Source organism: Asterias rubens, chromosome 8 (assembly GCF_902459465.1).
Source record: "Asterias rubens chromosome 8, eAstRub1.3, whole genome shotgun sequence".
Classification (NCBI taxonomy): Eukaryota; Metazoa; Echinodermata; class Asteroidea; order Forcipulatida; family Asteriidae; genus Asterias; species Asterias rubens.
Window position 1 is genome coordinate 885,092 of NC_047069.1, and position 288,358 is coordinate 1,173,449.

The following is a 288,358-nucleotide window of genomic DNA, read 5'->3' on the forward strand; positions in this document are numbered from 1 at the left end:
TTGGTCTTTGAAAAAAATAGGAATATTTTATCGAGTACAATGGCTGACCTACATTTTCACATGGTGTGGAATTTTTAGAACATTTCATTAATCATTAATAATTTTTTTCTGATATTTTCAAAGGGCGAAAGACGTCACCCCAGACAATAGAAAGGTAGGAAGAATGCATCATGCCTGGTAAAACGCAAAAGTTAAATTGACAGACGGTGCAGGCAAAAAAAGAAGTAATGTTCAGTAAAACAGGCATGTTTTGGGGGCATTTGAAAGGAAGTATTACTATTTTATCGAGTACATGGGCTGACAATTTTCCACATTTTTAAAAGGGCAAAAACACACGCAAGACTGCAACCAACCAAGAAATCTCTTATTTTGACAAAAATAACTCCTCACTACATTACAATTTTCCACAATGGTTTTTTAAGTTACGGACAAAGAATGTTCAGTAAAACAGGTTTGATATTATGTCTTTGATTTTTTTTTACATCGAGTACAAGGGCCGACATGTTTCTAAATAATTATGTTCACATGATGTAGGTTTTTTTCCTGACATTTTAGACTATTTAATCATTTTTTTTCTTCTTCTGATTTTGCAAAGGGGAAAACCCCCCAGACTAAAATAAAGAGATGCCTTGAATATTTAATCGACAATTATTTTTTTCTGATTTGTCACAGGACTAAAAACAAAACAGACTTGAACCACCCAAGAAATCTTTTATTTGAACAGAAATAAATAATTCTAACATTATATTTTCCACAAAGGTTTCTTAAATTACGAACTAATGTTTCAATAAAACATTCGGAGGCATGATACTTGGTATTTGAGAAAGAAAAAAAAAATAGGACAATTTTATTGAGTACAACTTCCAATACCATAACTAATACAAGGGCTAACCCACACCATGTCTACATGGTGTAGGCTTTTAAGTTTTAGTGGACATTTTAGTGGACATTAAGACTATTTATCCGACAATTTTAGTATTTGTTTTCACGACAGTAAAACGCAACGCATCATGCATGAGAAAAACCAACAACCTAAACATTGCGGCCACGGCAATAAGTATACGGTCAACTGAAATGCAACTTGTTTTCAAAAAGAACTAATTATTGCCAATAATAAACAACCGAAATAGCTCAGAAAAAAAAATTCTACTCACCCCAAAAGGTACTCATGGTTATAAAGGATACAAAGTTTCCAACCTGCCGTCAAAAATACTTGTATTTATCCAGGGTATCTTGGCTTTTAAAACAACAGCTTCCGAAAATTTGGCGAGGGTGTGTGCTTGATGCACACCGTAGTTTCCGCTAGTAATCCAAGTTTTCAGAGTCAAAATTTGTGTCATATTTCACCGGGAAATAGTCCACAAAAATGCCACAAATTGTGTCCACTTTATCCATATAGTATTCCTCAGGTATGGTCCGACAAGTCATGCCAACATGGGGCAAGCAAAAGTACTAAAAATTGTGTAATTTATGTCTCAAAAATCAACATGCTGTCCATCCACGGCCGCCATTGAAGAACAATTTGCGTGTGTGTGTGCCACACTATTACCGCATTACATTACATAACTTGTGCAGACTGACCGCATGGACAACAACTTAACAAGCATCACCTGACCATGTGCAAAACTTGGCGCGTGGCCAAGGAATTTTAAACAAAAGAAAGAATGTCAAAGTGCACGCGCTCTGCAAAAGTGGAACGTTTGAGGTTGTCTGCTAAAAAAAAAGCGCACAAAAAGACATTTTCCTCCTAAAATTGAATGTTACCTTTGATTTGGGGATGAGATATCAAAAAGCTTGAACAATATTTATAGCCACAAGTGTATAAATCTTTGCAGAGATTTATTTACCGGGTTTAATTTTGTTTAGAGGGTTTTATTTATTGGGGGGGGGGGGGGGGCAGCCACAGGCGTGGCACTGCATACAAAACGGATGGCAATTAATGCACTTTGACAAGCAGAATGTGTGTGTGCAGTTAAGGCCTAGTTAATTTCATAAGTCTGTATGAAAATAGAGAAACCGTTGACTAGTTTGAGAATTCATTCTAAAAATTTTCGGGTCATAATTAACTCCAGGTCTCGGTGGCGTGGGGCCTGACAAATTTCTGGGTCAGGAATGAATCAAACAGAGACAATTTGTTCTTCTATAACCAGGGGGCAATTTCACTGGACTGTTTAAGCATACAATATTGGTAAATAATTACTTGCTCAATAGCAGATTCAAGTTAACGACACACGTACAGTGACATAATAATGGTATATGTTTCTATGGGCTTTTCATGCTATTAAAAAACAATTTCGCTGACTTTTCCGAGGGCAAAAAAAATCGGAAACAAGATTAAAGTATATTCCACCGGAGCACTTTAAGCTGCGCAATTATCAAAGGTTGGTTTGTTTAATAAGTACTTTTGCGTCTGCAAGCACAAATCAAGAGCAAGACTTCTGAAAATTTGACAATAATTAGAGCTTTGCTCGGCTGGAAATCTCGTTTAAAACACAAGTTCGGACGCATGGGTCATTGAAGTCAACAATTGACGGGAATTGAATACAAACGTACAGAAAGTATCATGATTATGTCAAAGTCATTTGAAACGTATGATTAAAAGCAGTGTGTACCTTTGGTTTTTGGAACAGTTCGATTGTTTTAAAGGCAGTGGACACTATTGGTAATTACTCAAAATAATTATTAGCATAAAACCTTTCTTGGTGACGGGTAATGGGAAGATGTTGATGGTGTAAAACATTGTGAGAAACAGCTCCCTCTGAAGTGCCATAGTTTTCGAGTAAGAAGTAATTTTCCATAAACTTGATTTCGAGACCTCAGATTTAGAACTTGAGGTCTCGACATCAACCAACGAAACGCACACAACTTCGTGTGACAAGGGTGTTTTTTTCTTTCATCGTTATCTCGCAAGTTCGATGACCGATTGAGCTCAAATTTTCACAGGTTTGTTATTTTATGCATATGTTGAGATACAAAAACTGTGAAGGCTAGTCTTTGACAATTACCAATAGTGTCCACTGCCTTTAATCCTATATGAATGTAGTTGTACGCAATCAAATTAACCTAGGAAAAGTCATTTCAGGTGGTCGCGGTTTTTAGACATTGCCGAAATTCCGGAGCGGAAATGTCCACACAGGAAGAATACTCAATATGAGAAACGTTACCGCGGTAACGATTCCTGCATTCAAAACTTTGGGGTGGATAACAAGTTATCTTTTTACATGACCGTAGTTTAAAGTGAACTGTTTCTAACAATGCATTATGCAACACAAAGCTGTTGTACTTCTTTCCACGCATGTTTTTATCGCCACTAATTTTCAGAGTCATAACCAAACGTTTACAGACCCTGAAACAAAAATGCTGAACCATTTCACGGGAATCACCAAATTTTAACCAGATGGTTTTGGTTGACTAAAATATGGGGTAATCTTTTAGGCTGGTTTAGTAACAGCTGGTGTGGCATGCGATAATCCAAGGCATAACTGCAAGGCGCAATAGACAATCTGGCCCACAAGTTTTCCTTGATATTGTACGGTACTAAAAATACATTTTTAAAAGGCTACAGGTTGACTTATTTGCCAACAGTACACTCACTGTAGCGAGACAGCTGGTGTTGACGTAATAAATTTGCAATTGGCAATGTTTTGTAATATTAACAATTTGACAAAACCGGAATGTTAGAAACGTAAACCCCCACACATCTTCAGGCCTGCTACTTCAAGGAGGCAACGAAGGCGATTGCCTCCATGCCCCGGGTCATAAAATTTACAATTACCGAGCAGAAAATCCCTTGTTGCCCTTGCCGTTTCACAAACCAACGCATGCTGTTTAAAGTCTGTACAGGATATTGCAACCAAACACAGGCGACAGTCTAAAAAAGGTGTAAAATTACCAGATTGGTATAATTGTGTAATATTTTGGGGTAATTATAGCGTGATTTAACACTAATATAAACAATGTCTCTTATATTACTAACACACACACTCAAACCATCAAAGAACAATTCTTTACCATTCACACATCTCTCACATTCCCGTAGTCTTTGTTCAAGACAGTTCTTTCTTATAGACTGTATACTGTCTATAAGATAACCATGGTGTACTTAAGCCCATCAACTGAATTAAAACTCTTCAAGGCTTTGGACACTATTGGTAATTAATCAAAGTAATTGTTACCATAATAACTTACGTGGTAACAAGCAATGGAGAGCCGTTGATAGTATAAAACTCTGCAAGAAACGCTCCCTCTGAAATAACGTAGTTTTTAAGAAAGAGGTAATTTCTCATTCAAATAATAAAATACTTCAGCTGAAGCCTTTTGTTATGTATCTGAAAGCACACAAAGTAATGCAACAATGTTTTTTCTTCTTTCGTTAGTCTCTTGCAAATTTGAAGACCAATTGAGCAAAAATGTTCACTTTTTTTTTGGTTTAATGCATATGTTGGGATATGAGAATACTGGTCTTTGACAATTACCAAACGTGTCAAGTGCCTTCAAGCCCATCAACTGAATTAAATACAACTCTTTAGGATAATTAAACAGTTAACAATACTCGCTAAAACATTTGAACAGATATATCCATAGCAGCCTATGTCCGAGGAAATCTTATTCTTGGTAATGATTCAAAATGTATACAAATATTCTACATGGCTACACCATTCTCTAATGTCAGGCCAGGGATTGTACACAGGCCATAAGGCAAAACGTCATCCATTGCCCCTAGTCTTGGCCTTGGTGCCCTTCAGAAGTTCCCATTGACTTCAAGCTTTTCCAATGGAATTCCTTTTTACAAAATGGAAATGGCCTTGCTGTTTAAAGATGAAATTCTATGCCTGTAATGTTGCACAACCATTTCATAAATAAATCTCCACAGTTCCAGTTATTAGCTGGAAGCATTTGCAGACAGGTCGCAAAGCAACACGCCTATAAGAGAATGTAACATGAGTAAAACAAATAGAAACCTTGTGAATTCCGGGGCTTTTCCTGGCCGGCAAGATACTGCGCTAGTCTCATGATATGTTTTGCATTGTTAAGTCATTACAAGGACCCAATTTCATAGAACTGATGAAAGCAGAAAATGCTGCTAAAACATTGTCTGCTAAGCGAAAATAAGCAGGATACCAGTCACAGATTGTGCATGTGACATGGTATTTTGGCTGGTAGCCTTATTCTGGTAAGCATAATTTTATTTGCTTAGCTACTTTTTGTGCTAAAGCAGCTCTATTAAATTGGACCCAGATCAAAAATAAAGAATTGTTAAAAAAAATAACAACTGAACAAGTTACTGATATTTATGTACAATAAAAGTAAATACAACTTGTAAAAATGTATGCTTTCTTCTTGTGAGTTGTGAACAAAATGTGCCTGAAAGAAGTCAGTGTTCTGTGTCAATTGTGTCAATTTGCGTTGTCACATGCCACATGGTTAATTTGTAAGTGGTTAGTGCAGCCTCTGGCATATACATTTACACGTATCTCCACTGTCTAACGAATCTCAACATTAACCACAACAAGTGACCAGTTTAACAGAAATGCAATTAGCAGGTAAAACATATTGGCAAGCAAAATATCTGCTACACACAAAATTGCTTACCAATTTTTTTGTTGATAAGCTGTGTTTGGTAAGGAAGTCTCCAAAGCGCGAATTCTCTGTAAAAAAACAGTCCAACTATGCAGAAAGTATATTTAAAAAGTATTTTGCAGTAGAAGTTTCAAAACAATAATCTATACACAATGTAAACTACTGTTTTTCCCCAGAGATATATTCACCCAAAATCCTATCCATTTTAAACAAAGAATTCTTCAGCTTTACCTCACTGCTTCCTAGGGACACTAAATTTAGCCAGGTTCCTTATAATACATCCTGCGAATGCGATACAAATTTTGATTTCACAGACTTGTTTTTGCAGCGATTGTTCCATTGAGTTGAGCAAATTTAAACTGCTGCGAATTATTCGTTGCGAATTTGTGATGTCAAAATTTGTATCGCATTTGCATCCGCAGGAAGTATGAACTGGGCTTCACCTCTATGCACACATAGAAATCAAAGTTGTCAAAGACCCAATAGATGCAATTAGTTTCGAATGTGAATGCGATACGAATTTTGACATCACAACTTCGCAACGGATAACTCCCAACAGTTGAGTTGTGCTCAACTCCTGCGAAAACAGAGATGTGGCTTCGAAAGAAAGTATGAACCGGCATCTGAGTCTTGTCTTTAAACCCTACCCATGTGGAATGTTTTTTATCAACTTTGCAACTTCGCCATCACCTGGAACAATTTGCCTTGCCCAATATTGAGAAGTCCAAGACATTCCAGTCTTAACAAGGGGCTTTGAAGACAACCTTCTGTCCGTGAAAACTATAGCTCCAGATCAGAAGCCGATGGTCTGGTGCATTGAATAGTTGACTCTCTGTACTGGATGTAAATCACAACTCTGTAGCGCGGAACAACCAAGAAAGTTGAACAAAGTGACTGACCGAATCGCATAATAACAGAAAGAGCGATAACTGAAATTTGCATGCAAAACGTATTATTACAGACATACGATTGCTGTATCCGTAGTTTACATCCATCTCAATCAGATCAAAAGTCTCTGTTCTTCTCTGAAAATAAACGAGGTGTTTTACGTCTCTGTGTGAAAGATAAAAATGAATAATCGTCAGGCAAACTCAGTCATTCTCGTTCGCGTAGATGAAGCTTTCGACGATATCGTTGATGTGCGCGCTCTCTTATATTGTAAATCCCCAGAACACCGACAGAAGATGTAAGAGCAGAAGTACTCTCTGTAGGTTGAGCTGATGACGATGATCAGAATTGGGTTGGCGCTGGAGTTGACGTAGGTCAGGAAGTCCGAGAAGAGCTTCAGGTAGGTCAGGCCGACGGACTCGGCGAAGATCTGGTCGTTGATCTGGTACATCACCTCGATGACGGTGAACGGAAGCCAGCACACTGTGAAGAGGATCACGATGGCCAGGACCACATATGCTAAGCGCTTCCTGGCGCTTATCTGAGACCTCTTATCGTGGACTTCACCGGGGAGGGCCTTAGTGCTGATGATCAGCTTCCGCGACACCAGGCAGTAGTAGCCATTAATGACCAGTAAAGGAATGACGAAGAGGATCAAGCCTCTCAAGCATGCGTGGAGCCTCCCTGCCAAGGTCGTGTGGTGGATGTACAAGCAGAATGAGAACAAGTCAGAGCCTCTGATGTGGGACAGGACGATTGTCGGGCAGGCTAGGAGTATAGCCACAACCCAGATGACGGATATGACAGCGATGGTGTAGCCTGATCCACGATTGCGAGGGTAGTTCATGGGTGTGACAATCGCCCGGTACCTGTCATGGCTCAGCGCCACCATGGAGAAAATTGACACTGCCTGAGAGATGATGACGAAGCCATTGGAGAGTTTACAGACCAGGAGACCGAAGGGCCACTGTCCATAGGTCATATGGTAGACCTTGAGAGGTACGCAGATGATCAGGAGTAGCAGATCGCCGATGGCAAGGCTGGCGACGAGGGCGTTGGGCCGGTTGCGCATGGAAGGGTTCCACAGGACGATGAAGATGACGCAGCCATTGCCGAGAACCCCAACTGCGATCATGATCATCATAAAGACCCGCATGACGAAGAGAGGGCTCCCTCCGATGTCGTCTTCGACTTCGAAGAATGGGGCTGTGGTGCTGTTGACTAGACCAAGCATGGCAGCGGTGGTGTTTACTGTATAAGCATTGGCCATGTTGTGCAAATCGGAGTAATCACTCAGCTGGAGAAAAAAGAAAAGACAAGAAAAGTCAGTTAGCATACACTAATAAGCTAATAATAATAAGCTAGCATTTATATAGCGCCTTTTCCATAGGTCTCAAAGCGCTTGGATATGTCCAACACAGATCAAAAGTCAAAATCAAAGACAAAACAAGTGAGTCTTTAGCAATTTCTTGAATGAATCAACTGAGCTTGCTATTCTGCAGCTATCAGGAAGTGAGTTCCACAGAGCTGGGCCTGCTTTTGAGAAGGCTCGGTCTCCTGCACTAGTGCTTGTCCTATGCTCAGTGAGAAAGTTGCGTGAGGAAGAACGCAGCATGCGTGATGGTTGATGTTGCTGAAGCCTTTCACAGATGTTTACTGGGTATTTCAGAATGTGCCTTGAAGATATGTAGACAGATTTTGAAGAGGTAAAGTATGTAAAAGGTAGAGAGGGGTCGCTTCAAAAAGGCAAATAACAGCCGTTTCAGGGGGGCGTTCCACTCGCGCAAACGTTGCCAACAGTTGCGCACGTTCGCCAACAATTTCAAGTGGAACGAGTTGTTGGCTGCCACCGTTGGCAAATGTTGGCAACTTTAGGCGAACATACTTCGGAGGTGTTGGCGAGTGGTTTTTAAAATGGCGGACAAGCATACGGTATTATTTCTTTGTCACAAACCTAATTACATTGTATTTTCGGTGGATGATAATGCAGATTTGGAATAACAAAGTTAATTAGTTGATGTAATGATGTCAAAAAGAGGACTATTGCAGCAAAAACAAAGTAAAAAAAAAACTACGTATGGTGCGCGCCATCTTCATTTCAGGGCGCCGCCATGTTGACATCGCGTATACGCGCACCAATCGTTCGAAAGATAAAAAACGTTTGCGCGAACAGTTGCGAGTCCTTTGCGCGAGTGGAACGCACCCCTGGTACCCCAGAGTTGCGACCAAATTCTAAATTAAGTACAGACAGTACATGCAAAGTATGACGTCTAAAACAGTTAGGAGCGACTGGACGCGCTGAAAGTTGAAAGATTGACTGTTGCAGGTGTTTGGAAAGACTCTGGAGCGTCTTAGTTTCAGACGACGATCTTTTCATGAGTCAAGCCAATGTAAATGTTATGTTAAGTTCGCCTGTCTAGCACCAAAATTTATTTGAGTTGACCTAGAGTCGCTCCTATGGTTTCGACTTGACTTGACAAAAGATGACTTGTGACTTGACTTGAGAAAAAATTACTTGGTTTCAGTACTGTAAGATATACATGAAGTATTCAAAACTAAAAAGACACCAATGACTAGAGCTCGTTTGAGACAAGTGCCCCTTCCAGGGCCCGATGTCATTCAGCCTATAATGACATAATCATGCTAAGCACAAAAAAGTATTGCTTAGCAGAAACAGGTTACCAGCCAAAATTACATTAAGTTTTTATAGTTGCGACTGGTGCTCCACTCAGTTTATGTTTAGTAAAAAAAAAACATCATGCCGTATTTTTGGGCTATAGTGTGACAAAAGCCACGATCCCTAATCAGTCCACTACATGTACCAAAACAGTAAATACTGTTAAGACAGCCTAATGAAATAGGGCCCTGCAGCCGATTTCACAAAACTCTAGGATTACAAAAACTGTAATCCTAACTCGAGTTAGGACGAGTAATCCGTCCTAACTTAGGATGGGTTCAATGCTTCCTACGTATTTGGATGCGGGACTCAACTTGTCCTAAGTTCTAAGATTAATCCAAAGTTAGAAAGAGTTTGGTGAAATCGACGGCTGGTGACACTCTCCAAACATTAGCTTCGTTGAAGACCCACTCATATCAATACATAATTTGGTAAAAGAGTCAAAATTGTGCTATAATGGTATTAGGTCAGTTCAAAGAGAGCGGAAATGACACAACTTAGCATTTTCTAATCAGACACAATTTAACACGCTTTATATTAAGACACATTTAAGCACTCTCTATTGAGACAGAAGTACAGTTAACGCAGAAACCTAACAAAGAGACGCTGACAGCGAGCAATCTTACATACTCCCCTGTGTCTCTTTCTGATATTAAACATGGCTTTACACGCCCACTCCTCCTATATCCCCCTTCCAGGAATTAACAACACAGTAACCACCTCAGCAGCAGACGCTTAAAGGAACCGGACAACCCGTCGATTTCACAAAACTCTTCCTAACTTCAGACTAATCATAGGACTTAGGACAAGTCCCAACCCTGCACTGTAGCTGGCAGACCTTAGGATCAATCCTAAGTTAGGACGAGTTACTCGTCCTAACTCGAGATAAGACGAGTCCTAACTCATTGTGAAATCGACTCCAGTGTTCTCACTTGGTATACTCCATTACAAGCGTAAAATAACAAACCTGTGAAAATTTTGACCTAATTGGTCATCGAAATTGCTAGAGAATAATGATAGAAAAAACACCCCTGTTGCACAAATTTGTGTGCTTTCATCGGGTGGCTTATAAAAGGCATCAGGCCTAAAATCTTTTAACATTTGAGTAAGAAATTACCTCTTCCTCAAAAACTACGTTACTTCGATGGAACCGTTTCTCACAACTGTTTATACTATCAACACATTACCACGTAAGTTCTTATGCTATCAAATAATTTGAGTAACTACCAATAGTGTCTAGTGCCTTTAAACCGATGACATTTGCAGAGTTTGCCCAACACCATAGAGGATTCTAATACACGCCGGAAGAGGTCTTATGTTCTATTTTGTTAAGGGGATTCTTTAAAGAGTTAACAGGGCTGGAAGACCCAGGGTAAGTTGGCAAACTGGCTAATCGTTAGAACACGCCTCTAGCATTTTTGAGGGAATAAAAAGGTAATTATGGAAGACAATGTTTTCCAATCGATGGAGTAGTTTGTCCAAGTAGGAAATTGGTTTGTTGATACGACGGGCGTTTCATGTTTGGAAGTATAATGCTCATCTAACAGTCGTTTTGGGAAGCAATGAACGAGAGCAACTTTGGAATTGTGAGTTTTTCCTCGAAAAGAAAAAAAACCCAAACATATAAGTGACTACTTACAACGACTGAAAACAAGAACGATTTTGACTATGACCAAAACAACTTCTCTGGGTAAGGGTTTTGGTACTGTTTGTACAACATAAAACACAATGTCCACATATCTACATAAAACTTTCACAGTTTAAAGATAATGATGAAAGAAAGCTTCCCTTATAAAAATCATGCTGGGGTGCTGTAGTTTTTCGAGAAATGAGCAAAACAATGGCACAAACATAATTTTTGTCTAAGAAGACAAAAATTATTTTAGCAAGACCAACAGATTTACGCGACTCTCCTGAAAACATTGCTCTGTCATTTTTACTATTTGTCTACAAAAAAACTTGATGACTAATGTAGCTGAAACTTTATACAGGTAATTCATGTTACACACCTCTTCATTCACAGTAGTGAGTAGGGATTCATGTTATGGCAAAAGACTTCAAAAGATATACAAAAGGTATCAAAACACTTTTAAAAATAAAATTGACTACTTAAAACAACCCCCAATAAGAAGAACGATTTTGACAATGATCAAAACAAGTTTTCTGAGTAAACGTTGGTCTTTAAAATCTTGAACAACTAAAGCTTTACAGAAACAATCATTTACCGTCATGTATGTGACACAGATTTCCGCTCACACTAAACCTTTCCTATAATATGCAATCAGTCTCAAGAGGTACGTGTGAAGTATTCTCTCAAATAACAGAGATCGATGGGTATAGTGTCTGGGGAGATGCAGTTTCCTGGCACAAAAACCAGGATGAGATGTCTCAGGGTTATAGACTTGAATCAAGACCACAAACTGTGAAACGTGCCCCAGACAGCACTCATCAACAACGGGGATTATCTGAAGTGTTGCATTGGATAGACCTATTGCAATGATTGAAGCAAATATTACAGACTTGAGTTGAAGACAAAGTGGGAACCGGACATGTAAAATTGCTTACGTTGGACAGACCTATTTAGTCAATGCTTGTAGCACACAAGGCAGACTTGAGTTGAAGACTATGTGAGCAACTTGGGTACCAGACTTGTAAAACGGCTGTAGACGTAAATCAAGACATCAGACTGTGATACTTGCCCCAGACTGCATGCAATCATCAAAAACAAAGCTTAATAATTTGATAGACCATTTTAGCAAACATTTCAGACTTGAGTTAAAGACTATGAGGGCAACAGACTTGTAAAATGGCTGTAGACTTGAATCAAGACCACAGACTGTGATTCTTGCCCCAAAATGCAATCATCAAAAAAGAATCTTACATTTTATAGACCCTTTTAGCAAACATTTCAGAATTGACTTGAGGGCATCGTTGTAAAATGGCCGTAGACTTGAATGAAGACCACAAACTATTACCTCCCCCACACTGCCCTCATCAAAAACGAATTTGAGGATTATCTTAAGCGCTACCTGATGGCAATAGCTTACATTCGATAGAGCCTTTTAGAAAACATTGCAGACTTGCGTTGAAGACTACGAGGGCATCAGACTTGTGAAAGAGACTAAACGTCCCGTAGTTTAGCTTGAGGGAAGGGGAGTTTTATTTGGTGATTTGTCAAGGTGTCAATACGATGAGGTTAACAAGTTGCTTATAATCACATACGCCATGATGGGAAACACGAAGTCATTCCATTTGGTCCTGCTGAGGCTTTAGGCCTACAAAATGTCTACAACATTTCTTACTGACAATTTTTTTTTTTTGCAAGACACAAAACACATCGTCCATAGATTTACACTAAATTGACATGGTTAAAAAAACATATTTTTGTTCCTGAAAGTTTCTTCTCTTCAAGAAGAAGATAAAGAAAAAGGGGTAATAAAGAACAGGAAGATGCAGAAAAAGGAAGATGAAGACAAAGGAAGATGAAGACAAAGGAAGATGGAGACAAAGGAAGATGAAGACAAAGGAAGATGAAGACAAAGGAAGATGAAGACAAAGGAAGATGGAGACAAAGGAAGATGAAGACAAAGGAATATGACGATAAAGGAAGATGAAGAAAAAGGAAGATGAAGAAAAAGGAAGATGAAGAAAAGGAAGATAAAGACTAAGCAAGATGAAGACTAAGGAAGATGAAGACTAAGGAAGATGAAGACAAAGGAAGATGAAGACAAAGGAAGATGAAGACAAAGGAAGATGAAGAAAAGGATGATGAAGAAAAAGGAAGATGAAGACAAATGAAGATGAAGACAAAGAATGATGAAGACAAAGGAAGATGAAGACAAAGGAAGATGAAGACAAAGGAAGAAAAAGAAAAAGGAAGAAAAAGAAAAAGGAAGATGAATACAAAGGAAGATGCAGACAAAGGAAGATGCAGACAAAGGAAGATGCAGAAAAAGGAAGATGCAGACAAAGGAAGATGCAGACAAAGGAAGATGCAGACAAAGGAAGATGCAGACAAAGGAAGATGAAGAAAAAGGAAGATGGAGACAAAGGAAGATGAATACAAAGGAAGATGAAGAAAGAGTAAGATGAAGAAAAACGAAGACGAAGAAAAAGGAAGATGAAGAGGAGGAGGAGGGGGTAGTCAGTAAGAAACATGAACAAAATCATCCAAAGAAAGATCTACTCAAATAAAAACACAATGTCTACGTGCATTTTAACATGCATGAGATTATCTGAGGAAGCACTCACGGCTTTACCTGAAAATACAAACAAGGGCCGCCGACTGCTGGGGAAGAAAATGCCTGGAGTGGTTCGAACAACAGAGTAAAGGGCACTAAACCTCGGCATTCCTTCTAAAGGAACATTACAGAATTGGTTTTTGCTAACAAAACAGTTGCTGGCAGTGTAAGCCCTTAAAGTAATCCACCATGTACTACTGACAAACATGTAGAAGTTTGAGATCGATCAGCCATCTGGGTCACGAGAAAATAGTGAACAACCGATTACACATTTTGCATGACATCGATGAAAAAAATAAATAAAAATAAAACGCTCGCTGAGTGATAAACCCCAAACAGGAAATGAGTTTAATATTTTTGTATATTGAAAGATAACATGTTTTTAGCCGCGTTTGTTGCACCTCATGTTACCTTTCCGTTTTGAAATGCATTACTTTTCAAGTTGAAATATTTACTTTAGTTTGAAAGAATCTACAGTTAAGTGTAGATCGGTTACGATATACAGATAAGTGTAGATTCGTATTAATATAACGTACCTGCCCCACACACGTCGGCCTTAAACGGTCGTTAACAGTGAACACACATTCCCTGTTACGGAGCAGTGGTAAACGATAAGCGCGGTACTTTTGACGTCTTTTAAATAATATTTCGAATCTACCTCAATTTGTTTCCAGAGGTCAGTCTACTGACGCGTGTCACATCCAACGTGATTAAAAGCAAGCGTGTCACCCGAAGTCTGCTGCGATGGGCAGTTGTGAAAGTGTAGGGCACTAAAAACCTAGGGAAAATTTAAAGCCACTGGACACATTGGTAATTACTCAAAATAATTGTTAACATAAAAACGTACTTGGTAACGAGCAATGGAGAGCTGTTGACATATAAACAATTGTGAGAAACGGCTCCCTCTGAATTAACGTAGTTTTTGAGAAAGAGGTAATTTCTAACTCAAATATTGAAATACTTCAGGTCTGTTTTAGGCGCAACTGCAAGCGCACAAACTTGTGCAACAAGGGTGTTTTATATTTCACTATTCTCATGCAACTTCGATGACCAATTGAGTCCAAATTTTCAGAGATTTGTTATTTGTTTGCATATGTTGGGACACACCAAGTAAGAATACCGGTCTTTGAAAATTTAGCAAAAGTGTCCCACTGGGCCTTTAAGAGTCTTCTATGCAACATGCATGATATACTCCAATACTGAAGATAACGATTTACTGTTGCAAGACGATTTGACTATCCGACGATCTCATTACAGCCACAGTGACAGAAACATTACGGTCAATTAATATTCATTTACTGGTAAACTGAGGAAATAATTGGGCTAGGCTTTCGGAAATTACAAAGTAAGTAGATAATGATCTCATATTTATCGCCAACGGATGTCAGTGACACCATTAAATAGTGCATCTTTCTGGAAAGATCCATGCCAATTTCATATTATATCATATTTTGTGTTTTAACACCCCGGTTTTGCAGTGAATACGATCGACTAGTACGATATGAAAAGTAAGGCGTGGCGGTGACGTCAATGGTGACGATTTTTGTTTACAATAATTTAGTTAAATATTATAAGCGATGGAATATAATTAACTTTTGCAAACTGCTAACCAACCAAAAGGACCTATGGTATACAAGCAAAAAATGATTAATGACCTGACGTTTCGACCATAGCAGAGTCACATTTTTCGTGTCTATTTTATGAACAGTTTAAAAACAATACTCAATGCTATTTGTGTATCAATTAACAATCGATGTGTCAATGACGAATATCAAGTGTTGGGTTTGTCGAAAACGGGATATTCAAAGAATTGCTCTATTTTCCTCTGTTGTTCATTTGGTTATACAAAAAGTGTACCCATAAATATGGCAGTGCACATTATTAGCTATTGACGATAACGAAACCCCAACTAAGTGCACTTTTCCAAGCTCTAAGCTCCAGGCGAAACCATGATTTGTAACTTTGGGTAATTCTAGACGAAAAACATGTACGTGGAATCAACGAAGAGTACTGCGTTGGTGATTGGATGAGACAGACGTGACGTGAACACAAGTTGTTTACCTCATGTGTGTGCATGACGTCACCTCTATCATTGTGACTGTTTTTTTTTTTTATAGTCATCACACCTATGGGATTTCTTAACCTCTGATCTATCAATATTTTTCCAACCACAAATATTTTCTTTGAACCGTTTGACGATATAAACAACGAATAAGATATTCTGTTTCACAAGTATCCTTCAAATTCTTTACAAAAAACGAACCATCATGTAATGAGTCCAAAAATAACTCTGCCGTGAGTTCTATTATAGACACCTGCAGAAAAAAACCGCCAAATTTGACTTCAAACAATAAAAACGTGCACGCCTGTACGCGCAACGGCGTGCACAACTTTTGCTAATAGGTCCTCCTAAGATTCTATTAAAACCAGCAACTTTCAACTAGAATATTTATTATTTTTCCTTTATAGCACTATCTTACAAAAATTATGAATACGCAGTGAGGAAAAACAAAACATTCTTTACGTCATACAGAATATTTATGCATTTCTGTTTCATTCCATGTCAGAACAACTGCGTCAATAAAACAACAATGATAACAAACTAACAAATAATTCCATTGTTAAAAGAGATTTACGTGTTTTGTTCCAAGCAAATCAAATTAGTTTAGCTTGATTAAAGTATTGTATCTACCTATCAACTATTCAACTTATGTTGAATCGCTTTGATGACATTTTTGTGTGTGTATACATTTTGCCTATACCTTAGACGGCCCCTGCCAACAGAGAATTTGTGAATTATTATATTAAAAAAAAAACAAATCTTGAAACTAAGTCAACTGCACGGAAAATATAGGTCGTATGTATTCAAAGTGACATTATGTACACAATTTATGTATCTATGGAGACAGCGTGCTACTATGCATTGATATAATTTCCTGTCTGGCACAGTTTGAACGTCATTCACAAGGTATCATCGACCGTGCTCGGGGCGACATCCTACGCGGTCCGATGACTCTATATCACGGGGCAGATGTACCCGCGGCGCGCGCTGATTCAACGTGCCACGGTGAGCTGTCGGTAATTACCGCGTAAAGTTTCCCCGTCGGGGGTTCGGTGCAACTTTAAAGGAGGAAGAGCTTTGCTCGGCACAGCTGTGTAGTCAAGTGACCCTACGCCTTCATCATATAGCTGAGTGGAATTTGGCGCCTGCCATAAAGAAATACCCGTAGGGAGATAGTTTAAATAGATTTCCTAATATCAAAGTTGAGTAAATTCAGAGTGTTATTTATTGATTATGTTTAATGTTTTTAAGTTCCGGTCCGGTTGCAAGTTTCTTCCGACTTTATTTAGGTTGATTTTGATGAGCAATGAATGGAGACTTTTCAACGCTAGGTGGCAGCAGATTTACAAAATTTGCATTGTTTACGCCTTCATCAAACAACTGAGTGGAATTTGGTGCCTCACAAAGAAACACCCAATGTACTTTTAACTGAATATAGTTTATGATGACAACCAACTCTTATTGGACGATCTTATTCCCTAATTTATGCCCTTAAAATCCTTCTTTTTTTTTCTTTATCGAATCGACAAACCATTTTTATGGGTTCGTGGTTTGGGGATCGGTTGTATAAAAAATTGTGCAACAAAATGTTTTTGATTTAACGATCGCGATCGGTCGACGGGGCACATGGGAAAACAAATTGCGGCGAGTGCGATGTGTTTACGAGTACGAGGTTATAACTAAGCATAGGATATACCGTGAACGAGGTTGAGATTAAACCTACAGCGCGTCTTCCAACCCCGGATTTTGAATATATTTTGTGGTGAAAAAGACCGCGGATTCAGAGTAAGACCAACCGACTACATTACGACGAGATGTCAGACTGTTGGTGAGTCTAAAACAACTCTGCATCACTCTGTCCATTTATATATTAAATTGTCCCGACCCTTGAAGTGAACCTTCACACTTCCCCAAACAACAGTGGTGAACTCCGTTGTCAGACTGTTGGCGAGTCTATAACAACTTATGTATCACTATGTCAATTCATATACTAAATTTTCTTTTGAATCAGACCTTTCCACTGCCCCTTAAGTAATAGTGGCGGACTGATTCGTTGCCAGACTGTTGGCGAGTCTAACATAACTTCTGTATCACTCTGTCCATTTATATATTAAACTTTCCCTTGAATTAGACCTTTCCACTGCCCACAAATAATCGTGCTGGACTTATAACGAGATTGTCTTCCCAATTTGACCGCGCGTCAATGGGCATGACACAGAGTGCAAAAACCCTGCAGATATAACATCCGATGTGTCGAGAAAAATCCAACCCTGCCAGAAAAGATTTGTACACAGATTTAAAAATCGCTCCTTATTATATACAGATCGGAAATGGTGGTCTGCTGAAACCGTCTCTACTATTCTAGGGCCCTTTCGAATCCACGGCTTCAGGCTCCGTTCTCTCGTCTGAAGCCCTGTTCACATTCGCAAAGCACGCGCAATATTGTCAAAACAACCGCAGGGCCAAGCTAAGCCTGAGCTGAATCTAGAGCCGAAGCCGTGGTTTCGAAAAGGGCATTTAAAGGTGTGAGTTTCGTAACAGCACGTCCAGGTTAATTTATATCAGGAGGCACCCGGGTGACAAGCGCTTGAACACCGCCGGAGAAACTGTGCCGATTCCCCCCCCCCCCCCCCCCCCCCCAGGACTAAAACCACAGCGCGCTCAGAACATCTGCAAAGCGGCAACTTTGTAGATGCATTTATTCACACATTGCTAGAAAATATCATATTGGATGTAAAAGTACGAGAATGGTTTACGGCGCTCCCTTGCCGCGGGGAGTAATCTCCGCCGTGTTTATTTCAATTATGACCCGCGCAAGAAACAGTTGCTTTAGGCAAAGAGCACTCGATGTGGTCGTGTGTATACTTTAAGGGTGGGTCTAGATTCAAGGCGGTTTATTTTTCTTTCATTTCCTGTGAAAGCGTAACTTTAAAACGAATTTTTAAAAAGATTTCTCTGCCAAAGAATGTCCGTTTACATCAAAACCATGTTTAATTTCTTAACCCTTGAGAAAGACTCTGCGTTAGGGTTAAAACGTATTCAGGCCATAACTATTTTTTTAACAAATAAATAAATAGGTCCGTTTGGCTGATAAGCAGTTTCCAACAGCTCAGTTCTATTTTCTAAGTTATACATTCATCATACATACAAAAAGAACACCTCAGCTGTACAGCATCAGACCTAAAACATCATCTTTGAAAGGGCAAGGCCATTTTCATTTCGCAAAATGAAACTTCCATTGGACATTCTTATAGTCTAAAGGAACCTTTTGAAGGGGCACCAAGGCCAAGACCAGAGGCAACGGAAGCCACGGTATTCGGGGCATGCGTGGTGTATAATACCAGGCATGCAGCAGTTTTATGACCACCAGTAGTTTATCATCACTTAAAGGGCTACTTTGCCTATAGACATAATCAAAAGTTCAAACTTTACGAAATTGGCTCAATCTTTATCAAAAATGAAAACCCAACCTGCAATTCTTCTTTACCCGAAGTATACATTCTGACCATAGTATGTTCTTTGCTTTATGCTCTGATGCTCTGACAAAGAGCAACACACGGAACAACATGGTGAAACACGAGTCAACATGTACGACAACCCACTCTCCCCGGAAACAGAAAACCCCCAAATCACATCATGGCACACTTTGCGTCATCCAACTTAACCACTTGGGGTTTTCAAAATGACAAACAGACTCGTGAAAGGGTTTTTGATTGAAGCCATTCTTCCTACCTGCCTCTCCCACAGAACTGCCGGTTTCGGCGAGCGCCTTTATGTGTTAATTTATGATTTGAAGAGGCAGCAAGGGAGATCTGTTAACAATGACAGATCTTTCGTAAATCCAGCTACACATTCAATTACTGGACGTCCCATACCCACCTTACGTCGCCGATTACAAATTGGACGGTTGAAGGAAAAAGCACGAATTATGTCATTTTTTTTCAGATACCAAACACGAGTTATACATTGTTTACGGTTAATGCAATTAACACTGTTGGATTATGGCTTCCAGCACACTGTTAAGTGACCTTTCTACACGCACTTTATGGGTTTTAACTTGTAAAAGCCCGGTTCGTACTACCTGCGAATGCGAATGCGAATGCGAAGCGAGTTTTGACGTCACATTGCTGTTTTAAGGCCAGAGTGTTTTAATATTTGAATGAGAAATTACAACTTTCTCAAAATTTATACACTATTTCAGAGGGAGCTATTTCTCACAATATTGTATACCATCAACAGCTCTCCATTGCTTGTTACCAAATACCAAGTAAGTTTTTATGCTGACAATTATTTTTTAGTAATTACCAATACTGTAGTGTCCATCCAGTGCCTTAAAATGAAAACATCTCATTGGGGAAAAAAACCCTTGTTTTCCCATCAGTAAAAGCTACAGCACATCTGCAAACCATAGACTAGCCAGGTTGACTGATTGACCAAAATGATACCTCACCAAATCGAGGTTGTCAGATTCCCTTTCATGGGATCTTCATCCGAGCCATGACTGAAGACAAGAACTATAAGACAAGTTAAGTTCCGCTTCCCGTATGGTCAACGTCTCTTAGGGGGTGTCTTGAATCTTAATGGATGCTATAAGTCTCAAGGAAAACCACATTGAGTGGTGACTTGACCGTAAGGTTATAAATATAACGGGGAGGAGGGCAAGAAACACGGTCAAGCTTTTAATTTTTGAGTGAGAAATACCCTCTTTCTCAAAAACTCCAGAGCTAGAGGGAGCCGTTTCTCACAATGTTTTATACTAAAACAGCTCTCCATTGCTCGTTACCAAGTTTTTATGCTAACAATTATTTTGAGTAATTACGTGGGGCACCAGTTGCAACAATGTTAATTTCATGGAATATTTTAAATTAAAACTTGTAACCAGTTTCTGTTAAGCAAGATTTTTCTCTCTGCTGATTTTATGTAATTGGGCCATAGACGCCAGTCACAAACGGTACATATTTGACATGGCCTTTTGGGTGGTAACCCTTTTTCTGGTAGCATTTTGTTGTGCTTAACTGCTTTTTATTCTGAAGCAGATCTATACAGAAAAAGGTGTCTTTGAACAATGATAATTAAAACTGCTAAACACACACCAACAACTAGTCCATCTCACTGGGAAAAGCTACCAGCAGACTGGTACTTGGCTGAAATTTGCCTAGCAAAATTGTTATGTTAAGCAACAGTTTTAGATTAGAGAGGGCAATGCTCCCACTAAGAAAAGATATACATTACAGTCCCTACTGACGTAGATAACAAATTAAAAGGATGTTAAATCACCGAGGAGCCTTGTCATATTAACGATGAAGGATAATAATAAAAGCTTGCATTTCTCAAGCCTTTATTCCAAGCAACTTGACTGAAGCTAATCAGTTTCAATTGGCTAAGAAGAAGTCATTTCTGGTTACAAGTAATATAATCAAATCCTGTGTAGTTAGAGTACTTGATACATCAAGTACATCAAACAAAACGCACAACGAATCTATAAGTCTTAAAGCCATTGGACACTTTCTGAACAGAAACCAAAAATAAAAGTTCACAGATTTACAAATAACTTACAGGGTTTACAGAAGGTAATGGTGAAAGACTTCTCTTGTAATATTAATCCATGAAATGCTTTACTTTTTGAGAAAACATTAAAACAATTACCAATTCTCGATATCGAGAATTACGGATTTGTTTTTAAACACATGTCATGACACGGCGAAACGTGCGGAAACAAGGGTGGGTTTCACGTTATTTTCTCCTGACTCCGATGACCAATTGAGCTTCAATTTTCACTGGTTTGTTATTTTATATACAAGTTGTGATACATTAAGTATGGGCCTTGGATAATACTGTTTACCGAAAGTGTCCAATGGCTTTAAGGACCAAAGTGCCATGAAACCGGATGGAAATTGAAACCAGTTGGAAATTAAGAAGGTAGGAAACACATTACATGTACTAAGAACTAAATCCGCTTAGAAGTATTTTTTTGAGTATTGTAAATTATTTTCACCAGCGATATCCAGTGTAACTAGAGAACTTGATTTATAAATCAAAATAAAAAACACAACACAAAACCAGCAGAAAAATTACAGTCGTCAGAAACAAAATGGCAAAAAACGGATGGAAATTAAAAAGGGAACATTGATAACAAGAACGAAATCCGCTTAGAAGTGATTTTGTTGTTACATATAAATTACTTAGATATAATGTGTTATTGGAGCACTTGATGTATCGAGTAAAAAAAAACCTAAATAACAGCACTAGTTTCAGTCTTCAGGAACAAAGTGCCACCAAATCAAATGGAAATACCAAAAGGGAAAACACATTACTAGAAACAAAATCCGCTTAGAAGTAATTTTTGGTTAAACAAAATTGCTTGCAGCCAGCGATATTCCTTCCGTCCTGTGTAATTGAAGGATGATGGTACCAGGTAAAACGAAAACCTCACAAAAACCTAAGCAGTCTTCAGAAATGAAGTGCCGTCAAACCAAAAAGGAATTAAAAAAGGGAAAACACATTAATATTAATTAGAACAAGATACGACTAGAAGTAATTGTTGGTAAATATAAATGACTAACAGCCATGCGGTGATATCCATTAAATTCGCCTATCAAGTATTATTATATAAAAAAAAAAAAAAAAAAAAAAAAAAAAAAAACATTTGTTCCAGTGTCAAGAAACAAAGGGCCCAAAATCGGATGGAAATTTAAAGGGGAAAACACCCTCAATAAGAACCAGATCCGCTATTAAATAATGTCTTGTTTAAAAACTAGTAATACATTGAAGGGTGATGTATGTATCTAGTAAAACAAAAACCACACCGATACCTTTAGTTACAATCTTCATGGGGGGGAGAGGGGGGGGGGTGTCTTACAAAACTGAAGGAAATTACAAAGGGAATCACAATAATAAGACCAAAATCCGCTAAAAAGTAATTTGGGATTTTGACATCATGAATAACTTACAGCCACCACCGATTACCTTCCATCCCGTGTATCGTTGGAGGATTGTGTATGGCACATCAAGTAAAACAAAAACCACACAAAAACATTGTCTTCGGAAACAAAATGCCCCCCCCAAAAAAAAAAAAAAAAAAACACCAACAAAAAAACACCAACAAAAAAACCCGATGGAATTTAAAAAGGAAATACACATCGCCAAGAATCCGATCCGAATTGAAAAAGGAAAAACACATCAACAATCCTATCCTATAATATACTCGGCTAAGTGAATTCTATTTACAAACGCAATGCATCAAGTGGGTTTTCGCGTGCACGTAGCTTTCACGACAACATGCTTCTTGCCTTATCCAAAGTGTTTATACAAATCTTACGATTGTATCTTCTTCGTCCATGACTAAAACATCTTGTTGTTGAGGAAAGAAAGTCCATTTTAAGCCCGTCTTCGGTAAAACCTTTCCACTTTATCTCGATTTTGCGTGACTCGTTTGGCATCAGGGTTATCAAATCTTTATCGAGGGATAACCAATTTGGGAAAGAGAGAGGAGGGGAAGGGAAAAATCGAGCACTTCCTACGAGGAATCTCTCAACGGTTTCTTATTACTGTGAACGAAAATAGATATCTGCCTGTAGGTGTATAGGGCAAAACCACTGCGAAAGGTCAAGAATGATGCATGGGCCGCGAAAACGCTATAAGAATGATGTATCGCTAACCATAACTACGGTATTCTGTGTAATAAGCAAGTGAGACATACTTCAACTACAGCTATACGGTAATTAAAGCACGAAGAACGACCGGGAAGGATATGTAAGGTTTGCTTAAGGTGACGTGATCACACTAAAGTTGAGACGAGTTTGATAGTGAAAGAGAAACTGGGGATTGAAAAATTCAACCACTGTGTTTTGTATCACTTTAATTACTTTGTAGCACTTTCGAAAGCCCGGCTTCGGACACGGCGGCTCCGCCTCCGCCGTAGGCTCTTTCCGCTATCAATTTCAAAGCACGCACCAAAAGTGCACGTTTCGAAAGTGCTGATTTGGGTCATATGCATTGTGCTTAATATTTCTAAGTAAAAAGATATTTTGGAGTAACAATGTTTTGAAATTTGCAAAACTTATGTTTGTGAAAATTTAGACATAAAAAGCTCATAGAAACCCTCAGCAAAGCATGTACATAAATAAGTCACATAGAAAGTAAATGACAATTTCAACTTGAAAAAAGGAAAACTGTCTTCAATAAGCACTTGAAAAATTGCTGGCTAGCATACAAAGTGTACGGCAACCGAAGGCATTGTACGTCAGCATTAACGATTGATCATCCGCTATGAAACTTATAGGACGGAGAATTACGTCAAGACGATACCGAACATTGAAAACAATGATGTCCATATCTTAGGTATGTATTAATTCCCTAACAGTTTGACACTATTGGTAATTTACACTCAAAACTAGTTGTAAGCATACAACTTACTTGGTTACGAGTAATGGAGAGAGCTGTTGGTAGTATACAACATTGTGAGAAACAACTCCCTCTAAAGTAACATAGTTTTTGAGAAAAGGGTAATTTCTCACTCAAATATTAAAATACTTTATGCCGGAGGTCCTTTTTAGGCATCTGAAAGCACACGAATTTATACAACAAGGGTGTGTTTTTTTCACTCAATATTCTCTTGCAACTTCGATAACCAATCGAGCCCAAATTTTCACAGGTTTGTTATTTAATGCAGATGTTGGGATACACCAAGTGAGAATACTAGTCTTTGACAATTACAAAAGGTGTCCAGGGGTCGATTTCACAAAGAGTTAGGACTATAGTCCTAACTTAGGACTAGTCCTAACTTAGGACTAGTCCTATAGGAGATATACAAATTGCATGGATAGTCCTAAGTTAGGACGAGTAACTGGTACTAACTCGAGAGAAGACCTAACTCTTTGTGAAATCCACACCAGCAGCCGATTTCACTAAACGCTGTTTTATCCTATCTTGAGTTATGACGAGTAACTCATCCAACTATCGGTTCAATGCGTCCTACGTCTTCGGATACGGAACTTAACTCGTCCGAAGTCCTAAGGTCCTCAGATGTGCCTTTAAAATTGGGCTATTTTTTTCGTGTTGTATTTTGTAAGGTGCGGGTACTAATAGAATCAAACACGGCTCCTTGCTACTGCCAATTCAACCTACCGTGTGAAACCTAATAACATATGTGTGTTGTTGATAGGTGTTGCACCAAAGCGCTAACAATTGGACCATCGCAATCAGATGGTGAGAATTGGATAGCGTTTAATGCAATATATGATGGAATCTCCACCCGTTAAGTCCGCTTTAATTTTGACGAAATTCAATTTGCCCGGGCATTTCGTAACCAGAGCCGAGCGCAGCAGCCATTACAGCTAATCTTGATACCTCCAAAATCTGATCTACGGGAGTATCTTGTTAAAAATACATGACGGGTGAAGTTTTGTTTAAATCCATTTGTTGTTTTTCAACTGAGATTTTACTTGTCCAAACATTCCGGCATCTGACAACCCCCCCCCCCTCCTCAGACACAAAATACAGATGTTTTGTTGTATGAGGTTGGATCTTTTTACAAATTTCTTAGAAATACTGTAAATGGTAAATTTATCATCGGTGCTATTTCGTCAAAAGCCTTCTCTCTTAAAGGAACACGTTGCCTTGGATCGGTCGAGTTGGTCTATAAAAAGCGTTTGTGACCGTTTGTTATAAAATGCATATGGTTAGAAAGATGTTTTAAACGTAGAATACATTGATCCACACAAGTATCACTCAAAGTTGCACGGTTTTCCTTTTACGTCTTTACGTCACGAACTAACACGGTCTTCCATTTATGGGAGTCAAATTTTTGACTCCCATAAATGGCCGACCGTGTTAGTTAGCACAGTAAAAGGAAAACCACGCAATTTCGAGGCAAACTTGTGTGGATCATTGTATTCTACTTTTAAAACATCTTTCCAACCATATGCATTTTATAAAAAACGGTTCTCACAATGTTCTATACTACCAACAGCTCTCCACTGCTCGTTACCAAGTAAGTTTATGCTAATGTATTCTTTTCGTATTTACCAAACGTGTCCAGTGGATTAATACAGTTTATACGCGTATAAAGCACGAGAGGTGAATAAGAACAACCCATAAACATTTACAAAAACAGGAACATTAATAATAGGGCCAAATAGACAATAATAGATAATTGTTTCCCCGCATAAAAATATTACAAGCACATTTCTAGACAAATATCCGTCTAAAATTTAAATCAATTTGTTTACCATCAACTTCAGCTGAAATTCGGACTGAGCTGCTTTAACATAGGATGGTGCCTAGGGGTGAAACTAACGCGTTGAGATTGTTGTTTCAAATAACGGGCTTCATCACATTGATGTTGTGTTTGTTAATTGGTGCGAAACAAAACATAGTTCCGTCTAGCCAGGGAAACAACTAATCGCCTAGTCTTAATTTCATCCGCCTTCACAGTCTACTGCCCTCATTAAGTGACTCTCTACTTTGGTGTCAATAATTATTGTATCGTCTCCATGCGATCGGAAGAGGTTTTTTAAAACCATTACAGGCAGATTAAAGGCACGTTTGCTAATTAAAAGGAGTAAAATGACTGATATATCACTTGATTTGCCGTTATGTCAATTGAAACGCATAGTGCTTTTTACGAAGTAGCGAATCTGTTCACCTTTATTGAAGTTTAGTGTTTTCACCAAGAGACGTTTGCAATTGGTTTTACATAGCGCTCTCTGTTGTCTACAATTGTATAGGTTTAAAGACACTGGATACCTTAAGTAATATTGTCAAAGACCAGTCTTCTCAAAATAACAAACCTGTGAAAATTTGAATTTAATGTCGTCAAAGTTGCGAGAGAATAATGGAAAAACACCCTTGTCACAGTTGTTTCTAAAAAACTATACTTCAGATGGAGCCGTTTCTCACAATGTTTTATACTATCAACAGCTCTCCATACATTGCTTGTTACCAAGTAAGTTTTGCCAATTATAACGTTCAAGAAACATTTTAAAAAAACAGTGTAAAATATTCGTCAAAGCATGTTTTGCATAAATAAATAAATAAATATAAGACCTGTACAACGTCAATACGCAGTTAAAGGAACACGTTGCCTTAGATCGGTCGAGTTGGACTTTGAAAAGCGTTTGAAACCGTTTAGATATTTTAAAAGTAGAATATAATGATCCACACAAGTATCACTCGAAATTGTGTGGGTTTTTCTTTTACCTCGTCGACTAACACGGTCGGCCGTTTATGGGAGTCAAATTTTTGACTCCCATAAATGGCCGACGTGTTAATTCGCAAAACCACACATTTTCGAGGCAAATTTGTGTGGATCATTGTATTCTACTTTTAACACATCTTTCTAACCATATGCATTTTATAACAAACGGTTTGCAGAGGCTTTTTATAGACAAACTCGGCCGATCCAAGGCAACGTGTTCCTTTAACTTGATCCACACCAATGTGCCAATTCTCTCTTTGCACTTGTTATTGAACAATACGTACAATTATCAGACCACAGTGTTCTTCAAGAGAACATCAAACAATCTCCCTCAGTTGTCATCTTCAAAAACTTCACTTCAAACCTACCAAATTTTCGAGAGTTTGTCTTAAGAAACTTTTTCGTTTTCCGATCACGCTGAGAATCAAACAGTAGCTTCACGGTGTATATGAGCAAATACTTGAAGAAAAAAAACATATACGTGCAACTCCACAACGGGCACATGACGGGAGTGAAAATAAACGGCGCCTTGTAAACATCGAGCTGCTGTTTGTGTAATTTTGTTCACGGAACTGAGATGTGTTTTTTTACGGTACACGTTTTGTTTAAACGGATAGTAAATTTAACTTAAAGTCACAGATAGATGCGAGTTTCATATCCGTACATGGCGACAATGAACGAAAATTCTGACAAAAAGGTTGACAATTACTGGTTTGAACGAGTAACTAATTTCACATTGTGATGCCTTCATATTATTGTCCATTAACCAAAATATAGGCCTATATAATAAGGAAAGAGTATCAGCTTGTATAACAAGTTGAGTGGTTGTGATAAGCGTAACCATCATTTTAGTATAGACTGGGCCCAATTTCCTAGAGCTGCTTATGCACAAAATTGTGCTTAAGCAAAAAAATCATTGCTTCGTAAAATCAGATTACCGGCCAAGACTCCATTCAATTGTTATGCTAAGTAAACCACAGCTAAATACCAGTCATAAGCAATGTATATGGCATGACATTTTGGCCAGTAACATGTGTAAAATAAGCGAGCTATTTTCGTGCTTAAGCAAATTTGTTGCTTAAGCAGCTCTTCTATGAAATTGGCCCCTGAGGTTTACGAGTCGTCGTACGTAGAACATGACTGTATCCGATTTCAGTCATTTCCACCCATTTGTGGCACACATCCACCGGATAGATTTGCCCAATAATATAACCACTATCCAAAATACTATCATGTGAGTATAACCATCCACGAAAAAGAGGACAAGAAAACTAAGAAGGAAAATATAATAGTTCTATACTTTTGTACACGGAAAGTGAAGGAAAAAAAGAGGAAAATCAAAACCCTTAAAGAGTAAGTCAGCTGAAAAGAGGAAGTCTCACATGCCTGAAAATCACAACAAACATTTGAAGAACTCAGATTTGTTCTTCATCACATAAATGAATTAATTCAATAATGATGATCAGACCAGCACACTATTGACAATTTCTATACCTGTTGACGATGTGTATAGAATCACACCATTCAAAGTTCACTTCGAACTGCCCGATGTTAAAAACAAAGAGAGTATAAAATCTCACCATTTTGAAAATCCAGTGGTCACGACCAGTGAAAGTGATGGGGGCAAATGGACCACCAAAGCATCCAATACCGAATCCAGTCTTTAGTGCAATATCGTCTTACAGTATTCTTGTCGGAAACAAGCCAAGAGCTCTGTAAACGTTGACTTCTGATAGCAAACTAAACCCCTTCGAGTGTGTACGCCACTTTTTATACTGTGGACACGACGGCTAATTCATTCATATTTCAACGCCAACCCTACGGCGACACGATACGTAATGAGTGATTGGATTATACTCGAGAGACAAAACATGCAACAGTAATCGGGGAGAGAACTCCCTCAACGGTTGCACTGGACCAGGCTTCTTGGGGAGTAGATCATAGCTTAAAGGTAAAGTATCTACATCATTATAACTAATTGCAGACAAAAGGAATTATATTTTGCCCTTGGACAAAAAGTATAAACATTTTGTTGGTATATTACAAAGGCTGACCTACAATGTACACGCGTGGAGTAGGCTTTGATAGACTTTCCAGGCTCTTAACCATGATTTTGCTGATTTATCTGAGGGCTAAAACAGTAGGAAGAATATCATGCCCGAGACAATAGTCTTCAAGGCAGTGGACACTATTGGTAATTACTCAAAATAATGATTAGCATAAAATCTCACTGGGTAACGAATGATGGGGAGAGGTTGATAGTATAAAACATTCTGAGAAACGACTCCCTCTGAAGTGACTTAGTTTTCGAGAGAGAAGTAATTTTCCACGAATTTGATTTCGAGACCTCAGATTTAGAATTTGAGGTCTCGAAATCAAGCATCTTAAAGCACACAACTTCGTGTGACAAGGGTTTTTTTTCTTTCATAGTTATCTCGCAACTTCGACGACCAATCGAGCCCAATTTTTCACAGGTTTGTTATTTTGTGCACATGTTGAGATACACCAAGTGAGAAGACAGGTCTTTGACAATTACCAATAGTGTCCATCAGTGTCTTTAAGTAGGAATAATGTCATTCATGAGACAAACGTCTTAACGGTAAAATAAGTCATCAAGCTTTTAGAGTTAGGCCGATGTTCTATTGTATGTAAATAGTCTCTTTTCAGAAATGTACTACTCTTATAAACAACTCTTCTTTTCTATATTACAATATTTAAAACGCGCAAAAAGACAATAAAATAGAATAACGCGAGAATATATAAATTAAAAAAATATTCTAACAGTTCAAAGATGAAAAGAAAAATTGTGATGAAATCATCTTGCCTCTTGCAAAATTAAGGACTAACATTATTCAATAAAAAGAAATCGGCAAATTCAAAAATAAATTGACTTCAACTCCTAACCAGTTTTGACAACTTCATCAAACAAAATATACCGCCTCTTTTAAAGGGTTTGGGTATTTTCACTTATTTTCTCATAAACTTATTGTACATACATCTTCATTCACAGTGAGTGGGGATCAATATCATGACAAAATAATTTGATCTACAAAAGGTAAAACCCTTTAACCAGTTTTGACAACTTTATCCAACAAAATCTACTGCCACTTTAAGCTAACCTATACGATAATAGGTAATCATCAATCATCAACTCGACTGTCACTTCAATTGAGTGGGAAGCTTAGGGCCGGACCACCCCTTTAAGTTGTGGCTCACCACGTCACCTCGTCTGCCTCACACACCGTACCTTGGCAATCAATGCCGTAAATATTTCATAAGTAATTTCCCTTCGCGAAGCGTCAAACGCAACACTGGCTTCACAGAGGCGGTGCGTAAAGAATTCCTAATGACACCAATTTTATATAATGCCCAGGATTTAACCCATCCCTGTCATGAGTTGAGCCAACCTTCCACTCGGGCCTATAATCATGATCAAACGTTGAATGCAAGAGGTGCGAAATAAACCGTAATTAAATTTCCGTTTTCGAATTGATTTTCGGTATACTTCGCAGAATAAGTGTCGACGAACGGTGATAATATGGCTGGGGGAATTTATCATCTTCGCTCAGTGTCTTTTTTTTCACAAAAGCTTGAGATCCCCCCCCCTGAAATTTAAAGTCAGGCCCGATACTTCATGATGGGGGCGATTGCATCCTTGCCCCTGGTCATTCATTGCATTGGTGCCATTGAAATGCTCCAGTAGAAATTTACAATTTCCTCATAAACGGTGAGTTTACCAAGGGGAAAATGCCTTGGTGCCCGGCTTGCTCTTTATGTCTATTTTCAAAAAAGAGTTGAACTTTCCTGAAAGCTTATAAGTCAGACCTGATACTTCACGGGGGCAACGAAGGCGATTGCATCCATGCCCCCTGGTCATTGCCTTGGTGCCCTTGAATACCCCAGTAAACATTTACAATTTCCCAATAGAGTACATTTGCCTTGGTGCCCTTGCCCTTTCAAAATCAAACCATAAAGCAGCCGAAACGTTTAGGATTTATCCTATCTCGAGTTGGGACGAGTAACTCGTCCCAACTTAGAATGGGTTTGATACGTCCCACGTTTTTGGATACGGAACTGAACTCCTCCTAAGTCGTAAGACTAATCCTAAAGTTAGTTAGAGTTTGGTGAAATCGACGGCAGGCCTGTGAAAAGTGAAAAATCTAAAACTACATAAGATTGATGGCAGATAAAGAATATGATACCGGAAAGAGTACAAGGTTTCCTCCGTTGGTCTTGATTCAAGTCGCCCGTTGGGAATTTTGCATCACGTCAACAAACAATGTACCGCGCTTATGCATACGCAACTTGTAAAACGGCTGGATATGCGATATGCGTCCCTCACCAAGTTAATATTTATTTCCCCCGTTTTCAGCTGACTTACATTTCTTTCCTCGGAGGGCAACACTTAACAATGTTTGTTAATGGATCGGGTATATCGTTTTAAAACTTGTAAATGGGCCAAGTGGTGTCGTGCTTTTCATCATGGTTTGTTTCCTCCGAGTTGGCCATGAATCAAAGAGGACATTTCCACTTTGTTAATGCAATGACAAGTTTCTCTCCATTATTTAAAAACTTTTACGGATGGTACAAACTTCCAAAAGTGCTTTCAAAATTACTTTGTTAGCCGGCAGCCTGAAGTCTATTTTTAGGCACCTGACAGCACACAAATTTGTGTAACAAGGGTGATTTTCTGTCCTATTCTCTAGCTACTTCGATGACCAAAATTGAGTCAAATTTTTTACATTTTTAAAATTCTATTATGTTGTGATACACCAAGTGAGAATACTGGTCTTTGAAAATGACCAAAGATGTCCAAAGCCTCTAAGTTCTACAGGCTTCAACAGCAAATTCACTCAGTAAAATGGGTACAATTTGTGCTCTGCTGCAAATATCGTAGGCGTCATCAAGTATTACCTTTCAAGAAATCAATTAATTTCCTACAGAAAGTGTAGCATTAAAGGGTGTTGGTACCTTTTTGTTTGGCCATGACACCTGCATAAGTTTAAGCTTCATCGGTCGTTTAAAAAGTTTTTGATGGCAAAAAGTTAAAATCACAGAGCAATGTTTTCAGAAGAGTCGCGCCAATCCGTTGTACATGCTAAAATTATTTTCGTCTTTACTGAAAGACGATTTTTTTTCTTGAAATGGTTCTACTCATTTCTCAAAAACTATTTACTCATTTCTCAAAAACTACATCACCAAAACCAAAAGTATCTTAAGGGATGCTTTCTACCATAATTATATATTAAACGTGGAAAAGTTATTTTCGTGATTTCGTTTTCCCCATTTCGCAAAAACTACAGCACCTCAGCAAATGAAATTTCTTGGGAAGCTGTCTATAAACCATTATCTTCAAACTGTGTAAGTTTAATGTAAATCTGTTGTAGTTTGTGTAACGTACCCAAACCCTTTAAGACGGTGAAAAAAACTTGTCTTGAAATAAAATAAAAGTCATTTCAGATGACACCGTATTGTTAATGGAATTCGGTTCGCTCTTCTGTTGTTTACAAATGGGATTGGGCGTTAAACTCCAATTCGTTTTCATTTGCAGCCAATGCAACCTAAATTTGTGTGTGTACTGAAACAATATGAACTAGTCTAGAGTTATCAGTACTGTAAACACACTGATGGTGATGGAGTTGTCTTGAAGATCAACTAACATTTAATAGAATCTTGCCATGTTTGTATTACGTACGGGAATACATGTCTTCCAGATTTGGTTACTTGGAATATTTCCTTTGGTTACATTTTCACATTCCAATCGAATGAAACTGGGTCAAGTTACACAGGCTATATCAATATTCGTGTCTCTACAGTCAATACAAATGTTCAAAGTATATTTACGGTATCGGTATGCTAACCACAACCTCACACTGACAAAAGCCACATAAGAGTTAAGCTATTGTTTTAAAGGCACTGTGATGGATTTCACAAAGAGTTAGGACTAGTCTTATCTCTTCTTCTTCTTCCGTGAAAGTACAGTCCACCATCTGGTGTTTTGCGTACTGTGGTAGTTGTGTGCATGCGAGGGTGTATACATATACAGTGCAGGTGGGTGAACAGTGAACGTGCGGCTAAAAAAACAGCTAGCGGAGCTGGACTGACTGTAAACCCTGCTTAAAACTAGCAAGAGTTGTACAGTTGATCAGGTCTACCGGGAGATTGTTCAATAATCCTAATCTCGAGTTACTAGTCCTAACTTAGGACTAGCTGTACATTTTTGATATCTCTTAGGACTAGTCCTATGTTAGGACTAGTCCTAACTCTTTGTGAAATCGACCCCTGGACACATTTGGACATTCTCAAAGACAAGTGTTCTCACTTTGACAAAGATAGGCCTAAGCATAATGACATTATGCTTAGGCCTATCGTGAAAATTTGGACTCAATTGGTTATCGAAATTGCAAGAGAATAATGAAAGACAAAACACCATTGATTTTACAAATTTGTGTGCTCTCAGATGTCAAAAAAGGCATGCCAGAAGTCTTATAATATTTGAGTAACAATATACATGTTTTTGAGCCGTGTTAGGGAGCCGTTTCTCATAATATATATATTATTGTTTTATATTATCACCAGCTCTCCATTGCTTGTTATCAAGTACGTTTTTATGCAACCGATTATTTTGAGTAGTTACCAATAATGTGCATGCCTTTAAAGAACAAAGTACAGCCTAGATTAAAAATGCAAAGAATACTCTATGAAAGCTTCAGTCAGAGAGGAGTACGGTGGTATTAGGATAAATGTTTAACAAAAATATTATGCTCCAATAATTGTGATATTTCTGCTTGTGGGCAGCTATCTGGAAGTGTCAATCAGTTTCTTTGAGGCACCGTCGTTGTATACATAACGCAACCTACCAAGCAAAACTATCTTTCAATCGCAGGCGGGTATAAGTAAACCGGCAGCCGGATTTTAATTTAATAATAAATTCAATTTGCATCATAAGGTATAGAGTGTCCAAACTAAAAAAAAAAACTCATTCTGAAAAACTTAAGTTTAGCGGCTATACTTTGATATATTGTGGTACTGATTTGGGCCCACGCGTTAACACAGTACATCCCCGGGTATACCTCATTACTTTGTGAAAACCTAGAAAAAAAACATCACTTCTTAATGAAACGTTTTTTTTTAATATTGTCATTTTCGATTCTGTGGCTGGGACGGCCATGGGACTCACGGTTGTGTCAATAAATAACCAAGTCTTGAAATAAAAAATATCCAGAATCGAGGTTGGGCTTAGTCATCTGAAACGGTTCACCGAGTGAAAGTAATTTGATAACCAGTTTGTAATTTGACCATTCTTACCATATCAATCGACCGTATATCGAGTTTTTTTCCCCTACGTTTCATATCTAAATCACGGCAATTTTTGGTCTTCATTTTGCTCGCGGCTGAATATTTTAAAGTTTAAACCGTTATCGATTTGTTCAGAATTTTCCGTTCAAGTTGAAACAAGGCTACGGATTGTTACTATTCCTTCAGACGTTGAGCTTCACAAAAGCTCGAAATACTGTTTTAGAAAGTATCTGAAAAGTAATAAACCAAATATCAAATAAAAACTCAGCTGTCGATTTCACAAAACTCTTCCTAACTTAAGACCAATCTTAGGACTCAGGACGAGTCCCAACCCTGCACTGTAGCATGCAGACCTTAAGATTAATCCCAAGTTAGGACGAGTTACTCGTCCTAACTCGAGATAAGACGAGTCCTAACTCTATGTGCACAAAGTTGGATATTGCGAAGAAATCGTTTTGCAGACAGTGCGACGCTTCAATGTAATTGGCATATTGATCACGTGCTCAAAATAAATCAAAAGTGGGTGCTTCAAAAGTGGGTGCTTCAAAAGTTAGCTACAAGAAGGATGTATAAAAGACCACTGCCTGAATTGTCAATGGTCATGCCTAAGTGTGTGTTTGCAGTGCCCCAACAAAAGTATTCAGGCCTTAAGTATTATAATATTTGAGTAATAAATTACCTCTTCCCCCCAAAAAACTGGAACTTCAGACGAAGCCGTTTCTTACAATGTGTTATCAAAACAGCTCTCTGTAGTTTGTTACAGAGTTTTAATGCTTATAATATTTTGTGTAATTACCACATAGAGTTCAGTGCCTTTAAATTGAATACTACACGGCTTCATGCGATGATGTTTAATTAAGGGAATCAATGTGTGGTGAAGAGGTTTTCAACTAGTGGTTTAAACCCAACGAGGCCAGGGTGGATTTCACAAAGAGTTAGGACTGGTCTTATCTTGAGTTAGGACGAGTTACTAGTCCTAACTTAGGACTAGCTGTACGTTTTTGATATCTCTTGGGACTAGTCCTAAGTTAGGACTAGTCCTAACTTTTTGTGAAATCGACCCCTGGTTCTTGATAATTTTAACGAGACGTTTTTCTTTCATTATTATCTCGCAACTTCGACGACCAATTGAGCTGAAGTTTTCACAGGTTTGTTATCTTATGCATATGTTGAGATACACCAAGTGAGAAGACTGGTATTTGACAATTACCAATAGTGTCCATTGTCTTTTAAAAAGTGGGTACAACATTTGTTTTCGAATAATATATATATTATTGTTTTATATTATCAACAGCTCTCCATTGCTTGTTTCATGACATTAATTGTTTTACTCATTTTTCAAAAACTACAGCACCTCAGCACGTAATATTTTCAGGGAAGCTTTTTACTATCATTATCTTCAAACTGTGTAAGTTTAATTGTAAATCTGTGGACATTGTGTTTTTTGTCATACAAAAAGTACATACACCCTTTAAAGAACAAAGTACAGCCTAGATTAAAAATGCAAAGAATACTCCATGAAAGTTTCAGTCGGAGAGGAGTATACGGTGGTATTAGGATAAATGTTTAACAACAATATTATGCTCCAATAATTGTGATATTTCTGCTTGTGGGCAGCTGTCATGGAAGTGTCAATCAGTCTCTTTGAGTCACCGTCGCTGTATACATATAATTCTAAATTAGTTTGTGCTCTATGTTTTTGTGTCCGAGTACAATCGCTTTCAATTCTTTGTAATTTATATAAAAAGTCAAATGATATGCAGATACAGAGTACTGAATTGAATTTAGGTCGTGGCCTTGATGGGACCTATATTATCAGACCAGTGTTTATTACAACAAGAAAGTCAAAACCAGGCAGATATTCACAGATGGACAACTTCAAAATAAAGAGGACATACAAACCATGCCATCTGGTGCTTAGCATAACCACACAGATGCTGAAGGAGACAAATTCAGTCAGGCCGAGTTTGTATAAACAAGGGTTCAGTATTCTTCAAGTACAGATGGTGAGGATTTAGACTTCATTACGAAAGTTTTTAAAGGAAATTGACACAATATAATTGGTAATTGTCGAAGACCAGTATTCTCACTAGTATCCCAACATGTGCATAAAATAACAACTCTGTGAATATTTGGACTCATTTGGTCTTCGAAGTTGCAAGAGAATAATGACCGAAAACGCCCTTGTTCCATGTACAAACTTGTGTGTTTTCAGATGCCTATATAGTTAATAAAAAGCTTCATGCCTGAGGAATTACCTATTTCTAAACAAAAATATAAAAAAAATGGACAGACATATTTCTCTGGAGTACAGAGTGATATGAACTATAAACAGTTCGCTCTCAGGTTGAACCTAATCAACGGGTAATCAACGGGTGATTTACGGATTCCATCCTTTGTCTTCAAATTAAAGTTAAAGGCACTGGACACTTTTGGCAATTGTCAAAGACCAGTATTCTCACTCGGTGTATCCCAACACAAGCACAAAACAACAAACCTGTGAAAATATCTACTCACTTGGTCATCGAAGGTACCTGGGAATAATGACAAAAACACCCTTTTTTGCACACATTTGTGTGCTTTCAGATTCATTATAAAAGGCTTTAGGCCTGAAAGCCTTTATTACTTGAGTGAGAAATTACCTCTTTCTTAAAGAAAAAACTATGGCGTTACTTCATGAGGGAGTCGTTTCTCACAATATTTTATACTAACTATACCAACTGCTCCCCATTGCTCGTTACCAAGTAAGTTGTTTTGCTAACAATTAGTTTGAGTAATTAACAAAAGTGTTCAGGGGTAAAAAGTTGATTTCACAAAGAGTTAGAACTTGTTCTAACTTAGGACTTTTAGCTAGTTCTAAGCTCGAATTAAGTCTAGTCTTATTTTATTTGTTGGACGAATTGTTGTGCTTTCAAATAGGAATAAAAGACTACTGGCTACAAGTATTTTATTAAGCAAAATCTTTGCTTCATCAGAGGGAGCAGTTTCTCACAATGTTTTATACTATCAACCTCTCCCCATTACTCATTACCAAGTAAGGTTTTATTTTAATAATTATTTTGAGTAATAACCAATAGTGTCCACTGCCTTTAAGTTAAATACATCATTGGGGTGATATAGCGAATTCCGTGCATGGTTCAATCTTCAAGTTATACAAAGACATCCAGTGATCAATCTTCATTTTTAATTATAAGCCAACTATTCCATTATTTGTCCAAAAGGTATTAAACCAAGCAATCATGCATCTCATTTTTCTCAAAGTACAAGCAGGTGTACCTTTTTGCTTATTTATTGCATAGATGAGATAGTAAATTGTGTGTTAAAGGTTCAGGAATTATCCAGAAAACTGTCAATCAACGTCAGCTTTGCTAAACACGATTTAGAGCTTATTCTTATTTATGGTTCAGTGTGTGTTGAAAGTGTGGGGAAGTTGATAAATAATGACTGGTCATCCAAAACACAGCAGTGCGACTGGTGCACTTTGTTGTTTTAAGGGCAAGAAATGTGAAATTTAAACTTTCTACTCTAACAGAAAAGCAGACACTTGTTCCAAATTTAAAAAAACATCTCAAAACATATCTATTTCGGAAACAATAGCCTTCAAACTTTTGGTTGTCTTGTGTCATTGTGTATTGGCAGAGTTCTTGTTTTTAGCGCCAGGAGTGTCATCATTGACAGACACGGTGCACTAGAAATATTCAACATTATTAGTTAGTATTTTATCTATTTCAAAATGCAACTATATAGGCAATGGAAAGGGGGAAAGGGCATGACTCTTCGTTGTTTAAAGACAGTGGACACTATTGGTAATTGTCAAAGACAAGTCTTCTCAACATATGCATAAAATAACAAGCCTGTGAAAATTTGAGCTCATTTGGTCATCGAAGTTGTGAGATAATAATGAAAGAAAAAACACCCTTTTCACACGAAGTTATGTGCTTTCAGAAGTTATGTGCTTGATTTCGAGACCTGAAATTCTAAACTTGAGGTCTCGAAATCAAATTCGTGGAAAATTACGTCACTTCAGAGGGAGCCGTTTCTCACAATGTTATATACTATCAACCTCTCCCCATTACCCATTACCAAGTAAGGTTTTATGCTAATAATTATTTTGAGTAATTACCAATAGTGTCTACTGCCTTTAAAGGGCAAAGATGGTTCCCTGTATGGGGAAAACTTAAATTAACAAACAAACAAGGCCCTACAAAACTAAGAACAACAGAAACACAAAACAACAACAAAACAATAGCAACATCAGTAACAACAAAAACAAAAACCTATTTGCTTATTTAATGCTCAGATAGGATCCTATTTGAATAAGAGTAAATCGTGTTTAGGTTCGATAATTATACTGAAAACTGTCAACAGTGCTAACATCAACGTCAGCTTTGCCAAATGCGATTCGGAACTAATCCTTGGTTCGGGGTGAGGAAATAGGAGACTTTCCAACGCTAGGCGGCAGCAGACATACCGGGTAAATTTCCATTGTTTACGTAGTTCTGAACATGCGCATAATTCTGAGAACAATGGATTTACCCGGTAAGTCTGCTGCCCTCTATCGTCCCAGAAAGTCTCCCATTGTGGGGAAGTTAATGAAGAATGACTGGTCATCCAAAAACACAGTGTTGTTTTAAGGGCAAGTAGAGTTTCTCTAGGGAAATATTCTTTCTACTGTAATATTATTTCAAGAGGCACCATGCCAATGACAAGGGGCATAACTCTTCGTTGATTAAGGCAGTAGACACTATTGGTAATTACTCAAAATAATTATCATCATAAAACCTCACTTGGTAATGAGTAATGGAGATAGGGTTGATAGTATAAAACAATGTGAGAAACGGCTCCCTCTGAAGTGACGTAGTTTTCGAGAAAGAAGTAATTTTCGACGAATTTGATTTCGAGACCTCAAGTTTAGAGTTTGAGGTCTCGAAATCAAGCATCAGAAAGCACACAACTTCGTGTGACAAGGATATTTTTTCTTTCATTAATATCTCGCAACTTCGAGCTCAAATTTTCACAGGTTTGTTATTTGTTGCATATGTTGAGATACACCAACTGTGAAGACTAGACGTTGACATTTACCAATAGTGTCCACTGGCTTTAAGGGGGCACAAAATGGTTCCATGTACATGGGGGAAACTTAAATTTCTCTTGTAGCATTTTAAGAGGCACTATTGGGCAATGACAAGGGGCATGACACTTTGTTGTTTACAGGGCAAGACATTTTCCCTTGAATTTCTTGTAAGTGTGTCCTGCCTTTTTGCTACACCCTCGACCAAAAAAGTTCATCCTTACCACCCACATACTTCCCAACCTTACCGGTGCAGACCCTTCAAGGCGACACTGCTATGGACCATGTTTGAATGGACACTATCGACTGGCCATTCCTGTTTTATGGACCGGTCCAATATACAGTAAGCGCACTTATGCCTCGCCTTGCACTAACGCGCTCGGAGTGAATGTTGTATATTAACCATGGCGCAGTGCACACCCGCCATAGTGCAACATAAATGCATGATAAGGGTCCTACGTGTAGGCCAATGTGGTAGCCTTATATCACCCAAGGGCCTTCCAAGTGTGCTTAAAAGAAGATAGTATTACAACCCTCAGAGCTTTTACAGTAAGGGGGGCGACAATAGACACCATACCTTTCAAATATTCCATATTTCATATCACTGGTTCAGCCATGGAAAATCAATAACTTCAACCGAATAGTTGAGACTAAAACTTTACAGACAGTCGACACTATTGGTAATTGTCAAAGACCAGTCTTCTCATTTAGTGTATCTCAACATGTGCATAAAATAACAAACCTGTGAAAATTTGAGCTCAATTGGTTGTCGAAGTTGCGAGATAATAATACAAAAAAAAAACCACCCTTGTCACACGAAGATGTGTGCGTTTAGATGGTTGATTTCGAGACCTCAAATTCTAAATCTGAGGTCTCGAAATCAAACTCGTGGAAAATTACTTCTTCCTCGAAAACTCTGGCCTTTCAGAGGAAGTCGTTTCTCACAATGTTTTATACCATCAACCTCTCCCCATTACGTGTTACCAAGTAAGGTTTTATGCTGATAATTATTTTGAGTAATTACCAATAGTGTCCACTGCCATTAACTGATTTGAAAATGTGATACGGTTACTTTCCATAGCCGCTAAAGTAATATTTTGAACCCAAAATCGTCTGTGAATTCCTAACTTCTTATGTAATTTTAAACGAAAAATCGTCTGTGAAATTGTCACCACAGTGAATGAGACGGTTTTTCTCGCATACTGTAATTATTCTTCTAACGAGATAATTTTAGGGAACATATTGGGTTATCAAGTTTATAAAAGTAAGGTTTTGGACTAAAACTGTCACGTCTTTCAGGGTTTGTGGTCATCAGACCTCTCAAAGGAGATGGTTGTGGAAATAACATTATTTTCTAAAATATTGATTAATTGATAATAATACCCCAGTTCACCACGCTGCTACTCCAACCTCTAAATGGCGGGAAAGGTTTCGATTTATGAACACGAACTTTGTATTGATTGCAGTAAGGTAGAGTGCTGGTCAGGTATCTATACAAAAAACCCATGTCCAATGCTGGGGGAAAACATTGATTTTCGGGGTTTTTTTATACGAAGGATGAAAAACCCCGGCCTTAAAGGCACTGGACACGTTTCTTGGTGATTGTCAAAGACCAGTATTCTCACTTGGTGTATCTTAATGAATGCATAAAATGACACATACAACTTGGACTCAATTGGTAATCGAAGTTGCAAGAGAATAATGAAAGAGAAACAAACACACACACTTGTTGCACAAATTTGTGTGCTTTCAGATGCCTAAAAAAGACTTCAGGCCTGAAGTCTTTTAATATTTGAGTGAGAAATTACCCCTTTCTCAAAAACTATTTTACTTCAGAGGGAGTTGCTTCTCACAATATTGTATCACCATCAACAGCTCTCCATGCCATTGCTCGTTAATACCAATCAGGGTTTTATCTTAACAAATATTTTTTAGTAATTATAAATACAGTGTCCAGGCCGTCGATTTCACAAAGAGTTAGGACTCGTCTTATCTCGAGTTAGGACGAGTAACTCGTCCCAACTTAGGATTAATCTTAAGGTCTGCATGCTACAGTGCAGGGTTGGGACTCAGAAAACCAACACAAAAAACACAAGGACAACGCAGGCGGGCATGATATTTCGACATTGAGTGCTGGGCTGACAAAATAAAAAACAAAACAAAAAAACCCCCAGGTCTATATCGTATGGGGTTTTATAGACTTGCCAAACCAATTAATATCAGCTTTGCTGAATTGGTTTCCGAGTGCAAAAGGACAATTAGTACACAATTAGCACACACCGCGTGACAAGGGTGTTTTTTTTCTTCTTTCATAGTTCTCGTAACTTCGACGACCAATTGAGCTCAAATTTTCACAGGTTTGTTTTTTTAATGTATATGTTGAGATACACCAAGTGAGAAGACTGGTCTATGACAATTAACAATAGTGTCCACTGTCTTTAACCACACTTCAAAGTGAAATGTTTCTCAAAATGCTTTATAATCGAAAACTGCTGTAGGCTTGTAACCATAAGTTTCTATTGCCATAAAAGAGTGATAACCAAACGCACACATTCCCTTAAAGGCACTGGACATCTTTGGTAATTGTCAAAGACCAGTATCCCAACAGATGCAAAAATAACAAATCTTTACAAAATATTGGCTTAATTACAATGGTCGTCGAAGTTTCAAGAGAATTACACCCTTGCTTTCAGATGACTAAAGGAGGCTTTAGACCCGAAGTTTAATATTTGAGTAATCACCAACTGTCCAGTGCCTTTAAGGGTAACAGAGTAACACATAAAATTGTGCTGGTGGTGAAATCGAACACTATCCATTTGTCTTATTGCTCTATTTATGTTACAAATTTGAGCCGTTTGGGGCACGTTCATTCCACGCACGTCGCTTAAATTTCTAGATACAAGGCGATATGTCCAATCAAATAGAGCGCAAACCTACTGAGCTGTTGTTGAATGTCAGTAAGAACATGTCCTCTAGGCTGTTAATTTACGGTGAGAACTTTACTAAACACATTTACGAAGACATTTAAGTATACTAATAAAAACCACCATAGGCAGAATGTTTTTAGAGACCACATAAACGGTGGAATGTCTTGGACCCTTCTTCCATAAATGCCAACACTCAATCTGTCTGTATGACGCTACAACACAACTGTCTCTGAAGAATTGGTCCTTTCTTACGATTTAACATTACAGAAAATTCCCCAGGTTAAACGAATCGTGATTTTGTCACGTTATTTTCGTGGGGGCCGAAAAGTGTCAAAGCCATGCCTGTTTTTGGAAGTCAAGAATGCACGTTCATGCGGGGCACAGTAAATTATTTCTGATGGCGCCTGAATCAAAAATGCCCTAATGAAAAATGAAAACCAGCGAATCGTTGGGAGAGTAATAATCTATGGGAATGGTGTCCGATTTCGTCCAAGAATGTTGTGGGATTTACTATTAGAGGTTGATTTTGAGGTGGTATAGGTTGTCGAGGCCAAACGGCACGCGCGAAACAGGGAGGGTTTGGTGAACCCGCCAGGCTCGTGGCACGGCGTCCCAAGTGACTCGAACAACCCTCACTCACTCGGCTTCCGTGGACTTTTCGTCTTTTCCATGGGCCACTCGGGTAAAATATTCATCGTCGTCATTACAGAATAATACACAGCCAGAAGAAAAAACACTTTCAGCGAAGTACAGCCAACAATAAATTTGTATTGGAAGACCATACCATTATGCTTTTAGCAACACCCTCCCCCAAGAAACCCCGCCCAAGAATGTTTATGACTATTTAAAGGCAGTGGACACTATTGGTAATTACTCAAAATAATTACTAGCATAAAACCTTTCTTGATTACGAGTAATGGGGGAGAGGATGATGGTATAAAACATTGTGAGAAACAGCTCCCTCTGAAGTGCCATAGTTTTCGAGAACGAAGTAATTTTCCACGAATTTGATTTCGAGACCTCAGATTTAGAACTTGAGGTCTCGAAATCAACCATCTAAAGACACAAAACTTCGTGTGACAAGGGTGTTTTTTTTCTTTCATACTTATCTCGCAACTTCGACAACCAATTGAGCTCAAATTTTCAGAGGTTGGATATTTTATGCATATGTTGAGATACACCAAGTGAGAAGACTGGTTTTTGACAATCACCAATAGTGTCCAGAGTCTCTAAAATAATGTTTTTAGCAATTATTGTGTTTACTGTAATTTTCAACTTTTCTATAAAAAAAAATATATGTGTGTTTGTTATGATACCTGTTAGTGGCAGTTATCCGCTGTTGGTTATCAATACTAAATAAATAAGAAATAAAACCACCAACGAAAACCTCAAAAGTACAAGGGTAGCAGTTTGAATTTTGAAAACCTTACACACAAAATAAAGAGACAAATAACCTCAGAGTAAGAGCTGATAGAATTCTTCGTTCATTTGTCAATCGAACGGTTAGCATGTAAAATAAGGCTCCACTTTCTAATGGCATTTTAAGCGTCTAGATAAACGTATACTTCCAGACAGTTTGGAAACATTGCCACTATTAGCAAACTGCAAGCTATAGCGCTAGAATCAATAAAAGTTACACTAAATGGAAGCTTGTCTGCTGTAGAATGTTTAAAGGCACTGGACACTATTGGTAATTGTCAAAGACCAGTCTTCTCACTTGGTGTATCTAAACATAAGCATAAAATAACTAACATGTGAAAATTTTAGCTCAATCGGTCATCAAAGTTGCGAGATAATAATGAAAGAAGAAAACACCCTTGTCACACGAAGTTGTGTGCGTTTAGATGGTTGATATCGAGACCTCTAGTTCTAAATCTGAGGTCTCGAAATCAAATTCGTGGAAAATTACTTCTTTCTCGAAAACTAAGTCACTTCAGAGGGAGCCGTTTCTCACAATGTTTTACACTATCAACCTCTCCCCATTACTCGTTACCAAGTGAGGTTTTATGCTGATAATTATTTTGAGTAATTACCAATAGTGTCAACTGCCTTTAAAGGAACTGGACACCTTTGGTAATTGTCAAAGACCAGTATTCTCACTTGGTGTATCCCAACATGTGCATAGAATAACAACCTGTTAAGATTTGGGCTCAATTGGTCATCGAAGTTGAAAGAGAATAATGAAGTATAAAACACCCTTGTTGTACGGATATGTGCGCTTTTCGATGCCTTATAAAAGGCTTCAGGGCTTGAAGTCTCTCTCAGATTTGAATAATGTATGTGAGTGACAAATTACCTCAAATTACTTCTCACAAGTTGTATACTATCAACAGTCCTCCGTTGATCATTACCAGGTTTTGTACGTTGTTAATTACTTTGATTACAAGTAATTACCAAAAAGGTCTAGTGCCTCTAAATAGTGTGACCCTGAACATTCAATGGCCTTTCTGGCAGGCAAGACATGATCAGTCAAACGGTAATTGTTGTGTCAACATTTTTACATCCACGTATAAATTGAAGAACGTTAAAAAACAACAGCTGTACAAGTTTGAGATGTGCCTCATATGAAAAGATGATACAAAAACAGACAGTGCAATCCCCCATAAAATAAAACACCCTTCCATCCATTTTCAAGTGTGTACAAATTGCGCACGCAAGAGGTCTGGGGTGGATTTCACAAAGAGTTAGGACTAGTCTTATCTCGACAACTAACTCGTCCTAACTTAGGATTAATATTATGGTCTGCATGCTACAGTGCAGGGTTGGGAAGTCCTAAGATTAATCTTAAGTTTGAAAGAGTTTTGTGAAATAGACGGCAGGCCCTTCTGTAAACAAGTGACGTCACAGGTTACATGTTCTATATATAGATCGAGCGTTATAAGCAAATCATCGTAGTACAAGAACACCCGTCGTTATATCAGTACGCTTAATCGTAAGCGATATAGCATTCAAATAACAAATTACAATCGACCGAGTTGCACTAAGGCGCCCGTCTATGCGTATTTCATATGGATGATCTAAACATTACCATGCATTCTGTGCAACTACCAGCTCATCATAATCTCAATAGCATATTGTATATCATCTAATAATACTACATCATCTAATAATACTCAAGCATGATTGTGTTATGCATGATGGCATGCGAAAACATTCCCCTATAATGAGATTGTAAGTTGCACATACCTGTAGACTGCCAGGCTGGTGTTTTTGTGTTTTGTTTTGTTTTTACTCTCCGCGCAACATTTCAGGATGAGCAGTTATCAATGAGAGATCGGAAAACTGACAAGGCTGTCAGCTAAGTACAGAAACCAACTTAAAGTTCAAAAGTGTAATTAATCAATGTGACAGCACAACAGGCTTAGATGAGGTTTCTTTTTTTATAGGCCCCTTGGGGTTCTGTCTTAAGGGGTTTGGTTTCAAGAAACTGTGCACCAGGCTTGATACTTCACGGAGGCAACGAAGGCAATTGCATCGCCTTGGTGTCCTTGCATTGCTTTGGTAGACTTCGGTAGAAATTAATAAATTCCTAACAAGGTCCCCTTTGACCAAAGAGACAATGCCTTGGTCACGTTTGTGCCCTTGCCAGTACAAAAACGGCCACACAAACCTAACAACTTACCGAACAGACAAATAAAAGGGAACGGCGAAAGCTGCGTTTAATTAAGGCACTGGGGTCGATTTCACAAAGAGTTAGGACTAGTCCTAACTTAGGACTAGTCCTAAGAGATATCAAAAACATACAGCTAGTCCTAAGTTAGGACTAGTAACTCGTCCTAACTCAAGATAAGACTAGTCCTAACTCTTTGTGAAATCCACCCACCTTTGTATTTTGTCAAAGACCAGTATTCTCACTTGGTGTATCCAATCGTATGCATAAAATAACAAATCTTTGAAAATTGGGTTAAACTGTTCATCGAAGTTGCAAAAGAATAATGAAAGAAAAAACACCCTTGTTCCACATATTGTGTGCTTAAAGGGATTCAGGCTTAATCATTTGAGTGAGGAGTTACCTCTTTCTCAAAAACCAAGTTACTTCAGATTTGAAGCCTAACAGGGAATACACAATCTGAAAAGTGTTAATGGCAATTCCAAATTTGGGGGCATACAAATACTGGGGGGAAAGGGTGAAATGATTCTCAAAATGCTTTACTGATGGGGCTTCTTAGCCGTTTTATACTGATTTTTGGGGTTGAACAAAGAATTGACTAGAGTGGGATTCGAACCAACGACCTCCGGATGTTTTATACATCAACCTCTCCCCATTACTCGTTCCCAAGTAAGGTTTTATGCTATTTTTGGGGGGGAGTAAATACCAATATTGTCCACTGCCTTTAAAGGAGAACGTTGCTCTTTAAAGAATGAGGGTGACGATGGTGTTGGGTGGTGGTTGGGGGAGGGGGGGGGGGGGGGGTACTGTGTTGTTCAGGTCGCTCTGGTCGTGTTTAGCCTTTACTTCCCATGGTTTAAATATCATATGGTTATGTAATTTTCCCGGGTAAAATTTTTATTTTGTTCTCCAGAGTGAATTTCCAGACTTGACTATCTTCTTTTACACACGAATATCTCATTATTAAACATAGGGAATGGGTATACGAACGCGGTAGGCAGACAGAAATGAAGAGGCGTGTTTAGCTTCCCATGATATTCGACACTGATGGTTTTTCAATGCAGTCAGTGGTGGGTAGCCATCCCGTGGGTAGGGTGGAGGTTAATTACCATGTATATGTGGTAATCAAATTTGCTACCGTTATGGACTTTTAGCACGCAGTGGCCATTTTTACCAGGTTTATTCACTTCACTAAGACCTGCCGCTTTTCATGATTGTGGGACCAAAGGATGTGTGGCGACTCATGACATATGAATTAAATATTTGCATTTTGCAATTGGTCATGAAACAAAAGGTCTTTGTCAAATGGTTACTTTACATGCTACATACGACCGTAATGAATAGAAAACTCACCACACAACAGCATTACAAAAACAATGGCATATGAACTAAACATTTACATTGTCAGGGAATGAAATATACAATTTGCCTACTTCTTGACATTCAACATACGCCCGTGTAACGCATAAACCGCAGGCACCGCAACGCAGGCACAAATCAGCTTGCCCTTCAATTTAAACATTGGTTTCAATACATGTTGATCAAAGAAGAAAACAGTATGGCAGTATTCAAAGTCAAGAGATACAAAAACGACAGAATTGTGTATTTCCACTTCACTGTTTTTAAAGTACAGTAACCTCTTCATTGTTTGTTGTGTTGTCATTACCTTCGAGAAAGACTCTGCTAGGGTCTAAACACAGGCCGGATACGTCACGGAGGCAACAAAGGCGATTGTCTCCATGCCCCACCTTGTTGCCCTGTAAATGCTATAGTAGGGTGCCCTTTACCAATAGGAAAAACCTTGGTGTCCGTGCCCTTTCAAAAACAAACGAAGCCCAGGCCTGTTAAGTCAGACAATGAACTATTTTATGCGACACACAATTTAATAAACAAATGTGAAGGTGGGCAAAACCTTCAAGAGCGAAACCAATAAAAATCACAGATCAACAATCGCCCTCTACAATCTGTGCCCAGGAACAAAATACAAAAGTGACTGCAGAACACTGGAAACTTGATACTAAAGCAACGGAACAGCAGCTCTAGCCACACAAAACACCAGTTCGGTATTCGATTCTCGAGTCAACATCTCCTACGGGCAAAACATTTCTCCGTAACACGCCACCGGACTATCCACTGTTTTCCACCTCCTCCCATTTCTTTACAAACTTATTCCTGCCTCAAGCTCTATTTATAAGATCAAATCATTGAGGTTTGTCAATAACTTCTATTTACAGTTAATAAATTCTGGTGAGTGCATATTTTATCTTGGTGGAGAAAGTTGCTATTATGAAGTGTGTCGTGCGCTGTGGTTGAAGCTGAGCTCAAAGACACTGGACACCTTTGGTAATTGTCAGAGACCAGTCTTCTCACTTTGTGTATCCCAAAACATAAGCATAAAATAACAAACCTGTGAAAACTTGGGCTCAATTGGTCATCAAAGTTCCAAGAAAAAAAAAGGAAAAGAAAACCGTATTGGACGAATTTGTGTGCTTTAAGACAGGAATAAAAGACTTCAGGCTAGAAGTCTTTTAATATTTTAGTGAGAAATTACCTCTTTCTCAAAATCTACGCTACTTCAGAGGGAGCCGTTTCTCATAATGTTTTATACTATCAACAGCTCCCCAATGCTCGTTACCAAGTCAGTTTTTAAGTTAACATTTGTTTTGACGTGAACCTTCCCTTGTAGGACACCATTGGTAATTACCAAAGATAACTGTTAGCATAAAAACGTATTTGATAACGAGCAACGGGCAGCTGATGGCAGTAGAAAACTTAGTGAGAAATGGCTCCCTCTGAAGTAACTTAGTTTCTGAGAAGCTGTAATTTTTCACTCAAATATTTAAAATACTTCAGGCCTGAAGCATTTTGTTCGAAGGCACACAAAGTAATACAACAAGGGTGTCTTTTCTTTCATTATTCTCTTGCTACTTGACCAATCGATTAAAATTGTTCACAAGTTTGTTATTTTATGCATATGTTCGGATAAACCAAGTGAGAATTCTGGTCTTTGACAATTTACCAGTAGTGTCCAACAGCCGATTTCACGAAACGCTATGATTAATCCTATCTCGAGTTAGGACGAGAAGGATGGGCTCAAGCACCATAACGTCTATATATGGTTACTGAACTTAACTAAGTCCTAAGATTAATCCTAAATTAGGAAGAGTTTAGTGAAGTCATAGAGCAAGGACGAGACTCTATGGTGAAATCGACGACAGTGCCTTTAAGTTGCTATTACAAAGTGGGCACCCACGCTGCTGTTCAAGCTGAGCCGAGTTTGAATAAGACGAACCATTCCCTTCAAATTAAATAAAACCGATGTCATTTGCGTCAAATTAAATCGGATAATTTATTTAGCCTATTTCTTTCTTTAAGTTACGCCGACTTCACCCAGCAGGGGACAAAAATTATGTGAATGGCAGATGCCATATTTAAATATTACTTTCACGGTACAAAACAGAAAAGTACAATTAATTCAATTCCATTCCCTGCGTGTTGGGGCGCGAAAGTCATTTTGACAACTCCGAAGGTTTAGCACGGTCCAATAGCAGGGAACGATCTTGTCCAACAATTTTCTAACGCAACACATTTTAGCTGAACTTTTTTGTGTGTACTTTGAATGCCAATATTGACTAACAAATAGTGATTTTTGAGTACCAACTGATGATATATTTTGTGTAGCATTTTGCTCTACTATACAAGGGAGATTATTGTTCGCTGAATGGGCGACTGCAACCTTAGAGACAATGATTCTTAACAATCAGTTACTTTTTCAAAACTTGTGCAAAACACTGAACAGAACATCACGCCATGCTTTTGGGGGTCTGTCTGAATAAGTAACTGAAGTTTCACAGGTTGGTGTTATGGTGTATTTAATAACCAGATGATGTTAAAGGCAGTGGACACTATTGGTAATTACTCAAAATAATTATCAGCAAAAAAACCTCACTTGGTAATGAGTAATGGGGAGAGGTTGATGGTACAAAACATTGTGAGAAACGGCTCCCTCTGAAGTGACGTGGATTTCGAGAAAGAAGAAATGTTCCATGAATTTGATTTCGAGACCTCAAGTTTAGAATTTGAGATCTCGAAATCAAGCATCTGAAAGCACACAACTTGGTGTGACAAGGGTGTTTTTTTCTTTCATAGTTATCTCGCAACTCCGACGACCAATTGAGCTCAAATTTTCACAGGTTTGTTATTTTGTGCATATGCCTAGTTGAGATACACCAAGTGAAAAGACTGTTCTTGGACAATTACCAATAGTGTTCTTTAATGGCCAATAAAAACTGCTACAAGGCCAATGAAACTACAAGTTCAACCAACGTGTATTACAAGGACAAAGCTCCAACGCCTGTTATAGACATTTAAAAAAAAAACAAAAAAAAAAACCCAAAGTGGTAACAACCTCATTAAAACAAAGTACATCTTACCCTATTGCATGGGTGCGTACGTAATGAGCTGAATGTTGAATTAGTAATTGCGGCTATTGATATCACACACGCGACCGGCATTGTCCCTTGCGTGAAACCATGGCTGAACTTTACAATTAACCACCCTAATAAGTACTTTTCCTCACTTTACTTTACACTGAACACTAACGACCACCTCCGCAAACAATGCTCAGAACAAAAACTAGGTCATTGTAAGTGAACTCACTAATAATTGTTCCAACAGACCACACCGAAAGGTCTGTATAGCAAACCTTTCTACTAAATAAATAATTGATTGTCCATGTTTGAACTAGTCCCTACCTCATGTACGATACAATTGCTAAACGCAGTGGACACTCTTGGTAATTACTCAAAATAATTATTATCATAAAACCTTACTTGGTAATGAGTAATGGGGAGAGGTTGATAGCATAAAACATTGTGCGAAACAGCTCTCTCTGAAGTGACATAGTTTTCGAGAAAGAAGTAATTTTCCACAAATTTGATTTATAGAGACCTCAAGTTTAGAATTCTGAAAGCACACAACTTCGTGTGACCATGGTGTGACAAGGATGTTTTTTCTTTCATTAATACCTCGTCGCAACTTCGACGACCGATAGAGCTCAAATTTTCACATGTTTGTTATGTTATGCTTATGTTGAGATACACAAACTGTGAAGACTAGTTTTTGACAATTACCAATTGTGTTCAGTGTCTTTAAAGACATTTCTAAATCTGTTAAGATATAATACAGTAAAGTGTAGGTTCAGTGTCTTCAAAGACATTTTTTAATCTGAATATTCTGGAAATCATATTAAGTAGTCGGAGAATTGAAGAAGAAAAAACCCACCAAACTACATAGCTATATAATAAATAAATGAAAAAAATGAATACATAATTTATGCACAAAAAAGGTAAAGCTAAAACTGACTCGAGTTTGTTCGGATGTCTGGGCAAAATACTCAGCACTTTTGCTGCAATAACAGCTAAGCTTGAAATTAGAAGTTTCCTTTCTGGACCTAAAACCCATCGCAGTGGTACGGTTGGCTGTAAAGTGGGTGATAAAAACTGCCATCTACAACGGATATTAATGATGCATTTGAAAGGATCTGTTTTTGTTTAAACAAACTCTGTCGGCAAACGATAATTCAATAAAGTATTAAAAATATTAGCAGCATGCATTAGCTCAATAGGACAGCCATGGAAAATCTTCCACCATGGAAACAACAGGGAACAATCTTTGTGATGCAAGACGTGTACATTAAATCGGCCTTTCCCCAAACCATACAAAGGTTTTGCCCAAAGTGTGCAGACTGTTTTGTCATGCCAAGATCAGAAGTAACTTAGTTGTTTTACATTGATCAACTTTCAAATTGAACTACTACTTTGTAACTAATGTAAAGTTAAGTGTAGATTCATAACGAATCTACAGTTAAGTGTAGATTCATAACGAATATACTTAGATTCATAACGAATCTACAGTAAAGTGTAGATTCATAACGAACCTATGGTTAAGTGTAGATTCAAAACAAATGTACAGTAAAGTGTAGATTCATAACGAATCTACAGTAAAGTATAGATTCATAACGTGTCTACAGTTATGTGTAGATTCATAACAAGTCTACAGTTAAGTGTAGATTCATAACAAATCTAAAGTTATGCATAGATTTGTCGACTCATCTGTAGATTCGTAACAACTCCAAAGTTATGTATAGGTTCATAACGAATCTACAGTCGAAAAAAATAATAATATAAACTTTCATCAATGTAGAATGACGTCACAGAAATGTTTAAATAAAGAATAACGATCAAACACTTTTCCAGTCAGAGTCGTAAAGACAATGTAAAATTCAGCAGAGGACATATAACGGTATTTTGAGCCGTTTTAGATTTTTTTTTATAGTAGCGTCAACAGTCAACTCACTTTTAGAATTCCAGTCTCAATCATGACTATTTGCAATTTCTGTGTTCGATTCGTTCATGGATGGAACGCAACTGAAGGAGCTACGTGTTATTCTGGCATCTGCTTCATAAAACTGGCAGAGCATGAGGGAGACCACTTTGCGTAAATTACCAATAAAAGAGGTCACAAAGTGGATCCCTGTGGAACGCTAGAGCTGAGAGAGGACGAGCGATCAGAGTAGCATTTTTATTAAAGGCAAACATTAATAAACTTCTGTCTGTATGACTATCTTTACATTTACTCATCTAGATTCAAATCAAATTAAATGTCGAGGGGATGTATAAAGGTTATAAAGGTTTGTTTGGTGATTTCGATTTCTTGACCAAATCAAATCAAATCAAATCAAATCAAATCAGATCAGATCAGACCAGATCAAATCAAATCAAATCAAATCAAGCCATATCAAATCAAATCAAATCAAATCAAATCAAATCAAATCAAATCAAATCAAATCAAATCAAATGAAATGTTGATGTAATTTGTATACAAAGTAACTGTAAACAAAGTTTGAATGCCTATTTGATGATTCAGATTTTTGGACCAAATTAATATCAATCTTGGACTAAAGGCGCTATTTCATCAAGATCATAGAGCATCTTGAAAGTGCACTTAACATGGAAAAAGGTGAGTCTTTAGAACTTTACGAAACGAAGATATAGTAACAACATTAATGGCAGTAGGAAGATTGTTCCAAATCAATGGCCCAGCAACACTGAAAACTTTTCGGGGAACATTCAAGCGAGTGATGTCAAAGTATGGACGGAAGAAATCGTGGAGAAGAAAATCATAAGACATTTCTGCTGTGTGAGACATTTGCAGATTTCCAACGAAAGTTTAACAACATATACCACCAACCCAATCAGACAACCATAACAAACAAATCAGAGAAACTTAAAATGCGAGTATATTTTTAGTATGTATTTCCTTAAATTCTTATTTTCAAAAAACAGGACCATTATGTAAAGCAGCCGTTGTTCTGATATTTATATCTTGTATAAATATCTTGACATGAGTAACAACTGCTGATTTGCTGCGACGCTCGCGACGTTTTGCATTAAGTAACATACAGAGAAAACCACAAGACATTACTGATTTATATTTGCATTTGACTTTCAACTGAAAGTTCAACAACATACCACCAATCCAATCAGTCAACCATAACAAACGAATCAGAGAATCTTAGAATAAAAGTACGTTCCTAAGTAAACTGCGCCAATAAAGTATCTAAACACTTACAAATGGTCAGATATATCGGAACCTGAAACAGTATGCCAAAAAAATAATTATTCATTTCGAGTCACCGTTAATTTCTGCACATTTTGACACATCTTGTGTTGCGCTACGATGTTGTTTGGTGGATTTACGGGCACTTGAGTGGCTTAAGGTCGAATTTCAAAAGTTGCAAAAGCCCCTATTCAAGCTAAATCGTTGTATTGTGACGAGTAAGATCGGCGTTTCTTTTGCTCGCCTTTTATAATGATGTTTTTTTGGTCGCGTTTTGGAAAAATCGGTTGCGATGAACATACTCACCAATAATTGTCAGTAACCAAGCAAAGGGGTCAAAGATGGGAGGCATACAACAATGGTAAGACAGGGAAAGGTGTTTCAAGATAACAGGAAAGATGGCTCAAACGACCAAACAGGAAAGTGGACGGATCGTTGGTTTGATAGAAGCCGGTACGTCGATGCGAGGTAAAAACGTCACCAGCGACGGTCAGTAAATGGTGGAATCGCTACCAAGCTCAGGGAAATGTGGACGACCTGCCAAGGAGTGGCCGTCCGAGGGTGACTTCTGCAGCAGAAGAAAGTGAACAAGTCCATAAAGCCTGACACCACTCTCGAGGGGTTTGCGACCCATCCTGATCAGGAAATGGCAGGGGATTGACCAGGGACAGATCAGAGGTCTCATTGAGAGTATGAGAAGACGACTCCTTGCCGTTCAGGACAATGATGGAGGACACACCAAGAATGGAGGACAGGATAACAGCAGTTTTAGAGTTAAAGATACGGCAATTAATTTCATGGTCATGTAAACGAAACGAGTTTGAGTCTTTTGTCTTGATTTTGTCTGAGTGTGATGCTTATGTGAGTTCCCTTTTGGAATTGGGGTGAATAGGGGGGCTTTTGCAACTTTTGAAATTCGACCTTAAGCCACTCAAGTGTCCATAAATCCACCAAACAACATCGTAGCGCAACACAAGATGTGTCAAAACGTGCAGAAATTAACGGTGAATAGAAACGAACAATTAAATTTTTGTATACTTTTTCAGGTTCCGATAAATCTGACCATTTGTAAGTGTTTAGATACTTTATTGGCGCAGTTTATGTTTTCCTAACATTCTAATTTTTAAGACACATAACCACCATAATTTAAAACAGCCGTTGTGCTGATATTTGTATCCTATACGAATAAAAGATCTTGAAATAAACAAAGCTCACTCAATTGGAACTCACTACATGCTTCTGCCGTCGTAGCCCAATCAGTCCAGTCTTTTAAAATCCAGAGTTCACAAAATTCTGACGAACATGCTCCCTGCTCAGAATTTATGAACTCTACCTGTAGTTTACTACCACAAGCTTTTAGTTCACTTGCGTAAGATCAATAAAAATATATTAAAGGCAGTGGACACTACCGGTAATTACTCAAAATAGTTATTAGCATAAAACCTTACTTGGTAACAAGTATATGGGTAGAGGTTGGTTGCAAAAAACATTGTGAGAAACGGCTCCCTCTGAAGTGGAGTAGTTTTCGAGAAAGAAGTAATTTTCCACGAATTTGATTTTGAGATCTCAGATTTAAAATTTTGAGATCTCAAAATCAAGTATCAGAAAGCACACAACTTCGTGTGACAAGGGTGTTTTTTCTTGCATCATTATCTCGCAACTTCGACGACAGATTGAGCTCATACACCAAGTGAGAAGACTGGTCTTTGACAGTTACCAATAGTGTCCAGTGTCTTTAGAAATAGAAAGAAAATTCGAATGGAACTCACCGATTATAGAGTAAGGGAGTTTTCAAGTATCTGTTTTAACCTCGTATCCACGTTCCTCAGTAAATGTCAGAAAAGCATCCATCCATCCATAGAGAAACCTCCTTTGAGCTGTATTTACTTTCTCGAATCCAGTGGTAGGAACTTTCTGTGGTTTGTGGTTTACACAGTGACAGAGCAGTGGGGAATAGACCTCATACTGCGTAGACTGATGAAGTTGAACTGACCAGGGTTGCACAGTTGGCTTCTGGTGAATATCTACAGATTGAAATAGTATGGTGAATGGATTAATCTAACACGACAGGTTTAATTCCCAGAGCTTGGCTCGGCCCCGTCACGGCTCTTTACATTATACTATTATATTATACACGGTGAGTTTGATACTTGATGACGACATGCCATCATACTGGGGCCAGGCCATATACTGGGGTGGTATAGCCAATTAATAGCGACACTAATCTGAATGAATCCAACAAAATGAAATTTAAAAAATCAATTTTAATTTTACCAAATGGCCTCTTAAAGGCACTGCACATTAATGGTTACAACTCAAAATAATGGCTAGCATAAAAACATCATGCCTTAGGAACTAGGAAGTGTGCTGACTGTTCTCCGAGTCAGAACAATGCATTGTAATCAGTGAGTATTGTAAAATTGTTTAAAGGCACTGGCCACTATTGGTAATTACTCAAACTAATTGTTAGCATACAACCTTATAACTTGTATTGGTAATGGGCAAAAGCGAGCTGTTAGTAGTATAAACATTGTGAGAAACGGCTCCCTCTGAAGTAACATAGTTTTTACAGAAATAGGTAATTTCGCACTGAAATAATAAACAACTTCAGGCCTGAAGCCTTTTATTATGCATCTGAAAGCACACCAAATTTTCACAGAAATTAAGTTACTCTCTAAGACCCATCAAGTAAAACACCTTTAAGTGAACCAGCAACAGGTCTGTATAGAAGTCTCGATTTTAAAATACAAAAATGTTCAACCTAAAGTTGGTTCCCTATTTCAAATTCAATACCTTCAGTTCCAAGATAATGCGCATGACAGGAAGGCACGCCCGTGTTTGGTGCCAGTTACTTGTTCGCGAGTAAACGTACAGCAATCCTGAACTTTGAATTTGAAGGTTTTTATGTGATTACAGGTCCTCTTAAACTGAAAATTAGTTCCCTATTCCAAATTCAATACCTTCCCTTTCCAGTTCATGGAGACATGCCTGTGTACTGGGAATGGAAGGCATAAAGTGAACTGTGGGTGCTGGTTACTTGTTCGTGCATAAAGATACAGCAACATTGAACTTCGAATTGAGTATAGGTGGTTACGCATTTAACTATAAATACCTATAACTGGAAGTTAGTTCCCTATTCAAAACTCAAACTATACCTCCCCATTCCAGTTCATGGAGGCAATTGCCCGTGGACTTGGAATGGACGGCATATGGGTGCCAGTTACTTGTTCGCCCACTTAAAGGTACAACAACATTGAACTTTCAAATGAATTGGGTAAAGGTGTTTATGCGTTTAGCTACGGATACCTTTAACTGGCCGTTAGTTCCCTATTCAAAACTCAATATATACCTCCCCATTCCAGTTCATGTAGGCATGCCCGTGGACTTGGAATGGAAGTTACTTGTTCGCCCACGCAAAGGTAAAACCACATTGAACTGTCAAATGAATTGGGTATAGGTGTTTATGCGTTTAGCTTAAAAAACCTTGAACTGGCAGCTTGTTACATTTTCAAAAGTTACGATAATTTTTTTTTCAAGGAAGCACACAGAGGAAATTCTCCTGATGTTCACTTTCCTTTCGAGTTTGAGAATCACACCTGGTAAATTCATACATCATATTAACTTAGCTAAACTGATATGAAAGTTTCACTTTACTCAATTATAGACCATCCAATATTGGTGCGGTTATCATTTATCATTTAAAGATGCTATGTCAGATTTTTTGCCCCAAACATTAAAAAATAGATTTGTTTGAGTGAATGGTATTTCAAAGAGTATCACCGGCTCTAACGAAAAAATGTTTAACTTTTACTTTAAATGGTCAGGAACCATGACAACAAATTAAAACGTTTCTTTTAAAACACATAAGAATTGGTCACGTGATATATTGTCGGGATCCCGACAAAAACTAATTTTGAGCACTCTATTTCACTGCTACTAACAATTGGCGGACTCTTTCGAGCAATGGCTCAAATGAAAGCTTGTAACTTTCTCGACCCCATCAAAATACCTATTGAATTTTAAATTAAAATTTTGGGGTAAAATTTGCCAAAAATCTGACATAGCATCTTAAAGTCAATCTGAGCTTACTGACGATCTAAAACTGTCTGAATCTATATTTAGGAATAAACGGTTGTGGAAAGATTACTGATGGAAAATCAGTGTTAGTTGATGTCAGCCGGCTCGCACTGCAGATTGTTAAACATATAGAAACTTCAAAGTGAGGAGTTGTTTTAAGTTTGAATAAAAAGTTTCCTCGTGGAAAAAAAATATATATAAAATTAGAAACCCTTTGGTAATAGTTTTGCTAATGTTGTCATATTTCTATTCTCATGTTAAGAATCAATCCTCTTCAAAGGTTACAACAAAGAGAAAATTGACTAAAACTTAAAAATCAGAAAACATTTTTGTGTAATTTAGAATTTTACAAAAAATGAGTGATCATTTTAGTTTGTGAGGCTCAGCCTCATTCAAGGCCTGTTATTGACGTGTGCACACAACTCAATTATTTCAGTTATAATCTTGAAGACCATAACTGTGATTTGTTTTCTGTACTTCCTTGTGATCGTTGTGATTTGTTTTCATTTTTTCTTATCTAAGTATTACAATGATTTAATGTACGTTAATGTGAAGTGTCAACAATAAATGTTTACCCTCCAAGATAAAAATAAATAAATAAATAAATAAATAAATCAATAAATCAATACATCAATCAATAAACAAATCAATAAATAATCTTGAAGACTAGACAGTCGTAATGATTTCACTTCTGTCACTCCTTTAAAACATCTTCACTAATATCTCAACTTGACGGGGGAATGTCTGACACACTAGCGGGCATTCCAGTCACCTCCCAAGGGGGAATCCAGAGTGGTCGACCCTCCCCCAAGATCTGGCCCCAACTCCACTCTACTGTCGCGACAGTAGAGTACATGTCGCCACTCCGGCCAGTCCTTAATCGGCCCAGTGGTGCGCACTAATGGAACACCGAGAACTCTCGTATGATAACCACACACAAAACCAATTTGCTTTTAAAGGCAGTGGACACTAATGGTAATTACTGAAATAATTTATAGTTTAAAAACTTACTTTGTAACGAACACTGCAGAGCTGTTGATAGTATAAAACGTTGTGAGAAACAGCTCCCTCAAAAAAAAAGGGGTAATCTCAGTCACTCAAATATTAATAGGCTTCAGCTACACCTTTTTGAGGCATCTGCAAGCACACAAAGTAAGGCAACAAGGGTGTTTTTTTCTTTCATTATTCTCTCGAGACTTTGATAAACAATCGAGTCAAAATCTTAACAATTTGTTATTTTATGCATACTTGGGATAGACCAAGTGAGAATACTTATACAATTACCAAAGGTTTTTTTTGAACAATTACCAAAGGTGTCCAGTGCCTTTAACACAGCAGAGTGAAGATAATAGGAATATTATTGATTTGGTCAGTTTTTAACATTGTTTAAATATTTTAGGTCCAGTGCGAAAAGAAAAGTCCATACATCTGGAAACCCATCTGGCAATAAAAATGGTGCCCTTCTGTCTATAGTGTATCGGTCCAGAAACAATGACCCTTTGGCAAATTTTCCGGACATAGTTCCATGAAATCAGATTCTGAATTGCTATAATAACTGAATGAACTGGTAAAGCTTGTTATTGTCAACAACTATTTGATGTCAGCTATAAACAGATGCAAGAGTTATACAAGCATCATAATGACGTCACAACCATCTCCACCAGCCATTTGCAGGGTAGCACCACCGAACAGTATTCCTGCAGACTTAAGTAATTTGAGCTTCATAGTAGCCCCTTTTTTAATCATGTCATAAAAACTCTAGTTTTCTATTTAAAGGCAGTGGACACTATTGGTAGTTACTCAAAATAATAGTTGACATAAAACCTTTCTTGCTGACGAGTAATGGGGAGAGGTTGATGGTATAAAACATTGTGAGAAATGGCTCCCTCTGAAGTACCATAGTTTTCGAGAAAGAAGTAATTTTCCACGAATTTGATTTCGAGACCTAAGATTTAGAACTTGAGGTCTCGAAATCAACCATCTAAACGCACACAACTTCGTGTGACAAGGGTTTTTTCTTCTTTCATTATTATCTCGCAACTTCGATGACCGATTGAGCTCAAATATTCACAGGTTTGTTATTTTATGCAGAGATACACCAAGTGAGAAGACTGGTCTTTGACAATTACCAATAGTGTCCAGTGTCTTTAAGTAATTTGAGCTTCATAGTAACCCTGTTTTAATCATGTCATAAATACTCTAGTTTTCTATTTAAAGATATAATAATACAACTAACTGGTAAAATCTCAGCAACGTGGGGGTCATGCTTTAGTGAAAACAATATTTGTTTCTTCTCACGACCAACTAATTTTGATCGCAGCCCCCAATGTTTTAGTTGTTGTTGTTTGTTTGTTTGTTTGTTTGTTTGTTTGTTTGTTTGTTTGTTTGTTTTGTTTAATATTTGGATGTTGGTGTGTTCGAATGTTGAATTGTTTTTGGGGAGGTGAATGCACTTTGCTTGTTTTTGTCAGCGTTTCAGACAACACTATTTGTTACGTGATTCCTTTTTAATGTTGGATCGGTTCATAATTGTTTTTCTTCTTCTGCTAAACATGTCACTGTCTATAAAAAGGAATGGGTACGCTTGTGCAATCACATTATCAACAACATTTAAAGTAAACTCCACAATATCACTATCAAACACAAACAATACAGTTCAAGAACCATCTGTAATGTTTTGTATTGACCCATTTCACCTGACGTCATCAGCAGAAAAATCATGAATGCGCCATACTGGTGGGCAATTTCACTGTGCGTTTGTATATTAACTCTATGCTGTGCGTTATGCAGTGAAAGTGTGCATTTTAGGCGACGCGGCGTTAATGCACGTAAACCTAACTGCCCACCAACATGGTGAGCGTGGCATTGGTCGCCGCGTGTGATACGCGTGCAAGGGGTCAATACCTTAACTTTGAGTTTATATGGTATTAAAGTTAGTTACTCAATTAACCGAACTGTCGATGTCTTCATTTAACCATGATGATTTAACTAAAAGCAAACTGTCAATCTGTGATCTAAAATTTGTGGACGTACATACACAAACCATGCACAAACCATCCTTCTACAACTACCACCTGAAAATATGCATTTTTCGCTAATTCCCATTCAACTAAAAACAAATTGTCGATATCCAATCTAAAGTGTATGGATGCATACACAAATCACCCTTCGACAATAACCAACTGAAAACAGAAATTCCCGCCGATTCAACTTAAAATTTCATTTTGAAACTGTCACTGAACATGTCCGTTTCTCGAATCACATACGTCACAGGGCGTAGGGAGCATTCAAATATCCCCAGGCTTTTATTTGCATGTGTTGTGTTTGTCTTGTACTTTTATTCGTTTCTTAAGGAAAAAATGAATAGAAATTTGCAGGCCTGAAATTACATCCTAAAGGAATATTACAGAATTGTTGTTTTGCTATAACAAAACAGTTGTTGGCTGTGTAAGAACTTTACAACGTTACGTAATCCACCAGACACATAAACTGACAAACCTTTAGAAGTTTGAAATCTGTTGGCCATCTGGGTCACGAGAAATTATATAAAAAACGAGTACACATTTTGCATGACAACGTTTTGCAACCAAAATTAAATTAAACGTTCACTGAGCGATAAACTCCAAACGGGAAATTAGTTTTATTTATTTATTGTCAAGTATGACATGTGAGACAGAAATCCTTCAAGGGATGTTTTCTACTCTCCTCATCATTAGACCGTGTAAGTTTTATGTATACATGTATATCTGTGATCTTAGACAAGTTTTGTTCTTACCAATTGAGAGCTGGGCCATTTATATTTTGCAAAAGGGCACTTTCATTGCAAAATCTTAAAACCTGGGGAAAAGTAATGAAGGGGCGCCAAAGCCGTGTAGCAGCAGAGGTTGTGGCCTCCGTGGCATGCGTGTAATTCCAGTCCATTAAATTAAATCAGAATAGCGAACAATGAAGGATTTATCTTTCAAGAACTAACAAACAAATGTATAGAATGTATGGTAAACTACTAGTCATCTATTTTCGTAAGATGATGACCCTTATGTAAAGTTCAAACGGACGGTGTGGAAGCGTAACTATTTATGAGCATAACTTGCAAAGTGTACAGTGGAGGGCAGTAAGGCAATTTGATTTGACAGGGTAAACAATACAGTAAATCAGATCCAAATGAGGGATTCCACACACATGGAAATTCACATATAATAGTTAAAGATGCTTTGTCAGATTTTTGGCCCCAACATTAAAAAATAGACTTTTTTGAGTGAATGGTATTTCACCACCTCTAACGAAAAAAAGTTTAACTTTTACTTTTAATGGTCAGGAACCATGACAAAAAATTAAAACATTTCTAATAAACACATTTTAAGAATTGGTCACGTGATATATTGTCGGAATCTCGACAAAAACTAATTCTGAGCACTTTATTTCACTGCTACTAATGATTGGCGGACTTTTTCGAGCAATGGCTCAAATGAAAGCTTGTAACTTTCTCGACCCCCATCAAAATACCTATTGAATTTTAAATCAAAATTTTGGGGTCAAATCGGCCAAAAATCTGACATAGCATCTTTAATATCTCAGGCCAAACATAACAAGGAAGAAACGGACAAGCCTCGAAACAAACCCATGGCACCCACAGCAATTGTCGTTGAAGACAAAGAATACCACTATAAACTAAGGAGAATCAACAAATTAGGTCTGAGTTGAATAATATATATAAACCAGCACCAACCATCTGGCACAAGGCCATCCAAATTGACATCTGTGTACATTTCCATAAAAGTAAAGAATTATGATTACTTCTGCATGGATTGCATTGTTTCTTGTTTAATTGCTGTATCTAATTTGTTTTAAAAGCGGGCATGATTTTCAGGAATCGTGTCTGCTGTTGCCTCATAATAAATTGCGGCAAACGAAATGTTACAAAACTCTTTAAAAACTACAGACGAACGAGTACACGAGCACACAATCCCCTCAAAAACTTCAACAGTTTAAAATCGTGTCTGCTGTTGCCTCATAATAAATTGCGGCATACGAAATGTTACAAAACTTTTTAAAAACTACAGACGAACGAGTACACGAGCACACAATCCCCTCAAAAACTTCAACAGTTTAAAATATGTGTAAAAAGAGAATGTGATCAAATTAGGTGCACGAAAGGCAGTGGACACTTTTGGTAATTAGTAAAAATATTTATTAGCATAAAATCTTACTTGGTAACGACTAATGGTAATGGGGAGAGGTTGATGGTATAAAACATTGTGAGAAACGGCTCCCTCTGAAGTGCCATAGTTTTCGTGAAAGAAACATGTAAAAATTGGAGATCAATTGGTCCTTGAAGTTGCGAGAAAATAATGAAAGAAAAAACACCTTGTGTGCTTTCAGATGCTTGATTTCAAGACCTCAAATTCTTAATCTGAGGCCTCGACATCAAATTCGCGGACAGTTATTTCATTCTCGAAAACAACGTCTCTTCAGAGGGAGCCGTTTCTCACAATGTCTTATACTATCAACCTCTCCCCATTACTCGTTACCAAGTAAGATTTTATGCTTATTATTATTTTGAGTAATTACCAATAGTGTACACTGTCTTTAACTTGTGTAGTAATTACCAGAGGTAAAAATCTCTTTTAGTGAAAAAGTGGTCCAGACTCTTAAATAATAATAATAATAATGCAGCATATCTTGATGGTGCCATTCTAAGTTTCACGAAAATATTTGGGTTGCAGTGTGTTTGTTTAACGGCCTGGGATTAAACAGTAGGGTGCAACTCTGGGTGTTACCCAGCACATGTAATTTCAATCCTATTTTAGGCGCGAAGATTCTGGTCCAGCAGTGAAAATAATGTTGCGTGTAGTGCGTAAACACTGACAGTATCCGCATCATTTTTAACATTTACTCGCTGAAGCATTTGTTATTTTTTAATATCACTGTTTATTTTAAGATAAAATTGGTATGAAAATAGGTCGTAGGCCCAATAATGTAATATTTATTCGGGCAAAGATATCACAACTACATGTATCAGCATTAAAAAATAAAAGTAAAAACTTTTTTTTTCGGGGGGGGGGGGGTTTGAACATCAAATCAAAAATGTTTTTAGGCCAACTGAGTTTTATCTTTTAATATTTTATGGCGTTGCATAAATTTTAAAGTTTGTTTACCAGTGTATAATTTTTGATAACATAAAATGAGCTTGAAACAACTCCAACCAAAATGACCTACACGAAGGTATAAATGCAAATATTTGTTAATAAATGGCCTGACGTTTCTTTCTCCAAGGCTAAATGTTTCTGCAAAATGCAAAACAACAATGACTGAATTCCCTTCGAAATTAACTCATACATGGAAATATTTGACAAATTTTACTGCTGGAAAATGCATTTTCTTTGTCCGAAGAACAGATGGTATTTTGCGATTTGATTATTATTAATATTAATCAGTTCTGAGAGAGTGCAGTAAACAAAATGACAGTAGGCACACGAGATTAAAATTTGAAGAGACACCGATTTGTAGAGCGATGGTGATTTAGATAGACAAAGATTGGACGAGATGACAATTTGAACTCATCAAACAGTTAACGGCAGTGGACACTAATGGTAATAGTCAAAGACTAGTCTTCACAGTTGGTGTATCTCAACATATGCATAAAATAACAAACCTGTGAAAATTTGAGCTCAATTGGTCATCGAAGTTGTGAGATATATGATAGAAGAAAACACCCTTGTCACACGAAGTTGTGTGCGTATAGACGGTTGATTTCGAGACCTCAAATTCTAAACCTGAGGTCTCGAAATCAAACTCGTAGAAAATGACTTCTTTCTCGAAAACTATGGCACTTCAGAGGGAGCCGTTTCTCAGAATCTTTTATGCCATCAACCTCTCCCCATTACTCGTCACCAAGATAGGTTTTATGCTAATAATTATTTTGAGTAATTACCAATAGTGTCCACTGCCTTTAAAGGCACAGGCTATTACCAGAAATAATTGTAAGCATACAAACTTACTTGGTTACAAGCATTGAGAGCCATGATAGTATGAAACATTGTGAGAAACGGCTCCCTTTAAAGTACTGTATAGTTTTTGAGAAAGGGTAATTTCTCACTCAGTTGTATGAAGACTTATATGGCATCTGAAATCACACAAATTTGTGCAACAAGAGTGTTTTTTCTTCATTATTCTCATGCAACTTCGATGACCAATTGAGGTCAAATTTTCACAGATTTAATCTTGTATTCGTATATTGGGATACACCAAGTAAGAATATAAAACTGGTCTATTTGACAAATACGAAAGGTGTCAATGCCTTATAAAAGGCCGATATTTAAGTGTGGACTATCACAAGTGAACTATTTTGACCAACTTGTGTGGCACAATGATTTTGTTAAAATTATCAGAAGCGTTCTGCGAATTTGGAAAGAATTCCAACTGAATGCTGAGGGTGTTAATGATTGATGTTTAGTTCATGAATATCTCATAAAACGACCTTGAGTGATTTAACTACCCCCAGAGACGTTAATGAACCAAGTTATTTCATGAAAATCGTTAAAGGCATGCAAAGTACATGTACTACCCGTATATTTTTTTTACCGTTTTATTTTTAATTAATCATAAATGTTCGATAACAATTAACTAACACGAGGAATTTTAATTTCATTTCAGGTGGTTGCACTTTCAAGGTATCGCTGAGAATCCTTTCTGAATATATGTCCTCACAGAAAGAATAATCCCTAAAGGCGGGTTTTTTAGCCGGTCGCGCGATGGTCACGCGATGGAAATGTTGACGTGCGACACAGTTTATAGTCATCGCTGAGGCCTAAAAACTGTGTATCTTTTTTTATCGCGCGTCAAGATTTCCATCGCCCGACCATCGCGCGACCGACTATAAACCGGCCGTAATAGGAACACACAACCTAAGAAGCATTACTGACAGTAATGTTTCTTCAAATATTTAAGCATAAAAACTTATGTTTTGACATAACCACATTACTTCAAATTAAATGGTTCTTAAAGGCAGTGGACACTATTGGTATGACTAGCCTTCACAGTTGGTGTATCTCAACATATGCATTAAATAACCTGTGAAAATTTGCGCTCAATCGGTCATCGAAGTTGCGAGATAACCCTTGTCACACGAAGTTGTGTGCGTTTTGATGGCTGATTTCGAGGTCTCGAAAACTATGGCACTTCAGAGGGAGCCGTTTCTCACAATGTTTTATACCATCAACCTCTCCCCATTACTCGTCACCAAGAAAGGTTTTATGCCAATAATTATTTTGAGTAATTACCAATAGTGTCCACTTCTGTGTGTTCTAGGCGATCCTGTGTGCAACGCCTTTTACTCACCATAATCAGATTTGATGTTTGTTATATGGAATGGCTACTATTTAAAGCACTGTAATATGTATACCGGCAAACCATAATCGTGTAATATTATATTTGATTTAAAATATGATTTCAGCAATTATGTCCGCCCCCGTGTCTGAACGAATCCAGGCGTGCGTTCGTCTTGACACGTCTGTCCCCTACATTAATACAAGCCCCACCCCCAGGGCGTCCGCCTACTCCAAAGTGTATATCTTTTTATTTTTTCTAAACTGCTATCTTGTATCTGATCTGATACGAGAAATAACATTCATAATTGAGGTCTCGGGGCTATTTCCTTCACCGCACGCGTGCGAGGCTCCAACGATAAAAAACGGTTATCACGATCTCATGGTTGTGTTTATACTGTACACTTACCTTGTGCAGAAAGCGACAGAGGCTGGGTGAGATTTCCCTGGTGTTAACGATTCAGTGTAGTGTGACACCAACCCTGTAGCTTGCCTCTTTTTTTAATCATGCTTTGCAACTATATACTCGTACAAATCATCTGTTTGTGGAGTGAGTCAACACTGAGCATACCCTGAAAGACCAGCCTGCAGACAAAAAGGAAAATACTGATAGTTAGATTTATTTTATAGTTAGTAACGAAGCGTCTTGAGCAAAGTCTAGGCCCAATGATATTAATGTCTGCCCTTTTGGCTGTTTAAAGACACTGGACACCCTTTTTTTACTTTGTGTATCTCGACATACATGTACGCATCATATACCAAACCAGTAGAAATTGGGACTTAATAAGGTCACCGCAGATGCATGAGCAGTTTGTGTGCTTTCAGATGCCTAACAAAAGTTTTCATGCCTGAAATCTTCAAACACTTCAGTGAGAAATTACCTCTTTCTCAAAAACAATTTACTTCAGAGGGAGTGTTTCTCACAATGTTTTATAACAGCTCTCTATTGCTCATTAACAAGCAAGTTTTAAGGCTAACAATTATTTTTAGTAAATACCAATAGTTGGCTTAACTTATAGCTTATTTTTTGGAACAATCTAGAACTAAGTTACTTTGCTAAGTGCATAGACCAACGAGTCGTTAGCATTTATGAATAACAGATGAATTTTTTTTCTTCTTCTAACTGTTAAAGCGTGAAGATTTGCCGGCAACAACACACTCAGCAAAGGAACCATTTTTGATATCTACCTCTTCAATGACGCCCGTCTTGCATATGGCACTGTGTTGGGTCTTTGCACTTTAAGATCAGGTCAGCTCAGTAATTAAGTGCTAATTACACCTTAACTGTGCCTTTGTATCTGTTTAAAGGCACTGGACACTATTGGTAATAACTCAAAATAGTAGCTTGGTAATGAACTATGGGAAGCTGTTGAATGATAGTAAAAATTGTATACGCTTTGTGATGTCTGTGACATGGAAGGCGTTTCTATAAATAATAAATATTCAATATAAAATATTATCTTTAGAACATTGTGAGAATTGGCTCCCTCTGAAGTAACATAGTTTTTAAGAAAGGGGTAATTTTTCACTCAAATAATAAAAGACTTCAGCTACAGTGTATGTATCTGAATGCACACAAAGTAATGCAACAAAGGTGTTTTTTCTTTCATTATTCTCTAGCAAAGTCGATGATCAATTGAGTCAAAATTCAACAGGATTGTTATTGAATGCGTATGTTGGGATACACCAAGTGAGAATACTGGTCTTTGACAATTATTATTATTATTACTGGTTTATTGTAAAAACATCTGCTTGTCGCAGTCCAGAGACTGAATTAAAATACAGATTTACATTTGTATGTAAAAAATTTTAAAAGCAGAGGAGAAAATTTATACACAAGAAAAATTGAAAAAGTTACAAAATGTGTTCAGTGCCTTAAATCAGCCCAGTCGTGCACACCATTGGGCCGAACCAATTTGTTTTTAACGCAGCAAGATGAAGCTAATAGGAATATTAAGTGAGAATACGTGACATGCTCGGGTGCGTTTTGCTGTGCTTCATTAACCTTTGACGTAGCAACTGCTTCGCAAAAACTGACAACGAAGAAATGGTAGAACCAGCAGACTGAAGCTCATTAATGTGAAGTGTCAGTAAGAGCTTAGATTGATTATAAAGGATTTGGGTACTTTTTGTATGTCCACAGATTTACATTAAACTTACACGGTTTGAAAATAATTAAAGTAGAAAGCTTCCCTTCAAATATTACTTGAGGTGCTGTAGTTTTTGACAAATGAGTAAAACAAGTTACAAACAAATGTTTTGTCTCAGTGAGACGAAAGTTATCAAAGCCATATATATATCGATACTGGTAATACCTTTTTACATGTTAAAACTGATTGTTTTACTCATTTCTCAAAAACTACAGCACCTCAGGGTCATTCCGTGTCAAATCACCCAATGGGTTAAACCCTACCCTCTTCAAATTTGCTCATATTTGGTTTAAGGGGTAATCCTGGCTCAACAAGCTCAAATTTTAAATTTCAGCTCCATCCGATAAACGGTTTTCGCGCTACGGCATGCTCTTTCTTGTTGATTACGGTCAAAATGCGCCTGACCTCTGACATTCAAACGACCATAAATCGGTAACCTTTGGGTCAAATTGGTTGAAATTGGTGTCTTTGGAAAGGAAATTGTGTAAGCTTTCCAAATATTTCTTCTTCTTTTTTGTAGGAACACGTTTAGGTATGATAACCTTTTGACCTCTACTTTGACATTGAATTTGACCTTGTGGATCACGTGACCCGGCGACGAACTTCGGTGAAAGTTTACCCTTATACATTTTCTCCACAATATAGAAAAATTAGAAATACAATAGTTTTTACTTGCGTTCAAGCTCCACTCAAAGTTGCCCTACTTGCCTATTCCTATGCAAAGTACATGTACATGTACATACATACCTGTTCATACGCATGTTTATCAAGCAAGGCTATGGCCGTTTCCGAAACGGCGACCTCGGCTACAGCTACGGCTAGATCGCGCGCGTCTGCTTTACTTCAACACTGGTAGACGCGCTGATCTAGACATAGCTGTAGCCGAAGTTGTCGTTTCTGACACGGCCTATGGTCCCCACGCAAAATCATGACATACATACGTATGGACATGTATCAAATGTACATGTACTTTGCACAGGAAAAGTGAAGTAGGACAACTTTGAGTGGAGCTTTAAAGCAAGCCAGAAATATTGTATCTCTAAATTTTTGATATTGTGGAGAAAACATATAAGGGTAAATTTCCACCAAAGTTCGTTGCCGGGTCACATGATCCACAAGGTCAAATTCAATGTCAAAGTAGAGGTCAAAAGGTTATCATACCTAAACATGTTCCAACAAAAGAAATAAATACATATTTGGAAAGCTTATACAATTTCCTTTCCAAAGACACCAATTTCAACCAATTTGACCCAAAAAGTACCGATTTATGGTCAGTTGAATGTCAGAGGTCAGGCGCATTTTGACCGAAATCAACAAGAAAGAGCATGCCGTAGCGCAAAAACCGTTTATCGGATGGAGCTGAAATTTAAAATTTGAGCTTGTTGAGCCACGATTACCCCTTAAACCAAATATGAGCAAATTTGAAGTGGGTAGGGTTTAAAATTGCCTTTTTTTTGGGGTGATTTGACACGGAATGACCCCTCAGTAAGTAATTTGTTTAAGTACGCTTTCCACTATCATTACATTCAAACTGTGTAAGTTTAATGTGATACCCACACCCTTTAACCACAAGCCACCCTTATTTGCTAAAATGAAGTCACAGTACAAATCATTATGGCATTACTGACAACTCATCTTAAATGATGAATCTTAGTGCTTTGTGAAATCGGCCACTGGCAGGGATGTACTAAAAAAACCTGATTAATTTTGAGTAAATGTACATTTATAGTGGATGTTAGCTCCCCTTGGTACTGTATGTAGGCACACTATATTTCCCAGGCGTTGCCAGGGGAACTAGTTTGTCCCCTCTCAATGCCCCGTGGAGCTCATATCGACTTTCCACCCTCAATCAATGTATAAAGTACACAAAACTACATTAATATCAGAGGGAGCTGTTCTCACAATTATTAGTGTTATACTATCAACAGATTGCTCGTTACTAAGTCAGTTTTTATGTTAACAATTGTTTTTTTGTAACTATACAAAAAGTAATAGTAATTGGGGGGGCTAATCATCCTTATTTGCAGCTATGAGCCGAATTGCGAAAGGACGCGGCTACAACGTGTTCGAGTAGCAGGCATGCAAGGGCGCCTTTGGCAGCCAGCCACTTCAACCCATTATGACCATGGAGCACAGCCAATATCAAGATCAAAAAGTATTTGATTGTTCCCAAGGGAGGAAAACCGGATGGTCTGGAAAACCCTTGTGGCACAGCAGAGAACCGACGCACAACTCAACTCACATGTATGGCCCTGGCCGGGAACAGCACCGGGGTCACCTGAGTGAGAGGCGAGCGCTTTTTGCACAAGCCTACCATGCCACCTATAAAAGTGTCCAGAGCCTTTAAAGGGTTCTTTTCAAAGCACCATTCATTTCCTGGCGAGCACCGATTTTGTTTTTCTAGAGCTCATTGCATGATATTGTTCAAGACGTTTCTCAATCATGTTCTTCCTCCATGAATGAACTAACTTGACATTAATATTTTTGCAACAAGTTTTCACTAAAAAAGTCTTTAGTCTGTAATAAATTGAGCTAATCTGGATCCTTGAAAAAAAAAGAGAAAGAGAAACAAATTCATGGTTGACTGATGCTAGATTAAAGGAACACGTTGCCCTGGATCGGACAAGTTGGTCTATAAAAAGCGTTCAAAGATTGTTTAAAGATGTTTTAAAAGTAGAATATAATGATCCACACAAATGACATGGTCGGCCATTTAAATTTGACTACCATAAATGGCCAACCGTGTTTTTTTTTTGTTAGTTGACGAGATAAAAAGCAAACCACGCAAAGCGATTTTATAACGGTTACAGACTGCTTTTCAAAGACCAACTTGACCGATCCAAGGCAAGGTGTTCCTTTAAGACTGTATCAACACCGTACCCCAAGATGCTAATCTGGACAGGGGCTTAACGTGGCTAAAGAGCCTCGGGGTCGACTCATATCGGGTATGCGGTTGTAATTGACCATTAGACCAAGCTTTAAATTGTAATTCAATCCGTCATGGACCAACAATCAAAACAACCCAACGACTGTTTTGTAAGATTAAATCGTAAATGAAATTAAAACGAAGATCATGATGAGGCGTTAGCGTCGCTGGATCTCAAGGCCTCAAATTACTTCATCTTATTCATAATTAATATCTACAATACATTCCATGAATACCAAATAGAAGACAGCCGCATGTGCACATTAAACATTTAGACAAAATCATTCCACGTCAACATAGACGTGAACCTCAAGTTGGAATGTAAAGTGAGCAACTTCTGATACAATGTGATAAATCAAAACATCATATTTGTGAATATTTAATTTCGCCACTGATTTGGGTCTGATGATATACCTTATTGACAATTCAAAATGGATTTAAACTTAAAATAGAAACAATATTGATACAGCTAAATATAACAAGTTGTATAATGCGCAGGGGTATAAAATACCACTCCCAACACTGACGTCACGCAAATCTAGTTGAGAATGATGACCTCACAGTGCTTTTCGCAAAACTCAACTGAAAGCAACATTGATTTGTGATCAAAATGTTTTGAAAAAATATGTATGCAAAACATTTTCTTTTGGATGCTAACTGTAAAACTGTAGTAATTACTTTGTGAATCAAGATAAGGTACATCATTGGTGATCTCAGCCAAGTGGTGCATTGGTATGTACTCAACTGTGAATCAAGATAAGGTATGTCTTTGGTGATCTCGGCCAAATGGTGCATTGGTGAATCAAGATAAGGTACATCATTGGTGATCTCAGCCAAGCGGTGCATTGGTTTTTACTCAACTGTGAATCAAGATAAGGTATGTTATTGGTGATCTCGGGCAAATGGTACCATCGGTGAATCAAGACAAGATACATCATTGGTGATCTCGGCCAAATGATACCATTGGTGAATCAAGATAAGGTACATCATTGGTGATCTCAGCCAAATGCTACCATTGGTGAATCAAGATAAGGTACATCATTGGTGATCTCAGCCAAATGCTACCATTGGTGAATCAAGATAAGGTACATCATTGGTGATCTCAGCCAAATGGTGCATTGGTATTTACTCAACTGTGAATCAAGATAAGGTACGTCATTGGTGATCTCAGCCAAATGATACCATTGGTGAATCAAGACAAGATACATCATTGGTGATCTCAGCCAAATGCTACCATTGGTGAATCAAGATAAGGTACATCATTGTTGATCTCAGCCAAATGGTGCATTGGTATTTACTCAACTGTGAATCAAGACAAGATACATCATTGGTGATCTCAGCCAAATGATACCATTGGTGAATCAAGACAAGATACATCATTGGTGATCTCAGCCAAATGCTACCATTGGTGAATCAAGCCAAATGGTGCATTGGTATGTACTCAACTGTGAATCAAGATAAGGTACGTCATTGGTAGTCCTTTCCAATTAACTGTTGGTGTTAACTCTCTTTGGTCATATATTAAGTTGAAGGACCGTTAGTATGGGACAGTGACTGTTGACGGCTGTTTTATCAATCTGTTTATCTAACCAATACAATCCCTAGTCCTTTCTCTATGATCTAATCATAGCTCTACGATGTGTCATCTTTTTCCTAGAAAAGCATCAGTATTGCTTCAGCGATATTCCTACAAAACCACCTGAGCAAGTCTAATTTAATTTAAACGTTGAATGGGAATGTTCCCGCGATGTGATATTTGGCGGCTTTTGAAACTCCTCCTCCAGATGTTTTAAGGTGCTAGGCCTACAATCTTAAAGGAACTCTATATCTTGATTTTATACAAAATTACATTGAAAATTGAGAGTAAAGCTCATAAGCGAAGTTGCTTCATTCGTAACAAGATCAGGTTTTGTGTGCTCGGCAGATAAGTCCTTGAAATGTAAACTGTCCTGCACAAAGCCCCCAATATCTAGCATGTGAACATTTGACACCTTCGTCTGTATCACTCCAAACACACGGGCCACACAGGTGGATATGGGAACAACAACACGCAGGGTTAGGTACGGCTGGCTCTTTGTTTGCCGGGTGCCAAAGAGTTGGCTTCCCCCGTCCCCTCCAGCCTTTAATAACAGCCGTGAAAAGGGAAATGGAGCGGCCAGTTTGCAAGGGGGAGCGACCGGGGAGGTGAAGGCAAGCGGCTTAGGCTGTGGACAGCTGTGGACAGCTGAACAAGTCAAGTGAGAAGAGGAGATTGTGTCATTTTTGTGCACTACTGATTTCCCTGGTCGCCTCCGCGGTCCGCGATGATGGTTTAAGGTGGCACGGCGAGAAGTCACATAATGCCTTTGGCGATTTGATGCGTTCAGGTCGCCCTCACCTCGGGGGGAAAGATGCAGTGTCAGTACGCGGAAACTGTAAGGGTTGGTGTGATTGGTCGATCCCGTTCTCACGCATGCTAATGGCTCACTCCCATCAGCTCACATCTCTGATTTGATTGTGTTACACAAGAATTTCTACTGCTAGATCCAACGTAATCAAATTACCGGTATTTGATCGGATGTCATGAAGGCACAAATTTCAGTTTCTTAGGAGAGATTTTTGATAAACTGGAAACACTAAACCTGTTTCTGTTGTAGTGAAAACAAATTCCATATCACAAAAGGGGATCGGATACAAACAGTTGATCATTGAAGATGATTATTAGCTAAGGGTTTTTCCATTTTCCATCCCCCTAGGCTAACTTTGGAAAATAAGACAATGTCCAATCCCCAAATGAGTAAACCCTGCCGTCCAAAAATGAAATCTAAGAAGGAATCTCATCAGGCGAGCTTTCAAATTTCCCGGAGACAAAAGGAACTGGGAATTGAAACTGTAACGGAAGACCAGGACAAACACACAATTATGGTTGTGGTGATTTTTATATAGACATACGTATATTTTTGGGGAAGTGGCGTCTCCAAGGGCCAGACAATTTGCTCCCATTTTGAGATTGTTTTGGGTAACCACCGGGATGAGATTACTCTGGAAAAAATCTTTTTGATATCATGCTGTGGACGAGTAATGTTAAAACACAGAGCGTTTTAGAACAATTGGATTAAAACGACCCCGCTATTCTAAAACTATATTGCATTTTTTTGACTAGCGATTTATTATTACGAAGCGTATTGCCACAACATGAATAAAATTATCTCTTATAGTGATAAATAAAAACTTATCATGTACTGTATGTACACGACAAGTCCAAAACTTTACCTGATAAGTTTGAACTTATTGTGTATGTACACAATAAGTTTGCATTTATCGTGTGAGTACACAATAAGTAATTATGTACGTACATGATAAGCGTGGATTTATCATGTACGTATATAATAACTTATGTACACCATGTTCATACATAACAACTTATAGTGTACATAATAACTTTTAATGTACATTTATAAGTACTCTAAACTTATCATTGTACACACAAAAGTACTTGATAAATCAAAACTTATCATTATCCTACATGTACATGGTACGATAATAATAATAATAATAATAATAATAATAATAATAATAATAATAATAATAATAATAATAATAATAATAATAATAATAATAAACAGTTCTTATATAGCGCATAATACAAAATAAAGTCTCTAAGCGCTTCTGTGATTGAAGAGATGGGTTTTAAGTCGTGATTTAAATTGTTCTAGTGTGGCACAGTCTTTGAGATTGTTGGGAAGAGAGTTCCATAGTCTAGGTGAAGCATATTGGAAGGAACGTTGACCGTAGAACTTCGTGTGAACTGGAGCTGCTATGAGAAGACCTTTTGAACTGGAACGAAGTGTTCGCGGAGGGTGGTAGTGTTGAATTAAATCCTGGAGATAGTCTGGTGCTGATCCGTTTTTGCATTTGTAGGTGAGTGTTAGGGGGCTATCAATGTATCAAGATGCTTTTGTGCATTTGTTTTGATCTTATGGGGGAGGGATGACAGACGGGCAAGGGTTTTGAGAGGGGTGGGAGCTACCCCACGCAACCGTAATCAAATTTAACGAACAGTTTTATCCAAGGATTAAACAGTTCTTTGGACCCCTGTCCTGTGTTACTGTCACTCGTCACACATAGAGACAATTAAATTAATTAATTTGTATAATACAATAACTTGTTTTAAACATAAAGATATGTGGTCAGGGAGAAAAATTACGACCACATTCTTCATACTCTATTTATAAAAATAGCAAACGGCTACCGCGAGTGGATTTCTACAAATGTAACTTGATTATATGCAATGAATGTGTGAATTTAATGAACGGCTTACACTTTGTTACTCCCACATCAAAGTGCAATGCATTTAACACTTGGTTCCTTGTTCCAACACAGCTGCAATTAAGGCATATATACTTCTGATAGTGTGTTTCTCAAATTTCATGGATAGAATTGGGTCAGGAGCATGGGCCTGAACTTTCCAAATACTCAACGAAAAAAGAGCAAGCAAAAGATACATATAAGGCACGTACAACTCACTTTGCATATTGACCCTTTCATTTTAGTAAAGCTTTTCAATTAGCAGCATTTTACCAACAGGTAATGGACCCTTCCCATGAAATATGCTAATTACATTCACGCATACGTACAGACCCTGTTGGTTGGCAAACGCCATAGAGTTGTGCACTAAGCAGACGCGCAATCGCGTCTGCGTGACGCACCCATTACCTGTGTACAAAACAGCGCGATGTTCCTTTATACATTTATATATTGACACAGAGTGATACCAATACCGGTAGTAGTATTTGGCATAACAGCCCAACGATATCATGTAATAACTTGATAATAAGACATCAAGGATACCATAGCAAAACAAAATCATACATGAACTTCAAGTATCTGTATATTATCTTGATTCACAGAGAGTAGATAGCATACAATGGAAGTATCCAAACCAGTGTTGTAGCCCCATGGGCGGTGCCGGGCGGTCCTGCCCAGAACTACCCCAGAAAATTCCCCTAGAGCTCTGACCCAAATAAACTGTGCTGCCCCAAATTGCACTTGAAATGACATCCCCATATCTGAATAAGAATATTTCTTACAAACTCTACCTGGCAAGTAGATGAACACAAATGACGTTACCGCAAACCAAATGAAAATTGATATCTCACTACACAATGCCTCCAATCGTGAGTATTTTTGGACCTTGGTGAACTAAATTGGATTTAGAGCCCACCACTAAAATTGGTCTAACCCTGATCTTCATCAATTGATCTTTATCAACATTACCAACTGCAGAGTCTTCATACGAAATCAAAGACGCTGTTGGGTGGGACTGTTAGGCTCTCCTACCCATCAATGAGTGAAAAACACCAGGTTTAAAGTTACAAGATGAAAGAAAAACCAAGTGTAGTAATAACAATAGTTCAGTATTTTCCTAAATGGTGGGACTACGATTGAATTACGAGACCTACTCCTTTGTCAAAGACCAGTCTTCTCACTTGGTGTATCCCAACATAAGCATAAAATAACAAGCCTGTGAAAATTTTAGCTCAATTGGTCATCGGAGTTGCGATAAAATGATGACAGAAAAAACACCCTTGTCGGACAAGTTTGTGTGCTTTCAGATATGAATAAAAGACTTCAGGCTAGTAGAAGTCTTTTATTATTTTAGTGAGAAATTATCTCTTTCTCAAAATCTATGCTACTTCAGAGGGAGCCGTTTCTCACAATGTTTTATACTATCAACAGCGCTCAAATGCTTGTTACCAAGTCAGTTTTTAAGTTAATATTTGTTTTGAGTATTTAACAAACATGTACTCTCCCTTTAATATTCATGTAGCACCATGTAATGGTTTACAAGGTGCTGTGGTCGCAATATGTACATGTGTACTGCCAATCAAACCAGGAGCACCAGGGTGAATCCCTTCTCTTTTTGATGAGTGCACCTTTTACATAGCACCATGTAATGGTTTACAAGGTGCTGTGTCGTAATATGCAGCCAATCAAACCAGGAACACCAGGGCGAGCCCCTTCTCGTTCTGATAAGTGCACCTTTTACATAGCACCATGTAATGGTTTACAAGGTGCTGTTTCGTAATATGCAGCCAATCAAACCAGGAACACCGGGGCGAGCCCCTTCTCGTTCTGATAAGTGCACCTTTTACATAGCACCATGTAATGGTTTACAAGGTGCTGTGTCGTAATATGCTGCCAATCAAACCAGGAACACCGGGGCGAGCCCCTTCTCGTTCTGATAAGTGCACCTTTTACATAGCACCATGTAATGTTTTACAAGGTGCTGTGTCGTAATATGCTGCCAATCAAACCAGGAACACCGGGGCGAGCCCCTTCTCGTTCTGATAAGTGCACCTTTTACATAGCACCATGTAATGGTTTACAAGGTGCTGTAAACAATATGCAGCAAAATCAAACCAGAAACACAGAGGCAAACCCTGTCACTTTTTGATATACATGTAGAGTGCACTGGGTTCTTTTACCTGTGTTACACAACACACATGACCAACAGCTTTACGTCCCATCCGAAGGACGAAGCATCATGGTGTGACATTTTAACGGACATGCATCTGAACTGACACACTTTTCGTCCTTGGGTGGAACATGAGGGTCACTGCCACCCTACAGTTCGCCATGGAATTACTCCCCGGCGCTCAACCTGACAACCTAATCACCCTCGCCGGCGAGACCGAATTGCTTTTTCTGATGGCACAATTCTGAACATGCAGAGCAAATACGTTAAATGGAAGTCACTCCACCTGAGTCAACGTCGAGGGTCGAGATATTTGTGTAGGTGCACGGTATCTGACTTGTTGATTTGCCCAGGATTCGGTTAAATCAAACAGACTGGGACGTCATTACCAATTGCGGCTCGGGATTTGTGTTTCCTTTAAGGAGCCATTCATCCATATCACCCATCTTTAACCCAAACCAAAAGATGCTCCATTCTGTGACCAGCCTATGTACATCTACCATCTACACACTTCGTCCAGTTATCCTAATTTGGGCAAATCCATGGTCAGTCGCATTACACTTTTCTGTGTAATTTCTTGATCTTGGTGCTAGTACATGTAGTTCTATGTGAGATATTCTTTCCACTAAGTTTATAGACTGATTTGTACTTGACACCCAAGGCTTTGAATGGATTATTGGAAATGTTGTGGGCTTTGTGCTCTGGATGTTATTAAGATGTAAAAAGCGGTCAGTCGCATTACACAAAAAGGACATGGAAAAAATTCACGTGTCACAAATAAAAAAATTCCTCAAACTATAATAATTAGGAAACTTTTACTTTATGCAACAGACAAACTCTTATGAGTATCCAACAGGATACTTATAATAATGGTCAGCAACCTGAACTTTTAGGTATACTGGCAAAAACATGGTCAGTCGCATTACAGTTTTCCAGTCAATTAAGCCACGTCTACATGGAGCCCAAGCTGAGTTCTTATTTGGCAAAATTGGGTTCATTCCTTGTCAACAACTAAAAATAAATTAGTTTCATATGTCAGCTATACCTTCTAAGTGGAAAGAAAGATTTGATTTTTGATGTCATGTCCATGTTTGCTTGGAATTGCCCATTTAATAGTCTCAGTCTTTTTACTTCTTTATCAATCTTAAAATAAATTCCTTAAAGGCAACATACACCTTTCTCACACTACTCTTTATGACCAGCCTCTTTTAATGGCCGACCCCCAGTCTGCCCTCGGCAAGTTGGCATATCCACCCCTGCTCTGGAGTAGGGGTAGTAAGCAGTAATACCCTGCGGTATTCTTAAAACGTGCAACTGGAACCTTTTTTAGAGTGCACAGTGTTGTAACAAAATCATTCTTCTTAAAAACATGGTGGGGTTCAGAAAAAACACCCACACACAATGAAGGTCTAACAGTCCCACCTTATCTCCTAAAAATAGCATTAATTTGGTTTGCGTAGCACCATGTGTGTATCTACTTGCCAGGTAGAGTTTGTTCTTTGAGAACTGTCTTTCTTTATTCTACTGCCACGGAGTAGATTGTTTTGGTTGGACGACTAGAGCAAGCTAGTCGAAACATTGAGACCAATTTAAGAACTGACTCCGCAGTAGTACAGTTAATTACATTCCTACAAGCTAAAGCAGTTGTCCCAGCCTATTTTCTATAGCATCCGCCCCGGTAATAGTTACAAAGCAGGACAGTTCTTTTCAGAACTGAGAAGTCTCTCGAACACCCGAACAGTCTACTCTGCTGTAGTAGAATAAAGAAAGACAGTTCTCTATTAAGAACAAACTGTACCTGGCAAGTAGATACACACATGGTGTTTCCGCAAACCAAATATTATACACATAATGAATGTTTATGAGTGCAATGGTGCGAGTATGTTCACGAGTTGAAAGATGGAATGTTCTATTCAATGAGGCGGAGCCGAGTTGAATGGAACATTCCAGCTTACCGCAAACCAAATATTTATTTGTGTGTACCTCACCATGCAATGCCTCAAATTCTATAAAAATATTTTACTTTACGCCAGTTTGAAAGTTTTTCCAGTTATGTGCCTCCTCACCAATCCCAGACAATCGCACAAAACCTAAAGGCGTTGAGATGCTGTGAATTACACTGTGAGATGCTTTCACACAGAACGTGTACCCATGCGACATGTCCTGCACCCTATCAATGCCAATTTTAATGTAATAAGCAAACGTGTAGTTCATTACACTATTAAAGACTTACCCCACGGGGCTTTTCTTCATGGGGAACAAGTCTAGCTTATAGGTTTTACTACTGAATATTATTACATATTCTAATAATTGCACAGATGAGCTGTGTGTCTAAATTAAATCAGACTCGGTATGCAAAGCCACGTTAAATCATAAACTGCGCCAATAAAGTATCTAAACACTTACAAATGGTCAGATATATCGAAACCTGAAACAGTATGCCAAAAAAATAATTATTCATTTCGAGTCACCGTTAATTTCTGCAAATTTTGACACATCTTGTGTTGCGCTACGATGTTGTTTGGTGGATTTACGGGCACTTGAGTGGCTTAAGGTCGAATTTCAAAAGTTGCAAAAGCCCCTATTCAAGCTAACTCGTTGTATTGTGACGAGTAAGATCTGCGTTTCTTTTGCTCGCCTTTTATAAATGATGTTTTTTTGGTCGCGTTTTTGATAAATCGGTTGCGATGAACATACTCACCAATAATTGTCAGTAACCAAGCAAAGGGGTCAAAGATGGGAGGCATACAACAATGGTAAGACAGGGAAAGGTGTTTCAAGATAACAGGAAAGGTGGCTCAAAGATCGTTGGTTTGATAGAAGCCGGTACGTCGATGCGAGCTGCAGCTCATCAGGTAAAAACGTCACCAGCGACGGTCAGTAAATGGTGGAATCGCTACCAAGCTCAGGGAAATGTGGACGACCTGACAAGGAGTGGCCGTCCGAGGGTGACTTCTGCAGCAGAAGAAGAAAGTGAACAAGTCCATAAAGCCTGACACCATTCTCGAGGGGTTTGCGACGCATCCTAATCAGGAAATGGCAGGGGATTGACCAGGGACAGATCAGAGGTCTCATTGAGAGTATGAGAAGACGACTCCTTGCCGTTCAGGACAATGATTGAGGACACACCAAGAATGGAGGACAGGATATCAGCAGTTTTAGAGTTAAAGATACGGCAATTAATTTCATGGTCAAGTAAACAAAACGAGTTTGTGTCTTTTGTCTTGATTTTGTCTGAGTGTGATGCTTATGTGAGTTCCCTTTTGGAATTGGGGTGAATAGGGGCTTTTGCAACTTTTGAAATTCGACCTTAAGCCACTCAAGTGTCCATCAATCCACCAAACAACATCGTAGCGCAACACAAGATGTGTCAAAACGTGCAGAAATTAACGGTTAATAGAAACGAACAATTGAATTTTTGTATACTATTTCAGGTTCCGATAAATCTGACCCTTTGTAAGTGTTTAGATACTTTATTGGCGCAGTTTATAAATATTATCAGAGCTCAATGGAATTGCTTCCCTTTACAAGTACTATTTTGGGAAGAGCATATACTATCCACTAAGAAAAAAACCATTCAATACATGTTAAGACAAAATGCTTTTGGGATGAACTTTCACTGAAAGTACAGGCTTAGTGTTGATTCATTTAGCAAAGTTTGAGAAAGCTGGCCCATACAGAACTCTGCGACAGGATTAAAACAGCACAGCCGGACATCGCAACTGTTCGTAGAAATGTTCCACTACTTGAATTGCTTGCTCGATTGCAAACCAGACCGTTGTGGTACAATTGCATACCATTCGGACAGCCTCCATTATGAACATTCCATCCCAGATATGTCAACTACATGATTTGCATTCAAGTAAATTATTTCAAGCCCATTTGGGAGGATGGGGAGGGGGTTAGAGAACAGTGGTTGTGCTGGGTTACATTGGGCATGCTTGGTTATTTTTTTCAATCACTACCGAAACTATGTACTTCTTCAAGTTATCAAAGGATTATTCTTAAAGGGGCATTACAGGCTTGGTTTTTGCTAACCAAACAATTGCTGGTAGTGTAAAGCACTTTACATACAATAATCCACCATTGTACATAACCTGACAAACCTTGGTGATGTTTGAGATTGATCGGCCATCTGGGTCACGAGAGAATAGTGAAAAAAACGATTTCAAATTTTGCACTGCAGCAAAGCTAAAACAAAAATGAATAAAACGCTCATTGAGCGATAAACTCCAAACGCGAAATTAGATTATTTATTTCTCATTATATATGACATTTCAGACAGAAATATTTCAAGGGACAGTTTCCACTATCATCCTCATTAGACCGTGTAAGTTTTATGTAAATCTGTGATCTTCACAGTTTTCGTTTCTTACCAATTCTGTAACGTTCCTCTAAAGGAACACGTTGCCTTGGATCGGTCGAGTTGGTCTTTGAAAAGCGTCTGTAACCGTGTGTTACGGGGGTTACAGGTTGTATATCGATTGAAGGAGTTTAGTTTTAACTGACCTTGAATTCGTTCCAGTTATCCATGCCCGTTAAAACACTATGGAGGGCTTTTCACCTTCTCATTACAGGGGGAAGTCTATCACAATGGTTACTGAATATCCCAAGGCAAAAGGCTATCTTTGTATCCATTGAAAGTATTTCACAAGACAGCAATGAGGGCAGCAATTATTCCTAAGACTTGAGGGCAGCAATAATTCCTAAGACTTGAGGGCAGCAATATTTCCTAAGACTTGAGGGCAGCAATAACTCCTGAGACTTGAGGGCAGCAATAATTCTTAAGACTTGAGGGCAGCAATAATTCTTAAGACTTGAGGGCAGCAATAATTCCTAAGACTTGAGGGCAGTAATATTTCCTATGACTTGAGGGCAGCAATAATTCCTAAGACTTGAGGGCAGCAATTATTCCTAAGACTTGAGGGCAGCAATAACTTCTAAGACTTGAGGGCAGTAATATTTCCTATGACTTGAGGGCATCAATAATTCCTAAGACTTGAGGGCAGAAATAACTTCTAAGACTTGAGGGCAGCAATAATTCCTAAGACTTGAGGGCAGCAATTATTCCTAATATTTTTAGGGCAGCAATAGTTCCTTCATTGCCTAAGTTGAAACAAGAAACATGATGTCAGTTAACACAATCTCAATTGTTTGCTCACTGAAATACAATCCCAAAGGTTTCCAGCAACTGTGAACACAACAATTCAATTTATTTTTGTCCTTGGACAAAAGTAGGACAATTTAATTGAGTGCAAGGGCGTACCGATGTACAGTGTGTAGACTTTGTTTTTGAAAGGGCAAGGGCACCAAGGCATAACATTTTCTCCCTGGTAAAGGGCACCCTATGAGGAAATTGTAAATTTCTACTCGAGCATTTCAAGGGCACCAAGGCATTGACCAGGGGGCATGGGGGCATGGAGGCAATCGCCTTTGTTGCCTCCGTGAAGTATCGGGCTTTGGCTTAGACTCTTCATACTATTTAATCATAGTCTTTTTTCCAAGGTTTTTTTTCATTGGCAAAAAAACAAAACAAACCCCATAACAATCAGAATCAGACTTAAAACCATGCTTGAAATTAACAAAGTTTCCTTCTCTGTTTTATCCAAATACAAGGCTCTTGGGTGAAAATGGTTCAGTTTATATTGAGGGTAAAACATAAACACTGCCCCACACCCCTCCCCCGTCCTTGATATTATCATACATAATGAACGTAATAGAATGCACCAGAGATATAACACCTGACAGAAGTGGAGTTGCTAATAGTGCTACATATCAGAAAGACCTTGACTTTGTCACACGAAAACGCAAAAAGGAAATGTTGTTTTGCAAACAGAACATCAAGGTATATCTATAGTGGTGACAAAAACAGTGCAGAGTACAACTTGTTAAAGAGCCTGGACACTATTGGTAATTGACAAATATCAAACCTGTGTAAATTTGAGCTCAATTGGTCGTCGAAGTTGCAAGATAATAATGAAAGAAAAAACACCCTTATCACACGAAGTTGTGTGCTTTCTGATGCTTGATTTTGAGACCTCAAATTAAAAATCTGAGGTCTCAAAATCAAATTTGTGGAAAATTACTTCTTTCTCAAAAACTACATCACTTCAGAGGGAGCCGTTTCTCACAATGTTTTATACTATCAACCTCTCCCCATTACTCGTCACCAAGTAAGGTTTTATGCTACTAATTATTTTGAGTAAATGTCCAGGCAGTGGACACTATTGGTAGTTACACAAGTTAGTTTTCGAGAAAGAAGTAATTTTCCACGAATTTGATTTTGAGACCTCAGATTTTCACAGTTTTTTTATTTAATGCATATGTTGAGATACACCAACTCTGAAGACTAGTCTTTGACAATTAACAATCTAGTGTCCACTGTCTTTAAACGTTCCTAATGCTAACAGCTATTACCAAATTTTACAAACCTACAAATACTTTCTTGAGATTATCACCCAATCCGTCTTTAGCCAAAGCAGAATAACACTCAGTGTATGGAGTGTAATGCAACCCATACAAGAGCTTCAGTAAACATACCTTCATTCAACGATCCCTGACTAGAGAAAGTAGACCCACACCGGCTCAAGTGTTGGGACAACAGACCTACTACTAGATTTATAATGGCTTGCCGTGACTGAGAACCAACTAGATCGCTTATACCCCAGATGAGGAAGGGCAATAATAGACCTATAGTGCCATGACCTTACTCTATAAATACAAAAATTAGAGGAAGGAAGAGAATGGGAAATTACAGAAGGTTGATCGGGAGGAAATACACCAAGCTCCCTTGGAAATGGTTTTCTGTATCACATCATAATCAGGAGTTCAGCATTCTGCCTTAAAGGCACTAGACACCTTTGGTAATTGTCAAAGACTAGTATTCCCAACTTGGTACATCCCAACAACAAAATAACAAACCTGTACAAATTTGGCCTCAATTATTCATCAAAGTTGCATGTGAATAACGAAAGAAAAAATACCCTTGTTGCACAACTTTGTTTTAATACTGCTACTATGAAAGAAGTTCATCAGGCTGGTAAAAGTTCTGACCTCGGGGAGGACACAATCAGCCAAACCACCATCCAGTGGCTGTAGAAGGAAACAGCGCCACCAACCGACTGGTGGTGTCTCGTTCAGAGGATGACTAGTGATACTAGTGGAAACTTAAACGCAAATTACATGTATTGGTTGTGTTTTGTAGAAAATCATTTGATAAATATAATTACTATTTGAGCGAGAAATTACCCTCTTTCTCAAAAACTACGTTGATTCTAGGGAGCTGATTCTCACAGTGTCTCAGGCCTGTTCACAGAGGCGAAGACAAAGGCAATTACCACCATGTCCCCTGGTCATTGCCTTGGTGTTTTTCAAATGCTACAGTAGAAGTTTACATTTTCCTTTACCAAGGAGGAAATGCCTTGGTGCCCTTTCCCTTTTAAAGGGCAGTGGACACTATTGGCAATTACTCAAAATTTTTATTGTCCTGTCTTGAGTTTACTGACTCCACACTAAAATCACTGGCCTTGGGCATGGGCCAGTGGTCCAGTGTACAAATTTGAGCTCTGTAAACTGTCTAAGGCCAATCAAAAATCTCTCCAAATGGTTTGACAGGCTAGTTTAGTGTTCAAAAGTGACAGGCTAGTTCATTCAGTGTTCAAAAGCTTCTCAATTTAATATGAAAGTGAAATATGTGTTATTATGAAAAAAAGCTACCAGACTAAAAACAAAACGAGCTAATTACATGCAAAGGTGGCAAGTCATCAAAAAAGATAGGGGTAAACCCTGATAATTTTTAGGGCGTCATGGCTGAGTAGTAAGAGCATCAAATTCAAATTCTGGTGGTTAAGTCAGCGGAGTGTGGGTTCGAATCCCAGTCATTGCATTTGTGTCCCTGAACAAGATGCTTTAAACTATAATAGACCGATCCATTAAGCTCCGCCCCATTGCGTATTGACCAATCACAGCGCAACGAAGGTCCGACCAATATATTTGTATCTTGGCGCGCGCGGCAGAGTTGTGCAGAAAGGCATTGGAGAGCCCCACGTGTTCTTCCTCACACGTGCATTGCGGGCGGAGCCTACTGAATTGGTTTATTGCTTCTCTTTTCAAGGGCTATAAAATAGTAGGACCATACAGCAGCTCAAGGCTGTATACTCCCCAGAGAGCTGAGAAAGATTAAAAAGGAATGTTATTGGCCCAATCACTAATGTTAAGCGCATTGAGACAGTATAATGAAATGCGCTATTTATGAATATGTCGTTACTATTATTATTATTATTATTATTATTATTATTATTATTATTATTATTATTATTATTATTATTATTATTATTAAGCCTACATAAGCCCCATGTGCAATCATGAAGCAATAATGAATAGTGATTCTCATTACACCATCTGTTAAACCTTAACTTTTCTGCTTCTTTAAGTGCAGATCCATGAACTTGGGCCAAATACTTGACCTTGATTCAAATAGAAAAAGCATCTGACGTGTCTGAGAAGCATCAATTTGGACAACATTTGTAAGGTTCTTACAAGTAGGTATTGGAGGCCGTTGCCTTTGTTGACCCTGGTCTGACCTTAGTGCCCCTTCAAAATTTCCTCCTTGATTCAAAGATTCTCTAATGGAGGTGCCCTTTGCAAAATGAAAATGCCCTTGCCCTTGCAAAGATGAAATACCAGGCCTGCTATACAAAAGGAAATGCATCGCACTGTACACCTATACTGAAAATGTCTTTCAGGTTTTACACTGTGTACATGGGGGTGTTTGTGTGAATTCTGAAGGCTTTTGTGACTACCTGATTGTATAGATGACACATATCACAACACTCCGACCAAGCTTGTATTATATCCAAGTCCGTAAACCCGTATCCACAGTTATTGAAAAGTGATATGATGCGTTAGACCAGTCAGAAGGAGGAGGAGTGTGGTCGTTTCATATGACTGGATAAACTTCCGATCTCACCCGCTGGAGGTGACAGAATCGTGCATGGGACAAAGAGTAAGGGGGTTGAGGTTTCTAGAACATGCTTTCATCGACTTGTTGACTATGGGGATATCGGAGCTGCCAAATGTGACGTGAGCAATTCTCCTCATGGAATGCGAGAATAGTCTATTTTCACCCTGTAAATAATAACATTGCAAGGGAATAGAATGACTTCGGTTTGGCCGAATATGCTACACAAAAGAACTCAACACGAGACCATTGCACTGGAGGACTTCCCTAAAAAATACATGACAATAAAGATTTTATTTGAGGTAAAAATAGTTTAATATTGGAAATTCACATACATTTGTGTAGTGAATGTCAGCTTTTTATCCTGAAAAAAACTGCATTGGCCCATCCTGGATCTGGCTGGACATGCTTGACAACAAGAATTTCCTCATCCAGGGGTCAAAATTGCCACTAGCCCGCTAGCCCGGAACTACCAGATTTACAGCCGGGCTTCTCATTTATCCAGTTTGATAGCCCCATGGGCTAGTGGAAAAATAATGCAAAAATCAACATTACAAACAGCAATGAACTGTGCTAATGGTGTATGTAAACTTTGTGCCGTGACCCAAGACATAATGTGTTTTTCATGCTACCAAACTCTCAACAGGGCTACTAAAAAGTTTGGGTTACTAGCCCTGCTGACTATCATGAAAATACACTTAATTTTGACCCCTGTCATCTCAACCACTCAATTCTACTATGGTGTATGCTGTATTCCCTCCACAAGAGCTACTCAAGACAAAAACATTACATATCTGGTTCAACAAGAATTCTCCTCAAACATACCCAGAAAGATAAACAAGAATTTCATATTTGATCACTATGGACATCTTAGTGAGTATGTATGTATGTCAAAGTATTCGCTGATAAAGCAATACAAATCGCCTGCAACGAGTTGTCTACAAAGGCTTTACTTCAGACTGGCTACCGGTCGGTTCAGGAGTGCCACAGGGCTCTGTACTTGGCCCCCTGCTCTTTGTTTTGTACGCGAACGATCTTCAACTTCAACTTTCTTCAAACCTTGTACAGTACGCAGATGACACATTTTTGTTCAAAAATGTTACAACTGACGTGCCGGACTCTCTACTTCAGAAGGACCTAAACACTATAGTTAACTGGGCTAAATTGAACTGTTTGCGCTTAAATGCTGACAAGTGCAAATCTATACGGTTGACATGGCGACGTATGAGCAAACCAGAATACAATCTTGGAAACTCCCCCCTGGAATGTGTGGACTCCATCAAGCTTCTAGGCTGTATATTCCAGAGTAACTTATCCTGGGATCTACAAGTGCAGGCTGTTACTTCAAAATGTAATAGACTGATTGGTTTGATTCGCCTCATCTCTGGCAAGTGTCCTTTGTGCGTATCGCTCCATTTGTTCAAGACTCTTGTCCAGCCAATCTTGGACTACTGCTCACCCGTCTGGTGGATTCACCGTAAAAAACACATCAATTCAATCGAATCGGTACAGCGCAGAGCCAGCAGGATGATACTTCGGCAAAAATATATGGAACAGCCTTATCAAGAAAGACTGAAGACTCTGGGTCTTATGTTGCTGTCTGACAGAAGAACTTTTTTAAACATTTGCTTTATTGTAAAACTGTTGATGTCCACTCGGTATAGTTTTATGAATGACTTAACTAATCTGTCTAAAGTTAACTCCCGTCACACAGAATTGCTCACTTTTCAACACCTAAAACCTAGGACGGATGCTTATAAATTTTCTACCATTGTTCGCTTTCCTAAAATGTTCTCAGAGCTCACATTGGATACCAGGAATGTTTTGATTTTTGGAGGGGTACAAGTCATTTCGTATGAAGCTGAGGGGGGAATTTTTAGTATGTTAATAGTGCTAGTGGTTTTAATTGTTTTTTTCTTTAATATTTGTCTAAGGGGTCTTTGTGCTTTTTTGGGTGGTGTTTGGGGAGTCTTTCTGCTATCATAGTCCTCGGGCCCAGTGGGTTGGCATGATTCTGTGAGGGTGCACTCTGTGCCAATTTTATTTTATTTTATTTTTTTCTGAGTGTTTTTAGTCCATTCTACGTTTTTTTATTTTCAATTGTTGTCCTTTCCTCTTATCGCTGCGGTATTTTGTTGTGGGTGTAGTTTTTTGTTTTCAATAGTCTGGTTTTGCTTGTGTTTTAATGATTTCTATTGTGTGATTCTAAAATGTTTCAGTGTAATCTCCTTTTTATATGGTATAATTATATTTTTATCGTTGGCAGGGGTCTGGTTTTACACATCTTTTGATGACAGTTTTATACTTTTGGTTTAACCTTGACAGCCCCTGTACAACTTGTAACTATTGTGTATGTCTAAAGATTTAAAATTAAAAAAAATATTAAATTTAAATTAAATTAAATTAAATTAAAGCCATAAACGACCGAGGCTGGTTCAATTAAAGTACAGTTGAGTTGAAATGGGAACTGCTGTACGAAGTTGTTGACATAGAGCTTTGATTGCGACTATATTCAAAATATCATCACAGTCTCCTGACGATGACTAGAGCAAGCTAGTCGAAACATTGAGACTAATTCAAGAACTGACTCCGCGATAGTACAGTTAATCACGATCCTAAGCTAAAGTAGTAGTCCCAGCCCTTTTTTCTATACCATCCACCCGGGTAATAGTTTAAAAGCAGGACAGCTCTTTTCAGAACTGAGAAGTCTCCTGAACCCTTGAACATCTGCTCCGCGGTAGTAGAATAAAGCAAGACAGTTCTCTAAGAACAAAATCTACCTGGCAAGTAGATACACGTACACACATGGTGTTACCGCAAACCAAATATACAATGTACATTGATACCTCACCATGCAATGCCTCAAATCCTATATAATCATCAAAACTGCCTCTAGCTAACAGGCAATCTCTTAAAATTAGTTGTGACCAGTGTCAAAGTCAAGACAATTTGAGGCTCGACTAGTCGAGTAGTAAATTTAACTAGTCGCCGAGGCTTAGTCACAAGGGTCGAGGTGTCATAACCGGGAGTCGAACCCTAACCTCTCAACTAAATTACCTGAACTGAGTCAAGACTATTTGAGGCTCAACTAGTCGAGTAGTAAAGGCTTAGTCACAAAGGTAGAAGTGTCATGACCGGGATTCGAACCCTAACCTCGCAACTAAACTACCAGAACTTGATTAGATGCTCTAATCTATTCGGCCATGACACCCAACATTTCACCCAATGCTCATGTTTTACACGTAAACTTCCACCAATAATGATGAATCAACACCCGGTTCAGAGAGGCGCACTAGAGTCCCACCGAACCAAATAGATTAGAAGCGACTGTAGATCGACCCAAATAAATTTTGTTTTCAGGCAGGCGAACTTAACATAACATGTACATTTACATTGGCTGGGCTCATGACAAGTTCGACGTCTAAAACCAAGGCGCTCCAGAGTCATTCCGAAGCGCATAAAGTCGCCGACCTTATCAAGCATAAGCATTAATGCATACCAGTAATTCCAGAAAACAATTATGCAAGTCATAAAAATGCAAATTACCCACCACAATGTCCTAATTTATAGTCATAAAGTGTTTTCATTGCCTAAATGAGTTTGAGTTGGTACTAATATTATAATTCTAAGGACTTTTAATCATACCAGACAAATAGTGACAACTATATTTAATTATATCCAAACATGGAGATAATAACGAAAAATAAACTTGGCGTATTAACTCGTCAAATTCTATGAATTCTGTCAACTTTAAAGAGCCATGGATGTTGACACTCTCTGCCTGAATTCAAAATAAAGTTCACTTGATGCAAATCTCTATCAACACAAATTGCATATAACATATGTAAACTTCAATGAGTAAAAACATGGCATTAAAGATGCTGTCAGATTTTTGGCCCCAAACATTAAAAAATTGATTTTTTTGAGTGAATGGTATTTCAAAGAGTATCACCCACTCCAACGAAAAAAAGTTTAACTTTTACTTTTAATGGTCAGGAACCATGACAAAAATTTTAAACGTTTCTTATAAAACACACAAGAATTGGTCACGTGATATAATTTTGGGCACTTTATTTCACTGCTACTAATAATTGGCGGACTTTTTCGAGCAATGGCTTAAATGAAAGCTTGTAACTTTCTCGACCCCCATCAAAATACCTATTGAATTTTAAATCAAAATTTTGGGGTAAAAATCGGCCAAAAATCTGACATAGCATCTTTAAATTGGCAACCAAAATCACTGTATATACACAGTCTCAGGAGTTGTTAAGAATTTGAACTAAATCTCAAAGTAAAAAGTTCCTGGGGTGCTATAATTTGTCCAGCGTTAGACAACAATTTAGCTCACCAAGTTTAAAGGGAAGGTTTACGTTTGGTAATCACTCTTGAAATGGATGGCAGTACAAACTTTTGATTAGAATCCTACAGCGGCTTTTGGTAGTATACTGCATTTTAAAGGCAGTGGACACTATCGGTAAATACTCAAAATAATTATTAGCATAAAACCTTACTTGATTACGAGTAATGGGGAGAGGTTAGTGGTATAAAACATTGTGAAAAACAGCTCCCTCTGAAGTGAAGTAGTTTTCGAGAAAGAAGTAATTTCCACGAATTTTAGAATTTGAGGTCTCGAAATCACCCTGAAAGGGTGTTTTTTCTTTCAATATTACCTCACAACTCTGACGACCAATCAAGCTCAAATTCTCACAGGTTGGTTATTTCATGCATATGTTGAGATACACCAAGTGAGAAGACTGGTCTTTGACAGTTTACCAATAGTGTACACTGTCTTTAAGGGAACATTTCAGCTCAAAGTAATGTGATGATGTAAACGATATCAGTTTGTATGCCCCAAAATTTGAATCTGAGAATTGTTACTGGCAACCAATTACAGATTATTCCTCCTGCCTGGACATAATCCAGGTGATATCTCAAAAACACGACCACCTTTTGAAAAGAGAAATTTTCACAAATGTTAGATTTATACATCTACAAGGATTAAATCAATCAAATGGTTTCTGGCTGTCCAAAAACCATCTACAAACTTCAATCAATGGTAACTCCACTCAATGCACTCAAACAAAAATTTGTATGCATGGCCTCATGCTGAGAGTACATATGGATTCCTTTGGGGATCTAAAGCCACTGGACAGTTTTCACGTGACATCTCTATGAGAACGTGTCTAAAAACCTTGAAAAAACGGTCCTTTTTCGCATCTATCGCCACCACAACATTATTTAACAAAGTATACCTTAGTTCTTGCAACATTATGACCCTAACATTGCATTCTTTTAGAAAATGCAAAAAAAAACTGGGAAAAAAATTGTTTTTCACTCGCGTAAATCATGCTAAAACTTGCCTTTTTTTTCAAAAAAGCGACCTGTTTCCTGTGTAAAAACCGTGTGTAGCCAAAAACTGCTGTACTAATATAATCATAACATTAAATAGCGCCCTCTGTGAGCTTAGATCTCTCGAGTCATTTCTCTCTGGCTTGTCAGCTTTCTAACAATGTAAACCTTGTTGTGATTGGTTGAGGTTTAGGCTCGCGTGTATTCACTTAAAAAGAAATTGTGTGTCTGAAAGCCAATGAAATTGATCGTAATGCATGGCTCGGCGAGCTGCACACAATACACACGCATCCTGTTTGTGTATCCTTTATGCAGCGTGGGTTTCGTCTCTTATCTTTTTAATCAAAGGTCACTGGACTGTGCGTCTTTGGCTAGTTTAAGTTTGCTTGGAGGTCCTTTTGACTAGAAAGGATTTGATATGGGCGATTTGAGAGTACAACACCAAATCCAGTATGTACAAGCACAGAACAACCAAAACAATGAGATGTACTGCGTGCGATCGACAGCTTTTAGATACAGTGTAGTTAGGTTTTTAGTTACGTTTCAGGAGGATTTACGGAATCTCTACTTTCAACAAATCCTAGTAATCTATGTCTGGGAAGTGGGGGCTGGGGTGTCACGTTTTATCTGGAGCACCAAGCCCTCTGAACCTTCTAAGTGTTATATTTCAGACGATTCACACACTTTCTAAGACTGTTAAACTACACATCTAGAGCTGAAGGTACCTTTATGGAGCTAAAGATCAGGCATTAAGGTTACTTTTATTACCAGGATCAGACCTCTGGATATCTTTTGTATTAATGTTTCACGGATAGTTTACATACATTGTGTACAGACTCTTAATAGCCATTGGACACTTTCGGTAAACAGTATTGTCCAAGGCCCACACTTCGTGTATCACAACTTATATATAAAATAACAAACCTGTGAAAATTAAGGCTCAATTGGTCATCGGAGTTGGGAGAAAATAACGGGAACACCCACCCTTGTTTCCGCACGTTTCGCCGTGTCATGACACGTGTTTAAAATAAATCCGTAATTCTCGATATCGATATCGAGAATTGATATTGTTTAAATGTTTTCTCAAAAAGTAAAGCATTTCATGGAATAATATTTCAAGAGAAGTCTTTCACCATTACCTTCTGTAAACCCTGTAAATTATTTGTATATCTGTGAACTTTTACTCTTTTTTTCTGTTTCGAAAGTGTCCAATGGCTTTAAATCACAAATTAGGTTGAGAATTACATGTACGTAGACTGGAAGTTTCTCCTTAGGTTTTAAAGATGAAAGCCCCCCACCCCGTTCTTGAAACCTTACACTTAAAGGCAGTGGACACTATTGGTAATGACTCAAAATAATTATTGGCATAAAACCTTTCTTGGTGACAAGTAATGGGGAGAGGTTGATGGTATAAAACATTGTGAGAAACGGCTCCCTCTGAAGTGCCATAGTTTTCAAGAAAGAAGTAATTTTCCACCAATTTGATTTCGAGACCTCAGATTTAGAATTTGAGGTCTTGAAATCAAGCATCTGAGAGCACACTACTTCGTGTGACCATGGTGCGACAAGGGTGTTTTTCCCTTTTATTAATATCTCGCAACTTCGACGACCGATTGAGCTCAAATTTTCACAGGTTTGTTAATTTATTCATATGTTGAGATACAGCAACTGTGAAGGCTAGTCTTTGACAATGACCAATAGTGTCCACTGCCTTTAAGAGGATTCCTACATGTATACACAGACCCTCTACATTAAACCATGAAGCCATTGAGCAGTGCCTTTATCTTTCCGGTCTACATCGGGGCCCAGTTTCATGGATCTGGAAATTCTGTACTCACATGTAGGCCTACATTTATGTCAAGCGGATTTCTTGGGGTAGCAGGGATTTTTTGCTTGTACTCCACGCCTCAAGGCATTCTACGCTCAATGCTCTACATAAATTTGGCGCCTGCACATAAGCGGAGCAGGGCTGTATGCTTCGTTTTTGAAAGGGCAAGGGCACTAATGCGTTTTCTTCTTGGTAAAGGGCTCCCTATGATGAAATTGCAAATTTGTACTGGAGCATTTCAAGGGCACCAAGGCAAAGACCAGGGGACACCGAGGCAATCGCCTTCGTTGCCTCCGTGAAGTATCAGGCCTGGCGGAGAATGGTGATCTCTGTCGTGCAAAATTCGGTGGTAAGCAGAGCCATGAAATTGGGCCCTGAATGATGTAGCCCCCCCAAGCCCCCTCCTTGGTTCTACATTTCAAAAGATTTATTGATGCTCAATATATCATCAGAAATCAAAGTATCCTAGGGTGGCAGCCCCAATGTCTGACTCTATTCTTCATCTACATAGCCATGTAGAAACATCTTCATGTTACATTTCAGAGGATTTACGAACTACTTACTTGTACACCATCACAAACAACTACCCATTTAGATATCATATGAGGCTTTCCTTTTAGCACAATCTTCTCTCATTTCAAGAATCTGCACCCCCTCAGAATCACCAGAAGCACAATGCCTAGAGTTGATATATATATAGAGTTGATAAATTGTCAGTGTCGTGGCCGAGCGGTTAAGAGCACCACAAACTAATCAGCAGAGTGTGGGTTTGAATCCCCAGCCGTGACACTTCTGAGTACAACGTCTGACATTACACATGGTGTAGGCTTAAACAAACTCATTTCCCCACATAACAATTTGCTCATTCTTCTGGGGACAAAACAAATTTTGAAAACAGACTGTGACGTGCAAGCATTGCATTTAACAGGCCTAATAACTTCACAGAGGCAGTGAAGGCAGTGAAATCTCCAATCCAGTCGTAACTTAATAATCCAAGCCACTTACTGAAGGGCAGGGGACTGCTCCTTTGAAGTTGCTGGTCCTCGAGGCTGGAAATATTCCTACCCACTCACATTCACAATATCAACCAGACTTTCAAGACTAACTCAAAAACACATAAGGGCCCAGTTTCATGGCTCTGCTTACCGCCGAATTCTGCGCTTACGATCACGATTCCGCACTTACTTGCAAGCGCTAGCCTTGTAAGCGTAGAATGCCTAGTAACGTGGAGTACGCACGCGCAGACGCCAAAATTCGCTGCTAACCCGTGAAATAGGCTTGCCGTAAGCACAGAATTCCCTGCTTCCGTAAGCGCCTTACTGTAAGCAGAGCCATGAACTTTGGCCCTGTTCTATTCTCACCTACATTACAAATACTTTCTGTCTTTCATGTAGCAATGTTCAGTAGTGCAGTGTACCTTTAAAAAAGTAAGTCTTATTTATGCTTACTACATGTATTTGAGGTTGTTCAGACACAGTACTAAAGTTGGTTTTAAGCAGTTTTAATTCATTTGGTAGCCAGCCTTGCTACCATGGGCAGCGCGTCGTATCACCCGCTAGCTCTGCGAACATCTCTAACCCCTGGGAGGGCAACACTAAAAATCAATGCTTATTGACTAACCACAAGTGACTGCTTTGCGTGCACGCTTGTAAAAAACTTTCCATCGCTTGTAATATAAGACGCTTAGTACAAACATGTAAAAATGCACGTATTTTGACGCAGTACGTTTCAAGAATGAATCATGTTTATGTGGTCACCCTAAACTGCAAACAGATAGATGTATCGATGCGTCTTTTGACAGCACGTTTTGCATACATGTACATGTACATGTAGTCTCTAATACAGAATGGATCACTAACAGAACTAAGTTTAATATCCAAATTTGGATACTTTAAAGTCACACATCTAGGGGGTTATGATTGAGCAGGGCAACTGGCAAGATGGACACCGCTGGGAGTGGCATGTAGCGCTTATCACACTAGTTGTTCAGTTTCCAGGTCCTGCATTACACCAAGTGGTATCCTTTCTTATGGCACATTATAAACAATTACACCATTGTCCCCGACACCCATTACAGTTTTGAAGTTCACAATTCAAATATACAGTTTTGTCCATTCAGAACAATAAGTTTCCTACAGTGGCACATTATGTTAACTGTTAACTGTTTGTTGCACTAAGAAAATCTCTCACTCATGTTGTATTACAGGTATGGTTTTAAACAGCTACCTGAGCGGAATGTTTTCAACAGAAATGGTATTTTTACTTGTTTATAATGCACTTGTTCACCATTTTAATGTAATTTTGATATGTGTACACTTCTGAACTTTTCGTAATTATCGATTAAAAAATCAGGCCCCTACCTAAAGGTTTTTTGAAAAACTAAAAACACTTCTGCCGTTGAGAGCGGGCGTCAAAGGACAATGCCGCTGACGTCATTTGTGGGAGTTTGCTTTGTTATACATCCACGCTGCCACAAAGCGGCTTTATCTACTTATGACGTTTTGAGAGTGATTACGTAACGGGGCTTTTCGCAAATCTCGCAGAAAAGCTCTGGACAAGGGCATACAAAATGATTGTTTTTTTACACAATTGAAACTTATTTATAATCATATGACTCGATTTCCTTATTCATCGAAAACATTTTAAGTGGAATTCAGCAAAGTTCACGACTTGACATTTTCGTTCAAGCAGGTCTTTAAGTATGCTTCAATTCTCGATACAATTGAAAGATGATTTTTAGGGGTTGAACAAAGAATTGACTAGAGTGGGATTTGAACCAACGACCTCCGGATTAATGTGCAGGCGTCCTACCAACTGAGCTATCTAGCCCTATGTTGGCGATGTTTTCTAGCTTGTCAATATCTTTGAAAAATGGAAAGATGTGTGATTTACACAGTGAAGTGTTACCATCAACTGAAAAACATAATACCACCGGACTTATCCAATCCTAAGTTTACTAGACCGAGGCTTAAATCACTGGCCTACGGCCAGTATTAATTTCAAGCCCTGTAATGCCCTTTGGATCATATTACAAATGTGATAGTACAAATAAGCTTCAAAATCTGCAAAAATAATACTGCATGAAAACGCCTTGGAAGGCTTTTTAAACACACAGTTTGTCCTGCATGCTACCTTAGCCTAGATTTTGAAATGGGCTTTTCGTGTTAGATTTCCGAGGTTTACGGCGTCAAGTCTGGTTTTGAAGTATTTTAAATTCGTTGTCTCTTTCCCTTGTGATTTATATGCTACTAGAGCTTCTTCCATTTTTTATGGCCACAGATCTTTTTCTTACGCCGCACCGTTTCTTTGAAATAGTCTTCCTGTGCATATTCGCCAAGCTAATACTTTACAATGTTTTAAGTCCTTGTTGAAAACTCATTTGTTTAAAGCTTCTTTTTTTGTAATTTGCCTATTTGTTTCTTGTATCCTTCTCTAATTGTTTATTTTATTGTTTCTTTAATGCGCTTAGAGGCTTTTGCATTAGGCGCTTTACAAATGTCTTATTATTATTATTATTATTATTATTATTATTATATTGATATCTTTCATATTTAGTTGGTATCAGGTTCCATTCTGGGATTGTGTATGATATAGTGAAAACTTGTAGCAGTCTTTGTTAACTGTGACTCTTTCTAAGATAGTTCTCAGCAGATGGACGATTGATAGTTTCAAGGATTGAAATACAAATAAATGCCAGATAATAATCTGTTACTGCATACTCACATAGTTTGATGAGAAGTCTTAAGGGTCGCTTGTCGGTCAACCTTTAATCACGTTCCGACCAACCATTCCTAAAAAAAAAAAAATTGAATTTAAAGTTTATTTTCAATTGACTATACACCCTGCCATTTGTGTTTAAAATCACCCTAATTTCAATCATGAACTGCCTGTGTGTGTTTATTTTCTGTCGTCTAATGTTTAAGATTGGGGTTCCAGAGCTTTAATGTAATGTTAAAGGCAGTGGACACTATTGGTAATTACTCAAAACAATTATTAACATAAAACCTTTCTTGGTGACGAGTAATGGGGAGAGGTTGGTACAGATAAAACATTGTGAGAAACGGCTCCCTCTGAAGTGACATAGTTTTTGAAAAAGAAGTAAATTTCCACGAATTTGATTACGAGACCTCAGATTTAGAACTTGAGGTCTCGAAATCTACCATCTAAACGCACCCAACTTCATGTGACAAGGGTGTTTTTATCTTTCATTGTTATCTCGCAAGTTCGATGACCGATTGGGCTCAAATTTTCACCAGTTTGTTATTTTATGCATATGTTGAGATACACCAACTGTGAAAGCTAGCCTTTGACAATTATCCAGTGTCCACTGCCTTTAATTACGATGATGAGGCCAAGTGAAAAAGAAATCTTGTTTAGCATTTGGGTTCCTGAAAAAAATCTTTTTAAAATTTTGAGCGACAGTTAAAATAATGAATAATAATGAAGAACTATTTTAGGCCAGACATTGAACATGTTCAGATTAGTTTCATTTGGACACTATTGGTAATTACTCAATATAATTATTTGCATAAAACCTTACATGTACTTGGTGACATAGTTTTCAAGAAGGAAGTAATTTTCCACGAATTTGATTTCGAGACCTCAGATTTAGAATTTGAGGTCTCGAAATCAAGCATCTGAAAGCACACAACTTCGTGTGACAAGGGTGTTTTTTTCTTGCATTATTATCTCGCAACTTCAACGACCAATTGAGCTGAAATTTTCACAGGTTTGTTATTTTATGCATATGTTGAGATACACCAACTGTGAAGGCTATTCTTTGACAATTACCGATAGTGTCCACTGTCTTTAATACAGGTCTGATACTTCACAGAGGCAACAAAGGCAATTGCCTCCATGCCCCCTGGTCATTGCCTTGGTGCCCTTGAATTGCTCAAGTGGAAGTTTACAATTTCTTCATAAGGTGCCCTTTACCAAGGAGAAAATGCCTTGGTGCCTTGCCCTTTCACAAACAAAACATACAGGCCTGTAATAGTCTGTTCAGTATTTTTTTTTAAGCGCTGCAGCTGAAAAATCAGTACATCCCAAAACTTATTGACCTCGGAGTCCCTCATTAGGTATAATTATTTTTTTCATTACGCTGAAATGAAACTATTTGAATCAAATCATCTTGTGCTTGCAAAATAATGAAAATAGGGAATACATTGGTCACTGCTTATTAATTGCATTATTTATTGACGCCAAATCCATACATATCCAATTATCCAAAAATATTTCATTTAAATTAATGTTGAGTTGGGGGTTGAACAAAGAACAATAGACTGGAGCGAGATTGGAGCCAATGACCTCTCAATTAATTTTGTTCTAAGTTAACTCTGTGTTTTTTAACATTGCTAGAGATAACAATTCCGAAAGTTCTCAACAAAAACACCAGGCAAATGTGAGTAATTAGCAACCAATCTTTGCACTGTTGGGCATATGGCCATTTTTTAAAGTTTTGAGCAGTGTGCCATTAAAGGCAACGTGTTCCTTTAAAAGCGCAAGGGTTGGAATTGGCACGAAAATAATGCAAAAATCACCACACAATAATGATGTGTGCTGATGGTATTGTAAAATGAAATGGTGACCATTGTAAGACCATTTTGTGCAGTGACTCAAGACGTAATGGTTTGATTGCTGACTACCATGAAAATACACCTACTTTCGACCCCTGAAAGCGGCAGGCAGTAAACAAAGTTTCACAAACATGTTTCCACAAAAGCAAAAATTTTAAGAACATATAGGCCTAGCAAGACAAGTTCTCAAAAGAACAGAATCTACAAAGCAATGGTGTTACCGCAAACCAAATATACACATTGATACCTTACCATGCAATACCTCAAATACCTCAAAAAGCAAAGTCAATCTTAAAGCGAACATGGAATGGATTTGACACCACCACTTATAGTCATAACAAACAGTCAGTCTCCTGACCATGACTAGAGCAAACTAGTCAAACCATTGAAACAAATTAAGAACTAACTCTGTGGTAGTGAAGCTACATAATAACGAGAAGTCCCCTCGATCCACTAAAGCAAAAATAGTAGTCCAAGCCGATTTTCTACATTCCTACCAAGTAGTAGTTTAAAAGCAGGACAGTTCTTTTTAGAACTGAGAACTGAGAAGTCTCCTGACTTCCGAAAATTTAATCTGCCTGCGGTATCATGTTGTATAATATAAAGCATGACAAGTTCTTAAAAGAACTGTAATCTACCTGGCAAGTACATTGTATGTAGATACACACATTGTGTTACCTCAACCAAATATCATAACAAACCTGTTATGTTATCATGTCATTGCGTCTGTTTTGGTAACATTTCACTTGTTATCTCAACAAGTCTGTAAATTATACTCAAAACCTGATTGGAATCAGGGCTCGAACTTAACACTGTACCTCAGACCCTAGGCCAGTAGTTTTAGCGTCGCACCAGTAAACTCAGGACAAGTGCAGCAGACTTATGTTTTTCAATTACTAAAACTACATTGTACCTCACCTTGTAGCCCTATATAGGACTCTTCCTCTGTACACAGATACAGAGTCCTAACTATTAAGGCCAGTTTCTGGGGCGGAAAATTTTCAAAGCTTCATAACTCAAATCTGACCTGCCACTAATTTCAACAGATTCACATTCTTTGGCGGCATACATTTTTCTGCGGTGGATTTTGGTTGTCATATACTCTTCACAAATCCGTCATTTTTATGAGATAATGCAGCTTCCAACGTTAAAAAATTCCCGTTTTGATCGTTTTCTCACAGTGTTGTCTGCTGCTGTGCGTACGGGTGTACATTCGTGTGCAAGACGCAAGATGCAAGACGCATGAATTATTGGTCACCGTGTCTTGCCTGCACAGCGTTAACACGCAAACGCAACGCAAGATTTGCGCGTCTTGCGTCTTGCGCACACACGGCAGACTGTGAGAGTACTAACAAAAATGGGAATTCCTTAACGTTGGGAGCTGCATTATTTCATGAAAATGACGGATTTGTGAAGAATATATGACGTTCAAAACCCACCGCAGAAAAATATATGGTGCCATGATGGACTGTGAATCTGTTGAAATTAGTGGTTTCTTGCAGGTAAGATTTGAGTTATGAAGCTTTGAAAATTGTCTGCCCCAGAAATGTACCCTGATGTCCAGGACGTCACTGTAGTACAATACGAAAGTGTAAGACTGCAATGAAAATGTAAATATCTTTCCAACTATGTTGGGCGATTGCCAGGTCATTTTGTGGAATTGGGCGGGCATCGAGTTACTTTTAACTCGGACTTAAAACCTGGTGCAGCGCTTCACATCGCAAACCAATCGCCAATAAGTCAGTCGATGCCTGGCCAATCGCCGGCAGGGCATCGCTTACATCAGGCAGATACCGGGCCAACAGAAAATTACAAGTTTACACACAGTTTTATCACACACATGGGCTGGACACTGGATGAATGCCCCCTGGACACCGACCAAGAATTTGATCCCAACATTGCAGTGTGTGTGACACTTTGAATTGTGACTGCGCGATGGCACTATCACATTTTCATTCAATGACCTCTACACGCCGGTCGATTTCTACATTAGAAATCACACACAGCTGGGCCTCTGCTTTAATTGCGACTAAGGTATAAACTTGTTTATATCTTAATTTATCATTTGGTTGTAATTTTGATAATTTGACAAGCCTCAAAACAAAAATTGGGCCCAAACCACAATGTTTTGAATAAAGCTAACCACACTTCTGCCATTGTCGGCGTGCATCACAATGACGATACTTTGACATGATGTGTGGGATGTTGCTTTGTTACCTCCATCTTTCAACAAAGTGGCCACACAAAACGGAGCTCCCAAAAAAGTAAAATGAGTACTGTAACTAACAGCGCTTTTCACAAATCTTTCTGAAAAGCACATGAGAAGGGTGTTTAAAACGATAGTTTTTCTGACAGTAAGAATGTTGAATTCAATGTGAACTTGATTTCCTTGAAAACATTGATTGAAAACGTCTTAAATTAATTTCATGAATTTAGACTGTGCACCCCCGACCTGATGATGACGAAAGATCACCTGCTAGCATTTTTGTTCAAGCTGGTCTTGAAACACTCAAAGGTTCTTAGAAATGTGTTCACTTGCTCTTGTCTTCCCCGGCAGAGGACATCTGACTGAATGATCTCCAAGTAACCTTAAAGGAACACGTTGCCTTGGATCGGACGCGTTGGTCTATAAAAAGCGTTTGTAACCGTTTGTTCTAAAATGCATGGTTAGAAAGATGTTTTAAAAGTAGAATACAACATTGATCAACACAAGTTTGCCTGGAAATTGCGTGGTTTTCCTTTTACTTTGCGAACTAACACGCTCGGCCATTTATGGATGGCCGATCGTGTTATTTGACAAGGTAAAAGGAAAACCGTGCAATTTCGAGGCATGTTTGTGTGGACCATTGTATTCTACTTTTACAGCACCGGAAAAACGGATGTCATAACTGCACGTACTCATTATGTGCAGTCCATATAGTTTTGGTTTGTTTTGACATGTCTAGTTCCTAGTTTCGAAAAGTAAGCAAATGTGTTTCATCATGTTATCAACTAAAGGAAGTAAATGATTCACCTAATCTTGATCAGTTTAAATTGATTTTCCATGATTTACTTAACAAGAGCAAAGTGTCTTGTGACTCGCACTCAGACTCGACCAAAGTGACTCAAGACCGAGTTGGATTTTACCACAGTGAAACATATCTAGTCTCTAAATAGAACTCAAATCAAGTGACGCAAGACTCTGACTTGAACTTGACCACAGTCACAGTGACTCAAGACTCAGATTCAAACTTTGACTCAACCCAAGTGTCAGAACAATCCTACGTGCTCCACAATCCACTGAACGAAACTCGGAGAGAATTTCTCAAGTTACACTATTAATTAATTAGCCCTTAGCCGTTGGACACTTTCTGAACAGAACAAAAATTAAAAGTTCACAGATTTACAAATAACTTACAGGGTTTACAGAAGGTAATGGTGAAAGACTTCTCTTGGAATATTATTTCATGAAATGCTTTACTTTTCGAGAAAACATGTAAACATTTATCAATTCTCGATATCGAGAATAACAGATTTATTTTAATCACATGTCATGACACGGCAAAACGTGCGGAAACAAGGGTGGGTTTTCCCGTTATTTTCTCCCGACTCCGATGACCCATTGAGCCTAAATTTTCACAGGTTTTTTAATTTAGATATAAGCTGCGATACACGAAGTGTAGGCCTTTGGACAATACTGTTTACCGATTATGTTTTTACCGATTGCTTTAAATCACTTCGTAACTTACATCAATAGCTCCCACATTTATTTCGGTCTCAAGCTTGAGGTGAGTATGACTACATGTAGTACTAATTCCAAGTCAAATTAATACTTTCGACTGGTTGGAAAAAAATGAGATTATCTTTCGTAGAATTAGAAAATCTCTTTTCTATACGATCACCAGGACTTGAACTCGACCAAGTGATTCATGGATCAAACTCAAACTCTGACTCAACCAAAGTGACTCAGGACTCGGCCTTAAACTAAACTGAAACATATCAAGACTCTCACTAAGACTCGATCTATTAAGTGACAAGACCAAGACTCCGGTTAAGACCTAGAAGTGACTCAAGTCTCACACTCAAACTCTGACTCAAACTAAGTAACTTAGGATGCTTGAACTCAACCAAAGCAAATCAAGACTCCCAAAACTAGGTCTCAACCCAAGATCAAAGATCGACCTAAGATCAAAACTTAGATATTGACCTACATGTAAGTGACTCAAGACTCAAACACCAACTCTAAACTCAATCCAAGTGATTTGGGACTCTGACTTGAACTCAACTGAATGAAGTGTGTAAAGACTCTGACTTTAACTTGACCAAAGTGACTCAAGACTCAGACTCGGTTTCAACCCATGGGACATAAGACTTCAAAACTAAGACTCAGACATTGACCCAACCTAAGTGACTCAAGACTCACACTCGTCTTGAGTGACTCAACAACAACAACAACACCTAAACAGTTTTGTGAAAACTGGACGCCTGAATTAAGGCTCTGTTCTATCCCAAGACTAACCTTGTGCCATCTCTTTAAATAAGCTGTAGAGAAACCAAGCGATACATCAACCATGACAACACAATTTGCAATGGGTTAGAGTAACTGTATAAACTCACTTGATTTATTTGCATGCTGTCAGAGGGGATGTGCAAACTTAGAAACATGACAGCTTCAACTTCAATCCCCATTCCAATCAAACACAAGACATGAATGGCAACCAGATTTAACTGCCTAGGCTTGCCTAATAATTAAAACATGTGAACAACTTTGTCAAGCTCTTGAAGTAGGTGTAAGAAGGAAATTGAAATGTTGGATCCACAGAAAATGTGGTTTGGGAAGGGATTTGAGTTGAGGCAGGAATTGGGTTTGATGTTGAGCAACGTACTTAGGTACTGAGCAATGGAGAGCGGTTGATAGTATAAAACATCGTGACAAACGGCTCCCTCTGGCTTTTGAGAAAAAAAGAAATTTCTCGCTCAAATATTAAATGACTTTATCGTCGCCTGAAGCCTTTTGTTATGGATCTGAAAGCACACAAATTTGTGCAAAAAGGGTGTTTCTTTTTTTTACATTTTGCTCTTGCAACCAACTGAGTACAAGTTTTCACAGATTTGTTTAATTTTATGCACTCTATCAACACAAATGCACTGATAGCACTATGTCCCCCCACCAAACAAAACTCAATTTTGACAATTACCAACTGACCAAAGGTGCCCAGAGCCTTTTAGAGCATGGCCCACTGACAGATTTTAAGCATGTTTCTGTGCACTGATACTAGGCAGTGGGATTGTTCCTACACGTTTACATCCAAGATTCAAGAAAACATCTGACAGGTGTGTAATGACTTGATGTATCAAGTGCTAATGCATTTCATGGAAGGGGGGAAAACGTGGGAGTGTTCCCCAAATCGCTCCCGTGAGTATGGGGGCGGGGTTGAAGGAACATTAAAGGCAGTGGACACTATTGGTAATTACTCAAAATTACGAGAAATGGGGAGAGGTTGATAGTAAAAAACATTGTGAGAAACGGCTCCCTCTGAAGTATCGTAGTTTTGGAGAAAGAAGTAATTTTCCTCAAATTTGATTTCAAGACCTCAGATTTAGAATTTGAGGTCTCGAAATCACCCACCGATTGAAATTGTTTTCTTGAAGGAGTTGTTGTTCATCTTTTGAAGAGAACGTTAAAGGGTTTTGATAATTTCTGTAGATAAAGTTTTCGGGCATGACATGAATCCCTAATCACTGTGAATGACAGTATGTAATATAATTAACCTGAAGAAGTTTCAACCTTATCAGTCGTCAAGTGCTTGAGAACAAAAAAGAAATAATTTCACAGAGCAATGTTTTCAGAAAAGTCACGTAAACATGTAGTACATGCTTAATCAATTTTCATCTCCTGACACACACCTGAAACGAATATGATTTTTGTGACATTGTTTTACTAATTTCTCAAAATTTTCGGAACCTCAGCAAGAAATATTTCAAGGGAAGCATTTTACCATCATTATCTTTATACCGTGTAAAGCCCGGTTCATACTTCCTGCGAATGCGACGCGAATGTTGGTGTCACAAATTCGCGACGAATAACTCGCAGCAGTACAACTCTACTCAACTCACTTGCGAATATCGCTGCGAAAGGAGGGTTGTGACGTCAAATGCACGAAAAATTTGCTTTGCATTCGCAGGAAGTATTAACCGAGCTTACAATAAGTTTACTGTAACTCTGTGGACATTTGTGTTGTACAAAAAGTGCCCAAACCCTTTAAATCCCATCCTCTGTTTAACAGTAAACATACACCCAAATCTACAAACCTAATCAAGTTACGGGGGGACACATTTACATGAAAACAACAAAATGATTAATGTTTTGTTATCAATACTGAACAAGGAGTGATTGGTGATGGACCATTTATCTTGAACTTTAAGTCGGTCAGTCTTAACCATTTCACTTTACTACAACATGTCCATGTACATGTAAGTTAACAGGGAGGCGTTGTTAAAGGCACTGAAGTCTTTTAAAATTTGAGTAAGAAATTACCTCTTTCTCAAAGACTACACATTACTTTAGAGGGAGCCGTTTCTCACAATATAAGTTATCACACAAGCGCGGGAGGAATTCGGAAAAGTATAGTGCTTCTGCGTCCACTATCCAGCGAGGCCTAAGGCCGAGTTGGATATAGGACGCAGACAGGCTTTATTTTCCATATTTCCACAAGTGCAAGTGTTATAATGTATTTATCTTGAAGCAAACTTGGCGCGTGACATAGAACACACAAGACACAGGTAGTGATATTAGCTGTGCAATATAGGTTTATATCACCACTCCATTCTGCAAAACTGATTGGAGGATAAACGCATACTTGAAGATAATGTTTATACTATCAACAGCTCTCCATTGCTCGTTACCAAGTAAGTTTGAAAGCTAATAATTATTTTGAGTAATTACCAATAGAGTTAGTGCTTTTGAGTCCCATCCTCTGGTTAACAGTAAACATTCATACATGCACCCAATCCAAAGAAATTTAATCAAATTACAAGGACACGTTAACATGAAAACAACAAAACTGATTAATGTTTGGTCACGGATACTGGCCGAGTTCATTATGTACTTAACAATGATTGATGGCCCATTTTTCTCGCACATTAAGTCAGATTTATAACTCAGTCTTAACCAATTTAATTTACTACTCATGTCCATGTAGTACTATACCTTTTAACAAGAGTTAACAGGGAGGTGTTTTTAAACAGACTACCGCATGTTCATGTCACAGGATTAAAGCAATAATATTAAAAAACATCAATCTTGACACGTGGATCTGCACTATACACATTAACGGGGTGGTAATCAAGAAACGTATACTAAAAAGTCCAACAAGTGACACTTAGAGGAAGAGCTTGACAGAAACTTGCGTCACTTGTTTAAATTCCAGACAAGACAAAAAGACTGCACTGCACGACACATTTATCTCAGCCCATGCAAAAGCTAGAGTAGCGTGCCGATATCACAAATTAACGAGAAAGACTCTGCTAGGGTCGAAACGTCAGCCTGTTTAGCCTTCAAGAAAGACTCTGCTAGGGTCGAAACGTCAGCTTGTTTAGCCTTCAAGAAAGACTCTGCTAGGGTCGAAACGTCAGCCTGTTTAGCCTTCAAGAAAGACTCTGCTAGGGTCGAACCGTCAGCCTCTTTAGCCTTCAAGAAAGACTCTGCTAGGGTCAAAACGTCAGCCTGTTTAGCCTTCAAGAAAGACTCTGCTAGGGTCAAAACGTCAGCCTGTTTAGCCTTCAAGAAAGACTCTGCTAGGGTCGAAACGTCAGCCTGTTTAGCCTTCAAGAAAGACTCTGCTAGGGTCGAAACGTCAGCCTGTTTAGCCTTCAAGAAAGACTCTGCTAGGGTCGAACCGTCAGCCTCTTTAGCCTTCAAGAAAGACTCTGCTAGGGTCAAAACGTCAGCCTGTTTAGCCTTCAAGAAAGACTCTGCTAGGGTCGAACCGTCAGCCTCTTTAGCCTTCAAGAAAGACTCTGCTAGGGTCAAAACGTCAGCCTGTTTAGCCTTCAAGAAAGACTCTGCTAGGGTCAAAACGTCAGGCCATTAAGACTTTGAGAAAGACTCTGCAGACTCTCCATCGTTTCAACCCAAGTAGAGTCTTTCTCAAAGAATAAAGGGCCAGACGTTTGCACCCTAACATGGTTTAAATACCACACAAAGGACAATCCACGCATACCAAGAGAAAACCACAAAATGGAAGTTCCTGACAATTTGACTAATAAAGTTAAGCCAAATCACCGGAACGTGTGTTCCCTAAACTATGTCGAGTTAAGCAGATCACCCACTGCTTTATACAGTGAGTGGCTCACACATGAGCACAACATCAAGTGTTTTAAGTACACCCAAAGGCCCCTACTCAGCTGAAATGTAGATGGGAGCAAATGTGACAACGTCAATTACATGTATATTTAGTTTTATAGTTGGCGTATATCATGTATAAGGGCTCAGTGTCAAAAAGAAATCTAGAAATAGCTATACATACATACTATACATATATAAGGGCTCAGTGTCAAAAAGAAATCTAGAAATAGCTATACATACATGTATAAGTACTATAAGTATTAAGTATAAGTATTATCATTATTATTATTATATGGGCTCAGTGTCAAAAAGAAAAAGACGTCAGGAAATACTATGCTCAAGGGAGCATCTAGAAAGACACACTAGGCCATCCTCTTGAGAATCCCAGAGACTACGGCGAGAAAATGAGGGCTGGGAAAACATCCACCAAGAAGCATCTGAAAGCACACAACTTCGTGTGAAAAGGGTGTTATTCTTTCCTTACTATCTTGCATTTTCGACGACCAATTGAGCTCAAATTTTCACAGGTTTGTTATTTTATTCATATGTTGAGATACACCAAGTGAGAAGACTGGTCTTTGACAATTACCAATAGTGTCCAACAGTTTGTCTTTAAAGAGAAGGTACATGTATACGTTTAGAAATCACTCCCAAAGTTAATGGCGATAAAAACTTACTTTGTTTAAAGTACAGAGACTTTCGATACTAAGCATTTTCAGAATCAATTTACTTTGAAATAATGTGGTTATGGAAAAAAAATATATCAGTTTTTATCCCCCAAAGTTTGAATCTATGAAATATTACTGTCAGTAACGTTTCCCAGATGAAATGCAAAAGTCATGGGTTCGAATCCCACCCAAGTGCTTTGCCCATGGAATTTTGTTCACAGGACTCAGGAAAGTTCTGAGTTTACACTGCTTTTGTACATCGGTGAAAGGGTAAAAACAAAATATAACCTGAACTTGTCCCTTTTCTTTATTCTATTTGGTGACATTTTGGAAGGGTGATTGGAACTTACTGAAAGTATTTGATTGTGAATAGAATGGAGGAATTCATACACCAGGCATGATGTCATTGTCTGGTCCTTCGGAAAAAAGTAGGAATATTTTGTCAAGCACAGGGCTGACCTACATGTAGTACACATGGTGTAGGTTTCAAAGGCAGTGGACACTATTGGTAATTACTCAAAATATTTATTAGCATAAAACCTTACTTGGTAACGAGTAATGGGGAGAGGTTGGTAGTATAAAACATTGTGAGCAACAGCGCCCTCTGAAGTGGAGTAATTTTCAAAAAAGAAGTAATTGTCCACGAATTTGATTTCAAGACCTCAGATTTAAAATTTGAGGTCTCGAAATCAAGCATCTGAACGCACACAACTTCGTATGACAAGGGTGTTTTTTCTTTCATTGTTATCTCGCAACAGGTTTGTTATTTTATGCATATATGTTGAGATACACCAAGTGAGAAGACTGGTCTTTGACAATTACCAATAGTGTTCAGTGTCTTTAACAGACTTTTCAGGCTAGTTATATAATCATAATTTTGTACAGATTTCCTAAAAAATTGGAAATCCGGCTCAAGTAGGAGGAATACCATGCCTGACATACACTTAATATCAAGGGTGGCCTATTCAACCAAGGGTTGTTTTTAAAAGAGTCATGTTGCATAAAAAATAATCGTTTTTAGGTTCTTGGCCGAGCCCTAAAATTACTGTCCGCCAGTCCAGTGGGTATTTCAAGGCCTGCGGTCCGATAAAAAAAAACTAATATGAAGTGTCTATTGCCTCTATTAAGCTCAACCTTAATTTAGCCCAAGATTAATCCTCGCTGTGTTTTATCTCTTCAGAAATGTCTTGAGTATAATGAGGCAAGGAGAGCAGGGCATCTTGAGCTGAAGGTGAACAACCTTAAACAGATAATGTTGCTGATGAAGACGAGGATAGAAGTATCAACGAAGCGCAGAGGCACGTACCTCCCCCTTCATTACGCTCGCACTCAAGTAAGCATCTAGATTCAAGAAAAGACACACTAGGCCATCCTCTTGAGAATCCCGGAGACTACGGCGAGACAATGAGGGTTGGGAAAACATCCACCAAGAAAGGTAGAGAGGGAAAAAAAATGAAACCCTTAAAGACTTTTTATTTGCAATCATGGGACTTCGCCAAGAAAATGAGTTTGGAAAACATACAAAAATAAATTGAAAAAACCAAAAACAAAAACCATGAAACTCTTGTGGATGTTATCATCAGTCACAGGACTACGCCGAGAAAATGAGGGCTAGGAAAACATCCACCAAGAAAAGATGAGAAAAAAAAAGAAAAAAAAATGAAAACCTGAGAAAATGAGTTTGGAAAACTTCTCAAAGAATAGATATGGACAAAAAAAGAGTTACCTTATGGACTTTATTAGCAATTGCGGGATAACGCAGAGAAAATGAGGTTGGAAAACATCCACCAAGAAATGATGACAAGAGAAGAAAAAGAAGACAGAAAAAGAAAAGAAAAAAAGATCCCCCTGTGGATTTTATCAGCAATCACAGGACTACGCTGAGAAAATGAGGAAGGAAACATCCACCAAGAAAGGAAGGAAGGATCAACATAAACCCAAGTGTATTTTATCTGCAATCACAATGAAGGAATGTTGATAAAAAAACGCTGGATGTTGAACAAGCAACCTTGCAATCTTCCTTCCTCCCTTGTGAGTACATTCTTCACAGGTCGACAAGACAAGAATGACCTTAATTATCAGACAGCCCTTTACAGAGCCTCAAGAAGATGAAAATTGAGGTCAAGCGTTTCATGGAATAATATTTCAAGAGAATTCGTTCACCATTACCTTCTGTAAACCCTGTAAGTAATTTGTAAATCTGTGAACTTTTTTTTTTTTTTTTTTTTTTCTGTTCCGAAAGTGTATAATTGCTTTAAAACAAATGAGAACCAGTCAGAATTCAGTCCAAGTGGTCCGGCTGCCGCTGGCTAGTTCGGTGTTGAAAAGCACTGAGTTTATTTGAAATAAGGACTTGTGTACAAGCTGATGGACCAGTGAAACGACAAATTAACAGGTCCTATTGGCCAATCATTTAAACAGTTTAGGGCAACCATTGTAGTAAGTACATGACATTTATGTATGTACATCCACATAAATGTTCACATTGATCAAAAAGGCGACGAGGATCAACATACTAGGGCTGAAACAGGGTTGCCTCTTTTACAGTCCATACGGATATAGGCTTGGGTATCATCAGTCCGAAGCCTGTCTGGTAGAGCAGAAAGCACTACCTCCCCAATTTTACGAATTTTAACCATGACCGGGATTCGAACCGACACTCTGCTGATCAAACACCAGAGCTTGAATCCGGTGCTCTTAACCACCCGGCAAGTATTCAAACAAGGAGGAAATCAAACACGAGAGAATCAAATACCACCTAGAGCAAATATATTGACAAAATAAGGAGACCGACAACATACGTAGGGCTAGATAGCTTAGTTGGTAGAGCGCCAGCACGTTAATTCGGAGGTCATTTGTTCAAATCCCACTCTAGTAAATTGTTCTTTGTTCAACCTCACATCAAAAATAGTAAACACAACAAGCAAGTCATGGGGCAAGACTGACAACAAATACAGATCTTTAAGCCAAGTTGAATCCTCAATTCTGATTTGTCGATCAACAGTACCAAGAGGTGTCACAGTCTCCTAACGATGACTGGAGCAAACTAGTTGAAACGTTGAGACCAGTTTAAGAACTGACTCCGCGGTAGTACAGTCAATCACGATCCTATAAGTTAAAGTAGTAGTCCCAGTCTATTTTCTATACCATCCGCCCGGGAAATAGTTCTTAAAAAGCAAGACAGTTCTTTTCAGAACTGAGAAGTCTCCCCCGAACATCTACTCTGCGGTAGTAGAAAAAAGCAAGACAGTTCTCTAAGAACAAACTCTACCTGGCAAGTAGAAACACACATGGTGTTACCGCAAACCAAATACATATCAGTGTGATATTATTAGTCATCACACAAGCATGAGACGAATACGCACTTAGAAGGCGTCTTACAGTATATCCAACAAGACCAAAGACAGAACAGCAACATGAAACCATCTGGCAAGGTCAAACAAATCAACTAATGCCAATGATTACAGCAGTATGCACAACAGCAGTAAACAGGCCTGTGATTGGACCCTCACAAAAAGAGCTGAAACACTACATGATGTAAGAATGATTGTGTAAAGGCAAGTGAGCACGCGTCACGCATTTTCACTGGTCGAATTGGGGCACCCCATTAATCCAGTAACTAGGCTTATCTCACATTATTGAATGTACATTGCTGTTGCCAAGCTTATATAAGGCATACAAAGCTTACATTGTATATAAGGAAAGAGAACAAAATCTTTCCAACTAAACAAAAAATTGGCCTGATCAATAAAAAAGTGGATAGCCGCTTTAAAGCCAAGATTTCACAGGCCTGAGTGAAGGCTTGGACACATTTTTGAGTTGTCATCACAATTTGTTATAAACTGTAGGATGAATTTTACAAGAAGAGAAAAATGGTTGCCAAACTCAAAAAATTGTTAGATTATAACGACGCTTCACTTTGAAGTAAAGCCAATGGTAAAGGTTAACTTTTTCTATTAAAAACCCCCAGCAAAAGTTGTTTTTTAAAACGTGTTTGACTGTGACGCTGTCAACGAAAGTGTTAAATATATATAGAGAACTTGTTTATTAGTGCATATTTGTTGCAAAGGCTGTCTAGGTGGTTTAAAGGCAGTGGACACTATTGGTAATTACTAAAAATATATTTTATTAGCACAAAACCTCACTTGGTAACGAGTAATGGGGAGAGGTTGGTAGTATAAAACATTGTGAGAAACGGCTCCCTCTGAAGTGACGTAGTTTTCGAAAAAGAAGTAATTTTCCACGAATTTGATTTCGAGACCTCAGATTTAGAACTTGAGGTCTCGAAATCAAGCATCTGATAGCAGACAACTTTGTGTGACAAGGGTGTTTTTCTTTCATAGTTATCTCGCAACTCTGACAACCAATCAAGCTCAAATTTTCACAGGTTTGTTATTTTATGCATATGTTAAGATACACCAAGTGAGAAGACTGGTCTTTGACAATTACCAATAGTGGTCAGTGTCTTTAATGAATGAATTATAATGGCCAAGTGACCAGGGGTAATAATGTTGGAACGTTTGGAGATGCCCTTCGGGTTCGAAAGTGCTGTATAAAAACTGGTTATTATTATTATTGTTAGGCAGTTTTTAATGGGTGGGCTCAATGAATTGGCCTAATGTAACCGAGCAAATTTAAATAGTTTTGTAAGACTCACTTTGAGTGATTTCCTGAGCTTGTCCGCAAATCCCTTCATCATGTATCTTGTTGGCGTCAATCAAACATGGCCGGAAGACTGTCGCTGAGAAGTCCAGGTTCCAATAGCGCCAAAAGTCTGGTATCTTGACTTCTTTGCTTCAGAATAGCATGTTTGGGGTGACTTCTTCACCGTAGTAATTGATGATGTTCAAACCAGGCTTTGTCTTCACCAGATCAATCAGGATCGTGTCGTTTATCTGTGATGAAACAAATAACAACAAGAGAGCTGTTGAGAGTATAAAACATTATGAGAAACTTCCTTCCTTGTAAAGTTACATAGTTTTTGAGAAAGAGGTAATTATTAAAAGACTTCATGACTGAAATTTGTCCAACAAGAGTGTTTTTTCTTTCATTACTCTCTTGGAACTTTGATGATTTTTTAACAGATTTGGTATTTGATACACCAAGTGAGAGCACCGGTCCTTGACAATTACCAGCGCCTTTAATTAACAACATAATTCAGATTGTAATGTTTTGTAAATGTATTAACAAAACAGGTCTCAATTGTCCTGGTCTTGGCCTTGATGCTCCTGGAACATTTTCCCAAAGGTTTTCCAATGGAAGTGCCTTTTGCAGAACCGAAATGGCCTTGCACTCTCAAAGATGGAACTCGAGCCTGTAATTTGTCAGTGTGTTTTTTCTTCAGATTTCAGAATTTGTTTAGTTATACACTGTATTTTGCCTTTCAGCTTTTTTAATCCAAGCACAAAAAGGATTAAATACGTGTAATAAGGGTTAAAAAAAACTATATTATCCTCAATGCAAAAATAACATCTACATACATATGTGTGTAATATTTTCAAAGGAAACGATTTCTCAAGAAGCTCCGTAAAGTTCTGAAATACCGCTAATGGCCTCGGAAATTTGTTCAAAATACCAATGTGAAGTGGGTAAGAGATTACATTTTAGCACTCACAATCCATTAGTTTGACATTGAATGATCAGTCAAGACATCATGAATATCAGATGCATTGACCTCATGACCTCATTGCAGACTGGTGTGGCCGTGGAGCTATAAAAAGGAGCTCCTTGGTATGACCATGTGTAGAAAACAGTCTGAATGATTGAGCATTCAATGCATTCACCACATGGTATCATAGTGCAGCATTTAGGTCACAACTATTTGAGGCTCGACAAGTGGAGTAGTCAGTTTTACTAGTCGCCCAGGCTTAGTGACCATGTGTAGAAAACAGTCTGAATGATTGAGCATTCAATGCATTCACCACATGGTATCATAGTGCAGACTGGCACACTGCCATTTAGGCCTGGGCGACAAGTGGTGCCACTAATGTCGTAATTCAAATCAATTCAAATCAGTTCAAAAATGTCTATCAAAACATGTACTGAATTGAATTGAATGATGACATGGTCACATTAAACTATTTGAGAAATTAGACTTAGCTGTCGCAAAGCGCTAAGCAACCAAAAAGACTTTGTAATAAACCACATTTTTTATAATTCTTTATAAAGAGAATTTACGTCCAGAGGTTTAAAAAAGATAAGTTTGAAGTAGCGTTCTGCTTGATCTTAACTTCTGTCTGAAATGATACTTCTGTTCAAATCATGCAAGGAAACAAGTTTACAATGTAAAACAAAAGACCATCAAAATATATGTTTCCATACTCCATTAACCCTAACCAATAACTCTCTATAGATCAGGATGCCTTTGTGGAAGCACAATTCTTAAATCATACAACTTGTTTTTATTACATTATTGTATCCACTAAGCAAAGCCACTTGTTATTCAACAGTATTTTAAAGGGCTTTACATATTTAATGATGTTCATAAAAGTATATTCACCTACACACCTGTACATGTTTGTAAGAACCCAAGAATAAATTTAGGGAAAAATTTCATTTCAAAGAAAATAAACCATAAGGGAAACTGACGGGGTAAGTTTTAAAATAATTTTGGGTTGAACAATGCAAAAATTACTAGAGCAGGATTTGAACCAACGACCTCCCAATTAACATGCGAGTGCTCTACCAACTGAGTCATCTACAATGTAGCCCTATATGTTGGCAGTTTCCCTATTTTGTCAATATCTTTGTTCAGGTGCCAGTTCAAAGCCATACAACCTGTAATTACCATTTGCCAGTGATCACACCCAAGTTTACGATACAACCTAAGAAGCGGCAGCCACGAGGGATCACCTTATAGGGAATGCAACTTTCTATTTCTGATATCATACAATAAACCACATGGGAAACTGACTGGATAAATGTGCTGAGTTGATACACACATGTATTAAAATACATGTAAGTTGTACAGTTTCCAGCAAATATGATATAAAAAATTGTTTTACAGAGAAATAGCACATTGAATGTCAAAGACTCGTGAGTGCTATATGCTTCTAGAGTATGCAGGCATTGGAAATCTATTCCGTGGAAGTAGAATATAAAGCAAGACAAGTTCTCAAAAGAACACCTAGCAAGTAGATGCACACATGGTGTTACCGCAAACCAAATACATATATTGATACCTCACCTCACCGTGCAATGCCTCAAATCCCTTTGATTTTTCATTTTGTTATGAATAAAAAATTTTTCTAGCTACCGTGCAACCTCGGTAGTCTAGTTGGTAAGACACTACTCTAGAATTGCAAGGGTCATGGGTTCGAATCCCTACCTAGTAATATGCCTATTGATTTTGTTCACAGAGCTCGGGAAAGTACTGGGTCTACAGTGCTACATTTGTAACACACATCAGTGAATGGGTAAACCAAAATTAATATTCTTTATCCCAGATGCAAGTTTTCATATATTAGATTCATCATCTTGTTATGAATAAATAAATTGTCCTTACCAAGTTGCATTGTCGCAGATCCAGAAAGGTGAGCCTGGGAAGAGCATCAGGAATCCTTGTAAAGCATTGACCCTTGACCTTGTCTAAACCAACAATGTCCAAATACTTGAGCTCGCTGGAAAATAAGAATGAACAAACCACAATGAGTAATATTAGGAGGCGACGACTTCAAAAACATTTTTTTTTCTTAAACTACAATGTTCTAACTGTTGTTTAAATTGATTTTTTTGTGAAAGTTTCTGGCCCAGTTTAATGGCTCTGCTTATTACCGTAAGCAAACAATCAGCGCTTGGGGTAGCAGGGACACCTTTAATAATAATATAATAATATCAAATTTTATAGGTCACGTACTCAAGGCGCTGAGTATATACAAACTTACAGAAAGTTATTTGCAGCTTTCTCCAGAAGCAAGAGAGCATACTGATCGAACCGTCAAGTTGAAACCAACGGTTCTTTTCAGAACCACCCCATCTCAGTTAGAGGTAGTCATTACATGATGTTAGCGCAGACCTTTCCATCTGTTAAAGCCTAGTGGAAGTGTCGTGGCTGAGCGGTTAAGAGCACCGAATTCAAACTCTGGTGTTTCTGATCAGCAGAGTGTGGGTTCGAATCCCCAGCCATGACACTTGTGTCCTTAAGCAAGACACTTAACCATTGCTTCGTCCTTCGGATGGGACGTAAAGCCGTTGGTCCCATGTGTTGTGTAAACGCATGTAAAAGAACCCAGTGCACTTATCGTAAAGAGAAGGGGTTCGCCCCGGTGCTCCTGGCCGGATTGGAAGCATATTGCGCCACAGCACCTTGTAAACCATTACATGGTGCTTAAGGATTAGGTCTTATAATCTCAAACTTCGTACCACTCCTTGCAGTAATAATACCTGGCGCTTTGTATCCTTTGGCAAAAGGCGCGTTATAAATACGGTTATTATTATTATTATTATTATTTTAGGGGTTAGCAGGGAATTTTGGCTTGTACACTTGCCAACTCCAAGTTACTAGGCATTCTTCACTTACAATGCTAGGGCAGAAACTCAGCATTTGCACAGTAAGAAGAGAATGGTTAGGAGTCCAGGGCTTGCTCTTAACTTTTGTGACTCTAGTAGTGCCATACCACTTATCCAGATACATGTGTAGCAAGATCATTATTCCACCAAGATGCAGCAATATTTACTAAGACTTGAGGGCAGCAATATTTCCTAAGGCTTGAGGGCAGCAATATTTCCTAAGACTTGAAAGCAGCAATAATTCCTGAGACTTGAAAGCAGCAATAATTCCTGAGACTTGAAAGCAGCAATATTTACTAAGACTTGAGGGCAGCAATATTTCCTAAGGCTTGAGGGCAGCAATATTTCCTAAGACTTGAAAGCAGCAATAATTCCTGAGACTTGAGGGCAGCAATAATTCCTTAGACTACACGGCAGCAATATTTCCTAAGACTTGATGGCAGCAATAATTCCTAAGACTTGAGGGCAGCAATGACTTCCTGAGACTTGAGGGCAGCAATAATTCCTAAGACTTGAAAGCAGCAATAATTCCTAAGACTTGAGGGCAGCAATGACTTCCTGAGACTTGAGGGCAGCAATAATTCCTAAGACTTGAGGGCAGCAATGACTTCCTGAGACTTGAGGGCAGCAATAATTCCTAAGACTCAGTGCAGCAATAATGTCCTTAGGGTGCACCCCACTAGATATACTCCCATAGCATACTGTGCAAAATGCTTAATATTCAAAAATACACTAAAAACTCTAAGAAGTCTCACAGCTTTTCACAGCAAATGGAAAGTTATGAATTGACTCTTGAACCTAAATTCTTGGCTCAATTTAATACGGGGAGTCCCTTGGCCCGTCGAGTCATCCCAAGCCAAAACATGCCTACCATGCCTACACCAGTGATTCTTTCTAATTAGAAAATTTAACTAACTAGTTCACACTATAGACATTTTTCCGGCCAAAGCTATATGTCCAGCCAGACAAAACCCACTTCAATTTCTTTTAGGACGACTTGGACATTTTGAGAACTAGTTTGGTATGACCCAGCCTTTACACAGCTAGCGCAGACATTTGGCGCTTGCCCTGTTTTCGACAAAGAAGTAGTTTTCCACATTTTTCTTTTTGATACCTCAGAAGTAGATTCTGAGGTCTCGAAATCAAGCATCTGAAAGCTAACAACTTCATATGACAAGGGTGTTTTTTCTTTCATTAGTATCTCGCAACTTCGATGGTTTGTTATCTTATGCATTATATGTTGAGATACACCAAGTGAGAAGACTGGTCTTTGACAATTACCAATAGTGTCCAGTGTCTTTAAACCATCTCAGCTCCCTGGTGGAGTATACAACCTGTGCTGACAAGTATGTAGCGCACTAAGCTAAATCAATCACAAGAAAATTTCCCCCAAAAAGGGGAAGGTTTGTGTCCTTACCTACAGTGCTGTACTATCTCATCAATTCCAGCATCAGAAACATTCCAGCACCAGCAAAGGGCAAGATTACTCAGTTGTGAACACCTGAGAGCAATAAATAATTTTGACATCTTGTTACATGCACACCAAGTAGAATAAGCCTGTGACAAGTAACCGGGTATCCAGGTACCCGAAAAACAGACGTTCCGTTCCCGTTCTTGAGGTGAATGAGATCAACATTTTTGCAATTCTCCAACTTCCGTGTCGATAAACAAAAAATCAAATGATTTAATACAACTTGCAGTTGTTCTCAACATAAGTACACAACTGTTTGTTCTTACTTTGCGAGTAAAAAAACCCATCAGTTTAGTTATAAAGTCACAAGTCACCGCCGCTCAGAGTAAACAAATCAAGTGTTACTTGACTGCTGACGTGTGTCAAGACCACAGAAATAAAACCCAGAGAACACTGAGCTCGTCCGCCCACTGTGTCGTCTGTGGACGCGGCAGATCGATACCAGGCAAAATGAACATCGCGTGACGCGCTTGTATTGCAAAATGAGCATCACATGACACGCGTGTATGGCAAAATGGCAAGATGGCATCGCACATAAACCATTACTAGTGTTTTCATTGGTCAATGTGACGTCTACTGCATGGCAAAATATTTTGCCATACACGCATAAAAAAGGCGAACGCCCGCCCATAAGAATGGTCTCACAACGAAACCCCATGCACAATAACACACTCAGCGTTCTCTGGGTTCTATTTTTATGGTCAAAACAAGCATATAGTCTGGTTGCAAACCAGTTGATTGCACGGTTCAGAAGTGCTATGGAGAGGAAAGAACAAGATCATGCAGATGTACAATGTGTATTGTGAATGGTTCTTTGTTCCTGTGTGGTTGCGGATGTGGTTAATGGTTGGTACGCCACACGCTTCGGGATCGGATAGAAGAAAATTTATGTTATATCGTAGCTGTTAAAACAGAAAACCATACACAGTTAAGAAGGGCACGACCGGCGGCCAATGGAAGAAAAAGCCACAGCAGTGTGCGTAAGGAGGTGATGTTTTCCAGGTGTACAGTGGCGAGTAAGAGGGGCATCGATGGCCAAGGTCACCATGCATGGCCGCCGTGAATTTTGAGGCCTTGGTGTAACGGGTACCCGAAACCCGAATCAAAATGAATATCAGGTACCAGAAAGAAAACTACCCGAAAACGCACAGCCCTTAAGTAGTATGCTTGAGCTGTTGTCTCCTTCATTTTCCCCAACACAATTGAAGAATAGTGATGGTAAGCAGTTAGTTTGGGCGGTATCACAATTTAATTGTCTAGTATTGTCAAGTGAGCATGCACACAAGCAAAGATCCCTAGCTACCCTGTGTTACGTAAGTGCGGATTTCCCTCCTCCCATAAGTCTTGGTTCCTTCCTTACAGTAAGCATGCAACTCTTCAGCCGGAAAAAAACCCTGGGAAAATGACAACAAGCTTATATTTTTGTATTGATCACGGGGTTCACTTTTGGTTCCCGCTGCTTCCCTATATAGACCAATCCGATGCGCACCGGGCGCACAAGTGTTGAGGATTGCGCGCCATTTACTGCGGTGTCTTCAATGCCTAGATTGTGCACAAAAAGACACCGCAGTTGGTAATTTTCAATAGAGAGGCTACCAATTTTGTTTCGTCGGATTTGTCTTTACAACAAGCAATAAGAACACTATGGTGACAGACTGTGCAAAAAATAGTGTAGAAGGTATGCTGTTTGAGGAGAGTTTGTGTCTGGACTGTGAATGGCCTTTGTACGTATTTGTAAACGTCCGCGGAGCCAGACTTTAAGAATCCTGAACCTTTATAATCAACCTCGTTCCCAGGGGTGATGGATCTCGCCGCGCCAATAGTTTCCCAGCATGCCTTGCTCGATCATAACCCCTGGAAGTGTGACCTTAAAATATCCATATATATTGGATATACTTAGTCCTGTGGTTGATATGTTCTGTGTTGGGCGTTAGTTGTGCACAGGCTGGATGCGCTGTTGCAGAATACATACATGTAATAGGTCATACCCTTGGCAATCAGTATTGCGTGACAAAAAAGTGAATATGTACATCTTTATACGCACGCGTATCGACTTAAAGAGCTTTTTGAAGACGCACGGCTTTTCATGTTTTGCGTGTATATGATAGCCAAACAAAGACACGGATTGGAGTTTCCCTCTCAGGGGTTAGAGACGTACACAGAGCTAGCGGGTGATAGGGCGCGCTGCCCATGGTAGCGAGGTTGCTTTATAATGTACTCTCTGCCTGCAGAAAATAGAAAACACTTCCCCCTCCGACTTGCCAAAACAATACATACAATTGTACAATACATACCGATGAGCGATGTTAGCAACACCTTTGTCTGTCAGTTCTGAGCATTCCGAGAGATCTAAAAAGCTAAGAGATTGCACGTTGCCTCTTGAGAAGAAACTGCACAGGGCGTCTTCAGTGAATTCTACTCCACGCCTCAATCGTAGATGTCTCAGTGAGTTCACCTTCTGATGGGAGAACAAGTAAGAAGATAAGAAACTATTCTTATTGCAAACTTATACGTCTTAAATACTTATCTTAAATACTTATCCCTAAATGCAAAGTATACGTTATGCAGACAATCCTGTTGGTAAGTATGGCCTAAAGGATGTGTGTGCAATCAATATGAGGGTGTATGGCGTATTTATTTTCGAATATAGACATTTCCATTGCTGATAAACAAACCGCGCACTAAATGGCATGGACGGCTGAACGATAGCCGAACTTTCAGTTGTGCTAACAGGGCCCAATTTCATGGCGCTGCTTACCGTAAGCACAGAATCGGCGCTTAGGAAGCAGCAAATTCTGTGCTTACAGCAAGCGTACATGTAGTTCACGGGTTTTTGCTTCTGCGCGTGCGTACTCCACTTAACTAGGCATTTTACGCTTACAAGTCTAGCGCAGAAGTTCGGCGCTTGCACATAAGCGGGGAATCGTGATCGAAAGCACAGAATTCGGCGGTAAGCAGAGCCATGAAATTGGGCCCAGATGATGTGAAACTGTCTGCAAAACTTTCTGGTTATTTTAGCTTTTAAAACTAATCGGTCATAGTTTATATAAAGACAAAAGTAAAACTCTGGGACAAGGATGTTTATTTTATATTAAATTCTTTGAAACCCCTTTTTGTAAATCTACGCCCAAATGTGAAACTACTAAAAGCTGTTTTATACGCGGACGCACGATAGTCGCGAGGGCATTAGATTAACGCATGGCGCAATCAAAAGGATTAACAGGCGTATGCGCAAGTTTTGTGATCGGAGATGGGCACAAATTCTTAATTTTTATCAAGTAACTTGAATGGTCCTGGAAGTTCAAATCCGGGCGAGACTGCACAGTCTAGTGGGAAACTTTAGACTTTCTGCCAATCACCAAGAGAGTGTGCTCTTCACCAGGTAATGTTAACAATTTAAGATTAGGAGAAGCTTGGGAGTGACTGTCACAGACAGCACTTGTCAACAAATACCTTGTGTTTTGTGTGTTTTTGTTTTTGTATTTAGATTCAGCCAAATTTATTTTTCATAATTTCTGTTAAAGCCATTATACACCTTGGTACAGAAAAATAAAAAAAAAAGTTCACAGATTTACAAATAATTTACAGGGTTTACAGAAGGTAAAGGTGAAAGACTTCTCTTGAAATATTGTTCCATGAAATGCTTTACTTTTTGAGAAAACATTAAAACAGTATAAATTCTCGTTAGCGAGAATTACGGATTTATTTTAAACACATGTCATGACACGGCGAAACGCGCGGAAACAAGAATGGGTTTTCCCGTTATTTTCTCCCGACTCCGATGACTGATTGAACCTAAATTTTCACAGGTTTGTTATTTTATATATAAGTTGTGATACACGAAGTGTGGGACTTGGACAATACTGTTTACCGAAAGTGTATAATGGCTTTAAGCAATAATGAACAGGATACCAATTATTGATGTACATTGTAGATGGAACATATTTAATGGTATTTTAGCTGGTAACCTTATTCTGGGTGAGCACAATATTGTTGTGCTCATAGTTAACTAATTTACTGATTGAATTTTGCATTTCCATGTTTAGTCATAAGAGAAAAACAACATTAACAGGAAATTTTATAATTTAATTTAAAGCAATCGCACAACATTGGTAAACAGTATTAAATAACAAACCTGTGAAAATTTAGGCTCAATCGGTCATCAGAGTCGGGAGAAAATAACGGGAAAACCCACTCTTGTTTCAGCACGTTTCGCCGTGTCATGACATGTGTTTAAAATAAATCCGTTATTCTCGATATCGAGAATTGATCATTGTTTTAATGTTTTCTCAAAAAGTAAAGCATTTCATGGAATAATATTTCAAGGGAAGTCTTTCACCATTACCTTTTGTAAACCCTGTAAGTTATTTGTAAATCTGCGAACTTTTAATTTTTGTTCTGTTCAGAAAGTGTCCAATAGCTTTAAAGAAATTTGGTCGAAGATGAAATTTCATTCTAGAAATACAAACCTGTAACATACTCAATGCCGTGTCTGTAAGCTGTTCACAGAATGACAAACTGAGTGTGTGCAGTGACGGGCATCCAATCAGATACTTGATTGACAGGTCAGTGAGCTCCGCCCCATCAAGGTATACTGCCCTCAATGTTCCAGATCTGTCAGCTGCTAGCAACTCGATAGCTCTGAAAAAATAAGCAGAAAACACTATTCATTTGACTGAGCAGTCTAGAGCATGAGGTAACAATTGTCTGCTAAGCAGAATTGAGCAGGATACCAGTCATGCGTCATGGTAGTTTAGCTGATAATCTTATTCTGGTAAGCATAATTCTGTTAAGCTTTTAAAGGGAGGGTACACTATTGGTAATTGTCAAAGACCAGTCTTCTCACTTTGTGTATCCCATCATAACCATAAAATAACAAGCCTTTGAAAATTTGGGCTCAATTGGTCATCGAAGTTGCGAGAAAATGATGAAAGAAAAAACACGAAATTTGGACGAATTTGGGTGCTTTCAGATAAGAATAAAAGCCTTCGAGCTAGAAGTCTTTTATTATTTTAGTGAGAAATTCACTCTTTCTCAACGAAATAAACCCCAATTTCATGCACGTAAGGCACAACAGCAGATTTCAGGCCCGTTAGTCGTTGTTCTTTGCGTGCGACAAAAAAAATACTCAAAACATCGAACGCTAGAGGGCGTTTCGGAACAGAGCGATAGCGTGAGATTAAACGCCCTCTAGTGGTAAAATCACGCGAACCAACGCTAAACGCCTTGAGAAAAAGACTTGACGTGTCTTTGCATGCTGGGATAGTGGTTTTCCCCATGCTTGGTACATGTGATGTACCATCATGTACAGCATAGGCGTCGCGCACCGCATGCATTTATTCTGTCAACATCGTGTCAAAATGGAGCAGTTACGTGGGAATTTTAGCGTCTCTACGAAAAACTACACAACGTGCATGACCAATAGTAGGATTGTGTATGAACAAAAATTATTTATTGTGTATTGTAAGTAGTTGTTCTTTATTTTGTTGAATTAGATGAATGCTTTCTTTTTTCATTGGGTAACAGTTAGATTAGAAAATGGAAAAATTGGAAGAACTATTTTTTACAGGCAACTCGGAGGTTTTTTTTCAAACTGCCGTCGTGCCCTTCGCAACTTTTTATGATTGCCGTGATGCCCTTCCAAATTTTTGAAAATTGCCTTGGTGCCCTAAATTTTTACAAAAAGTCAAGGCAAAACTGCCGTGCCCCTTAAAAGCCGAAGTATCAGGGCTGATGCTGTCATACAAAACAATAATACAGTATATTATTATGTAAAAAAAAAAAGGCAATATAGTATGAGGTATGATATATAATATATATTAGGTACACAATACTTCAATAATAAGCAGCAAAATGTAGCTAAGCTGGTAGGTTCAGTGTGTTGTGTAATGTAGGAAAGAGGTTCACCATGGCATGGTTCTGGCAATAGGTGGCAGCAGATACATGTAGTGGTGCTTCACCTTGTAAACACTTTAAGAGGTTAAACCTGGCATGGTTCTGGCAATAGGTGGCAGCAGATACATGTAGTGGTGCTTCACCTTGTAAACACTTTAAGAGGTTAAACCTGGCATGGTTCTGGCAATAGGTGGCAGCAGATACATGTAGTGGTGCTTCACCTTGTAAACACTTTAAGAGGTTAAACCTGGCATGGTTCTGGCAATAGGTGGCAGCAGATACATGTAGTGGTGCATCACCTTGGAAACACTTTAAGAGGTTCACCCTGGCATGGTTCTGGCAATAGGTGCTTTACAAGATGCTAACATATTTGTACATGTCAACAAATAATTAGCACTTTGACCTTTTGTGCCAAAGCAGCGCTATGAAATAGGAGACTTTCTTGGACGATAGGTGGCATCAGACACACCGGGTAAATCCATTGTTCTCAGAATTATGCGCATGTCCAGAACCACTTAAACAATGAAAATTTACGCGGTAAAGCCCGGTTCATACTTCCTTTGAATGCTAAGCGAAGTTGACGTGACATTCGCAAGTGAGTCGAGCAGAGCTGAACTGCTGCGGATATTCGTTGCAAATTTTGTGTCGTCAACATTCGCTTCACATTCGCATTTGCAGGAAGTATGAATCGGGCTTTAGTCTACTGCCACCTAGCGTTGGAAAGTCTCCCATTGGGCCCTGGTCATGACATTTGTGTCCTTAAATGCAATGCATAATGTAGCAGAAAGTTCACCCTGGCATGTTTCTGGCAATAGATGGCAGCAGATACATGTAGTGCTGCATCACCTTGTAAACACTTTACAATATGCTCACATACATTGTTTTGCATGCATGCCAACAAACAATTAGCACTCTGAGACATCCATCAGGTGTGACATAGTGTCATGTAAGATTTGCACATGCATTTTTATTTTGTAATAGCATTTTGTAATAGCATGTAACATATGCTGTACAAACTTGAAGCCAGTAAAGTGACAACCAAAAAGACCAACTGTCTTAACTTAATTTCATATTTATATGTGAGCTGTTTTATAAAGTCACTGAACACTTTTGGTAATTGTCAAAGACCAGTATTCTCACTTGATGTATCCCAACATATACGTATACAAAAAGAAAAATAGGTGACAATTTGGGCTCAAATGGCGATCGAAGTTGCCAGAGAGTAATAATAGAAAAAAATACTCTTGTGGCACAAAATTGTGTGTCAATGCCTACATGTGTAAATATGGCTTCAGGCCTGAAGTCTTTTAATATTTGTGTAAGAAATTATTTTAGTGAGAAATAACCTCATTTCTAAAATAAAAAAACCTATTTACAATGTGTTTTAGAGGGAGCCGTTTCTCACAATGTAAATACTATCAACAGCTCTCCATTGCTCGTTACCAAGTAAGTTTTTATGCTAACAATTATTTTCAGTAATTACCAATAGTGTCCAGTGCCTTTAAGGTTAACAATTGCTCTCACCTGTCAGTGATCCATGGTATCCCATCTACATTTAACTCTTCCAGGACCAGACATCCCTGAGCAATAAGCAGCACAGCCTCGTCAGTCATCTTAGTACAGTGAGATAAGTTGAGTTTCTTCAGGAGAGGGAGCTGTGGGAACTGGGCGGCTACTTGGTCATCGATACGATCGCACCCTTCCATATTCACAACCTGCTGGGTGCAATGTACAACCATTGGTGAGTAGAAAAGTTTAATTTAAAATCATTATTAAGTTGGTACATGAACTCAAAAGACCTATCAATTAAGCTCTGCCCCATTGCGTATTGACCAATCACAACGCAACGAAGGCCCGACAAATAAGGTCCGACATGCGTGCACCGTATCTTGGCATGTGCGGCAGAGTTGTGCAGAAAGGCATTGGTGAACCCCACATGTTTTTGCTCAAACGTGCGTCGTGGGCAGAGCCTACTGGATCGGTCTATTGGTCATCAAGGTTGCACACAAAAAATAATGAAAGAAAAAACACCCTTGTTGCACTAGTTTGTTTGCTTTCAGATGCCTTTATCCTGCACAATAATCAATTATTCCTGCACCATCGGCTATTGCACAAACCATTCCGGCACCATCAGCGACCACACAAACCATTCCTGCAGTCACGATGGACAATACGCAATACTATTGATGCAAAAGATTTTGTGGCAACCATCTTTGCGCGAGCACCGCTAATCTCAAACTAGAATCCCACTTTGTGCACGATCGCCCGATAGCCTCTACTTGAAATGAAGGTTTCAGATTTGCGTCCGGGTATTTTTCTTATCCTGCTCTCCGATCGGCGATCTTGCCTTTTACCGTGGGCGCCTTTCGTTTCAACATCCATAGAATTGTCAACCTTGGGCCCCTGATGGACAATGTACAAAAAATAGTATTGTATCTCTCATGATAGGGCGGGGTCGACTCAATGATTGAGTCTTGGACACAAGGTTTCGTTTATTGGTTGATAAATACCCTGACTTCTCGGTACTAGCTGCTGTACACTACATGTATTCATACCAAAGATAAATCTACAATTAATACTAGTGTCTGATTTAAAGGCTTGTTGTGGTTCATGTTCGTCATAAATATTTTCCAGAATTTTTGTCCGAGCGCTTGGTGATTTCATCTGGACGCTACATTTTTAAACTCATTTTTAATGTGTCTTGGTGTCGTGCTACATACATACTTATGGAATTATAATTCTTCTACGTAAATTTCTTTTGAATAAAACAATAACATACCTGGAGACTTGGACAGCATCTCACGATCTCCACAAGAATTCTCCGGTTGACAATATCACAGAAACCCAGATCCAGTCGAGTGAGTAGCGGACATTTCACCAGCATCTCAATCTCATAGACACTCAACTGTTGTCGACCTCTTAGCCTCAGTGTCTTCAGGAGGGTTGCTCTCTCTAGCAACATGTCCAGCTGCTTAGAGCTGATGTCCGGATTCGCTGATAGATCCAGATCCTGCCACAGTACTGGGCTATAGGAATATTCACACCAAGCTCGGCAGACAGGAGCTAGGGTCACACACAGTTCACGGAGGGAGAAGTAACTCAGTACTTTATAGAAAATTTCTCTTGGAAGTTCATCGAAAAGACTGAAAGATGCTTCTTGTCCTGCATTTAGTTGGGAAGGTTCTGATTTCTGGTCAAGTTGCGGATCGGCGTCCGAGTCCAGGCAAGGTGGGAAGGACGGAGAAGGTAAGTGAAGATTGTGCTGGTGTGTTTCATCATTTTTTGCTAATTCTGAACGCAAAGTCCGGTGGGTTGAAGACTCGACGCATCCTACAACATGGAGCTGTACATCTTCACAGGCTTCTATGTCAAAATCGGACGGAACTTCCCATGCTTTTTTTAAACGCAGCGGATCTGGACATTTTAAATTTGGATAAGATGTTTTTTGACAAGAACGGACAATCCTTTCTTCTTCTGAGAAACTTTCACTGTCCCTAATATCAGGACACCGGTCCCTGATTTGCAAATCTTCATCAAGACATCCGTCACAGTGAATCATTTCCTCAAAAGTATCCTCAAAAGTATCGTTGGCGTCGTGGAAAGTTTCAAAGTTTTCATCTTTCTGTTGAATGACGCCAATACTTTTTGCTCTATGGTCGAAACCTGCAAATTTTGTTTCAGAGTACTTATTGCATAGTTTGGAAGTATTAGTCCTCGCTAATGTGTTCCATTGATCATTTTGTGGCCTTGTTTCTCCTGTGGAAACTGTGCTTTCTTCATCACCCTTTTTCTCTGCAGTTGTAGAGGATGGCTGCGATAACTCCAGATCATGAGTTTGACTTGCATAAGGTAAGGCTGCTGACAAATCCAAACCCTGTTGAAATGAAACGTTACTGTGTGCATCTAGTGCAATATTGGTCTCTGAATTTACAAGAGTGCTGTAAGGACAGTTTTCCTGATGAGCTGAGGTTGTGGCCTCACTAGACCCATCTTCGATACCAACCAGGCTTAATTGAGCAAAGCATGGTAGAACAACATGGCTTGACAACACCCCCACCGATGCTACAGTGGAGTCTGTGTCAAGATATTTCATGTCATCAAGGATGGAGTTTGGTTCCTTTGAGCTGTTGTGACTTCTTGTTTCCTCCATGGCCGTGTCTAGCTTCTACGTTGTATATCGCTCGTGTTGCATGCTCTCTACTTTGGTTTTGTTCTACCACATGTTGGTGTGCCTTGGGTCATTGCTGTGCTGGTGGGGAAAAAAAAATTAAACAATGTAGAAGTTGGTTACTTAACCCAATAAAATGGCCAACTAAAAAGTAAGCGTTTATAGAAAATGTAAATCCAGACCATTCAACCCCTTCAACCCCATGGTCTGTACATGCAGAAGAAAAGGATTAACAAATTAATATTGTCGTTATCTGCTCCTTTTTCAATCATGTCCACCCTTTTTAAAGGTACGATTCATTCACTAATTAGTTAAGTTTTCTCCCTCTTCCCACATTAGATTTTGTCTTTAATGTTTCCCTCCTCTTGTGGTTAAAGGATTTGGGTACTTTTTCAAAATGTCCATAGATTTACATTAAACTCACAGGGTTTAAAGATAATGATAGTGGAAAGCTTCCCTTCAAATATTACTTACTGAGGTGCTGTAGTTTTTGAGAAATTAGTAAAAACAATGTCATGAAAATCGTTTGTAAATGATTAAAATAATTTTCATGACATTGTTTTACTCATTTCACAAAAACTACAGCACCTCAGCACGTAATATTTTCAGGGAAGCTTTCTACTATCATTATCTTCAAACTGTGTAAGTTTAGTGTAAATCTGTGGAAATTGTGTTTTTTGTCCTACAAAAGTTATATAGACCCTTTAAACTAGCCCCTGATAGGCGGACTACTGGACATTTCAGCACCTCACAAACTCGGCACCCATAAACTTGACGCCCTCCAAACTTGCACCTTGCAACCTCGGCATCCACTCGGCACCAGATATATCGGCACAAGCCTATTTTTGACTAACAGACTCGGCACAAAGTTAGTTTTAGCAGCAAAATTGTAAAACTAAAGCAACATTAAATCCATTAGGGCCTACCTAATCGCTGGATCGAAGGGTCAAGTGTGGTTTAAGAAAGTAAAGCATGTATTTACACAATAATTAATGTTTTGGTAGCTAGTAAGTTGTAACCGCTTTCTAACTTTGTTTCCAAAAAACTTGCCGTTCGCACAGTCAGTTTTTAAAATGTTGTTTACATTCATAAGTTTGCGCCAATATCAGTGAAAAGTGGTGCAATTTTTTTATATGACTGTATTTGGCTTTGAATATCCAGACAAGTGTTTGGTTGAGCATTGACGGCTTGCGGATTTTTGCTAAAGGCATTTAACCAAGGAGAAAACAGAGCATGATTTGCTGAATTGGGGCCATGGAGACTTCTTGCCCGACAGGCCCAGTCAACAGTTCTGTCTTTATGCTGGTTGACTGCAAGCATGTGTCTATTTAATGTCACTTTAAATTGACAATTTTGCTGCTAAAATTAAACCATAAATCATTTTGTATGGACATGGTATTTTTTCATCATAGTTTCGTAACAAACCACCTTGGCCCAAAGCGTGATAAATTACGTCTTTCACAAGACATGAGGCCTACTGATTCTTTTAGAATCACCCAATGCAACTGATGATTGCCAAGAAGGCATGAAAACATGCTACAATTACACAGAGAGGATCTGAAAAAAGATCCAAGTTGCGGTTTTTTAACACATTTGTCAACAAGCTCTTCTGGTCCTCTTTATGTTAGTCAACTAGCCCTGTCGACCTGACAAAACTACGAACACAATACCCAGACATAGACCCTACCCATAAAACTTGTAAACATTTATTTCAACTTTAACTTTAATTTTGTGTAAATGTCAAGTCAACAGTGTTGGAGCGTCACTGAATGGCACAGTGCCATCATTTATTTATCACAATCTTTTACCATTATTAATAACTTGTGTTAAATGTAGACATCTTTTTCTTTTTACTCCAAGTTTTTGCTTTCGGCCGTTTTTAGACAGGTGCCGAACTTGTATTTGTGCATGTGCCAAGTTTGTGGGTGCGAGTTTGCAAGGTGCCAAGTTTGCAAGGTTTTCATTTTAAAGATGCTATGTCAGATTTTTGGCCCTAAACATAAAAAAATAGATTTTTTTGAGTGCATGGTATTTCAAAGAGTATCACCCGCTCTAACGAAAAAAGTTTAACTTTTACTTTTAATGCTCAGGAACCATGACAACAATTTGAAACGTTTCTTATATTGGTCACGTGATATATTGTTGGTATCCCGAAAAACTAATTTTGAGCTCTTTATTTCACTGCAACTAATAATTGGCGGACTTCTTCGAGCAATGGCTCAAATGAAAGCTTGTAACTTTCTCGACCCCCATCAAAATACGAATTTTAAATCAAAATTTTGGGGTCAATTCGGCCAAAAATCTGACATAGCATATTTAAATGGATAATGAATTGTATTTCCCTTGACAGAAAAATTGCTGTTCAAAAAAAAATTGTAAAAATTTGTGAAACTGAAAAAGTGGTGGCAGGATATAACTTCTGTATCCAATCCTGCCACCACTTTTTTCAGTTTCACAAATTTTTTTTTTTTAGTAAATTAAAATTAGATGCTAGGCTTATTTTACTTTACGGAAATCCTACTTTACAACGAATGAAACATTGGTAGCTAAAAACTTTCCATTTTTAGCCGTCAGAACCTCAACTTGCTCACTCACATTCACAATCATGTCTCAAGAAATATTGCCTGCGCAGACGACAGGCCGGTGGGTGTGTGGGCCCAGGCACATGTCACGAGCTCAGCGAAGGAGCTGCACGGACCGTCAAAACTTCTCACCTACGAAACTGACTTAAATTTATCAAACACGGAGCAACTTTTGGTCCCCAAATGTGCTTGAATATGCAAAGATACATAGGACGTTAACAAATTGTGAAATTAGTGCTGAAATTTGTGTAAAATTAGATAAAAACATACCTGACACGACGACGCGATGTTACGGATGTGCACTGAAAAGCCCGCCCTCTCGGATATGAAAGAAAATGGTTTCGCTGGTACCCGCTTTGCAGATTAATGCAGATTCAATGGACGGGTTACCAGCGATGTATGGTTTATATACTAACGTGTACCAAAGTTACTTATGGCAGCAGAGTGGCGCAGTGGAAGCGTGCTGGGCCCATAACCCAGAGGTCCGAGGATCGAAACCTCGCTCTGCTAATTGTTTTCTTTTTCTTTACAAAATTAATATGCTATATTTTGTTTACTTGTACAAGTTCCATCAATATTTGAATATTTATTATTCTGCAACTTAACTTCTTTTTAAATCTTATTTAATTTTACTTCTTGCCCCATATATCACCAAATTCGGTAATGGGTACACAGCTAGATATCTATTCAATTTTAGAGGGGGAATATGTTTAAGGCTGCGTAATTTTGTTTGATCATTCATATTTCGAAGTAGAAGGTGATAAAATGGAACCTAAATTCTATTCCCCCCACAAACAAATGCTGCCTCTTATGGTATTAATTATTTCCTTAGTGTTTGTTTTAAACACAAGAAGGCTGTTTAGCAGAAAATACTGCTTAACAAATGTATTTGCTTGCTACGCAAAACAGTGATGGCACCAGTCACAACAAGGTAAACTTAATTGAACGTTGGCTGATAACCTGTTCTTGCTAAGCAGTATTTTCCTGTGCTTAGCAAGTTCTTGTGTTTACAGGCTTTATGGAATTTTGAGCTACTTACAAAAAGTATCTAAGCACTACAAAATTACTACCATGTCAAATATGACTGGTATCCTGCTCGTTTCTGCTTAGCAGACAATTGTAAGCTGGTATCCTGCTCGTTTCTGCTGAGCAGACAATTGTAAGCAACATTTTCTGCTTAAGCAGATTTGGCCTCCTGCATGTAGGGGCCAATTCCATAAAGCTGTTAAAAATATTGCTTGACAAATTTCTTCGCCAAGCAAAAATTGAGTGGGGCACCAGTCAAAACAATATAAATGTAATGTAATCTTTGTTGGTAACCGGTTTCTGTCAAGCAATACTTTTCTGTGCTAAGCAAGTTTTGTGCTTACCGGCCTTATGAAATTGAGCTACTTGATGCAGAATTTGCATGCACCCAATTTCATTGCTGCTTAAGCATACAATTAGCCAAGCACAACTAAACTATGCTTATCAGAATAAGGTTACCAGCCAAAATACCAATCCACATTTCATGGCGGGTATTCTGCTCATTTCTGCTTAGCAGAAAATTGTTTATAACTAATTCATAAAGCTGTTCAGCAGAAAATACTGCTTGAAAAATGTTCTTGCTAAGCAAAATGTTATTGGGCCCGGGGCACCAGTCACAAAAATTTCAATGAAATGTAATTTTGGATCACAGGCTTTACGAAATTGGGCACAGTTTCATGAGCTGCTTAAGCAGGAAATATTGCTAAGCACAAACGGACAGGATACCTGTCACAAATTGCACATGTGACATGCTAGTTTGGCCGGTAACCTTATTCCAATGAGCACTATTTGGTTGTGCTAAGCTAGTTTTTGTGCTTAAGCAGCTTTATGAAATTGGGCCCCTGCCTTTATAAGACACTCTAAGCCGATATTCATACAGCAGAAGATGATGATTTTTGTCTTCTTGGAAACTGGGCAAAGTGGAATCCCTCAAAAGCAAAATGTTGTGCTTCCCCCTCCAAGTGAAATTCAGAACAGAAAATTAAGGATCACCTTGTTCAATAAAAAAATAAATCCTTTCTCCGGTGCATGCATTATTAACAAACTTTTTATTAGCTATTTGTATAAAGTTTAAATCCCACAAGATCCACATTCAAATTTTTCTTTTATTTATATACATGGGTAATGTTTTGCCAGCCGAAAGTTTCACATAATGCTGAATAAATAATAACTTCTCTCGAGAAAACTCATAATTTCAAAATTTCATAACAATTTCTGAAACCAGTATTGTTGATCCACTTCATCATCATTCAAAACTCAAAATAGGCCCTATTGAATTGGCGATTTATGAACGCTAGGTGGCAGCAGACTTACCTGGGCCCAATTTTATAAAGCCTGTAAGCATTAAAACTTGCTAAGCACAGAAAAATCTTGCTTAACAGAAACTAGTTTCCAGCCAAAATTCCATAAAGATGACATTCTTGCAACTGTGCCCCACTCATTTTTCTGCTTACATTAGCAAAGAAATTTGCTAAGCAGTATGTTTCTGCTTAACAGCTTTATGAAATTGGACCTAGAAACTAAGTAAACAATGCTCAGAACTAAGTAAACAATGGAAATTTATCTGGTTATTCTGCTGACACCTTGCGTTCCAAAGTCTCCAATTGAAATGACAAGCAAAAACAAAGCAAACAAACACCACAAAATTCAAATAAAAACTCAGTTATTTCTTTTAGTGAAAAATACATCATTTATAGGCAACAGTTTAAGCCATTACATTTTTCAACATTTTCTTAAAATTATGAAATGAAAGAGAGTGCATATGGGGATGAAAATAACATAAAAATAGTGAAACGTACCATCAGCATAATGTTTTAACTAAAATACAATCTCACTTATCTCAAAATTATTTAAATTCATTGGCTATAAAAGTTGGTAAAGAAAAACATTTAAATCGATTTAATAAACAACTTTGAATAATCGTTAAATGAAACCAAATAATAATGTTGTCTGAACTATCCTCTCATAAAGTTATTATTACAAAGTATACTGGGGGTTAATTACTGGTATAGTTTAGTAGTAAAATCAACGATGATCGTTATGATGAGACGGGAATGTAGAAACACATGAAAAAGATGAAGTTAACTAAAATTATTTAGGTATCAAAGTCAAAGTTTGGTACAACGTGCAAGGGCCTGGGGTCGATTTCACAAAGAGTAAAGACTAGTCCTAAGTTAGGACTAGTCCTAGGAGATATACAAATTGCATGGATAGTCCTAAGTTAGGACGAGTAACTGGTCCTAACTCGAGATAAGACTAGTCCTAACTCTTTGTGAAATCCACCCCGGGTCACACAAGGCAATTTTTGCAGGCAACTTGGGAGGCAACCAACTGCAGTGTATGCTACATGACCACTTTGATATCAAGTGAGTCATTTTTCAAACAATGTCTTAGGATTCCCAAGAAAATAACGAGGATAGTCAAATGTGAATGGATTCTCTTCTTGGAGGTTGCCTGGAACTTGTTGCCTGTAAAGTTGCCGCCAGCGATATGCCCTAATAAACAACTCATGATAAATGTTAAAGGCATTGGACATGTTTGATAATTGTCAAAGACCGTTATTCTCACTTGGTGTATCCCAACCCAACATATGCATATACTAACAAACCTGTGAAAGTTTGGATTCAATTGGTCATCAAATTTGCAAGAGAACAATGAAAGAAAAAAACACCCTTGTTGCATTACTTTGTGATGCATAATAAAAGGCTTAAGCTGAAGTCTTTTATTAGTTGAATGAAAAATTACCTTTACCAACAACTATGTTACTTAAGAGGGAGCCATTTCTCACAATGTTTTATACTATCAACAGCTCTCCATTGGTCGTTACCAAGAAGGTTTTTTGCTAACAATTAATTTGAGAAATTACAAATAGTGTCCAGTGCCTTTAAATATGGCGGATTGTGTTCAATAACTCAGCAATCACACAAACAAACTTGTTATGAACTAGTGCACCCATCGAAAACCCACCTCTGAAATCACTTCTCAGCATGTTTTTTCCAGATGACAAAATCGTTTATCAAGCATGTTTGGTTTACTTTTTGCATTACCAAACCAATCCAAACCATGAACAATCGGGAGAATCTGACACTGTAAAAGAAGTGCATCAAATTTAAAAATCTCCAAACCAAATTAAGCACATATTTTGTAATGCAACAAATCTAACTAACAAAACTTATCCTGTAAAATTAAGTGTCGCTGCTGTTGTTTTTTCTAAACCTTTACAAGAAATAGTTACCTTTGACATTGGTGGCAGCAGACATAACGGGCAGTTTTCCCATAAACCTTATTGCAAATCGTTGGTGCGTGCTAGGCGTGGAATAAGGTGCATGCTGGTCTAGCTAGTGATCAAGTGATCGCTAGCTAGACCAATAATGCACCTCATTCCGAGCCAAATACATGCATACAAAGTATTTGCGATAAGGTCTATATGTAGCAGACCCACCAGTCCTTTATAGAAAACCAACCAAGTTTATATCATGGTTAAATTATTCTTAAAATTAGATTTGGTAGTGAAACTACAACAATATTTAAAACATAAAAAATAATGCTAAGCAAGCCACAATATTGTAAGAGAAATAAAGTTAAAGCGTTTCTTCTGAATTAAAAAAAGTGGTAGTTCTTAGAACAATATTATTACAGGATTTTCACAAAGGGTTCTTTTTCACGTACCATAACTTTTCCAGATGCGCTGCTTTTGACATTGTAACTCTACATACACTATGGTTATTATCCAGTAATAATTTCTAACTTACAGAATGCCACTGGAAAGAATAATGCTTTTTGTTTGAAAATGAAAAAGAGAGAGAGAAAAAGGTGCTGAGTAGAAGATAAAATGAAACTCTAAACAGCTGCAATAAATTCAATCCATCAAACAACACTATAGCAATTACTGTTCAGTCCTGCTGAACTTAACTTATATGGCAAATAAACTTGCACAAAGATTCATCAAGGCCAATTGCTATTACAAAACACTCTCTACAGTAAACAAGGCTTTTATTTCTTGATGCCATTTCCCCCAAAAGTTGCAAAAAAACAACTGAACACTCAACTTATCTGCAAAAAACCAGTGGTGAGCAAAAAACTAATGATAAGACCACCACCGTTAATTGGGCTTTAGAGCTACAGCCTATTCTTTTACCATATTCCAAGTATGGAATCCATCAAGCCCAGGCAAAACCAGAGGATGGATTTTGGGTGACATAAATGTAGGATACAAAACATTGCATACTATTAAATTCAGTGAGGTCAATCCAGGCTATAGTCTCAACTTAAAATTTCCGTTTGGACAAAAAAAACCAGAGAAGATATATCACGACTACAATATTACTCCTGCGCTCATTTCTCAATAATTTAACATTCATTGTTCCAATCCTGGAATTACCTTTTTAATATTCCAATAATTATGAACAACTTTTAGATACATCAACAATGTTATTGAAAGTTATATCCGATGTTTGTATAATGGTTGAATTCATTTCACTTTTGTGATTTAAAAAAATTCCTGCAAATGCAAACGGCAAACATTAGGCTGACAAGAGAGATAGCAACATATATTGTATCTGTATATGACACAAAATTAGTGTATACGAGGCTAGGCCACTGTGGATGTTCCTACACAAAGTCACACCTTAAACCCTAGACTTGATTCAAGTCTTAGATCGCCGTTATTCTTCGCATCTCAGCCACGAAAAACGCCCCCACATTATTAGCTATCACGCGCCCTCACTCGCAATCGTAGGCTAAATGACGAAGGTTAATCACAAGAGGGTGCTGATTGTACCGGCTATCAGGACGACTTTAAAGCCACGATCAAAGACTTGGAACCAAGTCTACCTAAACCCTAGTCTTGGTGCAAGACGTTGTTGTTCATTATCACTCAACTATCGCGATTCCCCGCTCCACGGCGTGCACATTACTATAGCATGCAGGAGCTGTTGGAACAACTTCCAAGCCCAATTTCATAGAGCTGTTTGGGCCCTGTTTTTCAGTGTTCAGTAAGTAACAATGTTCAATCTAGGCATACTGAGGGCAGTTGGTTTCAGAATTGAACCAGCAACCTTGTGATTGCAAGCCGTCTAGTCAAACCACTTGAGCATGGTACCTCATCAGCCCAATTTCAGAGAGCTGCTTAAAGGCACTGGACACTATTGGTAATTACTCAAAATAATTATTAGCATAAAACCTTACTTGGTAGCGAGCAATGGGGAGAGGTTGGTAGTATAAAACATTGTGAGAAACGGCTCCCTCTGAAGTGGAGTAGTTTTCGAGAAAGAAGTAATTTTCCACAAATTTGATTTCGAGACCTCAAGTTAAGAATTTGAGGTCCCGAAATCAAGCATCTGAAAGCACACAACTTCAGGTGACAAGGGTGTTTTTTTCTTTCATAGTTATCTTGCAACTTCGACGACCGATTGAGCTCAAATTTTCACAGGTTTGTTATTTTATGCATATGTACAGAGATACAGCAAGTGAGAAGACTGGTCTTTGACATTTACCAATAATGTCCAATGTCTTTAAACAATAAAAGTAGCCAAGTACAACAAAATGATGGTCAAAAGAATAAGGTTACCAGCCAAACTGCACTGTACCACATCACAAGTATAATTTGTGATTGCTCATTTCTGCTTCGCCAAAAATTGTTGGGCAATACTTTGTGCTTAAGCAGCTCTATGAAAATAGTTGTTGAGGGCCTATGGTTTTACCAACTCAACGAGAATGTATTGCACTAAGACTACCTTAACCATAAACCAAATGCCCTTTTCGAAACCAGGGCTTCGGCTTTGTCTTTGTCTTGGGGCGCCGTTCTCTCGTCTGAAGCCCTGAGCGCGTAATTGTCAAAACAACCAGCGGGGCAAGGCTAGCCTGAGCCAAAGCCGAAGCCGTCGTTTTAAAAAGGGCCATATAGTCACCCAATCACTAACTAATCTGAGGAATTTAAAATCAAGCATTCACTGAAACACAAATAAGAAAATCCCTTTTCAATAAATTACCAAAACGGAATGCCTAATTTCACATGAAATAAATGTTGAATGATGCATTACAAAGATTTCATTCATTTTCTTCTTCAAAATGAGAACAAAATATACATCATGTATTTTGCAGAGGCACTATTATTCACTTTAAGTGGAACAGTGCATAGACTCGTTTTAACCGATTAATTACTTTAATTATGTACAATTCTATACATATTTTATTGTGCCTCCCTTCTCTTATTTCTTATCTAGTTAATTTTTCTGGCGGAATGCGCAGCAACATTGCGTAGAAAGGGCTGCGGCAATACAACAGCCAATCTTTATCCTTTGTCTCTACATTCTCAGGCATGTCAGGCACCCCTCAAAATAGCAACAAACAACATCAACCAAAAATAAGTATGAAAACAAAAACCAAAATCATCTAAAATACCACCGCGTAATCTCAACCCCAAAACAAGTTTCTATCATGAACTGTCCTATTAAGCTATTTAAATAACACCAAAAATTAAAACAGCAAATCGGCACACCACAAAAGTTATTTGGTTTTGTCAACAAAAGTAGACAGCAATATGTGAAAACTGGATCGAGAACAGGATCTAATATATAAAGTAGAGAGTTGGTAATAAGGTTTAAAGTAGAAAGTTGTATATACCGATGTACTTACCAAATAAACACAAGCCAGCATAACAAGCAGTGAATTCCAAACTAAACACCATGTAAATGCACTCAAATTACCTCCATGTACACAATACATTTAAAATTTACCCTCACACCAATGTGTAAGGCTGCTCACCACAACACTGACACACTCCAACGCACACACATCCAGCCAGCGACCAACTCACACGCTTCACCGGACAAGAACAGCTTTGATCCTTCCCGCCCAAAAGTGCACCCCTCAAACCATACATAAGCTCCTGAATACAAGCAGAGTATACTGTTCGAATTGTCCAGACCAAACCGGCTCTTTTCAGAGCCACCACTCCTTCAAAAGAGATTTTACTCATGGTTGTACCCGCAAGTCTACTCTTAATCTGTATTGGGCTCTCTTTACAGGCAAATCACTAGGGTGAGATGTGAACCCATGACCTCTGCATTGCTAGAGTAGGGCCCAACTTTAATAAGCTGTTAAGCAGAAAATACTTCTCAGCCAAAAATGAGTTAATGCAACTGAGTGGGGCACTTAATGCAACTTTGGCTGGTAACCTATTTCAGTTAAGCAACACCTTTTTGGTGCTTAGCAAGTTTTTTGTGCTTGCAGGCTTTTACAAAATTGGGACCAGATGTCTGCTTTTAGACCAACGAGCTAGACCACTGGTGGCTAGTGGCAGTTCGAATAACAGGGTAAAAGCAAATTACATGCATATTCTTCCCCCAAAGCACAACAATAAATTAACATCTATTTGAGCATACATATTACTCAAGCACACGGCTTGTAAAAGAAAATACACCTAACAAGTAATAAAACAAAAGTTTAAAGATAAACTAAGTTATGCATAGGTTATTACTTTGCTAGATCTGCATTGTTGGCAGTTCAGTTTTGCAATATACTACAACTTAAGCCATCATACAAAATTCTGCATGGAGCGACTATACACATGTAATAGTTCAAGAGAATTCATCCTTTTTTTGCCCCCCCCCCCCCCATTCAAAGTTCCAATGCTAGTTCTTACAAAAACCAGGACACCCCCGAACAAAGATATTGACAAAATAGGGACACCGCCAATATAGGGCTAGATAGCTCAGTTGGTAGAGCGCCGGCACATTATCCGGACGTCGTTGGTTCGAATCCCGCTCTAGTCAATTCTTTGTTCAACCCCAAAAATCATAACCCAGGAAACATAAACATTATGTTACTGTGCTTGGATTTACAGAAAAGTTGAACATTACAATGTATGTTGTGGTATTAATCTTGTAAAAAAAAACATGAAAAATCACTTCTAAAAGAGTACATTTCGCTACATTCCTTGGATTTATATGTAGTTTATTGCTTCTGATGTTTGTATGTTGATTTGTTTGTTATTGTTTGTTACAGTAGTAGAAACACGTCTTTTATCATAATGAGAATTAATTCAACAAATTGAACTGCTCCGATAAAAAACAATCTATTCATAAGCCATGAAAGCAGAGTAAAGGCCGAGTCAGACTGCACCAATGACGAAAACGATAACGATCACGGTGCAAAGATAAAGCATTCTATTGGTTGAATGCACGTGTGCATATTCTGCGTGGAGCAATTCAACCAATAGAATGCGTTGTCTTTGCTTCATGATCATTATCGTTATCACAGCAGTGTGACTCGGCCTTAACAGGCCAATACGCGCACATTTCAGCAGATTCAGAAAAGAAAAAAAAACCATATTCTTGTCTATTTTTTCCCACAAAAACAATCGAGAGAAAACCATATAGAATGTTCCAGATTGCAGAACTTTTAAAACCAAGATAACCATCAAGTAGAAAACATTCCGAAAAATGGGTCCAGAAGCCCCCACAGTTTTGAAAAAACCCGCGGAAACCCTGGAAAGTATTGAGGCTGTAAATGAAAAAAAGGAAAAGATCTTTTTGGTAATTCACACTCTCCCAACATCACTTGGCAAACTATGGGCAACAAATTAACGAGTCTTAAAATGCTATTTATAATGCCAACTAACCACAACGGAATCTTTAAAATGGTTTTTAGTCTTTATTTCATTTTTATCTTATTATAATTAGAGATTAACGACGCTGTACCTAAAAGACTGTCTAAGGAATCTACATCTAAACCAAACAGGGGAAAATAAAAATCAAATGAAATACCGGTACAGACAAATGTTTGTACTGTACCAACTGCTGCTGAAACTAGTAGACCATTGGTTGACTGCTGTGGTCGACCATTTGGAACCAGCCTTGAGCCCAAGGTTTCTTTAACCAAAGGTTGACTATTTAGACTCGCACCCAGGCTAGTAGACCATTGGTCGACTACTGTGGTCGACAATTTGGAACCAGCCTCGAGCCCAAGGTTTCTTTAACCAAAGGTAGACTATTTAGACTCGAACCCAGGCTAGTAGACCATTGGTTGACTACTATGGTCGACCAGTTTGAACTAGCCTCGAGCCCAAGGTTTCTTTAACCAAAGGGTGACTATTAGACTCGAACCCAGGCTAGTAGACCATTGGTTGACTACTGTGGTCGACCAGTTTGAACCAGCCTCGAGCCCAAGGTTTCTTTAACCAAAGGTAGACTATTTAGACTCAAACCCAGGCTAGTAGACCATTGGTCGACTACTGTGGTCGACAATTTGGAACCAGCCTCATGACCATGGTTTCTTCACTGGTCCTGATAGCCTGTTCTACGCTAACATGTGTAAAGCGCAGAGGGGAACCAGTGACCTGTAGCAAAAATGCGGATGGCAATGGAGCGTTGAATATCATGGTACCGATGGTTAGACTTGGCTTCTAAACAAGTCGTTTTAGTGAGTGCGTCAATGCGCATATGTTGCTGGTCAGTAGTCGACATAATGTGCGCACTCCAACTTGCTCTTGTTTGAAACCACTGTTTGATTCCAGCATCTCGTTTCCATGGCGATCTCTCTGCCCTATGTATTTCTATGACACACTACAGCCCCATTTCATGGCGCTGCTTTCAACGTTGTACGTGTATATAAAAAACTGGCAGTGCAGTCAAGTTGAATGTTCAGCATGTGACAGTTCTGCATTGTTAATAACCAACCAGCAATATGCTGCGGTTTAGCAGGGTTCTACGTGTCAGGGTTTTTGTGTAACTTTACACAACACCATCAAACAAACCGAAGGCGAAAAGAATGCACACTTCCTCTGAACCGATCACTCAAGATTGCCTTGTAAACATGGTAAATGGCAATAAGCCAAAATCGTTACCCCTTCACAACACAAACTCTTGTCGGGTTGTTTACATTCAAAGAAAACAGCACAAGTCCTGCAGATCTCAGCTTGCCGAAGCAGTTCACGCGCACAATTCCAACGAATGAAACAGCAGACAGGATGCACACTTTTCTCTGTGAACCAACCACTCACGGTTGCCTCTTAAACATGGTAAACGGCAATTAGCAAAAGATGTATGCCCCTTCAGAACACTATCCTTGTCGGGTCTATAACATAATCCAAAGATAATAGCACAAATCCTGCAGAACTCAGCTCGCCTAACAACAAGCAGTACACAGGTCTAATACTTCATGGAGGAAACAAAGGCAACTGTCTCAATGCCCCATGGTCATTGCCTTGGTGCTCTTGAAATGCTCTGGACAGTAGAAATTTACAATTTCCTTGGTGCCCTTGCAAAAAGGAGCATACGGGCCTGAGTTCACACGCACATTTACAACAAATGCTTCCAGGTAGTTCCAATGAAGACCCATCATCAATTACTGAGGCAAAAGTTTTTACTTGTGACCAACTGTTTTGCTCTCACGCAAATATGTGTAGCAGGATGCATTTTCCCCTACAAAGTGTCGTCACATGAAGGCATCTTTTAAAGCTTATTATCGTTCTTCCTTTCTTTTGTACATAGTTAAGGTGCTGGCAATTTAACAGGTTTTAATCTTCTCTACTTTACTACTGGACAGACCTGGAATTCTTAATCGCTTCTTCTTCTTTTTCTCCTCCTCCTGTTCCAGGCTATCCGTGTCGCCGTCTTGATGACCCAAACTCAACTTCTTGGATTCTGAAAAATATAAACACCCTTCGGTCAATGCTGGTTTAACCTTAAAGGCACTGGACACTATTGGTAATTACTCAAAGTAATTGCTCGCATAAAACATTACTTGGTAACGAGTAATGGAGAGATGTTGGCAGTATAAAACATTGTGAGAAACGAATCCCTCTGAGGTAACGTGGTTTTTGAGAGGTCATTTCTCACATAAATATTTGAAATAAGCATACAAACTTGTGCAACAAGGGTGTTTCTTTCTTTCATTATTCTCTTGCAACTTCTCAGATTCAAATGTTGGGGCGTAAAACTTAGCTTTAAACAAAACCACATTACTTTCCCCTTTATACTTTTGTAAGCTGCTGTAGGTTTCTAACCACTTTGAAAATAAGCGAATTCGAACATTGGAGACAAAGTGTAATGTCATAGAGCTGCTCAGCAAATAAAGTAGCAAGCACACAACAATACACTAATCCATTAGGCTCCACCCACGGCGCACGTGTGAGCAAAAACACGTGAGCCTCTCCAATGTCTTTCTGCACAACTCTGCCAAGCATACGCGCACGCATAACGGACCTTAATTTGTCAGACTTTTGGTTCCGTAATGGGTTGTGATTGGTCAATACATAATGGGGCGTGGCTTACTGGACAGTCTATTGTGCTTACCATAAAAAAATAACTAAAAATACCATGTCACATGTACAATTTGTGACTGGTATCCTGCTTGTTTTTGCTTAGCAGAATAGTTTTAAGCAAAAGTTCTCTGCCAAAGCAGCTCTATGAATTTGGGCCCTGTTATGATTTCGCTACACAACAATACAATGTAGATGAGACACCAAAGTTACAGGGTATGATTACTAGGTAAATTTATCAGGCCTGGAATGTCTTCTTGGAAAGGGCAGGGCCATTTTCACTTTGCAAAGGGCATTAGGAAATCTTAAAACCAATGGGAAACTTTTGAAGGGGCACCAAGGCCAAGACCAGGGGCGACCAGGGGCAACGAAGGCCTCCATGGCCTGCATGTAATTCCAGGCCTGATTTATTTGTTGAGGGCAGTTGACAAATGTCTACACTTGCCTTTTTTTGACTTGCGTGCATCGTTCCCCTTTGGAGATTCGAAGATCTTTTTACTGTTTTCCGTCATGCTAGCTAGGGCGGCCTCTGACCGTGAGATGTGCAGTGTCTGGGGTCTGGGAGAGTTATTGTTACTCTGGCTGTTGTTTACAGGACGCTCTGTGGTGCCACTCAGTGATGACAAATTACTGACTCTAAAGAATAGAAGGGGAAAATACATGAAACCATACACTATTATTAATGAACTGAAATAAATGTATGAAAATTTCATCAAATAACAACGAGGGAAATTTCAGATAAGTTAGATTGTTTAAAGGATTCGGATACTTTTTCAAAATGTCCACAGATTAACATTAAACTTACAGGGTTTGAAGATAATGATAGTGGAAAGCTTCCCTTCAAATATTATTAACTGAGGTTCTGTAGTTTTTGAGAAATGAGTAAAACAAGTCACAAAATAATTTTCATTTCAGGAAGACAGAAATTATTTTAGCATGTAAAATCCCATTAACCTGTTATGATATTATACCACAATCATAGCGTAACTGGTTAATACGTTTTTACATGCTAAAACTGAGACAAAAATAATTTGTTTTATTCATTTCTCAAAAACTACAGCACCTCAGTAAGTAAAATTTCAAGGGAAGCTTTCTACTATCAGGATCACTCTACATGCATTGTTTTTACATTCTGTTTTTTACTCTTATACCGTTGGGAATAAAGCACTGTATACTCAGTACTTTCCCGAGCTCTGTGAACAAAAATCACAGGCTCATGACATTTAGAAATTGTCCAGGGGTGTTATATTAAAGGAACACGCTGCCTTGGATTGAAACAAGGTGATCTTTGAAAAGCGTTTGTAACCGTTTGTTATAAAATGCATGGTTGGAAAGATGTTTTAAAGTAGAATACAATGATCCACACAAATTTGCCTTGAAATTGCGTGGTTTTCCTTTTACTTTGCGAACTAACACGGTAGGCCATTTATGGGAGTAAAACATTTGACTTCAATAAATGGCCGACTGTGTTAGTCGACGAGGTACAAGGAAAACCACGCAATTTCACGGCATACTTGTGTGGATCATTGTATTCTACTTTTAAAACATCTTTCCAACCATATGCATTTTATAACAAACGGTTACAAACGATTTTCAAAGACCAACTCGTCCGATCCAAGGCAACGTGTTCCTTTAAGACACTTACTGGTCGTTGAGATGAACGCTATTCCTTGGTGAGGGATTCCTGCCTTTAGCCGATGTGCCAGAGGAGCTAAGACTCTGTGAGGAGCCGTAGCTTGTGATGTTGTTGGTACTCCTTGATTTCTTCATACTCTCGATGGAAAGCGACATAGTGCTAGAGGAGTGCTGGGACTGGTTCGTCAGGGGGTTACCTGTAATGGAAAGTGGTCGTGGGTAGGAGGAAAACAATTATTTCCCATGTGAGGTACAGAGAGGTAAGTGATGAATAATAAAGACAAGCAAAAAAAAACAAATAAGAACAGCCTTTAAAGACACTGGACAATATTGGTAATTGTCAAAGATCAGTCTTCTCACTTGCTGTATCACAACATATGCATAAAATAACAAACCTGTGAAAGTTTGAGCTCGATCGGTCATCGAAGTTGCGAGATAATAATGAAAGAAAAAACACACCAAAGTTGTGTGCTTTCAGATGCTTGATTTCGAGACCTCAAATTCTAAATCTGAGGTCTCAAAATCAAATTCGTGGAAAATTACTTCTTTCTCGAAACTACTCCACTTCAGAGGGAGCCGTTTCTCACAATGTTTTATACTATCAACAGCTCCCCATTACTCGTTACCAATTAAGGTTTTATGCTGATAATTATTTTGAGTAATTACCAATAGTGTCCACTGCCTTTAAAGGATTTGGGTACTTTTTCAAAATTTACACAGATTTACATTAAACTTACACGTGTAACGTGTCTGCAAGGGGTCAACCGACCCTTCCTGTGAAACATGCTTATTACATTCATGCATGCATACAGATCCTATGGTTGGCAAACCCCATAGAGATGTGCACTCAGCAGACGCACAATCGCGTCCGAGACACGCAGCCATTCGCTGCATATGAAACAGCGCTATGTTCCCTCATTTCGCCAACCAAAATGTTGGTGCGCACAAGCTACGCGTTTGTGCAATTTACATATTGAATGGGAAGGGTCTTATCACTTTAATCAATTACCTCTTTCTCAAAATCTATGTTACTTCAGGGGAGAGCCGTTTCATGCACATGTTGGAATTGTATAGCAAGTGAGAATACTGGTCTTTAAAAATGAGCAAACGTGTCCAGGGCCTTTTAATAGTGAGAGTGTCACAGTTTGTGCGTGTGACGTGTCTGCAAGGGGTCATTTCACTTAGTACTCACTTGTGACTGTTGCATTGTATGTAGGTGGAGGTGGCATATCCTCATCACATTCATCCAGACCCATAGATGCATTGGCTTCTACATGGGCAATGCTACCCACCACCATAGCTGTGCCGATAGAACCTGTATGGGTACAACACATCGAGAAACGTTAAGCAATAATACGACTTAGTATGCATAGTCTAGAATACCCAAGCCTACATCCGTATGGACTGTAAAAGGGTAACCCTGTTTCAGCCCTAGGAGTAGGTGGCAATGGCCTCTGAAAAAAAAAAATTGCAGCCCACACCTTGAAGTGGCCTTCAGGCCTTGTGTGTCTGGCGACTTTCATACAAAAAATAAAATAAAAAAATGGGCCAAGATCCATAGAGCTGCTTAAGCAGAGAATTATGCTTAGCACCTTTCTGCTTAGCAAAAAAAAAGAAGCAAGATACCAGTCACAGATTGTACATGTGGCATGGTACTTTGGCTGCTATACTTCTGGTAATCATAATTTGGTTGTGCTTAGCAACTATTTGTGCTTCAGAAACTCTATGAAATTGGGCCCTGCTTGTACTAAATTAGCATTAACCCTAAATGAATTAATGCTAAATACGTTACCCCCATAATGCAGTCACCTACTAACTGCAACAAGATTACACAAATTTAAAAAGATAAAGTAGAGTCTGAAATATTTAATTTCGAAAGCAATCCACTGATTGCAAATAATGTATGCCGCATAGTGTGGTCTTCTGGGCTCAACTTCTGCCAAGCTGTTAAGCAGAAAATACTGCCAGCAGAAACAGCTTACGGACCAAAATTCCGTCGTTTTGAATGATACCACGCTCGTGTTTTGCTTAGCAAAGAAAATTGCTAAGCAGTATTTTCCTGCTTAACAGCTTTGTGAAATTGGGCCACTTTACGACAGCCCAGGGGTCGATTCCACAAAGCAATAAAATCCATCGTTTTTAATGTTACCACGCTTGTGTTTTACTTAGCAAAGACACTTGCTTAGCAGTATTTTCCTGCTTAACAGCTTTGAGAAATTGGGCCACATTATGAAAGCCCAGGGGTCGATTTCACAAAGCAATAAAATCCATCGCAAGACAAATTGTCAGTATTGCTGTACCATAGTGATTTGTATTGTGACATCACACTTCACGTAGCAACTACGATTGATTTGCAGTTACGATCAATCTTAGATCTTTGTGAAATCCGCCCCTGGTAACCCGGTGTATATAATGAGGTGTCAAATGTACTTTGCATGACAACAGTTATCTTGAGTTGAAGGACAAACGTCAAATGAATATTTGCTAAGATACTGTAAAGTTGCATGGTAAACATTTGGGTCCTAATGGTGCACACATTGACGAGTGTATAAACTTTATATTGGAACTTAATACTTATGCACGACGTCATAATTCTGACCCAAAATGAGGCTATGGGCGCACGTTCCCCATCACTTGAAGTGGCTGCAAGGCGCAGCCACTTCCGCCCATTGCCTCGTTTTGAGTTAGCATTGTGATGTACATCATGCATAAATATTAAGAGAGGCGTATAGTATGCCTGTTGACTGGTTTTGTCTTAACTTTAAAAAGTTGGATTCTTCAAAATTAGTATTTCAACAATACAAAAAAGACACAAATGAAAATTGTAAATGGCTACATGTGTAATTATGCTGTGGAACCCTGTGATCAGGTGATACATGTTCATGGATGTCTGGGCCCAATTTCATAGCGCTGCTTAGCGGCCGATTTTGTGCTTACTGTGCAACTTTTATTTCATAGCGCTGCTAACCGTAAGCACTTGAAAAAGCATGCTAACCTTCCGGTGCTTACTGCACGAAAATAAATGACGTCACAATGCAAATCCACAGTAAACACGCAATATGGCCGCCAAATTTGTCTGCTAACCTGTGGAATACGCCAAGGCCTAAGCAAATTTTTCTGCTACAGTAAGCACGCAAATTTGCTTACCATTAAGCAGCGCTATGAAATTGGGCCCTGATGGTGTGTTTGACCATGTTGACCTTCCATGGAATAGCACTCCTCACTTCCAATTTCAAGGATCTGCTTACCGATAGCAAATCACCAGCACTTGCGGAAGCAGGGAATTCTATGCCTTTGCCTGGCGTATTTCACAAGATAGCAGGGAATTTTGGCTCGTGCGCATTATGTACATGTTTTACATTACTATACGCATAGTGAGCGGAGAATAGTGATGGCAAGTGCAGAATTCAGCAAAAAGCAAGGCCATGACATCCGGCAAAGACTTCATTTGTGTCAAATTTCACGTACGCGCGTGTACATGTACATGTCCAAGCTCTAGTCAATGTATATCATGTTTGTTAGCGTTAACTTGTACTACTGCGGTTTCGCCTGTTAGTGCATAAATGATCCCGTGAGTGATGGAAAGTCTGTCTGACATCTTGGTAGTTTGAGCAAAAGTGACATCATTAGTGTAGAGTGTTATTGATGGGACACATGGGAGAGGAAAAAGTGACAATTGTCACAGCTTGACATACAAATTATTATTCATCCCCAATGCAAACAAACAAAATTAAACCGATGCAGTACCCGTTGCTAAGAAATCAAACTGCCTCTAGCCATTATAGAAAAGCTCAGTGGTATAGTAGTGATAAGACATCTGCTGAAGCAATCCCACACGAGAGATTTACTCCCATAAATGGCCGACCATGTTAGTCGACGAGGTAAAAGGAAAACCACGCAATTTCAAGGCATATTTGTGTGGATCATTGTATTCTACTTTTAAAACCTCTTTCTAACCATATGCATTTGATAACAAACGGTGACAGACGCTTTGTATAGACCAACTCGTCCGATCCAAGGCAAAGTGTCCCTTTGAATGTGGGTTGTGGGTTCAAATCCCGGTCATGACAATTGAACCCTTGAGCAAGAAAAAGTTGTGATGGTACTGCTTTCTACTCTACTAGCCAGGCTCCTGGTGGAAGATGCACAGGCTTACTACAGACTGTGAAGGAAGTAACACTATTTCAGCCCCAGGAGTAGGTGGCAACATCGTCCCGATGACAGTTGATTTTGGTCAACAACCCAAATCAGTTACGAGCAGCCCTCGTCTCCTGCCTTTGTGATGATAGGCGAGATCTCATAGGAAAAAACCCAACCCCAAAACGTTTACGTGCAAAGTATTTGAAAAGACCATGTCACCAAATACACGTTCATCGTGTACACCAGGTTTTTGTGTGCAAATTATACACCACAGAAGTATGAGAAAAAAATGTGATATACAGGTTAATGTACCAATGACTACTTGGACCAGTAATGTCCGATGTTGATAAGCCAGTAGTGTGTATCTAGAGAGGGTGTTTGAAGAAAACTGACAACAGAGAGCAGGCTTAAAGGAACACGTTGCCGTGGATCGGACGAGTTGGTCTATAAAAAGTGTTTGTAACCGTTTGTTATCAAATGCATATATGGTTGGAAAGATGTTTTAAAAGTAGAATACAATGATCCACACAAGGTTGCCTTGAAATTGCGTGGTTTTCCTTTTACTTTGAGAACAAACCTGGTCAGCCATTTATGGAAGTCAAAAATTTGACTCCCATAAATGGCAGACCGTGTTAGTCGACGAAGTAAAAGGAAAACCGTGCAGTTTCGAGGCATGTTAGTGTGGATCATTGTATGCAACTTTTACAACATCTTTCTACTCATATGCATTTTGTAACAAACAGTTAAAAACGCTTTTCAAAGACCAACTCGACCGATCCAAGGCAACATGTTCCTTTAAGATCTGGAACATGTAGCTGTGCTTGCGTGCCCCTCAAAAGCTTGCAATATTATTAACCTGTTTAGGGGTCGATTTCACAAAGATAGTCCTAAACTATGACTAGTCCTAGGACTCTTTAGGAGTTATTTTCAAAATGTCTATAGATTTACATTAAACTTACAGGGTTTGAAGATATGATAGTTGAAAGCTTCCCTTCAAATATTACTTACTGAGGTGCTGTAGTTTTTGAGAAATGAGTAAAACAATGTCATGAAAATACGTTTGTAAATGCTTAAAATAATTTTTGCTCATGAGGCGAAAATTATTTTCATGACATTGTTTTTCTCATTTCCCAAAAGCTACAGCTCGTAATATTTTAAGAGAAGCTTTCTACTATCATTGTCTTCGAACTGTTTATTGTAAATCTGTGGACATTGTGTTTTTTGTCCTACAAAAGTTACATACACCCTTTAAGGCTAGTCCTAAGTTAGGACGAGCTACTCGTCCTAACTCGAAATCGCCCCAATGCAAGCGTTGTTGCCTCGAGGCGCCAATTTGACTGGGGGAAAAATTACTTGTGACTTGACTTTACGAAACATGACTTGAGACATGATTTGACTTGCACATAAGCGACTTGAGAGATGAAATTTGACTTGAATAAATTTGATTTAAGACAATGCAATTATTGTTTAAAATAAATGTGTCCAAATCGAGACCAAAAAGTTTTTTTATCCATTCAGTATTTTACTGAGCATCTTAGTAACTTTATATCCACCCCTTTCAATATAGATTTATATAACAATATGCTTTGGAATTCTTCTTCGTTCATTTCATGCATTTCATTTTCAAGCATGCTTCTGGTTAGCCGAGGAACAAAAATACAGACTGGTAGCCTTTAAATAAGGCTTGTGTTAATAAAGCCAAGGTCCATTCGCATTCATTGTCACTACACACTAGATCCAGGTCATTTATTATCATAGCAAACAATTCATTTGGGCCAAGATGCATGTAAATCAGTATGAAGGTCAGACAAACCTAGTTGTTGGGAAAATTTAGAACAGGAATGCATTGTTTACGCTCAACTAAAGGGATGAGTACGTTACGGTAATTCCAATCATCCACAGTAGCAATCCATGGTTACTCTTTCCATGGTTAGTCTTTTGTCAAGGCTTTCGTGGCTTGGACAGCTTAATAAAACCGCTATAATCTTATAAACAACTGGAAGGGGAGACCACACACCGTGTGGCGCAGCACGTGGCCTATGACAACTCATTTGTGTTTTGTTTTGTTTTCATGTTTATAAATCTCGACTTTTGCTACCAAGTCAATAGCAAAAGTCCACACAATCAGAAGCGATGGGGGTCAGCGTGTCATCATACAATAATTTATCCACCTTCTTCGGATTAATTTACAAAACGTTTTTGGGAAAGTCTGCATTTTGATTAGTTTATCATTCAACACTTTGCGTACAACTTATGAATAATACTTGTTTCATTCTCTATGAACAACTCGTTAAACAAAAATATGCAAACAGGTTGTAAAATCAATATAGTCATTCGAGGAGTTGAAATTAGCACAAATTAACCCACTACCAATAGACTTGTGGATTTCTTGTGTTTTAATTTCAACCCCTGCATTCAATGCAATAAATAAACACCCTGGCATCCTCTTCCTCCAAACTGAAATGGAAATGGTCTGGGCCCAATTTCTTAGCGCTGCTTAGCGGCCGATTTTGTGATTACTGTGCGAATTCCATTTAATACAATTAGCGCTGCTAACCGTAAGCACACAAAAGGGCTTACTTCATCAAAAAAGATGACGTCACAATACAAATCCATGGTAAACGCGCAACATGGCCGCCCAAGTCTTTGCTAACCTGTGAAATACGCTTGCACCTTAGCAAATTTTTCTAATACAGTAAGCACAAAAATGTGCTTACTGTTAAGCAGCACTATGAAATTGGGCCCTATCATGACTCAATATGATAAACATGACCACAGACAAGAGTTATAAAAACCAAATCTAAAAAATAACATATAAAAAGAAGACGGGGGGGGGGGGGGGGGGGGGAAGGGGAGGAAATGACCAAAAAGGGTGAGAAGATGTTAGAACGTAATGCCAGCAATGGGTGGTAGCAGGAGATGGTGCAAAACAAACAAATGAAATGCCATACCTCCTAACGCCAGGGCACTCCTCACTGATTCTGTGGCGGTCAATAAGTGTACAATGTACATAAGAAGCAGGTTGTGATGACAGTATTAGGCCGTGTCCAAAACGGCGACTTCGGCAACGGCTACAGCTAGATTGCACACGTCTGCCTATCTTCAACACTGGTAGATGTACTGATCTAGCTGTAGCCGTAGCTGTAGCCGAAGTAGCCAGTTCGGACACAGCTTAACACTACATGGGCTTGTGATGGATCTGCATGGACACTATAAGGGTATTCAGCCCAACGAAGGCGATCGCCTCAATGCCCACTGGTCACTGCCTTGGCATGGTTCTACGGAAGTGTCGTGGCTGAGCGGTTAAGAGCACCGAATTCAAACTCTGGTGTTTTTGATCAGCAGAGTGTGGGTTCGAATCCCCAGCCGTGACACGTGTGTCCTTAAGCAAGACACTTAACCATTGCTTCGTCCTTCAGATGGGACAGCCGTTGGTCCCATGTGTTGGAACCCAGTGCACTTATCGAAAAGAGAAGGGGTTTGCCCCGGTGTTCAAGGCTGTGGCTGCTGTATGCGCCGTAGCACCTTGTAAACCCAAAGCAGGAGCTAAATAATTGGGTCTCAGAATTCATCACTGCAATAACCTATCTTTCTGAAAGTTTGTATATACTCAGCGCCTTGAGTACCTTGTTTGGTAGATACATGCGCTATATAAGACCTCGATATATTATTATATTATATATTATTACTTGAAATGCTATTATATTATATATTATTACTATTCCCTTATATACAGGAGGTGCCCTTTACCAAGGAGAAAATGCCTTGGTGCCCTTGCCCTCTCAAAAACGAATCATACACGACTGACTGCATGATTATTCCTGCAGAGTGCCTTGGTGGGCAGGGGGGAGGGGGGCTCAAATCGGATTGCAGGCCTGATGCCAGTAATTTTAGTGTCGGGCCAATTTGACAAGTTCGGTGGTCTTGGTTTTTTTTGTTTTTTGAATAAAAAAGATAAACAGTAGCCCGAGTGTTGGGCTATACGATCCCAGGCTTGGTTTTCCCAAAGTAGTGAAAGGTCTAACATGTACTTTTTTCTAATAGAAAATACTATGTCCACAGATTTACATTAAACTTACACAGTTTGAAGATAATGATAATAGAAAGCTTCCCAGCAAATATTACTTACTGAGGTGCTGTAATTTTTGAGAAATGAGTAAAACAATGTCATGAAAATAATTTTTGTCTCAGTTTTAGCATGTAAAAACATATTAACCAGTTATGGTATAATAGATGAAACATAGAATTCGAACTGCCTCTAGCTACCGGGCAACCTCAGTAGTCTAGTTGGTAAGACACTGCTCTAGAATTGCAAGGGCCGAGTAACATGCCTGTGATATTTTTTCACAGGACTCGGGAAGTACTGAGTATACAGTGCTAACACACATCGGTGTATATGGGTAAAAAACCAAAATTAATATTCAGGTATGGTTTGTTATAAAATAATATCATAACTGGTTAATACGTTTTTACATGCTAAAATAGTTTTCGTCTCACTGAGACGAAAATTATTTTGTGACTTGTTTTACTCATTTCTCAAAAACTACAGCACCTCAGTAAGTAATATTTAAAGGGAAGCTTTATACTATCATTATCATCAAACCTTGTAAGTTTAATGTAAAATCTGTGGACATGTTGAAAAAGCACCCGAATATGTTTAAGCATGGTGGATCTGGGTGGATGGACGTTGGTCATGGTGCAGTGTTTAGTGTAAACAAGGTCCCACAATAAGGCCAAGTATAAAAAAAACCATGTTTCGCGTTCCCGCCCGCTTCCTTTTTACAGGCCGCCTCCTTTTTTATTTTATTTTTGTATGCACATTTTTTATTTTTTTCTAAATAGGGTTATTTTAAATGATCTCAGCAAAAACAATCTGAATGTCTTGTCTGAATGCCTCGACTAAATTGTTTCATTTATGTTTTGTGTATTTCAGCAGTAGAAAAAACAATGGATATTTGAAATTTTAACAAAGAATGGCGGCCATCTTGAAATAAAAAATAAAAAATAAAAAGCCCCTCTTCCTCCTTTTTTTGAAAAACCCGGACGTGAAACATGTTTTTTCTTTTACTTGGCCTAACATATGAAGTGTGGGGGAGTGCTCAGGGTCATTTGCGTGATGTGCCGGAAAACACTCATGTGCAAAAACATCTGGAGGCCAAAAAATGTGCCACCTTCAAGGCTCTGACCCAGAGTCCCAGACCAATCTCCACAAGGAGCATTAAATTGTGCTGCTCCAAGTGGAATGAAGTCTAGTCACAAGACCTTGAGTATCAACATGAACAAATAGTGTCTGATGTTCAATCAATAACCAATTCCGTTCTGTTGTTTTTATCGTCGGGGGGGAAACATTAAGATCACATTGGAGAATTCTTTAGGCAGTAGTTGATTATTAAAGGAACACGTTGCCTTGGATCGGACGAGTTAGTCTATAAAAAGCATTTGAAACAAACCGTTTGTTATGAAATGCATATGGTTAGAAAGATGTTTTAAAAGTAGAATATTTTGACTCCCATAAATGGCCGACCGTGTTAGTCGACGAGGTAAAAAAGAAAACCAACCAATTTTGAGGCATATTTGTGTAGATCATTGTATTCTACTTTTACAACATCTTTCTACCCATGTGCATTTTATAACGAACGGTTACAGAACGCTTTTCAAAGACCAACTTGACCGATCCAAGGCAACGTTCCTTTAAAAAGAGGAAACTAATGGTGAATAGTATTTAAAGTACTTCATTATGTAGATGTGTGGTTTAGCCTTCTTAATATTAGAAAGAAAATTTGAGAAATTTTTACAGAAAACATGACTTTGCATTATTGCCGATTGATACCTACAGACAAGCAATGACTAAAACTAATAAGCAAAAACAAACAAACAAACAAACTAACACACAGCAGACTGACAAAGACACGTCAAAAACAAAACCAAGACGGAAGATAACAATTCAAGTTGTACTTGCATAGATGATAACCATATGATGCTACATAAATCATACAGCCTAAAAAACTCCACCTAAAGTCACCAACATTCTTGCAATGTCATCATTTTTGTGATCACCTTAATATTAGCTACGCACCAGTGTTTGTGCAGCAACTCAAAAGAACACTAATCCAACATAACCCTTTATCTTTTTCCAAATAGACCAGTCCATTAAAGACACTGGACACTATTGGTAATTGTCAAAGACCAGTCTTCTCACTTGGTGTATCTCAACATATGCATAAAATAACAAACCTGTGAAAATTTGAGCTCGATTGGTCATCTGAGTTGCGAGATAACTATGAAAGAAAAAAAACACCCTTATCACACGAAGTTGGGTGCTTTCAGATGCTTGATTTTGAGACCTCAAATTCTAAACTTGAGGTCTCAAAATCAAATTCATGGAAAATTACTTCTTTCTCGAAAACTACATCATTTCAGAGGGAGCCGTTACTCACAATGTTTTATACTATCAACCTCTCCCCATTACTCGTTACCAAGTAAGTTTTTATGCTAATAATTGTTTTGAGTAATTACCAATAGTGTCCACTGCCTTTAAGCTCCGCCCCATTGACCAATCACAACCCATTGCACAACCAATAGTCAGACACTATAAGGTCCGACATGCGTGCGCGTATGCTTGGCGTGCACGGCAGGAATGTGCAGAATGGCATTGGAGAGGCTCACGTGTGCTTGCTCACACGTGCACCGTGGGCGGAGTCTAATGAATCGGTGTATTAGCAGTACATGACCGTGTATTTGTGTGTACTTTCAGACAAATTTGTACTTTTAAAATGCAACAGGCCTGGAATTTTATCTTTGAGAGGGCGAGGCCATTTTCATATTGCTGACGGCAGTAGACGTATGGTCCTTTTTTGCGGCTCTGATCATGCAGGTACATGCTCTATATATTGGTCTAAGCACGCGCACTACCGGCGAGAACCTTGAAGGACCGTCCACAAGTCTCCTGTTAGATGATCACCAAAATGATGGCAAGCAGTCGATGTCGAACGATTTGGGATTTTTTTTTTTTTTTTTTTAACATAACAAATTTCATCAACAACGATGACATTAATTGACAGAGAAACTCACTTGTGGATGAAGCGTCCGATATTGTGACGCCTAACGTTGACACTAAATAATGGATGCCAGGGTTATTGACAATCTGACAATCACATAGCGTTTCTACCATCGCCCAGCGATGTAGTCGCTCCTTGAGCTCCGTTGTGACTTCCGATAAGGCAGATCTGCAAGGGCAAAAGTAGAAATCAAGTTATAGTAAAAATAAATTGATTTGATTTGATTGATTTGTCATGACAAATAGTGAGCGCTTTGAAACATGAAAAAGCAATATTACAATATTATAATACTAATATTGAGTTTTGGTGTTAAAAAAAACAACATGAGAAAACAGCATAAGCTGATTGCAACCTGCTTACCAGCCAAAAGGACCTGTGGCATAAATGCAACAAAAAGTTAATAGCCTGAAGTTTCGAACCTAGCAGAGTCTTTCTCAATGGCTCTGCTAGTGCTAGGGTCGAAATGTCAGGCCATTAAATGGTGGTCGATATTATTACTGGAACCCATGCAATCAACCTCTAGTCGACAAATACATAGACCGATACGTTAGACTCCGCCAACAACGCGTGTGTGAGCAAGAACACGTGAACCTCTCTAATGCCATTCTGCAGAACTCTGCCGCGCGCGCCAAGCATACGTGCGCCAAGCATACGCGCACGCATGTCAGACTTTTTTTTTGTCGGACTGTCCGTGGCCCAATGGGTTGTAATTGGTCAATACGCAATGGGGCGGAGCTTAATAGATCGGTCCAGAACAGCGGATAAGAACAACGGACTCAAGTTCTGGTGTTTCTGATCAGCAGAGTGTGGGTTCGAGTCCAGGTCATGTCAATTGGGTCATGACAAATTTACATGTACATGTACCTTGCATTGATTATTCTTGTATCGACATCATCCAGTACATTGCCATGAGCAAGCCGAAAAGATCCCATAAATGTACCTCTCCTTTTTCTTATCTTTTCCACCTACACAGCAATAAGACGCACAAAGAAAGAGAGCGTGAAAACACAAAGATTAGACCAATTTATGAAGCAAAATATTAATCACTTTCTTTACAAATGGAGGCAAGTATTCAAAAAGTGGGAGATTTAACTAATACCTTGGCGGGAGGTAAGAAATCGGCCGGGATTATTACCTTCGCTTTAGTGGATCGAGGGGACTTCTCTTTATAAACTTTACTACCGCGGAGGTCTAAATTAGTCTCAACGTTTGATTAGCTTGCTCTAGTCTTTGCAATTTAGTGGATGTTACCAGGGGTAATAATTGATTTGGGACACCCTTCGGGAGTGAAAAAGCACTATATAGAAAATTATTATTGTTACTATTATTAATTTTTGTATTCAAATTGCACTCACCACATCTTTGGCTTCTCGGAGCTGTTTATCAGCAGCAGACCTCTTGAAGGCGTAGTATTTCTTTTCTATTTCATATGTGAGCTGTAACCATTGCTGTAAGACGACTGGTGGGCGCCAGATACTTCCTGAGTCTAACTGCCTCTCTGCTTCTTGTAGGGCATTTCGTAACTAAGTGAGAAAAGGTCAAGATGTTTGCAGTTTACATATTCAAATAGGATTGTATAGGAACAGACTGATGTCATAAGAGATGTTAAATTTGCATCAGGGATAAAGAATATTAATTTTGTTTTTTACCCATACACCGATGTGTGTTAGCACTGTATACTCGGTACTTTCCCGAGTCCTGTGAAAAAATATCACAGGCATGTTACTCAGGTGGGATTCGAACCCACGACCCTAGCGATTCTAGAGCAGTGGGTTACCAACTAGACTACCGGGGTTGCCCGGTAGCTAGAGGCAGTTCGAACCCTATGTTTTGGCAGCGGGTACCGCAACGATATAAGAGAAGTCAAGAAAAGGTCAAGATGTTTGCAGTTTACATATTCAAATAGGATTGTACAGGCCCGTATGCTTTGTTTTTGAAAGGGCAAAGGCACCAAGGCATTTTCTCCTTGTTAAAGGGCACCCACTGAGGAAATTTGAAGCATTTCAAGGGCACCAATGCAATGATCAGGGGGCATAGAGGCAATCGCCTCTGTTGCCTCCGTGAAGCATCAGGCCTGGGAACAGAAGTCAGAACAAATCAACCAGAGTCTTTCATTAAGGAGAGGTTTCTCCCAATGCACAATCTAGCATATTTTTCACCCACCACAGAAGTGTGGGACGAGTCTATGAATGATAACTACCCTAATAGCCACTACTTTTGCATATTTCATAGCCGGCAGGCTAATTCACTAGACAAGAGGGCGCCATGTCGCCAGGCCCTTCTTTGTACATGGTACACGTGAGGTTTTTTTTTCACGCTCTTGCTTAGCGACTGTGAAGACTTTTTTTTATAGTCCCCACTATAGCATCTACTGCTAAAGACAAGCTCTCACAGCAATGGTGGTAAAACCTCGACTAAGGCGATCTTCAATCTTCGCTGACAAGGACAAAGTCTGACTGGAAGAACAGATGAAGAAAATTGATGAGGCGGCTCGCATCTTCTGATGCTGTCAGAGTATATTGTCTGCGCCTGTGAAGAGGGTGCATCCACCCCAGCGGACATGCTGGCTATAGCCTTTCGCTGCCTAAAAGAGGGCTTCAGGATGTACCTGGAACAGTTAACTCGGATCTCGCTCAAGACTACCGGATCCCAAAGGACAAACATCCTCGAGACGTTGTACATCCCCTACGACGGAGCAAAGAAGAAATTGGAAAACATTTCTCTCTAGGGGATTGACCTCTTTGGGGGACAATTTCAAGAGATCCTTAAGTTCTTGGAAGAGTTTGAGACAAATTTGGATCCTGCATGAATGGATCCCGCAAGGGTGAAGATCAAAACAAATATTTTCAGTCCCCACAAAAGGACTGTGAAGACTTTTTTACAGTCCCCACTATACCATCTACTGCTAAAGAAAAGCTCTCCAACGATGGTGGTAACGCCTCAACTAAGGTGATCTTCGCTGACAAGGGCAAAGCCCGACTGGAAGAACAGATGAAGAAGATTGATGAGGCGGCTCATTTTGGCGCCAAAGCCAAAGCCGTCGAGAGTATGCCGTCACTGCTGTCAGAGCCGGTGAAAAGGGTGCATCCATCCCAGCGCACATGTTGGCTATAGCCTTTCGCTGCTTAGATGAGGGCCTCAGGATGTCCCTGGAACAATTCACTCGGATGTCGCTCCAGACTACATGATCACGAAGGACAAATGTCCTCGAGACGCTGTATATCCCCTACGACGAAGCTAAGAAGAAATTGGAGGATATTTCTCTCCTTGGAAAAGACCAAGAGATCCTAAAGGCAGAGACCAAACGCCTGAAGACCGCAAACAAAATAAACCTGAGGAAACCACCCACTCCGAAGGCTAAGTTTCGAGGGAAAAAGACCAACAAGGTCGGCTTTCCCGAATAAACAAACGTCCACGAAACATTGTATATCCCCTACAAGACGGGGCTAAGAAGAAATTGGAAGACATTTGCTCTCCTGGGGAATAACCAAGGGATCCTTGAGGAAGTGGCCAAACGTCTGAGGCCAAAGACAAACTGAACCTGTGGAAACCAACGACCAACAAGGTTGACTTTCCCGAAGGACAAACCTGCTTGAGACGTTGTACATCCCCTACGACACAGGGGAAAGAAGAAATTGGAAGACATTTTCTCTCCTGGGGAACAACCCAGAGATCCTTGAGGAAGAAGCCAAACGTCTGAAGACCGAAGACAAACTGAACCTGTGAAGACCAAAGGCGCCAAAGGCGCCAAAGGCTAAGTTTGGGGGGAAGAAGGCCAACCAGGTTGACTTTACGCCACGTCCAGTGTATCGTAAGGCCCTCAAGTCCTCCCTACTAGGACATCTCCTGGCACTGCTCCAGCGGCACCACGCTACTCCAGCCTGCCCATCAGAACTTCCAGATGGGCCCGGCTACTCGGGGGCACATAAGGGGGGGGGGGTTGAGGCGGTGACGCCCTGCTCCCAACTTTGGCCCCGACCTGGGACCCGACCTGGGACCCGTCGGGGGACGGCCTCAGAGATTTCACAGGGTCTTGGAGCGACATCAGGTCCGACACATGGGCGCTTGCAACAGTCGATTATGGTTACCATTTAGAGTTCACAAGCACTCCTCTGTCGGACACCTTAGTTTGCAAAACATTAGTTACAGCGAACAGGGAGAAATGCCTGGCTCTCATTACGGAAAGGGTTCTCCCTTAGCTTGTTACTCACTTGCGTTAGTTCCTCCTCAGCCAGCCTGAGTTTCTCCTCCAGCTCAGTGACGCTATGACTACCCCCTCCATCAGAATGCCTTGCTTCTTGTAGTCTCTCAGCTTCTTGTATAGCTCTGGATATCTCATCGGTTAGCTTGGCTTCTATCGACTGCTTCTCCTGGACTGCTGTCTTGTGCTCTTCTTGGGCTCTCTCTAATCTGTTCAAAAGTAAAATATCCAATATGATCATCATAAATCAAAATTATCGGTTTCAATCTGAAACTTTACTAATTATGGGTGCGTTCGATTAGCTTCCCTGGGCCACCCCGCGGTGTTTACTCAGGTGAGCCCCTGCCAAGAGCTAATCAAACGATCACACTCTCCCTCTCGTGTTGACGTCAGGCACCTCGGGGTCACCTCCAAGTGACCCACTCCACAAGCAGGGCACTGGGGCTGACCTGGGTGAGCCCCTGGAATGACGTCAAATCTATTCAAACGTATCGGGGGCAGACCCGGTCGACCCAGGGAAGCTAAACGAACGCACCCAATAAGGGGACTACAAGAGTGGTAACGAGGTTTAAATTGCCATTGAAAACCAGCAGGATCGGGTCTCGCAATAAAGGCATCGAGCAATGGAGAGCTGTTGATTGTATAAAACATTAAGAGAATCAGCTCCCTCTGAAGTAAACATAGTTTTTTGAGAAAGAGGTATCTTCTAACTCAGTTTTTTAAAATCATCTGAAAGCACAAACGCTTATGCAAAAATTGTATTTTTCTTTCATTGTTCTCTTGCAACTCACTTTGATGAGTTCAAATTTTAACAGATTTGTTATAGTATGCATATTGGGACACACCAAGTGAGACTACTAGTCTTTGATTACCAAATGTGTCCAGTGCCTTTAAGAGACCAAGGGAATTGCTTATAATCCTCTAATTAGCTGCTTAAGAATCTATATAATGAACTGTATACCCAAAGGGAATGCATACTCATGTACATGTAGTACCAGATTGTCTATTCCGTCAATCAGTGGAGTGAATTGACGACGTAACGTGCAATTGTTACTTCTAAATTAAAGGTATTATACAGAACTGGCTGTCAAGCAAGTTGCAGGCACTGTGAATGTTTTGTTTGAGAACAAATTACTCCTGACTCACACAACGGATTAGGCCCCAAGCCTAAATTTTCACAGTTTTGCTATTTCAACAAAACTGTGAAAATTGTGAGTCAGGAGTAATTTGTGAAAACCATTGCACACTTTTAAATTTTGTAAAGACAATGTTGCCCAGGTGATTTTTTTTTTAGGCTTTCAAACACAGTTTTCTTGAAAGTGATTTTATTTCAGAGGGAAATATTTCACAGGAAAAATAGCTCTAGCATGAACTTCATAAGCACTTAAATTTCAGACTAATGTTAAACAATATTTTGTTGTCCATACCAATCGTGTATAAAACCCTTAATTCACTGAAACTGAGATTTGAAAACAGGAAAATTTATACATTTAATGCATCTTACACTGTACTATTCAGAAAAACAGATGCTACACATACACAGCCGATGCAAATGAAACATGTTGAATGCGTTTTTTCTTTTTTCTATTTCAACAAGATGTTGACTTATAAATCCATCAAATATTTGATGTTCTAAAAGCTACTGATCCAATACTGACACAAAGTGAATAATTGACTTTCAAGTACGTGTACCTTACAAACCACTGGATAGAACTATACGAGTACTACCGCTTACTGTGTTGCTTGCAGAGCCAATGTCATGAAGCTGTTAACAGGTTTTAGCAGGAAAAAATGGAAAGTGAAAAAAAGATTGGGGCACCAGTTGCAACAATGTAGACTTGATGGAGTTTTGGCTGGTAATCCGTTTGTTATTGTTAAGCAACATTTGTTTTTGCTTTGCAATTTTGTATAAAGTACATATGTACATGTACAGTAGGGCCTGGTACGTATGGTATTTAAGTGTCACATGATGACATACAGTATCACAAGAAGTGGCAGCCATGAAGTGTCACAAGTGTCCTATAGTTTTCACTATAGGACACTGTCCTACATTATATAATCATCACTATTGACCCCTTGCATGCACGTCACATGCGGCGACTGTACCATGCTCACCATTTTTGGTGGTCAATAGGTTTACTTGTAAACGCTGCGTCGCCTAAAATGTGCACTTCACGGTATATTGCACGTTAACATGGACCACCAAAATGGCGCATCCAAAACTATTCTGATGATGACCTCAGGTGAATAGGGTCAACAGGACACCATCCTATAATTATCACTATAGGACACCTATAAACATTTTTTGGCGCGCCACCCAGTGGCAATAAACACATGGCAATATAGAGTATAATACACAACCCGTGTTTCACCAATCCTGCACCAATCAAATGACGAAAAACTATGTGAGCAAACAGACTCAGGAGATAATTTTGTGCATCTTCAAAGATCAACCGCGAAAATCAAATATAAACTCCTGAAAACCCCACAGTAAATTATCCCACCAGACGAGCCTAAGGCTTATGTAAACCAAATGCTAATATTACTGGCACTGGCAGTGTATGGTAACATAGACATCCCCCACCGCAAACTGACACAACTAATTCAGACGCAATCGATACAGGATTTGGTGAATAGAAGTTTCTATATCCTCTCGCGCTTTCGTTTCAAGCTTTCCATAACGGCCTAATTAGTTTAGGGTCAGGTGTAGTATTACTGATCTGGTTTCGGCCTCCTGCTAGCTTGACAATGCACTGTTGAAAGGAGCCCATTGACTGGATCAAACTTGATATCGTAATAATGGTTTGTAGATTGTAAACTTACACTGTGCCTCTATTACAGGCAGGGCAACCCATTCCAGGATCAAGTTTCAATCAGACATTTTCATTTAATAGGTGGAAATGAACACTGTCATTTTGTTTCCAATGCTCAGAATGAGTGCATGATTGAGTAGCCATTGTTTGTTGACAAATGTAAAAGGGGAAAAATCTCTTTGAAATAAGTCGTTTTTGAAAAAGACATAATTTCTCACTCAAATTTTAAAAAGACTTTAAGCCTGAAGTCTTTTTAGGCATCTGAAAGCACACAAATTTATACAACAACAGTGTTTTTGCAACTTCAATGACCATTTAAGTCAAACATTTTCACAGGTTTGTTAATTTATGCATATGTTGGGACACACCAGGTGAGAATAGTGGTCTTTGGCAAAAACCAAAGGTGTCCAGTGCCTTTAAGATTTTCAAATTTGTTCATAAGAGCATGGAAAGATGGATTAGTTCGCAGGGAAATCTTAGCAGAATCCGTGAAAGTTGCCAGCTCTGCAAGGTAATACCAATTTTTATTTTTAAAGCAGATCTTTGTTATACAATTGGTGTAATTTTATATTTTATTTCTAACAAAATTAATAAATTATGAAGTCAACGTCCACAAAGTGACCCTTAACAGAAAGCCATAAAGCTGATACATCCTATATTTGAAAGCGGAAGGACTGCAACATATGGAGACTTGCATTGTCAACAAATATTTTTGTTTCAATATAAAACTAAACAACGCATCACAATGCTCTGAATGGGAAATCAATAAATATATACAGATGTGATTACAAACTCCCTGTGTCAAGTTCGCAATAAAATGTGCCAATGTGTCCACTACTAGCAATATAGTTTCAATATGGATACTAAATGTACATGTACATGTAGTGTCACAGCCAAGTGAATAAGAGCACTCAGGACTCAAGCTCTTGTATTTCTGATCATCAGCGTGCGGTTTCGAGTCATGGTCGTGACACTTGTGTCCATAAGCAAGACACTTGACCATTATTGTCTTGACTTCGGATGGAACGTAAAGTCATAGGTCCCGCGTGTTGTAAATGTACGAAACAGAACCCAGTGCACTTTTTGCAAAGAGAAGGGGTTGGCCCGGGTGTTCCTGGTTTGGTTTGCAGCATATTGCACCACAGCACCTTGTAAACCATTACATGGTGCTATGTAAAATGAGTACATGTGTAGGTCTCACAATTCAAACGCAGGTCCCACATACATTGTACCTTGCAGGAAAATACTAAATGTCTCCTTAGAAACAACTCTATTAAGCACCTAATTATTATTATTATTGTTAAAATCACTGGATACAGGCCTGTGGTCCAGTGTTAATTTCAAGTCTTGGTCACTTTAGTGTGTAGCACAAGTACACATGTTACCTGTAAGAGCACAGCTGCAACATCAATTGTCTACTCATGTGATTTTATGTTTACTTTTAAAGGCAGTGGACACTATTGGTAATTACTCAAAATAATTATTGCCATAAAACCTTTCTTGGTGACGAGTAATGGGGAGAGGTTGATGGTAAAAAACATTGTGAGAAACGGCTCCCTCTGAAGTGCCACAGTTTTCGAGAAAGAAGTAATTTTCCACGAATTTGATTTCGAGACCTCAGATTAAGAACTTGAGGTCTCGAAATCAACCATCTAAACGCACGCAACTTCGAGTGACAAGGGTTATTTTTCTTTCCTTTTTATATCGCAACTTCGATGACCGATTGAGCTCAAATTTTCACAGGTTTGTTATTTTATGCATATGTTGAGATACATCGCTTGTGAAGGCTAGTCTTTGACAATTACCAATAGTGTCCACTGCCTATAACATATTAGTTTATTCACAGGGCCCAAATGGAAACCAGTTTTTTTTTTACTGATTTGGCTCACCCTTGGTAAATAAAGGAAATAAATAAATAAATAATTATATGATTGGAGGCATTGCATGGTGCGGTACATGTATCAATATATATTTGATTTGCGGTAACACCATTTGTGTATCTACTTGCCAGGTAGAGTTTGTTCTCAGAGAACTGTCTCCTGACGATGACTAGAGCAAGCTAGTCGGAACGTTGAGACCAATTGAAGAACTGACTCCGCGGTAGTGTAGTTAATTACAATCCTATAAGCTAAAGTAGTAGTCCCAGCCAATTTTCTATACCTTTCGGCCGGGTAGTAGTTAAAAAGCAGGACAGTTCTTTTAAGAACTGAGAAGTCTCCCGAACAACCGATAAATCTACTTTGTGGTAGTAGAAGAAAGAAAGACAGTTCTCTAAAGAACAAACTCTACCTGGCAAGTAGATACACACATGGTGGTACCGCATACATGTAACTGTCTACTTGTGATCAATATTTGTACTCATGCCACTATTGAGAGATACGTAATCTTAAAGGCGGTGGACACTATTGGTAATTGTCAAAGACTAGCCTTCGCAGTTGGTGTATCTCAACATAAGCATAAGATAACAAACCTGTGAAAATTTGAGCTCAATCGGTCATCGAACTTGCGAGATAATAACGAAAGAAAAAAAACACCATTGTCACACGAAGTTGTGTGCTTTCAGATGGTTGATTTTGAGACCTCAAGTTCTAAATCTGAGGTCGCGAAATCAAATTCGTTGAAAATTATGTCCTTCTCTAAAACTATGGCACTTCAGAGGGAGCCGTTTCTCACAATGTTTTATACTATCAACCTCTCCCCATTACTTGTCACCAAGTAAGGTTTTATGCCAATAACTATTTTGAGTAATTACCAATAGTGTCCACTGCCTTTAAGTGACACTGACAAATCTTGTAAGTGTATGTCAACACCACATAAGTAATGTAGACCAACCAGACTTAAAAGAGTTTAAAGGCACTTGACTGGACACGGTAATTGTCAAATACAAGTATTCTCACTTGGTGTATCCCAATGCATAAAATAACACATCTAGAAAAATTTGGACTCAGTTGGTCATCGAGGTTGCAAGAGAATAATAAATAAAAAAAACACCCTTGTTGCACAAATTTGTGTGCTTTCATGTGCCTAATATAAAAGGCCTGAAGCCTTTATTATTTGAGTGAGAAGTACCCTCTTTCTCAAAAACTACCCCATACTTCAGAGGGAGCCATTTCTCACAATTTTGTGTACTATCAACAGCTCTCCATTGCTTGTTACAAAGTAAGTTTTTATGCTAACAATTATTTTGAGTAATTACCAACAGTGTGTAGACCCTTTAAGTAAATTGCCGGACATCTCTAGGGTGGATATGGCATCAGAAGTCTAACTGAAGTGGTAAATCATATTATACAATGTCCCATTGTCAATAATAACTGAGACTTGGGCAAGCTGTATAGCTCAAGGGTGAATCAAATGTTGGATACGCTCATCAAAAACAACCTGCGACAAATCTAATTATTTTTCTTGTCAGTCACAAACAAAACATAAGACAACTGTGATAGGTATCAGCTTTCTTGTTTGTTACATCAAAATGTAAGTGAAGATACAATGTAGATACAATTGTGTGCGAAGACATTAACAAATAGTTTAGGAAAGGGATCAGGTTTTTTTTTTTCTTTTCTCTTTGACATTTGAGTTGGATTTCGTTTATTTCAAGGGAAGATTGCACGTCATTTGCTTTGTTTTGAAATAGGAGACAGATATTAAATATTGCATATTACATGTACCATGGCTTTTAAGACATTTATGAATTTGTATATTGAGGGCAGCAATAATTCCTAAAACATGAGGGCAGCAATATTTCCATAGGCCAATTATTAGTGGCAGTGAAATAAAGTGCTCAAAATTAGTTTTTGTCGGGATCCCGACAATATATCACATGACCAATTCTTATGTGTTTTATAAGAAACGTTTTAAATTTTTGTCATGGTTCCTGGCCATTAAAGGTAAAAGTTATTTATTTTTTTTCGTTAGAGCGAGTGATACTCTTTGAAATAAGATTCACTAAAAAAAAATCTATTTTTTGATGTTTGGGGCAAAAAATCTGACATAGCATCTTTAATTTTAAGAGTGATTACTAAAAGTATACCTGCCTTTTAACATGATAGATTGTAGGTCAGGATGCTCTTATTGCTTGCAAAGCAATAACCATAAAACTGCTATCACAATTTATCTCAATTTGCAACCTGATTAGAAAATGTGCGGGGATTGATAAGCTTGCTAGAGTAGTATGTACATGGGGAGGTTGTCATGCGTTACAGTCATATTCAGTGCAGTTTTATTTTAATATTGTATGATGGTCAACTTGCTAGAGTTTTATCAATATCAATATCAATACATTGTAATATTTTAAAGTATGATGGTAAACTTGCTAGAGTTTGATTGACAAAACTTGCTAGAGTTTTATCAATATCACGCACCCCCGTATGTACATGGGGAGGTTGTCATGCGTTACATTCAATTCAGTGCAGTTTTATTCAAATATTGTAAGATGGTCAACTTGCTAGAGTTTTATCAATCTCATTACATGGGGAGGTTGTCATGCGTTACAATCAATTCAGTGCAGTTTTATTGTAATATTGTAAGATTTCAGAACTGACTCCGCGGCAGTACAGTTAATTACGATCCTATAAGCTAAAGTAGTAGTCCACAGTCTAATTTCTATACCATCCGCCCTGGTAATAGTTAAAAAGCAGGACAGTTCTTTTCAGACCTGAGAAGTCTCCCGAACCTCCGATTATCTACTCCACGGCAGTAGAATAAAGCAAGACAGTTCCCTAAGAACAACTCTACCTGGCAAGTAGATACACACATGGTGTTACCGCAAACCAAATATACATTGATACCTCACCATGCAATGCCTCAAATCCTATATTTAGATTCCTGTTTAACAAATTCTCTGGTCCAGTAAAAGTTTTGAGCTATGAGCCCTCCGAGTCTTGTGAATTGTCCCCTAAATTTGAGCCCTGTGTTGGTTTTTGTTGATAAAAACAAAAGTTCTAACTGTCAGCAGCAACCTTAAAGGTAATGACACAATGCGTAATATAATATTAATATTTATAATTTTGAGACCTCACTGTCTTGTCACAGACATTTCTAACAGAATGGGAAAAATGACAAATGTTATGTGCATTGTTTGCATCAGCGACCAACGGAAGTGCCATGTTAGTTGATAACCATAATTAATTTACACACACAAATTCCATTGGAGCTTTAAGATGGCTTATTCATGAACAGTGTACTTGTCATAAATGTCTAGCAGTGCAATTGCCATGGTGGAAAGATTGATTGTTATTGTGATTACAAGATTACGCACTGGTTCAAAGTTCACTAGATACAAAGTATGTCGCAGTCACAAATGCTTGCAGTTTGTGCAGATGCCACTTTATAAATTGTTTCCTGAAGTAAGGTAGCGCTGATAATTGATCGACACATGTACTTGAGAGTGCTTTTGTGAAACAAATCATGACGTCAATATGAAGATTTGCTTTGAAGCAGTGCACTAGACGGTGCAAGTCTTCTGTGCATTATGGGACCTGGGGCTGATTTCACAAAGAGTTAAGATTGATCTTAACTGTATATCAATGTATCATCAATCTAAATTGCCAAGCAAAGTGTGGTTTCAATATACAAATCAAGATGGCAATTCATCTTCAGATGACTCTAGTGCTTTCTAAAATTGAGCAGTGTTTGGTCCCAGCTGACACTGCTTTAACTTGTGAAGAAAACAAAATCATTAACTTTTAAGAAGTCCAAAAGGTCTTGAAAACCCAAAATTTGTTTCAATTTTTACTTTGTGTTGGTTATGAACAGTGTTGTAAAATGTAGCTAAAATGTTGTTAGTGGTGGGTTCTACGTGTATATCCCAGTTAGTCAATAAAGGAATTACAACAACCCTGCCATTTGATTGGTTTAGAGCATGTCACATGATTTGTCTTACATTAATTAAAAAGCCATGTGGGCGCGATGCATTTTACATGCAGTGACCAATGCACTATAGACCGTATTGAATATGACGCCACCGTTCAAATATCTGCCCTACAACATGGCGTCTGTGCGCGTGGGTGTGTGCGCGCATGTGCCATAGAAATCGAACAAGGAATGCTGTTTGCTGTGTGCTTCATTGACGTACACCTTTAGACGGCCATACGGTTTGCCCTACAAGATGGCGACTTTTATAGCAAAAACGGGTTATTCAATACAGTTTATAACACCCCTTACCAATATTCTGCCTTTTCATTGTTGTTTTTTTAGAGCGCGTCACATGATATGTCTTAGTTTTACTAGACGACGGCCCTATGATAGTGCATCGGTTTGCCGTGCGCTAGTCCGAAGACTATCACATGGCGTGCAGTACCCAGACGTCCGTTGCGTGTACAAGGATGATAAATTAATAGTCTGTAACCATTTCAGATTACATGACACTACATGCAGCACAGTAAAAGTTTTGCAAACTGTATTCGCGTCGTCCGTGGATTGTAGCATTCAGGTCTGTAACTTAATAGTACAGTATTTAGAAATGTTTGGGGCGTTATCAAACAAATATTGACTGCTTTTACTCGTGCAATGGTTAGAACTATGACTCCCTCGGTGATCCCCGTAGCATTCTATTTTCTCTCGGCTTCGCCTTGGGAAAATAGAACGCTCCGGGGATCACCTCGGGAGTCATAGTTTTAACCATAGCACTCGAAGCAGTCAATATTTGTATACTATACCCGTAACATCCAATGTACATGTACTATCCCATTGCAACCAATGTACTATACTCATAGCAACAGCAGCTTCTTGAAAGTTCAAAGTTGATTGCTTTTACTCATGCTAAGGTTAAAACTACGCATCCCTCGGTTAATCCCCGGTGCTGGTTTATTCGCCTCAGGAAAATAGATTGCGCTGAGGATAACTTTGAGTCGGAATGTAGTTTCAACCACAGAGCAGTCAATATTTGTACAGTATCTACGGCTCTTTTGTAAAGCTGTTAGGCCCCAATGCATGCAGAACTTGCAGTGAACATATCTGCACAGACTACATCTGTGTAAACATCATCTTGTCAATAAAGACATTGATCATGGAACAGACATCTTGTTTTGATCCCACTAAAGACAGCCTCGCCACCATGAGAGGGAAACACTAAAAACCAATGCTGATTCGCTGACCAAAAGTAACTTGTAAGGTGCTTGCCGGGCGCTTAGTACGCACGTGTAAAAATGCGTGAATTTGCACAGTACATTTCAAACTAATTATGTTTTATGTGGTCACCCTAAACTGCATAGACAGATTGATCCATCTTTTGATAGCGCGTTCTGCGTAGTCTCATATTACAGAAAAGATATCCATAGGACTTGAACTTAAATATCCAATAAATTTGGATATTTTGAAGTCACACTTTCAAGGTGGTTACGAACGAGCAAAAGAACAAAAATTGGCGCGACGAGATTGTACAATACTGGGAATATTGTTGACATTGTTGAAGCAACCAAACCGAGGCTGGAAGGGGCAAGTCTGGTGTATTTTGTGCTATTTAACAATTTGGGTTCAGCATAGCTTTTGTAGACAGGGATCATGACCAAGTTAGTGGAAGTATGATAAAGGCATAGAGTTATATATAAGAACTAGAGGGCGCACTGGTGATGCTTCTTGCACAAATGCGACGGGACAGCAAGGAGACACGCGCACCATTCTGTACGCGCGTTGAATATGAAGTACACGTTGGAGTGTGTGTTTATTGAATGCTATACGCGATGCTGTTGTGTCAACTTACAAAATGGCTGCACAAACACACGCTGTGCGATGCCTCTATTGTCAACTTAGAAAATGGCCGCCTGCGCGCATGTCGGGTCGCGTATATAGGCCAGTGCGCTCTATAGTTCTTACATATAACTCTATGGATCAAGGTAACCTAAAAATATATTAATGCATATTTTGAATAGAAAAAGTCATGGTGAACAAAACATGTACAAGTAGCACGCTTCTCAAATGTATGATACACACATTTATGTACACTTGACACCAACTACATTGTGTATGCATGACAACTTAATTAAGGAAATTCTCTGAGATGTACACTATGCAGATGTATATAGTACATGTTAGTGTACATCATAGGGAAATCAATGGGAGGGGAGGATTATTTTCTAAGGAGAGGCAGAGAAGACACAACAACTTAACAAATCAATAATTCCAAGAACATAGTTGAAACGTTTCTGGATGCCTACATGTATGTTCAGGTACAGGTATGTACATTGTATGTTCAGGTACAGGTATGTACATTGTATGTTCAGGTACAGGTATGTACATTGTATGTTCAGGTACAGGTATGTACATGAGTACTAAGATGTACACACAAACATGGAGAGGATTCTTTTTTAAGACACCAGAGCAAATTATGCTTCACGCTTACCCTTACAGAGTAGTTACATGTAGAATGAGTTTAAGAGACGGTCATACAAAATGATCAGGGACTGGTCTTATCTCGAGTTAGGAAGAGTAACTTGTCCTAACTACTCGTCTTAAAGGGAGTGCAAGTTTGGTAATTGTCAAAGACCAGTCTTCTCACTTGGTGTATCCCATCATAACCATAAAGTAACACGCCTGTACAAATTTGGGCTCAATTGGTCATCAAAGTTGCGAGAAAATGATGAAAGAAAAAGCACCCTTGTTGGACGAATTTGTAGGCTTTCAGATAAAAATAAAAGATTTCTAGCTAGAAGTCTTTTTGGTATTTTAGTGAGAAATTACCTCTTTTTCAAAAACTAAATTATTTCAGAGGGAGTCGTTTCTCACAATGTTTTATACTATCAACAACTCTCCAATGCTCGTTACCAAGTCACTTTTTAATGTTAATAATTCTTTTGAGTAACTACCAAACGTGTACCTTCCCTTTAATTTAGGAATAGCCTTATGTTTTTAAGCAATTTTTTTTCTCTGTCATGTCTGTGCTAAGCAAGTTTATGTGCTTTTATGTTTTATGAAATTGGTGGATAAATAATGTAAGCCATCTGACTACCAGCAAAAATATTAAAGGAAATCCGAAGTTGTTCCAAGCAATAAAAAACATCTGCCATAAAAAGTCTGTCCAAAATAAAATTCTGGATGAACATGTCATCCAACGCGAAGTAGTTTACAGCAGGGTTAAAATGGGGAATGAAATGGCCCAATTTCATAAAGCTGTTAAGCAGGAAATACTGCTTGACAAATTTCTTTGCTAAGCAAAAATTGAGGGGGGCACCAGTCAAAACAATGTAGACTTATTGTAACTTTGGCTGGTAAACTGTTCCTATTAAGCAATACTTATCTGTGCTTAGCAAGTTTTTGTGCTTACAGGCTTCATGAAATTGGGCCTTGGTGAACACAACACGTAACTGAAAGCCACCATTTACAGAAAATCTTACTTTTCTTGGACTTCGCTGAGAGCATCTTCAGCTTTCTGGAGTCCTTCCATGTCTTGTAGCATCTGTTTGATATGTTGCTTTGAGTAGCGGTGCTGGACGTAAGCAAACCAACATCCACCGATGGCTACCACTAGTGAGACTAATAGTGTGGTGTCTTTCAGGTAGCTATGGGTAGCTGCAATGAATTCACACAAGAAAAAAACATTTCAAATATAAGCTTAAAGGCAGTGGACACTATTGGTAATTACTCAAAATAATTATTAGCATAAAAACTTTGATGATTACGAGTAATGGGGAGAGGTTGATAGTATAAAACATTGTGAGAAACAGCTCCATCTGAAGTGACAAAGTTTTCAAGAAAGAAGTAATTTTCCACAAATTTGATTTCAAGACCTCAGATTTAGAATTTGAGGTCTCAAAATCAAGCATCTGAAAGCACACAACCTCGTGTGGCCATGGTGCGACAAGGGTGTTTTTTCTTTCATTAGTATCTCGCAACTTCGAGGACTGATTGAGCTCAAATTTACACAGGTTTGTTCTTTTATGCATATGTTGAGATACACCAACTGTGAAGACTAGTCTTTGACAATTACCAATAGTGTCCAGTGTCTTTAAAACAGATAGTATGTATCGTTGGTTTAGAACTGAACGATTTTTCGAACAGTTTCACACAGTGGTATAAATGAGAACCTGTAGCTGTTTACCTGTTTAAAAAAACTTTTGGAGTGTCACGAAAGCCTGGGGGTTTATACTCCCTAGGGAGCTAAGAAGGACTACAGATATTTTATTTGGCCCATAGACCTGGGCACGAATTTAAAGCGCATTGATGTCGTTATAAACTGCACTTTGTTTTTGTCATTTCTGAATGGGATTCAGAAAGCACATAAGGATTATTTCAGAGTTGATCCAATAATGCGAAACTGCACAATATAGTAAATAAATATCATAAGATAAATAACTGTCATAAATAAATATCATAAGAAAGCTAGCTGTGTAGGACAATAGGCAAGCAAGGGCTCATACCGATCAAATTTACAACCTTTTCAGAAATATTTCACATAAATTGTGCGATCTTGCATTCGTCGACAGATAAATTAACAGGCTAGCTAAAGGTTAGGTACAAAAGCACAATAACTTACGTTTTGGCGGGCCGAATAGAACAACATCCATTGCTTTAAGGGAGATCTTCTGTCTGTGTATGGGGTCTATGATTCCTAGAATGGAGGTCAGGAACTGGGCACTGTTGATAGCCAGCCTGGATGGATTAAATAAAAAGAGTACATTATTAGGCAAACACCGGCTTGTTAACAAAGATATGGTATTGGATGTATGTGCTCATTTTCAGAATCAAACTTTCAAGTTAATGCAATTTCTTTATAATTCTAAGTTATTCTCTTTTTATTGCTATAATCCCTGAACTAAAGTTTTATCAAATAACAAAAATGGTATAAAAAATTCCTGCCCTGCACAAATACATGTATATATAGATTTTTAAATATTAAATGGCTTTATAATATAATCTTATACACAGACAAATAAAGATGCCTCAAATGCACCAGACATTTTAGATCAAAGGCCTCCAACAACAACAGTAGTTTTTTATGGCTTTTCCCTGGCTTTGTAGTTTAATCAGGAATGAAATTTACGATATTGGGCCAGGGCCAAATTAAAGGAACGTTACAGAATTGGTAAGAAACAAAAAACGTGAAGATCACAGATTTACATAAAACTTACACGGTCAAATGAGGATGATAGTAGAAAACATCCCTTGAAATATTTCTGTCTGAAATGTCATAGTTGAAGAGAAATAAATAATCTAATTTCGCATTTGGAGTTTATCGCTCAGTGAGCGTTTTATTCATTTGTTTTTTGCATCGATGCAATGCAAAATTTGTAATCTGTTTTTCACTATTCTCTCGTGACCCAGATGGCTTGTCTATCTCAAACTTCTACAGGTTTGTTAGTTTATGTACATGGTGGATTACATAAAGTGCTTACACTGCTAGCAACTGTTTTGTTAGTAAAAACCAATTCTGTAATGTTCCTTTAACACCGGACTGCAGGCCCGAGGCCAGTGATTTTAGCGTTGGGCCAGTAAATTTATGACTGGACAAGCCCAGTGTTCTTGTGTTTTTCAATTGAACAATAATAGGCTACCTCATTCCGAGCCATTAGGAGCACCGAATTCAAACTCTGGTTTTTATCAATATTATTAATTTTTATGTAAGTAATGATGGATTATTTCATGAGAATAACAGACTATCAACACACTTTGTTACATCCCAACCACCAGTGCTAATAAAGATGCAAGGTTGCTAATCAAATATTCATGAGATGAAATTAGCAGCTTCTTGGTAACTCGAAAGGTGAGATTTGTCTTACAAAGCTAACACATATGCCACCTTGCACCATACCCCTAGATACACTTTTGGTACAGGAAAAAAAAAAGTTCACAGATTTACAAATAATTTACAGGGTTTACAGAAGGTAATGGTGAAAAACTTCTCTTGAAATATTGTTCCATGAAATGCTTTACTTTTTGAGAAAACATTAAAACAATATCAATTCTCGATAGCAAGAATTACAATTTTTTTTAAACACATGTCATGACAAGGCGAAACGCGCGGAAACAAGAGTGTGTTTCCCCGTTATTTTCTCCCGACTCCGATGACCGATTGAGCCTAAATTTTCACAGGTTTGTTATTTTATATATAAGTTGTGATACACAAGTGTGGGGTTTGAACAATACTGTTTACCGAAAGTGTATAATGGCTTTAAGAGCATGCAGCATCACCTGCCAACCCCTCTTATTTTGAATACATTAGGCCTCGTTCCTCCACAGCAACGGAGCTACCAGCTCAAATTTGTGTGAGTGTGGCAGCCTCCAAACATTACCGACATCATTCATGACCCACATCATTCAGACCACCATAAAGGCAATCAAAGACTCAGAGACCTCGATGACGTGGACATGTGTTCATTAAGTGGCTTTCAATCGAAAGAAGATAAAGGGTATCTAAACTAGATGTCAATTGAAAAACAAGAGGCTTGGACGATATCGATTTATTTTATTCACGATATATCGCCGATAATATATCACGATATTCGATATAATCGCGATTAATTTAATTTCACATCAGTCTTCAAACTCCCAGTGAAAGTTGTAGAAGACACAGTCATAGCATTAGAGAGTTCTAATGACCTATACTTCTGGTTTTACCCCAAACCTATGGGGTGCAAGATTTCTCAGCTAGGAAATACATCACGATATTATGATACTTAATTGATATCATATTGCGATATATCGATTAAAACCAAACCGATCCGATATCAAAATCGTTTCCAAATTAGTATTGCAATATTCGATAATATCGTGATATCGCCCAAGAGCTCCTCATTGATATTAACTGATCAGAGAGAAACAAGGTATGGTTGCCAATGGCAGTCCTGTTCATATAAACAAATAAAAAATAAACCTTCAAAAGACACCCTGCAACTCTTTTGCTCAAATCGTAGCGTATTGTGTCAAGTGTAAGATTCAATATCCGGACTGTTTAAGTACTGATGGGTTGATTTGTCAAGTCATCAAGCACAACGTTTATCACTCAACAAACAGGTGTTCAGCCTTTCATTTACAATCATAAGTACTTCTGGTACTTCCCATCAAACAATGTGGTTGCTTTTATCAAATGCAATCACAATCTTCTGATTGATTAGGGAAAGTCAAGTGCTTTAGCACCTGGATATATTCCATTTGTACTCGTGCTCACTGAAATTCTAACTTCCCTCTCCCCCACCCCCTCCCTCCCAATTAAGATTTCAGCCGCTAGACCCCCCCCCCCCCCAAAAAAAAACAAAAAACCCCAAAAAAAAACGCCTCTACACTTTATTTCATGGCTCTGTTAACCGCCAAATTCTGCGCTTTCGATCACAATTATGCACTTTCTGCGCTAGCCTTGTAAGCGCAGAATGCCTAGTAACATGAAATACGCACGCGCACAAGCCAAAATTTCCCACTAACCCATGAAGTCTACTGGGTGAAACCCTTAGCGAATCAAACCATTTAGGATCAATGCATTAGTAGTGGCTTTCTATAGTAAGTAAGACTGCCAAATTGATTCATCATGCACATAAATGTATGTCAGGAAATGTTTGCACTTCGCTTGGTTGTATGCGTTGCAGAAACCCTGTCAGAAACCCTGTCAAAAAGCCAATGTACATGTAGAGGGCTGACATTTCCAACGGTGCCGCCCAATTTTGTTTACATTTAAACTGTTAGATCAATGCTTTTAAGAGTTAATTGAAGCACAGAATATGGTAGTGCCATATCATACACTTGTAGGCTTGTCATCGTTCTAAGAGATTCATCAGTCAATGCTGTTGATAAGGGGTTTGATGGACGACAGCAAGACTTGGTAATCAAAAATGGTAATAACGATTTGTACCCAGGCCTCGAAATAACCCACAGCACCCACAGCAGTTGCCGTGATGCCCAGTGCTTTTGCTGTGGTGCCCTGTGCAAGTTTCGAGTACAAATGTACATTTTCCTCATTCAAGGTGCCCCTTACCACAGAGGGAAATTACTGTGCTCCTTCAAGAGGTGAAGTTTAAGGCATGATAAACTGTACTATATATAAATGCTAGCTTATTAGCTTATTATTATTACTGGTAAATGTGCATGCACATAACATGATGTTGCGCAAGTGGACTTACGAAGTTGCGTAAAGTTTTGTGAAATTGGCTGCTGGCCTTTTAAATAACCCATGGCACCCACAGTAAATGCCATAGTGCCCAGTGCTTCTGCTGCGGTGCCCTTTGCAAAGTTCCACTACAAATTGACATTTTTCTCAAAGAGGCGCCCCTTACCAGAAGGAAAATACTGTGCCCCTTCCAGAGTGAAGTTCAAGGCATGATGTACTGTACCGATAAATGTGCATGCACATAACATGACGGATGTCAGTGAATATTTGCACAGGCCTGGCTGTATATATGCGCATAATGCATTTTAGACACCCTGTCAAAAAGCAAATGCGGACCTGACATTTCCAATGGTGCCCCCCACATTTGTAACAATAAAAACCTTCAGATCGATGCTTTTAAGAGCTAATGGAGGTACAGTATAGGATAGAGGCTTGTCGTACTCTAAAGAGATTCATTAGTCAATGATGTTGTGAAGGGGTTTGATGGATGAGAAGAAGCGATGGAAGCTGAGGCGTATTAGGCACTCTATTAGGCCTAACCTTCATATCAAGTATATTGAACATCAATCTGCCTCAGCTGCTGCAAAGACTATAATGTACAGGGTTTTCCTCATGTATCGACTAATGCACAGGATGCGATTTCCACCCACCATGCCTCACTTCTCAGTACTGAGTATACAGTGCTAACACACATCGGTGTATGGGTAACAACCAAAAATAATTTCGTTACACCGATGCAAATTTAACATAAATCGTTGCTGCTAAAACATAGGATTTGAACTGCCTCTAGCTACCGGGCAATCTCGGTAGTCTAGTTGGTAAGACACGGCTCTAGAATTGCAAGGGTCGTGGGTTTGAATCCCACCCGTGTAATATGCCTGTGATATTTTTTCACAGGACTCGGGGGGGGGGGGGGGGGGGGGAGTACTGAGTATACAGTGCTAACACACGTCGGTGTATGGGTAACAACCAAAATTAATATTCTCTATTCCCGACGCAAACTTAAATGCCTACCTTCATTTCACAAGGTGAAAGAATTCGTCACTGTTTACTTTAAAGGGCAAATTTAGCCATTGCAGCCAAACTTTCATGTTTGGAGAATACTGTTCATGAGGTTATACTATTTATTAAATCTGTTTTGGAAACTGTTTGCCAATAAAACGTTGATATTTTTCCAAATATGTTGTTATTTTAATCAGAGTATGTTTAATTATGAGTAGTAAAAGTTGTGTTTATCTTCGTGACAACATCTGTGACAGGAATCCTACTTATTTATGCTAAGCACAAATTAAAAAGCAATATTTTTTGCTTAAAGAAAGACCAAGGTATCCTGCAAAAGTGACAAGAATCCTACTTATTTATGCTAAGCACAAATTAAAAAGCAATATTTTTTGCTTAAAGCAAGACCAAGGTATCCTGCAAAAGTGACAGGTATCCTACTTGTACTTATGCTTAGCAAAAATTATGATGTAATAATTTCTGCTGGAAGACACTGGACACTATTGGTAATTGTCGAAGACCAGTCTTCTCGCTTGGTGTATCTCAACATATGCGTAAAATAACAAAACCTGTGAAAATTCGAGCTCAATCGGTCGTCGAAATTGCGAAATAATAATGAAAGAAAAAACACCCTTGCCACATGAAGTTGTGTGCTTTCAGATGCTTGATTTCAAGACCTCAAAATTCTAAATCTGAGGTCTTGAAATCAAATTCGTGGAAAGTTGCTTCTTTCTCGAAACTACAATACTTCAGAGGGAGCCGTTTCTCACAATGTTTTATACCACCAACCTCTCCCCCATTACTTGTTACCTAGAAAGGTTTTATGCTAATAACTATTTTGAGTAACTGCCAATAGTGTCCACTGCCTTTAAAGCAAGACCAAGGTATCCTGCAAAAGTGACATGTATCCTACTTATGCTTAGCAGAAAATATAAAGCAATATTTTCTGCTTAAAGCAAGACCAAGGTATCCTGCTACAGTGATCAGGGGTCGATTTCACAAAGAGTTAGGCTAGTCCTAGGAGATATACAAATTGCATGGATAGTCCTAAGTTAGGACGAGTAACTGGTCCTAACTCGAGATAAGACTATTCCTAACTCTTTGTGAAATCCACCCGAGAAGACATAAGACATAAGAAAACTGTAATGATCTCCAAAAAGTTCTAAAAATCACCACAAACATCACACAACAGGCAGAGACAAAAATAGCACAATAAACAAAGCACAACGATTAAAGAACAAAAACAAGTAGGGTACAATATTTTATGCTTAGCAGAAATTATGAAGCAATATTTTCTGCTTAAAGACCAAGGATTTGCTGATCAATCCCAGCTGATATCCAGCTCTCACCTTGGGATTGCTGAGCCCTCGATGGCATTCTTCTTGAAGGTGTCCGCATACTGAGGTAGATCCACAAAGTCTGTCAGCCAGGCCACTGTCTGCTCCACAGTCCAGTTGTAAACTGTCAATACAAAAAGAAGACATCACTAATATTAAGTCTAGACTCTTAAAGGCACTGGACACTATTGGTAATTACTCAAAGAAATCGTTAGCATTAAACAACTTACTTGGTAACAAGCAATAGAAAGCTGTTAATAGTATAAAACATTGTGAGAAACGGCTCCCTCTGAAGTAACAGAGTTTTTCGAGAAAGAGGTAATTTCTCACTCAAATATTAAAAGACTTCAGGCATGAAGCCTTTTACTATGCATCTGAAAGCACACACAGTTGTGCAACAAAAGTGTTTTTCTTTCATTATTCTCTTGAAACTTTGATAACCAATTGAGTCTACATTTTCACAGGTTTGTTATTTAATGCATAACGTTGAGATACACCAAGTGAGAATTCTGGTCTTTGACAATTACCAAACATGTCAGGCAGCCGATTTCACGAAACGCTAGGATTAATCCTATCTCGATTTAGGACGGGTAACTAGTCCAAACTTAGGATTAATCTTAAGGTTTGCATGTTCTAGTGCAAGGCTGGGACTTGTCCTAAGTCCAAAGATTATTTCAAAGTTAGAGTTTGTTGAAATCGACGGCAGTGCCTTTAACATGGTAACCCACTACACAACCATTTCAACACAACCACTCTAATTTTTAAAGCAAGCATCAGAAAAACAACCTCATTGTATATTTCGTGGTTGAAGTCACGGCACACATCCTCACTAAATTGCGCTGTTGCCATGAAAACAATACTGACGTTTCAATCAGTAAAAAGAGCATTCATGCATAGTATTGGATTGATATTCAAAGAACTCATTGATGCAGCGGGAAGTTCATACATGTACTGCCTTCGGGGCCTCTCTCTCTTTTATCAAGGAAATGTTTTGATTAACGTCATGTGTGTCTACCCTTGTCCACTTTTGTTTTTATCAATGATCAGGGCTTTTTCATTTCATTTCAAAAACATTTATTTCCACATGGATAAGCACTTGAGAAAACAAATTAATATTTACAAGACTACTAAGTGTTGCATTACACAAGAAGCCGTAGCTTATAAACGGAATGCCTTAAACACAACAAAAAATATATTTAAATTATAAACAATACTGAAAAAGGAAGACAAAATACTAAAGACAAAACACAACAAAACAAAACAATGAAATAAAAAAACAGACAAACAAAAGGAGTGGACATAAACTTATTAGACATCAGACGGACATACAAAACATTTACTACGAAATAGTTAATAAAAATGGTAATGCAAGTAAAATAAAGCACAATTAAAACTGCAGTAATGAATTCTAAGACCCAATTATTTAGCACCTTATAAAGGGTTTACAAGGTGCTACGGCGCATACAGCAGCCACGGCCAGGAACACTGGGGCGAACCCCTTCTCTTTTTGATAAAAGTGCACTGGATTCTTTTACACGCGTTACACAACAAATGGGGCCAACGGCCGAAGGACGAAGCAATGGTTAAGTGTCTTGCTTAAAGACACAAGTGTCACGGCTGGCGATTCAAACCCACACTCTGATGATCAGAAACACCAGAGTTTGAATTCGGTGATCTTAACCGCTCGGCCACGACACTTCCAAATAATATGTTTCATTGGCATGATCCGGGACTTACAAAGTCTCCCAAAAACGACTGCACAGTGTCGATTTACAGACGTCATCAGAACACTTTGTCACTGTCTAGCAGGCCTGTATGTATTGTTTTTGAAAGGACAAGGGCACCAAGGCATTTTTTATTTGGCAAAGGGCACCCTATGAGGAAATAGTAAATTTCTACTGGAGCATTTCAAGGGCACCAAGGCAATGGCATGGGGCAACAGAGGCAATCGCCTCCGTTGCCTCCATTAAGTACCAGGCCTGGTCTGGCAAAGGTGCTTCCCTGGATGTTATGGCACTCTGTAAGAACGTTAACAGGATGCAGTGCAGTGGTTACATTCCTTCAGACAGGCCTACTGTGTAATACGCCTCTCGTTAGGCCTTTTTCAAAACCAGGCTCCGTCCTCTCGTCTGAAACCCCGGGCCCGTATACGCAAAGCACCTTGTAAAGAAACAATGCTCGTGCAAAATTTAGAATGTAATGTTTGCACTTGAAAGAATGCAGAGCGTGACGCGTTGTGATCACAATACGCAGAGTGCAATAAATAACTGGAAGTACATATAGGGTATGGCTTACTATCACACTCGGGTTCAAGCATCTGATTGGAGGATTAGCGCCTACTGGAAGATGATGTATGATGTATTGCATACAATGAATACATCTGGTACATGTCGTCGTATACCATGTATATACACATTGTATAATATGTACAATGTACAGTGTACATCATACTTAATGATTCGTACAGGATGTTAGCAATTTATACACATGATCACTACAATTACTTTTTATACCTCGGTAACAGATTGCAAATTATTATTGTATTGGTCGAGAACCAATCACGTGATACAATACAAAGACGCATTACATGGGTCGAGGCAGGGTAATATGAAAAGTGATGTATACCGGGATATGTCAGGTTGATCATTCCCACCGTTGGTCGTTTCCAACAGCCTGTGCGATGTTATAAAAAGGCCCGGGTATGAGCAGAGCAAGGGTATGAGGTTGTAATTGTGCTGGCACTTAGTACCATGGTACTGTATAACAAAACGTTATTGCACAACAATTGTATTAAATGTTCAAGTGTTAACGAGTCCAAGTTCAAAAGCATGGTTTTTGTTTTGCATAGAGACATCAATACACACAAACAGCACCAACATCCTTATTGTCTGGCACTAATTAACTGCTAGCAATGCAGTACCATCATGACCAAGGACAGAGGAAATCTATTTCATGTGAATAGAGACAGCGTTCATGATTGTGTACCCCAGTAGACGTCATGTACACTACTCACTGTACAGCACATTAGGCGAAATTAAATAAATACAAATGTTGCTCATCCCACCCGCTCTGATTTAGAAAACAGCAAACAAAATTTTTTTTATTTTAAGTTCAGAAAATCATCTCCACATAAAATGTATATAAAAAGTCCATGCTGTTTATTGCATTTATGGCTCTCCATAGTTTTTCAAACTTGGTTGGCAAAAGCCCGGGCTGTGAAAAAAGTAACAAATTGGAACATAAAAAATATCAAGAATCTCCCTCACCAATTATTGTTAAAAGTCCAGACGAGCAACATGTTATTTATTTTACTTGGCCTTAATTGTATATCACAGCTATGTAGCCATGACAGCATCTTGTTCCTCATATTTCTGTGTGCCATTCAGATACCAGTGAGTTGAGTGCACTTCAAGCTTCAATGGACACTTGCCTTTGAGTTGGCCGCCTTGGGCAACAAAAAGTATTTTAAATGAATTTAATGGTTGATATAGGGTTAACAATATGTCTGAAAATTGTGTGGTTTTCCTTTGGCAGGGTTTTTGCTTGTGTTCTTGTGACTGTGCTGTGATCATGAGCGGGTTCAGAGCTGGATCAATCACTGGTGTAAACGAAGCACAGGATCTTGATCTGTGGTCAGGATAAAAATGATGGATCTCAATCCAACTTTCTTAAGCTGTGTTCCCATTTGACTTTTTTTTTCCGCTGCAACGTGGAAAGCTACCGTGTCTGGCTTTAGTGTAATTCTACCGAGCGTTGCCACGTTGACTTTATTCCAGGATGCTTGCAAAGTTTTAATGCGTGGTCGCAATAGCTTTACAGCACAGAGCTGTTCCCATTGAACTTTCTATTGCTCCTGATTAGTTACAATGTACCATGGCGGCACTGTAGTCTTCCACGACCTCCTTCAACCTGTTATTTTTTTACATCAGTTTGCGGTAAGTTGACAGGGATGTCAGTCTACCATGTATCCCCATTAGATTGAATTTTGTCTTTCTACAGAAAAGTTGCAGTACACCGACTGTTACATAGACAGTCAAATGGGAACACCGCTAGAGTAAATGCAGTGTCATTTATCAATCCAACAGTACACCATACCCAAATCATAACAAACAAAACACTCACAGTATCCAGGGGGGAGGGGAGGGGGGGTTCTACAAACCTTCAGAGTATTTCCATGACATCCACAGGTCATCAACGCTGATGAATTTATCTTCACCATGGAGAGTGTGCTGGCGCTCAAAGTCCGTTTTGTACTGGAGCTCGTCTCGCAGGAACTACAGAAAAATAGAGTTGAAGAAAATGTAAAAATAGTAACAAAAATAAACCGCGGTGGCAGGATATGGAAACTGTTCCCATAATTCCAGGAGGTGAATAGATTTGATACAAAACAACATACATACATGTCGCAGTAAAAATATAAAATGAGGCTGATCACTGTTACTCTCCAATGGGAGACTTTTGAACAGTCCTTTTTCACAGTTCTCGCCAGTAGTGCACTTGCTCAGACCTACGCGTACAACACTGTGCGCAACACTCAGAACAGCAATAAAAGAACCATTACATGTATTTCTGCTGCCACCAGCTTCTCAAAAGTCTCACATTGCACACAATTTTCATTCACACTAAAAACAGGTAAATAGTCTACAAGACTGAAATCAAACAACAACAAATGCCCTGGTCTTAGCTTCGATCCACCGAACTTGTTGCCCTTAACCCTTCTGATTCTCATGAAAGTGTAACCTCGGCTCCGTACAAAAACATTTTAGGCAGGAAGACAGGTACATACAATACATGACAGTATGTAAAACAATCAAGGAAGGGCTCCCTCCATGGTAAATCTATCAGCAAAAACAGATTTTAAACTGATTTTGTGGGGACACACTTTCACATTATGAATGTGTATAGGTCCATACCCTGAAAATTTCATGCAGGCTTTATGCCTGATGGTCTCAGCATTGGTGTTCCTACACCATGTATTGCAAATGCTCTTTAACATTGTTGACTTTGGAAAAGTGGCCTTGCCATTTCAGTGAATGAAATATGCAGAACTGACAACTGGTGTTTAATTCACCCCACTTGCCCTTTGCCATCATGAGGGCTTACAAGTACTCGAGTTTACCTATGCAAGTTAGAGAATTCAGAGGCGGAAACTGACAATGTACAAGTGAGTTTGTACATTGTACTTTGCACCAAGTGCCGAATGAGCCTAATTTCTTGAAGCGCTGTTAAGAACAAGTACTGTACATTGTAAGCACCATTGATGTGTGTGAAAATTCATGAGAAATAAAATGTTTTGAAACAGCAGTATTGTCCTATGAAATTGAAATTGAAATGAAGTTGAAATTGCTTCAATTGTTTGGCAATTTCGATCCAAGTGGAGAACTTGATGAATAAAATCTCTGCGTCATAATGCATCCTTACTCATAATTTTTATGTTTGACCTTTATTAATTTTATGAAATATTTCCATAAATTCTGAATTGGTTTTGTCCCTTCGGCTGCTGTAATTTAAATATTGTTTCCTTCTTTCAAGTGTTTAAATCGTTTGAAGGCAGATACTTTATTTTATCTCCAAACTTGACTACTACTGAAATGCCACGATCTCTGCAACTACCATTACAAAACGGACACAATTTGTCTTAACTCTTCTTTTTTTTTTCATTTTCAAAAGATTTGCCTTGGGAAAACAGTTGGAAACAGAGCCTGGTAAATTTTCTGGTCTTTGCCAAAATACATGCTAGATACTATTGTTATAATTGGCGGCATATTACGCCACAGCACATAGTAAACCATTACATGGTGCTAAAAAGAGAAGATCTCATAATTCAAAAACCTAGTCCCACATATCTTGCAGGAAAATAATGTTCGTTTCTGCGCTTTGAGACGCCATTCGGGTGTATAAAGTGCTATATAAATATGGACTATTATTATGATAGAATTCTACAATTTCCTCAGACAGTCAGATATCAAGAAGTTCCCTTTTCCCAGAACAGTCGACACACCTTTCCTTTAAAGATCTGTTTTAGTTTCCTTCCTCCATACATTACAGCCTTATAACAGTCACAACACAGTCACAGGTTCCCAATATGCTTAGGAATTCAGGGACTACAAAATCAGGCATGATTGGCCTTCATCCAACATGTTCCATCAGGAACTGTTGCCAAGGATTGACAGAACCAATCTGGTGACTTTCATTTTGTCTTAAAGACAGTGGACACTATTGGTTGTTGTCAAAGACTCGTCACAGTTGGTGTATCTCAACATATGCATAAAATAACAAAGCTGTGAAAATTTGAGCTCAATCGGTCGTCAAAGTTGCGAGATAATAATGAAAGAAAAAACACCCTTGTCATGCAAAGTTGTGTGCTTTCAGATGCTCGATTTCGAGACCCCAAATTCTAAATCTGAGGTCTCGAAATCAACCTTGGGGGAAATTTCATTCAGAGGGAGCCCTTTCTCACATTGTTTTATACTATCAACCTCTCCCCATTAGTCGTTACCAAGTGAGGTTTTATGCTATAATTATTTTGAGGAATTACCAATTGTGTCTACTGCCTTTAACCAAGAGGTTCAAACCTGCACTGTGGGTGTGCACAAAAAATTATCAGTATTCACAGACTATGCAGTAGACATCCTGTGAAAATAAATACTGCAGTGTACAGTTTTGGCAATAATATGCAATGACTGATTGATAAAACCAAGGCCAAGCATCCAACTGGCAAAGATTTTCAGCGAAAATGTACACTTCGGGTATTACCCTAAGATTGAATTTGAAGACTACTCTGCTAGTTTGATCATGGTTTGATGTCAGGATGTAGACAATCATCCTGATTTACATGGACATGTTCCAAACTTCAACCGAATGAGACCAATACAAAGGTCTAGACCAATAACAAGGCAACAAAGACCATTGCCTCCACGTCCTCTAGGCATCAGCAGAGGCCTAATAATTCCCCCCAATCATCTGCCTCCCTGATGCTGGTCATTATTTCATCTGCAATTTCCTCCCTTCCTTCCATAACTTCCAACATACTCAACTAAATGCATTATCATCTAGAAAGAATCAACCTTGATTACATTGATGCATGTGTCACATGTTTCCCTGAACTTCAGCGCTACTGCATAGTTTCCATGGCAACCCTCCAGGTCTATCCCCCACATATTTATTGGTGTCCATCAAAGCAGTGTAGAGCATGTTCTTAAGTGCTTGACATTTTTTTAATCGTGGCTGTCATCGGCAACAATGGGAGATATCAAAACCTAGCACTTGGTGATCATTATCGAGCCCTCATAATTCTTCTTGAAAGTTTTCGTTGGCAAATGTGTTTCCATGGATACCAGAGAGGTACACAGTCAGACAGGCAATTAAGTGAACAAAACAACTCATCATTTTCCTCGAAAAAGGTCTCACAAGTGTCATTTTAAATCTATGGAGATAATGTCTGCAAGACAAAGGTTTGACTTTTACACTGAACAATTATTTTCCCCATAATAATTAAAAATAATAATAATAACGAAGCCTTACAGCGCAAGTTTCTATTAACAAGGTACTCAAGACACTATGAGTACTCATTCAGCAGCCACACTGGGGCGAACCCTTTCTTTTTTCAATAAGTGCACTATGCTCTTTTACGTGTTACACAACACATGGGACCAATGCCTTTACATGTATCCCATCCGAAAGACGAAGCAATTGTTTCAAGTGTCTTGCTTAAGGACACAAGTGTCACGCCTGGGGATTCGAAGTTCACGACAATACATTTCATCCTGATTTTCACAATTGCTATAACAATCAAACATAGCTGCAATTATTGCTTGCGCGAATATCTTCCGCGACCTCTTTCGGCCTGTTGGTGTTAATTTTACATCACGGATGCAGTTAAGTTGACAGGAGGGTCAGTTTACCCTGCGTCCCCATTGGATTTAAAGTTGTTATTCTACAGAAAAGTTGCAGCACTTACAATAATTATATAGGTATTTATAAAGCGCCTTTAACAAAGATTAAAGCGATTCACAATAACAAGAACACTACGAAGAAACAAGAAAAACAAAACAAAAAAAGGATTAAAGGCGAGGCTGGCTGAAAAAGTAGGGTTTCAGGTTTTTCTTGAAGATGGCAAAAAAGTCCAATCTGAACACGGCTGTAGACAAGTGCTTAGTGTGTAATGTACGAACATCCTTATTGGAACATCTACAGACTCGATAGTCTTTATAGACAGCTGCAAACAACCAATTAGGATCTTATCATAGGATACCTAATAGTACATTTAGAAGGCATACAAAGTGAACTGAGCACACACTTGCCAAGCTCTATCAACATTAATCTAACTATCATCTGTCAGGCCTAATGGTCAATTGTTTAATTTAATGGGCACAATCAGGACAGTAACCATGGTTACTGCATGTACATAATGCTGGAGTCTGTTCAATAGTGTCTACAGGTATCTATGAAAACTGCTAGCCTCAAAATTAGTTTTTTGTTTTCATTGCTCAGTTTAAGCATTGTATCCACTTGGCCATTTTCAAACTTTAATGTGAACTGAATTGGTCTAACCCCTACACCATCCTGGACACCTGTGGATTTTGCAGAAAATGACACCCAGTCAGTCACAAGACATAAAATCTAATTCTATAATGTTATAGTGTTGCACAGATACCAAACAAATACTGGAATAATTGCTTGTTAATAGGGCCATAGTGTGAATTTCATGTACACGAAAGACGCTTACTTTGCAGTGAGGGCACCATCTAAGAAGCAACCCAACTCATTTTGAAAACACTACAAGTAGGCCCTAAATATTAAATTTAAAAAAAATCACAATTTAACAGTGTACATGTTGTTCCATATTTTTATAGGAAAATGTAAACAACTGGTGCATTATGGGCGACTGTTACTGTTTTTGACCAATTTCTATTTCTACATTATTGATGGTGGCCTGTTTATTTTTGAAGCTCATAGTCTGGCAGTCTGGTTCTTGATGCATTTAAGTAGTTGTGTAAGAGATTACGTTCAATGCAAAAAGAAAGCTAAAGAATTGCCCTTGAACAATATTTGCCAAAAAATAATGGCAAAAGAAAAATCTTTACTGATTTTTATTTTGTCAGAAAGTATGGCAGTGTAAGTTTAGGAAGGTCTCCATTGTATGGTATTGTCCTTCACTGTATGGTATTGAACTTGGTTGGTTTGTACAATGGACCTGGCCTTCAGCTCGGTCCATTTAGGCAACCAGCCACCAACATGGTCATTACCACGCAGTAAAGACTGGCTCCCACACTTTTATTGCCTAATTTAGATTCTTCCCAGAAAAAAAAAGATATTTTTTATACTGTCCATAAAATTGTTGGGTCTAAACATATTTTAGTCAAGAGCGCTTATAAATCTTTAAATACAGTCATGATGATTTTTTCTAACCAAATCTCTTTAAATTATTTTTGAATCTCAAAGAGCACATTAGTCAGTTAGTCTGTAACAGCAAAACACTATACCAGCATGAACAATAATCTAAATGTACAATGTACACACGTGTACATCATAATACAAAACCTTGTACACAATTATGTGCAAAGTAGACTACACAATAGAACTCTCCATATCTAATTAACACTTCAAAAGGTGTCAACAGATGACAATGTTTTTGTATTGTCATGAAAAGTTGTGTTGAACCCTATTCAGAAATTGTACAACAACTGATGATAACATTAGACTGAATGGAAGTAAAATCATAATGGCAGTACAGTTGAACAACACAGTTGTACACAGTAGTGTACAAAGTGCATGGATGGATATCGCACATTCGCTAAGTCCATCATGAACTTTGGAGTTAAGAAAATTTAGTAAATAAATATCACTAGCACGCACTGGCAGTAAAGTGTAAAAAATTATATAGAAAGCATGTTAACTGTGTCCTAATGTTGAAGACAACACAGTGTACATATTGTAGTATTTGATTTGACCGTTTCTCCTTCAGTGCAAATTCTAAATCATTCTATTCTAATCTATTGATTTCTATTGATTACAGACTGCCAATGGGCCTTGACCGTAGTGAGCTGCAGTTACACGTCATCATTGAGGGCTTTCTCAGGTATCAATACACATTATAACACAAAAAAAAAAAAAAAAATCAAAGCAGAAAAGGATGCTACTACCTGACTTGGATAATTTATCATTTAAAAATAACAACAAAGGTTGTTTTTGTGGCATTTAACAGAGATTTTCCTTGACCTACATTGGATGTGCAGCCTAACAGCTCTCTATTTTTGAATGTGCTTTTGTATCAAGAATTCAGAGTTTTGATGTGTACGTGCAGATAGAATCATCACACATATTGTGTGAGAGCAGCATTCTTCTCAATTGCCGTCGGTGCCCTGTGCCATTGCCGTGATGCCCTCGAAAATAACCACAATTCAGGGCAATTATTGTGGTGCCCCTTAGAACACGAAGTTAGAGGCCTGTTGAAGACTACATAAACTACTGGAATTACACAAAGGATAGCCTCCCTTGCCCTGATCTTGAACATGGTGTCTGTTTAAAATTCTTTCAGTAGACTAACTTTGACCTTGGATTCGAACTGCCTCTAGCTACCGGTAGTCTAGTTGGTAAGACACTGCTCTAGAATTGCAGGGGTCGTGGGTTCAAACCCCACCCGGGTAATATGCCTACATGATATTTTTTCACAGGACTTGGGGAAGTACTGAGTATGCAGTGCTAACGCACATCGGTGTATGAATTTCTTTATTTCTATGAATTTATAACTTTGACCTAAGTGCCCGTTTAAAAATGGAGATGGCCATGCTCTCTAAAGGATGAAATTCTAGATTTGAGCACCTCGGTCTGTTCTAGGGCAATTAATGCGACTAGTGTCAAAGTCGCGACATTGCTTATAGTCGAGTCAGGACTACCGTTTTTCAACTACTCGGTTCATCATGCCGCCACGACTACTTCAAAGAAGTCACGAATACTACAAAAATAGTCTCAACTACTACACAATCAGTTGTGACTACCGGGGCCCAATTTCATGGCTCTGCTTACCGTAAGCACAGAATCAGCGCTTACGGAAGCATGGAATTCTGTGCTTACAGCAAGCGTATTTCACGGGTTAGCGGCGAATTTGGGCTTCTGCGCGTGCGTACTTCACGCTAGTATAGGCATTCTACGCTTACAAGGCTAGCGCAGAAATTCGGCGCTTGCACGTAAGCGGGGAATCGTGATCGTAAGCGCAGAATTCGCCGGTAAGCAGAGCCATGAAATTGGGCCCATGACTACTTGACTACTTGTCGTGACTACTTGGTGAACTCGTTTTGTCGCTCACAGGGTCAATATAACTTACTTACGAAACACAATCAGACATCAGTGTCACAATCCTTCAATCCTTTCAGCGTGAATTTTACTACTTGCGCCTTGGGAATCTTGGGAATTAAAACTTAGTCTTGACTAGTGTCAAAGTCGGGACTCTTTGAGGCGTGACTACGGGAAGTGTAAATTTCACTAGTCGCCCAGGACTAGTCAGTTCATTATCAAACACTTAGGCATCAAACATAACACTGAGTATTGATCCAATAGTTACCTCATCGCTTTCCGAGAGATCCACATTGCCGTTGTGGTCGTCATCAATCTGTCTGTGAATGGACTTGATGGCCTCTATGCCTTGCATATCTTTCTCAGTGTCTCGTTGACAAACTGTGTCACCTGGGGAACATTCTGTGTAAAAGGAAAGCAATTCAGAAGTGAAGGATATTTTAGCTTCAATGAGGGCAATTCACAGTACATCAACCACTTCAGCTTACCCGATAAGGTTTTTCCCCCAAAGCAGTTTACTAAAAACAGGCACATCGCAACTCAGTATGTACAGCTGCTCCCCCTTACCTTCCTGAGCTTACATGTATCACTCCTTACCAACCTAATCGCACACTCGGTTCCATATACCTCTATCAGTACCCGATGAAGCCAGTTTCCCCAAAAGCTGAACTTACTCAAATCATACATGCGCAGTTCTGCATTGTAGGCAGTTTGGGACCCTATTAAAGGCACTGTGTCGCTTCGGTGTTCCTGGTCTAATCACAGCATATAATTTGAGGGGCGAATCATCCTAACTCACAGCTAAGAGCTGAATTGCGAAGGATGCGGCTACAACGTATTCGAGAAGAAGGCATGCAAGGGCGCCTTTGGCTGCCCACCACATCGACCCACTATGACCACGGAGCACAGCCAAGATCGAAAGTGTTTGATTTTTTCCCGAGGGAGGAAAACCGGATGTTCTGGAAAACCCTTATGGCACAGCAAAGAACCAACGCACAACTCAACTCACATATGGCCCCGGCGGGAATCACCTTGGTGAGAGGCGAGCGCTTTTTGCACACGCCAACCATGCCACCCAAGGCCTGTTGTAAACCATTTACCAGGTGCTAAGAAATATAATAGATTATACTTCAAAATAATCTCCATAAAATACCTTGCAGGAAAAAATACTGTGTACATGGAGAGTGCACGTTCACATGTAGTGACCAGGAAGCTGGGTTAGAGTTCAAAATTCTGTGTTCAGCCAAAGGCCTGCTTTGAGTATGGGGACATAGGACCTCCAACTAGTCTGGCCAATTCCAATACGAATATCTCAGGATTCTAATCAAGTAGCCATCTATGTCTTAGGACAAAATTTTAATACATCAGGCCTTCATTTTAATAAATCCGAGGAGAGCTGTAAATTGCTCTCCTTAATTCAAGAAAATGAATTAAGGAGAGCGTTTTGCTCTCGCTAACAAAACCCAAGTTTAATGAACACGTACTCAAGAAAATGAACACAAAGTTCACCAGTTGTTTAACTTTTTCTTACTCAATTTAATGAGTTTACTTTAATCATGAAACAACTTTTTTGCAATCAAAATGAATGTTTCGATAAATTAAATAGACCCCACAATTATGTATATCCCCAGGCACCCCCCCCCCTAAAAATAAAAAGTTTGGTTATCCGCTGTGAATGTTGCCACCCTTTGAGAAAAAAAAAAATAGGCCTAAGTACAAAATATGGCAGAGAATGAAATTGTCTTAACTTTATAGTAATTATCTTTTGTGAATTTGCCTAAAGATAACAGAAAAACTGTCAAAAAAAAAATTGTGTCCGCTATTTTTCAATTATTTTGTTATTTCTTGGGGCTTGTTTAATACTGTAGTTGTCTGTAGCTCTCTCCAGAGCAAAGAAACATTCTTGTCTGTGGCTGTGCACATCGGCACCGTAGTGTGTACATGTACGTCAGCGTAATCCGTATTGGTATTATGAAGCAGTGTGGGGAACCACCGACTGCTGCCGATCGTCGATCGCGCCACAAAACGACCGCGACTGATTAGCCTGCCTTGGTACGGCCAGCTTCACATACTGCACACAGGGCCGACCACGGGCCATACTTTTGTACACTTGTACTGGACATGCAGTACATAATTATTATACACAGTGCAAACTTATCCATATGCATGAGCTACAACACCATGTGTGCTTGTGATTGGTCTGGAATAATATCTGCATACAATGGGTAGTACGTGGGATCTTCCATATGCATCAGTACGCGATTATGTGACTTGTGATTGGACCGGCGTTGCAAGCGCCAAGAATGAAGGACGCGCGCTGGCAGTAGTTGTTGCAATGTCGCTATTTAAAATGTACGAGGGGTTTGAGGGCTGGGCTCGAGAGCTGGGCGGGCGGGACTTGAATTGGAGCCAAAAATATCCTTTGGGTTGGGGGGGGGGGGGGCATACAATTACTTGCGGGTGCGTTCGATTAGATTTCCCGGGTCGACCCAGATCTGACCATCCCCAGTGCGTATGATTAGCTTTGACGTCAAAGCTGTGTGGGCCCGAGTGAGACCCAAGTTCATGACGTAACGGCGAAAACTTTCTCAATGGCCACCATTTTGTGTGTAATTCAGCGGGACATTTTTTATGAAGTTTGACACACATTTTCGCCATTAAAACAGCGTTTTTGTGAGCAACAAGTATTTATTATTTGAATCAGTGTACCTTTTTATCACTGTGGGGTTGTAAAAGTGTTTAAAGTTGCAGGTATATCTTGAGAATAATTATTTGACGATGTTTTCATGAATCCACGAAAAGTATCGGACGAAATGCACAAAATGGGAGTAGTTCCGGTCGGCTGTCCCTTGGCGTTCTATCTAGCTCATGTCTTGGGCTTGTCCACGAATTCTTTTATCCTGCTTGATTTTGTCGATATATGTCCGACAAACCTTACACCAAATTTTGGTTACCATGACCCTGTCATTTATTGGTGCCGTCTCGTAACCATAACTTTCCAAATTCCACCTCAAGAATGTTGATAATTGAACACTTGACATCTTGATGTCATAATCCAGCATAAGCAAACAAAATTTTCACGTCGAGCAGCATGGGGCTCTTACTGTAGTTTACTGTGCATGATCCCAGTTCCTTTCAATTGTTTTTACTCCAAAATGCGTTTGTCCAGCCAGGTGGCCGGAGATCCCCCCCCCCCCCCCTTTACGGCATACTTTTATCATGACAAAATACTTAACCAATCATGAGCGTGTATTTGCGGTACCACTCTTTAGTGTAAGAGCCCGCCCACCAGTGTGGAATTCTATAGGCCCCACACAGATACGTCTGTGTGACCGGCTGCGGTAAACATCAAGCACGTGCGCGCAAAAACACAACCAGTGTGGAATCGCTCACATTCGTCTGTGTGACCGGCTGCGGTAATCATCAAGCACGCGCGCACGCAAACACAGTCAGAGCAGACTATAATAGGACTCGTTTGCCACTGCCAACTCGCAACATTCAAGTGGCAGCAGGCTTATAAACTCCGAGATTCAAGCGGCTTATTTTAATCAACAATTAGGGTATTGAAAAAACATGCTCTTGTTAAATTTGTAAGGAGCGCTTTTTTTTGCTCTCCTTGGAAAACATTAAGGAGCGCGGAGGAGCGCGAGCGCGATCGCGCTCCTTTAAAATTATGGTCTGATACATGTTTTATAATATTTAAAATTGAATGAGATTTTTTTTAATTTTGCACGCTAGCTTCTGAATACTAAATAAAATACCAACCACTGAAAGTGTTGGAAACATGACGTCGCTCCAATGTCGTGCATGCATTACCACTGTAAATTGCGGTGAGTACAATTTCATGCCTGGTAATGCATCTTAAACATAAGGAGAGGGTAGGCAGTTTTGAAGGTAATTCGTTGGGTATTTCCGTCATTTTTGGGCATTTTTTGTGTGACAGCCAAATGTTGCTTCACCTCAGACTCATTTCAAAATTCGCTGGGGCGCTAGTACGATCGAGAATGTCAGAATTTCGAAAAAGGAGTACAGCGCCCTAGTTACTGGGTCTAGTTCGATAGACAGACGACTCTTTTTTTTATTATCATAAAGTTGATGATTGTGTGACAATTTTTCTGTTATCCTACCACTGGAAACCCACGACACCAGCATATCAACGTTTATTCTTTGAGACTTTGTTCACCAACCCACGACCTCCTACCGACAAAACGGCACGGGAGGTTGGTTACGTTATCGCAACTTACTTCGGAGCTGCCATGGCTGCTGCTTTTTTATTTCTATTATTATATTATTATTATTATTACTATGGAAAAGTTTCCGTATGGCGCCACCATTTTTTCATTCGATATGAAATAATATATAGTATCTAATTTACCTCAATGAGATATCCCTTTTTGTAAAAATGAGTGAAAAAGTGGTGGTGCCATACGGAAAGTTATCCATTATTATTATTATTATTTATTCAGCCATTTCAACAATACATGACAATACAAAAAATACTTCCAGATGGGCACAACGTAAGCTCCAGTAGCTAAGAACATGATTAACTATGCTCATCAGAGTAACTGAAGGTTACCAGCCAAAGTACCATGCCACATGTAATATTGTGTACATTTGTGACTGGTGTTTGGTTGTAGCATGGAGGTAGAATTAGCCTCCATGGTTTTAGCATGCAGCTCAACTTTGCTATTATTAGTTAGCAAAGAATTAGGAAAATCATGTTTTTGCAATATTCTGCAAAAAAACTTAAAAAGCAGATTTTGAACAGAGCTAAAGCGCAGAAATAAACCAAGTAAACCACTTTACCGAGACATGTAATCCCATTGTGTCACAGGCTTTTAAACTATGCATAACACAACACTCAACAAGGTTACACTAGTAATTGCAACAGGGAAATGTCGGGAAAATACCGCGTAGGCGCCTACCTGTTAATTTCACACGGGAGCGTATTCCTTGATTTTGTTCCGAAGAAGTTGACGTTTGTTGGCCGTTCGATATCACACACAACAGCAGGCACAACCATACGCCAAGGGGCGCTGGATTCGCAAACAAAGTTAATGTCATCATTACGGCTGTTTATCGTTGCACAAAATGTACCATAAATGTTGCCAACATTTCCTCAAATTCATGTGAAATTTTAGGAATATCGACGTGGTCAAATTTAAGCGATAACACTTTGAGACGACACCAACAAAATGACAAACCTTTTCTATATTTAGAAGGCACACGTTGAACGCGCCCTCACCCGGTTGTGCGCGGCCAATTTTTTGTAGAGCCCAAAGTTTATAACGATATCATTACAAAGCTAGGCGCAAAATAGCGCAAAGACGGGCGCAATGTAAATGCTGTTCATTTAACCGCCATGACACCCGCACAAAATAACCATAAAAACATCAATTTATACCAGCAATGCAATTTTGTTAAACTTTAAGTTACAGCAAAGGTCTAAGTATTATCTAAATAATATTTTTGGTATTAAAAACTAACAATTATTATCGTTTTCGTTTTAATTATATCATTTTAGTAACTGTTAATAAAGGAGTAACAATAATCTATTAAACCCATGTCCACATCGCACTGTCTGGAAATTCGGCAAAACTTGATTGGCCACATGTTGTGAAGTAATTATTATTCCATCCAGTAGTGGACAAATCCACAAAATAAGTTTTCTTTTGTAATACTAATAGCAGGAAGCGTTTCATCATGCTTGTTGAAGTAAGATAATGGTACGTTTCACTAAATTTATTAAAATCATGGAGGAAACTAAAATAAACAGAGTTTTATTTTTTATTTGTGTGTGGTGAAAGAGGATAGAACAAATTCAAGATGGCGGAGACTAGACCGGGTGAGTAGACTAATGTGACAGCTGACACTGACACGTTGACGTAGACAGTGACACAGTGATACACGGATACACTGACGCTGACACTGATGACCCCGACATGATTGTTTTAAGTCGTTCCGCAAAGATCATTTCTTTCCACCCTCTCAAATAAAAATCCTAAAGTTTTGCAATCGAACCGAACTCAAAAAATAAAAATATACTATACTAGCGGGTGGCCACGTTGACATTTTATTTACTGAACTGAAAACAACAAACAAATGTTGTGAAACTGTTTATGTAAATATGTCCACTGGGCCCTGCCCGGGATATGGGGTACAGTGAGTGAGCTGTCAATGTCATAACAAACTTTGGGCCCCCTTTTTAATATTTCCCATTAATTTTGTCTAAATGAAATGCTAAATTGTTAAATTGTATTTCTATTTAGTATTTGCTTACCAACCAAGTAAAATTAAAAAGGGATATTATTATTTTTAGTAATATTATTATTATACATATATTTATTATTATTATTAATAATATAACCGCCTACATATCCATCATTCATTCGTAAACAAATGAGCACAATTACACCCGTGGGGTGGGGCATTGGGTTGGGGTTAGCATAAACAAGGGTAGTTGCGATAACGTAACCCTCCTCCCGACGGCCGCCAGGGCTAGTTATCGCAACTAAAACAAGGGGTAAGTTGCGATATTCATAACCCTCCTCCCCATACGGCAAGGAGGAGGACACGGTAGGAGGGGCACAATAGCAACTAGACTGGGGTAAGTGTTCGGACACACATCACACCATCCAATCCCATGTGTACATGTATTGAGAAGGGGTATGATGACATAAGTTTAATATTAATACCAAATAGAGAGTGGATAACTGTCCATACTTTTTCACTAATTTTTACAAAAAGGGATATCTCATTGAGGTAAATTAAAACTATATTATTTCATATTGAATGAAAAAGTGGTGGCGCCATACAAACCTTTTCCTAGAGAGTTATCTTAAATCCGAAACAAAGTATTTTACAATGAAATTGAAACACTTTAATTTCTAATTCTATGACTGTCGTTAAAGGAAATCCTGATCGAGGGTGGAATGATCCACCGATGTTTCTCTACAACTCAGATGGAAAGGCACAGCCCTCATCTAGAAAGAATCCTCTCACACAACGGGTTGGAGTACATCAGAGTTATACAAGTAAAACAACGACTCAAGCAGGTAATTATAAAAACACCTGAGTTTTAAAAATAATCCTATGAAGGAAGTTGGAATAATTCAAAAAACTGTTTTACTCCCCCAAATAACTATGTAACTTTTTAGGGATATACAATGTGTACAAGAACTAACTTGAAATATATAAGGGGTTTGATTTTGGCTTCATCAGACCACGCCAAAGATGATGCCTACCATTGGCTGGAAGGATCAAGTCTAGGAAGATGTCCAAATTCCACTTTCAAACAGACTATGAAGGAGACAGATTTGTCTGAAGAAGCCAGTCACGCTAACTCTCCGCGTTGCAGCAGAAGAAAAAGTCCAGTGGCAACACGGTTTTAGTCAAGTCAAGTATTTGAGAACTCAACATTTATAAATCTTTACTCTACTTTATCACAACAGGTACAGGAATCCATCCAAGCCTTCTTCGGACCAATCCCCCCACAGGTCCCTCTGGACCTCCTCTTATACCATTCACGCCTCCGTCGACTGTGGACAGTTCTACTTCCACTGCAAGGTCAAATGAGGTCAAAGTTCAAGAGGATAAATCCTTAGAACTATCAGATGGTGACTGTGATACCTCTATAGCTGAACTGAGAAGTGTGCTTCAACTTTGCGTTGATAAATTAAAGGTAAACTTTATTTTTAAATGGGTTTTTCTTTCGTTGTTTTATTTTAAGAAAATAGGATTAGCTGTTGTAAACTGCTTACCAACCGAAAGGACCTATGATGGTAAAAATGCAAACAATAGTTTATGGCCTGACGTTTCAACCCTAGCAGAGTCTTTCTCATTGGCTAAATCACAACACAACAAACATGAACAAGTAACAAAGTGTTAAATAAGCATTGAAGTGGATATACAATACATGAATAGAGAGAGAGAGTCAGAAAGCACACAGAAAAACCAGGTGGGTGGTTTTTTTAAATCACTATTTTTTACTTATAAAATTAAGATCATTGGTTTAAAACAAGTTCATAAAACTGTTTTGCAGTTTAGTATATGTTTCTTTGAGTCTGTTCCTGTTTATATTTGATTGTATTTTAAACAGGCTCGCATAGCAGATGATATTAAGAGAAAGATAGATGTACTAGAGTCAGCTTGGAAAACTGGCAAGCTCTCTGAGGCTGTACAGCAACGAATGGCAAGATTATCGCAAGGTTAGTTTAATGACTAAATGAAGATTGTATAACAAAATAAAACAGAGGTTTGCCTTCGGACAAGTCTATTTTGCAACCAATTATTAAATACAAGGAGTACAATTTTTCAAAATGAAAATTTATTCATCTGTAGTGTTTGTATGAAGAAGAAAAAACACACTGTGTATATTATCAACAGCTCGTTACCATTCTCAATAATTCTCAATAGTGTCAAGTGCCTTTAATGTTAACTGAATGATCTTTTTCACAGCTCTATCTGAGAGAGATTACAGCAAAGCTCATGATGTCCACCTATCTTTGATGGTTGACTTTGTATCAGAGGTAATACTTCAAAAATTTCTACTTCCTCCATTCTAAAAAGTGTTTGATTCTGCTCAATGGGAGACTTTTGAGATGCTGGCTGCAGCAGCCATCTGTATTTTTTGTGGCTCTGAGCATTTCCGCACATGCGTATGTAGTTCTTAGCACACGCACTACTGGCGAGAACTGTGACAAAGGACTGTCCAAAAGTCTCCCATTGGAAAGGATAACTAGTATGCCTTTCCATAAAAATGAATGCCGTGTAATATTTAGCGAAATAGTAGCTGAAATAGGGGTGAGAGTCATTGCTGACAGAACGGTTTGGAGATACGTGTTGGTTCTGAAAAAGAATATGTGGTTATTGACTCAACGTTTCAATCAGTATGCTCTGATTGTCTTCAGGAGAATGGCGGACATTGAGTTGTCAACCACCAGCTCTTTTCAGAACCAACACTACTCAAAAGGAGATATTCACATGGTGTTGCCAAAAACCTCTTTTAGTCATGTTAGTTATAGTACCGCCATGCAAAGTTTCAAATCCTACTTACCATAAGATTGACGTGTGCAACTGTCTTCTTCCTTCACTAGGTAAGTCAATGGATGGTGGGGATTAAACGCCTCATCATGGAGGCACGTTCCATCCTTCCTCGCGTTCCAACACCTCCTCCTGAGACAACTGGGCCAGAACCCGAGACCGATGGTGAGGCGATTGCCAAGGGAGAACTGAATCAAGAACAATCTGTCGATGAATTGGTGTCTCCATGCTCGTTGTTGAAGGTTGGTGCCAAGGAAGAACTGAATCAAGACCAGTCTGTTGATGAACTGGTGCCTCCATGCTCGTTGTTGAAGGTCGATGATGGAGAGTGTAAACCAAGTGATGAGGAGACTGTTCAAACTGAAGGGGTTGAGAAACGGATACCGGATGAAGATGAGTTGGATCAAGCTAAGAGTTCTGTCTCGATACCTCCTGACTTAAAGATGAGTAATGAGAAGGAGACTGATGAGTCAGCTAATGAGATAGAGAGATTGTAACCATTGTGATTGTAAACAACTCTTGATGTGTGCTGCTGAGGATACTTGTGTATTAGTGACTTTTGTAAGAGTCAGCCTACTGGCAATAATAATAATAATAATAATATTTCCAAAACTTATTATATAGCACCTTAATCATATTGCCATGCTCCAGGGCGCTGAACAAAAGGCACTAGTCAAAAACTAAGCATGTACAATTGTATGGACAAATAAAAAACTAAGAAACTTAATTATAACAATAGGCATTCCAAGTAAAGGGTTCTCTAAAGCCTCTCTTGTCATATTTTGGAAAGCTATGTAAGAGGCTAAGCAGAGGTAATAAGAGTTCTAATTTTTTTGTAATTTTTTTTTTTTTTTGGGGGGGGCAGTCAAGGGCAAAGAAATATTTTTATAGGGGGGGGGCTTTATACTTTAGCAATCAATTAAAATGTAATGTTAGTTCATGTAAATAATAGTTAATGGCCTGATATTTTGACCCTAGTAGAGTGTTTCTTGAAGGCTAAAAAGTTAAGTTAATGTACTAAACCATGCATTATGGAGCTGATGAACTGGAATTACCTTCCTGAGCATGAAGTATAATTATAATGGTCAGGCATAATATCTTACGAGATGTTCAAGGCGCAGAGAAGCAAATACAATGTAAATAAAATAATACAGAACATAATATATCCTTGTATACTTTAGAGAACTTTCAAAGACTGATTTTAAATAAGAGTATTAGTTATGCCATATAGAGCTTTATACAGTGCTAATCAATATTCATATGTTAGTGTTTCTTTGCTCTCATTTGGGGTGGGGCTTTGCTCAGGGCATCAACTTTCCTGCATGCTACTGGGTCTAGGGGTTTAAATTTGAGTCAACTTGACCTAATTTCATAGAGCTGCTTCCAAAAGCACAAAATAGTAGTTAAGCACAAAATAGTTATTCTTACCAAAATAAGGTTGCCACTCAAAATCCCATGTCAGAAGTACCATTGTGACTGGTTTCCTTATATGTTTTGCATATCGATAAATTATTAAGCAGTATTCCCTTCTGAACATGCAAACTCGTGAAAAAGTCATTTTGTTAATGTTGCTCTATTGGTTCAATAATGTACAATGTATGAACCATGAATAATTTAATTAATGTATCATAAAGAACAATAATTATATAACATAAATAAAATGACTCAAGATTTTGAAAATAACATGTTTCACAACTGTTATCTTTATTGATGTGTTATTTGTTTCTCTTGTATAACATTTATACACAATTTTGTTTTTGCCATGAAGTTAGAGAAACTTTACAAGAGCATCAGGGTAGACTATTTGGAACTGCTGTTCGGTTGTTTTAACCCTATATAAATATAATACAGCTTATCTGTGAAAATTCCTTTCAAAAGTTGGTAGCATTTTAGAGATGCAGGGGTCGATTTCACAAAGAGTTAGGACTAGTCCTAACTTAGGAAAATCCTAGGAGAAATGAATGGCTAGTCCTAAGTTAGGACGAGTAACTCCTCGAGATAAGACTAATCTAAGTGGGATACTCATCTTATGAAATGTTTCTCAGATTGAAATGTAAATCCCTTTTGGAAGGTACAAAAATGTAGTTATATCTCAAATTAATGTTATAAATTATCATCAGCTGGAGTACTTCTCACCAAGAGTAAGTTATTATGATACGAATTTTTTGAAGTAGGCCTACCAGGGTAATTCACCAAAAGTATACCCCTCTCAAAAATGTTATAAATTAAATACAAAATACAGCTAAAAGCTAAATAATAACATTTGTATTTCAGCATATGGTCAAATTTGAAATATCTATCTTTATTGATGAAAGTATAACCTGAAGACCCCAAAAGTTTAGTTCACATTATCAAATAATTCCATTTGAAGGGTCTACAGAGGGCGGTGTTCATTCTTTGTGGTCTCATAGTTCAATTCCCTCTCAATATATAACTCGGTTTTTATTTTTTTAAACTTTCCACTCCAAATTTCCAAATTGATTTGGTACTAACACTGTGGTTTTAACGCATCAAAATTTGTTTAAACGGTATCATATAATATGGCCATGCAGACAAAACAAAATAATATCATTCTGCACTTATCCAACAAGAGAGGGCGCCCTAACCTCTGGACGGTCACCTGATATTGGCTATTGTAAACACAAACGCATGTTGATGACCGACGATTTGATCTTGACCCAGTTGTCTTTAGTTTAGTTAGTCACGTGCCTAGGCTATCCCTGATCTAAACACATTATTCATTGGTCCTTGTCTTTTACATGGTCAGAGGAGTACAAACAATAACAAGAGACAAGCAGAGCAGTTTCGTTTAGCAAACTTGCCCTGTGCGCGAACATCGCCCATCTCTTCCTGCTTGCCTTTGATGTTGAGGGTGTGTGAGTAAGTAACTATGTTGTTATGAATGATTGAAAGTAAAAGAACAACACGACAGACAGTTTTGATGTGAGTGAGTGAAACATTAAATGGGAACCTTGTTTCTATGACTGAGTAAATACCATACCATCTAGCCATCTAGTTCAGTTGTCAACAATGAATGATCAAGCTCAGTCATGATGTTCAAAATCACTGTGTTTTTTGGATCACTTTCCGTATGGCGCCACCACTTTTTCACAATCTTTTTCAAAAAGGGATATATCATTGAAGTCAATTAGATACTATATTATTTCATATCGAATGGAAAAGTGGTGGCGCCATACGGAAAATTTTCCTGTTTTTTATGGTGAACAATTATTGGTGTACTCCTCGGGGGTCCATACTCGACAAGCTTTGCATTTTATTGGCCCCCTCCAACTCCATCACCTTGTGCTCTGTATGTTTTTTTTGCTTGTTTTCCGTAATTTATATTTTGCCTTTGCTTGTAAATGTAGTATTATAGTATTACTTCATGAATGTATTATCATTATTCCATTTGCTTGTAAAACATATTTCTTTATTCACTGCTTATTGTTTTGTTTAATTGTTTGGATTTGGAAATAAAGTGTATTGAATTGAATAGTTTTAGGCCCAGCAGAGTAACTGGGGCGCTTTAGTTGACACCTTTTTTAAAAAATTTTTAAATCGGTCGTGCTAGTATGATCGATAATGACAACATTTCGAAAAAGGAGTACAGCGTCCCAGTTACTGGGTCTAGTGTAGTTACGTTTATATTACAAAAAGTACCCATTTGTTTGATTGGCATTCACGGCCACATTGTTTGATTGAGCTGCATGATTGTATGGTATATTATGGGTTCAAAAGTTTAAAACTTCACCCAATTTTAACCAGGCATAAAGAGCCCTGTACTATAGAGATCTTTAAAATGATTTATCACTTTGTTGAGGTGAACAATTAATGGAGTTGCGTTTATGTTAAACTTGGGAATTGGTGGCGAGTTTTCGGACTCAAAAATAAGGGAGAATACAAGAAAATTTGTGACCGTAGGGTTTGCCATAGCCTTTTGTCACGGCCTTCGTGGCAGAGCCGCGGTCCCAAGTGTCTTGAACATGAAACCACACACGCGAGTGGCGAAGCCACGAGAGCCTTTTCCAACTTGTTTTGCGGTTTTGTTGATGAACTATTCATAGATGAAACGTGCATTAATGTATGCTGACCCGCTGACCCCTGTCGCTTCTGATTAGTCAAGTTTTAAAGACACACATAAGAAACCGCAAACAAGTTGGAAAAGGCCCTCGTGGCTTCGCCACTCGCGTATGTGGTCTCCCGTACCAGTCGCTTGGGACCGCGGCTCTCTGAAGCTGTTCAAGCCATCAAGGCCTTGACAAAAGGCTAGTACGTCATATTTGTTTGCAATCCTACTGACATGACTGATGTCTTTTTGTTAGAATTTTGTTTTCAGATGTGAGTTATGGTTTGCAATTTGTTTTATTGTGTTTTTTTTCTCCAAATATTCAAACTAAAATTATGTATGCAATTAATAGCTACACGCACACACATCATGTGGGTCTCCACTCAACAATTACCGTATCACCTTCTATTCTGTTTTAAATCATGTATTTATTTCTCTTTGATCGAGTGGAAATAAAGTATATTGATTGATTGATTGTTCTTTTCTTTTTTCAGATACCGAAAAGTACGTTAAGAACTGAATTCCCAGCACCATGGGTAAAACAACCGGTTGTTTCACTTGCATCTTAGTGGTCGGAGTGGTGTTAGCTGTCCTTGGTGCCGTCATGTTTCCAGTTGTCAAATATTTGATACACTCGGAAGTTGTGCAGGTGAGATTCGTGGGTCTGTTTGTTTGTTTGTTTGGTTGTTTTTTTTCCCCTTTTTTCCCCTTCTGTTATAGATGAACTTCCCATCAAGAGAACTCGTAAAACTCCCACAAGGGGATATAAACACCAAGCTGGCCATGACCAATCTCTCTCATACAAACATTGGTTTGACGTATATGATTATGAATTGCACAAATCAAGAAATTGTGATTCAGTAACTAGATGACAATTGTTATTCTTGTCATTGTGAAATCAGTGGTTAGCCGGGGGACTCGAACCCACAACCTTGTGATTGCAAGTCTTGCAGTTTAAAGCCATTGGACACTTTCGGGGGAAAAAAAGTTCACAGATTTACAAATAACTTACAGGGTTTACATAATTGAAATATTATTCCATGAAATGCTTTACTTTTTGAGAAAACATTGAAACATTATTGAAACAATATCATTAAACACATTTCATGACACGACGGAACGTGCGGAAACAAGGGTGGGTTTTCCCGTTGTTTTCTCCCGACTCCTACAACCCATTGAGCTTAAATTTTCACATGTTTGTTATTTTATATATAAGTTGTGATAAACGAAGTCTGGGCCTTGGATAATAATGCTAACCAAAAGTGTCCAATGGCTTTAACCACTGGACCACGGTGACCAATTTGATCACTTTTTTGTGAACAAATGTCATCGGAGATCACAGTGTTATGAAAACAAGATAGAATGAACAGATTGTATCCGTCTCTGAATCTAAATGTAGTTTTTTGACCTTGATTTATTTCCTTGTTGACATTACTAGAAATCGTTGTTAGTTTGTTTTTTCGTTGGCACTGTTTAAAATGAAAACAATTGTTTAAACATTTTCGTTTTCATAATAGATTACTGGATTACCGGATGTTATCCAATCTTGCTGGTTCCTTTTCTGGTCTCAAATGCATTATGCCATTAATACACAAAGTGAAACTCGACAACTCCCAAAGGAAGAGGAACAAAGCTAGTTATAAAAAAAAACAATACCACAGCACTTGTAGCAACAGTCAATAATGTTGTAGTCTCAAAAAGTTGGTAATTTAGTTCTCATTTTTTATATAGCGCATTTTACAACAACGTATCAATGCACTTTACATTAGTGCCCAGGGGTCGATTTCACAAAGATAGTCCTAGCTCAGGACTAGTCCTAGGAGTTATTAAAAACTCAAGACTAGTCTGAAGTTTGGACGAGTAACTTGTCGTACTTGTAACTCGATATAAGACTAGTCTTAACGCTTAAAGATGCTATGTCAGATTTTTGGCCGATTTGACCCCCAAATTTTTAAATTCAATAGGTATTTTGATGGGGGTCGAGAAAGTTACAAGCTTTCATTTGAGCCATTGCTCTAAAAAGTGCGCCAATTATTAGTAGCAGTGAAATAAAGTACTCAAAATTAGTTTTTGTGGGTATCCCGACAATATATCACGACCGTGACCAATTCTTATGTGTTTTATAAGAAACGTTTTAAATTTTTGTCATGGTTCCTGACCATTAAAAGTAAAAGTTAAACTTTTTTTTTGTTAGAGCGGGTGATGATACTCTTTGAAATACCATTCACTAAAAAAAAAAATCAATTGTTTAATGTTTGGGGCAAAAAATCTGACATATTTCTTTTAATAAAATCCACCTCTGGTCATTGGGCCAATAACATTTTTGTAATCTTTCTCAGCTCCCTGGGAGTATACAGCTAAATCATCTTTCACTTTAACATAATTTTCTCTGTGGCCTCTCGGCAGCAAACAATGTTGGAGAATGGTACAATGGGATACGGTTTGTGGCAAGACCCACCGGCTGATGTTTCAATGCAATTCTGGGTCTGGAACCTGACTAATCCTGCCGAGGTCAAAAAAGGAAAGAAACCCTTTCTTGTACAAAGAGGGCCCTACACATACAGGTAACTATGATCTCAGCCCACTGTCAAACAGAACAAATGTTTTTTTTTTCTTCTGAAGATCACATTTATAGCATCACTAAAACAAAACTACTAAACACTGGGGCCTAAATGCAAGGGAATCTATAATGATAGAAAACCATCCTTGATGTACCAATTTGTGTGCTTTTAGATTTCTTATAAAAGGCTTCAGGCATGAAGTCTTTTAATATTAGTGTGAGACATTACCTCTTTCTCAAAAACTATGTTACTTCTGAGGGAGCCGTTTCTCACAATGTTTTATACTATGTGGACTTCAGCAATTAACAAGGCAGCTGGACTAGTTGGGAGAGAATTCTGACTGGTCCTCAGGTGTTGTCTGCATTTGGCCAGGGGACAACCTTTAAGGAAAAACACGGATTGTCAAACTGCAAATCATTCACTCCTTAGCAGGGATCAATATTATCTGCTTAATCAAATTTCCAGTGTAATCTGTGATTGTATTTTAAAAGTATTTCCATACTTCTATGAAAAGCTTAAAGACCTTTAAAGAATGAATAAAGTTGGGGGGTCAAGTTCAAGATTGAACTGAACTGTGATCATCAGCATGAAAAGTTACCACAACACAAACTATTGTGTTTTCGCCTGCAACCGTGGACCTCCTATGCGCCTCTCTTAATATTTATGCATGAGGTATGTCACAATGCTTACCCAAAACGAGGCGCTGGGCGCAGCCACTGCAAGTGATGGGGGAAGTGCGCCCATAGCCTCATTTTGGATAAGAATGATGACGTCATGCATAAGTATTAAGAGAGGCGTATTGTCCCTCTTTTGTTTATACTTTTTTGGCAACAGCACCCATTGGTTTTGGACGCGTTTTCCAACTGGACCCTATTGTCCTCTTTTGTTATAGGTCCCCGGTTCGAATGTGTACCTACTAAAACTTACACCCCAATGTAAACACATCTGACTTATTGTTTTTTGACTTGTTGTTTGTCCACAGGGAAAGCATGCCAAAGCAGAACATCACGCCCAACAACAATGGAACAGTGTCTTATGTCACCGAGAAATCTTACGTGCTGGATCTGAATAATTCTATAGGGGACCCTCATAAAGACCGCTTCACTACGATTAACATACCATTGATGGTAATTTATTCAGCATATTTTGTATCAATCCGTATTTATCATCACATTATTTTGGAATCATGCTAGATTGATATTAGATTATGTGAATGAAAGGCAGTGGACACTATTGGTAATTACTCAAAATAATTATTAGCACAAAACCTTACTTGGTAGCGAGCAATGGAGAGAGGTTGATAGTACATATAAAACATTGTTAGAAATGGCTCCTGCTGAAATGACGTAGTTTTCGAGTAAGAAGTTATTTTCCACGAATTTGATTTTGAGACCTCAAGTTTAGAATTTGAGGTCTCGAAATCAAGCATCTGAAAGCACACAACTTCGTGTGACAAGGGTGTTTTTTCTTCCATTATTATCTCGCAAGTGCGACGACCGATTGAGCTTAAATTTTCACAGGTTTGTTATTTTATGATGAGATACACCAAGTGTGAAGACTGGTCTTTGACAAATTACTAATAGTGTCCACTGTCTTTAACACATTCACATTCCTGTAGGCCACATTTGAATACAACATGACAAAGGTTTGAAAAAGCGAATCCCTGGGAAAAAGGAAGATAATGAGCATTGATTCTAGTACCATTTGTCCCTCTTGGTATGGGGTGAAACAAAGCGCAACACAGTAGCTACACGCTTTGCTAGCTACACAAAGAAATGCCTGGTGAGTATTCTCATTAGCCAACCCACTGACTTAAACAAATATAGCACGATATGAAGATTTTGGCAGTCAAAATTCCAAGACAACCTTTTATAATAACTTGTTCAACGTCATTCCAGAAGATCCTAATTTATACAGTCTGTTGAGACCTTTCTATGTTGAGGCCCAGTCTACTACCAGCTAATAGCCTCTAGAACAAATCTGCAAGTCCCCAAAAATTTAGAGGCTTCCCTTACAAAATTTGAGCTTTCAAAAACTACTAGTGATTGTTTTGTAATGGAAATGCTGAGTGTTTGTTCCTAAAAACGTTAATCTTGTTTTACTCTCTTTTATAGACTTTTGCTCACAAGATTACAGTCATGGACCTCCCTGCCTTTTTGAAGCCCCTACTTTTGGATCTTCTTCGGATTGAGGACGCCTTCCCAAGTCACACCGTTCATGAAATGATCTGGGGTTATCCCGATGAGTTAGTAAAACTGGCTTATGAAAATGGTCTCGCACCATTTCCTGAATTTGGAGTCTTTGTAAATGTAAGTAATAGAAACACAGTTCATTTTCTCATGTGCCTTTTATGTTTTGGGCCTTTAAATGTAATGGTATTTGGTGCAGATATTGGTCAATGTCATCTACCTAATCACCGCACCCTAAAATGAGTTTGATTATAAATCTGATTATAAATATTTGAGGACAATGGTAATTAAGAAAACCTTTAGAGGGAGCTGTTTGTCACAATGTTTTATACTATCAACAGCTCTCCATTGCTAGTTACCAAGTAAGTTTTTATGCCAATAATTATTTTGATTAAGTATTAATAGTGTAAAGTGCCCAACTATAGCAGAAAATTTCACATGTAAGCTATGGCATTACTTCGACATTAATTTTCATACAGTAAGCACCTGAATGTTTGCATGCCTTTTTTGTGCGCATGGAAATGTAAACCGCACAGTAAGCATAAAATCGGTCGCTTAGCAGCCCTATAAAATTGGGCTTGGTCTTTGATGTTGATAAGCATTGTGACAATACATTGTGCTAATACTGTATTTATTCGCTGGTTTCTTGATAGCGTAATAACTCCAATGATGGTCTATTCAATGTGTATTCTGGTGTGAATCAAGAGAACACTGACAAGATCAACCATATCAGTCGCTGGAAGGGCCAATCAGAATTAAGCTTCTGGAGCACCGCGGAGTCAAACATGATCAATGGAACAGGTAATCCTATTGGAAGCAATGTACATGTATGCATTTTTTTTGGCAGTGATTGGGGGAGGAAATAGAATAAAAATTCTCTATGTAATCGTGCGACTGTTTCTTCAAGTCGGCATGTCTGCATCCGCACTCAATCATGTCAATATAACTATAAATATTCAGGATATATTCCTATATATGTAGGATTCAAACTGCCTCTAGCTACCGCAATCTCTGTGGGCTAGTTGGTACGACACGGCTCTAGAATTGCAAAGGTCAAGGCTTTAAATCCCACCCGAGTAATATGCCTGTGCTTTTTTTCACATAACTCGGGAAAGTATTGAGTAACACACATTGGTGTAAGGGTAAAAACCAAATGACGAGAAAATAATCTAGAGGAAAGTTTGTATGGAAAGTAATTTACTGAAAGAGAAATATCTTCAGATTTAGTTTAAGGTTTTACAGGAAAAGGGTACAATTGTAGGCAGTGCTATTTAATGATGTGGAACTGTGCTTATTGATCGAATACGAGTCTCAATACTCTAAACAATTATCCTTTCTTTCATCAACAGATGGATCTTACAACCAGCCCTTTTTCGACAAAAAGAAACCCCTTTATGTGTTTTCATCTGATATTTGCAGGTAATACTGGTAAACCAATGTGTTGGTTTTAATCGCGGTTGAAAAGTCTCTGGGGTACAGTGCAGAAATAATCCACAAGGTCATCAAAATGTACTCCAGCTGCAGTACACCCACTTCCTTTTGAAATTGATGCCAATGTTGTGATATTAACTTCCTGCTATTATTAGTGGCTTTTCCCTACTATTAGGACCTTGTTTTCTGTGTTTTGTTTTCCTCTTCCTTTTGTACAAGTTTTTCTACATGAATTTTGTGCATGTTTTTTTCTAGATGACACATGTCCTGTTATGATAATATTATATATTTCTTTTATGAAACCACGCATGCCTCATTAGTGAGCTTAAAGCCATTGGACCCTTTCGGTACAGAAAAAAAAAAAAGTTCACAGATGTACAAATAATTTACAGGGTTTACAGAAGGTAATGGTGAAAGACTTCTCTTGAAATATTAGTCCATGAAATGCTTTACTTTTTGAGAAAACGGTAAAACAATATAAATTCTCGTTAGCGAGAATTACGGATTTGTTATAAACACATGTCATGACACGGCGAAACGCGCAAAAACAGGAGTGGGTTTTCCCGTTATTTTCTCCCGACTCCGATGTCCGATTGAGCCTAAATTTCCACAGGATTGTTATTTTATATATAAGTTGTGATACATGAAGTGTGGGACTTGGACAATACTGTTTACCGAAAGTGTATAATGTCTTTAATCACTGTACATGTAGCTCCCAAGCTTGAGGAAACCTGTAAACAACAGTACTTGCTACAGTTTCTGAACCACAACACAGCGGTTAACCCCTACTATTCAATGATAATTTGTCTGGTTTTTGTTTACGTTCCTTCCAAATTGGGTTGTATGTAAAAGAAAGAAAAAAAAAGTAGTAAAAATCAGGCATGCCACCATAATTTAAGTTCCACAGCTGTGTTGGATTTTGTGGGTATGAATTCTAGTAAACCACACCATTGGGTAATAACAACAATAATAGCTGGATTGGATGTGCGATTCCACATCCATAAAAATCAAGATGTTTACAGCCTCTGCGTGGCTTGGGTTTGCTAAAAGTTTCCATTTCTCTGCATTTAAAGGTCAATCATTGCCGTTTATGAGAAAGAAACTTCAGTACGAGACATGCCAACATGGAGGTACGTAGGCCCTCCGGAGGCCTTCGCAAATGCCACTGCGTATCCCCCTAATGTAGGTTTCTGCACCCCTAACGCCAGCTACTGTCTGCCAAGTGGCCTTCTCAATGTCAGCAATTGTCAGTTTGGTGAGTTACAGAGGAATAAGATTGGATTATCAACAACTCTGCTTATTTGCACTTTTCGTTTCCCCCTGAATCTTCCTATCAAATTGATTCTTAACGAGTTACTAATTACAAGGGATTTAACGACTCTTTTTGTTTGTTTTTGATTTCCTTTCGTTGCTTTCAGTTATTAAATTGAGAAGATTATTCCAACATACTTTTTCTCAACATTAGAATATTTAAAAGGAAGGTATACTTGATAGTCTCTTTAAGTTGTCATGGCCAAGTGGTATATGAGCATCAAATTCAGGCACTGGCGGTCAAGTTAGTAAATGTGGGTTCCGGTTCCGGTCGTGACGTGTGTGTCCTTAAGCAAGATGCTTTACTATTAGTGGTTCTATCCACCCAGGGGTATGAATGGGTACCAGTGAGGGTAGAGGTTTGTAGAGGTTGATATTGTGTTTCAGGGCTGTATGCTTCGTTTTTGAAAGGCCAAGGGCACCAAGGCATATTCTCTTTGGTAAAGGGCAACCTTTGAGGAAATTGTAAATTTCTACTAGAGCATTTCAAGGGCACCAAGGCAATGCCATGGGGCAACGGAGGCAATCGACTCTGTTGCCTCCGTGGAGTATCAGGCCTGGTGTTTGAAAAAGCCTTCTGATCGCATGACAGCTCGGGCTAACCAGGGAGCTGAAAAAGATTAAAGAAATTTTATTGGCCCAAGGACCGGCATGGTTAAAAAATATGTTTTTCCTTTAAGACAGCAATATTTGTAAGAGCGTTAATAATTGTATAAAAAGCATGTAATTTATCATGTGTTTGTTTTATTAGGTGCCCCTATCGTGATGTCTTTGCCTCATTTTCTTTACTGCGACCCTAAGGAGGTCATTGATTTGGTGATCGGGCTCACACCAAACAAGGAAGAACATCAGACATTCTTTGATGTGGAACCAGTGAGTACAAAAAACATGAAGCTGCGTTCATCTTATTAGTACACTTACTTTATTTGGATGTCGTGGCCGAGCGGTCAATTGCACTGGTCTTTCTGAGTCCTGGTTTCGTCACTTTTGTTCTTAAGCAAGACACTTTTAACCCATTTTGGTTTTATCCTTTTTATAAAGCAGTTGGTCCTGTGTGTTCTGTAATACATTTCAGAGAACCGTGTACACTTGTTACTAAGAGAAGGGTTTCACGCAGTGTTTTGTGGTATGGTTTGCTGCAGATTGTGCCACAGCACCTTGTAAACTGTTACATGGTACGATGGTTCTTATCTTTCAAACAGAGGTCTGCATACCTTGTACAAAAAAAATAGTGCTTGGAGACACTGATGGGTGTGATAAAGCACCATATAAGGACTGCGTATTGTAAAGCGTTTTTCTCGGAGCCCAATATTACTTTTAGAAAATTCCTCCACCATGCACAAAAACTAAGAGCCAACAACAGACAAGGTACTTGAAACACTATTTACAAAACATTTGAATGCTAATCCTGAACACGTGTGCTAAGCATCTCTTTCAAACTTATTAGATTACTTTATCAATATTTGTTTTTTTTTATGGTTGGGAAAACACGTTTCATGTTTACACGATGAATAAATAAATCCAATCTAATTTAATAAATAATTTTTGGGGTTGAACAAAGAAGTGACTAGAGTCAATTTTAGACCTTGCTAACTGTATCAAATGGGGAGCCACTGTCACACATACACACAGCAGCCTTTCGTTGCCACCATTCTGCATCTTAAAAACTTAGGGAAGTGTATGGCCCTACTTTCCCCCTAATCGAATCAAAGTTACAAAATTGTATAGACACTGATTGATGTGTAGTTCTTTTTTGTTTCCAGATGACAGGTGGTCCATTGAATGTAGCTAAGAGATTACAGATTAATGTAGTCATTCAACCATATGAAAACATACCGTAAGTACATACATAAGTTCAGTGGATTTTTATAACCGTTACGGGCAAATGATTCTGGTACTTTTTCAAAATGTCCACAGGGTTTAACTTACATGGTTTGAATGTGTATTCAGTGTGCGGTAACACCATGTGTATATGTCTACTTTGCTGTGTAGATTTTACTCTCTGAGAATTCACTTGCTATTTATTCTACTGCCACAAAGTGGATTTTAGAATTCGTGAGACTACTTATAGTTCTGAGGTAGGAAAATCGGCCGGGACTACTACTTTCGCTTATTGGATCAAGGGGACTTCACTAACGTGGAGTGAGTTGTTAATTGGTCTCAACATTACGACTAGCTTGCTCCATCGTCAGGAGACTGAAGAGTGTTTGAGATGCTGCAGCCGATTTCACGCAACGCTAAGATTAAAACGAGTAACTCTTCCTAACTAAAGGATGGGTTCAATGCGTCCTAACTGCTATGGTTAAGAAACTTTACTCGTCCTAAGTAATCCTAAGTTAGGAAGAGTTTGGTGAAAACAATGGCTGGTCTCTTCAAAGGGATTCAGAGGGTTCAGTGTTCTGCTCTGAACTTCACATTACAAACTGGCGGAGGTACAATTATGTTAATTGAAAATCTAGTAATGATTGCTCCAATAACCACTACATACAAAAAGTTTTATTCAAACCATCCATGTCTGTCAAAAAAACTAATTTATGGTTCATTTTTAATCTAGTAAAATGCATTCCGATAACCAAAATAGTAACTAACCAGCATACAACTAGACGATTACCCCTCGACTACATTTTCTGGCAATATGTTGAGAAATATAATTTATGACATGTGTGTGCTTGAAGTAAAACAAATATTTGCGTTCTTTTTCTTTCATACAGTGATATCAGCAAGGTGGCGAAATTCTTCTTGCCAATTATCTGGTTGAACGAGGTAAGAATAAGGGAATAACGGAGTGCCCAGTGGGTTGTGGCTGTGTGAAAATGTACCAAGCCAAATGAGAGATCCTATGTGTTGCATGACCCTGACCTTGCATGGTTTTCAATGGCCAGTACACTACACTTTGATAATGGCGTATTGTGGCCTAGCGGTTAAGAGCACTGCACTCAAGCTCTGGTGTTTCTGATCAGCAGAGTGTGGGTTTGAGTCCCAGTAGTGACACTTGTGTCCTTAAAAAGCAAGACACTTAACCATTGCCTTGTCCTTCGGATGGGACGTAAAGCCATTGGTCCTGTGTGTTGTGCAACACACGTAAAAGAACACAGTGCATATTGCGCCACAGCACCTTGACGCCATTTAAAGATAACAGCATATTGTTATTATCATTGTTTGACAGAGTGCTCATATAACAGTTGATGGTGCGGATGAGCTCAAGACTAATGTAGAGACACCCATTCTACTGACAACGATTGGAAAGTGGAGCGTTTTGGGTTTTGGCAGTCTCCTGGTCATCCTGTCCATCATAGTACTCACTGCATTATGGATACGGAAGCCACAGGACAGTCAGGTGGATAACTCTATCAATGTATGCATGCCTTTGTGTGTTTTGTTGAGTCCCAGCCATTGTACAATGATACAGTGGTTGAGAGTGAGTGTTCTGTTTAGGGAATAACGGTGCGAGGACCCGGTCTTCACTGCGTGGTAATGACCGGGTTGGTGGCTGGCGCTGTCAGCGGACCGAGCCGGAGGATAACTATATCAATGTATACATGCCTTTATGTGTTTTGTTGAGTCCCAGCCATTGTACAATAATACAGTGGTTGAGAGTGAGTGTTCTGTTTAGTGTTTTAACAAAGAGTTAAAACTAATCTTATCTCAAGTTACTACCCTTAAATGTTTAATAAAATCTAAAGAGAGTCCTTAGGACTATCTTTGTGAAATCAACCCCTGATGACCCATAACGATTTCAATTTTTTGCATGATCATCGATTGATTCTTTTAAAAATAAAGCGCTCACTGAGCAATAAACTCCAAACGCAAAATAAGATTATTTATTTCTCATCAACCATGACATTTCAGACATAAATATTTAAGGGATATTTTCTACTATCATCATCATTAGGCCGTGTAAGTTTTATGTAAATCTGTGATCTTCACGATTTTTTGTCTTTCCAATTCTGTAATTTTCCTTTAACATTTCTTGTTTTCTGTTTCAACAGGATGGTGATATATCAACAGCTACCCCGAATGGCAATCCAACAAGTGATAGGTCTCAATTGATCCGCTGAGACAAGATGGAAGGTTTTTCATGGTTATTTTCTATAATAGTTAGCATTTATTTTCTGTGGATGGTACAACAGTACAAGTCTTGGTGCAAGTTGGCGCCAGTTTTAGTAGTTCTAAACTTGAGGTCTCGAAATCAAATTCGTGGAAAATTACTTCTTTCTCAAAAACTACTCCACTTCAGAGGGAGCCGTTTCTCACAATGTTTTATACTACCAACCTCTCCCCATTACTCGTTACCAAGTAAGGTTTCGTGCTAATAATTATTTTGAGTAATTACCAATAGTGTCTACTGCCTTTAATACAACTGTTCTTCAATACTTATACAACATGTGTAAACAAACCATTACTGTAGCTTTTCTAATTTCGTATGCAAAACTTTTCTTCCAGCTTTGTACAAGAGCTTTGGTTGTAACTTATAGTCATCAAGAAATATGTAAAAAGAGTTTATACAAGTAGAACAGAACTGTCTTTGACTGGTTATAATTTGAAGTTGATATCTCAAGAGTTACATGTACTGAAGGCATGATTTAGTGTGAAATAATAAAAAGTCATGTCTGTAATAAAAAACCATTTCATACTCAACATTATAGATTTCCAGGAAATAGTTTGCCTGTATTAAAATTTACCCCAAAACAAGCAAGAATTTTTCTGTGACTATTTACTTATATGTTATATGAGAGTTTTATTTCACTTGGCGCATCGTATAAAATCATCTCCGTATATAATACAGTGGCATAAAAGTTCATTGAATTCTGAAATGAGAAAGTTTCTTGAGTTTTTTTCCAGTTAAAATTAACCAAAACTCAATTTGATTTTCTGTCTGTGCGAGGTTTTTTTCCACTTCATTCGATACGCGGGGATGTAAATTTGATTTGCGGTAGGAAGGTCATCTGTTTTGATTTAATAGTTGAAAACACGAGGGAAAAACTTCACTCAGCTTGCACAGAACAAATACTGTAATGAGTAAATTGTGTTATTTTCAGGATTTTGACATTTGAAACTCTAAATGTTACAGAGTACATGTATATGGTTTAGATGTGTATTGTGGAGAAGCGTTGCCTTGACTAAAATCTATTACCAGAAATGAAGCATAAATTCACTCTAGTGATATTAGTTGTCTAGTTGGTAAGACGTCTACTCTATAATTGCAAAGGTCGTGGGTTCGAATCTCACCCGAGTGATGCCTGTGGCTTTGTTCATGGAACTCAGGAGAGTACTGAGTGTTCAGAGATAACACACATTGGTGTATATGGGTAAAACAGAAACTAATATTCTTTAACCTGATGCAAATTTCCATCTATTAAAAGGTTGTCGTTTATTTTTGTCTCTTTTACAGCTCGGTGTATAACAATTTATGCAACATGCATTTGAGGATTATTCTGAATTTCCCAACAAATGGCTATAAAACATTGTTTTTCGGATGCATGAATATGCAAGCTGGATTTTGATATAAATTGTGTGTCTCTTTGTTTGAGCGATTGATGTACTTTGATTTAATTATATTGATTTGATTTCTAACATTTACAATGTTTGTAGAAGAAAACAAATTGAATGAAGAAATAACTAATATAAACAAAGAAGTGTTGGTGAAATGGCATGTTGAAATATTTTACAGGGTTTATTGGTGCAGGTTTTATGCTTAGGTTGAAAAAGAAATAAGTATAACTGAAGAAATGATTTAAAATTGCATAAATTATGTTATTGTAGTTAAGGGTTGGTCCCCGTTTCATCTTCCTAACCTTAATTCCCAAAGGTGTGTTGTTTGAAGCTTTCTCAAGTCTGACACCAACTAATAGCAAAGGAAATATCAACTCAGGAACCTATGGTAGAGTTATGCAAATCATGTTTGGTTTAATTAATTATATGTTATTATTATTGACTGTATTTGATAGCCCATGCACAAGCGCCATCTTAAAAGTACTATATCGCAATACATCTTGTGAAACCAAGTACAAAATCAATCGAGCTGTCAAGATGGACGCCATGCTGGAGTTTACCTGTAACTACATGCATGCCCATTGAATTGTGTACCACATTGCTTTAAAGATGCTATGTCAGATTTTTGGCTGATTTGACCCCAAAATTTTGATTTCAACTTCAATAGGTATTTTGATGGGGGTCGAGAAAGTTACAAGCTTTCATTTGAGCCATTGCTCGAAAAAGTCCGCCAATTATTAGTAGCAGTGAAATAAAGTGCTCAAAATTAGTTTTTGTCGGGATCCCGACAATATATCATGTGACCAACTCTTATGTGTTTTATAAGAAACGTTTTAAATTTTTTTCATGGTTCCTGACCATTCAAAGTAAAAGTTAAACTTTTTTTCGTTAGAGCGGGTGATACTCTTTGAAATACCATTACTCATGTTGTGCGATATTATAATGCCCACCTATTTTGGGGGTGTATGGTTTGTGGGTTTTTTTTTCTTCTGATTTTTTGTTTTGTATAAATCAAGCACGAGTATACACATTTATTACTATTAACAATGTTAGAATGAAAAGTATGCTGATACAGGTGTCAAAGAAATATATGTTTTTGATTTTAATTTATTCTAATAATTGCTGCATGATGATATGTGGAAATAGTTTTCGGTTCTATTCCATTACATAATGAGAAGTAAATTGTGATATTTACATAACAATTTCATGCTGCATAATGATTTCAATGCATTGACTTAAAGGCCCTACTACACAGTGATCTATAGCTAGTTAATAGATATTGCTAGAAGAAGTGAATAGATATTGCTAGAAGAAGTGAATAGATATTGCTAGAAGAAGTGAATAGATATTGAATTAATGTAGTTGAATATTAATGAAAGGCAAGAATCAATGCAGATAAAACCCTCGTTATGGGGATTGCATGAAGCACAAGTGATTTAAACAGTGTTTTTTTTGTTTGGCTTTTTGATTCGCAATCATTTCTTGAACTCTTTCCTATATTGATAGGTTTGACGTAAGTACATGTCAACAATTATCATAAGCCTATGGACAATGCATTAAAATTGGTTTATTAAAAAAAAATTGTTAAGAAAACTTGATGTCCAGATATCAATTTCTGTTTTAATAATTGCCCCAAAAGGATAAAAATGAAGGGAGTTATTTCAAACAATTTCCAATATCAATGAAGAAGATATGCTCCATTCTTAGAATACCTGATTCGAATTTGAGCCCCTTACCTACTGAACACGATTGTGGTGAGTAAGCATAAACAAAACCAAAACAAACATATTTTTTCAAAACCATCTTAAAGGCACTGGACACTATTGGTAATTACTCAAAATAATTGTAAGCATAACAAACTTGCTTGGTAACAAGTAATGGGGAGAGGTTGGAAGTATAGAGAGAAACAGCTCTCTCTGAAGTAAGAGAGAAACAGCTCCGTCTGAAGTAAGAGAGAAACAGCTCCCTCTGAAGTAAGAGAGAAACAGCTCCCTCTGAAGTAAGAGAGAAACAGCTCCCTCTGAAGTAAGAGAGAAACAGCTCCGTCTGAAGTAAGAGAGAAACAGCTCCCTCTGAAGTAAGAGAGAAACAGCTCCCTCTGAAGTAAGAGAGAAACAGCTCCCTCTGAAGTAAGAGAGAAACAGCTCCCTCTGAAGTAAGAGAGAAACAGCTCCCTCTGAAGTAAGAGAGAAACAGCTCCCTCTGAAGTAAGAGAGAAACAGCTCCCTCTGAAGTAAGAGAGAAACAGCTCCCTCTGAAGTAAGAGAGAAACAGCTCCCTCTGAAGTAAGAGAGAAACAGCTCCCTCTGAAGTAAGAGAGAAACAGCTCCCTCTGAAGTAAGAGAGAAACAGCTCCCTCTGAAGTAAGAGAGAAACAGCTCCCTCTGAAGTAAGAGAGAAACAGCTCCCTCTGAATAAGAGAGAAACAGCTCCCTCTGAAGTAAGAGAGAAACAGCTCCCTCTGAAGTAATGTAGTTTTTGACTCACTCAATTAATAAAAGACTTCAAACCTAAGGCCTTTTATTAGGCATCTGAAAGTAATAATAATAATAATAAAAACAATAATAATATGATTTTTGGGGTTGAACAAAGAATTGACTAGAGTGGGATTCGACCAACGACCTCCGGATTAGTGCGCTGGCACATTAATCCGGAGGTCGTTGGTTCGAATCCCACTCTAGTCAATTCTTTGTTCAACCCCAAAAATCATTTCAAAATTTACCCAATCAGTTTCCCTTGTGGTTTATATTGATAATAATAATAATAATAATAATAATAATAATAATAATAATAATAATAATAATAATAATAATAATAATAATAATAAGACTTGTAATGCGCACATATCCACACTGTTGGGTGTTCAAGGCGCAGTAAAACCAAAAAACAGTAAACCATTTTTTTTTTTTTTTTTTTAATACACAAATTTGTGCGACAATGGTGATTTTTCATTCATTATTCTCTTGCAACTTTTATGACCAATTTGTATAGGTTTGTTTAAACATATGTTGGGATACACATACACCAAGTGAAAATACTGGTCTTTAGCAATTACCAAACGTGTCCAGTACCTTTAAGTGAAATCCACTAACTCGCCACCCGGACTTTGCCCAGCAATAATTGGCTGCCTTATGACTCCCAGTGGTTCATAACAGAATCACGAAAGTCAAATAGTCCTGGTTCTTCAAGCTTGCAAACCCTTGTAGGATTAAGAGTAACTATAAATATGAATAGTAAACGTGCGGGTACAACCATGTAGGATTGTTGTCTTTAAAACGGTACAGTCCTTGCTCTTAAAGGAACACGTAACGTGTTACACGTTGCCTTGGATCGGACGAGTTGGTCTATAAAAAGCGTTTGCAACCGTTGTTGTCAAATGCATATGGTTGGAAAGATGTTTTAAAAGTAGAATACAATGATCCACACAAATTTGCCTCGAAATTGCGTGGTTTTCCTTTTACTTTGCGAACTAACACGGTCGGCCATTTATGGGAGTCAAAAATTTGACTCCCATAAATGGCCGACCGTGTTAGTCGACGAGGTAAAAGGAAAACCGTGCAATTTCGAGGCGTGTTTGTGTGGATCATTGTATTCTACTTTTTCAACATCTTTCTACCCATATGCATTTTACAACAAACGATTACAAACGCTTTTCAAAGACCAAATCGACCGATCCAAGGTAACGTGTTCCTTTAAAGGCAGTGGACACTATTGGTAATTACTCAAAATAATTATTGGCATAAAACCTTTCTTGGTGACGAGTAATGGGGAGAGGTTGATGGTATAAAACACTGTGAGAAACAGCTCCCTCTGAAGTGCCATAGTTTTCGAGATAGAAGTAATTTTCCACGAATGTGATTTCGAGACCTCATGTTTAGAACTTGAGGTCTCGAAATCAACCATCTAAACGGTCGCAACTTTGTGTGACAAGGGTGTTTTTTCTTTCATTGTTATCTCGCAACTTCGATGACCGATTGAGCTCAAATTTTCACAGCTTTGTTATTTTATGTATATGTTGAGATACACCAAATGTGAAGGCTAGTCTTTGACAATTACCAATAGTGTCCACTGCCTTTAAGTTTTGAATTCGGTCGGTGGATCTACGCTTGTCGAAATGATCTTCGAACAAGATGTCAGAAACTGTGAGGAATACAGAAATAGCTTAGCTCTTGGCCCATATATCGTAGCAGGTTGTTGTTACAGAAACAGCAACTTTTGCACACGCAGGGAAAGTGTCCGACCAAAGAGCTACAAGAAAGAGCAAACATTACGACTCGATGATACGTGGTTCAGGAGATATATCTTTGGATAAGCATTGAATTCGCGTGACCTGACATCTAATGATGTCATGATGAAAAAATGAACGCAAAATTATAATAGGTCTCCGTTCTACAAACTGGAGTTAATTCAAATTTCATCTTGCACTGCTGTTCAATAGTAGACCAGCCAAACTTTAAAAAGTGCTCTAGAAAAAAAAACCACGGCATAGTTTGTTAATGGCTAGCATCCATGGTAGATGTATGGATCATGGGCTCGGGAAGACGATTAGGGTGGATGCCCAGCTTGATTTTGAATTTTAAGGTCATTTTGGGGTAAAAAGGTCAAAAAAGGTCAAAAATCAATATTTTCAAAATTTATGTCAAATTTATTCACATTTGATAGATCTATCCATGAAATGTGTTTTTAACTTTATGTTGATACTAGAAACCTATGTAATTAACGTATAAACTTTGACCTTGTGCACAAATGTATAGCAAAACGAAGTGTAAAAGTGTGATTATCTTGAAAAGGGTACATTTTGAGTACACCAATTGTTTTTGCACTCCCCATCCTCATTGGTGCATTTATTGGTTTCAAATAACTTTTTTTGAAAGGTAAATATACCCAGGCAGTTTTTGAGAAAAAAAAATAATTCAAATACCACCTTCATGTGGGGTCTTACCGACTTATTTTAAGGTCAAAGTTTCAAATAAAGCAAAAAATTAGCATTTTTGAAATTTTCACAAAATTTGATTCCAAGTGATAGATCTATCCATAAAATGTATTTTTACGTTAATGTTGATATGCCAAACGTATGTAATTAACGAATAAACTTTGACCTTGTACACAAACGTATAGCAAAGCAAAACGTGAAAGTGTGATTATCTTGAAAGTGTAAATTTTTAGTATACCAGCTTTTTTTGCACTCAATGGTGCAGTTATGTGTTTCAAACAACTATTTTTTTTGAAAGGTTAATGTACCCAGGCAGTTTTTGAAAAAAGAAATTACTCAAATACCACCTTCGTGTAAGGTCATATTGAGGTCAAAAAGTGCCAAAAATGTCAAAATTTAATTTGTAAAAAATTTTTCGCCAAATTTTACCCCAGGCGGCAGATCTATCCATAAAAAATAGTTTCATCATCAAAATGACATGCCAAGTCTGTGAAATTATGAGTTAATCCTTTGTCTTGTACACAACGTATAGGAAAATTAAATCTTCAATTGCAATTTTCTCAAAAAGTGCGTATCTTGAGCAGTGTTTTTGCACTTTCTATCCCAGCAATGCATATAAATGTTTGAAAACAACTTTTTTTGTGAAAGGTCAATATACCAAGGCAGTTTTAGTTTAAACTAAATTCATATTACACCTTCCTCATTGGTAAATTGAAACACGAAATGCGTATGCTGATTCATGCAATTAGTTTGATATAGTAGTTGTATAGTTTGACGTGCTCAAAAAATGCATGTTTGTATCAAAGTTATTTCATCACTCCCAATCTTTCCAAGTACATGTATGCAGTTAAATACACAACTTTTATTAGTGAATTAACAAAGTTGAACATTCTTTTTGCAGTAAAATTTTGTTTTGTCCTAGGTAGGCCTATACATTGTAGCTACGATGGGGGGTATGGGGTATCGTGCAGTGGAACATTGTATACTTTCTTATCTGGAGTGCCATTAGTCAAAGCTAACTCCAGAGCTACATGTAACCAGGCACACCAAAACCAATACAGCCTGACATACTTTTATGCCAAGTTTCTTTGATGAAAGAATTCTCACTACTCTTCAGGCACTAGCAGACAGCAATGACAATCTCATCACTTTGATCAATCAGTTTGTGGACATAACACAGGTCAGAAACATTCCATCATCACAGTTGCCCGGCCACTATACACTTCAGGAAGAAATGAACTTAAACGGGCAAGTCCAAAGTTTGAGATTTAAATCTTTTTCAAGGGAGGACTACGTCTGCTTAAACAAATTCAACAAGCACTCTAGAAATCCAAACTCCCGACTGTGGTCTCATTACATTGTGATGGTGGAGATTGAGATCCAGGACTCGGAAAGACAAATACTTGATCACCAATCTGGAAGCTTTTTCCGTAATGCTGCCGTCCCCATCATCTATGACCACAGTAACTTTGATTGATATGGATGTGTTCATCTGGCAGAAATGAAACTCCTCAAGAAGACAGAGATGTTGATGATGTTTAGAAGCTTTCATAACAAACAGTAAGATTTGATGTGTTCCGACTAAACCCAACCTTGGCGAAGAAGATGACACAGACTCTGATATTGTTAGAGAGATACCACTGGTATCTTTGACAACAAAAGACATTGCACCAGTTGCTGTGGTAAAGTGATCTTCTAACAACTCCAAATCATGAAACGCAGTATATAATAACCATCTGGAAGCACCGTCTGCTTCAAGAAACTGATGGTTTTAGTGACGCCCTGAAGAAAACATTGCGCAAAAACTTTCTCTGATCTGTACAATGCAAATGTTTCAAACAAACGAATTATGTACGGTACAAAAGCCTATCAAAACGGACAGAAAGTTACTGCAACAATTGCTCAATGCTGCCACTGGAACCTACAACCTGGTCTTGATCGCTAGATTGGAGAGGGCTCCACCAAGGCAGTGACACAGTCGAAGAGAATGGGAAAGAAAAAGCCAATTCGAAAGTTCATCGATAGACCGGGGTTCCACACCTATACACGTCAGGTATGGGCTATTGAACAAACCTGATCTCAAGTTCTTGTCAGACGTTTTTGTAGAAAGGGCAAGGGTCTACTGGAAAGATGAGGAATAGTACAGGCGGGGGTTCCTTTATGTTACGGAAGCCATGGTCCTTTAGGAGAGATGACGTTTTGAGGACACCTTAGCAGGCTGACACCCGGTTGATGCTCCATGCATAGAGGCAGTCAATGAAGGATAAGAGTGATTTGCAGGTGGAGAAATGTCACATTTGTGTGTTCAAAAGCGTCAGAAACTTGGAAATAAATGCACATTAGTTACCCGATAGGTGCAGTAACTGAGAGACTTGCCAAGCTTACATGCTCTTAAATGATGTAACACAGCCTCTCCTACATGACCATTGGGAAAAGCAAGTCTCCGAAAAGCAAAGTTAATATGTGTCAAGGGAATCGGCCGTTAAGGAGAACTTGCTCTCATTGAGCAGTTTGGTAACACTTGTGCACCTTGGTAAAAAATCATCAACCTTGTCAGGCTCCAACTCTTTGATAAATAAGGCGAAGAAGTGTCTGGAGATGTTACCGCCAACAAGAGATGCACTGAAACTTCACACAGCATAAACTAGGAATACATGGACGTCTCATCTCTCACACTGACACAGACACACATGAGCTTAAAAGAAAGAGTGGGGTTACCTGGAAGACTACCCCTATCTCAGATGCTTGATTTGAGCTAGTTTTATTAAGGTGCAAATCAAAGGGCACCAAGTCAAACTGTAAAACTATGTCAAACTGTTCTGCGTGAATAGCATACAAGTACCTTTTTGTTTCATTTTACCACATAAGAAAGTCTGATATGATTTTTTTTAATGCCTTGGTATATTGACCTTTCAAAAAAAAAAGTTGTTTTCAAACAATTATATGCATTGCTGGGATAGGAAGTGCAAAACACCGTATTGTGCTCAAGATACGCACTTTTTGAGAAAATTGCAATTTAAGATTAAATTTTCCTACACGTTTGTGTACAAGACAAAAGATTAACTCATAATTTCACAGACTTGGCATGAAACTATATTAAATGGATAGATCTGCCGCCTGGGGTAAAATTAGGCGCAGAAAGTCAAAAAAATTAAATTTTGACATTTTTGGCACTTTTTGACCTCAAAATGACCTTACACGAAGGTGGTATTTGATTTTTTTTTTTTTTTTTTTAAACTGCCTGGGTACATTAACCTTTCCCAAAAAATTTGTTTGAAACATATATATGCACCAATGAGCTGGGGAGTGCCAAAAAATGCTGGTATACTAAAAATGTACACTTTTCAAGATAATCACACTTTTACGTTTTGCTTTTGTATACGTTTGTGTACAAGGTCAAAGTTTATCCGTTAATTACATACGTTTGTCATATCAACATGAACGTAAAAATACATGTTATTGATAGATCTATCACTTGGGGTCAAATTTTGTGAAAATTTAAAAAATGCAAAATTTTTGCCTTATTTGAAATTTTGACCTTAAAATGAGTCGGTAAGACCCCCACATGAAGGTGGTATTTGAATTATTTTTTTTTCTCAAAAACTGCCTGGGTATATTTACCTTTCAAAAAAAGTTGTTTGAAACCAATATATGCACCAATGAGGATGGGGAGTGCAAAAACAATTGGTGTACTCAAAATGTACCCTTTTCAAGATAATCACACTTTTACACTTCGTTTTGCTATACATTTGTGCACAAGGTCAAAGTTTATACGTTAATTACATAGGTTTGTAGTATCAACATAAAGTTTAAAATACATTTTATGGATAGATCTATCAAATGTGAATAAATTTGACACAAATTTTGAAAATATTGATTTTTGACCTTTTTTGACCTTTTTACCCCAAAATGACCTTAAAATTCAAAATCAAGCTGGGCATCCACCCTAATCGTCTTCCCGAGCCCATGATCCATACATCTAGCATGGATGCCAGCCATTAACAAACTATGCCGTCCAAAGTGTAATTTCACACTTTGGCTGGCCTACTACAACATAATTAGCCAACTTATTGCAAGTACTGATTTGTACTTTTCAGATTGATATGCTTGCGAAGATAATCAGTTTTTTTTAATGACTTTTGTGTTCATGAAGACAGATGTAAACATCTAAATGGGGAGCTAACATTGTTTGTAATGTCAAAAGTTGCACTAATAGTTGCTAGCTCATAAATGACAATAACAAAACATTCACAGCGGCTGTTGGAACCCTTAATAAGGATCCGAACACGAATAATTCACCAATACAAACTAAGATGAACAGTTTAGCGTATTATACACAATACACGGAGCTATTGGGCGCTCTATGGATGAGCTTCGGAGCGTCAAATAATAGCTCGTCAATTTGCAGCAAGAAATCAAAACGAAACTGTTTTCTTGATGTGTTACATAGGTGATGGTAAAGCATCAAAAGCTGTACATTTCAACCTAAAAGCCTTTAAATAATGCATTTTCAAAGCATTTTACAGGCACTTCCGGTTTAGACAGGTCAAAAGGTCAAGAAGGTCACCAACATATCCATTTTATGGTCTTTACTGGTCTTTGACAATTACCAAACGTGTACAGTGCCTTTAATATGCACAAGGTTGGTTAATGTTTTTATTTCTGATGTATACGTGCTATAACTATGGTTACTCAAATTGTCACTGGATAAGACAATTAAATGGAACAGGTCCATGATGGTTTTGTGTGTTTTGCTTGGCATTTGACTTTTGCAATCTGAACTCTTGTGAAATCATGACATGAAATAAAAAAACCTCTTATTTGAAAATGTTTTATTAAAATGCTAATTCAAAATTAAACCTACAGTTTTACAGAGTATTTTAAAAAGCTAGGTCCTGGTATGAGCCAATTTGAGCCGAAAATTTACTTAATATTTAACATTGTTGATATCTAAGGTTATTGATTCAAGAAAGTTATTTAAGCATTCGCTTCAGGTATTGCACTTGTTAATAATGTGTTTATTTATCGTTTAAATGTAGCTTAAAAATTTATCTACTTCTAAAAGAGTTTGTGTCCAGTGTCTTTAAATGCATGAACACAAACTACAATTACACAAAATGTCATTATAAGAATCAGTAGTAAAGGCAGTGGACACTATTGGTAATTACTCAAAATAATCATCAGCATTAAACCTCAATGGGAGACTTTCTGGGACGATAGAGGGCAGCAGACTTACCGGGTAAATCCATTGTTCTCAGAATTATGCGCATGTTCAGAACTACGTAAACAATGGAAATTTACCCGGTATGTCTGCTGCCACCTAGCGTTGGAAAGTCTCCTATTGGTAACGAGTAATGGGGAGAGGTTGATGGTATAAACAATTGTGAGAAACGGCTCCCTCTGAAGTGACGTAGTTTTCGAGAAAGAAGTAATTTTCCACGATTTTGATTTCGAGACCTCAAGTTTAGAATTTGAGGTCTCGAAATCAAGCATCTGAAAGCACACAACTTTGTGTGACAAGGGTGTTTTTTTCTTTTATAGTTATCTCGCAACTCCGACGACCATGCAATCAAGCTCAAATTTTCACAGGTTTGTTATTTTTTGCATATCTTGAGATACACCAAGTAAGAAGACTGGTCTTTCACAATTACCAACAGTGTCCATTGTCTTTAAAAAAAAATCTGTTTGAACTTAGTGTCCTTATTTGTTAAAAACATTTTAAATACATTTCACAACGATAACTTGTTTCCGTTTGCGTTCAAGAATAGGTCTTTGAGGACTAAAACTGTATTGTTGTTGTTGCGATCACGGAATTACCTCAGATCCTTGAACATAATCTATGTGCATGCTGTAAAATGTAGTTTGTGCACAGTGCCATTGTCATATGCTGAAGTTATTGTAAGAATTTTCGCTTAAAAACAGCATCAACTGTCAAAATTCGTTCAGAGTAAATACAAAACCTATCAAATTTATTTCAAATTGATCAAAGTTAATGTACATCCATACATGACCTTAAAGCCATTATACACTTTCGGAACAGAAAACAAAAACAGTTCGCAGATTTACAAATAACTTACAGGGTTTACAGAAGGTAGTGGTAAAAGACTTCTCTTGAAATTATTTCCATGAAATTCTTTACTTTTTGAGAAAACATTAAAACAATTTAATGTTTTCTCAAAAAGTAAAGAATTTCATGGATAAATATTTCAAGAGAAGTCTTTTACCACTACCTTCTGTAAACCCTGTAAGTTGTACGGAATATAGTAAACACATGTCATGACACGGCGAATTGTGCGGAAACAAGGGTGGGTTTTCCCGTTATTTTCTCCCGACTCCGATGACCGATTGAGCCTAAATTTTCACAGGTTTGTTATTTTTGATATCAGTTGTGATACACGAAGTGTGGGCCTTTGGACAATACTGTTAACCGAAAGTGTCCAATGGCTTTAAGTTAGACATGTATACCAAAATGATGTCATTTGATTTTTAGGATGTTGACAAATTTCCCACTGCTGGAAAGGAATAACGACTAAATTGCAAATTTGAGAAGTGTAAGAAAGTGTAGATTCGTGGATAGAATGTACGAGCCGAAAGCGAGTACTAGTCACGAATCTACACTTTATCTCTGACTTAAAATAGTTGAGTGTAGATTCGTAACAAATAATCTACACTTTCATCAATAGAGTGATGTCACAGAAGTAGTTTAACCACTTTAATACTGTAATATGAGGTTACAGGCTTATAGTTATTTGCTCACCCACTTGATGGCTATTTTCGATTGTAAAATGAGTAGGCCTACTCCGCACAAATTAATTTGACCTTGGAATTAGCTATTATATACTATACAGGGTGACATTAATTGTTGTGTTTTTTTTTTAAAGCACAGCTGCTTTTTTCGAGAGAAGGGCACCATTAAATGTCTTTGGTAATTAATTATGATAACACAATAGAATAGAATTCGCTGTTGCAAGCAACTTACCAGCCAAAAGGACCGAGTGTCATTGAATTTTGCAGTTTTCAGTTGAATTTCAACTTCGATTTGTTCAGAAGCATCTTTATGTTTTTGAAGTATCATTATGTGATGCATTATTCGATAATTATTAACTATTTTAAACGTGGGCCTAAACCATAAGTACAGATGATTGAGGTTTGGGTTTTTTGCGAAGAAGACTTTATCGTCTTAAGTCCAACATCTGAAAATGTTGCCCCACGATGTAGGGTTTGGACATGGCAGGGGTTCATCACCCATTAACAAACAACATACAAAATATTTCAAAACAAATTGTATTTATTTATGCAAAAGCATAATGTTGTTGTTTGTTCTGTGTCTGTTTCCCTCTTTTACCGGAAATATGATTCATGCGAGAAATATTGAAATATATATAACTTTATAATAACAAAAACAATCATAAATAATATTATAATTTGGAAGATATTGCAGGGGCGTTCATATGATTCTAAACCGCGCCCAATTGTTCTTGCTCTAACGGGCCGTAATTACTAAGATATAAAGGGCTGTTTAAAAAAAAATAAAGGCAAGTCGCCAGACACACAAGGCCTGAGACCACTTCAAGGTGTGGGCTACAATCAACTATTTACCAGAGGCCGTTGCCACACACTCCTTGGGCTGAAACAGGGTTACCTCCTAATATACAGTCCATACGGATGTATGTTTTGTTCCTAATCAAGCAAATAAAAAGACACTCCTCTTAAACTCCCGCTCATCCTCATCATTATGCTAATTGGTGCGCGCGAAGCTCGTCACCATGACAACGTGATCGTGAACTACCCCCCCCCCTCCCCTCCATCCCATCAACCGCACAACGATTTTCTCCCTTCTATCTTTTGAGTGGCCCTAATGGCCACGCGCATCCTCTTCGGCGCACGATGTATTACATTTAGACGGGACGCAGGGGTTTTGTGATCTGGCACGGGTCGTCATCAGCTTCGTCGCACCATATCAGTAATATACAACCTGCGTTTAAACGTGTACAGTGAAACAGCCAGAATACAACCAAGGATACATAATTGTCTTCCTTCATTTTTTTTTTTTTCACAATTAATATCACTTTTCGATTGTTTCCACTCCAATCTCTCACAAAAGTTTTGAGACAAGGGAAATAGTATTTTCCTTTGTTGGCGAGCAAACAATGCGGCAGATGGTTTTGAGCATGAGGCCAACTCGGCCCGTAGCTGGATATTGATTGTTGTGTTGTGGACTTGACTACGGGAAGGCTTCGGTATACAGTTCGGCTACACTCCGGGCCGAGATGCTCTAACAGGTAAGGTGGTTGCTCGTAAGAGCAAATAATTTCCCCTGAAGTTTGATGGACTAATTCACAGTCAAATTTGGTAATGATATATATATATCTCTGAAGAAGGTCCGGATTGGATCGAAAGCTAAGGCCATCTACCCTATTCATTATATATATATATATATATCAAATAATAAACCACAAGGGAAACTGACTGGGTACATTTTTAAATGATTTAGGATTGAACAAAGAAAAATTTACTAGAGCGGGATTTGAACCAACGACATATATATATTTGTTTTCATTTCCAATATTCAGGTAATGTTGTGATATTTTAGTTTAATTTAGTTTCCTATCTCGTTCAAGGACCCAAATGGAAACAAGTCCAAGTAATTGGCTTTTGGGGGTTATTCTTGGATAATTTTGTGCAGTTTTTGTTTATCTTGTGTTCTATTTTTGGTTTATCTTATTTCATTGTCTTTTCTCCTGTTTATGTGTATGTATTTTTTTGGCATGTTCTTGTTTTATTTTTATCCGAAAAAAAATCAACCGATCAATCAATATACAACAGAGCGCTAACATTTGCGTCTTGCAATCAGGGAGATTTGGCACGCTAATCAGGGAGGTATTAGAACTACATTCAACATAAGAGGTTTCCACAATCTGTAAGATTTTTAATTTGTTCATCAGAACATGTAAAGATTGGTTTAATTCCAGGAATCTTTCTGCAGAATCATAGGTAGTTGGCAGCTTTTGTACAATAGTCCAAATGAATATTGTTATTGTGGTTTAAAACACTCGTCATTACACAAGCTGAGCAATACACATTCTTACGTAATAAGGAATTTTAAAGTTTTAAGAGCAGACATGTTTGTTTGTTTGTTTTTCGTTGGGGTGGTAGGGTGGGAATAAATATACTTCATTTTAAAGGTTATACTGAAGACATACTGTTGTAAATTAGTGGTTATTTCTGGTGCGTTAACTGCTTGCTGTTTATGGCATTTGAAGCAATGCCTGCATTAACACCATGTGTGTGTCTACTTGCCAGGTATAAATGTTGCTCTTTAGAGGTATTGCTATATATTCTACTATATATTTAAGGCATTGCATGGTGAGGTATCAATATAAATTTGGTTGTTGGAAACATCATCTACTTGCCAGGTAGATTTTGCTTTTCAGAGAACTGTCTTCCTGTAATATATTCTACTACTATTTGAGGCATTGCATGGTATCAATTAATTTTTGTTTGCGGTAACACCATGTGTGTATCTACTGACTGTAAAATTTGCTTTTTAGAGAACTGTCTTGCTTTATATTCTACTACTATTTGAGGCATTACACGGTGAGGTATCAATATATCTTTAGTTTGTGGTAACACCATGTGTGTATATCTACTTGCCAGGTTGATTTTGCTTTTTAGAGAACTGTTTTGCTATGTTCTACTACTATTTCAGGCATTACACGGTGAGGTATCAATCTTTAGTTTGTGGTAACATCATGTGTGTATATCTACTTGCCAGGTAGATTTTGCTTTTTAGAGAACTGTTTTGCTATGTTCTACTACTATTTGAGGCATTGCATGGTGAGGTATCAATGTATATGGTTTGTGGTAACACCATGTGTATATATCTACTTGCCAGGTAGATTTTGCTTTTTAGAGAACTGTTTTGCTATGTTCTACTACTATTTGAGGCATTACACGGTGAGGTATCAATATATCTTTAGTTTGTGGTAACACCATGTGTGTATATCTACTTGCCAGGTAGATTTTGCTTTTTAGAGAACTGTTTTGCTATGTTCTACTACTATTTGAGGCATTGCATGGTGAGGTATCAATGTATATGGTTTGTGGTAACACCATGTGTGTATATCTACTTGCCAGGTAGATTTTGCTTTTTAGAGAACTGTTTTGCTATGTTCTACTACTATTTGAGGCATTACACGGTGAGGTATCAATATATCTTTAGTTTGTGGTAACACCATGTGTGTATTATCTATACTTGCCAGGTAGATTTTGCTTTTTAGAGAACTGTTTTGCTATGTTCTACTACTATTTGAGGCATTGCTTGGTGAGGTATCGCTGTATATTTGGTTTGTGGTAACACCATGTGTGTATATCTACTTGCCATGTAGATTTTGCTCTTTAGAGAACAGTCTTGCTTTATTATTCTCCTACAGCGGAGTAGATTGTCTGATTGTTTACATACGTGATACCCATAGCCATTCGGGCAAGGCGCGTCAATACAGAACACATCAATACTTGTTGTATAGTTTGAATGCTTTCCTTTGATAATGAAATATAGAGATATATCTCTGCACAGTCTTGGTTTTCATATAAGCTAAATAATAGACCTTGGTGGATTCAATTAAATAAACCCGGACTGGGCTGATTTAATTACATTTGTTATGCACGCATGGGGCTAGAGATGTCCAATGGATGATGCTCCTCGTGATCATTGGGTAAAACCAAGAACTCTTCCGGTTACGCAAGAACCCTCACAATATTATGCTTCATAAAACAAAACAAAATATCCGGAAAAGACCTTTGACTAACTGTAATGAAGCAAGTTACACTCAAACTACCATTACAATATATACAAATAGAAACGAACTGTAGCCTGCAGCAACAAAATATTTATCCGTAAGTAGAAAATGAGAATGAATAAAATTGACTCCATCAAAAACAGATACCTTATCCAGAAAAGACTTTCATCTTACTGTTATGAAGCAAATTACACTCAATATTTACAGCATGAAACGAACTATGGCCTGCATGCAGCAAAAACATATTATGTCCAAAAGGAGAAAATATGAATGAAAACTAAGAACTCTTCCGGTTACGCCAGAACATAACAATTTATGCTCCATCAAAAACAGTTATCCGGAAAAGACTTTTACTGTTATGAAGCAAATTAAACTCAGTATTTACAACAAGAAACGAAATGTACCCTGCAGCAACAAAGTCTATCAGTAAGGGAAATTGAGAATGAATAAAATCGACTTCATCATGCTTCATCAAAAACAGACATTCAATGTTTACAACATGAAACGAACTTCAGCCTGCAGCAACTAAGTATATCCGGAATGAGAACATAAGAATGAATAAAATTTAAGTGTTAAAGAAAACAGCCATCTAAAAAAAAACAATAAGCTGGGCAATGATCTTACACTAAAAATTACAATGAAATAAGGCAAAACGGATATTAAAAAGACAAGATGGTTGAATAAGTCTGTGTCGGCTGGAAATCTAGCCTATAGTCGCTGGTGATAAGTTACAATTCTTGAGTGAGGTACGAACGTACTGAAACTTTCATCCGGGCCAGTGGCTCTTTCACAAGAAGATATGAAGTGTCCATGGGTACAATTTCATAAAGCTGTTTAGCAGAAAAACGCTTAACAAATTTCTTTGTCGAGCAAAAACTGAGTGAGACACCAGTCACAAGAGTGTAAACTTCATGGATGTTGACTGGTAACATGTTTTTGCTAAGCACGATTTTTTTATGCTTGTGCTTACTGGCTTTATGAAATTTCATGAGAAAATATTGCTTGAAAAATTTCATTGCTTAGAAAAACTTGAGTGGGACACCAGTCACAACAATGTAAACCTAACGTAATTTTGGCCGGTTACCCGTTTCTATAAAGCAATATTTGTCTGTGCTTAGCAAGCTGTGCTTACAGGATTAATTAGATTGGGATCAGTCTGGCTGAAACTCACAGCATTGAGAGTGACATTCAGAGACATTCACAAGGCCCTTGGCGCATTGAGTACTGCTAGAATGTTATTAATATTTCTTCTTTTTTAATCTGGAGAGCGACATTTGAGACACACTATCATGAATCGAACCCAAAATAACAACAATTCGTCAATCTTCTTTCTAGCCTATTTCACTCCACTGCAGTATAGAAAACCCTCTTCAAAAATTCTCCATGTCACTCTATCCTGCGCTGTCTGTTGCCAAGCAATGCCCTTATAATGTAATAAGTTCATCTCTACATCTTTTATTTTGTCTCCCTGTTTTTCTTGTTAGGTTTCTTGGAGTTCAATTGGTTGTTTTGCGTACCCATCTGTGTTTCCTTGCAGTAGGTGACCTTCCCATCTCCATGTCTTCGATCTAATGGTCTTCTAGTAGTATCATGCAGTCTTAAGTTCTTGGGTTCTCATTTTGTTTACCATGTCCTTATTTGTTACTACTATCATTATGGTTTTCCCATAGCTGTCTGCCACATCTTTAAGACGGTTATTTTTAAACAGTTAAAACTGTTATCGTTCAAGGAAGTGGACACATTTCTAAAAACCAATGAGCAATTTCAAGAATATTTGTAAAACATAGAGTATCAACCGCACAACAACAAACAAAAACATTACTGCATTTCAAACGATGTTTACATTATCTTTTCATGATATTGCACGGCTTATTTTATAAGTACATTTAAGTGCGAGAGGCATTACTATAATGTGGTCTTTACAACCGAACTCGTGTGTATTTTCGGACAAATGTTTTCATCTTCAATTTGAGCACATCGTCCGCCATTTTGAGAAAGAAAAAAACTCTCAGTCAGAATTGACACACAATCCGGTTCCAGTGCGCTGGACCACATGTCTTGGTCCGGCTGACTCCGAAACTCGGATTCTGCGTAAGTTTGACCCACTTCTATGTACTTTTGACACAGGTTCCGGGTTATACTAACCCATACATGAATCAGGCCACACGGGACACGGAATCCGAGTGCAAGCCGCAAGCCGTGTACGCCGGACGCACATCACAAACACCAAGGGAGACCCATCTGTATGGTGCACCATGGCGGACATTTTCCCTTCGTGCAATATACACATAATAAATACATTCTCTTGACACAATAAAGTGCGATTCACACGACAGCAATTTAACTGGGGTCCCTTGCTTATTTTCAGCATGATTGTAAAATGTAGCAAGGTTTGACAAGATTTTTCAAGTTAAACTTGGACAGTGTAAGACCATTTGTGTCCTTTCACACGAGGTACATTTTGTAACATTTGAATGGCGTCAAATTATTGGTTGTTTTTTGTATTCAAATAAAATAAACCATTAAAATAAATATACATATATAAAAACATGCTACAATTGTATCAAGGGACCCTTGCTAAATTGCCCTCGTGTGAAAGGGGATTAAAATGCATAAGATGACTCTCTTTCACACGAGGTACATTTTGTAACATTTGAATGGTGTCAACTTTTTTTACTTTTTTTATTCGAGTAAAATAAAATAAACCATTAATAATGTATTTTTAAAAACATGCTACAATTTTATCAAGGGACCCTTGCTAAATTGCCCTCGTGTGAAAGGGGATTAAAATGCATAAGATTACTCTCTTCCCCAGATTGTTTCTCTTTCTACACAGGAGAGAAAACAAGACCACTGCCCTGTATAATTTAATGAAAGTCTAACATGAAAAGCATGCACGGGCTCTAATTGGCAGTAGGGCTTCATATTGCAGTAGAATGTAAAGCCATCAGAATGGCCCGTGGCTGGTTTGCAGAGTGCTTCTAAATACTCATGCCAATGAGTCATCAATTTGCATCTCAGTATGATGTTTACCACAACAAAGCCCCTTTCACACGAGGGCAACTTAGCAAGGGTCCCTTGCTAAATTGTAGCATGGTTGTAAAATTGTACAAAACGTACCTCTCGTGAAAGGACAACAATTTTGTCTACTGTCCAAGTTCTCCTGCATTTGTTCTGCATTACAAATGTATTAAGTATCAGAAAGTTGTAATATAACCCACCACGAAGTTTAGTTTACAAACCTTGTCCTTGTTGCACGTCTGTACTAATTATTTTCAAACTGGTCGGCGGCCGATAAACTAATTAAGCGAGCATTTCAAGTATTTATAATAAAATAAAGTATAAAACACTAGATGGCAGTCGGGAAAGCTTCATATAGTGGAATACAAGACATTTAATTAAAGTGGGGTTTTAATGTTCATGAGTATGATGGAAAATACATATTATAGGTCATTCAAAACGGGTCATTCAAAACGGCAGTGGTTTTTGTAAAACTGACAATGCCACAACTGATAAGCAGAATTTTGACAGCTTAAACACAGAGCACAAATTGATTTTGCAACCCACCCTCTCAAGGACAGCAGCAATACTTTAGGTTAAGGAGAAAGTGTAGATTCGTGAATAGAATGCACACTTTAAAGGCAGTGGACACTATTGGTAATTACTCAAAATAATTATTAGCATAAAACCTTACTTGGTGACGAGTAATGGGGAGAGGTTGATAGTATAAAACATTGTGAGAAACGGCTCCCTCTGAAGTGACATAGTTTTGGAGAATAAATAATTGTCCACAAATTTGATTTCGAGACCTCAAGTTTAGAATTTGAGGTCTCGAAATCAACCATCTAAACGCACACAACTTCGTGTGACAAGGGTGTTTTTTCTTTCGGTATTATCTCGCAACTTCGACGACCAATTGAGCTCAAACTTGCACAGGTTTGTTATGTTATGCATATGTTGAGATACACCAAGTGAGAAGACTGGTCTTTGGCAATTACCAATAGTGTACACAGCCTTTAAACTAATTCCCAAGTTTCAATGAATTGGGTTTCTCAATAGCAACAACACTATATAGCTACTCTAAATCTAACTCCGTAAACGTTAACAAACGACGGTTGGTCACATTTTATAAATATTTTACATATAGAGACATTCTTTAGTAGTTGCTCAGACACTGGGCACGTAATTTTATAACAATTGCAGTGAAATTACGGTAGCATTATAGTTTTGTATGTCTAGTCAATCTGTGGTTTGACCTATAGACAAAGTTGCAACAGAAACGTTTTTTCCACAAGAGTCTCTTGACACCTCCCAAACTTAATTTGCATAAATTAAAAAAAACATAGAATTTATATCATTGTCACATAAAATTTGCCTCTTGAAACTCTCCAAAGCAAAGGAGAAGATGCATAATTTGCATAAATCAAAAATTGTCACTTTTGCCTCTATAATATACGCACACGTCATAATAGATGTAGAATTGATATAATTGTTAAAACAAATTTACATGCAAGTGATCCCAAACAAAGTATCAAAAAATAGACACATGAAAAAGGGGAAATATGCACAATTTGCATAAATAAAAAATGACTGTTTTAGCATCTGTTTTCAATAATAATATACACACACGCCCTGATAGTAGTATAATTTATATCATTGTCTCATCAAATTTGCATGCAAGTGTCTCTTGAAACCCTTATAGGAAGGTCCAATGCAAAGCCCATCTCAGCCCTCAAGGACTTTGGAAGTAAGAAACAAATGGCCACGAAGCAACAAAACATATTGCCGAGAAAAACAAACAGAATGGGGGCAAGGATATCACATCTAGCGTACACTGAGGCATCTCCTAATGCGTCTAGAAGCCAACTGTTTCCATGACAATATTGCGAATTAGGCAATATGGTCGTGACATCAAAGTCTAAACCTTTGAAATCAGAGACGGTCTGTGATTAAATTGGGCCGAGACGTGAGGGACGGGAACATACTGAGTAAATAATAAGGCTTCATCATCAGTCTGACCTGCAGTAATAATAAATTGAGAGATGGAGACGAACAGCAAACCAGAGTGGTTGTTTCATCTACGTGCAACATTTGCACAACCCTCCTCTGAGCTCTAATATTCGATACCCTGGATACCCACATTCGATACCTTCTGAGACCAAGGATAAAACATACAAGAGAAAATAAAAGGACCCAATAGGGAAATTCTAAAGACCGGGATGCTCCACAAGAAATGTTGTGTACAAAGTCTATGGGAAAATTTAAGTACAGGGACAATGGAAAGAACAAAAGATGTCCCCACAGGGATGCATATTTGAGAATCTTGATACCTTCTGGGGACAAAAGTCAAAACCAAAAAGGAAAATAAAAGGATTACAGATGTCCCCACAGGGATGCATATTTGAGAATCTTGGTACCTTCTGGGGACCAAAGACAAACCAAAAAGGAAAATAAAAGGACTACATAGGGAAATTCGAAAGAGGAAATTTTGGTACAAAGTTTTTTATGGGAACATCTTTTTATGTTTGGTCCCGTGTGCTGTGTAACGTATGTATAATATAATATATTAAAAAAAAACAATAAAAAAAACAGTGCACTTATGAGATAGGGACAATGGACAGAACAAAAGATTGTACGCCAAAGGGATGCATATTTGAAAATGTGGGGTGCTTTATGGCCGTTAGTTTTGACTTACGCACGGCATAATCCCTGACCGAGCTTTGGGAAGTTTCTCACCATTTAACCAATAGATAACATCCAATCAGCTCAACTGTCAATGTCTTTATAATCACTATACACGAAGACTGGTTTAAGGTATCGATTGTGTATACAATTGAAGTTTGCACATACTACACCATATTGACATGGTTTGATTAGACTTTCTCTAATTTCAAAACCAATATGCTTTATTTTGTCTTCCAATTTACCGAAGTGTGAATAACGAGAATAGTTTAGCCAACAGAATCGGTGCACACAATTACTAAGGGAAGGTATACGTTTGGTAATCACCCTTAAAGGCAGTGGACACTATTGGTAATTACTCAAAATAATTATTAGCATAAAACCTTACTTGGTAGCAAGTAATGGGGAGAGGTTGATAGTATAGTGACATTGTGAGAAACAGCTCCCTCTGAAGTGACGTAGTTTTCGAGAAAGAAGTAATTTTCCACGAATTTGATTTCGAGACCTCAAGTTTAGAATTTGAGGTCTCGAAATCAACCATCTGAAAGCACACAACTTTGTGTGACACGGGTTTCTTTTACTTTCTTAGTTATCTCGCAACTTCGACGACCAATCGAGTTCAAATTTTCACAGGTTTGTTATTTAATGTATATGTTGAGATACACCAAGTGAGAAGACTGGTCTTTGACAATTACCAATAGTGTCCACTGTCTTTAAAAATAATGGCAATAAAACACCTGGTTAGAAGCCTGTACAACAGCTTTCGATAGTATAAAGCATTTTAAAAGCATTTCACTTCGTAGTGATGTGGTTATGTAAAAAATATATCAGTTCGTATGTCCCATAATTTGAATCTGAGAAGAGTTACCGCGGATACGCTTCAAAATATCTTTAAATCTCTTGGGAACTGTAAATACTACCTCGCGTGAACCAGATGTGATCTCGCGAGAAGCAGATCTTATGATGTCATGGCTTAGTAAGCCTAAGACCATACGTTTCAAATTTTACAACACGCTTGATCTTTACTCTCACCATTCACAACCAAACTCATCTCCTCAAGAAATTTAAGTGACGCTGACATTTCCGAGGCAGTCTTTAAATGAAATGGGTAACAATGGCGGGGAAAATGCAGAAATTTTAAGTAATATTGAAGGATCAATCAAACAAGGCGAATCTACAATAAGTGTGAGAGGGGAAAGTTGTAAACAAGACTTATGCATTTGTCACCATGGATACCCAAACGTTATCATGACAATAACTCACGGTTGAAGACAACTGACCAACAAAGAGCATGTTCTTGTTGATATTTCGCTGCTATTTGGGAAGTGGTGGTGGATTAATGGAAAGAGTATTTTCATTATTTAGACGGCTGTGCGTCTAAAAGTATGGTACATTAAATACAAGGTCACCATTTTACCTTGCGATAGCGTGAAATCGTCTCTTAGGATTTTAATGTTTTCTCAAAAGTTAAAGCATTTCATGGAATAATATTTCAAGAGACGTCTTCACAATTACCTTCTGTAAACCCTGTAAGTTATTTGTAAATCTGTGAACTTTTTTTTGTCTGTTCTGAAAGTGTCCAATGGCTTCAACCCCCATGTATCCAAGCAACTGGAATGACCTCAAAGGAACAGTATCTAGGTGGAGTTAATTATAACAAATCGTGAAGATGGCAGATTTTCATACAACTAACAGGGTCTAATACTGATGATAGTAGAAAACATCCCTTTAAATATTTCTGTCTGGAATGTCATTTTTTATGAGAAATATATGAAACTAATTTCACTATTTTCTCGTATTTCCACCGTGCAAAGTTTCAAACCGTACTTAACATACTTGTTATACACCCTTTTAAGTATTTACCCTTCAAGTAAAATTGTTAAGAGGACACACCTGAAAGGGGTAGACTTCAGGTGGTCCTTCCTGAGAAGTTCTCAAGCCCATCAATAATTGGATTAAGGACCTACGGGGCCAGGAGAACAGAGGGGAATAATCGATGGACTAGTACGTGTCTAACATTTCCATTATACATTGTCAATGGTAACGACGTAAGAATAATAGTTATAAAGCAATCGATGGACTAGTACGTGTCTAACATTTCCATTATACATTGTCAATGGTGATGACTAAAGAATAATGGTTATAAAGCAATCGATGGACTAGTACGTGTCTAACATTTCCATTATACATTGTCAATGGTAACCATATAAGAACAATAGTTATAAAGCAATCGATGGACTTGTACGTCTCTAACTTTTTCGATTAAATCAGGGCACGGTTGCTTTTAAGAAGAAAGAATTAGCTTCTAAAAGGGTAGTGTAAATGGTTAAAGGGAAGTGGTTATAGGCTAGGCTTTCGTTTGCACACTTGTCTAGCAATAATGGGTAGCAGACGAGAGTTTCGACATAAAAAATATGGTTATAAAGCAATCGATAGACTTGCACGTCTCTAACTGTTTCGATTGACTCACGGCATGATTGCTTTCGAAATAAAGATCCGAAAAGGGCAGTGTGGAGGTTGTTAGGAAAGTGGTTCACCTACGTTTTCGTTTGCACACTGGTCTTAGTATGGACAGGCTATTGGGACCACGGAAAAAACCATGGTCATGAGGCTGGTTCAAACTGGTCGACCACAGTAGTCAACCAATGGTCTACTAGCCTGGGTTCGAGTCTAAATAGTCAACTTTTGGTTAAAGAAACCTTGGGCTCGAGGCTGGTTCAAACTGGTCGACCACAGTAGTCAACCAATGGTCTACTAGCCTGGGTTCGAGTCTAAATAGTCTACCTTTGGTTAAAGAAACCTTGGGGTCGAGGCTGGTTCAAACTGGTCGACCACAGTAGTCAACCAATGGTCGACCAGCCTGGGTTCGAGTCTAAATAGTCAACCTTTGGTTAAAAAAACCTTGGGCTCGAGGCTGGTTCCAACTGGTCGACCACAACCAATGGTCGACCAGCCTGGGTTCGAGGCAAAGTAGTCAACATTAACCTTGCTCTCGGTAAGCAGACGAGATTTTTGTCGTAATCTTTTCTTGGAAGCATTTTCCCGCTATACTGTTGGCATCATTAAAAAAAAAACAGGGTCTTCCTAGTGTCTTGGGTTACAGTCTCTTCCCAATTACGCGAGGATCTCAAGTTTTAAAAAAAAACTGTAAAAAAAACGCGACCACCCTTTGAATACACATCTATTGTATATTAAATCAATCAAAGGATTCCAAAATCAATACTTTGCCTTTAAAGACAGTGGACACTATTGGCAACTACTCAAAATAATTACCATCATAAAACCTTTCTTGATTACGAGTAATGGGGAGAGGTTAATAGTATAAAATATTGTTAGAAACATCTCCCTCTGAAGTGACGTCGAGAAAGAAGTACATTTCCACGAATTTGATTTCGAGACCTCAAGTTTAGAACTTGAGGTCTCGAAATCAACCATCTGAACGCACACAACTTCGTGTGACAAGGGTGATTTTTTCTTTCATTATTATCTCGCAATTTCGACGACTGATTGAGCTCAAATTTTCACAGGTTTGTTCTTGTATGCATATGTTGAGATACACCAACTGTGAGGACTAGTCTTTGACAATTACCAATAGTGTCCACTGTCTTTAATACTGATTCAAAAAGTCGACAGCTATTTGTTTATTTCCTGGGTGAAACACTCATAAGGTTGTTACAGATAAAAATGAATAAATTAGAACAGCCGTTGGCACCTTTTCTCTAATCAGAGACAGTGGCAATTGCCCACGAGATGTCGCTAGCAAGAAAACATAACATATCCTTCGAAGTCTCGAAACAGTAATTACGGTGGTTGTTGGGGGGGGGGGGGGTAACACAGAAAGCCTCGTTTCTTCGTTATTGAGGTTTGTCAAGTCGAGGTGACACATTACACAATGTGATGAGAAAGATTGTGAATTGCGAAATGAGATCACTTGCATAAACACTGACGGAAAACGTGGCCTTTGTATGGGGGACATCATTTTCATGTAGAAAATGTCAAGTGTCAAGAGGAAGTTTGTACCAATATTGTCGCCAACCTTTACGGTAGTAATTCGGGTTTCCAAATTTTGATTTTGATTAACTGGTTATACAAGTCATACACGCAATCAAGACATGCTGGCCAACCGGCTGGTGATTTATCATCGTTATTGCGGAACGTGCGCGAGCAATTATTCGTGTGAGTTGTCATACAGAATAATATGCAAACAAGAGTTGTTCTGTTTACAGGAACAGTGAGAATCTCAACTCAAATCTTCTGATTTTTCAGCAATCCAAACGACGTCATATCATCATAATTCAAATTCTCTGAGAATGTTTTGAGATCAAAATGACATGAAATCAAAATAACCCATAAACAGGTCATAAGGTTTTATCAAAACTATTACTTTGTATGTGTAGGGGGAAAAAACCCCATCAAAGAACGTCTACAAAACAAATCGATTTTCTTCATCATCAGTGTAAAACTGGGTGTTTAGGGAAACTTATATTTATTTGCGCCTTCGAACATCCTCGGATAGAGATGGTGCACAAGAAATACAATAAATTACTATTATTATTACTATTCAAACAGCCGTTCATGTTCATGATTGAATCAGACATCCGTAGCCATTGAGGGAACAATAACATTTAATCATTGTTACTTCCAGTGTAAAGAACAACAATACGTAAGCAATTGTTACGTTCTCATCATCAACTACCTAAACTATAATATCAAATCAATGATTAAAATATTCTCCCGAACATCAAAGGGTCATACATTATTAAAATTTATTTCTTTTAGACACATCGTAAGCGCAGACATATGCAAAATATGATTCCTTTGAATTGAAACCACACTGGGACGTCCTTTGTTATTAGTCGTGGCATGGTGCATTAAACGCTCTTTGGGCGAAATAATTAGTATATGGACGTACTGACTTTGTCATTTTGAGATGAAATTATGGAGCTTGCCTGTCCTCTTAATAGGTGACCATATTGGTAACGTCCATTACACGTGATTGCAATGGACACTCAGGCCTGTGGACACTATTGGTAATTACTCAAAATAATTTTAAGCATACAAAGTACTTGGTAATGAGCATGGGAGAGATGTTGATAGTAAGTAACCTTGTGAGAAACGGCTCCCTCTTTATACAAAACTTAGTTATTGAGAAAAGGGTAATGTATTACTCAAATATTCTGAAGCCTTTTATTGTGCATCATTCTCTTGCAAATTCGATGAAGAATGGAGTCAAAATGTTCACAGATTTGTTATTTTATGCATATAAATGTTGGGAAACACCAAGTGATTTTACTGTCTTTGACATTAATTACAATTAAGTCAATGTATTCAAACTGAGGCTTGGAGGAAAAGCTGTATAGCCCTCCCTCTTTTCTTTATATGTATAGGGCAGTTTTGCTCATGATATTTCGAGAAAATAGAATTAGCTCTTGCAAACAACTTACCAACCAATGACCAATGGTTTAGATGCAAAAGATTAGTTAACGGCCTGACGTTTCGACACTCATAATATTTCATTCAATGAACGTACCAAATGTGGGGCATCACTTCAGAAGGATCATTCTGTGCATCTTTATAGTGATGTCAACAGCCAACTCAAGCATACATGCCCATCTAGGCTCTTTCTCTCTATGCTTTACTTTTCCCTCTGTCGTCTCAGATTTAACGACTGACGACAATTTAAGACCCTTCCACATTAGAGGGAGGTACGCACAGAGACTATACCTATCAAACTCATTACTGGGCCGAATTACTGCCAATTCCCTCGGGGTCTGACACTGTTAAAGGAGGGGTAAAACTGTTGATGCAAGAAGCCCCATTAGAACCATTTACGGAGGGGAATGGACCATTGGATTTGATGGTTCCCTTTAATCACTAATTAGGTAATTTCTCTAAAGTGTACTGACTGGAGGGGGTCTAATTCGTTGATATCCTAGAATGGGTTGTTCCACACACATCAAGGGGGGGGGGGTCACGCCCCAGATTTATTTTGTTTGTATTAACATGATTTGTTCATGGTGTTGTAGAAAATAAGGGCATTCCCGTGACATTAATAACTTAGATAATATACCAGTTAGCCCCATACTGGTTGCTTACGGGTTCGAATATTTTTAAACATGCTGGGCATGTAAAAAAGTCACTTAGATAAAATACTATTGAGAGTTGCGAATATTTATTTTAAATATTTAATTGTATTGTTTGGTAAGAATATTGGCCCTTTCGTCCATCCGGAATAAAGTCGGGGTATTTCCACGCCCCTAAAAGGTTAGTCAATTAGAAAAAAAATAACCGCGTAATTATTTAACTCAAATAACTCTACACATTGGCTGGGTATGTAAAGACTTGACTTTATAATGTCAACATTTTTGGGACATGCACAGAAAATATGGTTCAATATAACATACTATGTACGCTACCTAGAGTCTTATCAAGAGATTCAAACGGTGACTGTCAGACAAAGACATAGGCCAGACTATATTCCTCTATTCTTGCCTGATTTCTGCTGAGTTAAAATCATAATGGCTGCGCAGGAGCGAAGCTAAACCAAGGTCGGACGTGTCTTTAAACACACATCAATAAAGAGCACGCATTATCTCGGGGCATTGGGTGAGAAATAACGTGATTTGGCGAAGGCTTTCATCGGATCAACAATGAGATCTGAAACTTAATTTTAGAATGATTACTTGCCTTTTTGGACAGTTGCCAGGTATAAAAAGAAAGCTTTGACTTTCAAAAACCCATGCCGTGAGTTGGACGATTATATTGTGAGAAACGACTCCGTCTAGATTAACGTAGTTTTTGAGAAAGAGGTAATTTCTCACCCACATATTAAAATACTTCAGGCCCTGAAGCCTTTTTTAGGCATCTGAAATCATACAATTATGTGCAACAAATGTGTTTTTTTTTTTCGTGCATTATTCTCTTGCAACTTTGATGAGCAATTGAGCCAAAAATTTACAGATTTGTTATTTGATGCATGATGCTGGGATACACCAAGTGAGAATACTGGTCTTTGACAAACGTGTCCAGTGCCTTGTGCAGACGGACAGCTAGAACTGTATATGGTTTAAAATTGTGCAGATGGGTATATCCATCTACATTTACCATTCTAAAAACTCCAGGGTCAGAATTGACCCGGATCCGGGTCCCGTGGGTCAGATCCTGTCATCGGATTCTGAACATAGGGTTACATTATTTTGATAAGGATATCAATATGCAGACAAAACGTCACATACAAAAATATCCTGACAAAAATTCGTCAAACTGAACGTTCCCAAACGGCTTTTTACATCGCTATTGGCTTTCAAAAAAAAAAACTTAACCTTGGTGTCGTTAATTTAGATCATGATGTAGACCAAGGATCCAAGAAACACAATACATGACCCAGAAAGTAAAATGTGGAGGTCCGTAAATCTGTGATTATGGTATCGCTATTGTTTTAGCATTGTAGGCTTTGTTTTACAATGGATAGTAGTTAGTACTCAGCACCTCCAACTTTGTGCATTCGTGTTTTTGTCATGACCAGTGTTTAATCATACAGTGATCTTATTCATCGGCTTTAGACTTTGATCACCATTTCCACCAGCCCATTGCAAATCACATAAATCATAACCAACGATGTCAGTCTTTAAAAACCATGGTTTTCTAAAGTCACTTTAAATTGAAGAACAGCTAAAAGGCTCCACGATGATTTGGGTTTCCAATTTTCAGCAAAGGTGCCGTAAGATATTTATCACAACGATCCTTTTATGCAAACTATAAAGCATGTTTTGCCCCTAAAAGGCCTAATGTAATTGAGTACCGGTATAACGTTGATATGAAAGTCACGTCCAGCTCGTAAAGGATACTTAGGACCTATTACACAAGTCATACAACTAACCTATGTAAGCCTTAAAATTAAACATAACTGTATGCACATGAAACTGACATGGACAACTAAGGACAACTGATTCAAAAGTCAGACAACTGATTTTACTTTCAGAGTTTCTAACGATTGATGATCATTGGATATCCAATAAAATCATGTACAACTTATATTTCTACATTTGTAGAAAATGACTAAATGCGTGTGGAGTCTTCGAGCTGCTCCTTCTTGCATGGTTTAAGAGTTCAACCCAACTGAAAGCTATAGTGAATACTAACCTAGTGACTACTAGTAGTAGCCTAATGACTACGGCATCAGGTCTATGCAAGCACACGAACCGCTCGGGGACCCACGAGCAAATTTCCCCTGTATTGAACGGTGTTTGGTTACCCACGTCCCGTTGTCTGCTCAACGTACCGGGAACATACATATAAATTACATCACCGATTATTAAGCCAACCGTCATATGACACCCAATGTTTGATATAAAAACGGGTGGCATCCAATACTATGCGCTGTACAATAAGCATGATCAAGAGTCGCCAATGTGGGATGAATAAAAGGACTATTCAGAATATTATTCTATAAGGTTTGCTTTTAATACAAATAGCATTCAGGGGGGGGGGGATCTAGAGATGTATTGGGTATCTTAAATTTCAATCTGCTCTTTGTATTCAGAATAATGACAATTTGTAAGGTATAAGTAGTGATAATGCAAAAACATGTCCGTCTGTAGATGTTGTTTTCCCCTGCGTTGTTCAATAAGTTACTCTGAATAGAAACACAATGTTGATAACATAATTTGTACTATTCATTTATGTTCCATGGCATTTGAAGAAATGCCGTGAACAATAGGGGTAGACTCGTATTGATTCGGTTTTATGGTACAGTAAATACAACCCTACATACTAATAATGGAATACAGTGTTATGATAAGCAGAAGGTCATTATTTTGCACTCTTGAAAGACCAGAGCGTCTTACAGCTCCATATATAAAAAATAATAAAAAAAATAAAAAAAAATACAAGTAGTGCTTCGTCAAACACCGCAATGTCGTGTTCAGGCTTTGGGAGAGCTTTCTCATAAAAAAACATCAACCACTCTTTAATAGTTCACTATATTCCTTTCTGGTTCCTTGATATAAATGCCTCCCATACAGACTTGTAACGCTAACTCAATGAGGAACATGATTTTCTTATAAAGGGTTCACAAATGGAAACTTTGTTCATAATGCATTCCGTAAGGTAGCGACAAAAAGACAGCTTCTCCAGCTTCGAAGATGCGATTACAATTTAGATGACTCCTCCGAAATGTGTTTAAAGGGGTTAAATGGTACACTTAACATACGGTATGGAAATACATCGGGACACTTTGTAGAGGATGCAGTCAGTTTCGGAGTATAATAGAAGAGAGTTATCACTTACCAGCATCACTGTCAGTTTAGAGTTCAATGGGGGACACACGTGAAGAGTCGTCGGCTCAATTCCACGTTGGATGACCTTGGTGAGCCTCTTCTAGTTTCGGGCCTGAGGTTTCAGAAAGACAGAAAGAAGATTGAAAAAACGTTAATAGAATTCGAAAACATGCTCTGGTACTACAAGTGATGTGAATTTAATATTCATAGCCTATGGAAATGTGGTGAGCGAGTCCTGAGAACGATGAATATGTCAAAAGGCTGGAGGTGTCTTCGTATTGGCTTTACAATTGTCAACCATAGAAGAAGAGAGTACCAGTAATGTTTGTACTGCTAGCATTGTAAAAACATGCATAAAGAAACCAGGCATGGTATTTGGTCCTTCGAAATAAAAGTAAGAACATTTATTCAAGTACAAGGGCTGGCCTACGTATACAAGGTGAAGGCTCTAATAGACGATTTCAAAAAACAAATTCCGAGGGCAAAACAAAATTTGAAAACTTTTGATGTTCGAGAAAGATGGGGAGAAGATTGAAAAGCGTTAATAGAATTCAAAACCATGCTCTGGTACTACAAGTGATGTGAAATATTCATAGCCTATGAACATGTGGTGAGCGAGTCCAGAGAACGATGAATATGTCAAAAGGCTGGAGGTGTCTTCGTAGTGGCTGGACAATTGTCAACCATAGAAGAAGAGAGTACCAGTAATGTTTGTACTGCTAGCATTGTAAAAACATGCATAAAGAAACCAGGGGTCGATTTCACAAAGAGTTAGGACTAGTCCTAACTTAGGACATAGTCCTAGGAGATATACAAATTGCATGGTTAGTCCTAAGTTAGGACGAGCAACTGGTCCTAACTTGAGATAAGACTAGTCCTAACTCTTTGTGAAATCCACCCCTGGCATGGTATTTGGTCCTTCGGGGGAAAAAAATCAGCAAATTTAAGCAGGTACCGCAAGGGCTGGCCTACATATACAAGGTGAAGGCTCTAATAGGCGATTTCTAAAAATGTTTCCGAGGGCAAAACAAAATTTGAAAACTTTTGATGTTCGAGAAAGATAGGATTGAAAAACGTTAATATAGAATTCGAAAACATGCTATATTCATAGCCTATGGACATGGTGAGCGAGTCTACAGAGCGATGAATATTACACGTCAATAGCTTGAAGGTTTCTTCGTATTGGCTTTACATATAATTGTCAACCATAGGAGAAGAGAGAACAGTGTTTAGAATTTTAACACTTGTCTAAGCATAATTTGTACCAAATGTATAACCAAAAACCTCAAAAAAAGGAGAAGATAAAAAGATTTATAAAATTATAAAAAATTACATCACAGTATAGGGGATATTAACACGTAAATAAAGAAACAGGATAACCCTGACTCTTCCGGACGACCCCCATACCATCTTGACAAAATATGAAACAAAAGGATTGACAAAAGTATCTGAGGAGCCGACAGAGAGTATCAAGGTAATCATATTCATAGTTTAGATATCGTTTGTGTTTGAATGCTCCAAACATTTTGAGCAGGTGTCAAAATTATCAGGGTTTTTTTTGTTCAAAGTGGGTAAACGTTTGTGTGTAAACTCTAAACGCTGTTTTAAGAGTGCATGTATTTGTAAATGATTTGACTACAAGCATTGCAAAAACAAGGAACAAGCAGAAAGAAACCATATGCCTGATATTTGGTCCTTGGAAGAATCAAAATAGGAAAATTTAATCACGTACAAGGACTGGCCTACATACACAAGGTAAATGCTCTTAATAGACAGGCCTTATCAATAACAATTTCTAAGATGTTTCTGAGGGCATGCAAAATCGAAAAACAGCCTAAAGTAGTATGAATATAATGCATGAGAAACGTAATAGACAATGCATGTCTCGTCCGTATCGAAAATGAGAAAACGACTTGAAAGAAGGCTATATTTTTCTGTTAAATAATATATTATATTTGTTTATAGTAAAAAATTAAAAAACAAAACAGAAATTTTTTATAAATTCAATTTTAAATAGCTTGGTAAAAAAAAAAACACACATTGAAACAGAATTTGGTACAGGTATGCTTAATTTTGTATATCCCATTTGCAAATCATTCAATTTCAAATTTGATGTGTTGAAAATAGCTTGGTAAAATTAACATTTAAATGAAATTTGGGATGGGGTCGCGGGATGCTTATTTTTTAATATCCCATTTTCAAATCGCGCCCGAATGGATGTGACCGTTTCCCAAACCAAACCGGGAGAGCTGATTGAGCTGGAATGTTTCCGACAAATTAACCACAAATGAATTACTTTCACATTTCATTCTCAATATAATGATCAATCCATTAGGATTGATTGGGTTCTAACATTAAAATACAATGTGCCCTTCGGTCGAGGGTCAGAAATAATATAATCAAACTCAAACTAGACGCACATTTGTAATATTAAATATTCACCACTAACTTCCAATCACTACAGCACGACTTGTACATTAGTGAATGAATCTACCTTTTAATATAGAAGGAAATAAAAAGCAATCATGTCTTTGTTGAAGGTTGAACCTGACGTGTCTATGAAATCTTTCATCTGTGATTATCAGAGGTCAGAATGGAACTGTGAATAATTGAAAGGACTGAGATTTTGACAAACACGAGTCTTCTTCCTGTCTTTGAATCTCTATTCGATGTTAAAGGCAGTGGACACTATTGGTATTTACTCAAAGTAATTATTAGCAAAAAACCTTTCTTGGTGACCAGTAATGGGGAGAGGTTGATGGTAAAAAACATTGTGAGAAACGGCTCCCTCTGAAGTGCCATAGTTTTTTAGAAAGAAGTAATTTTCTAAAAATTTGATTTCGAGACCTCAGATTTAGAACTTGAGGTCTCGAAATCAACCATCTAAACGCACACAACTTCGTGTGACAAGGGTGTTTTTTTCTTTCATAATTATCTCGCAACTTCGATGACCGATTGAGCTCAAATTTGCACAGGTTAGTTATTTCTTACATATGTTGAGATACACCAACTGTGAAGGCTATTCTTTGACAATTACCAATAGTGTCCACTGCCTTTAAAGGCACTGTGCACATCATAAAACCTTACTTGGTAACGAGCAATGGAGATGGTTGTTGTGAGTAACGCAGTTTTTGAGTAAGACTTCAGACCTGAAGGCCCAAGGGTGTTTTTACTTTCATTATTCTCTTGCAACTTCGATAGCATTAATAGAGTCCAAATTCTTACAGATTATTATTGTATGCATAATAAGTGAGAATACTGGTCTTTGACAATAAGGGTGAATTGTTGTGCTTGTAACGGATTCAATTTCCACTTAAGAAAGTGACAGCAGTTCGTACAAAGCCTGATGTCGTTAAACTGTCAAAATTGATAATCTGACAATCACTAACAACGCCAAATGGTATTTTAAAGATAGTGCATTTTTTACCAGATACTCATCTACAGCTTCACCATATTGTCCTTACAAAGTAATGTGGTTTAACAACCCCCTAATTCATAACCTTCAACCGTACACGAGGTGTAATCATTTGCGCAAAAACGATTAATAAAACAATAGCCGAAGATGCTTAATCAGTACGTGGAGAAACACTAATAAGGGTTAGCAGCGCCAAAGGCAGAATTTCACAAGTGTCGTTTAATAGTCAACCGCACTAAAGGGTCTGTATTAACGTTTGGTAATCAAAAAATAATGAAAACAATAAATACTTACTTGGTAAGAAAAAACAGCAGCTTTGGGAAGTATAATGAATTTTTGAGAAGCTGTTCATTTCAAAGTACTGTGGTTACGGAAAACAAATATATATTTGTTTTCTCCAAATTTGAATGTGGGAAGCGTTACTGACACTAACGTTTCTCAGATTGTATATTCTCATTGCAAATTATTATTCCTGCGTGGACATAACCGCTCCAGATTTTCAACAATATCTCAAACACGCTACCACCTTTTGAAATGAAATTTTCACAGGTTAGTATTATTCTAAAACTAAGATTGAAACAGATATCTTTCCAAATAACAAACGTATATAATCCCTTTTAAGCCATTGGACACTTTCGGTAAACAGTTATGTCCAAGGCCCACACTTCGTGTATCACAACTTTTACATAAAATAACAAACCTGTGAAAATTTAGGCTCAACCTACTTCAACCAATTTCATGGAATAATATTTCAAGAGAAGACTTTCACCATTACCTTCTGTAGACCCTGTAGGTTATTTGTAAATCTGTGAACTTTTATTTATTTTTTCTGTACCGAAAGTGTCCAATGGCTTTAAAGACACGAGCGACTGGCCGCAGCTTTTAAACGACATGGCGCTCTCGGTAAACATTAGAAGTTGAGCCGATGAGAGGTTGGCAAATATAATCTGCATCATCGTCATCATTGGTTCTATCCTAATAATTAAGTCATTCTGTAATACCACGCCTATGGGGCAGAGTACAACCTATAGTGCAGTGCCGTAATTGAAGAGAAAATACATTGCTGACAGAACTGCATACTTATACGCTCTATGAATCAAGATAATGTACACTAGAGATTGGTATTCATTGATCTACTGGCCGGACTTTTGGTTAACTATCTATGAATTAAGATAATGTAAGTTAGTCGTGGTTGCCCGTAATCTACTGCTACATGTCGGACGTTGAGTTTACTTACTCTCTCTGAATTATGATCAGTTTGGGGATAGTAGTATACTATATACACACTCTCTTGTGAGATGAAAATTTAAAAATGGCTATGTACCCAACAGTACAGTGTTTGGTCGCTAAATTCTCGAATTTAATTAACGTTTTCGTGGAGAACTTTCGGAATCGTAATCTCCAGCAATTACCTTGTTAAAAACTAGCAATTACTTTGGTTAAAAACTGCAGAGTTCTCTTAGACCCATGGGGGTCGAAACGAGATGAGAAGATACGAATGATGGATAATGTGGTGTCTAATCCGCCCGTGATTTTCCCCTATAGTAAACAAGTGTAATGGAATACCCTTAAATCAACACAATTTATTCTAAAGCCTCTGCAAACATAAGTCTACATCTTCAGAAAAAAACCAACATGGCTCACCGAATGCCATCATCGGAGCCCATCTGTTCTAATATAATTTGGCAAAAGTACATGAATACTAATTATAAGCACAGATTGCTCCTTGAATATTCATCACAGTACAGTATTGTACTACATTTATTGTTGTTCTGTTTAGGTGCACTGTTGAGCTACGCTGGTCTTTTCATTAATTGGCAGCCATCTATATGCGCCACCAATGGCTGTGGCAGATTAAGATATTGTGTCATCAAAAATGGCTTACAGTTGCCAGAAATGGCTTTCAATTGCCAGAAATGGCTTATAGTTGCTCAAGCAAGGCTTTACAATTGCTAGGCATGGCTTATGCCATAAATGGCTTTCATGCAGCCGCCAGAAATGGCTTTCATTAGTTGCCAAAAATGGCTCACAGTTACTAGAAATTGCCCACAGCTGCCAGAAATGAATTACATTTTGATCGAAATTGCGTTCAATTGCTTGAAATGGCTTATACATTTGCCAGAAGTGGCTGACAGTTGCTAGAATGGCGTACAGTTGCCAGAAGTGGCTGGAAGTTGCTTGAAATGGCGTACAGTTGCTAGAAATAGATTACAGTTGCCAGAAATTATTAAGAGCGCCCAAAAATGGCTGATAGCTGCCAAAAAATGGCAAACAGTCGCCAAAAATGGCATACAGTCGCCAGAAATGGCATACAGACGCCAGAAATGGCTTACAGTTGCTAAAAAAAAGCTGGAAGATTAAATCTTTAAATCTGAAAAATGTTTACACAAAGGCTATGCGGTTCTTATGTGGATCTTCCTTTTAGCGCCTGATTTAGAGTTGTAATTATTTGGGTTTGGTACGATGATAATGTCATACCTACCTCGATATGCATTCTATTGTCATGTAATCTAATAAACCATCTATGGCTATAAGGTTAAGGAAATGTCAAAGCTTGTATAGATATCAATACGGGTTGCATTGTTTGGTACAACTGTAAAAACACATCAAGGGCACGAGGCTTTTAGGTTATTGTTGGGTTTGGCTGCATCTTGTTAGACCATGCAAGAATATTGTGCATAATTTGAACGTTAAGTGCGCAATTCTATTTCCTTCACACATTAAAAAAGCAAGGTACGTTGTAGACTTGACTCAAGTCCCAATCCCGTGCCATCGTCAGAAAACTTTGTTTCGTGGTGCTTGCTCTGCTGTGGCTGCATGCTGTGTTAGGGACCTCGAACGAGAAAGGGACTTGAACCAAGTCTATAGGTACGTTGGGAGCCCAGTGTTCCCCAACATTGCTTGCATAGTGAGATACGTACAAGGTCTATAGGTGGCATTCAGTTCAGAACCAGACTATTATGCTCAGTTCAGTATAACAGTACCGTAGAAGTCTATGTCGTTGAACAAAAACATCAAAACGCTACTCATATTCAAGCCTTTATGCTTCGTTTCTGAAAAAGGTCACTAAGTTTGTTTTCTTTAATTGTTAAATCCATTAGTCAAAACCATTAGTCAAGGATGTGATAGGATGTTGAAACGAAAAATAATTTTCAATTTTAGTTCCTTTAAAGTTTAAACTATAATTACAGATGTTTGGTTCCTCCCTACACATGATGCCGAAAGTGTTTCATGCCATGTCTGACGTCATCATGACGTCTTCACTTATCAAAAAGCGCCATTCACAAAACGCTATATCTTTGTGTTTTCTCTTCATTCTGTAGGGCGGTGGTGTGCAGACCGACGGCGAAACAAAGACGGTGCAAGGCGCTCAAGTTTGCTTTGAAGAGGATATATCGCGATTGGGAGATGGTTTACACTGGCAAGACAAACACACGTTAATTATATCAATGGAATTATGTCCAAGCTCTTCTGATGTTGCTGCATGATTTATTGATTCTCCTGTTCTTAAGAGGGCATGATTGTGAGTGATGTTGGCCTGCCAGAAATCTAAGATACAGACTAATTTAATAACAGGCTTCCCCAGATGGTGATACGCGTCAATGCCTTTGTACGTTAATTTCTCATCACAAAAGATAAACATAATGAAACTCCGATTTCTGAAAGACCAAAATGAGATCTGTGACCACAAGAAAGCTTACACCAAAGAAGTTCAAGACAAACTCCTGTACAAGACTTGTGTTGGATAATGAAGATATACCACGATTCCCAACAATAGTGAATCCATATTCTTCTTTTGTTTAAACCACAACAATGCAGTAGATAAAACAATGATCAGTGTTAAGCAACTTTCTGTATGGTAAACATAATAGATTAAAGTCTATACTATTCCAATGCTTCGGAAAGGATTTGCTGAAGGAATGCAACTTTCTGTATGGCAAACATAATAGATTAAAGTCTGTACTATTCCAATGCTCTGGAAAGGGTTTGCTGAATGAGAGAACTTTCTGTATGGCAAACATAATATAGTGAAGTCATATCCATTGTTCTGGAAAGGATCTGCTGTTTGTTTAGAGACACAATATGGACAAGTTACTGAAGAAACACAAGTTAATCTCCGGAGGACAATCTGAAGCTAACCCGACCAAAGCTACGCCGCCCTCCTCGCCGTCACCACCCGGTGATGATGAGCTAGAGGCCGCTGAGCAGGGTCAGGTGGCGAGCTCCAGTCGCCAGTCACAGCACAGCAACCACTCACATCACAGTCAAAGGTCAACTCACAGCCAGCATTCCAACCACAGCAACCAATCACAGTATGGCGGCGGCGACGACGACAACGACAAGCCAGTCACTGTCACGACAGTCGCTACAAATGGCGCTAGTAGTGGTGTGGTTGGTGTTGGCGGTGGTGATGGCCGTGATGGTGGCAGTGGCAGTGGCCACGGCGACGGCGGTGACAATGGCGCTATTGACGGCGCTGTCACCCTCTTCGACGACGACACTGGTGATGAAAGTGATGCCGAGATGAGGCGCAAAGAGTCGGCTATGGGTAGGATCGTTGGTACCTTACAGGTCATCAAGGGCTGGGTGACGAAGGGAGATGGACAAACCAAGAGAGCAGACTCTTTCTTGGAGCGTCTGGCCATGGCGGGTCCTCCGATGGAAGGACGATCAAGAGTTGGTACTGAACTCGGAGATGGGTAAGTCTAACCATACAAATCACACCGAGTGTTGATCCACACAAGTTTGCCTCGAAATTGCGTGGTTTTCCTTTTACTGTGCGAATGAACACGGTCGGCCATTTATGGGAGTCAAAAATTTGACTCCCGTAAATGGCCGACCGTGTTATCTGACGAGGTAAAAGGAAAACCGTGCAATTTCGAGGCATGTTTGTGTGGATCATTGTATTCTACTTATACAGCATCTTTCTACCCATATGCATATTATAACAAACGCTTTTCAATGACCAACTCGACCGATCCAAGGCAACGTGTTCCTTTAAAGCTTTGCATGGTGTGAATACATAGGACGAATAAAATCAATAGTAAACTTTAGGGTACAACCATGTGGAAATCATTCTCCTGAAGACGAGCAGAGTATACTGATCGAAACGTCGAGACCACACCGGCTCTTTTCAGAGCCAAACACTCCACCAAAAGAGATTTAAACATGGTTGTACCCGCAAGTTGACTGTTTATTTATAGTTTCTTCCTAAACCACACCGAGGTCATCTTCGTTGCATTCCCCAAATCATGAATATCTAAAGAGAAGGGGCATACTTTTTCAAAAGCCTCAATTTTGCAGCACACTATTGTGTAGCAGAACCAACATTCGATCGATCTATCAACTTTTAAGAATCAGAGTTCTATTCAATCATACTACAAGTTTGTTGATTTAAATCTCTTTAAATCCCAACTAACTCAAAGGAACATCTAGAGGGCCTAAACAAGACAATTAAATATTTCATTCGGGATATCTTGATTATAAACGTCATGGTTTCGTTCGTTATCCACTCTATTTTAATGGGTGAAATCCAATCAAACGTGGTTCCAGATTTACAGGTGAGAAATCAGGTGTCTCATACAGCAAACAATAAAGCCAATTAGCAATCTACCGTCCAAAGCTGAGGAAAGGAGCTAAGAGACAAATAAGGAACTAAGACACCAATAAAGAATTGAGACACCAATAAGGAACTTACACACCAATAAGGAACTAAAGCCCCTTTCACACGAGAGCAACTTAGCAAAGGTCCATTGCTAAATGTTATTCCCTCGAAGTGATGTCTTCTGAATCACTTATTTTTTTCTTTGGGAATCACAATTTAATAGATGTTAAATTTGAATCCTGAACAAAGAATATTGTTTTTGGTTTTTACTCATTACTCTATTACTCAGTACTGTCCTGAGAGTTTTACTCAGTACTTTCCTGAGTTCTCTAAAAAAAAAAAACAATCACATTTTACTCAGGTGGGATTGGATTCACAGTGAAACTATAAATTTGGTTCCTGATTATCACAGATTCATACTTTGTCTGATATATAAAAAGACATTGCCCAGGACAACACATAGACTCTGTTATTACATTTGATTCGTCACAACCGGCGTCTGGTCCGTTGCTAAGGCTTTGATTACGTTATTTACTCACGTCATTTAAAGATGAGGAATCGTGTGCATGTTCGTGGTCTGTGATGGCCATGTTTGTTTAAAAGAAACGCACGGTAGAGAACGCTGTATCCGAGACGCGAATCAATGTTAAAGGCACTGGACACGTTTGGTACAAAGACCAGTATTCTCACTTGGTGTATCCAAACATAATTTTGTATGCATACTATTTCAAACCAGTGAAAATGTGGCCTCGATTGGTCATCAAAGTTGCAAGAGAACAATAAAAGAAGCAATACCCTTGTTGCATTACTTTGTGTGCTTTCAGATGTATAGTCAAATGCTTCAGCTGAAGTTTTTCATTAATTGGGTGAGAAATTGCATCATTCTCAAAAACTACGTTACTTCAGAGGGAGCCGTTTCTCACAATGTTTTATACTATCAACAGCTCTCCCTCGTTACCAAGTAAGCTTTTATGCTAATAATTATTTTGAGTTTTTACCAATAGTGTCCAGTGCCTTTAAACAATCACCACGGGATAACAAAGTACACGTTTTATATTTGATCAGTTATTATTACTACGTAAACAAGCTTGTACTTTTTTCTTCTTACAAACATTAACCAATCCCTTGCGTTGACCACTTGAATGGTGACATGTCGGTGTTAACTGCCGAGGATTTCACTTTTAATCACAATTTCAGGGGGAAGTTATTGAAAGAGTAAATTCATTTCAATCCGTAAGAATAAATAAAAGTGTCTAATAAACTCAATGCATGAACTCACAAGTGTGCCTCTTCCGAACATGGTTCTCAATTTGAAATCATTTTTCCCCTCTAGAGCAGAAAAACCCTCTGACAGCGTACAGCGTACACTTTAACAAGGTTTGATTTTAAATCCCTGCAGCGTGGGACCTGTTTGGTTGCAACGTCCCCGTGGAATTCCTTATTTTCATATAATATTAAAGAGGATTTGTTTTTCGTTCATCTCAACAAGATTTTGTTTTATGGTGGCGTCGTGGTTTAACAAATAAAGTGAGAACAATCAAGTGAGAACGTCGTTTCAACACCAACCTCGCTCCCGTAAACAGTGGTCCCTCCCCTGATGCTTAGGCACACCTGCCTCCCGTCAGCAGCAGCCGCCCGGGCACCTGCTCAGGAAGCCCGTGGACAAATCAATTACCCGGCTATCAAATGACAGGTGATATTCTACACATAAAATCATTTCTCATCGATTTCTGTGATACACTGTAATATCCCCCCCCCCATATTTATAGCTTGAACATCTGACGTCACACGGCTTGTGAATTACGCGATAGATTGGCCTCGAGAATGCGTTAATATTCTGACGGTCACGTGGTACGGCTGACCGTTGATCTCGCAGTCAAATTGAAATGTCTACCTCAATGTTTGTACGTACACATTTACATATAAAACATCACCGCAGGATTTAAGAAAGAAAATCAAGGGTCAAGATGTTAACAATATTGCAAAATATTGTTCTTCTCTGACTTTTGTCATAAGAATTTAATGCATTTACTATTATTGCTTGATATGTTTTTTAATATAATTTATTATCTCCCTCTAAACAGACGAGCCTGTTATTATGCAAACAAATTTGATTTCGTAAATACCCAGCATTTGCAAAACTGCAATATTCAATTCGTTAATACGGAAAATAATTTCCGATCCTATAAAAATGTCATTGACGCTGATGCAATACTACTTCCCCTAAGACACGGGCCCAATTTCATAGACCTGCTAAAGCATAATAAGGCGCTAAGCACAACCAAAGTATGCTTATCAGAATAGGTTACCAGCCAAATTGCCATATCAATACGAACAAATTGTGACTGGTATTCTGCTCATTTCTACTAAGCAAACATTTAAGCAATATTTTAAGTTTTCTATTTGAACCGATGTCTGCCCTCTGCACTGATTTATGAAAATAAATATTGTTCTCCTGCGTGGTAATGAAGCAGGACATTTCCCGGACATTTAAATTCTTAATGACGTAAATAAAATAAAAACACTTGAAACGACTGCGTGTTTTTAATTATCAGTCGTGTCTCTGACAATAATCACAAGACCGACGTATGTCTCTAATATGTCTTTGCTCTACACGCTGCATTAACGTACAATCAATCGTGATTAATACATGACGAATCAACACGAGCGTCCTCCCTATATAATCACTATTGCACCCACAAGACGGAAACTGTTGCTAAGGCAACGTGATTTTATAATGCGATTCCAGCATAGCCCGGGCTTTGTTGACACGATTTAGAGTAACATTTCTGGGTATCCCGCGGCCAGTAAATGGCTGCCTTCGCCATCCTGTTGTCGCGTGCCGTGAGCAAGTCACACTTAACGGTAGCCAGAGCTGCATCGCCGCCGCGCAACGACTGTCCAGGTACCTTACTATTACGTCGTATGAAGATAGCAGGTTCCGCCATGTGTGTGTTTCGAAGGCATTATACACGCGCACCCTTTGCAAAAGCTTATAGTAGCATGTACAAACACACTCTGAGTCAACCTAACCTTAAGAATACGCGCACTGACTCTTCACATCATCGTGATCATGGCATCTGAAACGAAATCTCTGCAAGTCATTGACTGTTGATTCAACCAAAGTAAACATTACGAACTTGCAATTTCTGACTTGATGAATTTGGTCAGTGTAAAAAGATAGGCCCAACAACATGCAAATTTATACGGGGAAATAATTTTAACATATTAAACTCGGCTGTCTTTAAATACAAACGCACTGACCAAAAATTGCAACCAATACTAAGGAGGATACAGCCGAAAATATTAAACCGCTTTCATAATAGCTTTCATTAAAAAAATGATGTGATTTGCTTCAATTACATATAATTATCCTATTACAGATTTCACAGTAATCTGAGGAGGGAAGGTGCAATATTGAAGGTGCAATATTGGAGGTGCAATATTGTTCAATTGATAGTTGTTTTCCATTCAAAATCTTCCGGGACACTTTCAGATATTGATCATAAAATTGACCTGTGTAAATGAATCACGATGGGCGGTCAAGTTGGCTGGTAAACAGCGCATGAAAGTAAGATGCATTTATTTGTTTGTGTGGTAAATAATGGTAGTGCTGTCCAGGCAAACAGTACATACAAAGAAAAGGCAATAAAAATATGACGACACAGAGAACAGGCCTGCGGATAACCAAAAAGCGAAAATAGCACATGACGATTGTGCCATTACAAAGTGTGAGTGGTGGTGAGACCGCGGGGATTAATTTTTTCAGATCCCCCTTCGTAGCTATACGCACACCATTCAGCATATTCTACATTAATTTATCCTTTCCGGATACGAGCATTTCAAGCAGGAATATTTTCAGGAAAGGATTATTTCTATCTTCTAATTCATACAACAACACAATACAGCATGCTTGCTTTTCATTACAAATACAACCAAGGCGCACTGCACGTCGTGAACATGCACATGACGTAGGCATCACTATACAATAAGATGCGTTTATAATAACCAGCAATCGTCTTATTATAACCTTGGCCAGTATTACAATCTAGCCAAAATGAAATGCACTGAATATATGAAATGCAAAGTCAGTGGGTGAAGATTTGAAAGCATTCCATAAAAAAGTAAGCATAAATTCGACTACTTACATTATTATTATTATTACATAATAGGACATACAGTTGCATGTAAATATATTCTCATATTTTATTTGATGTATATTTTTTTGCGGTAACACCATGTGTGTATCTACTTGCCAGGTAGAGTTGTTCTTAGGGAACTGTCTTGCTTTATTCTACTGCCGTGGAGTAGATAATCGGAGGTTCGGGAGACTTCTCAGTTCTGAAAAGAACTGTCCTGCTTTTTAACTATTACCAGGGCGGATGGTATAGAAATTAGACTGGACTACTACTTTAGCTTATAGGATCGTAATTAACTGTACTGCCGCGGAGTCAGTTCTGAAATTGGTCTCAACGTTTCGACTAGCTTGCTCTAGTCATCGATGTTATTGGTTTTGGATTTTTTTTTTTTTTGCAATAATTATAGATTCTATAAAAATCATAATTTCATTAAGTGTTATTGATATAGTAAAACTTAGAATATATACTATTTTAGTTTTAATGGCAAGCTGCACCACGTCTTGGCTAAATCTTCAGACCCTTCCTTCAGTTTTCATTTCATTGTATTGACTGTGGAAGCATGTTTGTGTTCTAAATGTGGAAACCAATTGAAATGTTCGACTTGAAATGAATGTGCATTCACTCGAAATTGCCACAAACGCTCGAGTTGTTACGAAAATGGAATGTTCAGCTCGTAAAATTATGATGGTTTGACCTCGGAGCGCACAAGATGATCTTGATTCAGTTTGATTCATTGCGGTTCAGGGACAAGATCTGGGTTTATTGTAACCCCCAACATTTGAATGCGAAAATCGTTATTGACAGTAACATCTCTCAGGTTATGTATTCCAATTATTCTTCCTGCGTGGACAAAATCACTCCGTATAGTTTTCAGCGATATCAAAAAAATGTGACCACCTTTTTAAATTAAATGTTCACAAATTAGCTTTGTTGTAAATATCTTTAATTATATGGCACTAAAGTAGTCAAATGGCTCCACAAACCAAAAGGTAGTTTTCCTTTCAAATTGCGTGATGGTTACGGACAGACTAACGGTTTTCAGCCCCCAGGGCCTGTAGGCCTAGGTTGATAATGTGCCTTCACCAATCCCATTTCACCAAGAAATCAATGCATACGTAGCATGCCAAAGTAAACAACTCTAACTCATCTTGAGTAAACACGACTTATGGCGCGAAAAAAAACTATTGATTTTTTGGTTTCGAGATTCACGCGCGGGAAAAAGAAGCGGGGGAAAATTGTGAGCCGGATAATCACGTGGTTAACATCACCTGCTAGGTTCTGTTGTTAAGGACTTTCAGTGAAGTCATGGTCGGTAATAATACAGTGATATCACTTCTGTAAACAATAATTCCCGTGTTCGAGTTGGACTTAATTGCATCCCCAGTAGTTGTCAATGAAACGACCTTCAGGGGGCAAAGACCTTTATTTTTGTACACCTTTTTTCCTGGCCACTTATCTGTGTAATGAAACAGAACCTTTCTAAAAATTAATATTTATAATTGAAACATGGCAGCAATAATCCGACAGCTGAAGCGCGGGTGTAATGGATCTCTTAAAGGCACTGGACATTATTGGTAATTACTCAGAGTAATTGTTAGCATACCTCTAACGAGCAATATTGAGAGCTGTTGAACATTGTGAGAAACGGCTCCATCTGAAGTAATTTCTCACTTTAATATTAAAAGACTTTTTGCTAGAAGTCTTTTGAAGGCATCTAAAAGCACACCTATTAAATAAGTGCAACGAGTGTGTTGTATGTAAAAATACGGGTCTTAGACAATTACCAAAGGCGTCCAGTGCCTTTAAATGGACACATTACCTTCGGATATGGCACTTTGGGCTAAAAAGTAAACAAATTGGCTCTACAGAACAACGAGTACGACAAACGCTTTATAAAACACAACTCTTGAAAAGTACGTATGGGTGACTTTGTGATTTAGTAATTTCAATGTTATGTGTAAATACTGTCATAAATGAAACTTTTCTTTTACTCAAAATAATAGAGGCGAAAAAGAAACGAGTCAGAAAAGAAAGAAAAGAAACCCCATGTCATTGATTGGTAAATCCAGATACAGAACGATTCTTTAATCGACAGAAGCGTACAGAAATACATATGAATGAGACAGGGATGTTTAGGGGAGGATTGGGGACTGAATCAAGTGGAATAGAAATACAGAGCATGAAGAGAGGAAAGTCAAGAGGGGTCACAAGGGAGATGTTCGCTCTGTAGACGATGCTCAATCTGGTTGTTAGTTGACCAGCAAGATGAACTTGCATCGCTGAGCTCAAGACGTCTCTTGTGTACCGCATCATGTCAGAATTGAGCTCAAGTGGACTTGTGTATTACTTCATCCATTGTGGGATTTGAGTTTATGTGACTTGCATAAGGTTCATCAAGTAACAAGCTCTCAAGTACAGTATATAGTGGTTGTTATCTACTCACTTTTACCGCCGAGGACAACATATGTATACGGTTAGAAGGTACCTCGCACCAAAGTGCTTGGTTAGCAACTGACATTGAAGTGGTACCAATTCACATTTATTCGTATTAACTCCATTAGCCAAGACTTGAGGGGCAATACATGGGGTCTGCAAACAGAGTCCGACAAAAGACTGCATAATATAGCACGCCCTCAATCGATGACAGTGTAGTTATTGGTTTAACGAGTAAAATGCCTGTTTTTTTTTCACCGAGCTCAGGAAAGTACTGAGTATACAGTGCTTACACACACATCGGTGTACAATTAATAATAGGTAAACCCAAATTTAATATTCAGAAGGACATTAACTTATCAGTACTTGAATGTTTGATTTCATTCTTTCTTTTCCCCCAGTGGTGGCGTTCGACCGGCCCAGGTGTGGGTAATCGAGAAGTCAGATGTGTTCTACTACCGTTGGTTATTGGTAATCACCCTAGCCGTACTATACAACATGTATACCATCATCGCTCGGGTATCGTTTAGGGATCTGCAGATAAACTTCGTGTATTTGTGGGTCGTGCTTGATTACATGTGTGACATTGTGTACATTATGGATATAGGCGTCCAATTCAGAACAGGTAAGATACTGGGGTCGATTTCAGTAAGAGTTAGGAGTTAGAACTAGTCCTAACTTAGGACTTGTCCTATGGGATATACAAAACGTATGGCTAGTTCTAAGTTAGGACGAGTAACTCGAGATAAGACTAACACCCTTGCAATCCCTTATACTGCCACCAAAATATACTGATCAACATAGCTTTTAATTTGCTACACAACTTATGGAACAACATCCTTCATCTGTACACATCAAACAAGCAACCACCATCTCACGTTTCAAGAGTCTTTCCAAATCATTCCATTCAATATTAATCGTATGGAATTTACTTTAGTTCATCTGGGCCGGCACTTAGAGATACTGATTTCTATGAATGACAATAGAATACAAAACTTTATACTTTTATAGGCATTAGTAAATGAGACTCACACCCTCTATGGTAAATAAGTAGAAAGGGGAATCTCTTTTGAAACCTTGTTTTTACAACTGAACTGTTTTTAAAAGTTCTAAAAACGTTTGGTGGCATTTTTGGCGAGCAATGTCACAGCCCGAGTTTTTGCCCAACCCAATTTGGAAAACTAAGGAAAGCCTTAAATGCAAATCAAAAACAGATCGCTACTGTTTGTAACAATGTTCCAAAAATATTCAAACGTTGTGTTGATTTTGTTGAAAACACAACAACTAATTTGCAGAAATCGTGGTATAATTCGATTGAGTGTTTTACAACATACAGCCGTCCATACCAACCAATACGGTTTGTTTATCAACCAAAAGAAAGGTCTATTGTTTTACATCAACGATGGCGGTCAATGACGTCATGTGCAATCCATTATTAAGGGGAAGAGTCTAGGCCTAGTCACGCCAAGATGGCTGTATGTGTTTTGCGCTGTTGCTCTCTGATTTCATTGGCATGATTAACAATATTAATAGTGTACAAATTCTATAACAATATTTTGTCCTCTTCACAGGTTATCTGGAACAAGGACTTCTTGTCCGAGATACCAAAAAGCTACGGAAATGCTACATGAAATCGTGGATGTTTAAACTAGATGTGCTGTCAATGCTTCCACTTGATCTATTCTACTTGGTTCCTGGAGTCGGCATCCACGCGACCATACTCCGGACTCCTCGACTCCTCCGGGGTCCAAGAGCTCTCGAGTGCTTCGACCGCACGGAGACAGTCACCAACTTCCCCAATGTGTTCCGTGTTATCAACCTCATCCTGTACATTATGATTATCATCCACTGGAATGCTTGCCTTTATTTCATCATCTCTGATTCAATTGGACATGGTACAGACGGTTGGGTGTATCCGGGGGAAGAAGGACCCTTCCCCTTAAATATGGAAAATGACACCCTTATACATCAATACATATACAGTCTGTACTGGTCTACACTGACCCTCACTACGATTGGAGAGACACCCCAGCCTGTGTTAGACATCGAGTATCTCTTTGTGGTGTTTGACTTTCTGGTTGGCGTGCTTATATTCGCTACGATTGTTGGTAATGTCGGGACCATGATTAGCAACATGAACGCCACTAGAGCCGAGTTTCAGAATAGCATGGATGGTGTTAAGCAATATATGAACCTTCGTAAGGTCAGCAAGGAGTTGGAAGGCCGTGTCATTAAGTGGTTTGATTACCTCTGGTCGAACAAGAAAACACTGGACGAAGAGGTCATACTGAACACTCTTCCTGATAAGCTCAGAGCAGAAATCGCCATCCATGTCCATTTAGACACTCTTAAAAGGGTGAGTATTTTCTCAGACTGTGAACCAGGCCTTCTCGTGGAGTTGGTCCTGAAGCTAAGACCTCAGATCTTTAGTCCCGGTGACTACATCTGTCGTAAAGGGGACATTGGGAGGGAGATGTACATCGTGAAACAAGGCAAGCTCCAGGTCGTCGGTGAGGATGGTAAGGTAGTCTTCGCCACATTGAGCGAAGGTAGCTACTTCGGAGAGATCAGCATCCTAAACGTCCCGGGTAGCCTTTCCGGAAACAGACGTACTGCAAACGTCCGAAGCGTTGGGTACTCAGACCTCTTCTGTCTCTCTAAAGACGATCTACTAGACGCCCTGAAGGAGTACCCTGATGCCAGGACCATCCTAGAGGAGAGGGGTAGGATGATCCTCATGAAGGATGGTTTGATTGACGAGGAGGCAGCCAAGAAAGGTACCAAGACCACGGAGCAGGCCGAGCAAGAAGAGAAGTTAGAGCGCCTGGAAGCAAACCTGAACCATCTCCAGACGCGCTTCTCCAGACTGCTGGCCGAATACAGTAATTCTCAGATGAAGCTAAAGCAGAGGATTACCAGGCTTGAGAAGAAGATGAAAGGCATGAAGAGGGAGTCTGAGACGACGGCACCTCCCCAGCCTCCTCCGAGCGAGCCTCCAAGAGAGTTTTACCTCCAGTAAAACCAGGGAGGCCATGCAGCTTGCTCCGAACGAGCTACCGAGAGAATCTTTACCTCTAGTGAGACCAAAGCGTCTTTCAAGTGCAATAATGAACCCAAATTCCAACTTTCATCTCCAATACCATAATAATTCAATCTTTGGTCACACATTATTACAATTTGTAATCGGCATGAAACTGCACGAATGTGAAAACTCCTTGGAAATGACCAGCGGTTCGGGTCCCCTTTATTCTGCACCTAGAATCTCCCAGATGTTAAGAACAGAGGTTGACCGACCCTGTGCATCAGTATCAATAGAATCTCATAGGTTTTGGCACAATATGGCCTATATTCCTTTCTCCTTTTGGTTACTGATACTTCTTAACAGAAACTTTGAAAACTCAAGAAAGTTTGGAAGAAAAAAAACTTGACTCGGGGAAAACCCTGAAACTAATCGGATGAATAGGAGAAACAAAATCATGCACGAAATCGAAGTTGAATGTATTAAAAGCAAAATAATCACAGCTTTGAGTGGATTATGGAATGTGTGAATTCGAATGTGTATCAATAATCCATTTTAAAATAATGATGGACACATTGAGCCTACTATAACACCATTTGGTTTTATAAATTTGTTTGTATACACCCAAACCAAACAGTGCACACCTATTTTCCATACCCCGAAAGGGCTAAATGAAGTTGAATTTTATGTTTATAGAAATTGGCCGAAAACCTATAATATTCAAATCAAACAGAACTTCCCAATATTGTTAAACGAAGTTTATACAATTAGATTCGTTTGATCGCACTTCCATTCCTTAGAAATAGGCCTTCCAAGTTATAATATTTATAATGATATTATTGTATTGCACGGCATAAATCGCAGTAAATCGATTAACGATCAAAGTTTTAATACACGGGTACTTAACATCGATTTGTGAAATACATTTTCGAACAAAGTATATTAATAACTATTTATTATGCAGTGTTAGTTTTAACTCCAGTGATAAACTTGATTGAAGTGTTTCTCGAGGATCTTCACAGTTTGTAAGAGGCAGGGCAAAGTGGAATACTTATTTAATATTTTGTTTTGAACATCACCTTGAATTACTTATAAAAAGCTTTGTCTACCAAAAGTGGGAGACTGCGCTCAAACACAACATCTGTTCTTCCTTTGGAAAGTTTTTAGCTAGTCCGTCCACAAAAATAGTGTCAATGACCACGGCCAGACAGCGGTAATTAAAGGATTGTCATAGTGTGATTATTGTTCTGGATGTATTTTATTTCCGATTAACTTTCTTTTGTTGCCAAAAACAAAGCTTTGTTGTTGAAAATGTATCAAAAATGGATTTTTACCATTGTGTGTGTTTACAATGGAAAGGTAAAGTTTGTTCTCCATTTTCATCCATATTGGTATTGTTAAAATTAACATCTTATAACAGAAGTTTTAATGGACATTCATAATGAATGTATTCAACAATGTATCAAAGACGTTGTTTTGACCAAGGTGGATGTTACAATCAAACATTTATATTTTGATTTTTTTTTCTCGGAGGGACACTTTTAATTAACAAAGTAAAATGTGGGCATGGACTGTTTGAAAATTTGAATAGGATAATATTTACGTGTGAATTTGTATAAAATTAATATTTATTATTATTCATATTTATTAATAAGCATGTTTTAATATTAGTAGAATATTGAAGGATTTTCTTGCTAAGCGAAGATTGTCTTTTTCCTCTTAATATTTTTCAACATTTTATTTTGTTGCCAGTGTTTATAGTTTTGATGTGACTGGTTTGTAATACTTTCAATGTTGGCACTCTTTGAATGGTTGGGAGAGGTAGAGTAGGGTAGGGTCAATTTGATGAAGGAATACAGCTCCTGATTGTAGCCACTGCATGGTAATACAGACACTAATTAATCGTATAAACATAGAACTTGGATTATCATTGAGTGGAACTTGAGTGAGCGGCACTGTTCAACGTTAAATGGGGCCCGCGGTATTTTATTTTTTTTAATTTTTTTTATGCAAGTCGCCTGACCCACAAGGCCTGAAGGCCACTTCAAGGTGTGGGCTACAATTATATTTTCCAGAGGCCGTTTGCCACCTACTCCTAGAGCTGAAACAGGGTTACCCCTTTCACAGTGCATACGAATGTAGGCTTGGGTATCATAAATTCGAAGCCTGGCCGGTAGAGCAGAAAGCACTACCTCCCCAATTTATCATCGCACAAAACCAGATTTGGGGATAGATGTGTGCTTTAGACTCAATCTATAGACGGTTAGAGTAACTTGGAAGGAGACTAATAGTATAATCAGTTATTAATCAGAGAGTTATTTGTGCTTTTAAACACACAACTGGTTATTTTTGTAGAGGCTAATTATAGCCTTTAGACAAGACGCCCGATGAAACAGCGCAACCGCTCCTATAAAACACAAAGTACTCGTACTAGTATTCGTGTTAGTGGAGTTCCGCTGTTCGTATTGCAGTTAAGGGAGCCGCGAGCACCTTGAGTACAGGCTAACGAAGGCCATCGTTCACTGAGGTTTAAAAAGTTACAAACGTGAAGACATGATGTCCAACTTCCGCATGACGCAATCAAGGTGTTAACTGTGATATAAGTTATAATACTGTAGATATTATTGTATATTGTAGATATTTTTTATAACAATGTCTTCACTATCACGATCAAATAGAGAGCAACTAATTTTAATAGAGCTTTCGTTTAATGGGAAATTAATTCATAAACACGTGTTTTTTGTGTGTTTTTTTCTTCAAAAAACAATGTGTGCACGTGACGATCTTTGTTTTAATGTGTGAATTGTGTCTTGCCATAGTATTAGAGTTTACGTTTTAATATTATTGAGCTAGACACAATACTATTTCATGTTTTTATTGATTAGTTTAAACAATTTTGTGAAGTGGAGAAGATAAGCCCAACTCAGAACAAGGTATTTGTACTAGACAAGAAACCCGGGCCTTGGTACGACAGATGTGGGTTTTGTTTTCAAAATGACCACCCATCTGAAAATGTAGCCATTCTGATCAAAATGTTCATGTCGTGTAAACATCAAGTATAATATTTTCCCCCAAACACCCACATCCACCCCACCTCAACAGGAACGCAATGTATGTCACAGTATTGTTTGTCAGTAAAGTTAACCGTAACTACAAATGATTTTCGGCAAACATTGATTACAAATTTAATTCATGTTTTCGTGTGTTTAAATAATAATTTTGCAAGCCATTTAATTATACCGATTAATAAATACTGTTAGTGCTTAAAAAAATAACCCAAATGACCAATGTTTTATTTCTGGGTTTCTTGTTTGGCTTATTGTTATTTTATTAATAAGTATTACTAGCTACTAAAATGTTTATCTGACACTATTGACTAACAAGGTCATGTACAACAGGCTTCTAGAGATAATAATGTTAAAGTCACCTGGAAATAGATTTTTTTTTTCTTTCAAACATAAGAGTATATGCTTACGAACAATAAAACCATTTTTTTAGTAATTGTTTGTTTATATGTTTAAAAAATATATAAAGTTGTTTGAGGGGCTGACTCCGCCTACCCCTTTTGTGACGTCAATCGAGGCAGACTTTGCCTGAAATGCGAGGTAAACACACGTGCAAAGTACATGTACGTCCAAGTCGTGAGTTGGTACATTTCAAAAAGTGTTTTTCTGCATTCAGCAGCAATACACCTGGTCGGTATTGCCGGAAAAAAACGATGTTTTTTTTTTTTTAAACGTACAAACTCACGACTTGGTCCGTACATGTACTTTGCAATTGTGTTTACTCTACGCATTACAGTCAAAGTCTACCTCGATTGACGTCACGAACAGCACCCACTCGGGTCGGGGTCTACTCTTAAATTTGTAAATAACATAAGAACTGATTTTTTAAAACCTTAGTTAACTGTTTATTCACATTCCACTCATCAAAACACATATTAGTGACAAAAGCTTTATTTTGAAAAAATACCACTTCCAGGTGACTTTAATGATATGAAGCATATGGAGACATCTTACTACATGTACATCACATTTTCTTATTGCGAGTGCCGTCATCGAAATAAACACTATAATACTACGTTCACAAAATCAATGACTATGCAATAAAATGGAATCACAATTTTGATGACAATTTCCAAAATAATAAATAATTCATTCTGTAGGTCCCTAGTGAAGCGAAGGATTCTCAGAAAAGTGATCTTAAAATGAGTTGGAATTGGGAAAAAAAGGGGTTGACCCTGATTTGAACCAACGACATTCAGATTAAAGTACATTACAAGCGCTCTACCAACTGAGCTGTCTAGTAGGCCTAGTTCAGGGTATTTTTATTTGGAGGGAGAATAACTTGGCAGGCCCTGAGGCTGGGACCCCCCCCCCCCTAAATGTATCAAATAAAATCTAACAAAACAGAAGATACAAGTTAAATAGCCAACCAATAACATCACCTTTGCTGTAAAAAGCTGTGAGATTTCTAAGTATTAATTCGTGTGTTGTGGTTTACTTCGCACTGCATTTTGTTATGCTACGCGAGTTAGTGGATGCACCAACGAGTCAAGCGCACACATTATTTTTATGGAGTCCTATACATAGCGCCCTCAAGAGCTTTCAAAACAATTACACAAGCATTGTCTGGGTTAAATAACGTGAGGTGAGTGTGTTTATGTTTACTTCCGTATTTTTTTCTATCAAACGTCATTATTGGAATACAACATCATGACAAATCCAAACAATTCAGAGGACGCAGTTGTCCTCGTAAACGTAGTTTTAGCAGAACATAATGTGAGTAAGATCATAGAGTAAGTAAGATCAAAATCAACATGATGATCAACCCTAGCCGGAGGGTTACGAAGCAAACGCAATGTGTGCAGGGCGAAATGGTTAAAAACGTACAATTTCGACAGCTGGTCAGCAGATTTGCTCCATTTTTACCACTTTTGAAAATCAATAAAAACCACAAGGGAACCTGACTGGGTAAATTTTGAAATGATTTTTTGGGTTGAACAAAGAATTGACTAGAGTGGGATTCGAACCAACAACCTCCGGATTAACGTGCCGGCACTCTACCAACTGAGCTATCTAGCCCTATATTGGCGGTGTCCCTATTTTGTCAATATCTTTGTTCGGGGGTGCCAGTCAGAAGCCATACAACCGTTAACTGCCGTGTAGCCAGGGATCACACCCAAATTACGATACAACCTGGGAAGCGGCAGCCAGGGGATCACCTTAAGGGGATGCAACTTTTTGTTTCATGACACAAATTCTAGGAACACGAACTTGATCCTCAATGTCTAATGAATCCTACAATATCACTCAAAACACCATTGAGGAAATATTTTGAAGAAAAAATACAAAAACTTACCAGATCCCTGAGCGAAAGAGTAAAAAATAGCTCGGGTTGAGAATTCGAATCTGAGGGGGGGGGCGGAGCTTCGGCCGTGTGTGCACGTCACCGGGGTCAACGACTCAGCACTGCGTGTGGTGCATTGTGTATCCCGTTAACTGTGCAGCCGTAGTCTTGGTTCCAAGACCATTCATTGATGTTGCGCAGTCACACACAACCAACGTTCCGATCTATGCACGGCAAAAACTGTACACGCTTGTTATATTCGACGTTAGCGGGCGCTCTGTTTCTCTGATTTCCGCATCTCACCGCGTGTACAAGACTACGGCTGCACAGTTGCAGGGATACAGAATGCACCACACGCAGCGCTGAGTCCGTGACGTGCACACACGGCCGAAGCTCCGCCCCCCTCAGATTATACTCAATCCCCAGCCCTTCTCAACGCCCCCTACCCTTATACTCACGCCCCCCCACCCTTATACTCAATGCCCACCCCAACACTTATACTCACGCCCCCCCATACTCGTACTCGATGCCCACCCCAACCCTTATACTCAACACCCCCAACCCTTATACTCAACACCCCCTACCCTTATACTCAACACCCCCTACCCTTATACTCAACACCCCCTACCCTTATACTCAACACCCCTACCCTTATACTCAACACCCCCTACCCTTATACTCAACACCCCCTACCCTTCTACTCAACACCCCCCTACCCTTATACTCAACACCCCCCTACCCTTATACTCAACACCCCCTACCCTTATACTCAACACCCCCTACCCTTATACTCAACACCCCCCTACCCTTATACTCAACACCCCCCTACCCTTATACTCAACACCCCCTACCCTTATACTAAACACCCCCCTACCCTTATACTAAACACCCCCCTACCCTTATACTAAACACCCCCCTACCCTTATACTAAACACCCCCCTACCCTTATACTCAACACCCCTACCCTTATACTCAACACCCCCCTACCCTTATACTCAACACCCCCCTACCCTTATACTCAACACCCCCCTACCCTTATACTCAACACCCCTACCCTTATACTCAACACCCCCCTACCCTTATACTCAACACCCCCCTACCCTTATACTCAACACCCCCCTACCCTTATACTCAACCCCCCCCTACCCTTATACTCAACACCCCCCTACCCTTATACTCAACACCCCCTACCCTTATACTCAACACCCCCCTACCCTTATACTCAACACCCCCCTACCCTTATACTCAACACCCCCCTACCCTTATACTCAACACCCCCTACCCTTATACTCAACACCCCTACCTTTATACTCAATGCGCCCCCCCCTACCCTTATACTCAACGCCCCCCCTCCCTACCCTGTGAAAATTTGAACTCAATTGGTTGTCAAGTTTGCGAGAAAATAATGGGAGAAAAAACACCCTTGTCAGACGCTTGATTTCGGGACCTCAAAATCAAATACGGAGGTCTAGTAAAAAATATCAAATATCTCGGTAGAAAATAATTTGTTTTTCTTTTAAATAGGATGGAGCCGTTTCTCACTATGTTTTATACTTAATCAGCATCTCTCCATTGAACAGTACCTAGTGCCTTTAATACTTGTATAATCATGTTTATTGACAAAGAACTTCCCCACACTTTGGCCTTGAGAGGAAAATCTACAAGTTCCCAAAATGTCAATTATATAGAAAGAATATGTACATAAGACCGAAAAATATCCGAAAAAGGCTACTACATAACAATTATGTAAACAGAAAACAATACATAAGACTTTGTCATATTTATTTCTTACACAATGTGGTCAGGCCAAGCAAACAAATAATCTAGTTTCTCGTCACAGACATCAGATTAAAGGGTATATGTACTTTTTTGTAACACACAACACCATGTCCACAGATTTAGTTAAACTTACACAGTCAGAATTAAAGGAAAGGTACACAATTGGTAAATACTCGAAACCATAGAGCTATATATATTGACTAGAGTGCTTACACGCACTAAGGTTTTGAAGCCGTGTGGGCGCATCCATGTTTATGTACAAACCAATACAAAAGCTTGAAATTTTGTACGGCTATTTGCATGATAGTGCATTTGTTCTTTTTATGTGCCATCGAAGCAAAAATGCAGTAAATGTGAACGCACAATCTGCTGATCAGCGCACAAACTGCGAGCGTCATGTGCGTCATGATTAAAAGGCTTTTTTTTAGTACGGCAATCAAGTCGAAGTTACGGTTTTCGTAGCGCGGACGTACGCGAGTGGACAGTTGGGTACATAAGCGCACACGCCGAATGTAAAATAAAAAAAAATAAAAATTCACGCAACACATCAAACATGTCTGCGCACAGGGTGGCTTCAAAACGCAGAGCAAGTTAGCGGTCTAGTCAATATATATAGCTCTATGCTCGAAACAAATATAATTTTAACTTAAAAACTGACTTGGTAACAAACATTAGAGAGCTGTTGATAGTAAAACATTGTGGGAAATGACTCCATCTGAAGTAACGTAGTTTTTGAGAAAGAGGTTATTTCTCACTAAAATAGTAAAAGACTTCTAGCTAGAAGTCTTTTATTTTTATCTGAAAGCTCACAATTTCGTCTGACAAGGGTGTGTTTTCTTTTCTTGCAATTTCGATGACCAATTGAGCCCAAATTTTCACAGGCTTGTTATTTTTATGGTTATGATGGGATACACCAAGTGAGAAGACTGGTCTTTGACAATTACCAAACATGTACCTTCCCTTTAAAGATAGTACTAGTAGAAATCTTTTCTAAAAATATTACTCACTTGGGTGCTGTAGCTTTTGAGAAATGAGTAAAGCAATGCCACAAAAGTAATTTTGTCTCAGTTTTAGCATGTAAAAACATTATAACCAGTTAAGGTAATTTATGGTGTAAAATACCATAACTACGTTTTTAAGTGCTAAAATAATTTTCTTGTGACTTGTTTTACTCATTTTTAATAAACTACAGCACACCAGTAAGTAATATTTTAAGGCTAGCTTTCTACTAACATTATCTTCAAACCGTCTAAGTTTAAAATGTAAATTTAAGAACATTAAAAAAGGTACCCAAATCCTTTAAGCAAAGCACAAAAGAATGGACATTTCCAAGTCATTTGATCATTAAAATGATAGTCTTTGTACACAGTCTGTAATAAGTGGCGTGTAAAGGAGTGTACTTGCTCATGTCAAAGGCTCTAGGGGGAATACACCTTCTTGGATTTCAAATACGGGAAAAAGACGCAGAGAGTAACAAGTTTTTTTTCCCTCCTCTTCTCTCTCACTTATGAAACAGCCATCTGAACATGATACCATGGTGATAACGAATGGCACTTAAGAATACAATTTCCCATCCCCTTTTCCTTGTTTAAGGGTCCGTATACTGAACTGGCTATAATGAGCACGGAAGGACTTATGCAACTGCATCAATGAGCCTTCTCTATAAATTCTACATGCGGCACTAGACGCTAGTCAGAGGAGCGTTGAGTGTGTTTGCGGATGGTGCGGAGTTTGATTGAGCTCTTCGACTTTCTACTTCTTGAGTTTGTCTGCTTAATTTGAGCAGGTATTTAGTTGAAATGGAGATTAAGACGGGAGATCCTTCTCAGCGTATCCAGGTGGCTACTGCTAAGAGGATACAGAAGTATCAACAACTTCAAGGTACAGCCAAAAATTAATTATTTGATTGTAAACAAATTATGTATTCCATCATTTTAAAGTTTGTTTAAAGACACTGGACACCTTTGGTAATTGGCACAATGTGTTGCACTATCAACAACTTTCCATTGCTCGTAATGCCAACAATTATGTTGAGTAATTACCAAGTGTCCAGTGCCTTTAAAGACACTGGACACTATTTGTTAATAGTCAAAGACTAGTGTTCTCACTTGGTGTATCTCAACATAGTTGCATAGAATAACAAACCTGTGAAAATTTGAACTCAATTAGTCATCGACATGGCAAGATAATCATGGGGGAAAAGCACCCTTGTCGCACAAAGTTGTGTGCTTTCAGATGCTTGATTTCGAGATCTCAAAATCTAATTCTGAGGACTCGAAATCAAGTTGTTGGAAAATTACTTCTTTCTCGAAAACTACGTTTCTTCAGAGGGAGCCATTTCTCACAATGTCTTATAATATCAACAGCTCTCTATTGCTCATTACCAAGTTAGTTTTTATGCTAACAAATATTTTTGAGTAATTCCCAATAAAAGACTGCCGCTGTAAAAAAAACCACCCGTATTCACTGTGCCTAACATCGCACGACACGATGCCCCCGTACACTATCCGCATGCGGAGGCCGTTAGGCCGACAGCCTTGTAGGGTCTGTGTTGAAGCCACTGACCTCATTACTATAATAAGGGAAGAGTTCCGACGGTCAGCTTATTACCATAATGCCCGCGAAAGACGAGACATGTTTACATCACACACCACTGCACTGTATTACTCAGTACTGTCCTGAGCTTTATGGAAACAAAATCACAGACATATTAATTGCAATATGCGTCATCAACCGCCATCAAGTAATGAGGATTAAGTTCCTCATTACTTAGTGCGAAAATATACCCTGTGGTGCATGGATTTTACGTCACATTCAACCTACTTGACAGAACAGCATTGTATTGTGCACATATTCGGCTTGCGTACTTTAATACTACTTAGTGTAGTATTCTGTGTTGTCCATGTGTTTACATCAATGATCATGCCTACTGCATTGGCTTTGAGGTTTCAAAAGTGAAGCGGAAATTATATATTTTTAACTATTGTAATGACTCTGTAAATTTACCTTCGGGTACAAAGTTTGTAAATTTAAATAAAATTCAAATTCAAATAAGGTCGCTTTATGAAAAGTTTTAAAAGATTTGCAAAAAATTTAATTTATTTTAAGTTTGTAGGTCACGCTTTGATATATTCAAACCGTATTGAGTAATAAAATAAAAGTTCTTTTCAAAAACACTTCCAACAATACTTTCTGTAACTGCTAATTCAAATAAATCAATTTGAGCTTGTTAAGCCAGGGTTGCCCCAAAAAACAAGTTTGAGTAAATTTGATGACGGTAGGGTTTAACCCATTGGGTGATTTGACACGGAATGATCCTTTAACAGATTGAGTTGTGTTAGCAACTCTTGTTGATTCTGTTATATTCAACTGTTTGAGTTTTGTTCTGTTTTTGGTTGAACCCCCAAAACAATTTTAATAACATGTGAACTTATTTTGATTTTGATCTTGTTAGTTGACATACTTAATAAACTGAAAATAATGTTGGCATATTATTCCCTGATTACAGGTAAAGAAGTTGGAGAGTTCCCTTTCTGGGACATTGTTGCAGTTGGTGCAGGGGATAGAACCCAGAAGGTGGCGCTTGAGCTACAACTACAAGAGAAATTAGCACTAGAACAACTGCCTCTTGGCGTAGATTACTGTGTGATTGCTGATCCGGGTGCAGAAAAAATAGGTACAAAAATCTTTGTTTTTTTGTTTTTATAATGTTTAATGGCACTGGAAACTTTTGGTTATAATTCAAAATAATTATTTGCATAAAAAACTTACTTGGTAATGAGCAATGGAGAGTTGGTGATGGTATAAAATATTGTGAGAAACTGCTCTCTCTAAAGTAACATAAATTTTGAGGAGGTAATTTTTCACTCAAATAATAAAAGATTTCACGCCTGAAGCCTTTTATTAAACATCTAAAAGCACACAAATTTGTGCAACAAGAGTTTTTTCTCTTTCATTTTTCTCTTGCAAATGTGATGACCAATTGGGTCCAACATTTCATAGTTTGTTATTTTATGCTTATGTTTGGATACACCAAGTGAGAATACTGGTCTTTGACAAGGTGTCCAGTGCCTTTAAATGATATTGTCAGTGGCGCCATGAAACAAAAGATGGAGAGTTTTATTTTGAGAAAACAAAATGTTGAACTTGGTGATATTTTGTGTGGTTCATTTAATATGGTTTGCAGGAATATTTTGCGATCCATTAGGTCTGTAAAATAGACAAGACAAATATTTGGAAGTGCTTTGGTGTATACTCAAATTAGTTTTGGAGTAATAAAATAAACATGTCACTTCATAAAACTTAATTTGGTGAGTTCATGCAAGCGGCATGTATGAAAACATTTTGGAAGTTTTACGACGTGTGCAATGGGTGCAACCATAGAATGAAAAACCCACTGGGATACTTAGAATTATGTTTTTGCTTTGGAAATTATAAAATCTGATCTTAATCTTTGATATGGGTGTGAACAGTTACGATTGCTGCACAATGCACAAAGAAAAGAGTGCATATATACATAACTTTACACATTTATATTAGTTCAAGAGTCAGTATTTTTTTAACAGTTCTCAAAGCCAGTCTTGACATAATGTGCCATGTGTTCAATTAACCCCCACATGATTATTTAAAATGCTTAACTCGTTTAGGAATTTGAATTATCAAAACCTTTTCCAAGCTTAAAAATGGGTACAAGTTCAAACTTTTGAGGCAAAAATTAATTAAAGATCGGATAAGGAGGTTGGTGGCATAACTGATGATTTAATCTTTATAAATCCCCATAATGTCCATTTCAGTTCCTCCACTTGCACTTCAGTCTGATCGTTTTTGTAATTTGGGTTTTGACTTTCTTTAAATTGATATGAGAAGTAAATGTGATGTAAGGCTTTGTTTTAATTTTTGACATAAGCTGAAGGGCATGAGATTTGGCTCATGTTTGTTTGTGACAATTAACATTTAAAACAGAATTTCAAGTTTTAGTAAACAAGTAAACAGTAAGTACTGTGGTGCAAAGTTTGAAATGTGATTATTCAAATCTGTCTATCACTGATACAGGTGATGGAGGATCCCTACTGGTAATTCTGCAATGTCTTAAAGAAACATATCGAGACAAGTTGACAACGAAGAAGGTCTTAGTCATGCCGACAGGTGGATACAGCCAACGTCTTCCAAGTGCCAGCCTCCTGGGGAAGCTTTTCCTTGATGTACCTATTGGTGATCCTTCCTTACAGATGTTTGACATTAAATTAGCTCTGACCATCGACTACCCAGCGAAGATGACTGCAGGAATCTTCCTGGTGGCTGCAGACTGTTTTGAACTTTATGACGACGAAGATTCTCCAGAATGGTCATTCAGCTCACCTGGAGTAACAGCTCTTGGGCACCCCTCACCACTCAGCATCGGCACAGGACATGGTGTGTTCCTCCTCCCATCCAGGCAGGGCCCAAGACCTTCAGTTGAGGTTGTATCAGCGCTGAAGTTCCTGCACAAGCAGTCTGAGGAGAAGTTATGCAAAGAAGGGGCACTCTTGCCGAAAGAGTTCTGCAATGGCGTCGGCACAGACACTGACATGGTCCTCACAGACAGTTGCTATTACATGGACTTTACAACAGCCTTAAAATTGCGGGATCTGTACTATGATGAATCTCCCTTGCGCTGTGAGATTGATGGTTACGGCGATATCTTGCAGCCCCTTGGTTCTCAAGCTTCCACGGATTACATCAGTAATACTGCAAACAAGACTAAAGTAACCGCAAATCTCACAAGCATGCGACACAAGATATATGACATCCTCCAGGGTACTCCTCTCAATGTTGCCGTCATGCAGCACTCGCACTTCTACCACATTGGGACCACCAATGAATACCTCGACCACATCTGCAACAAGACACCTCTAGCTAAAGAACTTGGCTTCCTACGCTACACACCAAGTGATCCAGAGGCTCTGCAAAGTGAGCCTGCGAAATCTCCTACCGGCCAGGAGGAGGTTGAATGGGCATGCGTCATGAACTCCGTCTGCCCAGAAGGCTCTCAGATCCACGACAGGTGTGTGGTAGAGTACTCTGTTTTCAAATCACCAGTGAATGTTGAGAGTAACAGCATTGTCAGCAACTGCTGCGTTGGAGCTGCACCTGATGGCAACCTCATCAAGATTCCCGGAAGCACCTTCCTATACACCGCTTGCGTCTCAAATGGTACAGCCAAGAAAGAGTTTGTCACTGTTGCTTTCGGCATCGAAGACAACATGAAGAAAGTTGTGCAAGCCAACTGCATAGCAGAGTTGTCTATATTCGGAAGGTCCTTTGAGGCAATTTGTGGGACTAGTCTAGAGCAAGTTGAAGGTCTTCTGTTTCCACAGAAGACGCCTCGGGATCTGTGGCATGCCAAGTTGTTTGAGCCATCTTCCACAATGGAAGATGCCTTTGCCTCTACCATGGACCTGGTAGACAAAATGACTAATGTATCACTGTGGGAACCAACAGCAAGTGACTGGGAAAGTCGACTTTCAATGGCAGACCTTATTCAGAGCAAGGATATCTTTGGCTTGCTAGACTACAAGCGTAAGGTGTTAAAGGATAGTAAAACCTAAAGATCTAAAAACTCACAGGTTTTGAAAAAAAAAATATTTCACATAAAACATCTTTAAAGCATATCCACAGTATTTGTTGTTTGTTAAGCACCAGTATTTGCACTTTATGTTGTCCCAACATTTGTACATGAAATAATAATTTGTGATTTTTGTCAACATTGAAATTCATACAGGAATAAATACAAATATGAATAGTAGACTTGTGTAAAACCTCTTTTAAGGGAGTGTTGGCTCTAAAAAGGGCCGGTGTGGTCTTGACTTGTCAAACAGTATACATGTATACTGCTCGTCTTCATGTAGTCATTGGAGACCCAAGAAAATAGTGGCACAAATCCTTGCATGTTTTCACTGTTTCAATAAGGACTTTTTGGAGTCTCGCAAGATCTTAACTCATTTCTCAAAAGTCATTGTGTGTCAAGCAGAAATTTATTTTAAGGGAGATTCCCACTGTGACAATAGTTGTAACTTCATTGTTTTTATCAGTCTCACCGATGGTGTACCACATTATGAACTGGAGCAGTACAAAAATGTTCGCATTTAGATTTATGTTTGTCTCTTGTAGGCTTTCATATTCAAACAAATTTCTTCAAATAAGATCTGCTTTGACCCCTAGTATTCAACAATAAAAACTAGGCAACAATTAATATTTGTAAAGTTTTGACTGCTAAAAAAAAAATATATATATAAACAAGTTATAGGTGTTGGCTAGTGCACTCACACTGTCAATATGAAACTGCTAAAATTTACACTTTTTGCAGAAAAAGTTGTTGGTGATGACATGAATCCCTACTCACTGTGAATGTACAGAATGTAATATAATATACCTGAAGAAGTATCAGCTTTGTTAGTTATCAAGTTTATTGGGAAAAAATGATAAATCATATAGCATTACTTTCAGTAGACTTGCGTTAAAGGCAGTGGACACTATTATTACTCAAAACAATTATGAGCATAAAACCTTACTTGGTAAAAAGTAATGAGGAGAGGTTGATAGTATAAAACATTGTGAGAAACGGCTCCCTCTGAAGTGACGTAGTTTTCGAGAAAGAAGTAATTTTCGACGAATTTGATTTCGAGACCTCAGATTTAGAATTGAGGTCTCGAAATCAAGCATCTGAAAGCACACAACTTCGTGTGAAAAGGGTGTTTTTTTTCTTTCATTATTATCTCGCAACTTCGACGACCAATTGAGCTCAAATTTTCACAGGTTTGTTATTTTATACATATGTTCAGATACACCAAGTGAGAAGACTGGTCTTTGACAATTACCAATAGTGTCCAGTGTCTTTAATCCATTGTACATGCTAAAATAATTTTCATCTCACTGAGACAAATAGAAATGTTGTTAAATTGTTTTACTCATTTCTAAAAAACTACAGCACCACAGCAAGTTTGAAAGTTTCATTGTAAGTTCAATGTAAATCTGTGGGCGTTTTTGTTTTGTGTTGTACAAAAAGTACCCGAACCCTTTAAAATGGTAATATAACCACTGTATTGAAATGCACTTTGTCAATATGCAGCCAGGCTCATGTATAAAACATTATTTAATGGAACCAAAATTGTTGTATTCAGCTCCCTATGGTAACGCTTATTAAAGGGTCTATGTAACTTTTGTAGGAAAAAACCCACAATGTCCACAGATTTACACTAAACTTACACAGTTTGAAGATAATGATAGTAGAAAGCTTCCCTGAAAATATTACATGCTGAGGTGCTGTAGTTTTTGGGAAATGAGTAAAACAATGTCATGAAAATAGTTTTCGTCTCATGAGCAGAGTAAAAAATTATTGTAATCATTTACAAAGGTATTTCCATGACATTTTTTTACTCATTTCTCAAAAACTACAGCACCTCAGTAATATTTGAAGGGAAGCTTTCCACTATCATTATCTTCAAACCCTGTAAGTTTAATGTAAATCTATGGACATTTTGAAAAAGTACCCAAATCCTTCAAGAAACGTCTGACTTTTGTGAAGATTTGTATGTTAAATGTAACAAGATTGAACTGGGTTAAAAATGGTTTCAGAGGCGTTTTTTGTGTGTTTTTAATGTTGCTATCTTTGTATTAAACACAAGTAATTTATTAGAACTGAACGTGACTGCGAATGTGAGGATTTCACTAACCGAGAAATTCACAAAACTAACCTACATGTATTGTGAACTATGACATCCATCTATATGTACAATGATATTTTATGTGGTTATCAACAAACTAATATGTGTATATTATTTCACAATACCTGTTTGTTGTATAAGCATGTATCCTTTTCATATAGCCATAGAAAAATGGAAAGCAGCTTCTGAAAATTTCTTCAGCTTTTCAGGTAAAATTTTTAAACAACTCAAGACCCCACCGATAACTTTCACAGAAGTGGATCTATGAAATTCATACAAAAAGCATTCAGATGCCTTCTTCCTGGGCCCCATTTTCATATAGCTGCTTAAATTTTGTGCTTAGTAAAAGGTAGCAGGATACCAGTCGAAAATGGTGCATGTAATAAGGTATTTTTGCTGATAACCTTATTCTAGTAAGCATTATTGTGTTGTGCTTACAACTACTTTTTGTGCTTATAAGCAGCTGTATTGAATTGGGCCCTGTTTACTAAAAGGCTTGAACATTGATGCAAAATGTTTTGTTTATGATTAAAGGGTGGTGTAATGGATTATATTAATATTTATTTTGCATGAATTATCAGAGAGCTTTAAATGTATTTGTTCAAACTTATAAATGTAAATGGTGAAGGTAATAACACTTTTAAGTGTTATTAAAATATTATTAATAAACACAATGTACTACTTTCAAACATGAATGTGTTGTCTACACTTTGTGGTCTCAATATATTTATGTAGGAATTATATATTATTTTTACAATTCCAGGTTGGCTCTTGTTATAATGAATTCCTTGGACTTTTTGGGGGACTTTTCAAATGGAACTTTATGGCTTCAAAACAATCTTAAAACAATATACAAATAATTGAGCTCTTTCTTTGAATTTTCCAAATCAGATTCTAAGAAAATCAAATCCTCACAGCAGCAGCATTACCAATGAAATATTTTCTTGGACAGTTTGGGAAAGAACTGACGTATGGAGATTGAAAACATACAAAGTGTATAAATTGAGGACTGGTTTACTCCAGAGGAAATCTGAGAAAATCAGAATCCAAGAAAATGAAACCCTCACAGACGACAGTATTACATAATTATGAAATATTTTATTGGGCAGTTTGGTGCAATCAACTGACTTAAAGTAGATTGAGGACTGGTTTACTCCAGGGGAAATATGAGAAAATTAGAATCTAAGAAAGTAAAACCCTCACAGACGACAGTATTACATAGGAACTATTTTCTTGGGCAGTTTGGTGCAATCAACTGACTTGAAGTAGTAGATTGGGGACTGGTTTACTCCAGAGGAAATCTGAGAAAATCAGAATCCAAGAAAGTAAAACCCTCACAGACGACAGTATTACATAGGAACTATTTTATTGGGCAGTTTGGTGCAATCAACTGACTTGAAGTAGTAGATTGGGGACTGGTTTACTCCAGAGGAAATCTGAGAAAATCAGAATCCAAGAAAGTAAAACCCTCACAGACGACAGCATTACATATGAACTATTTTCTTGGGCAGTTTGGTGCAATCAACTGACTTGAAGTAGTAGATTGGGGACTGGTTTACTCCAGGGGAAATCTGAGAAAATTAGAATCTAAGAAACTCAAATCCTCACAGACGACAGTATTTATGAAATATTTTATTGGGCAGTTTGGTGCAATTACTGACTTCGAGATCCAAAATAATTATACAAAGTATATAGATTGAGGACTGGTTTACTCCAGAGGAAATCTGAGAAAATCAGAATCCAAGAAAATGAAACCCTCACAGACGACAGTATTACATAATTATGAAATATTTTATTGGGCAGTTTGGTGCAATCAACTGACTTGAAGTAGATTGTGGACTGGTTTACTTCAGGGGAAATATGAGAAAATTAGAATCTTAAGAAACTTAAATCCTCACAGACGACAGTTTATATGAAGTATTTTCTTATGCAGTTTGGTGAAATTACCGACTTATGGAAATCAAAAATATACAAAGTATGAAGATTGAGTACTGGTTACTCTCTTCCCGACCATCAAAACCCATCAAAACCATGACCTCACATACAGCAAAACATTGCGTGAAAACTTGAACACAGTACGCCCTCTGTTGTCCCCAATACTTTATTATGACAAAGGCTATTATTGTTTGCATGAGTGGGCGGAAGTTCCCAGAAGTATAAGAAAAAGAATGGCTTGTTATTGAGACGCGTCGTCCAGGGGTTAACACGTGGGCGCACGGGACAAAAGGTGACCTAATAACAAAATGGCTTCCTAAATCCAACATCCCTAAACTAATGTTCATTTCCCGCTGACGTTCAACTTCATAAGTTTACGTCAGAAGAGGAAGGGAAAAGTAGGTCGCAAAGTACAGAAATTGACATTTGATTGTTGCAGAGCTGGACGAACAGCAAAAATAAAACGGGAGGTATTAAGTATTATGTGCTCAAAGACAGAACTATGCACGGCAGCAGAACTATTTTGTTAAAATATTTACCCAGTTTGCAATAGCCTTCTAACTACACAAGTCATTTGTACAGCATAATGACACCAGAAACAAAGATAAGGGTCACACGTACCCTTATTGAAACTTGGTTAAAGTTTCGTTTTCTCATCAGGCACTGGACACGTTTGGTACAACACTGTCAAAGGCCAGTATTCTCACTTAAAACAAACCTAACAAAATAACAAACCCGTGAAAATTTGGGCTCAACTGGTAATCAAATTTGCAAGAGAATAACGTGAGAAGAAGAAAAACCTTGTTGCATTACTTTGAGTGCTTCCATATGAATAATCAAAGTATTTTATTATTCGAGTGAGAAACTACCTCTTTCTTAAAAACTAGGTTACTTCGGAGGGAGCAGTTTCTCACAATGTTTTTTTACTATTAACAGCTCTGCCTTTAATGGCTAGGGAAGACAATATTCACTAACCGTAAATAAATTGTAAATAAGTTGTTATTTCTTCCAAGAACTTCATTATTTTGTACGGATTTAATCACACTCTTTTTAAAGCGCGAAATAAATGGCCCTTTCCCGCCCTTACCACAAATCTAAGAGTGGGGGAGTCAGGCATGTGTAAAATGTCAAATATTCATACTATAATTCCAAGTTCATTATTGGTTGGCGCCAATCCTAGACGTTTTCAAATTCATTTGGTAACCTTTTCAGTCATTCCTTTACAACATTCCTTGAAAAAGGCTACATAACGAGCTGTCGCACTTTTTGGACTATAGCTGGCTCGTGAACCGCATAATCTAACAGCATACAGCGAAAGATCACCTAACAAACAAAGTGTACCCCTGCACTAACACATTGAAGTCACAAAGTCAGGATCACACCGTAATTTATCACAAAATTCTGGGTATTCTAGCACACACCGTAATAGAGTCAATTTTATTAAAAGTCTTTTCAAACCATGGTCTGCATTATCTGATCCAGAGCACGCTATACGTCTTGCATGATCGGTTCTGACTAGAATAACGAATGAAAAGAAGAAAACCAACTACTGGTACCCAAAAGTAATCTTCCATTAAAATAACTTTGGATCGTTTTTGTACGTATTTTTCTATCGGGAAGCGGAATAAAAGAGATTAAAACAACAAATTAGCAAAGAAAAAACAAAACGCGTAGACCGTGCGAAAGAAATTCGCAGATAAATTTGACTAAAAAATTGCCACCCGTGTAATTGTTACCTGTTAAAATGACATCGGCAACTTTTATCCTCTGGCATTGGTTTTATATTGTTTTGTTCTTGCTGCAGCTGCTTTTTTTGTTGTTGTTGTTGTTGTTGCTGCTGCTGTTGTCACTGCTGCTGTTGTCACTGCTGCGTTGTTGCCGCTGTTGTTGGTGCTGCTCCCGCTGTCGCTGTCGCTGTCTATGTTGCTCCTGCTGCCGCGGCTGCTGCTGCTGTCGTTGTCATTGTTGTTGTTGTTGTTGCTGCTGTTTCTGTTGTTGTATTTGTTTTGGTAAACAAAATGGACATGTATGTTTGTATTTAGGATAACTTTGATTGCGGCAATAATATGAAGCTGCAGTGACTTGTGTTTGTATACTTCAAGTTACTTTACTCGAATTTAAAGGTATTTCAGACGCAAGTATTTCTCTGGCAATGATACTTTTTAATCGGTGAGCTTTCAGATTGGCACTAATAATTTCCCAACGTAGTTTTCAAACAAGTCGGACAAAATTTGTACCCCTGCCTGTTGCGAGTGTCGTTAGCGAGTGTCGTTTTCGAAGGCTCAAAAATGAGTATTTGCAAACTAAATAATAGGTTAATTGAAAATGTGCGACTCACAAATCGCAAAGTGTGTTTCGGTGAAAAAGAATGACCAACAGAAATAAGTTTTGAGACCATAATGTTACATCCGTATAAGCGTCAACGTTTGCGGTGATTCAACCAAAGCAAACTGTTAAAAAACACAGAAAAGTAAGAAGAAGTAGCTTCATCATTAAAATACCATGGCAACTGTTATATTATTGGGGTTCCTTGTGTAGGCGTATGTTATGAACATAAACTAGACCAAAGTCTGTGGCGTTTACATTTTTTTCTGCAAGGAAGTTGCGCATATGGAAATTATAACATGCGCCTTAAATGGGAATGGTCCTCCCACATGGAAAAAAGGGCTAGCAAACAAGGAGTGGAGGCCCTACGACTGTTGATATGAACAGTCGTAGGATAAATGGGATGCGGTTTGTTGTGGTTATTGTTCTCGATCTCTTTTCACAAAATATGATCAAAATGCTCAGCAATTTTGTAAGTATTGACTTGTTTTTGCATGAAGGTACTTTTTCCTTTAAGAAAGAGGTAATTTCGCACACAATTAATATTATCAGACCTGAACCTGATGCCTTTTATTATGTTGACAAATTGAGTCAAAATTTTCACAGGTTTATTATTTTATGCATTATGTTGAATTACATCAAGTGATAAAACTGGTCTTCGTTGACAATTACCAAAGGTGGCCAGTGCCTTTAAAGGCAGTGGACACTATTGGTAATTGTCAAAGACTAGCCTTCACAGTTGGTGTATCTCAACATGTGCATAAAATAACAAACCTGTGAAAAATTGAGCTCAATCGGTCATCGAAGTTGCGAGATAATAATGAAATAAGAAAACACCCTTGTCACACGAATTTGTGTGCGTTTAGATGGTTGATTTCAAGTTCTAAACTTGAGGTCTCGAAAATCAAATTCGTGGAAAATTACTTCTTTCTCAAAAACTATGGCACTTCAGAGGGAGTTGTTTCTCACAATGTTTTATATCACCAACCTCTCCCTATTACTCGTCACCAAGAAAGGTTTTATGCTAATAATTATTTTGAGTAATTACCAATAGTGTCCACTGCCTTTAATGTGTACATTGCACAACAATATCGTATATGACTTCATTATTGTAGGCTATAGTCCCCTTCATTTATGGGTTCCATGAAAGTTTGTTCTAACTTCTAGGACAGCGTCCAAATCAAGCTTACAAATTCTGATGAGTACAAAAAGGTGTTTACAACACTACCAATGCAGTTCAGATGAATGACAAAAAAAGATTCACAAACCCTACCAATTAAAGTACTGATGAATGAAAAAAGGAGACTCAAAAACTGTCCCAATACAATTCCGATGAATGATAATTTAATTTTTTTTTTACAAAACCTATCTATGGGAATTTCCTCGTTTGACATGACCTATCTATTCAATGAAGACACAGTACAATGAAAGCCTGAACCGTCAGACGCCCACAACGGTGGCCCCTGACCAGCACAATGCAACAATGTTCAACCGAAATGACTTTGAAAAGTACACCCTCATAATCGGTTTGTCCTTAGAAAGAACAGAAATGACTTTGAATAGTACACCTTCACAATCGGACTGTCCTTTAGCTGTCCTTTAGCAAGAACTCTGTCCCCTCGCAATCTTTGTTCACGGAATCGTAACAGACGGACGCTTAAATAGTTTGGACACAACTTTCGCCGCTTGGGCGCTCAACCAGTGTATAGTCAGGCTAAAAATAGGTTTTCGTTAAGGGTTAAGACCTTTCCAACAATAAACAATTCCTTAAAATTATATAGAAAAAACTAGTCCACAGATTCAAGGACTTTTACTTTCACGAAAGTTTCATAGTTGTAGCTACATTCATAGAAGGCACACTGCAAAAGTGTTTGCCAAAACCTTGGCTTGCAATGGTGTATTGTAAAGGATCAGGCACTATGGGCGGCTATTTATATAGGCAGTCAACCTGGCTGCATCCATCACTCAAAACAAGACGAACAATATCACCGACACGATCCTATTTTTGGCAGAGAAGTCAATATTATATGCTGCTTTAAATGCATATGACACCACAGGTAATTATCAAAGACCAGTATTCTCACTTGAAAAATCCCAACATATGCATAAACAAAACAAATCTGTGAAAATTTGGAGTCAATTGGTCATCGAAGTTGCAAGAGAATGGCCTGATGTCTTTGAATATTTTAGTGAGAAATTACCTCCTAAAAACTGCGTTTTGATGAAACGCGGTTTGACAACTTTTAGGACGAGGTTGTCCATGTTAAAGCCACTCCCAATTCAGGTTTGATGTGCCACTTGCTCGCCCCCTCCCATTTGGGCTCAACTAAAAATACACCTCGCGTGCAGTTCGAAAGTATGCAGTAACAGAGGCGTATACAAACTATTATGTTTGGCACATTGACATTGGTATCTCACGAAGGTGGCATTGCATGTGATATGAATGGTAAATATTACCTTGCAACTTGCAGCAGTATCTAAACAACATTCGTCAAAAAAAAAACCTTACTAAATCACGAGATTCTGACTCATTGCTAAACGAAGATTTCCATACTCTTTTTAGATGGACAAACAACATTATAACTTTCACTCTTGCGTACAAAAACCAGTCAGCCTGCAGAAAGTGCTTTGTCATCATTCAGT

The 288,358-nt window shown here is 38.3% G+C and overlaps 7 protein-coding genes and 1 non-coding gene across 13 annotated transcripts; 5 read left to right on the top strand and 3 right to left on the bottom strand.

Moving 5' to 3' along the window:
* Positions 1–5,216: 5,216 nt before the first annotated feature.
* Positions 5,217–28,364, bottom strand: LOC117293176 (neuromedin-B receptor-like). Its single transcript, XM_033775392.1, has 2 exons — positions 28,226–28,364; positions 5,217–7,765 (listed from the first exon to the last, which is right to left on the bottom strand). Exons 1-2 carry the CDS (start codon positions 28,226–28,228, stop codon positions 6,662–6,664), a joined length of 1,107 nt encoding a protein of 368 aa, XP_033631283.1. The 5' UTR covers positions 28,229–28,364; the 3' UTR covers positions 5,217–6,661.
* A 68,636-nt stretch (positions 28,365–97,000) lies between these two features.
* LOC117293769 (F-box/LRR-repeat protein 17-like) lies at positions 97,001–130,747 on the bottom strand. Its single transcript, XM_033776206.1, has 9 exons — positions 130,707–130,747; positions 126,466–127,935; positions 125,211–125,401; positions 122,261–122,432; positions 120,086–120,249; positions 117,738–117,821; positions 115,317–115,431; positions 112,470–112,707; positions 97,001–97,033 (listed from the first exon to the last, which is right to left on the bottom strand). Exons 2-8 carry the CDS (start codon positions 127,834–127,836, stop codon positions 112,609–112,611), a joined length of 2,196 nt encoding a protein of 731 aa, XP_033632097.1. The 5' UTR covers positions 127,837–127,935; positions 130,707–130,747; the 3' UTR covers positions 97,001–97,033; positions 112,470–112,608.
* Positions 130,748–130,874: 127 nt separating this feature from the next.
* Trnam-cau lies at positions 130,875–130,946 on the top strand. Its single transcript has one exon. It is a non-coding gene; the product is annotated as a tRNA-Met (tRNA).
* A 9,620-nt stretch (positions 130,947–140,566) lies between these two features.
* LOC117293471 (stromal interaction molecule 1-like) lies at positions 140,567–200,742 on the bottom strand. Its single transcript, XM_033775819.1, has 16 exons — positions 200,700–200,742; positions 199,285–199,707; positions 190,498–190,631; positions 183,094–183,208; positions 178,947–179,058; positions 173,038–173,153; positions 171,899–172,073; positions 159,770–159,968; positions 156,914–157,081; positions 156,423–156,523; positions 155,572–155,726; positions 151,452–151,481; positions 145,553–145,675; positions 144,371–144,557; positions 143,171–143,361; positions 140,567–142,108 (listed from the first exon to the last, which is right to left on the bottom strand). The coding sequence occupies exons 1-16, from the start codon at positions 200,740–200,742 to the stop codon at positions 141,972–141,974; spliced, it is 2,409 nt and encodes an 802-aa protein (XP_033631710.1). The 3' UTR covers positions 140,567–141,971.
* LOC117293303 (steroid receptor RNA activator 1-like) lies at positions 195,917–200,935 on the top strand. The gene is made up of 6 exons (XM_033775552.1): positions 195,917–196,074; positions 197,141–197,284; positions 197,681–197,910; positions 198,328–198,436; positions 198,687–198,757; positions 199,325–200,935. Exons 1-6 carry the CDS (start codon positions 196,056–196,058, stop codon positions 199,766–199,768), a joined length of 1,017 nt encoding a protein of 338 aa, XP_033631443.1. The 5' UTR covers positions 195,917–196,055; the 3' UTR covers positions 199,769–200,935.
* A 962-nt stretch (positions 200,936–201,897) lies between these two features.
* Positions 201,898–214,956, top strand: LOC117293304 (lysosome membrane protein 2-like). Of its 6 annotated transcripts, none has more exons than XM_033775554.1 (13): positions 201,898–202,214; positions 203,832–203,986; positions 205,744–205,901; positions 206,881–207,025; positions 208,013–208,207; positions 208,741–208,888; positions 209,437–209,506; positions 210,592–210,773; positions 211,581–211,702; positions 212,593–212,666; positions 213,541–213,592; positions 213,996–214,184; positions 214,819–214,956. In XM_033775554.1, exons 2-13 carry the CDS (start codon positions 203,870–203,872, stop codon positions 214,885–214,887), a joined length of 1,521 nt encoding a protein of 506 aa, XP_033631445.1. In that variant the 5' UTR covers positions 201,898–202,214; positions 203,832–203,869; the 3' UTR covers positions 214,888–214,956. The 6 variants fall into 6 exon arrangements, with proteins under 6 accessions (XP_033631445.1, XP_033631444.1, XP_033631448.1 ...); XM_033775553.1 differs by having other exon boundaries at positions 201,898–202,151; XM_033775557.1 differs by having other exon boundaries at positions 201,898–202,151; positions 213,996–214,166.
* Positions 214,957–229,168: 14,212 nt separating this feature from the next.
* Positions 229,169–267,677, top strand: LOC117293306 (cyclic nucleotide-gated cation channel alpha-3-like). Its single transcript, XM_033775560.1, has 4 exons — positions 229,169–229,537; positions 253,753–255,129; positions 263,008–263,231; positions 264,178–267,677. The coding sequence occupies exons 2-4, from the start codon at positions 254,513–254,515 to the stop codon at positions 265,623–265,625; spliced, it is 2,289 nt and encodes a 762-aa protein (XP_033631451.1). The 5' UTR covers positions 229,169–229,537; positions 253,753–254,512; the 3' UTR covers positions 265,626–267,677.
* A 2,579-nt stretch (positions 267,678–270,256) lies between these two features.
* On the top strand, positions 270,257–280,318 carry LOC117293967 (fucose-1-phosphate guanylyltransferase-like). Its single transcript, XM_033776480.1, has 4 exons — positions 270,257–270,275; positions 274,347–274,634; positions 276,262–276,429; positions 277,806–280,318. The coding sequence occupies exons 2-4, from the start codon at positions 274,553–274,555 to the stop codon at positions 279,338–279,340; spliced, it is 1,785 nt and encodes a 594-aa protein (XP_033632371.1). The 5' UTR covers positions 270,257–270,275; positions 274,347–274,552; the 3' UTR covers positions 279,341–280,318.
* Positions 280,319–288,358: the final 8,040 nt, after the last annotated feature.

Bases quoted from the DNA above. Each gene is read 5' to 3' on its own strand.
- LOC117293306 (XM_033775560.1), top strand. From the start codon at position 254,513: ATGGACAAGTTACTGAAGAAACACAAGTTAATCTCCGGAGGACAATCT. The intron at 255,130-263,007 runs GTAAGTCTAACC...CTTTTCCCCCAG, and splicing joins GGTACTGAACTCGGAGATGG to TGGTGGCGTTCGACCGGCCC. The intron at 263,232-264,177 runs GTAAGATACTGG...TCCTCTTCACAG, and splicing joins AGGCGTCCAATTCAGAACAG to GTTATCTGGAACAAGGACTT.
- LOC117293471 (XM_033775819.1), bottom strand. From the start codon at position 200,742: ATGGTACTTCTGACATGGGATTTTGAGTGGCAACCTTATTTTG. The intron at 173,154-178,946 runs GTGAGAGCTGGA...TAATCCATCCAG, and splicing joins GAGGGCTCAGCAATCCCAAG to GCTGGCTATCAACAGTGCCC. The intron at 159,969-171,898 runs GTAAGATTTTCT...ACTTTTGAACAG, and splicing joins CTCAGCGAAGTCCAAGAAAA to ATTAGAGAGAGCCCAAGAAG.
- LOC117293304 (XM_033775554.1), top strand. From the start codon at position 203,870: ATGGGTAAAACAACCGGTTGTTTCACTTGCATCTTAGTGGTCGGAGTG. The intron at 210,774-211,580 runs GTGAGTTACAGA...TTGTTTTATTAG, and splicing joins TGTCAGCAATTGTCAGTTTG to GTGCCCCTATCGTGATGTCT. The intron at 211,703-212,592 runs GTGAGTACAAAA...TTTTGTTTCCAG, and splicing joins CATTCTTTGATGTGGAACCA to ATGACAGGTGGTCCATTGAA.
- LOC117293769 (XM_033776206.1), bottom strand. From the start codon at position 127,836: ATGGAGGAAACAAGAAGTCACAACAGCTCAAAGGAACCAAACTCCATC. The intron at 120,250-122,260 runs GTTTGTATTTCT...TTCTCCCATCAG, and splicing joins CGGCATTGAGTATGTTACAG to AAGGTGAACTCACTGAGACA. The intron at 117,822-120,085 runs GTATGTATTGTA...TATTGCTCTCAG, and splicing joins GTTGCTAACATCGCTCATCG to GTGTTCACAACTGAGTAATC.
- LOC117293967 (XM_033776480.1), top strand. From the start codon at position 274,553: ATGGAGATTAAGACGGGAGATCCTTCTCAGCGTATCCAGGTGGCTACT. The intron at 274,635-276,261 runs GTACAGCCAAAA...CCCTGATTACAG, and splicing joins GAAGTATCAACAACTTCAAG to GTAAAGAAGTTGGAGAGTTC. The intron at 276,430-277,805 runs GTACAAAAATCT...TCACTGATACAG, and splicing joins TCCGGGTGCAGAAAAAATAG to GTGATGGAGGATCCCTACTG.
- LOC117293303 (XM_033775552.1), top strand. The intron at 197,911-198,327 runs GTAAACTTTATT...TATTTTAAACAG, and splicing joins TTTGCGTTGATAAATTAAAG to GCTCGCATAGCAGATGATAT. The intron at 198,758-199,324 runs GTAATACTTCAA...TTCCTTCACTAG, and splicing joins TGGTTGACTTTGTATCAGAG to GTAAGTCAATGGATGGTGGG.